The 286580-nt window shown below is 50.6% G+C and overlaps 4 protein-coding genes and 2 pseudogenes across 5 annotated transcripts; 2 read left to right on the top strand and 4 right to left on the bottom strand.

The window, feature by feature from the left end:
* Positions 1-24479: 24479 nt before the first annotated feature.
* Positions 24480-38689, bottom strand: GHRHR (growth hormone releasing hormone receptor). Its single transcript, XM_060108166.1, has 13 exons — positions 38633-38689; positions 34249-34351; positions 34014-34121; positions 33223-33326; positions 32000-32097; positions 31125-31257; positions 29519-29672; positions 29171-29231; positions 28527-28596; positions 27753-27844; positions 27034-27163; positions 26401-26442; positions 24480-24605 (listed from the first exon to the last, which is right to left on the bottom strand). The coding sequence occupies exons 1-13, from the start codon at positions 38687-38689 to the stop codon at positions 24480-24482; spliced, it is 1278 nt and encodes a 425-aa protein (XP_059964149.1).
* A 20281-nt stretch (positions 38690-58970) lies between these two features.
* AQP1 (aquaporin 1 (Colton blood group)) lies at positions 58971-70787 on the bottom strand. Its single transcript, XM_060107470.1, has 4 exons — positions 70274-70787; positions 60470-60634; positions 60109-60189; positions 58971-59195 (listed from the first exon to the last, which is right to left on the bottom strand). The coding sequence occupies exons 1-4, from the start codon at positions 70661-70663 to the stop codon at positions 59016-59018; spliced, it is 816 nt and encodes a 271-aa protein (XP_059963453.1). The 5' UTR covers positions 70664-70787; the 3' UTR covers positions 58971-59015.
* Positions 70788-88280: 17493 nt separating this feature from the next.
* MINDY4 (MINDY lysine 48 deubiquitinase 4) lies at positions 88281-252406 on the bottom strand. 2 transcript variants are annotated; one of them, XM_060107468.1, is made up of 18 exons: positions 252261-252406; positions 246054-246173; positions 198737-198972; positions 194082-194328; positions 188223-188656; positions 149719-149777; positions 144526-144632; positions 141702-141818; positions 140383-140471; positions 130988-131089; positions 129207-129270; positions 127987-128052; positions 122083-122150; positions 110452-110515; positions 107256-107417; positions 100747-100927; positions 100099-100171; positions 88281-90108 (listed from the first exon to the last, which is right to left on the bottom strand). In XM_060107468.1, exons 1-18 carry the CDS (start codon positions 252321-252323, stop codon positions 90060-90062), a joined length of 2301 nt encoding a protein of 766 aa, XP_059963451.1. In that variant the 5' UTR covers positions 252324-252406; the 3' UTR covers positions 88281-90059. The 2 variants fall into 2 exon arrangements, with proteins under 2 accessions (XP_059963451.1, XP_059963452.1); XM_060107469.1 differs by lacking the exon at positions 88281-90108 and adding an exon at positions 92994-93208.
* On the bottom strand, positions 91617-93152 carry LOC132495627 (oxysterol-binding protein-related protein 9-like; annotated as a pseudogene).
* Positions 196997-197557, top strand: LOC132496262 (ATP synthase-coupling factor 6, mitochondrial-like; annotated as a pseudogene).
* Positions 252407-257630: 5224 nt separating the features above from the next.
* INMT (indolethylamine N-methyltransferase) lies at positions 257631-263658 on the top strand. Its single transcript, XM_060107724.1, is given in 6 exon segments — positions 257631-257784; positions 259295-259502; positions 261522-261570; positions 261572-261748; positions 261750-261982; positions 263508-263658. Coding segments are annotated over 6 exon segments (972 nt in total).
* Positions 263659-286580: the final 22922 nt, after the last annotated feature.

The raw sequence follows: 286580 nt of genomic DNA, 5'->3' as shown, positions 1-286580 counted from the left end.
TCCCGAACACAGCTGAGCATATGGCCTGGCCTCACGGGAGAGAGCTGGGCTGGAGAGTAGAATCAGGATCATCAGCATATAGATATCCCAGGAGGTCAATGCAGCCCTGTCTTGATGCCTTCAAAAGTAAGCCCTGAGGGACTTCCCTGGTGGCACAGTGGTTTAAAATCTGTCTGCCAATGCAGGGGACACGGGTTTGAGCCCTGGTCCGGGGAAGACTCCACATGCTGCGGAGCAACTAAGCCCGTGTGCCACAACTACTGAGCCTGCACTCTAGAGCTCTCGAGCCAGAACTACTGAAGCCCGCACACCTAGAGCCTGTTCTCTGCAACAAAAGAAGCCACTGCAATGAGAAGCCTGCGCACCCCAACGAAGAGTGCCCCTGCTCACCACAGCTAGAGAAAACTCGCATGCAGCAACGAAGACCCAATGCGGCCAAAAATTAATTAATTAATTAATTAATTATTTTTAAAAAGTAAACCCTGGGGATTGACCACACCCACTATATTCCCTTTCCCCACCCCTGCAAAGCCCCACTAAAATGACAGAAAAAGACAAAGGCAACCAGAGACGAGACAATAGGACTCAACAAAATGTTGGAAAAGGGAAAGTGAATGGCAGAGCAGTAACTACCTTGACAGAGTTGAGAAAGGGGAAACATAAATGCCAGTGGAGAGAGAAGGCAGCAAGAAGCAAGGCGTATTCTACCTCGATGTCTGGAAAGGCTCAGGATGGAGAGCAGCCAGATTCCTCTGAAAGCAAAAATGAGGCTGAAAGAGAAACAAAGAAAGTCTCTTTAAAAAAGGAGTTAGACCCACCCTCTCCCCCTGCCCATTCTCCCTGCAAATTCTCTCCTCACCTAGCTGAGGATGGAAAGAGGATTTCTTAGTGACACTGGGACTGCGTAGTGGGGGTGGGCCTGAGGCGCCATATTGAAAATGGGGGATTATGTACAGGATGGTAGATCTCTAGTCCCAACTGCTACTCCACTTGAAAAGGCTAAAGACTCCCAGTAGGATAGTAGAGAAACCCTCTCTGGAGAAACCAATCAGCTCAAGAGGAAAGACCTAGAGATAGTAGCATATGAGCTCACCACCTGATCCCCTCCAGGGAAGCCCCTCTGAGGACAAGCCCTGTCCACACAGAGTTTGCGATCAGATTGTGGGTGCCTCTGTCTTAAATGAACTCCTGCCAAGGATCCCCAGACACATTAGAAATGCCTCCAACATGAAAGGCGTCAGACAAGGAGGGGGAAGCAAGAAAGGAATCAGGCAGATAAGGAAAGAAACTTAGAGAAAACAGAGACAAGTAGGAAGTAAAAAACTAAAAGTATAGCTAATAGCCTCTGAAAAGTAATAGAATATATTGCATCCATGGAGGAAAAAAAAGAACAGAAGGGTATTTTTAAAAGGTACATTAAAAGAATAAGCAAAAGCTCATGGAAAGTAAAAAGAAAAATATCATAGCTGAAATCAGTGGAAGAACTAAAAAATTGTTTGAAAACATCTTTTCAAAAAATAGAGCAAACTGACAAGTTAGAAAGTAAAAGATAAGAAATTGGAAGTTCAAATCATTTTAGTGATAGGAGTTCTAGAAAGTACAAACAGAAAGGATAAAGGGGCAGAAATTTTTCAGAGATGATACAAGAAGCTTTTCTAGAACTGAAGGACATAAGTCTCTACATTGAAAACAGTCATGAGTACACAGGAGCAATGAATCGTAAAAGATCTATACCAAGTCACAGAGCATCAGAGACAGAGAAAAAAATCCTGAAAAATTTAGGGAAAAGGAGAAAGACAGGTCACATACAAAGGACAAAGACTTAGAATGACATCTAGCAGTGTCTTAAAAACTTAGAGGAAGGGCTTCCCTGGTGGCGCAGTGGTTGAGAGTCCGCAGGCCGATGCAGGGGACACAGGTTCGTGCCCCGGTCCGGGAGGATCCCAGATGCCGCAGAGCGGCTGGGCCCGTGAGCCATGGCCGCTGAGCCTGCGCGTCCGGAGCCTGTGCTCCACAACGGGAGAGGCCACAGCAGTGAGAGGCCCGCGTACCGGAAAAAAAAAAAAAAAAAGAATGCAGTTATAATGTACAACTGGGCTCAGCAGTGCTTTTGTTCAATAAAAAATTGGAAAATACTCATGTTAGGAGGATGAAGGGAAAGGAAGCAGGAGGGAGATGGGAGATTTAAGTCTTTATTTACCATGGCAGGAATTCAAAAGTGAATGCCCAAAACTGATAAATCAAAAAAAAAAAAAAACCCCAAAAAACTGTGTCTGCCTATATTTAGAAAAATGGAACTAAATACTAGACGAAACACCCAAAAGAATTAAGGGTGATTAGAGCCTAGAGGTGATACTGAACTTGGAGAAAGTTGGACCAGAGATTGCTGCTTTTCATTCTAAAACTTCTAGTATAATTTTTTAGTTATATGCTGGCACTACTTTGAGTTCCCCAAGCACAATTTTCTTAATTCAGTCCTTATATTTCCATAATCCAGCCTGACACATAATAGGTCCTCAAATGTGTGCTTATGGAATGAATAGAGGGAGACATTCCAGAAACAGAATTTTGAGCAGGGCTTCCTGGGAGCGGCATGAGAGATGAACTGGGGTTGGAAATCTGCACAGGATTTAAATAAGCAGAGAGAAGGACCCCAGTTATCTGGAGTGGAAACAGTGGAGCAGAGGGTCCTCAAAGACTGAACAAGTTAATTGACTGTATTGCTCAATTATTCTAGGAGTTTCTGCGTTCTGAAAGAAAACCCACAGAGAAGAGGGTGGAAAAGCAGAAGTTCAGTGCCCTTGGAGGATGGGGCACGGTTTGCCTCTCTGCACAGAACTCCTAAACAGCTGCCATCAAGGGATCACAGAGCATCCCCTCCCTTCCCCTCTGCAAACCTCAGACGTGCCTGCATTTGTTACTTCTTTCAGAGCAGGGTACTCAACTCTCTGCACAGCAGAACTACCTGCAGAGCTTTCCCCAAATGGTACCTCTGTCTGGAACCCCATCCCAGGGAGTCTGACTCTACTGGTCTGAGAAGGGACCTGAGCTTCAGGGCTGGGACTATAGGGTGAGGCCAGGGAGGCACTCACTCTCGGGGTTCTGCAGGGGCAGAGCCTGTCTCTATTTAAAAGTGTGACGGGCTTCCCTGGTGGCGCAGTGGTTGAGAGTCCACCTGCCGATGCAGGGGACACAGGTTCGTGTCCCGGTCTGGGAAGATCCCACATGCCGCGGAGCGGCTGGGCCCGTGAGCCATGGCCGCTGAGCCTGTGCTCCGCAATGGGAGAGGCCACAGCAGTGAGAGGCCCGCGTACCGTGGGAAAAAAAAAAAAGTGTGATGTTTTGTTCATTGTGGATTTTTAAATCAATTTTAATGTTTAAAATATTATTTATCTTGGCTACTGAGTTTGGGGGTGCCTCTTAAATTTTGCATCCCAGGTGAGTGCTTCACTCTCCTCGCCCTAGTTCTGGTCCTGGTGAGTATCAGCATTTTTGCTTAACACCTTGCCAGGGCCTGAACCGTAGGGCGTAATCATTGCTCCGAAGGTCCTGGGATGGGGAGTGGGGCTTCCCACAGCACTAGATACACTGCTCAGCTGAAGGTGGGCTGCAGGTCAGGGCAGTCCTGGGCTTCTGGAGAGCTTCTAGAGAAGAACCAGCAGCATCCTGACTTGGGTGTTTCCCTCTGCTTCCTGGGGGCAGCCTCAGGATGAGCGGAATGACTCTGTTGCCCCTGCTCTGTGCTGGGAAACATCTATGGAGGAAATAACGACATCTGTGCAAACTTCTCTTTCTGGAAAACCATCCAAACTGTCTCCTGACACAGAACCCTTCAGTTTTCTGAGGGAGTAAATGAAATGCCTGCTTGTTTCGTGAATAGCTAGTGTTCGTTATGGTTCCTACTGGTTTTAAGGATGTTTGTGATCCAGTGGAGCTGAACGTTGCATGAAAGCTAATCATCACTCACCACGTGCCAGATGCTGTGCTGGGGCTTTGGGAGGATTATCTCAGTGTATTCTCATGCCACATAAGAGGTAGATACCATTGGCATCCCCACTTGACTGGTGAGGAAACTGATGCCCAGAGAGGTCAGGTAACTTGCTGGAGGTCACACAGCCAGCAGAAGGCGGAACTGGAATTGGCACTCGTCATCCTGACCCCCATGCTCAGAAGCACCCCCATCATGCTGACTCTACTGGCAGAAACGTCTAGAATGTAGACTGGAGTTAGGAAGCCAGGGTCTCTGGATGGAGTCACAGCAGGAGCCTGGGCAAACATGCCCTCCTGTGCGTGTATCTGAGCCTCAATTTCCTCATTTGCACAGAGGGGTTGGGCAGCAGCACTGGCCGTTATGGCCCCGGCACACAGGGATCCTGTGACTAGACCATCTGAGCCCATGTTCCCAGTGGTCACATGTCCTGCCAGTGTTTGCTCTGAAAATACAATGAAGGAGAGGGACCCCAAGTCAGCAGGTCAGCAGGTTTGGCCCCAAATTCTGAAGGAAAGGACAGTGGTGGTGTTCTGAGCCGGGCTTGGAAACCCCCCTGATCACCTTCTCTAGGACCTCCTGGTCAAAGGATTTGAGAAAGGCCTGGGATCTGCAACCCTTTGCTGCAGTGCTTGCACCTGGACACACCTCTCCTCCAGCAACAAAACACAAAGAAACTGTATGTGACTAAAAATAACTGCATGAATGCGCAGTTGGGGCGAATTCTGGACCCAAAAGGTACAAAGAGACCAAAAAGTCCAACTGCCGCTCTTGAAGAGCCAGGAGCAAAGGCAGGGTACTGCGCATGCCGCCTGCACACAACACCACCAAAGGCATGGTCAGACCACCTAAGCCACCCTTCTGGCCCGACCCCTGGCCCCCCCCTACCCTCACCCCATATAAGGAACAAGCTTGCCCCCGCTCAGCGAGCAAGCAAGCAAGCGAACCTGTTGTTTGTTCTCGCTGCCCTCTGCTGCAGCAGGAGCCCCAATAAAGCCTTGCCTGAATTTCTTGTCTGGCCTCTTGTCAATTTCTATTGATTGGGGAAAGCCAAGAACCCTGGTCGGTGACAGATTCAGCAGGTACCCCAAGCCCCAGGATAAGCCCTCCCCTTACCCAAGGATCTCCTAGCTCAGCAGGTGAAGAAGGGGTAAAGGCAGCGCTCAGGCTGGAGGTAGGAAGGGAGAAGCAGATCTTGGGGGGTGGACTGGGGTGGAGTCAGAAAGGCCTGGGGAGGCAGGCCAGGAGGGGAAGGTGGTCTACGAATCCCCAGTGTCCAGAAGAGAGGAGCCCTCAGGAAATACTGGATATGTGCCTTGTTCTGAGGCAGGAAGGGAAAGAAGAGAGGAAAGGACCATCTGAGGTCCCCACCAGGCTGTGACAAGGCGTGGCAGAAGGGAGGGGTTCAGGAAGCTAAGGTGTAGCAAAGCCTCTTGAAGCAGGGCCCATCCAGGAGCTCAGGTCCACCAATGATCAAGCACAAGGAGCTCTGAGGTGCTGGGAGCTGAGCAGGTGGCCAAGAAGAAGCAGCAGCTGCTCCCCAGGAGATGGAGTGGCTACCAAGTCCTCCAGAGCCTGAGGGAGCCCCAGAAACTGTGAGCTCCTGGGAAGCCACAGGTGGGGCTGAGCCTCTAGGAAGTCAGTGTCTGGTGACCGGTGGTTCTTGCTAGGATGCTTCTTGCTTCCTTGTGGCCAGGTGTGAGGTCAGTAACAGGCCAGGGCCCTACCCATGACCCGCAGCCTCGGCTGTGTGGTCTCTATGTCTGTCCTGCCTTTCCCTGCATAAGTGTGTGTGTGTGTGTGTGCGCGCACGTGCGTGCATGCGCGTGCGCACAGGATTGGGGGGTATAAGTAGCAGATGGCAGGAGTGACTTCAGATGACCTCTAGTGGGAGGATGAACCTGCTAACGAATGGCTGCTGGGGTGTCACTGTGATGCTCCATCCCTCCCTCCACAGGGACACAGGGTGGCCACCACGTTCCAGGTTGGACTGGAAATCAAGAGGCCAGCCCTCTGTCACCAACTCTTCATTGCCTTGCTTGTGGTCACCAAACAAGGGGGCTGCAGTCAGCAGACCCTTTGTCTCAAAGGGTCTTGGTCCATTAAAAGTCCTGACTCTGGGCTTCCCTGGTGGCGCAGTGGTTGAGAGTCTGCCTGCCGATGCAGGGGACACAGGTTCGTGCCCCGGTCCAGGAAGATCCCACATGCCGTGGAGCGGCTGGGCCCGTGAGCCATGGCCGCTGAGCCTGCGCGTCCGGAGCCTGTGCTCCGCAATGGGAGAGGCCACAACAGTGAGAGGCCCGCGTACCGCAAAAAAAAAAAAAAAAGAAGAAGAAGTACTGACTCTGAGATTGGAACGGTCCTCTCTGTGATGAGATCAAGGGGGTTTATCTGGACCACGGCTCCCTGCCTCCAACGCTGGGGGCTCCCGTGACCCCCTCCTACTCTTTACAGTGGGACAGCCCCTCCCCTTGGTCACCCTTGATTCTCCCATAATATCTCTTGATCCCAATCATGTGAGAGATTGTGACTGTCCCTATGAAATGGACACGCTGACCAGGCCAGGAACACACTGACCAGGCCCAACTCCCTCCAGTCTGTAACCTCTGGGCCACGGTAACATCCCAGGGACCCACCCGCCTCCCTTTTCCCTCCTTCCTGGCCCCCTCCTTTCAGAGCATCTTGGTGCCCAATTACTCAGAGCCGTGGGAGGCCTGCCAGGGAAGAAATTAGAGCTCCACATCAGCTCTTCTATATTTACCACCTGACAGCTGAGGAGGATCTATCTTCTGCACAATTAAATGAAAAGTGTTTTAATATCGGCAGGCAAAGGACTCGAGCATCAATGGAGAATTAGGTTAGAGCCAGCAACTGGATTAGCGCCCAGCTGCAAGTGAAATGAGGACTCGGACACGGGAGGGTTATCCTTCTCCTGGCGACAGGCCCCCCCTTGATGGGGGGCGGGGAAGCTGGGTTCCTGAGATCAACCCGACCCCCAAACCTGTGGACCCAAGACTAAGAGGGGCAACGGTTCCCAGAATCCTCTGCGAAGAAAAAGCCCTGAGCCGGGTGTGGCAGATGAGGGGACACGGGGGTCCCCCAGCCAGTCAGCCACCACATCCCTTGCTGAGAATTAGCCCTCATCGTGTCCCCTCCTTCATCCCCTCCTCTCTCCTGTATCATCCCCTCCCCGGCTCAGGCCCGTGTCTCCTTTTCCTAGAGCTGCTGCACCACCCCACTGCCTCTTCTCTCCCCTTCCAGTCCCACCTGCAATCTTCCCTAAGCCTTCTCCTTCCCTGACGTGTAGGAAAGAGATGCAGGGGCACATGTGTCCCCTGGTGAGAGCTGTTGAAGGCACAGCAAAGACGCTAGTCAAGTAACTGTCCCTCCCTTTTGTTTTGTTTTTTCAATTTCACACTGAGTTGCTTTCTTTGGATTTATCAAATCTGAAATGCAGGGACACACCCCAGCTTTGCCAAGTGTTTATTTGGGTGCAACTTCCAGCACGGCCTGGGGAGCGACCTCAGAGGCCTGTCCCGTTGTTTCTGGCCGCCATCTACATTCCCTAGGCCGCCACAGCTGCCCCGACAAAGCAACCCCAAATCCTTGGCTGGAAACTAAGGCAAGTCCTTCCCATCAGCTCCCTGAAGGTGAGTGTCACGTTTCTCATTCCAAACAGAGCCCCAGGAGACACGCACTCCAGCCTTGGCTCGTGACAACACCAAGTCCCTGTCCTGCTTGCGCAGATGTCCACAGGAAAGACTCCACAGCCAACGGCGTCTCTGCTGGCTGCGTTCCTCCTTTCTCACTAACAGTAAATTCTTCCTCTTTCCTACTTCTCTGGGAGGAGCTAAGTGTGCTGGCATCACCTCAAAGGAAGACAGAAAGCAGCTGGCAATCACCAAAGAAGGCCAGTCATCTTCCTCCAAACCCCAAATCTAACAGCCCTGAGTGTGAACTGGCTCCTGGTTTCTTGTGCCAATTGCAGAGGGTAAAGCTGAGGCTCCAGGAAGTAAAATGGCCCCTAGGGAATCAGGTATAGAATGAGACTGTCCCCAGACTCCCCACTCCTGAGGTCAGTGAGTGAAAAGGACACATGCTTACTGCCCGTTGGCCCACAGCCTGCCCAGTCCTGGGCAGAACTGGGGGTGGAGGGTGCAGGGCCTGAGACTTTACCCTGTGTACAAGCTCACAAGTTAGCCTGCCACTGTTTCATGGATGCCGGAGAAAGAGCCCAGACACCTGGGTCCAAGACAAAGGACTTTGTTACTTATACAAAAGCAGTTACCAGAGCTTCACAACAGTTTGCTCTGGTTCTCCGGTGCCATCCAAGTATACAAAAGCAGTTACCAGAGCTTCACAACAGTTTGCTCTGGTTCTCCGGTGCCATCCAAGTCCCACAAACTCAAAGCAAGGGGCCCAGGATGGGTGGGTCACTCAGCAGCTGGAGTAGCAGGGAAGGAGTACTGAGCTTTGTAGAGTCTTCACTTTTATAGAAAGTGGATAGGAAGCCTGCTCTTTGCCTGGTGGGAGAGGTTACCTCTTGTCTCAAGGATGCTCGAGGCAAACATGACCCTGAGGAGTGAGTGGCCCAAGAGAAGAGCGGTCAGGGCCTTGCGTTCGTGGAGTACCCAGCAGGAACGCTGAGGGATGCCCATGGTCCATGGCGAGTTGTCTGTCTCAGCAGGAGGGAAAAGTAGGAGAGGGGTGGGCGTGGGTCCTGCCCTCAGGGTGCCCCAGATGACCACACTCAACGTGCTGCCTTTTGCACGCCCAGTGGGCTTCTCCTTGGAGTTCCACACTTTTACCACAGAAACAGCATCATGAATAAGGGCTGGGTCTCCTGGGTATCCCAGAGTAAAAGCAAATAGCTAAAAAGAATTGTGAAAGGAGGTCTAAGGAGACCATACAAAAATACTGGAGAAATACAGAGAAATACATGTAAATGCCAAGACTAAGACTGGACTCGTAGTACTTGATGAGTGTACCAGTTAGGAGGAGGTAGGCTAGGCTGCAGTAACAAGTAACCCCCAAACCTCAGTGGTTAAACCACACGGGTTTTTTTTCTTAGTCATGCTGCAGATTCGTCGTGGTGACCAGGGACTTTGGTTCAGGCCATCGCTTCCACTTACATTCTGCTGGCCCAGGGAAGTCACGTGGCTGTAACCAACTTCAGGTGGGCATAGAAGGGCCATCCCGCCCTGTGCACAGACAGAAAGAGGGCCAGAGAGTGCGAACCAGCCCACACGCTCACTGCTCTACATATTAAAAAACCAGAACAGGAAACCAAAGATGAGACATTATGGGTGTGGCTTATAAAAAAAAAATAGACACATTAGAGTTCCAGTCAGCAGGCTTCTGCTCAAAGAAAAGCGCTTGGCCATATACCGAGTGGTTAATAGATACATACATCTTAAAGGTTGTCCCAGGGCTTCCCTGGTGGCGCAGTGGTTGAGAATCCACCTGCCGATGCAGGGGACACGGGTTCATGCCCCGGTCCGGGAAGATCCCACATGCCGCGGAGCGGTTGGGCCCGTGAGCCATGGCCGCTGAGCCTGCGCGTCCGGAGCCTGTGCTCCGCAACAGGAGAGGCCACAACAGTGAGAGGCCCGTGTACTGCAAAAAAAAAAAAAAAAAAAAGCCTTATCTCCAGATATGGGCACATTCTGAGGTACTGGGGGTTAGGACTTCGATATATGAATTGAGGGGGCTCCCCAATTAGGCCCATAATATCCTCGAGTTTCAACCCCAATAGCAGGGGCGGGGGGCAAGCTTCGATCCCTTTCAGTCTGTGGTGTGAGGCACCCACTCTGTTCTCCCCAGCTCATCAGTCTCTTCCATTGTCCCCAGCTGTCTTCGGTGCTGCCAGTCCGGACCTCCGCCGCAGTGCACATTCACCTGCCCACCTCTAATCTCACACAGCCCGGTCCTGACTCTCCCCAGAGAGTGAGCTCCCATGGGCTCGGCTGGTGCCCCTGCCCCCGAGCCTGGCATTCCTTTGGGGAAGCTGACATCCCTGGGCCCTGCAGAGGGTGTGCCCCCCGTGGACCCAGCCCACTCTGAGAAGCCAGAGGCGGCAGGCAGGGCGAGCAGGGTCTGGTGGTGAGGCTGGGGAGGCGCCAGGCCTGCCCTGGCTCTACAAGTGATATTATAGGGATCTGGGAGGAGGAAGTGGCCTCCGCTGGACCTGCTTGGTCTCCCCGGCCCCCGCCCCAGCCCAATCAAGCCCTGGCCCCGTCTCCCTCCGTGGGAGAGAATGGCTAGCAGATGTTCCAGCTGTTTCCAAGGGCCTCTCAGCCTCCAAGTCCAGAAGAAAGTCAAAGGGCAGCCTTGTAATTTCCTGGCAGAGGAACTGTACTTACCACTGGGCCAGTGGTTTGTAAAGTTTCCCTGTGCCTTGTCCCACTTTCGCTCTGAACACTTGTGTTCCGTGTGTCTGTCTCTCTATGGTAGTCTGCCCTTCTGGCTATCGGTTTCAGAGCTGCACGAGGCTCTGTCATGGGGACGGAGGATCTATGTCAGGGATAGTTCAAGTCTCTGTTTGGTCCGATATTTGTGTTTGTTTTCATTAGTGTACCCTCAGTGCCTGGAACCGTACCTGGTACGAAGCAGAGCAAACATTCAATGAGAATTTTTGAAGAAATGAATGGCAAGCATGGGTAAACTTCACCTTGGGCCCTGAGTACACTGTTTAGAGTAGAGAGGGGGTGGCGGCAGGACAGAAGTCCCCGCTGGAAACATGGACAGACAACAAGCATGTGAGCGGCCTTAGAAGCACCAGTGGGGAAGGCAGGAAGGGTCGGAAGCAGAGAACCTGAACTCTAAGGTCTGGTTCAGAGATGAGGAGAACACAAGTGGAGAGAGCAAGAGAAAACACAGATTGGTAGTGAGTCTCCCATCACTGGAGGTATGCAAATGTTAGCTAGACACCAGGAGTCCAGGATGCTGCCCAGATGAAACACACCAGAAGCCCTGAAAGAGCAAATACTCTCAGACCTGATGGTGGCGCAGAACTCTGACTCCAGACCTGGCCCTGCCTCTGGCCCCCTGGGACCTGGGCCGGCCTCTCGCTTGCTCTGGGCCTCCGTTTCCTCCTCTCTAGTATGGCAGGAAGAGGCAGGACCTTGAATTTCATGACAGCCTCTCTAGGCCTGAAAATCTGTATCCTTGAGCCTTGGGAGAGTCGGCCCCAAAAGGGTAGGACGTGGGCCCCCTCAGAGCGGCTCTCCAGAGGGAGGAGGGGAGGAGAGAAGGCAGTGCAGAGCCCTGGCAGAGGCGTGCAAAGGCTTCGGAGAGAACTGGCTTTGCCCTGACTCCCACGTTTCCAGCCAGCCCCCACAGGCCCTCAGCCCTGAGTTTGGTAGCCCCAGGGGTGTGGGAGGAGTGGATGAAGGCTTAGCAGGGTCAGAGGTCATGGCATCCTCCGGGGGAGCCCAGGCTGGAGGCAGGAGCTCCAAAGATCACATGTTTGGCAGTGGAAGGGCCTCAGGCTGGGAGGCAGGAGGCCTGGGTCCCAGCCCCTGCCCAATCTCTAATTCTCTGTGTGACCATGAGCAAGTCACTCTCCCTCTCTGAGTCCCAGCGTCCTCATTGACCAAGGCTAGGTCTGGGCTGAGATGGGGTCAGGAAGGAGGCAAAATGAAGCAGACAGGGTCTCAGCCTTCAGGAGCTCTGGATGAGACTGAAATTTGGGAAGGAGGAAGAAGTGCCACATGGGAAAGGATGAACATGGCAAAATCTGTGAAATGGGTTTACTAATGTCTGCCCTGCCTTCCTGCCTCTTTGTGAAGAGTGAAACATAAAAATCTCTATCTGCATGTCACTTTTCAGGACTGGACCGTCCTCCAGTTCATCACCTCATTTGATCTAGAAGCTCAGCGTCACTGTAAGGGAACAGGCTCTAAGGAGGTAAGTTACGCACGCAAGCCATCCCCTCCATCTGGGGCACTTTCCCGTTCTGTGGGTGCCCACAGCCACCGATGCTTCCCTGTCACACTGTGTCATCACCTCCTATTTGCTTAGTCAGCCTCCCCTCCAGGCTGTGACTCCAGGAGGGGGAGCTTTCTGGTTTGTATCTGTATTTACAGTGCCCTGCCCGGGGCCTGGCAACCAGGAGGATGATGGTGGGACCAGGCACTGAATCAAAGCTGAATTCCACCCAAAGCAAGGCCTAGAGCAAAGCAGCAATGTCAAAGACACATTTCTTTAGATGATTCTGGTTTCAAAGAGTTTGATATGGAAGCTTCAGGGAATTCATGGAAGAGACCTGAATTCTGGACCCCTTTATACATATTTTAACTCTCTTTCAGTTCATTTCCACCTTTTTTTTAATGCCTACTCGGTGTTAGGCACTGCTGAACAAGCTAAGGAAAAAACCCTCATGGAGCTTACATTCTAATGGAGAGAGACAGATGATAAACAAGGTAGAAAAATCAATCATACAGTATTTTTGAAGGAGGTGCCATAGGAAGGAGATAAAGCAAGAAAGTGGCATAAGACATGCTATGGGCTGCAGCTGGGGTTAAAGGGTATTATTTGGTCAGGGGCCCTCGCTGAGGTGAAGGAGTGATCCATGCAGGTGTCTGAGGGAAGATGGCTCCAAGCCGAGGGAACCACAGGTGCAAAGGCCCTGGGGCAGGGACAGCAAGAGGGCAGCATGGCTGGAACCAAGTGAGTGTAGGAAAGAAGAAAGGAGATGTGTCCAGAAATGCAGACATATAGGTCTTTGAAGCCCTTTGTAGGCCATTTTAAGGCCTTTGGCGTTTTACTTTGAGGAGAATGGAGAGCTACTAGAGAGTTCGGCAAACAACAGGTTTTATTTTAAATTAGTGTTTGTCGGGGTAGGAATAGGCACCATACTCTTCTCTGAATCCAGCCCTGGCGTGAACCCAGGTCCAACTAACTCCAAACTCAGTGCTCACTAGGTCTCCTGCCGCTGAGAAGGGAGAGGCTAGGAGTGGAAGTGACCTGTTAGCTTTGAGAGCCGAGCCCTGGGTCAAGGGCTTGGGCCAGGGTGGAGGGAGGGAAGCCAAGGGCAGCCTTGCTGCCCTCTGAGCAGCTCTGGGAAGGAGTGTGGCTCCCGTGACAATTCGCCCTAAGCAACACAAGGAGTGTGGTGTTGCCCTCAGGCGCCAGCTGTGAATTGCATGGGGAAAGGAAAAGCCTGGGCTGGGCAGATGTGCAGACCCAAGGGTTGTGCAACAGACTTTGGAGTCAGGGCCAGGCTCTCCTCGGGTGGGTCCCCTCCCCATGCTCCCAGCAGCCTTCCCAAGTCACTCCGCCCTGGGGTCACAGGAATCAGAAGCTGCTTCAAAGTAAACCTGCAGAATCCCACAGGCCTTCAGGGAGGGGGCCTCAGGGGAGCTTGGTGGCAGAGGAGCCTGTGTATAGGAGGAAGGAGGAGGTGTCCCAGGAGGGGGGGTGGGAGGGTCCGGGCGCATTCTGAGCACCGCCTGCCTGTAATCAGGACCTATGCGCCCACCATCCAGACCCAGATTTGAACCCAGTTATGATGTGTGTGAGCTGCATGACTGAGCAAGCAGATGACACTTGCTGAGGCTCGGTTTCCTGGTCTGTGGAAGGGAGAGAATAGGGCCACTTACTTCATGAGGCTTAAGAGATGATGCAAGTAAAGCACTCCGCACAGAGCCTGGCACCTGGTGAGCACACATCACACGGTGGTCCCTTTGATCATTGCTCAGTCGGTAAGCTGACTTCTCTCCTGTGGCCCCCGGAGCTGGGCTTGGCTCTGCAATGTGGGGAGCAAGGGGACTCCTGGGCTCGGCCTCACGGAGATCCTGGGCTGGCTGCTGTGGATGCAGGAACCTAAATGGGACACAAGGAGTGAGAAGGCAACCTATGGGACTGTTCCTCAAACTTGGGATTTTTACCTCATTTTCATTGTGATAGCATAAACATGCATAAATAGGTAAAATGGAAATAAAAGTTTCATGAAACAGTACTTACCCTCACCAGGCATGATGCACTCTATTTTTATTCTTCCATTTCATTAAAAATATTGAATGCTGATCGATCACAACCCAAACAGAAAAAAGATTAACGAGCTCAGGTGAAGTGAAGCCTCGGGTCTGGCAGGCAGTTGGGCTCACGGAAGGCTCCCTCCAGCCCTTTGGTGAATAGCTCAGGGTTGTGAGGGCTGGTGCGCGAGAATGTCCATTGGCACGTGACTGTCCTCTTCCAGTTCCCGCAGAGACACAAGAGGCCAAGTGAGCAGACCCAGGAGGCAGACACTCCCAAGAAGCTGCTTCAACTTCTCAAGAAGAGCCCTTCTGCCCAGGCAAGCCACCTGCAGGGAGCCGTGAGGGTCATATTCAGGCAGAGACCAGATGGCCACTCACCAGACAGCCTGCACAGTGTGTATCTGGCCTGGGAAAGACCAAGGGACTGCAGACTCGAGAGAGGCAATATAGCATAGTGGTTAGCCCAGAACCTTTGCTGCCACACTGCCTGGATCCAAATTCGGCCTCCATGATCACCCAGCTCTATGGCCATGGGCAAACCACTTAACCTCTCTGTGCCTCAGTTTTCTCATCTGTAAAATGGGGATGATGCTAATTCCTCAAAGGGTTCTCAGCAAGTGTGTGTGTGTGTGTGTGTGTGTGTGTGTGTGTGTGACCTAGAACAGTCCCTGACACTATTAATATTTTATTGCTCAGTCAGATGAAAGTACTTACTGGCTGGAGGCCAGTTCAGTTGTGTGCCAACATATGCCATATGGGGCCTCTGGGTTGAGTTTTCTCTATCCACGGCCCCCAGGCCAGTGAGCCAGGCTCTCCTTGAGACAGTGGAGGGGTTCGGGGTGCTGCTCACCCGAAGAGCCCAGCACAGAAATGTGGATGACTGTCCGCCCAGTCTAGCCGCTTCCCTCTGCAGAGGGAGTTCTCTGCCCCACCCAATGCCCCTCCACAGATACCACCCATCACCCACTGTTCACTAATCATCTGCTTGCTGGCAGGGGGAAGGGGTGGGGAGGGTAGTTCTCAGAGTCACATTTAGGTCCTTCTGGGGCCAGGGGTCTGTGCAGGGCCACAGAAAAGGAAGAAGAAAAGGAAAAGACCCTCAGCTGGGAATCCAGACCCTGGGCCTTGGTGCAGCTTTATAGTCTCTCCCCTCAGGCCCACTCATCTGAGGTTCGGGGGTGCTGTCCTTGGGGAACAGGCGACCCTGCACCTGGAACAGGGTCCCTTAGACTTGATGTCCGTGTGCACGATTCACCTGTTTCTTCCCTGGAGGGATATGTGGGTTCCCACAGGGCCACCTTCACCCTAAAGTATTAACGGGTGTGCCATGGACCATGTGACAGGCGAGAGGGGGACAGTATTATGGATGGGGGTCTTCTTTCCAGTGCTCCTTACACCAAGTACCAAATACTAAAAGCCAGAGAATCCTGCCTCTTATGAGACCCGTTCCCACTTAGCTCACAGGGCTCCCCTCTCCCTGCCCCACAGGCCTTGCCCTGGAGGCAGACACCCCTGCGTTCAAACTCTAGCTCTGCTAGTTACAAGCTTCATGACCTGAAACTCCTTACTTGACCTCTGAGACCAGGTCTGGCATCTGTACCCCCGGGACCACTCCTACCTCCCAGGGCCGCTGTGAGGATCAAATAAACTGAAACATAGAATTAACTAGCGCAGTGCTTATCAGTTCATGGGTGCGTGGCAAATGCAAGAGGCTTCCTTCCTCTCTCTGTGGCCTCCCTGCCCAGTCCCCACCCTTGTCCTCCCCAGACATTGCAGCTCCCAGCACAGCCTCCCAAGGCCTCTTCCAGGCTCTTGGCTTTGTAAGCAGGTTTTGTGGTAGCAGCAGCCTTAATTTTAGTTCTGGGCTCGGTAATTTCCCGTGATTACAGGCCCTGTCAGTGCAGCAAGCTTTGCAGCTGCTAGGAAGCCAGCAGGCCTCGTCAGGGCAGGCTGGAGCCCGTGCTCACACACGTGCCTCCACACGAGGGGGCACGGCACACACATGCACACACGCACACCAACCTTCCGGGAGCGGGACGCAGGGGTCCTTAGCCAGGCTGTGCACATACTGCGTGTGCCCGCATCAATTCTTGCGGGGGGGGGGGTTTAACAACACACGTGCACACACAGCTTTCCCTGGGATGAATAAGTAGGGAGAGGAGGAACAAAACATGGAAATGCAATATGACCTTGAGCAATGTCACTAGGCGGTCATGACAAGCCTCTCTGAGGAAGTGACACTGGCACTGAATTAGGAGTCGGGGGGACAGCGGCCAGGGGAGGCGCTGGGGGCAGGAATAGGGAAGTTTTAGGACAAGGACTCTCACCTACCCCCTATTTCCAGAAGCTTCCTTCTCTCCCTTGCCTCTGGTGCCCAGAAACAAGATGCCCCATCTTTTCGGCTCCGAGACCTGATAAGGACTCTGTGTTGTAAGTGTGTGTGTGTGGGTGTGTGTGTGGGTGAGAGAGAGAGAGAGGGAGAGAGAGAGAGGGAGGGCAATCAGTCAATAAATATTTATAAGGCATCTACTGTGAATCTTGACCTTGACCCTGTTTGGTGCTGGGGATACAGCAGTGAATAAGCAAAGGGAAGCCCAACAATAAACACGAAACACTTGAAAATAACAAACAGTTGATCCTCACTATTTGCAGATTCCATATTTGTGAATTTGCCTGCTCGCTAAAATGTATTTGCACCCCAACGTTGATACTCACAGTGTTGTTATGGTCATTCTTGGACGTACACAGGGTAGGGAAAACTTCAATGGCCCAATGCGCAAGTCTCCAGCTGGGTTCCGCCATGGTGACCTCTGCCTTCTTGGTTCAGCTCAGACTTTAAACGTGTCCTTTTCGAGGTTTACTTTGGGTCACGTTTTTCACATTTTTGTGCTTTTTGTGGATGAGTTCACTGTTTTAAATGGCCCCAAGCATAGTGCAGAAGTGTTGTCTAGAGTTCTCAGTGCAAGGAAGCTGTGATGTGCCCTACAGAGCAAATACATGTGTAACTTAGCTTTTCTCAGTCAGAATGAGAGCGCTGTTGGCCGCAAGTTCAATGTTAATGAATCAACAATATATATTAAATCAGGTGTCTATAAACAGAACACACAGAAAACAAGGTTATGTATTGATCTGTTGACAAAATCTTGTGACTAGAGGCTCACAGGAGCCTAACACTGTATCTCTCCTAGGAGCGATGGTTCCGTATTTGCTAACTCAGCATTCTGGCATGACTAACGAGGCTCAGCTGTAACTACTGCCAAATGGCACCAAGCAAATAAAACATGGAAATGCCATATGACCTTGAGCAATGTCACTAGGTGGTCATGACAAGCCTCTCTGAGGAGGTGACAGGGGAGGTGCTGGGGGCAGCACGTCCCAAGCAGCAGTCGTTCTGAAATGAGCCCAGGCCTGGGGGTTCTGGGGACCATGAGACGGCTGGTGTGGTCAGGGAAGAGCCCAGGGGAGGAGGATGAAGGAAGATGAGGCTGGGGAGGCAGGCAGTCCAGGCCACGGAAAGGAACTTGGGTTCTGCTTTCCTAGTCAAATGGGAAAGTGGGGAGGGCTGGGAGGGGCTTTATTCTTTCCTCGTGGGCCACGTCCTGTAAGGGCCGAGAGGCCATCAGTGAGGGGTCACCCTGTGGCAGGAGCTCTGGGGTTGTAACAAGGGCATCGGTGAAAGAGGATGGATGTGGGACACAAGAGGGAGGCCGAGGCTTCAGAACCTCCTGATGGAGATTCAGGAATTAGTCCTGGAATCCGTGTGGGAACTGCTGGGCTGATGGGGTTTACACTCAGAACTGGGAGGGCAGCGGGAGGGGCTGGCCTCGACACCCACCGGAGCTGTGGAAGAGCTGGGCGGGGGCTGGGGGGGCCATGCGTGGGAGCCTCAGGTGACCTGCAGAAGATCTTCCCTCCAGTCTGTGTCAGGGCATGGGCAAGGCTCCCTCTAAGGGGATTTCTTCATAACCTTCCCGTAGCCCACCCTCCGGAAGACTTCCTGTGCTGGAGCAACCCAGAGCTAAACCCGGAGAAACCTCTACACACACACACACACACACACACACACACACATACACACACACACACACACACACACACACACACACACGGATATTCTCTTTTTGAAAGACCTAAACTGATCAGGCAGGTCGTGTGCTCTGGGCCTCCCCACCTGCATGCCAGCTGCTCCTCCTCCCAGGATCTTTCCCTTCTCCAAATCTTGCTCATCTTCATGGGCCCAACACACCACTGCCTCCCAGGAGGACTCCTATAACCGCTCTGACCCCTGCTGACCTCTGACATTTGAATCCCCTCCGTCCCCGCTGGCCTGAGTCCTACATGCCTCTGTCCTCAGTATGCATACCCGCCCCCAGAAGCAGGGCTTAGGTCTCCACTGTGAGATCCCCAGGGCACAGGCCTAGCAGGAAGGTGTTCAGGAGATGAGAACTCCAAGACTGAGGCCAAGGTCAAGGTCAAGATTCCTGCAGATTGAGGACTGAGGACTTGGGCTGTGGGCGGGGTCGGGTCTGCCTGTGCAGAGCTGGCTAGTGTAGGAGGTGTTTACTCCCCTGGCCACCCCCATACGCCCACAGAGCTCTGGCTGCTGGGCTGTGAGGCTGGTCCCGGGCTGTTTGCCTCCCGCCTGAGTCCACAGGCTGCTGGATGCCCGGGAGGGGCCCTGCCTGGCAAAGATCTGTCCAGTGAGAACCCAGAGCTGCTCTGTACCAGCACCATGCCAGCTGAGCCCCGGGCCCCGCTGGTGCCATGGCAATGCCACCACTGCCGGCCTGTCCCAGCCCCGTAACCATGGGAATGTGTGCAGAGCTGCGGCTGCTTATGCAACATCTCCGAGACTGGGAAACGGTCCGCCTATCAACCCAATCCTGCCTGCCGGCCTGACCTGCTCCCTGGGATGCCCGCAGACAGGCTCCATGAACTTGGGTTATGTTGCCCCACCTGTCACCCCCCAGACTCAGAGACACACACACACACACACACACACACACACAGCACCCTGTCTGTGGAAGGGACTCCTGGGGCAGAATGGTCTGGAGGGAAGACGGGGGGAAAGAGAAAGACGTGGGCGAGCGGGATGGACAGAGGGAACCACAGAGGATTCTGACAGGTTGGGGAGCTGGCCGTCTGGATACAAACTAAAAGCTTCAGCCACCTGCAGCCAACCTCAACCCCAGATGTCCGGTATCATAGAGATGGGCCAGCTGCCCGATGGGCTATTCTGTCACTTCCCACAGCTGGAAGCTGGGGCCCCATACAGAGGAAGAAAGAGACAGAGACAGAAACAGAGACAGACAGAAACAGAAGGACAGAGACAGAGAAAGGGAGAGACAGGGAGAGAGAGATATATACAGAGAGAATACAGAGAGAAATACATAGAAATACAGAGAGAGACAGAAATACAGAGAGAGAAATACAGAGAGAGAGACAGAAACACAGAGAGAGAAATACAGAGAGAGACAGAAATACAGAGAGAGAGAGACAGAAATACAGAGAGAGACAGAAGTACAGAGCGAGATAGAAATACAGAGACAAAGGGGAAGAGCCCCAGAAGAGAAATATCCATACAAAGAGATTCACATAGATGAGAGAGACAGAACAGACTGCCCCCCTCCAACCAAATAAAAGTCCCAAGCATCTGCAGTTTACGGTTTCTGACTGGTCTCCAAAGCCTGGCTCTACCTCTGAAGGCAGCCCTGTTCCTAATGGTTCCAGGGCCCAGCCACTGGCAGCCCCAAAGTTTGGAGGGTGAGCTCATCACAGGATGTCTGGGCAGGACCGGGACACACCAGGGTTCCAGAGTCTGGGCAAGTGCCTGGATCTTTTCCTGCCTCCTGCCCTGCCCCCTGCCCGGGTCCTCTCCACCTGTGGCCTTGTCCTGTGTCTCCCTCTGGTTTGCCCTGTCCTCCTTACTCAGTGTCACTCCCCCCACCCCCCCGCGCCTGAGCCCCTCTCTGCAATCGCCAGCCTTCCCTCGTCACTGGAATCTCTGGCTCTAAGTCTTCCTTCACCTCAATCGCAGTCTTCATCACAGGTGACTGCGATGCTCAGGCCCACTGGCCAAGCAGCCCCTCCGGGCCCTCCTCCTGGCAGCCCCTCCTCGCCCAGCGCGGAGCCCTTGCCCTGGCTACAAACCGCACCAGAGCAGCTCTCATCCCCTCTGACCCCGCCCGCCTGTGTCCTTCCGGGTCTTTCCTCAACGCCCCCCACCTACACAGCTGCCGCTTCCGTAACCTGCTCCATTCCATCCACCGTCCCCTCTGGCTTAGATCCCGGGGTCATCAGTGCAAACCCTCATTTGCAAATACGGCCTGGAAGTCTCAAGTGCCACTGTCTTCTGGGCAAAACCCCACCCTGAGGAGGCTCCCCTTGGCCTTCTCTGGGCCAGAGACTCCCCCGAGGGAAATTGTCAAATTGTCGTAACTCCGAACTCACCTGCCCAGCTCGCCCCCCACCTTCTGCCACTACTACTTCCCAGCGTCTTCCTTCTCCACGAGGCCCCACCACTCTCCACCCCCACCGCAGCTCCCCTCGCCCCGCAGGCAACCTCGCCTCCGGGGTGAGTGCGGAGCCAGCAACCGGCCTCCTACACTGCCCACCCCGGCCCTCCTGTCGCCTGCATCTACCACCAGGGGCCCCCTTCCCCAGACAGCATGCCCCCACCTGGGGCCTGGGGCCACCTTCTCAATGACCTCGCTCCACCGCTTGCCCTCCCCCCATCCTTTGGTGACTCCTACATCCAGCTCATTAGCATTTACCCAGACAGTCTTCTTACAAAGAAACAAAGCCCCAGAGACCCACATTCCCTTCCCGATACCCTCTCATCTCCCCTCCCCCTCCCAGACCAGCCTGGGTAAAGGGCGTGTCCACACAGCCTGCTTCTGCGTCCTCACGGCCCCCTCACCGTGTAGCCCCCTCCAGGCTGCCTTCCGAGTCGGTCTTCTGCCCCAGACGCTCCTGCCCCTGCCGTGAGCTGTGCCGTCAAGTCCACGGCCCGCTTTGCAAGCCTGGTCTCAGGTCTTAGGGCTGCGCAGCAGCGCTCACGCCATCCCCATCCCAGTCCCTCTGGATTTCCTCCCTCTCTCCGGCTGCTCCCTCCAGCCTCCTCCGGAGGCTCCGGCTCCGGCTCCTGCGCGGGGGCCTGTGGATGTTCAGTCCCTCCAGCCCCCTTTCAGGCTCGCACCTCACTCTCACCGCCCGGGGGGTCAAACGCCACCACAGAGATTCCCACAACTCACGAATCTCACTTGCCAGCCAGGCCCATCTCCTCAGCTCCAGCCTGCCCCCTGGCATCCATCTGTCTCCCGTGCACCCCACACTGATCACGCTCCCACTCCTAAAACGTGCTCCTCTCCACCTCGGCCTCTTTCAGGAATCTTCCTACAAAGCTCCCTTCTCTTCACCTCACACATTAACTCATCACCCAGTTAGACATCTTCACTCTGGCCTAGTCTTTCCTACCACCGTTCCCTGAGCCAAGCCTCCCTTTTCAGCCTCCCTGCTTCCAGCTGAGGTCTCCACCCAAAATTCAGTCTTCCCATCCATACCAGTCAGAGGGATTACTGCAAAAAACGTCTCATTATATCACACACTTCCAACAGCTCTTGGGATGAAACGTCCTTAACGTGGCTTTTCCTGTCCCTGCGTGATCTGGGTGCTGCCCACCCCACCTCAGCTCAGGCCACCCTCCCCTTTTCTCACTTCAATCCAGCCACAGTAACTACTTTCAGGTCCTGCCGAATGACAAGCTCCTTTTCACCTCAGGGTCTTTGCACGTGCTATTTCCGCTACTTGGGATTTTACACACTTCCTTACCCAGCCAACTCATATTCACTGTCTAATCTCAGCTTACATGTCGCTTTCTCTAGAAAGCCTTTTTTTTTTTAAGACCCCCAGACTAGATTTGGTCCTCTAGATGTTTCTTCTCTTGGTACTCTATTTCTCCTCTGTACACCTATAGCCATTATCATGCAGTTGTTTGAGCTGCATGACTGTGTCCCAGTGTTGGACATCTGTCATGTTCGTGGCCAGCCAGCTTATTCTGAATGCCTGTCTTATGTCTGAGGAACTTGTGACTGTGTGGACCCTCTCCAGGTAGAAGTCAGCATGGGCTCTCTAGCACCTCCTGCAGCTAGTGGGCAGGGTCAGGACCAAGGCCGTGCCATCAGAGGTAGCTCTGTGAGAACTGGGTTCGGAAGAGGAAGCCAGCGCCAAGTGCAATTGAGTTTTCGGCAAGCATGGTAGTGGAGGAGTTTGGCTTTTCAGGACAGCCGTGTGGGGCGTCCGGCATTGTGTCCCCAGGGTTACTGGTGTGAGCACCTGAGTCTGCAACCAAAAGTGGTGGAGTGGGGAATTCGCCACAGTGGTCCCCTGGTTGAGGGTAGGCGCTGCCTCTGACTGAACCCCTGGAGACCAGTGAGCTCCCTGGCGTTCTCGACTAAATCATGTTTCTGCTTAACCCAGCCTGAGGGGTCCTGTGGCCTGCAACAGAGACCTCTGACTCATATTCTCCCTAACCAGACCCTAAGCCCCTGAATAAGAATGTTCTGGAATTGTTTGCAGCCGTGTTTCTAGGCACTAGCAAGGTGTCTGCCACCTAAGCAAGTACTTAGCAAATAGGTGGTCCCACAGAACCCAGAGCCCTAAAGGAATGTCCATGAATATCCCTGAGGAGAACAAAGTCTGAGTCTGATACCCACCATCCTGTCCTGCAGACCCTTCCTCCAAACATTGCTCCTCAAGCTGAGATCAGCCACACTCTTGCTTCCTGCCCGGCAGATGGTGGCTCTTGGCCTGGTGGGGTTCTAGGATCTATACGACCAGCCCGAGTCCCTTCCTCCAGGAAGCCTTCCTTGACTGCTCCTGCCCTCACCGACACCCTGTTCTCTGAGTTCCCACAGCCCAGAGAATTTGAGCCCCACACACCCGTTCTTACTCACATCCAGGTTTGGGCTCATCCCTGGGGGTCTCTTCAACATTCCTGGGGTCTCCCCTGGGACAGGGAACAGGCCCCTCTTTTTAACCCTCCCTCCTGCTCTCCACAGTGGAGAGGAGTACAGGTTGGCCACAACAGGGAAGTTTCTTCCTTCCCTTTAGGAAACTCCTTTCAGGACCTGAGGAGAGGCTGGCTGGAAGGATAATGCTGCAGTGGATGATGGAAAATCCTACTCTCCCTGCTAAAACCAGGGGCCCAGGGAAACCCCTCGCATCTGGTGTGATCCCTGTACAGAGAGGTTCTCTTATCCCTTCAGCTCTCACTCTTCTTATCAGCTTCTTCCTCCTCAAGACTGGGGTCAGAAGGGCTCGGGGGTGTCCCATTCCTCCCCCTCCTCCAAAAGCCTCCTGCCCCCCTACGCTGGCCAGACCACGAGGTCCTTCTTCCACCAGCCCTGTAGGCTCACTGTGGCCCAGGCCAGGCCCTGGGAGCCCTGTGTCCATCTCCAGCGTTGGGGCCTAATCAGGGAGCTTGGTCAGCCCGGCCAATGTTCTTGACCGTCATTGTTCTGCCACCTGGTGGCCAAGTTAAGCATTGCTCTTCTCAACTCTGTTGCCTGTAATTCAATGTCCCTTTCGAAAAGCTCTCAGAAGTCACCTACTGACCGACTCCTTCCTGCTGCAGATGAGGTTGCTGAGGCCCTGAGAAGGGAAGGGTTTGCCGATCAAGGGATTTGCCCAGAAACACTCAATGTAGCCCCAGGCAAAGGATCCTTGTGGGCTTCCCTGGTGGCGCAGTGGTTGAGAGTCCGCCTGCCGATGCAGGGGACACGGGTTCATGCCCCGGTCCGGGAAGATCCCACATGCCACGGAGCGGCTGGGCCCGTGAGCCAAGGCCGCTGAGCCTGCGCCTCCGGAGCCTGTGCTCCGCAACGAGAGAGGCCACAACAGTGAGAGGCCTGTGTACCACAAAAAAAAAAAAAAAGAGTACAGACACACACAACACTACACATTTTGCAAGAACACAGAAACACAAGAATTCACATTTAACACATTGGAATGTTTGCCTGTGGGAGAAGGGGAATGGGAGTGCAGGTAGAGACAAAAGAGAATACATTTTTTTAATGAATTAAACAAGAGGATCCTTGCACAGACAAGTGATGGGGACGTGACATGAACTGAGACGCGATAAATGCACGTCTGCACCGGGGGTTCAGATAAAGCCTACAGATCCCTCCCCTGCAGAGGCGCACGGTTTCACTCAAACGTGTATCTATTCATTTACAGGTTTATTGGCTCCTCTGGCGTTGGGCTACGGTCCAGACTCCAGGAAGAGGAACATGAGAAGAATAGACAGGAACCAAGGAAATCAGAGGTGGACACACAGAGACCCGGGCAAAAAGAGTCAGGGGCAGGACAGGGAAGAAAGGCTGGGCAGCAGCTTGGGTGGAGGCGTCAACTGACGGTTCCCAGGGGGCGCTGCTCCCACTCCTCTGAAGGGTGGTGGGCCCGTGTAGCTGCCCAAGTTCAGGTGTGGATTCCAGTCACGTGATGTGGCCAGCCTAGCACACAGATGTCAGCACCTTCGCCCTTGAGTGGGAAGGCATCGTCCACTTGGCGTGAGTCCTCCAGGCTGGCAGAAGTTCAGGATCATGGCCACGCCATCTCCGTGAGATCTCAGTCCTCACCTCCAAGCAAGGACAAGAGGGAGGATGTTAGGAAGGTCCCACTGCCACTTCTTTACTCAACCCCAGTAGGGCTGAGGGTGCAGGGGGAGACCATGCAGGAGAAACAGAGACAGGGGTTCCTGGAGCAGGAGAAACTATGGTTGGCCACAGCCACTGCTAAGTACTACCTCTAGAAGATACTACTTCCTCCTTCCTGTATTTCTGACTATTCCCTTTGACTCCTTTCCCTTTTAGCACTGCCTTTGTCTGGGCCCAATTAAAGACATTTATGGGTGCTTTCTTGAGTTTCTGGCCAAAAAACTACTCTGTCTTCCCCAAAAGCTTAGACCATCCCCTGTTCTGGGGCTCATTCCTGCCCCTGCCCACTGAGCTAAACTGTGGCCACTGGGAACCTATCCAGGGGACATGACCTGAAGGAAGAGAGGCCTCCAAACTCTGTCTGAGGAGGTGCAATTGAGGGGAGTGAGAGTAACTGAAAGAAAAGCCACTTGGGAGATGTGGGGGGGGGGATGTCTGTATTTTCACATCTCCAAGGGGCTGCTGGGGCAAAGAGGCTGCTGAGAGGCTGAGACATGTCTGACAGAGCTGAATTTAGGCTGTGACAAAGACAAAAAGGAGACAGATTTCCATTCAACATAAAGGTGAGCTTCCTGATGATAGAAAGTGTCATTGATAGGTAGTAAGCTCCCTGTCTCCAGAGGCATTTAACTATCTGGTCCCCAAACCTCTTCCTGGGATAGATCCCTTCACAACTCTCTGTGGAATCCCCTTTTCCAGATCCCACCCACCTCGCCCCTCTCAGCAACCCCAGGGCCCATGAGCCACTACAATCAGATACTGCAGCCCTGTGTCTGCATCCAGACGCCAGATAAGGCTGCAGAAGACTCCGAAAGGCTAAGGTGGGAGCAAAGAATGTCAGAGGGGAGGGAGCCAGTAAGAGACAGTGGTGGCAGAATAAGGGGGTGCAATGCTCCACAGCTGGGGTACAGGTCTGAACATCCAGGTCTCCAGCAGAACACAGAGCCCACAGCAAATCCTTGGCCAGCAGAGGGAGCCCATGACTCTGCCTGTGCACACAGCAACAGGACCTGGTTGTCTGGGGCACTGAGTTAAATTCTCCCACCCCTCCCCATAAAGCAAGTCTGTCCTAAAGGAAAAATGCAAAGTGTCTTCTGGGTGGGATGTTATGATTCACTCCTCTTTACCATCTCTCCATAGTTCTACATGTGCACCAGTACCATCTATTCTGTCTATTCATGTGTTTGTCCACCTCTGTTTGGTCTGTTCTTTTTGTGCATCTCTCCTCCAGGTGCTCTCTCTCAGAGTCCCTGGCTTTTCTCTCCATCATCCTCCCTGTCTCTGCACTTGAATTTATTTTCCTAGACTTTGTATGCCTACCTCTGATTTTCTTGGTTCCTCTGTGTCTTGTCCCTGTCTCTCCAGGAGCTGACTTATTCCTTCCCCCACTCTCTCTTGTTCAGTTTTAGAAACACAGAATTAAAGGATCCTTTTAACCCACCCCTGGATCCCTCTTCTGATCCCTGAAAGGCCTTCTCCACCTCCTGCTGAATGGACAGTAATCTTGGCCCAGCCCAGAGGAGGGATGGATAAAAGATGTGTACAGGAAGTATTCAGGTTAAGCTCAATCCAGGAACTCAGGACAGATTTCCACAAAGGATTGCAGGACTCAGTGTTTGGCCTGATCGGGGATTTACAGGGGCTGGGCAGGAGAGAGGCAGCCTTAGGAATGGTGGGAGGGAAGGCTTAACAAATAAGGATAGCCTGAGTCACATACCTCTTGGTTGAGGAAGCAGTACAGGATGGCAACAATGAAGCCCTGCGGGGCCAAAGAGAAAGGACCCCATCACCTTGGCCTGGCCTCAAGGTGTCTGCAGTCTTCCTATTACCTTTTTCCCCTACTCTCCACCAGGCTGTGACTTGGACCAGGTCTTTGGGAAAAGGGAAAGTAGACGTATTCATCACTTACCATGTGCCAGGCATATTGTCACATGTAATTGTCATAGCAAGCCTGCCAAGGCTGTAGTGTTGGCCCCGTTGGCCTGTTTCTCTGATTCTCTTTATTTCTGCATCCCCTAGTATTAAGCACAGAGCCTGACACATAATAGGTGCTCAGTAAATGTTGAATAGATTGGATGAATGGATGGATGGATGGATGGATGGATGAATGGATGGGTAAATGGATGGATATGTAGATAGGTGCATGAGTAGTTGAATGAATAGAGAGATGGATGGATGGGAGAAAAACAGACAGATGGATACTTGAATAGATGGATGAGTGGCTGGAAGGAAGAATAACAAGCCTAGTTGCCCTCACCCTACCATGAAATCAACCAAGCCTGTGGGCGGCAGCACCTTCCTCCTGCCCAAGGACTCAGAGGGAAGGAGTGAGTACTATGGGGGTCCTCACCTGGAAGGAACCCAGTCCCAGCTCCAGGGGGAGGCGAATGCCCAGGCCAGCACTGTCAGGCAGGAAGTTGAAGATGACGTAGTGAATTCCAAACAGCGGGATGAGGAGAAGGGTTGACTTGGAGAGACGCCTGCAGAAAAAGGCAAGCCCAAGGCTGGAATTAAGTCCCGTGGGCCCCTACCTACTTTCACTTCCCACCAGTTTCCCATATCAATTCTACACACCAGCCACCCTGGAGAACTCCTCACATGCACCCTGGGCTTCCTTACTTTGGGCCCTTGGCTTCTGCTGTTCCCTCTGCCAAATTCTCTTGCCTCAATTTATTCTAGTCAAGTCTATGCATCTTTCAAAGTCTAGTTCAAAGACACCTCTTCCAGGAAGTCTTCCCAGACTGTACTCCAACCCCACCATCTGTTTAGAAAGGATCTCCTTCCGCAGGCTCCCGTAGAAATTGATCCCACCACTCATCAGCCTATTTGGCCTGGCAACTGGCTGTTTGGAGCCCCATCCTTCCTATATTGTGACCTACTGGAGGGCAGGGACCATATCTATTCTCTCTGGGGACATAGGGACAAGCACTGGACCAGGATCATGGATGCCTAATCGTGCATAAAAGAGAACCATGCTGACTCCTACTCCAGTTATGTCCCCAGAACCCCCAGAAACACACACACACACACACACACACACACACACACACACACACACACACACATTACCAGTACTGATGCTGGGTGTGGAGGCTGCCCTGAGCTGGCTCCAGTTTCCTCAGCAAGATACGGATAATATTGAGAAAAAGCCCAAAGTTCACCTGGAAATAGAGGTGTAGGAAGGTGGAAGGCAAGGGTCACGGGTGACCCAAATGGCCTGGGGTGGGACATCCTTGGGGATTAGAAACCTCAAATCCTTGAGAGGCAGGGATGTGCAGGTAGATGGATGTGCAGGTCATTGCTCTAGACCTTGTCGCCTGAGACTGGACAGTCCCATGGGGGCTCAGGATCCCCCTCCCTTTCCAGTCCCAGGACCAAGGGTGGGAGGTCAGGCCTTGCCATCCTGCCTCCAGCACCTCTCAGGCTCTTCTCTGGCACAAAGCATGTGGCCTTCTGTTTGCACAACTGCAAAACTGACAAAAATGCGTACATTCACCCAGGCCACAAAAACCAGTCCTAGCTGCCCTGTCTTCCACGTGGGAGCAGGTAGGAGTTTCAGCTGCCGCGTCTTCTACTCTCCCAGCCCAGCCTCACTGCAGTGGTAGGTGATCCGCAACCAGGGCGCCAGACTCATCAAAACTCTGAGCTAGAAGAGACCTGAGCGCTGGTTTTACCAATGGGCTGCTGAGGTCCAGAGAGGGCCTCACAGAGAATCTGCAGCAGAACCAGGCTGGAACCCAAGGTGTCCTGACTCCCAGCCTGGAGTCGTGTTTCCTGCTGTGTATGGCTGGACCCAGGGAGGTTGGCTGAATAAAGCAGAGGACACTGGCCCCAGGCACTGACCCCAACGGAAAGGACGATGGGTCCTTTGATGATCCACCAGTAGGGGGAGCTGTCGTCCAGGTCCCAGCACCTGGGGAGAGGACAGGCCGGGACTGATGGGGGGGCGGGGTGGGGGGAATGGGGTGGGAAGAGTGCAGCTGCTGGAAAGCCTTCTTCTGCGGCACCCATGCTCCTCCCTCCTCCCTACCTACCAGCCTCTGGGTGCCTCACTTTGGAATTTGAGCCTTCTAGCCTCACCCTACTCCCAACCAGCCTTATCTATGCCCTCTCAGACATTTAGGCACTTTCCAAAGGCGTGCCCTGATCCAAGCTGGGTTCACTCCTTCTCTCCACCTAGGTGGTTGAGTTTCTCAAAACTCAGTCTGTTTGCTGCCTTCTTGTGGCTCCAACACTCCCCCTGTTCCAGAAGGCCCCCACTTACAGCCCCCTGCCCCCTGAGCCCCGAACCCTGAGATTCTGCGCCCCCTTCTTGTCCAGGCTCAAGCCCCTTCTGTGCGATCCACGACTGCATCTCCCACCCCTCTCCCAAGCCTAGGAGTTCTCCTCCTCTTCCCAGCTTGGAGGACAGCCTCATTGCCTGAGCATCCAGTCCATGCCCCATGGGGACCCAGTATGGGTGTGATGAAGGGATAGCCCAGACTCACGCAACATCCTCAAAGGCCAACTTGCAACCCACCCACATGCCGGTGAAGAGCAGGGGAAGCCCTGAGGGGGTACAGAAAAGACACGAGTAAGGGGTCTTCATCCTGCGCCCACCTCCTACCACTACAGCCAGTCACACAGGGCACTGTGAAGGCGGGACCAGGAGAGGGCCCGGAGACCGGGGACCTGGCCCTGAACTCCAGCACTTGCTGTAGGACTGTAGGCTGCCTTTCCTCTCCCTGGGCCTTGGGGTCATCGTGAGTGAGGTGAAGGGACCTTGGTGTGAGCTCCCTGGGCATCCCCGACCCCCCAACACCAGCACAGTGCCCAAGCCAGCCCTCGGTGCTCACCCCAGCCAGCAAAGACCAGCCACCAGAAGGTCCTCCTTGCACCGGGTGACGTGGAGGCCAAGAGGCAGGTCAGGTAGACAGCTTCTGCCAGCAGCCAGCTGAAGTTGGTCATGGTGGCGAAATGGGAGGTGGCCACAGAGACCTTGCACAGAACCTGCAGGCCAGGGGCTGGGCGCTTCAGAGCCCGGACACCCAGTGGAGCCCTGCCAAGTCTCCCCTACCCTGCTCAGGCCCCAAACCTCCAGGTCTCCTCCACCTTGGGCTGCCCCAGAGGGGGTGTGGTAGGGTAATGTGGTGGTTAAGAGCACAGATTTGGGATCCAGACAGCCTGGGTTCAAATTTACCATCTGGATAACCTACCCACACCTTAGCTTTTCATCTCTAAAAGGAAAAACCTGCAGTGCTGGCTCGTGGCCTCATCATAAGGATTAAACGGAAACCCTGTATACGAATTGCTACTGTTTTTACTCTCACCCCATCCCTCCTGAGCTCAAGTCAATCCCTAGAGCTGAGGATATGGAACACCATTTATTCATGCATGGCTGCATCCTGCGAACATACACGCATGTACCCGTGCATGCATTCATGCATTCACTGCATGACTCTGCTCATCTGTCAGGTGTGGAGCGCTCGCCTCTGAGCTCAGAATGGCCCAGGCTTGGTCCCTCTCCCACCGTTCAGTTGCTGGGTGACATCGCCAATTATCCCTCATTTACATATGGGACTAAAATGAAAATAGATGTAGGAAGTAAAAGGAGATAATATATGTAAAGCATTTAGCGTAATACCTGGCACATAAGTGCTCAATACATATGCTATTATTATGTCTTTCATTAACGAATGAAGGTCACCTGTTGGTTTGTTCATTCATGTAGATGTTCATTTCCAGCATGGTGTCAGAGTACCTGGTAAGTGCCAGGCCACCACACTCAGCCCAACTTCCCTTATTTTTGGTCTCTTCTCATAGCCCACCTCCCTGCCCCCAGGATGACACCCCTCTTTCTTGGACTTGCCCCAGCTTCTCCTGTCTGTGAGAGCGGGTCCTCTCACACTGGACACATTCACCCTCGTCCTCCCCATTCCCTCCCTATCACTGCTGCCCACCCAGCTCCAAAGCTATCTCCTCCCTGAAGCCCTCTCCTCTACCTAGTGGTCCCATAAAATCTGGTATAATCTGTCCCCGTAGGCACCCGGGGTGCTTCTCAAGGGAGGCACACGGCTCTGCCTAGGCCCTGACATACGCACGCCCAGCACAGACAGACAGTGCTCAGAGGAATTGTGAAATGGAAAGGCTGACTGGAGTGAAATGTGGTCCAGGTTGGGATATGGGATGGGGAATGGGACAGGAATACAGAATATGGAGTGGAGAGTGGAATAAGGGAAGCGCTGTGGATGGGCACCGTCGTCCAGGAAACAGCCGGAGGATTTAGAACTTGACCGCAAGGAGGGGGAGGAAGGGGGAGGGGTGATTTCCCGCTCTGTCACTCTGTCGTTAGCAAAGCGGGAGTCGCAGGGTCAGCCCCCACTACCCCCACAGGCACATCTGCATCTCTAACCCAACCTCCTCACCCGGACCCGCACCAGCACCCCGACCCATGGCTGTTACAGTGGAGAAGCTGCAGTGGTCCGTGTCCTCGCCGTGAAAGAGGGTGGCATCCTTCAGGAACACAGCTCCCGCCTTGAGAATAAAGGTGATGAACAGCTGGGTGTGGATGTAGTTCCTGGGGCAGTGGAGCCTCCTGGGGGGACAGGAGGGGTGAGGAACAGGAGGCAAGGTGGGAGAGGGGCTTCTGGTGTGCTCAAAGAGGGCTTGGGGAGGCTGAGCAGGGCGGGAGGTGAACTGAATTGGCTTGGATTGGATTGGATCAGATTGGATTGGATGGATTGCGTTGAACTTGAGGCTTCAGCTATAACCTTGCAGGACAGCTGGGCTCAGGGTAGGTGAGAAGACAGAGAATAGCAGTCCCTTGCCTTCAGGGAGCTCACGGTGCGGAGGACAGAGGCAGAAAGGACAGCGTCCTGCCCAGGGGAGCCCCCTGATGATCAGAGAGAGGAGACTCACCCCCACGAGACAGAGAGCAGCGCAGGCCAGGCTGGGGGGTGGGGTGAGGTGGGGCTTTGAGAGGGCAGAGATCAAAGCATTAAAATAGTCAAGAAGGGCTTCACAGAAGAGCCAAAGAGGATTCTTGAGGCAGATGAGAGCTGAGCTTTGAATTTTAACGGATATGAGGGCCCTGAGAAAAAAGGAGGCAGGCATTCCAAGCAAATAGAATAAGTTCCACACAAGCAAAGGTGTAGAGGTGGGAGCCAGACCTGGAGTGTGAAGGGATGGGTCTGCTCCTGGGGGAAGGGAAAGGAAAAGTTAGAAATGGCCGATGCCAGATCTGGGAATGTCTTGAATATCCAGGTAAGGGTTCAAGTTTGGTGCTGTGGACGATGCAGAGGGCGTAGTTTCTGGAGCAGGTGATGAGGGTGGCGAACCTGAGGGCAACCAGGATGGTGATGGCCATGAAGAGGGCCACGGCAGAGACGCTGTGGCCCATGGTGTAGATGATCCTCACGGTGGAGAAGTAGGATTTCTGGGGAAGGTGGAGACGGAGGAACGCTCAGCAACTGGGCCTTTGAGGAAAGGGAGGCTTGACAATCAAGCAGGTGACATTTTCAATTCTATCGCGAAACTGCCCATGTCGGGGCAGGGGTGTCTGTGGGGACCACAGCAAACTCCCTCGGAAACTGAAGCGAAGCTTTTGTTTGCAGCCTGTTGGCTGGTGAGGAAGCAGGGGAGGGGTGGGGGAGGGGAAGGGGGAGGTAGATGCTTAACTCTGGCTGTCGCTGGGGGTAGGGGAGGCTGCCACAGAAACCGCACGTCCCTGGGGACTGACAAAGCTCAGGAGGAAATCGGGCTTGTTCATTGACATCCAGCTTGCTCACTGGCTTGGGAACACGACATCCCCAAATAAAGGGTACAGCCAGGGACAGCTTCAAGGAAAAGCTCTTTCCAAGACCAAGAATTTGGATCCATCAAAGTCAAGCCTGGACTCCGGAGCTGGAGACGGAGCATGCAGCCTTGCGGGGAGGGGATCGATCCGGGACCCAGCTCCACTGAGGGATGCAGGGGCGATGGCCCCTCCCAGACTCAGTCTCTTTATCTGAAAAAATGTCAGACTCATGCTTTGCCTTCAGGGCTGGGGGGAAAGAGATATGGGATTATGGGTGTGGAGGCACCTTGCAAAGGCCCTGCTCAATTTGGAAGTGTGCGGTGTGCCAGCTAGGTTAGGGGGCAGTGACATCACTCCAGGCTTTGGTTTCTCTCGCTTGCCCACAGACTGAGGGCCAGAGAGGGCAAGGAGCTTGCCCAGGACCATTGAGGGCCTTTGTTTCCCAGAACTACTCTCAGCTCCCTGCCCTGGAGGCCTGGGCACAGAGAGGCATGCCAAGGAGAAAAGAAGACGGTGGCCAGCACATCTCCTTCCCTGCCCCCTGCCTCCCCTCTCCCTCCTAGCTGCATGGCCCACCTGTCACTCTTGAGCAAGTTAGAATAAGACCCCCTCTCTTCCAGACACTGCCACCTTCCGGAAATGTGCTGTAATGAATATTCCAACCTGCTGACTACAATGGGAATGGCGGCCCCTACAGTTGTGCGGTCCACCACCCAATCAAACATCCACGGCGACCCTTCCTCCAAGATGCCAGGAGCCTCTCACCTCTTCAGTTAGCAGCTCCAGGGGCACAGGGCAGGCCTCAGGATAGGGCGGGAAGGGCTCAGACCAGCCCGTGATGGTGCAATCCCGCTTCAAGGCCCCGGCCCCTGGGAGGCAACAGAGGCGGGGAAGGAGAGATTTTGTCAGGACAGCTCCTTCTCTCTCCCCAGGAGAGGTTGGGGAGCCGGGGAGTGACCCTGGCAGGGTCTGCACAGACAGCCCGTCTCTGCAGCAGAGAGAGAGGAGCCTTCTCTCCAGAGGCCTGGGGTCCAGGCCCAGTCTACTTGGGACACGGTCTAGGAACTTCCTCTCTGGCCTCAGACTCACCTCCTGTTCATTGAAAGAATGGTTCCCTTGAGGAACAGAGTAGCGAGGTGGGCCTCCAGCATCCTAAGGGCAGCGGGGGGAAAGGAGGCCCTCTCTGCCCCTGGAGGGACCGTCCACCCCAGACACCCAGGCCAGGGAGGTGAAGCAGGCAACTTCCCAGAGGACATTTACTCCATTCCAGGCCCTGAGTTCAGCACTGCCAAGCCCCGATCATTAACCCCATCCTCCGCGCAGTTACTGCTCTTGTTTTCCCCAGGTCACGGGAGGTCAGAGAGCTGAGGGTCTGGGAGGGTGACTGACTCGCCCAAGGTCACACTGAAAGAGGGGAAGGGGGAAGGTGGTGCTCAATCCGGGTCTGCCTGGCCCCAAAGCCAGGGGTGTGGCCACCTCATTCTGCCACCACCAGATGAAACCACATCACCTCCGCGTCCTCCCCCTTCCCCCATCACACCCCCATCGCCCCTCACCTGGCTCTGAGCTGAAGTGAGAGAAGAAAGCCGGACAGGGGAGGCTCACCCACTCGCCAGAGCCTGCCGTCGGCCAGCACAGCAGCCCATCCCAGGTCCTAGGGCAGCCTAGGCAGCGAGATGGGGGCAGAGGACACTCAGCCCAGGGGACAGGCTTGTCCACCATCCTGAATGGGAGGCTGGAGGAGATCAGGAAACCCGTGACAAGCCACCTCCGCCCTCCCAAGCCACGTACCCAAGGTGGAGTTGGACATCCCCTCTGCCGCTTGTAGACAAGCTCGCTCATCCTCTCTCAGCTGGGTGATGAAGTCACACTCTGGGTGCACGTGGCCCAGTACCTGCAGGAGAGAGTTAATGGGATGAGCTAAGCCAACTGGATGCTTCTTCTGGGTCTGCTGGTCTAATGACCTGAAGACAGAGATAAAGCCTGATTCATGTCCATGGCTGTGCTCTTAAGCACAGGGCCTGACTCATCCAGGTATGCTTAGTGGATATTTGGACGAAAGGCAGGCAAGCAGGAAGGCAGGGAGGCAGAGAGAATAGAGATTTGGACGGATGCTTCCCCTTTTCATTTCATGGAAGTTCTGAGTCACATTAAACAAAAGTCTTCAGAAGATCTCACAGAGATGGCCAACTCAATAATGCATCCATGTAGCAGCCTTTTTTCCTTCTTTGTTTTACTCCCCTACTCTGTACTCCCACTCCCCGAAGGCAATTCTGCATAAAGTACCTTGGTAGACAGAGTAATGGCCCCCAAAAATGTGCATGTCCTAATCCCTGAAAGCTGTGACTATGCAACCTTACAAAGAGACTTTGCAGATGTGAGTAAGTTAAGGATCTTAAGATGGAGTGATTATCCTGGATTATCTGGGTGGACCCAGTGTCATCACAAGGGTCTTTATAAGAGGGAAGCAGGAGTGTCAGGGTGAGATAAGGAGATGTTCTGACAGAGGCAGAGGAGTGAGTGTGTGAGTGTGTGTGTGTGTGTATGTGTGTGTGTGTGAGAGAGAGAGAGAGAGAGAGGGAGAGAGAGAGGGAGAGATGAAGATGCTACACTGCTGGCTTTGAAGGTGGAGGATCATGAACCAAGGAATGCAGATGGCATCCAGAAGCTGGAAAAGGCAAGGAAGCGAGTTCTCCCCTACAGTCTCCAGAAAGGACCATGCAGCCCTGCCAACACTTTGGTTTTAAACCATTGAAAACCATTTTCGACTTCTGACCTCCAGAATTGTAAGAAAATAGATTAGTGCCATTTTAAGTCACTAAGTTGGTGGTAATTTGTTACAACAGCGATAGGAAACTAATACAACTACCTACACAGATGCCTTTGTCTCAGACTCTGCTTTCAGAGGTACCCTGACAAAGATATGTGAAAAAAATGGGTGGATTAGTGAGAGGATAGATGGATAAGCGAATGAGTAGATGAATGAGGTGTAAGAGCAGATGAATTTGGATTCATGGATGAATGAATGAATGGATAACTGTGTGGCTGGCTGGTAGAATGAGTGAACATACGTACAATAGATAGGTGAATAGATAGACGGATGCATGAATACATGCATGGATGGATGGATGACTGGATGCATGGTGGATGGGTGGACAGGTGGATGGATGAGGGCATGCACATGAAGATGGATGGATAGGTAATGGATAGATACATGGAGAGATAACGGGTTTGTTGTGTGACTCAGTAATCATGAAGGATTACAGTTTTAGGAGTTTCCCAGAGCCTGATGCCACCCAGTGACCACAGGGAATGATCCCTGGAAGCTGGTAAAGAAGTTGTTTTTCTGGAAACTCTCTAGCAGTCTTTCTGAAAGTGTGCCTCATGATCTAACTGCAGATCACCTGGGATGGAGCCAAGAATATGCAGAGATCTATGGCTGGATCTAGGACTTTGCATTTTAACAAGTTCTCTAGGAAGCTGGGAGTCAAAGGCAGGAATTCTTAACACCTCTCCCTCCCACTGCCCCAGACTGGAGAAAAACTGAAATGGACTGTCCAACAGGGCACAGCCCCAGACAGATACATGTGAGGGAACCCAGCTTTATAAGACATGCTCCTTACACTGTGAATATGACCCATAGCCCACATTTGTGTACAACATGCACATCAAATTCAATCAGTGTAGATTTCTGTCCCCAAGGATTTCACAGGGAGGAGTGGAGTGAGGGTGGGAGCTAAAACCTGGTCCTGATAGATCCAATACAAATTGATCAGAGGCAGGACAGGCACTATGGGAGGGTGGCCCTTCTCACAGGGACCGAGAAGGTGGCATTTGAGCTGGACCTGAAAAAAAAGGAGCATTTTTTTTTTAATTGGTGAGGAAAAGAGCACTTGGGACAAAGAACGTGCACAGACAAGGGAAAGGGCAGATGCACCTGAGCTGAGTGAGGGGAGAGCCCTTCCCATGGCCATCCCCGCACCCACACGCACACACACATGCACACACAAGCCCCGATGTCTGGCACAGAGTCTGTATCAGCAGGTGTTTAATTAACTCCCAGTGTCCTTTGACAGAAATCCAGGCACGGCAAAGAGCACAGTGGATGCGAGACAGGGACTGGGGTCAGAGAGAAGGGACTTCAAACACCAGAGTGGGGACAGTGGACAGTAGGTGACCACATGGAAGGGACCCAAGGACTGGCCAGTGGGCTAGGAGAGGACCTGGAGACCCAGCCCAGTAAGTAGGCTCACCCCTACCAGCCCTGCCCTACGGGGAAGGACACCCCTGTCCTGACCTGCTGACCCTGTTCGCCCAAAGCCAGCTTGGGCTCAGCTCTGCCACCTCCTGCTTGGGCCCCTGGGACCTCAGGTTACAGATTCCACCTGCCGCCCAGGCTCTGGGTCTCCAACCTGGTGGTGCCTCTTGGCTTCCTCCCCGGGACTCAGGGACCCAGGAGCCATCTCAGAGCAGAGCATCTCCCCAGTCTTAACTCCCCCACATTCCCCAGTAGCAGTCTGATGGTCAGAAGCGGGTAGATGGGGAGGGCAGACTCGCCTGATATGGGACTGCGAGCTCCGTCTGCCTTTCCTCCCCCTCCACATCTGCAGCCCATCCCTTCCTGGGATACCTTCTCAGGGCCTGACTAGGGAACTACTGAGGCCAGAAGAACTAGGGCCCCTGGTGGGAAGCCTCCCACTGAAAGGAGAGACAGACAGCCCTCACAGTTCCTAAGGGGAGGAAAATTCAGGGAAGCCCAACTCATGACCCAGATGTGTGGTGATAGGTGGAGACGGCACGGGGTGGGGAACGGTGGACCGTTCCAAGACTTACCCAAAGGCTCCTGACGGACGCCCCCCGCCCCACTCACCTAGGGCTCAGGGATCATCTGGCCCCTGTACCGGACCCACTCCTCCTGAGGGGAGACTGTGTCACTCTGCATACCTCAGCCTTGCTGACCGTGACTACAGCTAACCCGGGGTCTGTACGGGATGAAGGCCACACTGGGAAACAGTGACTTGGTGCTGGCCCTGACCCTGCCACCAGCAGCTGAATGACCCCCACGGGATCTCAGTCTCCCCTCCTAAAAATAGAGCATTCATTGTAGGGTGCACACTGATGAGAGGCAGGAGGCGCCCCTCACTGAAGAGGGGAGGGCACAGAAGTCTCCCATACTACACCCCGTGCCCAGCCTTTGACAAGTCAGATCTGACTTCATGCACAGCAACCCTAGGGGGCAGATACTGTGTTCTTCTTTTACAGAGTGAGGCTCAGGAAGGGACTTGCACAGATCACACAGCTAGTTTCACGGCTCCAGGATTCAAGCCTAAAGGCCATGCACGAGGGGCAGGTGCAGCAGTGTCTGGGAGGCGCGGCTCGGGCCCCCGCCCACATACACACACTCACACGCAAGACAGTGGAGGAGAGGGAGCCCTCAGTCCCCGCGGGCTCTCAGGAGTCCCCGGGAGCTGCAGCTGCCTCCCGAGACCTGTGTCTCCCATCCACGTCCCTGTCACTTGCATGCACTCCGGGAAAGCATTCTGGGGAACTGCGGCACCTTCAGAGAGCGCCCCCTCCTGGCAGCCTGTTCTCCAGCACGCTAGGCTTCCGAGCAATATCTGATGATGGACAGCTTCTCAGGGCCCCAGGGCGTATCATGCGAGGAAGTGTCCCCCAAATGCCGGAGGGGAGCAGCTGCTCACTTACTATCCAGGGCCTCTCAGTCCCTGGCCACACCCTCTTCAAAGGAAGCAACCAAATGGAGTGGCTCCAGGGGTCGTGGGGAGAGGGAGGGCTCTGGGGAGCTTGTCGGAGGGGGGGGTGTGGATAAGACTTGGGGTGTGAAGGGGAGGCGGAAGTACTGTCTTGGGACAGAGTCTTGTGGCCCCCAGAGGGTGCAGACAGGCCCTGGGGGGAGCAACGGGCAAGCAAATTCCGTTCAGCCCCAGGAAGGACGGTTTGCTTGTCAGAGCTCCCCAGGGATGAGCAGGCTGCCTGGGAAGGAAGGGGGGAGAGGAGGGGGCCACGGAGGAGATGAGGAGTTCTGCAAGTCAAGCCACCACTGGCTTGGTAGAGAGACTCCTGTGCTGGTGAAGGGTGGACCCCAGTACGGCCCTGTGGCTCCCAGATCTCGAGCCCAGTGGGAGGGGCAGGAGGGTCTGAGCTGGCTACTCACGATGGGTAAGGGGCGCAGCAAGCAGAGGAGGCAGGCACCCCACACCTTGCTGTCCATGGTAGGGGCGTGGCAGCGGCTCCTCGGTCAGCCTCGGCGAGCCCCGCTCTCCTGCCCACTGTCCCCTGCTCCTGTCGCCGCTGCCAGCACACCGTCTGCCTCCCCTTCCCAGGTGGCTGTTTGCATAGGCAGGAGCCAGCGAAGGGGACAGAACGGCTGAATATTCACCAGGATTACAGGACACCGTGCCCATCTCAGCCCCGGCCTTGGGGTGGGACTCCACGTTCCCAGGAGAAACGGGTTGGGCCCTTGCAACCCCCTTCCACTCTGTCGGTAAGTCGGCCTGTGTCTGTCCTAACACCAAGGTCACAGAGAAATGACAGCCACGGGACACCTCGTACCCCAGTAGGTCAGTATTCTTTATCGTTTTCTTCTCTGAGCCCAGCCCTCTGCGGGCCCACCCTGGAGAGATTCAGAGAAGAAGAAGAAGGCCTGGACCCACCCTCAGGGAGCCCCCAGTTTGGTTGTGATCCCAGCCTCATCCGCAGTGCTGGAGGGTGAACTCTGAGCCCTGGGGTGAGGTGGATAGGGTGTCAGTGGGGGCTGGACAGTAGGAATGAGCTTAGAAAAGGGCTGCGCAATCACGAAGCACCCATATGGGCTGGTCGAGAAGGTGACATATCAGCAAAACCTCATTTCTGTTCCCGGCAAGGATGCCAGCCTGGATGGCGAGGTGAAGTCTGCAGGTGTCCAGGCTCTGGACTTTACAGGGGGACCTTGTCAAGTCTCTCCAGAAGTCCTCATGGCAACAGATAAAAACAGGAAACGTGCAAGAAGATTCATGGAGCTAAGCCATCCTGAATGAGGCAAAACCACTGTTATCAGGGGCAGAAACAAGAGGACCTACACAAGAGCTCGGATTATTTTGCATATTCTTTGCCTGGTTATTTTTATTATAGTTTTAGACTTTAAAATGAGGAATCCCAATTGGCCAGGCTACAGACAGTGTTCTAAATTGCCCTGGATCCTCCACGGCACCGGGGGGATTGGAAAACACATTTGATCTTCCAGGGCCCTGAATGCGCCAGTACCTGGCAGGTCCCAACGTCTGCGTGCAGGTCTGCATTCCCAGAGCTTGACGGGCCAGACGCTGTGACACAGACATGTTTACAGCCTAACTCGAATCATGAATGATGAAGCTCCTTGCCCCTGCCACGTCTGGACTGAGGAATCGTTTTACATCAGCAGGGCTTTATTTTTCCATTTGTGTTCATCACCAACAAAGAAAAATATTTTGAAAAGAAAACATGAAGCATCCCCGGCCCAGACATTCCTGCCCTTGCAGTAGCGTTTTCATGTGCTTGGCCGTGACCTGGGGCAGGTCTCACACCACAACTAGCTCGTACGTTTGCAGGACGAAGCAGAGCCCCTCTGTTGACAGGCTGAGTGAGGATGCAGTGCCGGAAGCGGAGCATCAAACAGGTGTATCTTTAAGGGAGAGCCAGAGTGTCTGTCCCCTAGCTGCAGAGAGACAACAGCCCAAGAACAAATACCGTAGTAATCACTGTCGATTATTAGTGTCAGTTAGTATTACTGAGGGTTAATAATTGATATTAATACTACTGGTAATTATTATCTAAATTAGTGATTCTTTTTTTTAAAGAATTATTTTTTTAACATCTTTATTGGTGTGTAATCGCTTAACAGTGCTGTGTTAGTTTCTGCTGTATAACAAAGTGAATCATCTATATGTATACCTATATCTCCATATCCCCTCCCTCTTGCGTCTCCCTCCCTCCCACCCTCCCTATCCCACCCCTCTAGATGGTCACAAAGCACCCAGCTGATCTCCCTGTGCTATGCGGCTGCTTCCCACTAGCTATCTATTTTACATTTGGTAGTGTGTATATGTCCATGTCACTCTCTCACTTCGTCCCAGCTTACCCTTCCTCCTCCCCGTGTCCTCAAGTCCATTCTCTACACCTGTGTCTTTATTCTTGCCCTGCCCCTAGGTTCATCAGAACCATTTTCTTTTTTAGATTCCATATATATGTGTTAGCATATGGTATTTGTTTTTCTCATTCTGACTTACTTCACTCTGTATGACAGTCTCTAGGTCCATCCACCTCACTACAAATAACTCAATTTTGCTTCTTTTTATGGCTGAGTAATTTTCCATTGTATATAAACTAGCGATTCTTAACAAGGAGAAATTCTGTGGCCTGGGGAATCTTTGGCACAGCCTAGAGTCAGTTTTCAGTTTCACAGCCAGGGGTCAGGGGGTAGGGAGGAGGTGTGACACGGTGCTATTTTTATGTAAGGGATAAAAACCATAAAAATTGGGCATGCTCTTAAACATCCTACCACGCACAGGATGGCCCTCACAACCATCTAAAAAATGATCCAGGCTTCCCTGGGGGCGCAGTGCTTAAGAATCCGCCTGCCAATGCAGGGAACACGGGTTCGAGCCCTGGTCCGAGAAGATCCCACATGCCACGGAGCACTACATCTGCTCAGCCTGCACACTAGAGCCCGCATGCCACAACTACTGAGCCTGCCTGATGCAACTACTGAAGCCCGCACGCCTAGAGCCTGTGCTCCGCAACAAGAGAAGCCACCGCAATGAGAAGCCCGCGCACTGCAAAGAAGAGTAGCCCCCGCTCGCCGCAAATAGAGAAAGCCCGAACACAGCAATGAAGACCCGAAACGCAGCCAAGAATAAATAAAATTAAAAAGAAAAAAGAAAGAAAAAATTAAAAAATAATAAATGATCCACTCCAAAGGTCAATAGGATTAAGGTTGAGAGACCCTCATCTAATCGTTTGTGTTCCCCAAGGTTCCCCCAGGCCCACTGTCCCTTCTGAAGGGGCCAAGGTCATTGAACTACCATCTCTATCTCTGTATCTGCTCAGGGTTCAAATTTTGACTCCACCACTTACCAGCTGTGTGGCCTTGGGCAAGTTATTTAACCTTTCTGAACCTCAGTTTTTCCAACTGAAAAATGAGGATGATACCTTGCTTATAGGGTTGATGGGATAAGCAGATAAGGAAAGGCAAATAAAATACCTCATACAGAGCCTAATTCATAGAGGACAGCATGTTACAAGATGGACCATCCGCAAAGAAAGTTGGAACAATCAATTCTTTGTGTGGAAAATATAAGATTAGCTCTCTAGCTCACATTTACAAAATATAAATTCTAGAAGGCTTAAAGTCCCAACTGTAAAACAACAAAATAATATTTTTTTCCAAAAATGGAAATTTGTTTTTATAACCTCAGAAGAAAGGAAACTTTCTTGTATACAAAATTTAAAGCATAAAGAAAAAATTAATAAGTTTGACCACATCAGTATTAAATAAAAAGTATATTCAAGAAAGGACCCCATAAATAAAGCTACAAGCAAACTACAGGCTGAAAGAAATATTTGTGACCAACAATGACAAAGATATAGTATCAAAAATGTATTTTAAAATACCCACAAATTAATGATAAAGATAAAAATAACCCAATAGAAAAGTGAGCAAAGGATATAAACAGTCAATTCAGAAAATAAGTAAAACAGGACCAATGAACAGATGAAGAAATGCTCAACATCACTAATACTCAAGAAAATGAAAATTAAAATAATAATGAGTTACTCTTTTTCACTTATCACATTGCCTAAAATTTTATGTCTGATAATATAATGTTTGGAATTATGTGGGGAAATGGTACTTTTATATTGTGCAGATAGGAGTGGACATTGGTATATCTACTTTGAAAAGCAATATAATATAATCTTTACAATCTATAAATGAACATACCCTATAAACCAGAAGTTCCACTTCTGGATATTTGTTCCAGAGGGCAGTACTATTTATAATGTGTAGTAAAACCCAGAAAACAATACAAATGTCCAATGATAATGGAATAGCAAAATAGAATGTGATATATTCATACAACAGAATACTGTAAAGCATTGAAAGGATAAACTAATTCTATTTGTATCAACATGGAGAGATTTCAAAAATATATACTTGAGGAACTTCTGCTTCCCTACAAGACAGAGTAACAGAGAATGATTTACTCTCCTTCTACTTTAACAGCAAGAAATTTAAACAAAACATACAAAATATTAGATTTTAATGGGTGAAGGAGAAAAGCACTCATGCTCATCTCCACGGGCACAGAAAAATCTTTTGACAAAATCTAATACCCTTTCAAGATAAAAACACTCAATATGCTAAAAACAGAAGGGAGCTTCCCTGACATGATAAAGGCTACATATAAAAACCACAGTGAACATCATACTCAGTAATGAAAGACGGAAAGCTTTTTCCTTAAGATGAGGAACAAGACAGGGTGTCTGCTTTTGTCACTTCTAGTCAACATAGTACTAGAAGTTCTAGCCAGAATACTTAGGCAAGAAAAAGAAATAAAGAGTACCTAAATTGGAAAGGAAAAAATAAAATTATCTCTGTTCACAGATGATACAATTATATGTAGGAAAATCTTACATATTTGTATATATAAAAGTTTTTTTTTTTTATGTCTGGAAGCTCCCACATCAAAATCCTAAAAATGGAGAAAAGAGGAAAGGGACAGGTTGTGGAATGTGAGGAATGGTCAAATGGAACCGTCGCTTTAACTCCGATATTCCACTGTTTAAGAAAAATATATTTGTGCACTACTTGGAAAATTAAATGTAAAAGATCACAGTAGCTAGTGTTTAATTTTTCCTTGTCACCGGTGGGTATTGTGGATGTCAGGGTGGGGTATGTCTGCACCACAAGCAGTTGGGCGTCTTTAAACAGACCATCAAGGTCTTCCCTGAGAGCCCCTCCAACCCACAGCAAAACTCCCAGGGAACCCAGCCCCAGTGGCTTTTCAGTCCTGCCTCTGTCTGATGCCCCCTGGTGGTGATGCTGAGCAACTGCGGCCTCTTCCTGATTCCCGCAGGAGGGGCCGAGCTGGAAAGCGGCCCCTGTCTCAGGTGGCTCCAGGCGTGTCCATAACTGGGGCTGCGGTCTTGTAGCTGGTGGACAGGCCTCAGGGTGCAGCTATTTCTGGATATTTGGCCGGGATCTCCCTTGCCGGGGTGGGCTTCAGACAGAAGGTATTCAGAGAAAGGCCAGAGCGAGCCCTATACCTGGCTGAGTTTTAGCCCCTCTTCCTGTTCCCTGAGTCTGTCCTTTCCTCAGGGGCAGGAACAGGCTAGCACAGGAGCTGGGGTCCTGGGGCCTCAGAATGGATCCCTACGGACAGAAGCCCCATCCTTGGCCGTCTGAGGGGGCACCCCACTTAGCTGAGGCTCTGCAGGGGCTCTGGCTGCCTGAAGCCATAATCATTCTCACATGTACTCATGACCCAGCTCTGCCTGAGGCCTGGGTCAGGGCTCAATCTCTGTCCAGAGTCACAGGTCAGCCTGCCATCTATCTGGGGTCTGAGTTGGATTGGACCAGGTTTGGGGCTCAGACTGGGGTCAAGGTCAGGGCTCAGTCTCCAGCCAGGGTCAGGATCAAGATGAGGACCAGAGCTGGGGATGCTTATATTCTCTGGGCTCGGAGGGCGAATCAGTTTCTAAGTTTTTTAGGTCAATCTCAGAGTCCCAAAGGGATTTTTCCCCTGAGCAGAAATTATGGCCCCGCCGGAACACCTGCTAACTGGGGGCGGGGCAGGGCGGGGCAAGGTGCAGACAGGGCGGTGGGGTGCGGGAAGAGCACTGGCCTTCAGCGAGGCGACATGAGGACAATGTGACACTTTGTTTTCCTCTAACTGGAGAAGGCGCTTTGATGTGTGCATGGATAACTCCTTTCTTATAAACTTTAAACTCCCCCGAGACTTTCCCCTCCTCCTGGAGCAGGCTATCTCCAGCCAGGCCTGACGAGAGGTGCTATGTGTGAGGGATAACTGTCCCTGGCACATGCCCAGCATGGATAACTGTCCCTATGTTGCAGAAGGAGAAACTGAGGTGCCCGAGGTCACACGGGAAGTAAGTTCTCTGAGTTGGGACTGGGACCCAGGTCTCCAGGTTCCCAGCCTCGGGTGCTGTCTGTGGCCCAAGTTCCATGCTATCATTCACTGCAAGGTTCTGATTCAAATTTTCAATGGCTTTTTTTGGTGTTAAAGAGGTTATTACACAGTAACTGAAGGTGCTGGGAGCAGAGTCCCCAGAGCTCTGTGGGATTGTCACCGAGGAAAGGTGCCCCGGCCCCAGTGAGAGGAGAGAATGAGGTTGCACCCCCCACACACACTGTCCTTACTTTCTGGATGGGGCGAGGTGCTGCCTGCAGGCAGAGGAAGGACTCTGTAGCCGAGGAAAGATGGACTCCTTCACCCACTCTCCTCACAGGTGGTGAAACAGAGGCCTAAAGAGAGCAGGAGACCTACCCAGGGTCACACAGATGGTCAGAAGCAAAGCTAGGGTGCTACCTGGCCAGCCACTCCTCCCAGAGCAATGGGAGACGGGGAAGTGGCCCTGCATCCAGGGGCTGGGCTGGGATGCCAGGGCTGGGGGCTGAGGAGGGTCAGCAGAGGGCTGCAGGGGTGGAGGTCGAAAGGCTCCAAGGCTGTAGCAGCACCGGTGGTGGGATTTGTTCTGCACAAGACTCTCCCTGGCTACAGTGTGGCCAGTGGTCAGGAGAGGGCAAGAGCAGCTGGGAGAAACCAAGGGTGGCAAATTCTCCACAATAAATGAATTCCTGCCACAGGTGACAGATGGATGAATCTCAGAAACTGAAGATGGAGGGAACACCCCAGAAAAGTATCCACAATATGCTACCATTTCCATAAAGCTCAAAAAGAGGAGCATTAAACCATAGATTGATTAGGCACATATGTGTGCATGATAAAAAAAAAAACCTTTTTTTAAGCAAAGGAATGATAAACACAAAATTCAAGATAGTAGATACCTCTAAGGGGTCTTCAGGGAGTAGGGGACGCATAGCTAGATGCAAATTACTGGAAATGTTCTAGTTTGGGGGATGAGTGATGGACTCATGGGTGTTTACTATATTATTAAACTTAATATTTTAGCTCTACAATAATTACTACTTATATCAAGGTTACTATGTGCCAGGCCCTTTAATGAGCACATTATATACATGAGCTCATTTAATCCTCTGTGAGGTGGGTCCCCACTTTACAGATGAGGAAACTGAGGCACCAGTGATTTTTTTGGAGATCACATAGCTGATATGAGACCCTGGATTCTAATCCAGGCAGTCTGATTCCGGAGCCCATGGTCTAAACCACTCTACTGGGCTACATATATTATTGTATAAGTATGTTATTTTTCAATGTCATTTAAAAAAGTTAAAATGTACAGGGAGAGGTAAGAAAGGAGGCCAGCACTGTGTTCCACGCCCTGCCCCAGGTAAAATCCCTCCCTCCCTCTCCCTCCTCTTCCCCTCTTCTCCCTTCCACCTCCTCTCTCCCTACCCAACTGCCCACACCCATCTTCTCTGGGCACCGAGCTCTCATTTGCACAGCAGGGTGGCTGGTGCAGTCAAGGCAGCTGGGCTGAGCCTGGAAGATTCGTGGAGAAAGTAGCCCTGGTCCCTGCTTTGAGGCCCTGGGGGTGGGGCAAGAGCTCCCTGCCCCCTGGGGTGGGAGAGGCGGTCCGTGAAGGAGGGGCCGGCTGTCCCCCGACGCCTTCTCCTGGCTTCTCCCTGCAGCTTGATCCTCAGCCTCCCCGCCCCAGCCAGCCCCCTTATTTATAAACCATATGTCCCTGGGTCCCTGCCTGTCCCTCCTGTTTGTCCAAAGCTTCAGCTGTTTCCCCTGATAACTCGAGGACCAGAGGTCTTGGGGAACTAGGAGAGGCCCCGGGGCAAGCAGAGTTCAGGGATGCTCTGCTGGGCCCCTCCTCCTGCTCAGAAAACCTTCAGGGGTTCCTTATGGATGTTGCAGGATCTGATGCATAGAACTTGCTCAAAAACTGGTAGTTGTCCCCATTGAAATTTTTAATTTCTGTTGTTGCCGCCCAGGAGCAGTTCCAGACTGCTTGGTCACGTTCCTCAAAGTCGGGAGGGGAAGTGACTTGCCTTCAATCACACAGCAAGGCAGTTTGAGGTTCTCTCCTCTTCACCACACTGCCTTTCTACTCCACCAGTATGAAGAAATGGAGAGAACTTGGGCCCAGACCATGGCTCTGAATCCTGGCTCTGCCCTTTCTAGCTGTGCAACTTTGAATTGGTTGCCTAACCTCTCTGATTTATACTTTCTTCATCTTTAAAATGTAAACATTGTCTGTTTTGTTGAACACTTATACCCAGAACAATGCTTGACACATAATAGGAGCTCCAGAAATATTTCTCCATTGAATGAACAAGTGAATCCCTAACTCGTAGCTCATTTATGAGTATCAAGCAAAGCAATATATATGAGAATCCTGCACAGTGCAAAGACATAGCAGGACATTGCAAATGGGCTTCCCCTTGCCCCTTCACTGACCACTCTGAGGGCTCCAGGCTCCCTTCTGATCCCAGTCCAGGGTCTCCCATCTCCAAAGCCCAGATCCACCCTGAAATTCCCAGGCACCAAGAGCGTGGAGCCTAAGGAGTCGGCTCAGAGCACCCAGGCCAGCCTCCTCCCCAGAGGCTCCTCTGGCCTGTGCTTCCCTCTTCTCTGCCTACCCTGTGGTCCCTTCTCATGATGCCTGGAGAAACAGCACCTCTGGCTTCCCATTGAGGTCCAGCCTGCAAGGCCTGCATCCCCTGGACACCCCTTTCCTTTCTTCTCTTTTGTTCAGCAAACATTTCCCTCACCCCACGACCAGTGGAGGTGCACAGGTGGGCAAGCTGAGAGGGCCGAAATCAAAACGCGGAGCCAGGTGAGTCTGTCAACCATGCCTGGGCACCCACTGTGCTCAGAGCAGTTCTGGGGGCTGAAAAGGCCTTTGCAGAGATGGATTAGGGCTGCCCCGCAGGGATAGGGAAAGGCAAAGACGAGAAATGATCTCAGTGAAAGACAGCCAGGGATGAGGGCCAGAGCAAGCTCGGGCAGCAGGAAGAGCTCTAGTCCTAGCAAGGACAGAGCCCCCAGGTGAATGAGTGAAGGGCCCCTCTCTCTGGCCTCAGATTTCCCAGCTCTTTAATGGGGTCAGGGATGTAGGTGTGGGGGATTTGGGCAACTCTTGATCACCCCCAGACCTTCTCAGCTTCCTGGCATCATCATAGCCGATCCCCGTGGTCCCCACATGCAGACACGGCTGTCCCAGGATACCCAAGCGAACAGGCAGCTTCTACTCTCAGCCTGATCTGCTAAGGAGCCCCACCCACCCCCTTCCCGACTTCCGCCTCCATCCATTAAGGCCCAGAACTTGCCTTGTAGGGCCCACAAGGGATTAGCAGCCAAAAAGAGGAGCGTAGGGGCCATGTGAGCATGCAAGAAAGGCCTTGGAAATTGTCCCCCTGGGCACGCTCAGCCCTGGGAAGGGTCCTCTCTGGCTTCCCCAAGAGTTTCGCTGAGGTACAGGGTGGTGTTTCCACCCTGGGAAGCCCCAGAGTATGTGGAATGAGGGCCAGCCTGTAGGTTCTGCCTAGGCGCCCTCCTCCCTTGGCAGGGGGCCGGGCCTGGGTCTCCAGCACCAGCAGCCGGGGCAGAGAGGGCTGGGAATGATGGTGTGTGGGCCCAGACTCCATGAGAGCCCAGAGTGACCCACCTTCCTCCCAGCACCGTGCTATGGGGAAACTAAGTTGGGGGAGGGGTGCTCCAGGTCCCCCAGCCCAGCAGAGGCACAGATGACTGGGGAGGACAGGTGCAGCACAGTCCTGAGCCTTTCAGAGCTGGACGGACCCAATCCTGGCCATGGGGGATGTCGGGTCTCCCAAAGCATCCTGGAGCTTCCAAGGACGGACCCAAGGCCTCCATCCCTCTACATTCCCCACAGCAAGCACAGAGCCCAGTGGGCCTTAGGAAGAACTGCAGAGGTATGAGTTGGGGTGTGAATGCCAAGACCCCCGGGCCCACACATGGGGAGAGGCCTCCAGGCATGAGGTTTTGAAAGGACTTTGAGCAAAATCCTAGACCTGAGAGGGGCTTTTTGGATTCTCACATTCAATCCTCATCATACAGCTGGGGAAACCAAGGCCCAGAGAGGAGAAGGAACGCATCCAAGGTTCCATGGTAAGAGGGTAGCAGAAGTAGGCCTAGTACTCTGGGCCCCGGACTCCTAGCCCACTTCCAACAGCTGCAGCCGACTGTGGCGGCGGGGGAGCCCTGGTGTGCCGAGCACATCCTGACAGCCCTGGATCAGCCTGTTTCCAAGGCTCTGGATGAGATCTGGCTCAGCTTGGGTTCCCTCCAGCCTGCGCCACCTTTACCCACAGCTCCGGGAGCTTGGCACGCACACCAGCCCCAGCTGGTTCCAGCACAATGAAAGGCCAGTCAATGATTCATGGAGGCTCCTTTCCTGGAGGCCTTCACTGAGTACACCAGGCACCTGCCATTGGCCCCTGTACAAGCTCCCCTGGACCGAGCAGGATGGGGATTAATCAGTGATGGGCCCAGAGGAAGAAGAGTCACTGCAGGGAGGAAGGTCCTCCCCACCCACCAGCCGGACTGTACGCAGCCCAGCCCTGACACCCAGGCCTCTCTCTCTCTCTCTCTCTCTTTGTGCCTCTCAACCCTTGTACTCCTTCTGTCTCTCCTGATAACTGGCTATCTCTATCTCTCTCCGACTCTCTGCCCGACCCTCCCCCTTCTCTATTTCTCTCTTGCACCCACACGCACACACACACCCTTACCCACCTCTCTTTTCCCCTGTACCTCCAGCCCCCTCACTCTGAACTCAGAACCTCTCTCTCTCACCCTCTTCCCTTGCACCTGCCCTCAGGCGAGTTCTGATAAACTAAGGTTTTCAATAGGGGAATCTGAAAGCTGAGACAATGCCCAGGCCAACAATGACAGTATGTGCTCTGTAGAAACCAGTTCTCCAAAACAGTCATCGAATTGCTTCCATAAGAGAGGTCTGTGGACAAATAAGTCTGGTGAACGCTGGCTTAAACAAGTGAGTTTCTTATTGCGAGACTTGTCAGAGCCTCTACTATGATGAGTCTCCCAGAGGGTGATGCAGTTTTCAAAATTACCTCAGCACCTGGGAAAACCAGTCAAGAGCTGGGGCTCTCACTCCGCGGGGACCACGTAGGGCAGGTGATCCACCTACGCCCACTCACTCAGGCTTTGTCCAGACACGGGACAGTAAAATCCCCATGGCTGCTAAGCTTTGTTTCAAATTTAACTCTCCAGGATTTTCCCTGCAGCCTGAGGCGGCTTCACGGGGAGAAAGAGGGAAATGGGCAGGGAGCTGGGAGCTCTCAGAATTTTCTGGAACTGAAGCTTTGGGCCCCATGCAGGCATTCCTGGGCTTGGTGTCTCTATAGGCCCCACATTCCTGGAGGCAGATGCAGTGTCTCCTCCCAGGCCAGGAGGTCAGTGCCAGCAGCGGAAATTCTTGGAGTTCGTCTCGGATGGAAGGTGCCACCGGCTCATCAGTCACAATCCGGGCGCATCAGTGAATCCCGGAACTTTATAAACAGTTTAACAGAGTCATTCTCTCCCTAGAGCCCAGGAATCCTCTCACAGGGTGTGGAGCAGAGACAGAGCAGAGAGGCAGACAGAGGGGGTAAAGGGAAGCAGGGGACAAAGGGATACAGGGATACGGAGGACCAGGAAATTCCCGTGTCCCTGTCTTTGCTGATGAGACCCAGAAATATGGATGAACGCACAGAACGCTAGAACAGGAGGTCACGAATGCTCGTTGCAGAGTTGTTGGTGTATGCTTGCCAGCTGGTACATGCCAGACAGCCTGTGGACATTGACGGCTGTGTGCCCTGTGCCTTCGGGAGAGGTTGCCTCCAAAACCAGCCTCGGTCAACGATTTGACCAGGACATGAAACTAGCTCCATTCTTGAATATGGAACTCACCTCCCAGTGCCTGAGTCACAAGGAATCAGGAGGAAGTATGTACGTGAAAACAGAGGTTGCCAGCATTTTTATCAAATGGATAATTTATTATGTATTTCTCACTGAGAAAAAAAATCTCACTGGCCAAAAAAGCAAAAACACCACCAAGTTATGTGTAATCTACCCAAGCAAGAAGACCTGATTTGGTGAGGGAAAGGAGGAGCCTGGTCTCTACCAGACTCCCAGGAACTTGCTCTTCCCAGTGGGCAGATCGGCATGGACTGCCTGGAACCCGGCAGATGCCTGTCTGCTCTGTGGTCTGGGTAACGTGCCTTCACTGCGTTCAAAAACCCAAGTTTGATTTAAAGAAGGTTTCCTTGGAGTTAAACAAATAACCAAAAATTTATGAGTTGTTCACGTCATCCAGTGGCAAGCAGGAGACTTCACGATCCAGAAGATGCTGTAGGAGTTTCCACGGTCACCTCTGACATCACTGATTCCTACTTTATGGGCTTGATAGCACTCTCCCCACACCCACAACAATATATTGACACCTAGCATGACATGGGCACCGTCCACAGATGCCAGTGTCTGCGTGATTATAATTAATTTTATTGGTTTTATGGGTTTAGGTTGTTTGGGTTTTCTATTTGAGCTCCTTAAAGGCATAGGTTTTTGTATCTATTTATGTTGCATTATGAAAAATATAAGCTAAGTTTAAAAAAATAAAGCTCATGTTAAGTAAGGTGTCAAGGGTATATTAGTCACTTTTCAGAATGTTCAAGAGTGCTATCAATGGTGGCCTCCCATCCTTGAGAACTTTTACATCTTTTATTAATTCTTTGGGTTTGCTTCTTTTGGATTGGACTCATTGGTTGAATTCACTGAGTCTCTCTCTCTCTCTCTCTCTCTCTCTCTCTCTCTCTCTCTCTATCTCTTTTCCTCCCTCCCTCTCTTTCATTTTTCTCCCCAAAGACAATATTTTTCTCCCTCCAAATTGTAGTTCCATTGGCTTCCGTAGTACCTTGTTGAAAGTGGATGCTAGGTCCCCCTTTATGAGCACAGCCAGACCAGCCTTCCCAGGCTCATATTCTCCATGGAGGATAGGCTGGCTTCAGACAAACTGAGCATAGCACCTAGTGGGGACATCTCTTAAGAAACATACCCTGGGCAGAGGACATTTCTTCAGCCTTTGACTATGTGGTAGGGATTGGTCCTGGGTGAGGCTGCAAGAGCTGGCAGACACTGGGTCTGTGTGCCTACACAAAGCTGTGCCGTGGCTCTCCCATGAGTGAGAATCACTGGCAGGTTCTTAGGACAGATCAGAGGATGACTCCAAATATAGTATTGCAGGAATAAGTTCTCCCCCTGCACACACATACACATACAAGCAGAGTTTCTAATTTGGACCTTACTAGATAGACACCTCATATGTGTATATATGTATATATATAGTTTGGACCTTACTGGATAGACACCTTACTGGATAGACACCTCATATGTGTGTATATATATATATATATACACACACACACACACACACAGAGAGAGAGAGAGAGAGAGAGAAAGAGAGAGGGAGAATGCACTCTTTCCTACCTAGAGGTGATATGCAAAATATATGTCTTGCGTGGCAACGGCACCAATCCACCAGAACTATCCCACAGCTGTTGAGGTGGACAGGGTCCTGGAGGTCCCCTGCTGATGACATGTTAAGCCTTTAAGTGCTGGATTGTGGAGAGGTCCAGGGGAGGCTAGAGACTAGAGAAGGACCGAGACGAGACAGCTATGGGCGAGGGGTGGGGGGAGGTACTTGAAGAGCTCAGAATAAATGGAGGCATTTTAATATTAACGTATACACAATACTATATATGAAATAGGTACCCAACAAGGGCCTACTGTAGAGCACAGAGAACTATACTCAGTATTTTGTAATAACCTGTAAGGGAAAAGAATCTGAAAAAGAATATATATATATATATATATATATATATATGTATATATACAGAATCTATAAACTGAATCACTTTGCTGTGCACCTGAAACTAACACAACATTGTAAATCAACTCTACTTCAATAAAAACATAAAAATTAGAAAAAGTTAATGGGGAAGAAATTCAAAGGAAATAAATATTTCTATATTCATTCAACTTAACTTCATTTTTAATGTATCTAGTAACATGCTTGACTTATACTCAACTTGGTGCCGTTTACTATTTAACTTAAATATAATTTGTTACTTAAAATATTTTAAAAACAAAACAAACAAACAAAAAAAAAATTGGTGAGGCCGTACGACCCCACGTGGCCGAAGATCTGTACAGCCCTCGCGCCATTCCCCATCAATACACTGGAAAGAACAGAAAAATAAGCACAACCCTATATACTGAGAATACAATTTATTAGACTGAAGTAGAGTCATCTAAGCAGGACAAGCTCGTTAAAATTTCTGGGCTCCCTTCACCAGTGGCCTCTCTGCCCAGCAGGGCCCGAGGTATTGGTAGGAACTGGCTCTTGAGGGCCGGGGATGATGGCCCTGCTGGCGAGGACCTCACCTGCCTGCCCTACCTCCAGAATTTCCCCTTTAGGGGCACCAAGGACAGTAAACATCATCACCTGTGTGTCCCCAACCCCCCAAAACGGCCCCTCCCTGGCCCCCAGCTCACAGCAAATTCCACTCATCATCCTCATTGTATTCTAAACCTAAAGAAAACAAGGCTTCTGCCCAGCAGCTCATCCATAAAACATTAATCACTATCTCCTTCCTTGAGAGGCTCCTGGCCAGTGAAGGTGTGACCTCCAGGAGTGATGGAAAAATCCTAATCAGTCAGCACGTGGCCAGGGGCCCCTGGCACCAGTCCCTCCAGTGCTTTTCCAGACCAGCTCCTGGCTTTGGTTCCAAGGGCACTGAGGACCAGCCTGGGAACCCCAAAAGGAAGTGAGCCCGCCTTGCTTCTACCAAATCCCCAAAAGGCACCATGTCCTTGAGGCCAAGTGGCAAATGGCTACCCTAAGCCACCCACACCCTTTCATTTGGGTCCTCTTGGAGCCTACATGAGATTTTGAGATGGACAAGGATGCTGGAGTCAGGGCCAGATTTATGGGTCACTAGCCCCATTGAGGCTTGTGGCATCTATGTCTGACCAGCTGACTCACCCCAGTCCCGGATAGCTTCAAAGATCAATTCTCTCATAGAACTCTCGAGGGCCTGGAAAGAGGAGTCCCCTTGATCCTGGAGGAAAAGGATATATCAAAAGGGAAATATGGGTCTATAAGGATCTTACATTCCTGGATGTTTAGAAACCCAGGACTGATTGACTGGAGGCAGGGGGTCATATACAATCATATACTCATATCAACTGTTAATAATAGTTTTTCTTATATCCCAATACTTATACTGATTATTTTCTTGTATTGTGACATTTGCTTGAACCTTCAGAATGTTTAAAAAATAATGACAGGGCTTCCCTGGTGGCGCAGCGGTTAAGAATCTGCCTGCCAATGCAGGGGACACGGGTTCGATCCCTGGTCCAGGAAGATCCCACACGCTGTGGAGCAACTAAGCCCATGCGCCACAACTACTGAGCCTGCATGCCTAGAGCCCGTGCTCTGCAACGAGAGAAGCCACCGCAATGAGAAGCCTGTGCACCACAATGAAGAGTAGCCCCCAACTCACCACAACTAGAGAAAGCCCGTGCACAGCAACGAAGACCCAATGAATCCAAAAATAAATAAATTTTGTAAATTATTTATTATTTATTTATTAAAGGCCCATAAATCTGGCCTTGTCCAGCTCTTAATTTTAATTAATTAATTAATTAATTTAAAAAAGCGTTTAATGGAGAGATAAGTATTCTAGGATTCAGTAACTGCTGAATTACATCCTGCTTCCTTCTGGGCCAAGCACAGAGAGCACAGCCTTCCAGGCCAGCTGAGCTACCTCCATGTGCAGGTATCCATTGGACCATGGGGGAATCCAGTGGAGGAGGTGGCCTGGTAGCTGGTCAGCATGGACCCAGATGGAGGAGGGTGATAGATGACCCCCTCATCAAAGCACCTCATGTGTGTAGTTGCTTGAATGCTTGGCAGCTGGGGAACCAAGGTTGAGTCATGGAATCTTCCAGGAAATATACTCTCTCCATTAAATTTTGATGAACAAAACAGACAAGCGTTCTGGTTGCTCCAGAAGCTCTACTTCAGTTGCAGTTATTCTAAAACCTCTCCTCTGTGCCGGGCTGGACAGAACATGAGCAGAGCAGAGTGGGGATGACCCTTGGGAGATAGGATACCTGAAGCCCTGAACCCATGGTCTGGAAGATGAGAGGGAGTCTGGGACAGCCCGGCCCTACAGATTTTGCTCTCAGGCCTGAATGGTGCATTATTATCCCTCAGGGTATAGCATTGTCCTACCCCTTCTCATATACTCTGGTGGGAGAGGACAACCTCTGGATGAGCAAGTTTATCAGAAATATTCCTCCCAAATAGAGAGAGGGACAGTCAGGCCTGGAGGGCACTGGGTGAGGCCAGTGCCAGGGAGCAGTCTTGGGCCAGGCGGTGCCAATATGTCTCAAGCAGAAACAATGGCCAGTTGGCCCCAGAATTAATGGCACTTCTCCTGGTACTAGAGTTCCCTTCAGCCAGATATTCTTTTCCCTTCCTTTTTCCTCTCAACACCCTCCAGTCAGAGGAAGCCTAGCTGGACCAGAGCTAAACTTAGTGGGAGTCTTGACAAAATGGGCCTGCACCACATAGTGGAAAGAGCCCAATCTTTGAAGCCAGACAGAGCAAGTTCAAAATCCTAGTTTTGCCACCAGCACACTGTGTGGCTTTGGGCAAATCATTTCATCTTCAGGGGCCTCGGTGTCCTCTACAATAGAGGTTGCCATCTCTGCCTTCCAAGGATGTTATAAAGATTAGAAATCTTGTATGTGAAGTCCCAGGGAAGTTCCTCGACCTCTTCTTCAGGCTGTGTATCTTGGCACTAGGATTCTAGAAGTTAAGACAAAACAATCACTAAGAAACGCTCTGCCCTGGAATGGCCAGGGGATACCAAAGGAAGAGCAAGGGTTGAGGTGGAGGTGGCCAGGGGCCCTTATGGGTTCTGAGAGGGCTTCACGCCAGGGAGGATGGGACAAGGTAAGGAGACAAGCCAAGAAGGGCTGTGAGAGAGAGCCTTGGCACACCTGCTCAGGTGGGCTGCCGCAGGCTAGACTGGACCCTGTTTCCATAGCTTGGCCAGCACCCTCCTATTCATAGCAGCCTGTCCTCAGCCTGGGAGGTGCAGAGGCATTTTGCACGGACTAAGGGCCCAGGTTCCACTCGCAGTGGCCCAGTTCACACTGGAATAAGAAAGCCTGCTCCAATAGCACTGAGCCTTGGCCTCCACAGGCCAAGCCGCCCTTGTATCACCATCAGCAAAGCCCCCCACCAGAGGGAGGCAGGAACTGTGCATCTCTTAGGAGCAGAGTTGTGATGCCAGGACCTTCCCAGTCACCCCTGACCTGCTCAGCCCATGCTCATGGCAACGCCTGTCCATGTGGCCCAGTGAGATATCCAGGTTGATGGTTCTCGGAACCTCCCAGACTCTGGGCCTCCTGTCATTGGGCACTAGGTTTCCCAGTATAGTTGTCCCTGTTTTGAGAAACTAGCCCAAAGTGTGTGTGCATGTCAGGGGGAGTGTCAGGGGCCTCGGTCCAAATGTCAGCTTGGCAAAGATTTGTCCTATTACTGGGACATGTGCCTGAGTATCCACTCCCCTCCATCAAGTGAGGATGCCCATGCCTGCTGAGCCCCCAACACTGGGGGTGGTCATGGGTGGGAAGGGGTTTTGTAAGCTGAACAGGCCTAGATGGAACCTTTCAGCCCACACTGGCCGTGGGCTACATGGGGGACAGATGGAAAGGCAGGAACAGACAGAGGGGTCCTTTCCAGGCTTCCTGTCACCCTGGGGGCAGAGGTCAGCCCACTCTGACCTCTCTTCCCTTCTTCCCTGGGGAGACCCCTTAGGAGTCTGACAAAAGCCACAGATTCTCCATGGGAAAATGCACAACCTCACTGAATGTGGCTCATGATTTCAGAGAGGAGGAGCCCTTAGCCCCCCAAGGTCTCAAGGGACTAAGTGGCTTTTCCCCTCTTAGCTACTGCAGTTCATCCTTCCCCAGCCAGCTAAGTTCCCCCTGCGCCTGGCACTAACCTCACTCTGGCGGGCAAGTCTCTCTCCATACCCACCCCTGGGGCTGAGCTCCCCGGGAAAGCCTGTGGGCCCCAGTGCCCAGCCCAGGTGTAGGTGGGTCACAAATGTGAGGAGGGTCAGAGGGAGGGTCACCTGTGAAGTCCCTGGTGCTCCCTGGGCTCTGTTCTTAGGGGTCAGAGGGGAGCCACGGGCTGTCACACTTCATTCCTTCTTTCCCTCATCCCCTTCACAGGTTAGAATCAAAAATTAGGGGCAAGACCCTGTGTCTCTCAGATGGAATTCTGGGTGGGGCTGTGTCCACTCCCTGAGACCAGGGATCCTGGAGGCAGGAGGGCAGGCAGTGGTTCCCCCTCAGACTGGGTCCCTAGGAGTGGGCCCAAGCTCTCAGACCCAGAGATCCCTTGTGAGAACATGGTGGCAAAAGAAGGAGAACTTCATTCCAGAGAGCTTGGATGACTTATATTACTGTTTATTTTCTTAACATAATGAAATTCCAAATCCAAAGAGATATATATGCAGATCAGACAGATGCAGGGTTCTGTTGTGCAGCAGCCAGAACAGGACAGGAAGAGTCTGTGCCCCTCTCCCCTCCAGCACAACCCTCACCCGTCCTGGCCCCTGGCCATTGCCCAGGCAGAAATGCAGAAGCTGGGACTGAGAGGGACCAGTCTCACAGTCCAGGGAGTAGCCAGAGACATGGTCCTGGCTGTTAGGCCTGGCCAAATCATTATCTATCTGTGGGTCCTTGGGCCTCAGTTTATCTGTTAAATGGGCTAGAAGTTTTTGCTAGGAAATGGAGAAGGGAGTGTGTGGATATCATGATGGATCGTCCTGCTGCTCCTAGATACCTGTGTATTGTGTCTCTCAGTTTTTATCACCATCATGGCTACAGGCACATAGGGAGACCTGCTCTGACCCTGGTGGAATTGAATGGACTGTGTAGATAGCTGCCCCCAAACAGACTGTGCTCTGAATTGTCCTTGGGCTGCAGCCATAGCTACTTCCTCAGGTCAAGACCAACTCTCCCCTCCAGATAATAGAGGAGGGAAGACTATGACTGGGCAGCCTAGACAGGTCACCCAGCTGCCCCAAATGCCTCCAAACAGGAGCTCAGGAATAAGGGGGGAATCTGCTCTTCCTTCCCCCTTGGGATCAGCTGGGGGCTTAGAAGCACCCCCAAGTGTCCAACGAGGGCATCTGCCTCCAAGGGCTGATCCGAATCATGGTCATGTGTCCTCAGGCTTGGTAACCTTCAGATGACCAAGTGCCCTTTAATAAACACACCTGCATAATGGTGACCTGTGTCTGCACTGGCAGGAGAAAGTGAAGAACCAAATAATGATGGGGGTGATGCAGTGATAGGTGGAAAAGATCAACTACAACTCAGTGAAGGAATATGGGCGTTCCTCCCTCGCCCTCTAAATGACCTTCATTCTACAAGAGCAGCCTCTGTCCAGTGGAGCCACTATCGGACCTGCTCCCCCCAGGAACAGGAAATTCCAGTGGCTGGATGGTCTGCTGCTCTTTGCTTTGAAACATGTATGCCTACGTACACGTGTTCACATAGATGTGTAGGTACAACTACATACTTGGCAAGTGGAAGAAGCAGCACACTGGTCCAGACTACATCTTCCAGAACCTGCAGTGTGTCTACACTTACAGAATCCTAGAGAGGGGCCTCAGGCCCATATAGCTTTCCCTGTCCCTGCAACTTTACAGATGGGGTCACTGGGGCCCCAAGATTGAGACCTTCCCAAGGTCATGCAGCACATCTAGGGGGGCCCTGGAAGTGAGCCAGGTCACAAGGCCGAGGCTTGTCTGCCACCTGCCCCAACCACTGCACCTGCTGGGATCTTTTCCCCATCAGAGCATCCTTGGGGGAAAGTGCACTTTACAGGAAAGAGGGCCATGCCTAAAGGCACAGAGCAATCACAGTGGAGCCCCAGGCACCTGCAGCAGGTGAGTTGGTGAGCAACTTTGGGATGAGGGGGGACTTTCTGGCACACCTGCCATCACACTCTGAGGGGACAACTTAGCAAGGTGGGTCCCTCTCTTTCACCTCCTCTGTGACTTCAAGGGAGTGGGTGATTGGAAAATCTTGGTCCCCAGGAAGCCCTGAGGCCAGGAAACAGAGAAAGAGAAAGAAGGTGATAGAAACAGCCCCAAATCAGGCTTGACTATGCAGGTCCTGCGGATCTTTGGGGAGTGACTGAGCCAGCTTGTCAGAGTGTCTACAAAACGGATTTCATCCCTCCCCTCCCTACACCCGCCCCTGCCCCCCCAACATGGATGCCTGGGCCAGGCCCCCTTATTTGGGCTTCATCTCCACCCTGGAATTGATGTCGTCGGCATCCAAGTCGTACTCCTCCACCTGACCGCTGGTCCACACCTTCACGCGGTCTGTGAGGTCGCTGCTCCGCGGAGCCAGGATGAAGTCATAGATGAGCACGGCCAGGGCTCCTCCGATGAACGGCCCCACCCAGAAAATCTAGGAACAGAGCAGACGTGCTCAGAGGGCGTCTGATGGGACCTGCTTACCCTGAGACCCCTGCTCCACCACGCCACCGCCTGGCTTCCCTCCCACCCATGCCTGAACCCCAGCATCCCCATTCCTGTGCCACCCAACGACTGGCCCAAGGCAGGACTCTGGTAGTGGGTGTCTCCCTGCCTCGGTGCGACCCAGCTCCGCACGCCTGGCGTGGTCAGACCAGCCCCTTCTTGAGGGCGGCCAGTGCCCCACCCTCCCCAGCTTTGAAAAGGTCCCAGAGACAGTCTGGTTTGATCAAAAGTGGCCTGGAGGGCTTCCCTGGTGGCGCAGTGGTTGAGAGTCCGCCTGCTGATGCAGGGGACACGGGTTCGTGCCCCGGTCTGGGAGGATCCCACGTGCCGCGGAGCAGCTGGGCCCGTGAGCCATGGCCGCTGAGCCTGCGCGTCCGGAGCCTGTGCTCCGCAAGGGAGAGGCCACAACAGTGAGAGGCCCGCGTACCGCAAAAAAAAAAAAAAAAAAGTGGCCTGGAAAAGAAACAACAACAGTGGGAACAGCTAAATCCCTCGGGCACTGACTCCGGTGTCGTGCTCAGCTTACAGGTGCCGAGACCTTTGTGCTGGGCGCGAAGCAGGCACTCCTACACCCGCACCTCCCAGCTCAGGAAACACAGGCACCAAGAGACACTGGGATGACATGGGGCAGGTCTCAGCTGGGACGGGAGGCTGGCCTACGCCGCCCGAGGCGTGAGCCCACCGGCGCTTTCGTCTCAGGTCTCAGCTGCCCTATTTCCTCCACCCTGGCCATCTCCCAGAGCCTCTGTGATGGGAGATAATGTCACAGGACGGGGGCGGGTCTTCCATAAGGCACCAAAACCTCCCACCCACCTCCACGGGGCAGCCCTGCGACCCCTTACCCAGTGGTCCTGGAAGTTGTGCGTGATCACCGCGGAGCCGAAGGACCGGGCTGGGTTAATACTGCAGCCTGTGTAGTCGATCTGTGAGGGGGAAGGCGCAGGGGCAACAGGGGAGGAGATACAGACACAGAGGGAGAGAGAGGGTGACACAGAGAGAGAACCGGAGAGGAAACAGACAAGTGACCGTCAGACCCGGAAGGATGGGCAGGAGGTGCCTGCGCTTTCCTCTCCCAGGTAGGTGGTCCCCCCACCCCACGGCATGAGCCCTGTCGGGGTCCCACCCACTGTCCTGACAGGACACCACAACAGCCTGGCTCCGCCCTCCCCACCTCCACCGCCACCTGGGAAGGTCCCCACTCACGGCCAGCAGGTGCCCCAGGGCCACAGAGAGGCCGATGGCGAGTGGCGCCGAGCCCCCGAGGTCCCGGCGCCTCCGGTCCGTGGTGGCGAGCACGCACAGCACCAGCTGCAGGGTGGCGATGATCTCGATGCCCAGCCCCTGGCCCGTGTTCACGCCAGGGGCCAGCTGTAGGGGAGAGGGGCAGTAAGAACTGCGTCCCAGGGCCAGACCCTCAGTGCCTTCAGAGCCCATCGCATCAGCGCCTGGCAAGGCCACACTCCAGCACATACAGCCATTAGTGGACCTAGTCCCCTCACACACCTGTTGAAGTGCCAGCTTGGCCTAAACACTGTGGCACTCTGTCTGGAGGCCGGAGAGGCCTGGGGTTGCTGGGGGGCAGGGCTTCTGCATCCAGCTACATCCAGGCCGGGGTACCCTTGGGGGTACCAAGGCCATAGGCGACAGGTGAGCCATAGACATGGGAGGAGATGGTTAGGGACATTCAGGGACAATTAAAGAAGAGAAGGAAATGGGTGGCAGGGCCCAGCTGGAGACATTGCTTCTTACTCCAAAAGTCTTGAACACTCCCCCCCATCCTCTGCTGCATCTAAAATTCCCAAAGATGGTGAGGGGCTTCCTCAGTTAGCTGGCCACAGCTCCCTATGTCCTTCTTGCCCTTGAGCCTACGTCCCTTGCATCCCCACCCTCTGTCTCCTTCCCCACCTCTGTCTGTCTCTCCCCTGGTCCAGTGTCTGTCTCCCATTTCCTCTGGGCCCTGCCCTCCCTATCTACCCCCTCCCTGTCCCTCCTGGCCCAGCGCCCCTCCCTCTCTTTGGCTATGTTGGCTGCACCACCACTGTCTGGCTCCCACTTGCTCCTGGGCCACTTTTAGAAACATGACTCATGGAACAAGAAGGGAATAGGAGCTGCCATGAGGTCACTGGAGCCCTCCCTCTGCAGCTGCCAGGGAGACCCTTCCCCATGGAGCCCCTGCACCTTCCCGCACATGAGGGTCCCAGCGGCCAGATATGCCCACACAGGGGAGCTGGGCCACGTCAGCACAGGCCCCCTCACAAAGATGCCTGGACGTGGCCACGGAGGCTGCCTTCTCCCAGGCTGGTGTGTCCAAATAAGACTGAACTTGAAGTCTCATCCGGAGGGTAGGGGAATGGGGCTGTCTCCAAGGCCACAGGGCATTTTGCAGAGTCCTAGGTGGAGGGCACTCCACCACCATCCAGGGGTTTTCTCAGCCCCACCCTGAGGCCATCCTACAAGAACAATTCTCTTCCCTCCTTTGTCTGCAGCCCTGGGTCACAGGGAAAGTGACTCACATCCCCTCCCCTGTGTTGCAGCCCCAGCTCTCGGCCTTTCCTGGCCAACCCCAGGGCTGCAGCCCCTCAGCTCAGCCAGCCCTCTGGGCAATACCCAGTTTTTTCATACTCCGTGGGGCTGTGGAGGCAGAAACCCTGAGTTCAGGTCCTTGCTCTCCCACTTGCTGGCACCATGACTATGGTCTCCACCCTCTCTGGTCCTCAGTTTCCCCATCTGTAAAATAGATCTAATTTTCCCTTCCCATTCTCCAGAGAGGCCAGAGGTTCTAAGGCTGTGGGGACAGTCTTGGGGCATTTGGGAAGGGCTGCAGAGGCAGGAGGGATCAGGATGGTTGTTGTGGCTTTGTTCGGGCTCTTTCTCATCTCATCCCCAGGACTGGGGGCTGTGGCAGGCAGAAGAGGAGAGGCTCTGCTGCCCAGGAGTGTGGAGATGGGAGTGAGGCCCGCCTGGAGCCGGGACAGGCTCCACGGAGGCGAGGCTGGTGAGGCCAGGCAGCTTGTACCAATGCCCATCACACCCACACCTGCTGTTACCCTCCATGTCTGAGCACTCAGGAAGCTCAGGGCTCCTCCTCATGCTCTCTCCTTTGTTCTCCAGGGTCCGCATAATTGCTAGCTGCCAGGAGTCCTGAAACCAGCCCTTCCACACTGATTAATGGAGCCATTGCTCTAAGCGGCTCCTGCTTCAAACTCCCCATCCCCACTGCACTCTCCTCACACATGTGGTCTGGGAAAGCTTACCTCCTGCCCCGATTCTTAACCAGGTCTGAGCATCCCAGCCCCTGCTCTGCCCAAGGGCACCACTTTTCATGCAAAGTGTGCAGAGCAGGGGGCCTGGTGCCATGACCAGTCCACAGGAAGTGACACCTGCCCTGGGAAGCCTAGGATGTACCCTTTCCTAGCTGCCCAGAGCCCTTAGAACCTGACAGCCCAGAACCACATCGTTGCCATGTCTATGACCCCCTCTCTTTCAACTGCCAAAGCCCTTGTGTTACTTACATCTGAAAAAAAAAAATTGATAACTCAAAATCGGAAGGGATAGTTAAAGGTCTGTTGAAACTTGATGTCCAGAAAAGAGCGAGTAAACATTCAGACCCTATGTTCCTGTTTACAACCTATTAAATTTGACACAATTGCTTAAATAGGGCTAATCCCAGTTGCGGTTCTTGTTATAGAAAAAAAAATGTTTGCACATCCCCAGGTAGTTTTGCCCAGTCCAGGTCTTATATTTCACTGATGAAGGCCCCCACCCCAAAAAAGTAACAATCAGGGGCTTCCGTGGTGGTGCAGTTGTTGAGAGTCCGCCTGCCGATGCAGGGGACACGGGTTCGTGCCCCGATCCCGGAAGATCCCACATGCCGTGGAGCGGCTGGGCCTGTGAGCCATGGCCGCTGAGCCTGTGTGTCCGGAGCCTGTGCTCCGCAACGGGAGAGGCCACATCAGTGAGAGGCCCGCGTACCGCAAAAAAAAAAAAAAAAAAAAAAAAAAGTAACAATCAATTTTCTGAACACAAGTAGAAAAAACAGAAAAATCCACACATTTGGTTAAAGCACCAGAAAGATGCAGGCTCTCCATCTTTGTCTCAAACCCGTTGCAGCCCACTCTCAAGGCCCAGTGCAGACTCCACTAGCACCCAGAAGTTTTCTGGGGTCCCCGGCTAGAACTGACTTCTGCTGCCACTCTGCCGAGCCCTCACTGAACGGCCTGCATATCTTGCAGAGAAGTAACCTTTCTGCCTCCTGTGTGGGTGCCTCAGACACCCGGGCCTGGGAGCTCGGTGGGGACAGAATGGAGACACCTTCTCATCTCCCCACCCAGACCTCAAAGGGGACACTCGCTGTGTGGTGACAGAAGTAGCAGACGATGCTAATTTTCTAGCACTTCCACCCTCTCTGGAGGCAGCCAGGGAAGCCCTCTGGAGCTTGGCAGGGCTGGTTCATTTGCTTTCTAACTGGGAGACCACAGGCCAGTCATTGGTCTCTGTGGACCTTGCAGGGCAGCCTGCTCAAGGCTCTGTGAGATGACAGACAAGGAGGCCAAGGCCCAGGAAGGAGAGAGCAAAGTCAGAATCCTTGCTCCGGGGATCTGTGCCACCCAAACTCACAGGCCAAGGTGCTGGCTACCCACAGGTTGGGCTAAGGGTTCTGACGATCCCCAGCTTGGCCTGAGGAGCTGGCAGAATATGCTCTGTAGCTGCCGGGGTGTCCCAGGCACCAGGGTGGCACAAGGCTGACCTCTCCAGGAATGGGCCTCAAACCCTCCCCACTGCCCATGGGCAGGATGACCAAAGTAGCTTCTAAGGGCCAGGGCCCCAGCTTGGCCTGGGCACCGTGGCGTCCCACCCTTGGGGAACAGCAGGTCCTAGAGCCAGGCCCGGCTGTGGCTCTGGGCATCCACTCTCAAAGAACAGGGGAGGGAAGACATTGAGGCCTGCCCCACACACCCACTGCCTCTAGCACTCAGCACTCCCAGTGAGGGGGGCCTCGGTGAGGCCCCCAACGTCACCCCTCCGTGACTGTTCTGGCATGCATGTGCCTCTGAGGATCCACGGCTTTGTGTGCCCCTGTGTGTCTTTGTAGATTGGTATCTGTGGGTGACCACATGTGTCCAGGTGTGACTCTTTTCTTTTTCATTAGACATTAAGAGGTTTATCAGACAATGAGTCAACAAAAAGTCTATCCAAGAGTTACAAAAGTTCTCAACCTGTACGCACTAAACAATACAAGCCAAAAATATCTGACACAAAAATTGACAGAATTACAAGAAGAAAATGATCAGTCCACTACCAGAGTGAAAGGGTTTAACAATCCTCTCTTAGAAACGGATGGAATGAAGCGTCAAAAAATATGAAGAGCATGAACAAGGAAGATTTGAACCCCACAATTAACAAGTTTGATTTAAGGAAAATGCATAAGCCCTGCACCTCCATATTTGAGAATATACCCTCTTTTTTTTCAGCCCATGTGGGACATTCAGACAAACTAATCATGTATTGGCCAGAGGCATCTTAACTGTCTCTGAAAATCCTTATCACGCAGGGTGCCATCTCTTACGGAGGGGGGCTTTGCGGAGGCTGGGGCAGGGCTCTCTGTGTGGCCCTAGATGCTCATCTTGTGTGTCTGACGCATTTCTGAGTGTGTCACCCTGTCCCTGTGTGTTGCACTCCCACACACAAGTGCCACTACTGGCTGGGGATGGAGGAGAAGAGAAGGAAGCCCCCTTGAGTAAAAGAGAGAGAGGCAGGTCTCAAAGTGCCCTTTATTTGCTCCCAGAAGCCATTTCATCTTCCTGACAAGAAACAATACACAAAGCAATGGCTTCCTCCTTCCCTTCCTCACTTCAGGGCAGCCCTGTCCTCCTGCCCGGGAAAGGAAGAGGTTCCACTGAGGACCACCCTCCCCGTAGCCTCCTAGGGTCCCAGGGCCTGAGTGGGACCACCCAGGCTTGAGAGTGTGCTTCATGCCCATGTGTGTGCACCCATGTGCCATGTACCACTGCATGTGTGAGTGCACGTGTGTGTACTGGTGCAGCGTAAATGTGTGCAATTTGGAGCAGCAGAGATAATCAAGGGCTGGAGGCAGGAGGCTGGGGGGTCCTGCCTGCCATCATCTGCTATGCAACCTAGGCACGTCTCCATGTCTCTGTGGGCCACGGTTTCCTTACCAGTAAAAGAGAGGCCTCAGCCCAGATTCTAGCCCCAGATCTTGTCCAGAATTCCTCCCCGCCTGATGTGGGACCCCGGCCCCCAAGACCTGCGGTCACCCTCCGGGCCAGGATCCTGAGTGCAGGATTCCCACAAGGCCATCTGAACCACTGGTCTCCATATGGCATGGAGCCTGTTATAGGACCTCCCACCCACCTGTAACCGCCCGATGCCCTCCACAGACACACGCCCCAGAGCAGCCGGCTGCCTGACAGACCCTACTTGCACAGCCCTGAGCTTACTGACTTGGAGGCTGATCTTCCCCAATTTTTTTTAAAAAAGCGTCTTTCTTTACACTGAGCAGACACCTGCCTCTGGTTGTCCTGATGTTGGGATTTCAGGCACTGAAAGAAAGTGCTCATTGGAATGGGCATTTCCCAGCCTTTTCTACCCTCTTTTGAGTTGAGGTTTTCCAGCCTCAGGGTGTGCTTGCCCGCTGGACTGTAGCTCCTTGGTTGTGTAAAGACAGCCCCTCACTTACCCCCTGGGCACCACCGTGGGTAAGGAGCCCCTCTGGACCCCAGAGAGAGGCTCTGGCTGAGGGGACCCTGGCCAGGACAACGTTTCCTTGCCCCTACCTGCAGGTATGTGGGCTCAGCCCACGCCCACTCAGGAGACCCCAGACCTGTCGGTGCTTCCAGAGGGCAAGGACCATGGGGGGCTCGGCCAGCAAGAACCAAGGGCTCCCTGTGCCCCCAGGAAAGCTTGCCCAAACCAGTCTTCAAGGCGAGGCAGGGGGCATGTTTGACCTGCCTGGGGAAAGCCCTGATGGGTAAGGCTAAAGGCACCCCTGCTGGGCGGGGCCCTAGAGAAAGCGGGGACCACTACTTGGGTCTGAGATCAGGTTGCGGGGAGACAGTGTGGGATTGGCCTGCAGTGAGCTAAAGGCTCCAGGTGTGAGGGGAGGCTGTGACCGGGGGACGGGGGAGTCAAGGCAAGTCCCCTTAGACCGAGGGACCCCGGCGGGCCATGTCCCCTCTCAGAACGTAGCTCCTTCACATGAGGATTCCCACAGCGAGCCCTGGCTAGGGCCAGGTGTCAGCGTGGGCAACATGGGGCGGGCAGGGCTGCTCCGAGGGCTCTCAGGGGGGAAAGAGCCTAAGAATTTTCCATGGTAAGGAAAGTCTCCACCGCAAAGCTCCTGCCTTGCTCTGTGCCCTCCCCCTCATCTGGTTCTGGCTGGAAACAGTAATTATATGTCCCATCAATGGCATCACCACCCAGCCCCCAGCCCCCTCCCTGGGCAGGGCCATCGGAAAACTGGCTTCCCATTCCCCCAGCCCACCCCCAGCTCTGGGGGAGGCCGAGGGCCCTCAACTCTGGAAGAACCGGTGGCATGGGGAAGGGGGGTTAGGGAGAGGGGGGTGCTCTCATTCTGTGGCTGGGGAAACTGAGGCCCAGGAAACTGGGGAAGTGGGGAGTTTGGGGCTAAAGGCAGGCCCTGGATGCAGCACGTAGAAACAGTCCCCAGGCAGTCAGGCCCAGAATCAATGGGGCTGAGAAAAGACACCCAAATGAGGGACGTGTACACTCTGCCTGAGCCCCCGAAGGGGCTGAAATCAGAGGCTCTGAATGGCCTGGCATCCAGTCCCCTCTTGGACACAGGTAGACACTGGCCTGAACCCTGAGCCCTCACCTCTCTCCAGAGCCCCAGCCTCCCACCATGACTCCCCGTCAGCCGCACCCCACGACTCTCAGGACATGACCTCCTCTACCTACATTCAGGCTCTCATGGCACCTCCTCCCTGAAGCCCTCCTGGCCCTCACCACAGCTCAAAGTCAGAAGTTCCCAGGTGCCCTGGTACCTCTTATCGCACCGGCCTCCTGCCCCCTATCACGGACAGATGTGCCCCGGGCTTATCTTGCACAGGACCATGGGCTTCCCAGGGCAGGGATTGGGCTGACTCAGCCCTGCATTCAGGCTGCAGCAGTGACAGTCACGTTTATAGGGTGAGCAAGCCAGAGAGGGGAAGAGCGAAAAGGGCAGGCGAATGGTCCAGATTCCAAGGTTCAGGAGCATCTTCGACTTCCCAGTGCCCAGCCATACCTTGCGAGCTCCCCTTTCCACAGATGGGAGCTGGGGCCACACAGACAAGGTTGCTTGCACGAAATCACACAGGGTATTAGTAGTTGAGCTAGGGCAGGGCAGGCCTGACATCGACCCCTGCCTCCGAGCCTCTCACTCGAGGAACAAAATCAGGGTTTGGCTCTGAGAACTAGCCAGGATGCGCCAGGCTGGATAGAGGTCCATGGTCCCTCTGGGGTATCTCCTGAGCCCTGACTCAGTGAGGAGAAAGTTGTCCTCAACATGTCCCCGGGGGATACACCCTGACTCATTCCAACCGCTTCCTGCCACTTCTTTCTTCTTTCTTTGGAAATCTCCATGCCAACGATGGGTTTGGGCTGGGGTGGGGCTTGGGACTCAAGGGGCTGTGGGAGCCTCGCCCAGAGCCTGGAGTAAAGAGTGTGTCACCTGTGTAGGCTGGTCTCTGCCCCTCTTGAGGTATTGAGGCCACCTCCCAGGTCTCTTCAGATCCCAGGTTCAGTGTTCTGGACCCTTTTCCTGTTCTTCAGCCCAGGACTTGTGCTTCTGGACCCCAAACTTCCACGGTGTGGCCAGGGCAGTCCGTGGGCCCCTACCACAGCCCTCAGTGCCCTTACGTTCAGCCTGACCCCTCTTGGGCTCCTGTTAGCCAGACCTTGCTGGGAAGAGTGATAAACTCAAGTCCACAAAGTAAGCTTGTTCGTAGTATGGGTGTGGCCAAGAGATATCAAGAGACCTAGGTCCCCTCTTGGAGCCTCAGGGTTCTCAACTCCAAGAAAACTCAACAAGTTAGCAGTAGCCAGGCCTTGAACCCAACTTGCCTGCTTCCCCGCCCAGGGCTGGGCCCCTTTTTCTCCCCCTTCTGCAACCCATCCAGCTCAGGTATTGGGGTGACTTTGGAAAATGGAGCCTTGAGAGGGAAAGGGACACTAAAGCAGGGTGTGGCCAGATCAAGATGGCACAGAGGTAGGCGCTTGCCCTCCTCAAGTCTGCCTGGGATGCCCATGTGAGAGAGCCAAGTCGGCCAGCAGATGCCTGTCCTGCCTGTCCCTTGAGAGGGAAGGTCAAGAGGGGGCCGGAAGGCCTGGGGAGACTCAACTCCTCCCGTAGGAGGACCCATTCCCAATCCCCATCGTGCCCAGCTGAGCCCCAAGGTGGTCCTGACCCTACCCAGTGCGCGCTACCCGACGTCACCTGGCTCTGCCCCCACTGGAGAGACAGGCCTGGAGGGCCTTCCATCCACCGTGACCACATCTTCCCCGACTAAAGTCTAAACTCCAGGCCGCAGGGCTAACCTTCAGTCCTAGGCTGGGTGAGGTGTCACTGTGACACAAGAAGTGCTAATCCCTCCTTGGCAGGGTCATGCCAGCTGCCCTCTGCACAGACCTCACCAAGCCTCCCGCCCGCTGCAGCACCAGGATCTGAACTTTGGCTGGGAAGCAAGAGGGCAGTTGCTTCTCAAACCACCCACGGCTCTCTCTGCAGAGCCCCTGGCCGGCTCCCTTACTCTCCCACACCGGCCTGCCCGGCCCAGGCCCCGCCAGTCTCGACCTGATTTGATTCCTCCTCTCTGCTCCTTTGCCTCTCTCCCTCCCTGTGGAAACACCCCCTCGGGTGCTCTGAGACCTCCTCCAAGCCTTACTCAGCCTCTCAGGCCAAATTTCCCCCTGCTGCGGCCCAAGCCAGGTCTGAGTTTGCACTTGGCTGAGGGTCTGGAAAAGCCCAGGTCCACGACAGCAGGCAGCTGCCGCCAACGACCAATTAGCTGTGCTAAGCGGCCCGGGAGGAATTCTTTTCCGCAGCTCCTACCCAGTGGCCCACATGTGCTTCTCATGAGTGCCCCCAGGCCAGGCCCCATTCAAGCCACGAGCAGTGGGCGCACACAGGGACACACGCACCCCCTGGGATGCTCACAGAGCAGCACTAATGTGCTCACAGACACACTTCCAGAAGCAGTGGAGCCAGCTTCCACAGACCTGGAGGCCCATGCCGGCACCCACGTGCACACACCGTTCACAAACACAAATACACGCGCCACACCTGTGTCTGGTGACAGAGAGTGGACCAAGACAGGAGGCAAGATGTCCCCGCTCCGGCCACCCGCCTCCCGCCCGCCTTGCTGTAATCCAGGAAAGCCGCCTGCAGGCTGTCCAGCAAGTGTTTTCACCCCCCATCTTTGTCTCATTCCCGGGCCCAGAGGAGCAAGAGGAGCTTTTTCGTTGAAGGCAGTTTGTTTGGGGGACCTGGGTGGCTGCCTGGAAGCTTGAGTGACCCCCCTCCAGGAGAGCCCTGCTCACACAGGACTGTGTGGCCAGCTGCAGGACATGCCGGGCAGGTGGTGCAGGGAGGCTGGGGACAGCAGGCAGAGTGTCCCCAGGGTCCAGGCTGCACAGGGAGAGAGCTGCTGCACAGGCAGGGCTGGGGAGTGGTGGTACAAGAAACCACAGCCCAGGGGCAAGGAACTGCTGGCCCAACTGTGAGCTGCCACCCGTGCTTATTCCCCACAATAGAGGCCCGCAGGGGACATTGGCCACACCATTATGCTGGGTCTCAGCTCCCCCACAGTGCCTGGCAGGAAACAGGCTCTGGATGGCAGGCGTAGCTGAGTTCCAGTCCCAACTCTGCATGACCTCCAGCAACCTCTTGTCCTCTCTGTTCCTCAGTGTCCCCATCTGCACAATGGGCGGAGGATGAGACCAGCGCCGCCTCAGCACTGAGCCCCCAGAGCCTGGGGCCACCCCACTCACCGCGTTTAGGCCAAGCGAGTTGTTGGGCAGGGAGGAGGTAATGCCCGAAAGGATGGCAGTGGCGACGATCGCCCCCACGCACTGGGCTATGATGTACATGACAGCCCGGAGGACACTTATCTGGCAGCTGAGCAGGAGCCCCAGCGTGACAGCCGGGTTGAGGTGGGCTCCGCTGATGTGGCCCACGCTCTGGGCCAGCGTGGCAATGCTCAGCCCAAAGGCCAGGGACACCTTCACATTATCCTGGACGGCACCTGTCGTCTGGTTGCTCCTTATCGGGTACTGGAAGCCCAGGGCAGAACCGATGCTGATGAAGATGAAGAGGGTCATGGCCAGGAACTCAGCCACCACTGCCCTCCAAAAGAGCTTCTTCTTGAACTCGCTGGCCATGCTGGCAGGGGGCTTGGCTGGAGACCGCTGCCTGGTGCTTGCCTCCCTCCGAGAGCTGAGCCACAGCCCGGGCTGGGCCTATTTATAGGACCCTGGGGGGAGGAGAAGGGGGGAGCACAAAGGGAGGAAGGCCTCTCCTTGCTCGTGGCCCGCCCCACACCGCATGGGCCTCCTCTCAGCGATGGATGCAGACACAGCTCTGCTGTCAGCCTGCCAACTTCTTTTCCCTTCCTCCTCTCTCCCCTCCCTCCCTCTTGTCCTCCGCCCTCAGCCCTGCCCAGCCCGAGGAGGCAGGCAGGAGGCAGCCACTGCTCTAATAGGCTTTGAGAAATTCCTCCAAGTTGGCCCCACTCAGGGCCAGAGAAATCCCCGTGTCCCCGCCCTGTGTGCAAAGCTCAGGGGGTGCCCGAGGACACATCCAGGCGCTCGGGATGGATGGGGCGGGGTGAGCAGCTGGGTTCAGCAGGTAGACATTGCCCTCCTGGAGGCAGGCACCGTGACCCTGCTGGCCTGGCATCCCCATCCCGCCTCAGAGTGACATTAGTCTGGAGTCCACAGGTCCGGGGTCCCCAGGGGCAGTCTGGGCCTCTCACACCTGGCCCAGACCTGGCCACTGGATGTCACTGTAGGAATGGCCCAGAGCCCCCAGCCCCACCGGCCAGGCCAAAGTTGATGGGGACACGGAGGCATCAGAGGGTGCAGAGAGCTTGTCCGTGGACCACCCTCCACTCTGTGGTCAAGGGCAGGCCTGAGATCAGTAAGAATTTGAGAGGCCCCCATGCTGGGAGCCCTCCAGCTTCTGAAGCAATTTGAGCAAATGATTTCGGGGCAGGTGTGGGAAGATGAGGGCAGGTGAGGACTTTCCTCTCAAAGACTGTCAAGCTGGCAGAACACGGGGAGACAGAAGGAATGGCAGCCTAGCCTGGATACTGGAAAGCCTGGGAGGGAGGGAGTGGGGAGACAAGGAGGGAGCATGAAAGGGAGAGGCAGAGAGACACGGACAGAAAAGGAAGAAGAAAAGGAAACAGAGAGAGAGAGGAAGAGAGACAGAGAGAGAAGGAAGGACAGAGAGAAGTAGAATCAGCAAAAGTGGAAGTGAAAGGGATAGATCCCCAGACAGAGACAGGGAGACGGGTCAGGGCCGAGGAAGAGAGACAGAGAGAGAGCGCAGAGGGTTAAGAGACAAACTGGAAGGAGGGGACACAGGACTGGACCCAGAGGCAAGAACCCAAAAGAGAAAGATGAGTGAGCAGAGGGGAGGTGGGGGGCAGGGGGCAGACAACACCCCGAGCAGGGGGAGGGGAAGGGGCTGCTCTGCAGTCCCCCACCCCGCCCTGCAGTCCCACCTGTGCCCCGTGCATCCCCATGCCAGAGGCCCCTGCAGTCCCCCACCCCGCCCTGCAGTCCCACCTGTGCCCCGTGCATCCCCATGCCAGAGCCAATGAACTCAGCAAGAAACTGGACTCCTGGGCCAGGAGCCCGGTCAGGAGCCCCAGGCCACCAGCCTGCTGCACATTATTCTGTGAGAAGAGGATCCAGGTGGGGTCCTGGGCGAGGCTGGGCCTAGGAGGGAGGGGCCTCCCCGGCCCTCTCCTCCCTCCCCTTACCATAGCCCTACACCAGAATGCTGGCTTCTCCCCATTTTACAGGTGGGAAGATGAGGCCCAGTGAAGGGAAGGACTTCTCTGCGCTCTGTGTGTGTCCAGGGACCACCTGCTGAAGATGACGCTAGAACTCACTGACCTCCGTCCTGCCTGGCTGCAGCACACTAGGGCTGCCCTCACCCTGGCAGTGAGCCCCCAGAGATCAGCCTGGTGTTTGCCGGCGGGGGCAGGAAGCCCACCGGGTTAGGGGTGGGGGAGATGTGTCCACCTAAGGGTCTGTGAGTACAGGACAGGGTGGATGTGAGGCAGGGAGCTAGCGGGCCCTGCCTGCCCAGAGAGCCCAGCGCCCAGAGGTAATCGGTGCCTTATTTAACCGTCCAAGGGAGGAAGCCGGCCCCACTAGGACACTTCCTGGAGCTTCTTCCGCATCTTTTGCTCTGGGCAGCTGGCTCAGCTCTCCGTGCCCCAGGAGGCTCCTCACGCCCTGACCCTGGCCCCATGGCCTGGTGGCCACCACGCCCCGTGATGAAAGGTTCTCTGGTCAGTTCCGAGCCTCTGACCAGAGCTGCCACCACGTGGCTGGGATTCCCTCACTCTGAGGCTTTGCTGGATGCCCTTGTTTCCCCTCAGACCCGTCCCGGAGGGCAAGCCTGAGGTGCACCTCAGAGCAGGGTCTTCCGGAGCAGGACCATTCCCTTCAGGCCACAGGCTCCCTGTCCACCAAGGAACATACACCCTCTGCTTGGGGCAGGGACTAGTTCTGACCGTGGTAGGTGCTGGGACCCAGCCAGGAGGGCCTGAGGAAGGCAGCAGGGGGAGAGCTGGCCCCACAGGAGCCACTAGACTCGGGCCGGTGTTGGGATACAGCAACCCAGAGACAAGAATCGGAGCCTGCGTGGGCCTCTGTGTGCTCCGGGCTCTGTGAGAGTGTCCACGGGCCAGGTCAGGACCCAGGCAGCAGAGGACACATCACGTGCTACTGTGCATGAGGGTGAAAGTCACCTGGGAAGTACTCATTCATCCAACAAATAATTACTTAGCCCATGTCACGGCCAAACACTGTGCTGGGCACTGGGAGACAGCTAGGAACGAGGCGGCCCAGTTCCTTTGGCTACTGAGGTGCTCCTTCTAGCACATGAGCCTGCAGGCTCTGTGTGAGTGGCTGAGTGTATTACTGTGGGGGGCACGCGTGTGGGAGCATGTACTTGCTGGATGGCCATGTCTGTCTGGAGTGGGGCAGGAGACGGGGGACACAGGGGTTTTGACAAAGCACTTTTGCCCAGGCCAATTAGGCACCCACTAATCTCAGGATGATACGAGGGTCCTCAGGGCAACAGCCCCCGAAACCCCTGCATTTCCTGCCCCCTCTCCCAGGTCAGCATGGCATCTGCCTTAAATGCCACCATTATAGCTACATTCCTTTGGATGAAGGCACGGCCGTCACCAGGAGGCGCCATCAGAACGCAGGCATCTCCAGAATAATGCCCACCTCAATCACCCACCATCTCCCATAATGGAAAAGGGCCTCTGTGGCCACTTCAATGGGGAAAGGGGAGCCCCAGATCCAAAAAGGTCCCAAACCTCTCCACCTCCTCCCTGGTCTGCCACAAACCCAGGCCAACCAGGGGAAGAAGGAAGGAAACAGCCTTTGTCTGAGGGTCCATCCTCACCACAACCCTGGGAGGCTCGGAGGGTAAGCGGTTTGCCAAGGAACGGCAGAGCTGGGGAACTCAGGAACCCCAGTCTGGTTCTCTGCCCACCTATCAGGAAGGGTCCTGAGGGACCCGGGTACCAGATGGAAACCCCAGCTCTGCTGGGCCAGGAACAAAGCCAAGGGCAGGGGAAGCTGGCCCCGGAGGCACTGGGATGAGGGAGGGGTGGGAGTGAGAGGACCATCTTCGCCGTGCCCGCGTAATCGGGGTGGGGCAGGGGGCATCGGAGCAGCTGGGAGAGGCCAGAGCCGCCCCTCTGGTCCCGCCAGCAGGGAGCTTGGGCCCTGTGGAGGGCACCACACCCACCCAGCTCCCCCTCCAGTGTGACCTGATTCAGCAGGCTCCGCGGCCCTCCCACGGGCAGCCGCGTGGGCCCAGCCTCCAGAACCCACAGGCTTGAGCCAGGCTAAAGGAGGGGGGCTGCCCCCCTCCCCAGCTCCTGAGGTGGGGTTGGAGGCCACTGGGCCTGGGCACTGTCTGGCCCTGCCAGAGCAAAGGTCTCAGCGAACGCTTTGCCAGACGTGCCATATTACGGCCATGTCTACAAGACCCGCATTCCAGTCAGAGCCGCCTGTTCCAGGGCCTTTTGGTTCCGGTCCCCACCCGGATCCAGCGGGAGAGGCTCAGCTTTGTCCAGAGGTGGACGCACAGAGCCTCACATGCTGGCCAAGGAGCCGGCCCTCGGGCATGTGGGGAGAGGACGCCCATGGGTGTGGGCACAGCTGTCACTCTCCTGGCCAGAAGCTTCTGTGCAGCACAGGGCAGAGGGACAGAGGGGACGGACCCTCCCTTCTGGGCCGCCAGGGATTCCCCACCCACAGTCTGAGTTGTGGGGAACAATGACTTCATTCCCCCCAGGAGGCCCACCGGGAAGATGGCGTTTGAGGTAGGAGGAGACACCGAGAGCTGACTGGCCATGACCACCAGCATCTTGGATGAATTTCCCCAAATCCCTCGGTCAGACTTCTCTGAATCATGGCCGAGAGCACTGGTGGAGGGTGGGAATACAGGCCAAAGTCCCTGCGGGTCTTGGAGAGGGTGGCCAAGAACCAGTGAACACCCCCTCCTGGACAAACCCTCTGGTCCTCCCAGCTCTGGCCCTCCCAGCTCTGGCCCTCAACAGGGCACTGGCTCCCATCCCACCCTGACCTTGATCTAGGCTGCCCGGATGGGGCCTGTCTGCCCCCGCTGCCCAGGAGGCCTGCGCCAGAAGCGAGGATTTAGCACCAGGGTGAAGTCACTGTCCCTGGGAGGTGTGGCCATGCCCCACCGAGGGGGAGCAGAGGCGGGACCCAGGCCCAGAGCACAGAGACCAAAACGGAGACTCCAACTCCTCGGCCGTGTCCTCAAGGCTCTCCACTCACCACCCTGGGGCACACTTGTCACCTCCCCTTCCCAGCCCCAGACAAGGGCCCGGGCTCCCGTGCCACCAGGCTCACTGTCCCCAGATGTTTGCACGCACACTCTTCCTTCTCCTTCCCCGCTGCGCCAGCCTCCTCTGACCCCTCCTCCACGGCAGCACCCACAGCTACAGCAGTGAGCTCACCCCAGCCTGGGCTGTCCCCTCCTGACCCCAGGGGCTGAGGGTGGGCCCGAGGGCCTGGGTCTTCTCCTTCCCCATCCACCGTGCCCCCGGCAGAGCTGAGTGCGGGGCTGGGCGCAGGCGGGGTGATCTTGGAACCATCTGCTGTCTGACTGTCCGACTCCCCCTGGAGACAAGGTACCCACCTCTTAAAGCATGTGAATTCCTCCCTGTCTGACAGCTAACTCCTGGCCGTTTAGGCTTCACACGATCCCCCTTAAATCAAAACAGGATTTAGCGGGCCACCAGTGATTCACCAGCGGCGGAACAATTTAGTAATTTTCTAAACTACTGCCTTCCATTCATCTCTCCTCACACTGCCCTCCCGCCCCCCGCCCCCCGCCTGCCCTGAGCAATAATACCAAGGCTTGGTGGGGAGGCCGGCAGGGTGGGACAGTGTCAACCCTATTTCTGGCAAGCGGGATTTTCTATCTTGATGTTTTAGCATCTCCCCAGCAATAGCCTCCACTTGATGCCACAGAGGAGGAGCCTGAGAGGCAGGTGGGAAAGCTGCCCCCGGCCTGGCTGGGAGAGTCAGGCCGGGCTCCTAGGCCTGAATGCGGGCACCTTGAGGACACAGGGCTGCCCCTGCCCCACCCCCAACCCTGCTGGGACTGCAGGCTGCCGTCTAAGAAGGAGTGAGGTCACGTTTTCCCCAGCCCTGCCCTGCGGGAGAGGAGGGAGGCCTCTCTCATTTCCAGAAAATGCTAGTGGTGGCCTTTTGCCCAAGCCGCTAACCACACCCTTGAGGGGAGACAGGCAGGACAGGGGGTTCAACCTGGAGCCGGCCTCGGCGCACTGGGTACCAGGGTTTGGAGCCTTTCCTCACCCTGGCCACACACAGGGCACTCCCCTCTCCCCTGGCCTGGCTGTCACTGCAGCTTCCACTCGACTCTCCGAGACCCCTACCCCCTCCTGCCCTGGGCCCTCAAAAATCTCCTGTCTTTGCCTTGTTAGATCATAAAGCAGCAAGACTTGGGAGAAGGTGTCAGAGAGCATGGGATCTGATGCCCTCATTTTGCACATGGGGAAACGGAGGCTCATAGAGGTGAGGTGACGTGCCCGAGGTTCTTTGGTGGGTCAGGGTGCAGCCAGGACTACAGTCCAGGTGTTCTCGTTCCTGCCCAGGCCTGGTCTGTCAGCCTCACCCAGCCTCTTCCTCCTCTTTCTCTGCTGGACAAGAGACCACCTACTCCTCGGGCTCCAGTGAGGACTCAGAAAAGTGCCCGGGCAGCTGGAAGGTATTTTGCGGTGGGCAGGGGGGACCTTCTATGCTCCCCTGCCCCTGTCCCATCCCAGCCCTCACCTATGGCCACCGTCCCCAGAGAGAGTGTCCAGGTGGGCACTGCGAGTCCCGCAGGCAGGGACTCTAGGCTCGCTGCCCTCCTGCTCCAGCCCTCTCCTGGACGCCCCCGTGTCTTCTGGCCACAGGGCCTCCCTGCCGCCCTGCGGGTCCCACTGCCTCTGCCAGTCTTCACTACATCCTGAGAGCAGTCCCGGCTGCCAGACCCTGCTCCGGCTGGCCACCCCGGGCTCTCGGCCCCAGTGCCGGGTGCCGTCGCCTCCTTCGGGCCCCACTGCTGGCCCAGCTGGGCGCATCTCAGGGCCAGAGCCTCACAGGCTCTTCGGCGTTTCCAGTGAGCACACCCCAGCTGGGTTCCAGCAGTGGGAGCAGGTGCGGCCGGGTGCTACCTTGTGCTCCCTCTGGGCCCTACGGTGGGACTGCGCGGGTGCTGCAGTTCCAGGGCTTTAGGGAAATTCCTCTTTCAAACAGTGTTTGCACTGTTCTCACTCACCTCATCACCAGGATTAATATACTTTTCTTTATATCCCCCTAGTCGTAGAGTTTCCTTTTTAATATTATTTTATGGAGGAAGGGCCCCACAAAAATCATAATGCGGCCTGGAGCACCACCACGGCCAAGGGCGGTAGTCCGGGCGGGCTGAGATGCGCATGCTCCAGCTGTGCTCAGACTGACCCCTCCGACAAGTAAGGCGTATTCCTGGGCTGAGCTGTGTCTCCAGCTCTTGTCCTCCTTTATCATGGGTCCTTCATCCCTCTTGCCTGCCCTGCCAAGTCACACCTGGCCTGGGTGCCACCACACAGGCCAGATTGTCCCTTCCTTCTCTCCTGACAGTGAATGGACTTGCATGTGTGCACACACACACACACACACACACACACTCCACATGTGCTCACACACATATACATGGACACCACATGGGCACACATGCATATATATGCAATGCACACACACTGGTTTGCAGACACAGAACCTGTGTTGCACTCATGCAAACACGTGTGCATGCCTAAATATATACACCTGCAAGTGCACACACATCCTCACACGTACACATGCGTGCAAGTACACAGGGTAAAGATATGCCTCGTGGCCCCAACCCCTGCACGTCCGAAACCCTCCGCCATGTACACCGTAGCCTCTGCTGCCTGTGCCCTGAGCCCTGGGACCTCTCTGCACGGTCCCTCTGGCACCTCTGAGCACTCAGAGCTGCAGCCACCCATGCTGTCCATAATCCAGGGGCCTCCCTCAGCTCCTTAACATGAAGCTGAATTTAAATGGTGGAGCGGGGGAGCCGTGGGCAAGAGGAACGCGGCGGTGGCCATTTCTGCGACGCCATGGCTTTGTGAGTCCTCTCTTGGGAATACTATATCTAGCCTCTCTTCATCTCCAGATGAGACCACCCACCCTGGGTGGGGATGGGGACTGGGTCTGACTCAGCTCTCTTGCAGCCAGGTAGGGAGTAAGTTTAATGTGCAGGGCAGCTTGGGAAAGTTTTCAAAGGTGAATGGAACCAGCTGTCTGCCAGCCTACCAGCTGGTGTCAGGAGGGGGATGCTGGGCCCCCACAGGGAAGGAGTGGGCAAGGCAAACTGTGGGACCCCCCACCCGCACCCCGCTTTCGCTCTTTGGCTTCCTAGGATGTTGTGATGCTGTGGGCTGGGCTGGTGGGGGTGAGTCTAGGAGGGTGGGAGGAAGTAGGCATTCTCCCCATCCACCGGAGACCCCTCCCTCTGTGGTCCAGTCTGGGGATTCTATTCATGTGAAGCCAACATTCCTGGAGCCCACAGGGCCAGCAAGATCATCTCACACAGGCAGATCGCTGTCTTGCCTAATGAGAAAATGATGACATGGCCCCCTGCCCTTAGCCCCTGTGCCCAGCCAGGCCCTAACTCCCCAGCCCCCCAGCACCAGCAGCCTCATCCCAGCACACAGGCCTCCTGCTTTGTGCTATTGTTTTACAGGTATGCCTGTCAGTCCTAGGAAGTCATCTCACGGGGTGCCCGCGCGGTCCACTCCAGGGCCCTCCCATCACGAGGACTGGGCACCTCTGAACTCCTGAGGATTAGACCATTAGCATAGGAGGGCCTTCAGGTCATGAACACCTTATTGCACAAAGGCAAGCTGAGGCCACGGGCTGAAGGGGCTTTCCCAGTGTCACACACGGTGAACTAGTCTCAGCCTAGCCCTTGGCCCTGCTGTCAGAGCGGCAGCCAGGCGGGCACACAGTGGACTGGCAGGCACTCACGGCTTGAGCAAGGCGGGACTCATTCCCCCGCCACCCCGTCTCCGGGCTGACATCACTGGGACCTCTGAAGAGCCAGGGCCAGAGGGGTTTGGGGCTGCAGTGCCTTAAACTCAGGAACCCAGTCACCTCATGTCGATCCTGCCTCTGTCCAAGCCAGGCCCAGGCCTGAAAGAGGCTAAATATAGTTCAGGCTGCCTGAAATTGCATATCATCAGACCCAGAAAGCGCCTTAATATCATCCCTGCCAGAGTGCTATGGTCCCCTCTGTGGCTACTGTTCCCCCTGGGAACCGCTTATTGGCTCATTGTGGAGCCGCTCTTATGGTTAGAGAGTGGCTCCTTACATGTCACCTCCCAGCAATGCTTCCACCTTTCCCCGTGCTGCCCTTTGGGGCCACAGACCAAGTGTGCCCCCCAACACCGACCAGTGACAGCTTTTTGGAGAAGTGGGGACATAAGGCCTATTTTTCAGGGGCTGTCACTTCTCAGAGGGGCCATCCCCAGGTCTCTGTTGCCCTCTGTGCTCCTGCTTCATCCTGGTCGTAGTGGGGGCCCAAACCCAGCAAGATCACATCAGGACAATTCCATTACCCCTTGGTCCATGAGGGAGCAGACAGTTATGGAAGGTCCCCTGTCCCCTGGGGCACAGGCCCTCCACCTGCCTCATCCTCTAGATGACAACCCAAGAGGGCCCCCATCCCATACCCCTCAGTGACCTGACCCTGCCAGAGAGCACCACTGAAAACCAAAGTCACAGCCAGGGATGGTATGTCAGGCTTGGGCAGGGCTGCAACGAAGATAAATTTCTTTGGTAGAGAAATCAGGGTAGGAAAGGGGAGAATCATTACTGGTCTTATTTCACATACCTTTCATATCTGTTCCCAGAGCATCCGAGGATTCCATCAGTGCTTCTCAGACTTTAATGTGAACACGAATCCCCTGGGGATCTTGTTAAAAGGCAGATTCTGATTCAGTAGGTCTGGGTGGGGCCCAAGATTCTGCATTTCTAACAAGCTCCCACATGATGCCAATGCTGCTAGTCCCAAGACCACTGGTCTCAGGTCTCTGAACAGCAAGGGGCTGAATTACCAAAATAAACAAGCAAACAAAATAAACTCCTGATAACAATCTAGTTAAAATAAAAATACGAAAAGGAAGGAAACTTCTCATGATATGGGCGAGAGATTGCAATTGAATATCACTTTCTGTCTGAGCTTCCTGGAAGCCATGGCAAGAAAAGAAAGAAGTGTTTACCAACTCTTACTCTATGACAGCAGAGACAGCCATCTGTCATCAGGAGAAAGTCCTTCCCCTGATTCTGGCTGCCCAGGGAACTGATCGAGCAGATCTTACCATCAGGAGATTTGAGAAACAGGCTGTGTTTTAGGGGCACAGTGGGCCTTTCTGTGAGAAGGACTGAGCCTGAGCACCTCCATGGGGTCCATCCCTGATGGACATTCACAGTTTAGATAACACAGTGCCCCTTAGGCCAAGCCTGGGTCAGCGCCATGGTCAATGCCCATAGGAGGCCATTCTTCCACCACCTAGTGGCTCAGACACTAGCTGGCTCAAGGGCCCCTGACACAGAGGGAAACCTGGGGTTCTGATGCTTCACCATGCAGCCCTGAGTGTTCAGGGGAGGGCAGCTAAGGCCCAGGCCTGAGCCTCAGGAAGGGGTGAGGTGGATATGTGGGCAGCGGAAGAGCCCCACCTCTTCCCAATAATCAGGAGAGGCTTCCTGGAGGAGGGGACATGGCAGACAAATTTGTTTATGTAAAGGAAGAGAAATGGTCTGGGGAGAGGAAAGTCCAAGCAGAAGGGGAGATGGGATGGGGTGGGCTTCCAGCCACGGCAGAGGTGGAGAGGTTCCCCACTGCCCCTCTCTCCACTGCTGGCTCAGACCCTCAGAGAGGGGCTGGTGGAGGTAGGATGGTGTAGCCCCACCACCTCATGCCCGGGACATCCTGCATGAGTCTATCTTCTCCTCACAGCCTGAATCTCTGCTTCCTGTCCGGGTTGGTGCAGAGGGAGAGGCGTGGGCCCTGCCTGCTCAGGGAGCACCCATGCTGCAGACGGAGAGGCTCTGCCCTCAGAGAGTTCCAGACTAGTGCGGGGGGGGGGGGGGAGCTGGGGCTGAGCGAGGAGCTCGGACAGTTAGGCCTCTGAACATGACTGCGGGTACACCCACAGACAGGACCCAGGGGGAGAGAGGCTAGGTCAGCCTTGTTCCAGGAGGACTCGGGAAGTCACTGCCCCCTCCCGAGGCCCTTCACCTGTAAACGGGGATGTTCCTATGAAAGGCCAACCCAAGTTGTCATCTCGGCCTGAAGGGGGGTCAGGTAGAGCACAGTGGGGCCACCTGGGGACGGGGTCCCCAGTGTTCCTCACTTGCTCTTCCCAGGGTGACACAGGACACACCCTCTCTTCCCAGCCTCCTTTGTGATGAAAGGGACGTGTAGGACCCTGATGACTTCCCAGAAAAGGAAATGGAAAACCTTTAGATAAATAAAGCCAGAGTGTGTCTGCATTAGCAGGGAAGAAAGACAAAAGTGCTTGGCATTTTCTGTGATTGCCAAAGCCGTCAGGGGTTGGGGCGCGAGAGGAAGTGGGGTTTGCCGGAGACGCTGGAGCTGGACGGCTGCTCCCGCCTTGGCCAGCCAGGCTTCCTTCTGGTCTGGGCCAAAACGGGGGCTCTGACCCATCCTTCTCTCCAGTTTGCTCCAGGGGAGAAGTCTGAAGCCTGAATTGAAGGAAAGGCTGGGCTCCCATACAATCGCTTGCCGGTGTAGAAACCAGGACACTTGCAGATGTTTCCAGAGCCCCCACAGTCTCAGGTCTGGGCTGGCGACTGGGGAGGAAGTAAGGGAAGATAGGAGAGGAGGGGTTCCAGGAAGCCCTACCCTCTCTTCCTCCCTGCTTAACCTTCCAGGAGGCAGGAGAGCAAATAGGAAGGCTTGGCACCTGCCATCAGTCTGCCTGGGGCCCTGGCCGAGTGCCTTGGTGCCCTGAGACTCAGTTTTCTCACCTGGCAGCGGGAGGTTTGAGGGAGATGCCCGTCAGGTGCTGCCCACGGTGCCCGCCGCTGGAGCCCTCGACTCAGGAGCGGTCACTGCTGAGAGTGTGGGCCCAGCTGCCTAGGGCCACATCATCCAGCTGCCTCATTTCACAAACAGGGGACCAAAGCCTAGAGTGGGGAGGGAGGGCTTTACGGGGGCAACCAGAGAGGAAGACATTTCTCCATCTAACTCAGGAGCAGCTATGGGGCCTGGTAAGAGCTGGGGGAAGGAGAGGAGGGACAGCCACTTGCGGGTGGGTTTGGAAAGGTAGTGGGAGAGGGACTGACCTCCAGCGGTCAGTGGACAGGCTAAGGTCCAGTTGGCCTCGCTACATCTCAGCTTCCGCACGATCACCCTTCTTGATTCTCAGTGAGTCAGACCCACCCCAATTCCTGTGGCCTCCCATCCAGCTCCCAGTAAAAGAGCCAGCATCTCCTGGGCCCAGACTGGGTGCTAGGCCCTGTTCCAAGCATTGTACACTTACTCCTCACACCAACCTTCAGAGGCATGGGGTATGATTATTCCCATTTTACAGGTAGGGAATCTGAGGTTCAGACAAGTTTTGATTTTGTCTGCTTGTTTTGTAACTTAGGTGACGCAACTGAGACGTTGGAGCTAAGATCTAAACCCAAATAGTCAAGCTGTCCAGGCCCCTTTCTCACAGCTCACATCTCATGGTGGGTGCAGCAAGGATCCCCAAAACCTGGAGAGAGAACAGTAGGTGCATAGACTGGGCCTTCTGACCTACAGGTTCAGGAGAGCCAGGGCCCCGACAGCAGCAGATGTGGAGGAAGCATGAACCTGGGACCAGGGACTGGGAGCTCTCTTTGCCTTCCTGTCTGAGAAATTCCTGGTCCTCAAGAGATGAGCAGTTTCCAGAATGCCCACCAACATCCCAGATGGCCAGAGCCGGGGCTTTCAGACTCTGAGAACACAAATGGGGCCCCGAGGCACCCCCATGGCAGAGGTCCTCCCCAAGGCCACCGAGGGGCTGAGAACCATCCTGCCAGACTGGCTGTCTTCCATGTGCACTTGGAGGTGGCCAGGCCCAAGGGAGCCAGCTGGTCCCAAGGTCACCAACAGCTTTAAAAACAATGGGCAGTGGGTCTAGCCGTGGCTGGGGCCAGAACAAAGGCTCGGGCACTTCCTCGCATTGAGGCCCCCTCCTTCACGGTTTGCCAAGGCAGGAGACTGAGGAAGCCTTCATCAGGAGGTAGGGATGTTTTGCAGACTGTTCCCGGGAGAGCTGCAGCCGCCAGTGCCGACGGGGGAGCACACAGAGGGAATGGTTACTCAAGGCCGAGATCTGCCTTCCAGAAAGCAGGGGAGAGAGGGGCCTTGACTCCAGGCCCATGGGGTCCCACCTTGCTCCCCAGGCTGAATCACTAAAATGCAGGGTATCGCCCACCTACTCCTCCTCTCCGTGGCCCTAGCTCGGAAGTTGGCATCTTTTCTCTGAGCCGCCCTCCACACTGTTGCAGTCCGAGTCTTCTAAAACAGCCCTGCTCTGAAACCCCCCATGGTTCCCCAGGGCTCACAGAGGCAGCTCAAGCTCCTTTGCTTGACATGCAAAGCCCTTCAGGATCCAGCCCTAATATGCTCCATCTTCCTGGCACCCCAGACTCCCCAGGCCCCTCCCCTGGCAGCTCTGTCCCCGCCCATCCCGCCTGGAGTGCCTCTGCCCCTCCTGCTTCCCTACACTCCTTCAGGGTCAGGCTTCAATCCTCCCTCTCCAAGAAGCCTGCCTAACTGCTCCCATCCATACAAGTTCCCTCCTCTGAGCCCTATGCCCCCAGTAAAATCCAGGAAGGATCTGAGCCCAGGAGTTTGGAGAATAGGGTGCCAGGAGATCAATCAATAATGGAACAATCCTTCCTTAGACTAAGGTTCCCACACACAGCGCAGTCCGTTGACACAATTGTCCTCGTGTAATTATTAATAGCACCCGCTCAGTTTCGGCCCCTGTGCTAGGGCAGGGGAGGGCTGAGGCAGAGGGGGCAGGGCCCAGTGTCCCCAGTGCCCTGAGAGTGCCTACCCTGGGTGCCCCAGCAGGGCACAAGGAGATGGGGAAGGGGAGGTGGGCACTTATCCCCCAGGGCTCCACTCCACAGGGAGGTGAGACTTTGCTGAGCCTCGCAGATGTCAGCAGGCCTTAAAACAGGACTTGCCAGATAAGCACCCAGGATCACCCTTATCAGAGGCCACAGGAAAGGCGCCAGGTTTAATCTCAAAACGACAGCCAACTCAACGGTCTAGAGACCTCAGGCAGCACTTCCCCAGTCAGACACCCAGTGACTGTGGCTTTACGCCCGGAGGTGGGGCAGGGGGTGAAGGGAGGGGCCAGATGTAGGCCTGAAGGGGCTTCTTCAAAGAGGGGAATGGACCTTGAGTTTCATCTCCCCATGATGGGACTGGTACCGGTTGGTGGCGGGGACGAGGGAGAGAGGGAAGACCAGGTGGCCCCTGCCACACACACACACACACACACAGTAAAGGGGGAAACCGGTAGCTGTGTGACCGGCACCCACTCACTGGGAGCTGGGCTTGTGAGAGAGGACCTGATCAAGGGCACTCAGCCAGGTAATCTAGGAGGGCTTCCTAGAGGAGGGCCCTTAGAGACAGACCTTGAGGGATAGGTAGTATTTGACAGACGGACACGGGGAGCTGGAGGGCAGGGACCCAGGTGCAGCAAAGAGCAGCTGTGAATGCCTCGGGCAGTGAGGGGCTCACCAGGGAAGCAGCTGCTATGGTCTGGGGTGGGGAGTGCACGGAGCTGGAGAAGGCAGAGGCGGAGACGGGATTAGAGGAGGTTAGAATCATCCCCTCACCCCACGGCCTCCCCCTCAGATGTATTCCCTTCCATCCAAAGACCACGCTGGTGGTCTGGTCTCCAAGAGACCCCCGTGAAGGAGAAACGTCCTAGGAGGGCTCTTAACTACAGACTGCTATCTGGTCAGTTTCCCCATCTGTAAAGAGAGGGCTTTCAGTGACTTCCTGAGGAACAGGATGTGGGAATGTGGGCCGGACAGTGGGATGAAGCACCACGACACTGAAATGGCATGGAAGGAGGGGCGGGAAGGCAGACTGAGCGCCCAGCCGGGGGGTGGGGGGGTGGGGGGGGTACTGCTCCCTGTGTCATGCAGAGCAGGTCTGCCGGAGCAGCATCCCCAGCAACGTGTGGGTGCTGGCGGGGTATGCTCCAAGCCCAGGACAGCCTGCCTGCCACCCGCCCCCCCCCACCGCCAGCCCACCCCTCGTCCTGCATTAAGCAATCCCCATTATCGCAAATGCCTGGCATTTTTGCCTGGTAATTCCAGCTCCCACAGCCCCGTGAGGATTAGGGCGTGATTAGGGAGTGAGGACGACGCTGGTGGGTGGAGAGAAATACCTGCAAAAGGACTTGGCAGCCTCCTCGCCTCCTGTAAGTGTCAGGATCCCGAAAGGAATCAGTGGCCGGTGAGGATGGTCCATGGGGCCTCTGGTAGTAAAGGTCATCAGCATGCGTCGCCTCCATCCCCTCCTTGCCTCTCCACTAGTACTGTCCTCCCTGGGAGCGTCACAGTAGCCCCTCGATGTGCCCCCTGCCTCTGCTGCACACCCGCTCCCCTGCCAAGGAGAAAGGTCTGAAGGAAAGCTCTGAGCAGGCCTTGTCTCCGGAGAAAACGTCCCACCCTCAGGGCCCACCGTCTAAGTCCTTCACCAACTCTGCCTCCTGTCCTCATCCTCCCACTCTCGGGTCGCCCCCCCGATGAGACAAAAAGACATCCTGGACTTTGATGGTCTCTCAGCCCTCACCGTTCCTTTCAGCTGGAATGAACTTCCATCCAATTCTCCACTTGTCGAAACCCTTCAAGGTCCAGGTTAGATGCTGCACCGAGGAGCCTCTTCTAGCCCACGCTGGAAATATTAAGAGCAAACACTTACCAAGTCCTTGTGATGTGCAGGCCCTATTCCCCGTGCTCACACTCTATGGACTCACCTCATCCTCATTACGGACTTATTGTGGGGGGCGGGGGGGGGATTTCATTTTGCCGATGAGGAAACTGAGGTCCAGAGAGCTTATGTCAAGTGCTCGTGGCTACACAGGCAGGAAGTGGTGAGTCAGGACTAAACTCAGGCCGTCCGGTCCCGATGCAGCTTCTTCCCTCGTGTCTACACGGCAGTACCTCTTCATTATGGGGAAGACTTCTGAGTTTCCAAACTGTCACCCCACAAAATCGCAAGCCCCAGGGCAGAGCTTCCAAGACCTGCCCCTCACCGCTCCCGGCCCTCCCAGAAGCCTGGGCCCACTGATGCCCCCTCTTCCACCAGCAGTACCTCCCATGGGGTAGGCCCCAGCCCCCGCCCCTGCCTTCCCTTCCGGCTCAGACACGGAGACCCTGGGGAGCAGTCAGGTGGAGTCTGGACGCAACCCTACCTTAGGATTTCCCCAAACGCCCCTCCGAGCCCTGTCCCAGCCCTGGCCCCCAGGGAATTCTCGCAGCTCTACTGGAAACTCTTCTTCTTACCTGTGCTGCAACCGTGTAGAACTTACAGAGAAGGGTGGAAATGGTCCCGCCAAGGTTGGCGCACCCATCACGCCCTCTAGCCTCGCGAGAAGGTGAGGAAGCACTGGGCTGGCAGTGGAAGAGGCCAGCAGCTGGTGAGAGCTTCCTTGGAGAGAGGCATCCGTGTGCTGCGATCCCCTTCCCCACCGCCTCCTAGTGGAGCATCTCCTCTCCTTAAGCCAAGCGAGGGAGGCTTCAAGAAAACTCCTCGAAAGCCTGCCATGTGTGCCCTGCAGTGTGGGATGGTCCCTGACTCCCACCTGGGGACGAGGACATGTCACTGCTCCCGATGGGTGGCTGGGCAGACAGGCGGCCTGAGGTGGGAAGGTCTGACTTCCAGAATTGGAGAGGCAAAGACGTGCCGGTGCTTTGCTTGTTCAAATGTGGAGCCTGCGGAAGGAAGACTCCCGTCTTTTTAAAAGGGGAAGGAGGGAGGTTGACTCCACCGGAAGCTGGATGGGGGCAGGTGCTGGGAGCCTCCATCAGCACCAGCTTGGGGACGAGTCACCTGACTCAGGAGAGACCCCTATGGGTGGCAGGTCCCCCACAAGAACAGGGGGAGGAGGATCTTTCCAGTGATGAGAGCGGACTTAGGTGTTGCCGTCAGCAACTTCCGGTCACACTGCCGGAAGAGCAGTGGAATTGGCCTACCCTTTCATCCAGAGACAAAGAAACGAACAATCGAGAGAAAGAGAATCCGAGGGGAAATACAGACGTCCCTCGGTCTTCAAGGGGGATTGGTTCCAGGATGCACCAAGGATACCAAATTCCGAGGATGCTCAAATCCCATAGTTGGGCCCTCAGTATCCGCCGATGCAGGACCCACGGATACAGGGAACCACCTGCAATAAGAAAGAATAAAGCTGCTTCCTGCTCACCTCCCACTGAGGTCTGCGTGTTCAATAAACCGGCTCCCCCGTGCATGAGGCGGCCAGAGAGAGAGCGCAGTCAAGCCCAGGTTCAGTCTTTGAGAGGCCACTCGACCCTAGGATATGGTTCTTAACCTTCTGGGGGAAAAGACAGGGGAGTTGTTCCAAGATCAAGGCCATGAGGTGGATTATAGACTCCCTCCCCAGAAAATGACACAAATGTACATGTACACAAAGATTTTAATTTAATTTGGGGGCGGGGCGGGCTATGGGCCCTCTGAAGACTACCCTCAGTTTCCTTAGAAAACCACGCAGCCCAGAAGGGGGGCACCACGTGTGAGGAAGCAGCGCCTGCATTTCATTCTGGTAGGTTTGGCAGCGGTACCATGGACTCATTCTGACTTGTGGACCTGGGAGAGGGCGGTGCTGGGCTTCGCTCATCTTCCTTTCCAGAAAGTCCCAGGCAAGGGACGTCATGATGCACATGTACCTATGTCTCGGCTTCTAGAAAAGTGCTTTTGTCATTTGTTGGAACTGGTCCTCCCAAGCAACGCTGGGAATATTTTGATTTCTCCAGCTCCGCCCATGGCACCCTGGTCAGGAGGTTAAGTGTTTTATTGAAAAGACACACTTTTCCTTCCCAGGCTGATAAACAAGGCCACTGCAGGGAAACCGACTTCCTCTACCCGGTCGCTCAGCTGGAGAGGCCTGATCCTGGCCAAGGAAAACAGACGCATAAACATTTCAGGGACATATAGGAAGCATTTCTGCTGGACGCCTGCTGTGAATGGCCACTGGAGTTTACATAGCAAACTTCACGGGGGCCGTGCACAGCCTGGACAAAGCACTCCCTGCCAGCTCTTCCCTGCCGCTCCCCAAAGACCCAGAGTCCGGCCACTGCTCTTCTTACCCAGCTCACGAGAGCACAAAACAGGCTCTTTAGTTGTCACCACCAAATGCCAGCTTTGCCCCCTGCATGCCTGGCCCTTAAAGAGGAGGGGGTCTCCCTTGAGCCAGCGCTGCCGGGGAGCACAGCCCCTGAGCTGCTTGTGTCCTGAGCCCAAGGGGGCGCACGGAGGCTGGGGACTGGCTGCCGTCCAGTGTCTATGATTCTCCCTGGGTCAGGGCACATGGCGGAGGAGTGCGTGCCCCGGTCGCCATGTATGAACACCCACCTCTGTGGGCCCCACTAAGATTCCCAGCCAAGCACCCACGGGGCACAGCAGGGTGGGCCCTGGACGTGGCTCCGCCATGAGGTGGCTCCTGACTCCCGTGTGGACAGACAGGTGATAGAGGTTCCTGGAGGCCATGCCCTACCACTGGGCGCCCTCGCTCAGTTCATCGTTGGGAGCCACTGCAGAGGGGCCCCCAGCTTCTGTTTTTGACAAAACTCTCTGGTCTTTCTTCTTCACCAGCCTCCCATTGTGTTTCTATACTTGCTCATATTCCTTTTTGGAATCCATTGGATATAAATTGTTGGAACAAAGGAGGCTCTGAGTACAATTTTCCCTTCACGAGTGATTATGGAGATTTCCCTCTTCCCACCTATCTTACCCTCAGTCTGGAATGCGAGGGTCTCCACAGGCTCTGCCCACCAGAGCAGCTCAGCCAGTTCTCTCCACACACGCCCCGCTGCAGCCACATGGGGGACCACACTCAGTCCCTCTTCTCATCCTGACCTCGTTGTCCTCCCTGGCCAAGAGGTCCCTCCCTGAAAGGTTCTTTTCCCCATATCTGCTTGGCCAGGTGTAGCCTACCCTCCAGGTCCACATGACTGTCCTCATGGGGCCTCGCAGAGATCCAGGTTGACCCCGAGATGGGCTCCCAGGGAGCCTGAGTTTCTCCTGGTCTGCACAGCTTTCGGAGCCTGGTGCCTTAGACCTGGGGCTGATCCACAGAAGCCAGGCCAAACCAGAGGCCCCGCCAGGGACACCAGTGGGCCAGAGGGCATGGTTCGCCTGCAGAGACCCTCATTAGGTGATGACTTCGCCCACAGGTCTCCGGGGCTCTGAGGCCCCTCCACCCATCACCATCCCCGCCCCAGCCATGAGCCGGTCAGACCTCATGCTTCCTTTGCGGCAACAGAACAAATAAGGTTCGGCCCTCAGCATGGGTTTGACTCCTGTTTTATAGAAAGCCAACCATCAGAAATAACGAGTGCCCAGGGTCCCGGGCCGACCATATCAGAGGCTTGGCAAGGGGCCGGCCCCGCAGGGAGCGAGGGAGGGATGCATAGAAAAGGCAGCAGAGGCCCCACCAGCCTCCTTCCAGGCCTTGGCAGTCACCGCTCAGCTGGGAGGGGCTGCACAGCAGCACTCTGGGTCCACAGCACAGTCCTTCGCAGGCCCTTCATGGAAGAGGCAGGGAGGTTCTGGACGCTTCTGCAGCAGTGCTGGCCCAGACTTGTCCCTGAGGCCCAGGGCTCAGCCGTCACCCCCAGTGATGTGTGCTGAAGCCATGGGGCTCACCCACATGGAGGGTCACAGGATGGGGTCTGAGCCATTCCAGTTCACTGACGCCCCCTTCCACCTAAGAGCAGAGGAACAGAGAAAGAGTTAGAGCTGCAGGGGCCCACACAGGAGCCAGCTCTTGCCCTCACTCACCGGAATTGCTCTCTCCGGGCCTTCGAGGATTTCAGGTTCCAACATGCCCACCTCACCCCTCCACACTCACAGACAAGCCTACACACCAGGCCCCTACAAAACAAATGCACCTAAACCCCTCAAATGAGGTGCACGATCTACACGCATCTGAATCCAGCCACTTTCCAGGGGTGCCTGATGGTGGCACTTTAAAGGCACATGGGAAGACCTAGATATGGAGACATCCTGGAGGGTTCAAGGCACGGAAGGAGGTCCAGTTGCCAGAGCCCAGAAAGGTAGGCATAGGGCATAGGGAGCCAGCGGGAGTGGCACCACACGGGACCCGGGAGGCCTTGCAAGGATTCTGGGCTTTGCTTTAAGAACTGCTAGTGAAGGGCTGTGAGCGGTTCAGTAAAGCACTGATTTGCCTTTTTAAAAACTTACTTTATGAAGCCTTAAGAAGCACTGAGTATAATTAAACAGGAGTCCAGGTTTAGACACAATTTAATAATAGTTCAATTCCAAAATTAAAGTTATTACAGGTGAGACCAGCACTTGATTTTAATACATGGAACTAGTTTTCTAAAACAACTCAGAGGAATCATTTATAGCCGATGGAACATTTCTGAAAAATCTGTCATTAGGCGTATTATACATAGACGTACATCCTAAGATTATACAAACTAGGAAACAGCTGTTGCACGCCTCAACAGCAGTACTGGAGCACAGACTCTGAGACTGGGGTTTAGAAACGCTTCCCAGGGTGTGGGGTTTGGGGAGGGAGCAGACATTTTCAAAACCTGAAGTTTTTCTTCAGGACTGAAGTCATAATTGTAACTGCCACAGGGGAGGAAAACAGGGGATGCTTTTACTTTACTTGTACATCTGCGTTGCAAAGTCCAGTACAGGCAGACCTCATTTTATTGGGCTTCACTTTATCGCTCTTCACAGATACTGTGTTGTTTTTTTTTTTTTTTACAAACTGAAGGTTTATGGCAACCCTGTGTCAAGCAAGTCTATCGGTGCCATTTTTTCCAACAGCATTTGTTCTGTGTCTCCGTGTCACATCTGAGTAATTCTCGAAGCAGTTCAAACTTTTCCATTATTATTAAATTTGTTATGGTGATCAGTGATCTTTGATGTTATTATCACAGACAGATTACAACTCACTGAAGGGTCAGATGACAGCATTTTTAGCAATAAAGTATTTTCTAATTAAGATGTGTACATTGCTTTTTAGACATAATGCTATTGCATGCTTGACAGACTACAGGATAGTGTAAACATAACTCTCATATGCATTGGGAAACCAAAAATTTGTATGACTCGCTTTACTGCACTGGTCTGCAACGAACCCACAATATCTCTGAGGTCTGCCTGTATCCCTGAGATTGGACCTGCTGCAAGAAGGGAGTGAACAGGTTCTCCCAAAGTAAGGCTGTTGCATTTCCCAATCTAATGCTTAGAAGCATCACAAAGTTTCAGTAGTGGTTCGCCATAAAGCCAACGTTCTCCATCATCATGAATAACCTAGACCTCCACTGAATTTCTCTCTATTCCTTCCTCAGGCTTCTGCTCTTTGTCTTTCTTCTCGCTTGTGCCTTGCTTCAATGGCCACCTCAACGTCTCTGATTTTTAGGTCGAGAGAGACAGCCTTGCAGAGGCAGTGGGATTCATACTCTGTTTTTCCAACCTGCTTTCCTCCTGATTACCAGCAACTTCTTGGTCTCCTGTAAAGACTGTAAGAACCCCTGTTGAGAATTTTGCATATTTTACACCATTCCATTTCCCTTCAAGTGAGCAAACAGATCTGTCATTTGGAGAAGAAAAAATCTTAGTGGTAATTCTGTGCAGGAGTAGCATGGGAGACAATATTTGCATATAGCTCGTTTTGGAACAACTGATATGTGCGTTCTCTTCCTAGCTCCACCCACGGCGCTGTAAGGACAAGCCTTCCGTAACCACTGGGGAATGTGAGAATGTAACAGTTGTCATAGTCTAGACACAAGGCACAGCCCTGCCCTATGTTGTGCACGCCAATCAACATCCCAAGAAATTTTCATCTGGTCCATATATGAATGCTGGATTGCATCTTCTCGTTAAAACACTCAGCAAAAAAAGGCTGAGATGGGTGGATGGTGGAAAAGTTGCTCAGCCACGAATGTTATACTGTTTCAAGAAATGAGTCCCTCTAAAACTAGCTCTCTGTTCTCTTCAGTGTCACTTGGCAGTGCCTCCTGAGGCTGCAAGGTCTCACCCAAAATGCAGTTGTGTGGCTTTTTGGCAACTGATCCTTTGCTTCCTGCACGAAAGTCTGAGAGCTACCATATGACCACCTGAACCATTTGGTCCCTGGGATCCTTCTGCTCACAGATACTCAGAGGCGGGTCTGGATGTGCAAAAAGTTTGCATATATTTCTAGAAGGGGGCTTCTCTCAAGAGTAATTTTTGGAAGAACTACCTTAGTAAGATCCATTCCAAGCCTAACCTGTGATAAGAAATGTGTGATAACCTCTCGTGCTCATCCATGGACCCTGCCTCTGCTTTATCATCAGTCATATCATGTGCATCGACATGGTCAGCATCACTTGTTCCATTAGATGTGGAAGAATTAAGTGATTCTTTGGAACCTGGGTGCTTTAGACTGCTTCCTGTGTGTCAGCACTGAGGCGGATCTAGAGGAATCGATTAGACGTTTTGGGGTTGAGCCACTTTGATGGAATCCATCAGCATCATAGCATTCATCACTGCTCAAAGGAGAGATACTGGGATGGTAGGTATCTGGAGACAACTTGGCAACCCCGGGAGAATTCAGGCTGCTCCTTGGTGGTGAGTGCCCACCGCCTGCACTTTTGGTGCTGGACCCTGATGATGTCTCAGGGTAGCCAATATAGGTTCAGCTGGTAGGGAAGACACATGCAGCTCTGACTTGCACAACTGAGCAGGTTCGGGAGGTCAGGCAAGCTGGGAAGGCATTGAGATAACCACAGGTTCCAAGGGAGTAGGTGGACCTACAGCATCTACTGGGTTAACAGCACTTTAGCAACCTGTAGCAACATAAGACAAAGCCTTAGTGATTCTACCCTGCAACCTGAGGTTTTCAGTTTTCTTGCTCTGTTCATCATTGTTGCAGTTTTGAAACACATCATTAAAAAGCTTTTACAGTAAGTCCCCTACATATGAACCTTCAAGTTGCGAACTTTCAAAGATGCAAACGTGCGCTCCGTCCACGTCAGGTGTGAGTGAAACTGCAGCTTGCCCTCCATCTCCTGTTGCTTACGATCCTTCAGCTCTACCATCTCCCACCTCCTCTCCCTCCTCCAGTCAGTAACTCGTCTTGCCTGTTCACTCGATGCCAGCCCATGTGCCAGCTATTGTACTGCACTACTGTACTTTTCAAGGTACTGTACTATAAGCTTAAAAATGTTTTCTTTATTTTTGTAGGTTTTTTTTGTTTTTTATGTATTATTTTATGAAAAGTATTATAAACCTATTACAGTACAGTACTATATAGTCGACTGTGTTAGTTGGGCACCTAGGCTAACTTCGCTGGACTTAACGAATGCTCTCTTGGAATGGAACTCGTTCGTACGTAGGGGACTTACTGTCCTGTTAAGACTTGTAGAGGAGTATCAGCCTCTGTAAGTTTCCTATCAAAATCTTAGACACTAGGGGCACATCATGAATCCAGACATCCAGGGGTGGCAGGTGGAAGGAAGAGAGGGGAGTAACATTCCCACCCAGAGCCTGGCTCCAGACAGGCACCAGGGACGCAGGTTTGCAAAGGCCAAACTACTGCCCAGACCAGTTTGGATTCCTGCCTCCAGTCATGGAGAGAAGAAGGGGGAAGAGTCAGAAATAGACCAGACTTCCTGTATCCCTATAAGATCCACCCTCAGCCTGGCCCCCAAGGCCCTTCCCTTATCGCCCTCCTCTGCCCATACTGACAGGCAGACAGAAGTTCCTCCTGTGAGCTCCCAATGTGACAAAATAGGGTTTTGCCTCAGTGCAGGGGTGAGTCATATTCATCTGCTGCTAGAGCCCAGGTCACACCAACAGTCACCGAGTCCTAACGTCAGGCTGGGAGGTTTATGCTACCTGTGAGGCTTTTCACAGAGGTAACTAACCTACCCAATCCTGGACTACAGGTGCTGAGGCAGGGAGAGTATTAGAAACACAGAAAGAAGCAGTTCACAACCACAAGAGGAAATCAAAGCAGAGACGTTTTGAAAGGGCTGCAATGCTGGGATACTGTGCTTATTTAGGGGATGAATGGTTCCCCCGTAGGAACAGTTCTGAAAGTCTATGGATCAGTTACAAGGATGAAAAAGAAGAACTCTGCATATGCAATTAGGGGCTGATAGAGAAAGGGGAGGGATGGAATGGACTGCTTTCTGAGTGCAGAGGCGCCGGTCAAGGCTCACTCATCTATGCTGATGTAGAGGAGGCTGAGGGTGTGAGAGTTTAGAGCAGCGTGCCTCAACCTGGGCACAGCAGACATTTTGGTCTGGATAATTCTGTTGTCTGGGGGGGGAGGAGGGCTGTCTTGTGCATTGTAGGACATCTGGCACCCTCCCGCAAACGAGTAACAACCAAAAATGTCCCCAGACTTTGCCAAATATCCCCCGGGGTGCAAAACTGCCCCCAGTTGAGAACCACCGGCTTCGGGGTTGAGCTCAGTGAAGATGCCGTGGTCCCCAGAGCTGAGATCAGCTCAGCGTCATGGGCAGGCCCATCTCTTGCCCACGACTGAATTCCTTTCTTCCCCAGCAGCCATCACTGCATCAGAGCAGCAGTTACCTGACTTCACAGATTTTGAACATGATGTTTTGCTGTATCAGCAAGGAGAAGAGGGCAGGCCTGGTTTTAAAGCCACCAGAGCTGACCAGTAGAAATACACCCAAGCTCTTCTCTTACTCACTTTGGATTTCCAGACAAGTACCGTGTGTGCAAGTGTCCTGTCCTACGCGTCAGCTGCTGGCAGTCAGGGCAACTACAGAATGAGCCCCAAGGCTGTCTCTCACCTGCGAACCTGGCCGGTGCTGCGCCCTCCACCTGGAAGGACCATCCTCCCTCTCCACCCCTCCTCCTTCAGGGTCAGATCCAGGATCCCTCCCTCTGGAAGTATCCTCCCTCAGCACTGCTGGCAGGCTCTCCCCGGCCATGCTGTCATGGGGTCTCCCTCTCCTGCTAGACTGTGAGCCCCTAAAGGGCAGAGCTGGTCTCACTTGCCTCCATCCCCTCAATGACCTCTAGCTCTGTGCTGGGCTCCCAGGGATGCTGCTGAGTGAACACACCCCCTGTACACGCCCTGCCCCTCCTCAAGCCCAGGCACCAGAGGGAAAACCTGAGTCTTCATCACACTTCACTCTCCCTCCCCTTTGACCCCGGTGGTCACCGAGCCCTGTCCATCACCCACCTCCGCTCTCTCGTCCCTTCCCCTCTGCCTCCTCCCATTCTTCCTCCTCCCCCCACTTGCCTGTGAGACCCCTGAGGTCTCCAAAGGAGAGGGAATGCTTCTATATCTCCTCTCGACCTCATAACAGCTCAGGGAAGGCATCGTTTTACCCAACCGACAGATGGGGAAACTGAGGTCCAGACAGAGCCAGCCCTTCCAGAGGTTGTGCCACGTGACGGCAGCAGAGCCAGGACGCAGCTGGGGTCTCCAGACTCTTGCTGGCTGCTCCGCTCCGCATAGTGGCGTTGCACGTGCCATGAACAAGGAGACCAGGGGTGGCTGTGTGCGTGGGCTGCAGGCACAAGAGGGGGCTGGGCAGTGGGAGCACCCAGGAGCCCTCCCTCAATGGGGGAGAGGCACTGTGAAGAGGGCATCTAAGCAAGAAGGGTGTCAGCAGAGGCGTGAAGGCTGGAGCAGACGCCTCGGGCGAGTGGGTGCGCAGGTGAGGGAGGCAGGCGCTCGGCTCCAGCCCCTCAAAGGCACCGTTCCCAGCTGAAATGACATTTTCCATTTTTTGTCTGCGCCTCCAAACAGGAACATCTGTCGCCCAGGCCCAGGCCCCGGTTATGAGTTCTTTCCTCTTTTCTCTGGCCTGGTGACAACCCTTTCATTTACTCCCATTCTAGCGAGGCTGGAAGCTTGAGAGAGGTCACTGTGTGTGTCTTCTTTGGAAACGACCATAAATGAGTCTTTTTTTTTTTTTTTTTTGCTGAGATGGTTAGAGAACAGAGGAGGGAGAAGGCTGGGGGACAGACACAAGCGAAGGTAACAGGAGCTTCTCTGAGGTCTAGGTGTGCGTCACACCAGAGAGTGGAGACAGCACGGGGCCCGGGGGTGGTTCAAGTTAGGATGCTCTTCTCCAAAGGCCAAACTGGCAGTCTGGTCTTGTGCAATGTCACCGTGGCAACAAAGCCAGGTGGCAGGAAGTCACACTGCCTGCTCAGTGACCTTCCACTGGACTGGGATAGCACCGGCCTAAGCTCCAGGCCCTGAACTGCTCGACTCGAGGTGTGGCCTGGCGTCAGACCTCCACTCCGGCGACCCCATCTGTAGAAGGAAGGGCCATATCGGGCGGTGTCCAAGGGCCTTTCTGTGGATCCCAAGCAGGTGGCCAGGTGGCCAGGGATGTGGGTGGCATGCTCCGTGTGGGTTAGCGTGAATGTCAGAGGTTCTTATGGGGCAACAGAGGTGGTTTTGAGGGCAGGTGGTGCATCTCTCCCTGGATTAGAACAGAGTTGATTCTGAACTTGACCTCTATTTGACTGTGAACTCTGAGAGCAAGAAGTGCGTCTTATCCAGCTGTTTCTTCCATGGAGTCCAGTCCAGGGGTTCCATGAGGTTGAAGTGATGAGAGGGAAACCCCGCCAGCCCGCAGGTTGGCCTACCCTGCCATGAGTGCTCGGCTGCCTTTCAGCGGGTGCTTGGACTCTGACTGGCCTTGGAAATGACCTGAGCTCGGGCCATATGCCCTTCCTGTCAAGGCAGCAGGACTTATCCCCTAAGAGACAGGGCCCCAGCTTTAGCGGGTCTCACTGACCTTGAAGGCTACTTTCCCAAGTTTCTCCCTTTGAGCTGTTTGAGAATCTGGGATGAAAACAATACGCAAAGCCTTTGTAATCCAACCCCTCGGAACAGGATTCCAGGAGGCTGGGCCTGTTGTTTCCCATTACAGTGGGGTATGTTATCTGATGGGTACAGAGGGGGAAAAACCCTGCGTTCCCGCTATTCACTCACCCATTCAGCTTTCCGGGAATGATGCTGGGAAAAAGTCTCACCGTGTTAACTGCCCAGATGGACCGAGCCAACAGACCTGGTGGGGTGGGGGGGGGGGCAGGGGGCAGCCAGTGGAGCCAGGAAGAAAGTACCCCTGGTCTGGTATGTTACAGCAGACCAGATGCTGGAGGGTCAGCACCTCACCTGACATCTGACTCTCACAAGGCAGCCAGGGAGGGTGAGGGAGAGGTAGGCACCGCCTTCAGCAGCCACCAGAACTTCAGTTCTCACAGTGCCGTCCCAGGACAGCAGCACCAGGAGCACCGGGGAACTCTTGACAAATGCAGATTCTCAGGCCTCATCCCAGACCTACTGAGCCAGAAGCCCCAGGGGTGGGACCCAGCAATCTGTGTTTTACCACACCCTCCAGCGGGGATGCCCGCTGAACCCTGATGATCATATGCTCTAGCAAATCTTCCCAGTGGGCGGCCATAGACAAATACAGACGTGCTGGACCATTGATCCCCTCAGCCATCACGGCACTGGGCAGAGACTGGGTCAACCAGAGTCCCCAAGCCACTTGTCCCTAACCCTTTGTGTTGCCGCAGTACGATGATGTGCTATCTGTGACGAGGACTAGGAAGCACTGCTGGAGCAGAGGCCAAGGCTCAACCCTGCCCAAGCTCCTCCCGCGACAGTGAGCAGGGACAGACAAGGGCAGGGCAGGGACTCAGACTGGACCGCCTGCCCCAGGCCGAGGGCTCGCTTCCTGTTGTGTGCAGCCTCTGCAGATCATTTCACATGCCGTCATTTCGCTGGTGCATTTCATGGCACATGGCCCCGGGGACAGGGGTAGGTTCTGGGAGAAGGGACAGCTCACAGAAGAAGAAGAGGTGCTCCGGGCCCACGTTCACACTCAGATGTCTCTGGACTGAGCTCCCTGACAGACCAGAGCCCCAAGTCATTCTCAAGCACTTGCCAATTAGGGCTGAGCCCAATCCCCAGGCCCCTGGGAGGTGCCTGGTGAGTCGAGTCCTGCAGCAGAAGCATTCTTGGGGAAAGAGGAGTTACTCCAGACGGGGGCAGATGCAGAGGTCTGGGGCGGTGGGACACCCCTGGGAGGGGCACAGAGACAGACGTAGGGCTTCAGCGAGGGGTCCCAGGGGTCTGGAGGCGGGGTGGAGCCTGTGCCCAGGGTGCGGTCCAGAGCCCTGCTGGGCAGGTCCTCCTGCAGGAAGGATGCCCTGTGGCCTCCCACCCCGTCCTGCAGAAGGTGCCAAGGCTGGTGTCACCTCCTTCCCCCATGCAGCCCTTCTCTCATCACTCTGAATGAGTGGCCCTTTGTACATGAAAGGAAAGCGACCTGCATGTGCCTTTAATCCTCCCGGTGAAAGAAACGCTGGCACGTGACCCCACAGGAATGCTCCGTCCCTGGCCCAGTGGGCGGGCAGGTGGACGGGTGAGCAGGTGGACGCGTGGGTGGGGCGGTAATGAAGATGTCACGACGTCTCCTCCACGTCCCCTCCCTGGGAAACAGTCCCTGGGGGCTGTGTATGTGGAGTCCTCTTTCTCTCTTTGGCTCCATTCAAGGGCTCACTTGCCCGTGGGTGGGCAGCAGCCCTAGACTCCAGGGGAGCCCACTGGATCGCAGGCGGTCAGAGCCGCAGGGCCCCAGCCATGGCCTACATCCTCCACCCCAAACCCCACCATTTCACAAACAGGAAAACAGAGGTTCCGCCCGAGGTCACAGAGAGTCAGGAGCGGCTGAGACAACGTTAACGAGGGCGCTCTTCACAACAGCCGTGTGAGCCAGGCACGGACACTGCCCCCATTTTACAGATGACAAAGTGAGGTATAGACAGGAGAGGTCCAATGGCTCTTAGCCAGAAAGCAGCAAGGCCAGGATTCAAACGCCAGAACGCATGCTCACCACACTGGCAAGTTCTAACGCTTCCCCACTGGAATCCAGGTCTCCTCCCTCCCCCAGGCCTGCCCCTCCCACTGCACCCTGAGGCCTCCAAGTCACCACCCAAAGACTTTATGATTCCCAACGGCTACAACCGCCAGTCCGCGGGGTGGGGGTTGGGGGGACGGTTGCTGCCCCAGCCCTGGGGCCTGGTCAGAGAACTCCTATTCACCCGCCTCCCCTGGCCTGAGCCTCAGTTTCCCTTAAAGACTGAGGGCTGGGTGAGACGAGCCAAGGACCCCCGCCGGCAACCCCACTGCCTCTGGGGCACCTCCACTCAGTGTTCAGACGGCCGCACCCGCACCCGCAGAAGGACGGGGGCTGTTCCTCCCGCGTGAGGGTCGCTGCTCCAGGAAGCCACCTCCGAGCACACCCTGGCCGCGCTTCCGATCCTGCCCGAGCTCCACCGCCACCACCAGATAACCTCACTCGCTCTTCCTCCTGCGGGCCTAACAGCACTCAGCACACCTGGCAGCTGCTGCCTGGAATGAGGGGAGCTCTCAGGAGGCACCAGCTCACCTCCACCCCCTGCCACGGGGCATCTTGGGGAGCTATCTGAAGACACGGCATCTCGCCAGTCGCACACGTCTCCCTGGGCCATGGTGACCACAAAATGCCACATACAGACAAACCCAAGCACTGTGTCTTTGCAGTCTGCAGGGGTCCTACCGGCCCCTCACCACACCCCTCCTAGTTGGGACAATCCAGGAACCCACCCCGCTTCCTGCAGGCCACTCCCAACCACTGCTCCTCCCAGCCACTCAGGCAAGGCCCCAAAGCCACAGATGGGCCTGACTCACTTGGTTCTGATGCACAGCTCCAGGGGAGGAACGAGGTCGTTGTCTCTGTCCTCAGGGACGGTCTGGGTGGTGTCTGGGGAGCGGCGGGGAGAGAGGCACACGCTCATCAGCCCGGAGCCCACGTTCACCCCGAGGTCAGCACCAGCAACCCTACTCCTGGGACCTGACTCTTCCGGTACCTGCCCCTCTTCTCTTCTTATTTGGACCCTCCCTGGTTCCTGCCCATCAGTTCTGACCCGGACACCACAGATGTCCCTGCTCACTGGCCTCCCACCTCCAGTCTCCACCCCACCCTCCTGCCCCCTTTCAGCTACCAGAATAATTCTTTCTAAAAACATGTCTTAGCCCACCACTCCCCTGCTCCAAAACCTTCCATGGCTCCCCACTGCCTGGAGAATAAAACCCCAACTTGTTGCCGTGATACTGTCTGCTATGTAGTCTCGACCTCACCTTGTACCCTTAAGGCCATCAGTTTCTCAAGGCCCAGCTCCGGCCCCCTCCTGCAGGAGGATCTGCGCACACTCGCCCTCTGACCCCCCCAGTCTGCGTTGTTCTCTGACTGCCCTGACTGGGTGTGCTAAGGCCGGCGTCCCCGACCGGTCTGGAGGCTCCCCGGGGACGGACAGGGCAGGCGGGGAGGCGGCGTACCGATGGTCAGCCGGATCTGCTCCTGCTGGCTGGCCAGGCCGTCATAGTAGTACAGGTCAAAGAGCCTCTCGGTCCTCCAATCTTGCAGCAGCTCCAGCTGCAGGCTGAAGAGGACGCTGAAGTGGCTCTCACTGCACACCACCCAGATGGGGAACCTCGGGGTCTTCAGGAAGCAGCCGACCTGGACGAGGGAGAGGGAGCAGACAGAGGTACCTAATACCATGCGCCATCCCAGGGAAGCGGGCCAGAGCATCTTCTGTCCAGCCCCAGGCCCGGGCTGTCCTCAGCGAGGCCCCGTTGGGGATCCCAGACCCTGTGTGAGGCTGGGGCCCCGTCTGCGGCTCACTGACACAGAGCTGTCCCTGCCCGCTCAGCCCGCTGCTCGCAGGGCCTTTGCCCCACAGGCAGTCACATGGAGATACCCTGGCCTGAAAGCCGGGCGTCGCCCCCCCCCTTCATCTCCCACATCCTGCTGGTATGCGGTGCTTGCCCACCCTGCCTCTGACAGCTCTCCAGGCCCAGCCTCTCCTCCCCAAGCAATGACCTCCTAGCCGGCTCTTCCGTACCCTCCCCTCCCCAGCCACAGCCACACAGAACCTCTCACCGGTCCTCAAACTAATCCAGCACGGCAAGCCTCATGCCTGTGCGTTCACTGTTCACCCGTATACCTCTCCTCCCCCAGGGGTTCTGCATCGCCCAATCAGAGAGCACGCATCATGTCCCGCTTCTAGTCCTAGGCACTAGGTGCTAGGTACCCACCCTCCTCTGCTGCAGTGCATCACTCTGCCTCACGATAAGCGTGTATGCCTGCCTCTGGCACGGACTACACCCTTGGACCAGAGCAGGGGGTATAAGTCAACATAAGCAAATGTTTGACGACTGAAGGTCCTCGCGAATGAAGCGGAACTGGAGCTAGGACTTTAGCTTGAAGACAGGTGGGGCTGGAGCCACAGGTGGAAGGGAGGGAGGGCCTCTGGGTGAGCAGTCTGTGGGTGATGCCAGAACAAATGTCCAGAGACATTCAGGAGAAAATCAGGGCATCAGGAAAGAGCAGGGGAAGGGGAGGATAAAGAGCTGGAACTTCCTTCTGAGGACGGAGTCCTTTGGAAAGTTCCCAGCAGAGGACTTTCATGGTAGAGGGGTGTTGGGAGAAGGCAGATGCACGGAATCAGCATCAGGGCCTTCCTGTGGTTCCGCCTGCAGAAGAGAGAGGCGTGGCGGGGCCCTCCGAAGGCCTGCTCAGATGCCTGGCTGGTCTGCCCCTCGATGGCCAGACCTCGACGCACTCTCTCGCTGTCACCTGTGACTCTCCACCCCGGGCCCTAGTTTATTCATTTCTGTACGTGCAGTGGGCCAGCTGATTCGGCCTAATCCCCACCAGCCCCAAGGAGATGTTTGCATGCTCAGGTATTTACAGCCACAGCCTGTGGATTAAGGAAAGAATGGGAATTATTTTTCCAGTGGGGAGATGGGCATACTTTCTCCGGGGCCCGTCACAGGCGACTGCCCGGCCAGTCTTCCTCGGGCCTCTCAGAGCCCACCTGGAGCTGGGGTGTCCCGGACAAAGGGGCTGTGCTCCGGGGAAATGCTTGCTCGTGAACCTCCTACAGAGGGTAGCAGGGTGAACTTCACGAAGTGTTCACTGTCTCATTGCCCAAGCCCCCCACCCACCCCCTCCACCTGGCCCCTTGGGCCCTCACCCCAGCCCCCTGTGAACATTAAAGTGTGACTCGCTCCTTGGTGGAAACGGTGTGGGGGGGGAGGTGGAATTAGTTGTCTTAAACGATGTGGCTGGACGTGCCTAAACCCCACTGCAAACTTGGCCTCCATTCCAGGTTAAAATTCCAGGCTTTTCTGGTGAGGGCATCACCTCGAACAGGGAGCCTTAAAGACTGGGAAGCCAGCGCTCATTCACTACAGGGAAAAAGAGCCATGCAGCCCACCAGGAACAGGCGTCTGCAGAAACAGCCACCCTGAATTTTCCAGCAGAGGGACAAAAGGGCAGCTTGCCATTTAAGCAACAGTCAAAAGATTAAGGGCAAAAAAAGCTGCCCGGGGAGTTTATAAATGAGTTTTCTCATTCAGGAGCCCCTCCCAATTGGGTGACATTTTCCAAAGATGAAATTCACTTCCTTTGGATTCTGGGGTAGCTGACCAAAAGCCTAGGGCGAGGAAGGAGGGTGGGTGGGCACATTTCCTCCAGCACAGCCTCTCTCCTGGTGGGTGAACGTGCAGCACAATCAGGGATTAAGGTGACCCTTGAACAACGTGGGTTTGAACCGTGTGGGTTCACTTATACATGGATATTTTTCAACAGTAACTACTACAGCACTACGCGGTCCGTGGTTGGTTGAATCATTGGATGCAGAAGAACGGCGGATACGAAGGATTGACTATGAATTATACACAGATTAACGCCCGTGCTGCTCAAGGGTCAACTTGTACTTTTACCTGGATTCTTAACGTCTTTTGCAGGAGTGAGGTGTGTGAATGCCCCCAACCCAACCATGGACTGCCAGCTTCGAAACCCTAATTTAAAAGGATCAACATTTGATTGCTGGCAGAGTGACAGTCTGTCATCGCCAAGGATGACATCCATTCAACATGAGTTATACTTTGGTCCCAGGGACCATGTGAGACAATGGGTCAGTGGTGAAGTACCCTGGAACAGCCTGTCCTTATGGGGTTAGCTGCCGAATGAGGAGGAGATAGTAAACAAAGAATCACACAGACACATTTGCACCACATTTCACTGAATCTAAGATGCCATCAGAGTCACCATTATTATTATTATTATTATTATTTTTTTTTTTTTTTTTTGCGGTATGCGGGCCTCTCACTGCAGTGGCCTCTCCCGTTGCGGAGCACAGGCTCCAGACGCGCAGGCTCAGCGGCCATGGCTCACGGGCCCAGCCGCTCCGCGGCATGTGGGATCCTCCTGGACCGGGGCACGAACCTGCGTCCCCCGCATCGGCAGGCGGACTCTCAACCACTGTGCCACCAGGGAAGTCCCTAACCTCTTCTTATAAGGATACCAGTCCTCTGGATTTGGGCCCAACCATACGACCTTCTTTTTACCTTAATTACCTCTTTAATGGCCTTATCTCCAAACACAGTCACACTCCAAGGTACTGGGGGCTAGGACTTCAGTAAATGAATGTAGGGTCGGGGGAGTGGGGGGAACGGCACAATTCAGCCCATAACAATCTCAGAGGACTGGGAATGCACAGAAGGTTGTTAAGCAAAGGAATGATGTGACTGATCTACTCTTTTAAAGATCACACTGGCTTCAGTGAAGAAACAGGATTGGAAGGAGGTGGGGACAGGAGCCAGTGGCCAGCTGGGCCATCACAAGTGTCCAGAACAGCGATGCTGGTGGCTTGGATAAGGGTGAAAGTGGACAGACTTGAGAAACAACTTCGGGAAGGAGCCCCACGACCTCTTGATGGATTAAATGCGCTCCTGGTTTGAGTAACTGGGTAGATGGTACTGTTTGCAGAGCTGGACAAATGGGAGGAGGAGGATGGTGCTTATAGAGCTCTCCCTGCCAAGCTCAGCCTTTGCCCAGGTCCCTTCCTGAAGGCAGCAATGAACGTGACCTACAGGTCATGGGGAAGCCCTGAAGTTAAACTCCCTGTGCCTTGCTGTCCTTCCCTGGCCTCTCAGTCCCCCATCACCACTGCCACCACAAGCCGGGAGGGGCTGGTCTTCCCAGTGCAGCCTGCAGTGCAGTCCATCCTCACTTTGCGCTCTGGGATGGAGGGAGTGAGGGGGAAGTCAGATGGGCAAGGCAAGGCCAGCCCAGTGGGTCAGCGATGGCAGATTGGGTCCTGTAGGACACAGCCATGCTGGGGTGGGGGGCTGGTTACTTACGGCAGGGGTGCATTTCTTGGCCCAGAGTTGCCTCTGCTTCCCCCGGGCACAGCCGGAATGTGGGTCACCTGACAAGCTCGCTGATAGGCAGGACCTATCATCCTCCCACACACATACTCATGAGGGCCCCAGAACCCTGGCTCCCAGCCAGAGGCCGCGCTGAGAAGCCTGGAGATGGGCTGTGAGTGAAGGCGGGCCTGGTTCTGCCGTCTACATGAAAGAAAGGCTTCAGCCTTATCAGAACAGCCCCGCTGTGGACGCCATGCCCAGGCGGCCCCAAACACCAGATCTTCCCCAGTGATCATGTCTGTACTGCCAGGTGGAAGAAGACCAGGTCAGGCTGAGAGGGGGCCCTGGCTCTGGGTCCAGGTCTGGGCCTGGAGGCTAAACCTCCTTGGATTCCCTTTCTGTCTGACGTGGCTAATCATGAAAGCCCCAAGGAACTCAGTGACCAAAGGGATAGCGGGTGGAGTTATGGGAAAGGAAAAGTGCTTTGTCTAACTGCCAGGCCTCTGCCTTCTCCTTCAGAGGCCCAGCCTTCAGTGAGCTCTGGAGAGTAGGAGAGGAGGCCCTGGGGTCCTTCTTTAGCGGGGCTGCAGTCCCAAGGCAGAGGAGCAAACCATCCCTTGCTGCGGGGAGATAATACACCCAGTCTTCGAGGAAGCAAACAACAGCAGAGCGGTGGGTGGGGGGTGTCTATGTGCATTCAAGGATCATTGTAGGACCTGAATTTGTGCAATCAGCATTTTGTTCCAAGGACAGGATGATGCCCAACTGCTGTTCCCGTCAATTACCCTCAACAGACCGAAGGAAAATAGTTTACATTTTGACCAATGCCCTCCACACGAGAGTGAAACCAGGGCTCATGGTAAGCCTGGGGATTCTGCGAGCCTGGGCGAGGTTACCTTTCAGCCCGCGGAATTTTGGGCTGAATGCCTTCAGAGCCCACCCAGGATCTGATGCTCAGGGTTCCTGGTGCTTCTCACGGGCCACGTGGCTATATTCCTGGGGTCCCTCCTGACACCAGCACATCTGGGAAGGAGTCACTGTCACTCTTTTCTCCCCAAGTCTTTGGAACCCACAAGGCTGCTTCCTGTCCATGGGGGTGGGGTGTCACCCAGAGGCGGAATCTGGGCACAGGGCCACCTGAGCAACGGCGTTCCATGGGACAGCACACCCAAACATGTGATCACACAGGAAGGCCATGATGAAACTGAACCACCCTGCATATCCATCCACCTAGCATACTCTGAGTATCCCTTTGGGTCAGTCTCTGCATCCCTGGTTCTGGGGATGTAAGATGAATGGGGCCTCATCATGACCCTCCAAGCATCTTTGCTGGGCCGGTCACCAGAGAAAGACCTCCTGCTACCCCTCAGGACAACCCTTTCAGGTAATCGACCACAGAACAATGTCTTCCCTGGAGACATGAAAACCGAGGCTCAGAGAAGGTTCGACAGCAGGCTGGGACAAGAACACAGGGCCCAGTGGTCCCCTGCCCATGTTGCCCAGAGATAATGTCACCCTACCCCGTGCCCAGCTTCACCTGGGGGTCCGGCCCTTTCTAAGACCCTGGCTGCAGTGAGAGAAAAGGTAGAGGGACCAATACACTTGCAAACAGACTGAGTAAGGCCTGTTATGGGTTGAATTGTGTCCCCCCAAAAGATCTGTTGAAGTTCTAGCTCCCAGTACCTCAGAATGTGGTCTTATTTGGAAATAGGGTTGCTGCGGATGTAACTAGTTAAGACGAGGTTAGCGGGGTAGGGTGGGCCCGCAATCCACATGACTGACATCCTTATGAGAAAAGGAAACACAGAGGGAGAAGATGGCCATGTGATACTAGAGGCAGAGATTGGAGTGATGCAGCCACAAGCCAAGGATCACCAAGGATTGCTGGAAAACATCAAAAGCTAGAAGGGACAAGGAAGGCTTATTCTCCCTGTGGGCTTCAGGAGGAGTGTTGCCCTGCCGACACCTTGATTTTGGACTTCTGTTAGGAGAACTTCTGCTCCAGAACTATGAAACAACACGTTTCTGTGGTTTTTTTGTTTTTTGGTTTTTTTGCGGTATGCAGGCCTCTCACTGTTGTGGCCTCTCCCGTTGCGGAGCACAAGCTCCGGACGCGCAGGCTCAGCGGCCATGGCTCACGGGCCCAGCCACTCCGTGGCATGTGGGATCTTCCCGGACCGGGGCACGAACCCGTGTCCCCTGCATCGGCAGGCGGACTCTCAACCACTGCGCCACCAGGGAAGCCCCGTTTCTGTGGTTTTAAGTCACCCAGTTTGTGGTGCTTTGTTGAGACAGCCCTAGGAAACTAACACAAGGCCCAAGACCTCAGGCCCTTGTCCCTGGAGAAGACCCCCTGGCCAACACACACACACACACGACAACTGCGGCCACCCTAATGCACGAGCACACTGTAAATCCCTAGAAGTCCCTTTCATGGATCAGCTGGCTCTGGGAGGGAACTACATGCCTGTACTGGATGGCGGTGAAGCTGCAGTTTTCCCATACGCTCCGTGATTGAGACTGGACCCAGCTCCGGGAACTGGAGCCACCTCTCCTTCTCCTCCCTCCCTCCTGTTGGTCCCAGGGAGCCAGGCTCTTGGGTCTCTGGAGGCCCGAGGGCTCGGTACCTGGCACACGCTGTAGTGTTCAAAGAGGGACAGGAAGCCGATGTCGCTGCGCGCGGCGATGCCTTTGAGGAGCGTGATGTTCCCGTTGCCAGAATCGAGCTCAACCACGTCGTTGAAAACATTGGACACGGCTTTCCCGGTCAGGAGCAGATTGACAAGTTCCTGTTGATGAGGGAAAGGGGAAAGGCTTGTCAAGGGGAGTTGGGGAACAAGAGAAAAAGGGTGGAAAAGGAAGGAAGAAAGCAAGGAGGGCGAGAGACCGAAATCAGAGGGGGCCGTGACTTCAGCGTTCCCACAGACCTCAGGGAAGCTGCCAACTCTGCTCATCAAAGTGACTCTGGGAACTCATCAATCCTTATTCCACAAGCATTCACTGGGCGCCAACTGTGCCCAGGACCCTGTGTGTGGGTTGGCTGGGGGTGGGGTGCGGGTCCCACTGGAGGGAAAGAGTGGCTCCTGACCTCGGGCGTCCGGGTCTAGAGGGGGGACCAGTGCAGGCCTGCACGCCTGAAGCACAATGTAGGATGTGACTGGGGCTATAACAATGTGTGCACAGAGCACTTGTGGTCCACACAGACACAGGACCACATGACTGAGTCGGAGCCGCTTTGTGGAGAAGCAGCATTTGGGTGGGTCTTGAAGTCTTGGATATTTTTTAATAAGCTTTTTGATTTTGAAATAATTTTAGAATCAAAAGAAGTTTCAAAAATAGTACAGAGTTCCTGTGCACCCTTCACCCAGCTTCCCCCAACGATAACATCTTACATAACCAGAGTGCATTATCAACACCAGGAAGCTGACAATGGGGTGACATCGATAACTCAGCTCCAGGCCGTATTGGGATTTCACCAGTGAGGGCGGGGTCTTCAAGGGGGGGAAGGGAAGGAGAGGGTAGCAGGGGCAGGGAGGAGAAGGCAGGCGGGCCCCAGCCTGGGTTCCCGCTCGGTATCTGCCTCTGTTGGCTGCATGGCTGCATGACTCATGCCTCGCACCCGACAGGCCAGCAAGCCTGCCAACCCCAGAACCAGGAGATGGTGACTTGTGGAGCTCTGACTCTCTGGCCATCTCCTTTAGCCAGTGCCTCCGGCACTGGGTTGGCTGCAAGGGCCCTTCCTCAAGCAGAGCATCCAGGGCTCCAACCTCCTGTCAGGAATGTGGAAACAGGCTTGCAGATGGGAGAGGATTTGCCCAGGCCACACAGCTGCTTAGTGACAGAGCCGGACTCCCACCCTCACTTTCCGGCTCCCTCTCTGGTGTCCCTTCCCTCTCCCCTCACTTGTTACCCTCAGGGTACCACCTGGTCAGCCAAAGATTCAAAATGGAGGGCAACCGCTCAGTACACGCTGCCCTGCTAAGGAAGGATACACGCGAGCCCAGCCTTAGCACTGGGGCAGGAGCTTCTGTCTAATTCCTTCTGCCAGGGCTGGCGTGTGCGTGAGGCCAGCCCGCAGGAATCTCCTCCACGGTACGTGGGAATGGCCATAACAGCCCTTGCCCATCATAAACTCTGGAGGGCAGAGTTCACAGAAGTGTTTTCCCCGGAATTGTGAGCGATGCGCAGGTTAATAAATCCCTCCGTCCACCCCAGGATCCCTGCCCCAGAGGTAGTAAAAGAGGCCCCTCTGATGGCCGCAGAGGGGCCCTCATTGGAGGGAGATACCGAGGGGGCCTCATTGTGTTCTTGCAGAGGAAACGAGAAAGAATCTGGAGGAAATGTCTGCTCTGAGATACTGCACCTCAGGGCCAGCAGCTGCCTAAGAAAGGCATGGCCTTCTTCAGACACATTCAAGTGCTCCCAGCGGGTTTTCAACGGGGAGAAAAGGTCCTGCTCCCCATCTGGGGTGTGTCTCAAAACCTTCCTCAGAGCAGGAGGCCTCCTCAAAATGGGGGAGAAAGAGTGACAGGACGCTCCCTGCCCCTAGACTCAAAATCACACAGTGGCAAAGCTTAGCGGTCATCTGGTTCCTTACTACTCAAAGTGTAGTCCATGGACCAGCGGCATCACCCTTCCTGGAAGCCTGTTAGAAATTCAAAACCTCAGGCCCTGGCCCGGGCCCACGGAACCTGAGCCTCCTCTTCAGCGAGACTCTGCGGGACGCGTGTGCACAATCAAAGTTTAAGAAGCACCGATCTAGTCCAAATGCTTCATTCTACAAATGAGGAGACCGAGGTTCAGGGAGGGGCAGAAAATCGCTCCAGCTCACGCCGCAAGTGAAACTGCCGACACAGCTTGGAATCCAGCCCCAGACTCTGTTCTGCATCCTCTGTACGCTGCTTAACTGCCCACCCCTGGGTCACATCGCTCTCCGACAGCGCATCGGGAAGCTCCCACGGGGAGGACAGGCACCCAGAGCAGGAGCTGGACCACCACTGGCAGTCACTCAGCCTGAAACCTTTCTCTGGGGGGCAAGCTGCAGCCAACCTCACGTCTCCTGGGGTGCCTTGGACAAACCACGGGCCCCAAGCTGGCCCTTGCATGGTACCCAGGTATGTTTTCAGGACTGGCACAAGGGAGCCAGGACCCCTAGGACAACTGGGTCCTCAGCTGGGCCCAGCAGCCAGAGCAGCTCTGCTCAGCCTGCCTGTGCTACACACGCTGCCCCCAGATGTGCTGAGGGTCAGATTTCACTGTGGCCCGGTGGCCACTCAGGAGGCCCTGCCATGCAGAGAAGGGCTCAGACAGTAGTCACGTGTAGCATTTGGCTCCAGTCCTGACACTCGCGGATAGGATCTGAAACAGATCCCTTTCCTTGTGTCACCGGGTGACTGGGAGGATCGATGACAAGCAGTTGTGCTAAGGGACCCCCTGCCCTCCACAAAGCCACTCGAGGGCCCCTTTGTGCAGATGCAGAGGGGTGGGTCGTCATAAAGACAATGTGCTATATAATCGTAGGGTGCCATGGCCGTTGTCCCCCAAGCTGGGCCTGGAGCTCCCAGCCTATGCCGGGGCTCCGGGCTGGGCAGCACCTGGCTCTGCCACTCTTGCACCTCCTGTAGCTCCGGGCACACAGATCGGGTACAGCAAACTCCAGAAACAGAAGTTAGCCTGAGTTCCCTTTCTAGGTCTCCGTGAGGAAGAAGCCCAGCAGAGGCGGGACACGAAAGCTGCTTGGGGAGTGCTGGCAGGGGCAAAGACAGAAGGCAAGAGGAAGTGAAAGGAGCACCTGACCACCCCACGCCCCCCTGCGGCCCTGACCTGCGTGCAGTATCCGTGTGCTCCAATCAGGTGGCTGGTGGGGACGTCGAAGTCCTGGCGGACACTGGAGAGCAAGAAGAAAGGGCTGTTAGCACACCCCTGCCTGATTCAGAATGCCGGGCAAACCTCGAGGGTGGCCAGGGCCTCCCCTCGGGTTCCAGGCTGAGGCCCCGAATTCCAGATTTGGCGGGAACCTGAGCCTCTGTGCCCTGTGCCCTCCCTGGGGCCGGAGTCCAGGGCTCACTCTGCTCTGGGCAATGGCCTCCACTCTGGCCTGCAGAGGGCCACCAGACCCTCCGCAGACACCAGAGGTTCGTGATGGAAGCATGCCACAGCAGAAAGGGCCCTGGGTTTGGAATCCACGTCCTGCATTCACACTCCCACTGTCGCTTACTAAGGGTGGGGACTGGGACATCCTCTGCCACCTCCAGTCCTCGGTCTGCAAGTCGGTTAAATGGGAGGAATGGCCTCTAATGCCTTCTTGAGTCCTAAAACAACAGCTGCCACCACCTGGGCATAGACCCTGTACCAGGCCGAGTATGACTATTATTCCCTAAACCCTGAGAGACAAACCAAGGCTCAGAGAAGAATTGATGTGCCCAGGGCACTCAGCTCGTGGGCGATGGAGCTGGCAGGAGATCTAGCTGCCAGTCTCCAAGGTCTGTGTTCCCCCCGACCCTAGATCACCTCTGTGGCTCCACCTTCAGAATGGGGTCCCCCTAAGGGCACAAGGTGAAAAGCCCTTTTGCCAAAAGAAACCCACCAAACTGAAAGAAAGAGATTTCTAGGGCTGTATGCTACTGGGGGCCAGAACGGTGCAGAGTGTCAGGTCAGCAATGGCCCTGTCACATGTGAGGTCAGCACCAGCAGGCAAGCCCCCTGCCCCCAAATCTCAAAACCATCCTACCGTCTAGAAAGCCCACCATTAGGACATTATTATTCCTTTTACCCCAAAGTAAATCCCTCGGGAGACCAAGCATTCTTGTTGAACAGAGCCGTGGGACAGATGGGTAACAGGAAAGGAGCTCCCACCTATAGACCGCACTAGAGGACAGCATTTCAAACCTCCAGCCACCCAGTGAAGTAGGAATTACTTTATTTTACAGACATGGAAAGAAGCTCAGAGAGGTAACGCCAGGGGGGCGATGTGAGGCCAGGGAGCTGGCCTCACCAGGGAGCCCCACCCAGCACGGTCTACATCTGCACCCCAAAGAGAGCACCGAGGGGTGGCCCAGAGGTAGGAAGAGGCAAGCAATCATGACGTTTGTTTTTCCTTTTAGTGGAAGAGAAGAAAAAACCTGGTCTCACTTTTATGCTTTAAATCTCAATCTGCCATAAGTCCACAAACCTAAAACATACACTCTGGTCCCAAACGAGCTTAGAAACTCAAGCTCCATGACTCCATAGCAGAAATGCTTTCTTGTGGATTTTACTAACTGTGGCCGAACAGGGACGGTTTGTGGTCCACACGAGAAGACGGGCTGGGTTGACACTGCAGGGCCCAGCCGAGAACCACGGAGGCTGGGGGTCCTCAGGAAGGGCCTTGGAGGCTGGCCTGCCAGAAACGACCCAGCGGGCCTGGGAAGGGGCCAGCTGGCGGGACGGGGGACAAATGGACGAGGTCGGCGTGTGGCTGGCACTGGCTTGGGCAGAAGAATTGATGGAAACGCTCCCTGCGGCACATATACAGGCATCTTCTGAAGGGAAGAAAATAGCCTCCGAGGAGCCCTGGGTGGACTGATAAGGATCGCTGGCCCCAAGCCACCCCGAAACTTTCAGAAGCAGTCTGATCTTCTCACAGCCTCGTGTTCACCCAGCGGGTTTGAGCGCCTGCGTCAGCTGAGAGCAGAGGGACAGGCAGAAAGGACAATAGGAGGAAATGGTAATTGCATCCTTAGGTGCAAACACGATGGGAAATTCAGAAGTAGGCTCAGATCTTAAAAAGGAGGAACATCTGTATTTCATACTAGGGCATTTGGGAGATGCCAAGGAGCAGCTTATGGCTTAAGAGATTTACAACTTTGGCAAATCTAGATGCCCAGACCTCGCTCTAGGGGAAATCCCTGGAGAGCTGAGTGTGAGGAATCCTGGAGCAAAGAAACAGCGGCTTCTGCTCTTCCCCAGAGAGGAGGCGATTCACACGGCGGGGCCATCACCAGACCAGAGTTCTAGCCCTGTCTTGCCGTGTGGCCACAGACCTCTCCTCTCTGGGGCTCAGTCTCCCCTTCTGCAACATGAGGGACTTGCACAAGGGCAGGCAGTGTCCTGGGAGCAGGGGCTGAATCCATGGAGGGGCTGCCTGAGCTCTAAGGTTCCTACTTTCTGGGCTTCAGAGCTATAAGCTGTGCTGGGCCCTCCCCTGGGACTGACCATGCCAGTCTAAAGAGCAGCTTATTCCTTCCACAGTCCTCCTGGGAGCTGGACAACACTGGGCCCCAGAAGAGTTCTGCATAGCCCGCCCCAGGAGAGTTCTGCATAGCCCGAGGACCCAGGCACCAGGCTGGGTGAGGGGGAGCCAGGGCCTGATGAAGTCTGCCCCCTGAGACTGTCCTGCACTGGGGAACACTTTAGGGAACAGGAGCGTGCCTGGATTTTAGACTGCAGGAAGCACAGAGTGGGGGAAGCCTGAGTGGACTTGCCCAGGGCATGGAAACTTATGAGGAAGGGTTTGGCCCTGGCTGCCCTGCCGCCAGCCTCCTCAGCATTCTGGAAGTCAAGGGCCAGAACCTGGACCCATGGTCTGGGGTGATGGCCTGACCCTGGGGGTGTCCAGTCCACCCACTGACAGAGGAAGGGGCTCTGCCCAGGATGCCAGCAAGAACGGCTTCTCCCAGCTCTGCCCCCATCGGGAGGTCCCAGAGACACTGCACTGCACCAAGAAACAGAACAAAGAGGACATCAGGGCTGGCAGAGTCTCCGGGGCCCAGCATTTTGCAGATGGGAGAATGGATGGCTAGAGAAAGGACACAGCTGGTCCAGGGCTAGTGACAGGTGCCAGCCCACATTCAGGCTGAAGCCGGTCCTAGAACTCCACTGCCTCTGTCCAGCCCGCCCTCTGGCACAGGGCTCAGAGGGGCAGAGGTTCTGCCACTGAGCAGCTTACAGCACCCGAGCCTTGGATCTGCAGAGTCTGCGGTCTCAGACGCTTTCAGGGACACTGTCCTCCCTAAAGTCTTGTGAGGTCAGCGGGCAAGAGCAGCCATCTCTGTTCTACTGATGGGGAAACTGAGGCCCAGAAAGGAGAAGGGACTTGTGGTCACACAGAGTCAGGGACTGTGTCCCTGGCACCAACATCACACTGTCTAGGGTGGCCTGAAACACGTGATAGTCAACCTGGCCGGCCAGCTCTAGGCAGATCCCTGAGCCCTGAAGCCCCACTCCTGGTCCCCACCCTCCCCGGCTGGGACTCAGCTTGTCCCTTCCCTCTAAAGCTTCCCCAACACACGACTGAACATATGAATCTGGGCATTTTGTGCAGAAGTTTCTGAATAAGAAGGAAAATATGTCCAAGTGGCCTACAAATATGGTTCTGGTCTACAGCCAAAATTCACCTAAAATCAGTGTCCACAAGAGGAGGGGTCAATGGCCTGGACTTAGCTGAGTGACCTCGGGCAAGTCAATGCCTCGTTCTCAGCCTGTGTCTTCATTTATAAAACCAGAGGCCTGGAGCAAGGGGTCTCTGGGGACCTTCCAGGATGTGAACAAGTGTGCCTGGTCCACGACTCTGATATTTAAAACATCATGCCTAAAATAGCTGGTCATTAACCGGGGAGGACCCAACCAGCCACCTCCCCTCCACCTGACCTCTAGGGCACCAGGCCCGGGGCACCACCACATTCCACTGGGTCAACTCCTGCCTGTCCCTCCCAGGACACGCTCCCCCAGAGACTGCACCTTCCACTGCACTCCCTGCCACCTGCAGCGGCCTCCAGAAACAATCACCCATTGTTTGGCAGGACTTCTACTGACTCTCGAGGACAATATCAGCAGCGAAAGGACAGCTGTGGAACAACTAAGAGAACGTGGGCTCTGAAGTCAGGGAGCCTGGGATTCAAATCCAGCTGCTGCTGCTTACCGGTTGCTCCTCTCTCTGAGCCTCAGTTTCCCCACCAGTAAAATGGGTATGAAGACGCCTCCTTCTATTACAGATTGCTGTGAGAACTGAACGAGATGAACTATATAAAGCATTTGACATTTAGTAAATGTAACTTCCTTTTTCCTGCGATACCAGCAATAACAACAACAACAACAAAACAATGACTGAGAGGTCATGATTCCTACAACCTCCACTATTCGTATCACGGCCAAAATCCCAGAATAAATGGAGTCTCCGCTCCCAGCGATTGAACTGTGGCCATGAATATCTGAAAAGGATTTGGAGGTGGCGGATATTGACTGTTTTCTCAGAAACGTTAACAGGGAATGGACAATGAGTCAGAATACCTGGGTGTCAGAACCCCTCTGCCACCTGCGCTGTGTGACCTTTGGCAAATTTCTTTCTACCTCTGAGCCTTGGGTGTGTCATCCCCTGATGGCGATAACAATAACCACCTCAAAGAGTCGTTGCAATAAGGGCTGAGGCCATAAAAAGGCCCTGTAAACTGCAGACAGCTCCACAGGTTAGAGGGCACGGGTATTATTTCCATTCTGCAGGCACGGGCCCTAAAGAGGAAGGGGACCCAGGAAGCAGGGCAAGGAGCATGGATGGAGAGAGAGGGACCTGCCTGGAGGAAGGAAGAGAAAGCAGAGATGCCCAAGCCCTTCCCCCACTGCCTTCCACCTCACCTCCCCCAGTCCTCTTCCACGGGCCGGCACCTTCCTTCCAAACGCGCCTCGAGGAGCCCTTCCCTGCAAAAACCCCTCTGCTAGCCTTCGCCTGCTTTGTTCTTGCTGCCTGCCACAACCCTTCCCACATAATGCTCAGAGCCCTGCTAACTGTCACCTCCTCCACAAAGGGACACCTCCCTTGCCCCAGAGAGATGTGCCCCATCTCCCTGCAGACATCCCCTTCCTAAGAGTGCCCACCCCCTGCTTTTCGGGTGCCAGCCTTGCCCTTCCAGGTAGCAAGGACTTGGAGGGCCTGGGTTATGTTGTGTCTGTCTGGCCCCATGGTGCCCAGAACTGGGCCCTAACCCTGCAGGTGCACAGCAAACGGGCCCTAAATGATGTGAGCCTGCCCTGCGGAACGGCTTCCGCAAGCTGGGTCCCACCCAGGCCTTGTCTGGAGGCAGGCAGAAGCAAGCTTCCCACCCAAATGGCTGAAGCTGGACTGGAACAAAAGATTCTTTCAAAAGGTTAGTGGCTTGGGTGGGATGGGCAGGGTGGGAGGGAGGCACGGGAGGGAGGAGGTATGGGGATATATGTATACGTATAGCTGATTCACTTTGTTATAGAGCAGAAACTAACACACCATTGTAAAGCCATTATACTTCAATAAAGATGTTAAAAAAAAAGGTGGGGGGGCTTCCCTGGTGGCACAGTGGTTGAGAGTCCGCCTGCCAATGCAGGGGACACTGGTTCGTGCCCTGGTCCGGGAAGATCCCATATGCCACGGAGCGGCTGGGCCCGTGAGCCATAGCCGCTGAGCCTGCGCATCCAGAGCCTGTGCTCCGCAACGGCAAAGGCCACAACAGTGAGAGGCCCGCGTACCGCAAAAAAAAAAAAAAAAAAAAAAAAAAAAAAGGTTAATGGCCTCTCCTACCTCCTGAGGCCCATCCTCTCTACCTGGGCACCTAAGCAAGCCCTTCGTGGAACAAGGAGGTATGTATAGCTCTGGGGTGAGTGGGTAGGGGTGCTAGATGCACCGAGCATCAGGAGACCCTCCCAGTTCTGCCACTAACCCCGGCGTGGCCTGGGCTTGGTCGCCCTTCTCTGCATCCAGCCTTCAGGCTCTGTCTATGCGCAGACCTGCTGCCCTCAGCCACACCCCACTGGCACTCACGGGCCATGACTTGCCATTTCAGCAGCCTGGGACCAGACTATGCCGGCTGAAATGAGGTGGAGAGTGAAGCCGGTGGACAAGCATCAGTTTGGTCTGGGACTCCCTGGGGTCCTGTTTCCCATTCTCCTTCTAAGTGGGCAGACACAGCTGACCAGCGCCTGTCATTCCTCCCTTAGCCCAGGATGGGAGATGCAGGCACAGGAGACTCGGGTGATGGTGTCAGCTGTGTGCCAACCTGCCCTTAATTCTCAGAACCTTGGTCCCCACAGCTGCAGAATGGGATGATGGTTCCAGGCCTATGGGCCTGTCCCTTGGGTTGCTGGCAGCCCCCAAAGCCTGGGGTGGGCTGTTCCAGGCCAGCCTCAGCTGCTTGGGCAGGACACTTGCTTCTGCCTGCCTTCAAACACAGCCTGGGACCCAGCTTCTGGAGGCCGTTCCACAGGCCTGGGTATGGGCAGGCTCACACCATTTGGGGCCCGTTTGCTGTGCACCTGCAGGGGCCCAGGACCCCTCCCTCTCTCCTCCGCCTCCAGATGAGGCTGGGCCTCCAGCAACTGCCTTCCTCAGGTTGGGGGAGCCAGCTGGAGAGCTACAGGATGGAGCTCCACTCACTGCACGGGAGCTGGGGGCTCCCAGAAAAGGAACCTGGGCGAGGAAGGAAGGTCAGTCGAAGGAAGTGGGGTCTGGGTGAAGCATCTGCTGCTTCCGATGACAAAGGTACCAGCAAGCCCTTTGGGTCTGCCTCCCACCCACCACCACGGCCTCCTCAGACACGTCTGCTGAAAGCACTCACTAGCACGGCCTCCACCAGAATCCGAGTCCAGGTGACAGGTGTCTTGGAAGTCATTGAGAAAGTTCCTCTCCTCCTGTTTTCCAGCTATAGTCCAAAGAGCCTGGCATGCCGTGAGGGAGGGCCATTTACCATCCTGCCCGGTCTCCCGTGTCCCACCTGGAAGACCCAGGGGAGAAAGGCCAGGCTCCGTTCAGGGCTGCAAAGCAGTTGTTGTCCATATCGAGCCAGGGTACCCGGTCTGGGCAGGTCTGTGTGCACCTCCCATCCTGGGCTGGGAGAGTTTAGGGGGTGCGACAGGAGGGTGGAGGAGAACGCTGACAAGTCTCCTATCTTTTCCTTCCCCCAGCACAGCACACCTAGGGCCACCAAAATCCTGGGCTTCTCAACCTGAACAGCCCCCTGCTCGAACCCTTACGCTGCCATCCACTGGCCCGCCCAGCCTCCCTGAGGTGGACTGGGAGCTTCGTCACTGCTTCTCTCCACTTCTGAGAGTGGCCTGCAGGGCCTCCATCAGGCCCAGACCTGACTCAGCCCCGAGTTCAGGCCTGCTCTCGGCTCCTTGATCTGTCTCATACCTCCAGTTGCTGACCACGCAGCCCGTCCCTTCCCCAGCCAGTGTGGTAGATCCCTGAGGGTGGTCCTGAGGTACCACCTTCCGGGGGAGCCCCTGAGTCTCACCTGCCCCACAATGGCTGCGGCCTGGGCCTGGCCACCATGAGGCCATCAGGAACTGCGGCAGCCCGAGAAAAGGGTCCCTGGAGCCCACCGTGCAGGAGGCTCCCCCGAGAACACGACATTGAGACAGAGGAAAGGAGAGAGAAGAGACAGAATGGGGGACACCAAGTCCCAAAGACACTGTCTGCGTTCCTGGACCCAGCCACTCCCAAAGCCCTGGGCTTTTGATATGAATCAGTTAATTGCATTGTTTTCTGCTTACGCTGGCTAAGAACTGTGCTTCTGTCACTTGCCTTCGCCCGACCAACACTCACGCTGGCTTTCAGTTCAAGGCTGTTTCACTGTGTTGTTGTTTTCCCTCTGCTGGAGATGGTTACAAAGAACACAGAACCACATGGTGTGGAGGCTTCTCCACGCCCCCAGTGCCTGGCTTGTGCTGCTAGAAAATCACTTCGGCAAATGACAAAGTACCGCCTATTTTGGACTTTCAAGATTGCCCTTGGGCATCCAAAGTTGCCACTGTAATGAATGCCAATGGTCTACTGAATGAAGAGGTTTTCTTCACAAGCTGTCTCCTCTCGCCGCCCAGGCCTAAGTCACCCGGGGTGGTGGTGGGGGGCAGCACCCTAGCCGTCCCCTGTGCCGAGGGGCTGGCCCACCCCTGCACTGCGCTGTGCAGGGCTGGCTCGGAGCTGGCCTTGACCCCGGAAACTTGGGCATCCCTGGGGCTTGTGAGAATGCGCTGGGGAAAGTTCTGGGCCATGCGGTTTGGAAAGCAGGGGAACTAGGAGAACATGAAAGCCTGTATGAGATTTACCGTAAGCAATTCGAGATCTTAGGAAAGAACACGGATGGCTTCAAATCAAGCAGAAAATAATGAAACCTTCTCAAGCCTCTGCACTCAGCCTGGGGTAAGCAAAACTCAAAGGCCAGCTTTGCCACTTGTTCTTTGAGCCTCTGAGGGTGAAGTGTCCAGGCTGCACTCTGCTGCATTTGTGTCTGCCCATGGCGCCCTCACCCTGGCTCCACTCAGGGCTGGGGACAGCCCGTGGACAGGAGGCAATGACTCTGTTGTGACAGCTGCCCCTGGGCCTCAGGCATGAGTCTCAGAGCCTTGCTAGGAGGGAGGGACGGCCATGCGCTCAGTCACACTCACACTCCCGCACACACACAATCAAGTCACCCTTCGCACAATCTCAGACACAACCACCAAAACCCACATCATCTCACACCCAGCCCCTCAGACCCACCCATCTCCCATCCACACACGCCCTGCCACAAACGCACACATACTCACTGTGTCTGGCTGCGTTTCCCAGCCCCTCCTCCCCCAGCTCCACTTCTCCTGGCCAAACAGCATATGATTTGAGAGACTTGCTCTCTTTTTTGGGCTACCAGGTCATGTTCTCAACTGCCCAAAGTAGCACAGGATCACCCTGAAATGGTATCAAAGGGTTCAGCAAAGCTAAAACTGGACCCCAGAGCAGGAAGGCCCTTGGGATCGCCTGGTCCTGTGGTTTTTAAGCTGTGTTTGCAGAACCGGGGCTTCCCCCTAAGAGCAGTCTCCTGGCACCAGGGAGGACCCATCACCCATTGCAGGATGTCCCTGTGGCCATGTCTCCACCACGAGGCACCAAGCCAAGACTGAGAGCAAGACAGGACAGCACGGGGCACAAGAGGCTCCTGAGCACAGCTGGGAGAGGATGGGACCAGCAGCGGCCACTATCCGAGGCCTGCCACCCACCCAGAGCCCTGCCAAGCACACGACATGTATTTCTTCATTTAATCTTGTGAGGCAGGAACTGTCATCCTCATTTTACAGAGTAAGAAACTCAAGCTCAAAGGAGTTTGGAGTCAGGCCTGAAACCAAGTCTGTTTTATTCCCAAGTTCAGGTCCTTAAACAGCAAAACCCAGAGAACCCCGTCTGGGACGAGGATGCCTGGGTTGAGCTGTGTGACTTTGGGGCAAGTCATTCGCCTCTCAGAGCCTCGTTTCCTCACCTGAAAGACAGAGATGGTGACGGTGATCGCAATAGTGACCCCTAACAGGGTTGCCGTGGGGATTATATGCGTCTCGTGTAAAATGCTACAGCAAAGGATCTGGCACACCGGAAGCTTACTAGATGCTGGTTGCTTTCCTTCTTACTGCCGATGAGAATGTTCTCTATGCTGTCTTCTTAGAAGAAGGGAAAGGGAGGCCACAGGAGTAAGACAACTCCCACCAAAGCACTACCGGGGCCAACGCTAAAGCAGGTCTCTGTGCAGGTCCTCCTGGAAGGCAGGGGCCAGGCTGCCCATAGCTGCCCTGGGAGGCTTCGGAACCACTGGCCTCCAGGAGCCAGGGAAGGTCCTCGGGGGCCCTAAGCAGGAGAGACTGTCTTTATACACTCTCTCTAGGGACAAGGGGAAGGAGGGGACCCCCACAGCGTTGTGTGTGTCTGTGTGTGTATCCATGTGTCTCTGTGTATATCTGTGGCTGTGTATGTCTCTTTCTGTGTCTATGTATGTCTCTTTGTGCCCGTGTCTGTGTGTGTGTGTGTGTCTCTGTGTGTGTGTGTGTCTGTGACTGGTGGAGGGGGAGGGGCATGGCAGCACTGTGACTTCAGGCCCATGGGCACGAGGCTGTGCAGGTCCAGCGAGGTACCCTCCCCAACACAGATGCCCCACAGGTGCCACGACCTAGGCAGGGACTGACCCCTGCGTGGCTTGGTTGGATGGAGTGAGGAGGCGGCAGAAACTGCCCTAGTGCTCCAGCTCTGGACAACGTGAAGCACAGCCTGGACATGGGGCCCCGAAGACCCCTCAGACGGGCAGGGCTGCCAGAGCAGTCCCTAAGGAGTGTGCATGTGAACAGGGTGCCCGGCCCCCAGGCTGACAAGCCCCACGGCACCTAGAGCAGAGACACTGAGCACAGAGACCTTGACCCTCAGAGCCAAGGGGCCCCCATACAGACGGGGGAACTGAGGCCAAGAGGATTGCAAAAGGGCCTGGCCCTCCTGAGAGCTCAGCCTCCCCTCAGGGAGCTCAAGGGTCTCACTCACACACCCGTCAGCCCAGGGATTAGCAAACCCAGGCCTGGGGAGAAGGCAGGGCGGCTTACAGTCGCCCGTGCACGTGAGCCCGGCCAGGAATGAATCATATCATTATGGCAGGATTAGAAGGAAAATGCCATTAGAAAGTGCACACACATGCATTTAATAAGGTCAGGAGCAGCGAGCAGCAGGCAGGCTAGTAGCACGAGGCTGCAGAGCCCCTGCCCTCCTCCTCCCACCCACACCAGAGGCCACGGGGAACTCGGACAGGGCCCGCCCAGGACCAGGAGTGGGGGGCATGCGTCTCCTTCTGCCGGGCCTCCCCAGCCTGGGCTCCCCATGGCTACTCTTTCTGCCTCCCCAGTTCCCAGGGCCCACCTGCTCAGAGCTGTTCCCAAATCTTCCCCAACACCACGTACCCCTGCAAAGTACAAATTCAGTCCCCCAGGTCTCCACGCCCTCTGGGGTCTGCACTCTGCTTGGAAGTGGACAGGGCAATCGATTGTACTTTACAAACCTATCAATGTGCTGTTAATCTGCTACCCTCCCTAGTGACATAATGCCCAGGTGACAAATACAGAAAAGAGGCCTAGAAAGCTCCTAGGGAATGAGGGTGATGGCGGAACTCCAGTTCTTGGGCAGCCTGGGAGGCCATGTTTGATAAGGATGCGTGGTGTCCAAGCCGGGGACCCAGCCTCCCTGCTCCCCCGGCCTCCAAGGCCCCGGGGCACGCTCAGCCCCTCAGGGTTGGCCCTAGACACCAACCTTGAAGCCTTCGGGACTGCCTTGGCCTACAGCAAGTTCACAGGGCCCTCGGTCATCTCCCAGTTCTTATGTCCCCGCACATGTCTCGGAGGAGTCCACGTGTGTGCCCAAGTACCCGCCCATTGCAGTGCCGCTGGGATACCAGGGAGGCTGTAAGCCCTTTGGGGGGTCTTTTGCATCTGAATCTCATGCATTCCCCAGCACACGTGGGGAGACGGAGGAGAAGGTAGCACTGAACACACATGTACAAAGAATGTAACTGTTCTCTCTCCCCTGTCCAGCCAACCGCCCCTAGTCCACTGCTTCATTCATCCATGCTCACAACGCACCCACTGTGTGCCCAGCTCTGCCCTGGGCTCTGGGGAGGCGGCAGTGAACCAGACAGACAAGCCCGGCTCCCGGAAATGAATGAGGAAGATACTCACAGCTCTGTGGACCTGGACAGGATGGCCGACAGGGTGAGCAGGACACATCCGTAGGGGCCTGCTTCAAACTGGGAAGAGGAGAGAGGAATGAGAACCCATCAAGTGTGTGCACCTCCCTCCTGTCACTTCCTTGGGGACCACGACCCAGGGAGCAGCCTGACCCTGAGCCAGCTGCTTCCAGCCAGGTCCCAGAGGTCGCCAGGCAGCCCCATGGCAGATCCCATGCAGGTCTCACTAACCAGACTCCCTAAGGGATGAGGAGCGCACCAGCCTGAATGACAATGGAGAAGACGCAGTGCCCGCCGAGGAACACCCCACGACCTCCAAGTCCCAGAAGTTCACGGACAGCCATGGCCTGGGGCAGCCTCCACTACCATGCAAGTGTCTTCTGCTCATTATCACATTTAAAACTATCCCGGGGGCTTCCCCGGTGGCGCAGTGGTTGAGAGTCCGCCTGACGATGCAGGGGATGTGGGTTTGTGCCCTGGTCCGGGAGGATCCCACATGCCGCGCAGCGGCTGGGCCCGTGAGCCATGGCCGCTGAGCCTGCGCATCCGGAGCCTGTGCTCCGCAGCGGGAGAGGCCACAGCAGTGAGAGGCCTGCGTACCGCAAAAAAATAAAAAATAAAAAAAACTATCTCGGGCCTGTGCTATAAATATTGTTATTACTGCCCTCTGCCACGTGAGGAAACTGGGGCTCAGAAATTGAGTGACTGGCCCGAGGTCACACAACTTGCAAGCAGCCCAATGGGTATCCAGGGGACTCCGTCTGATTCCAAATCCCTAACTCCTAAGGGATCCTAAGAACTGCACTGGGCAGAGAGTAGCAGAGATCAGGTTGGAGGAGAATCGGGTGGGGAGGTGCCAGTGAGGTGAGCATGGCAAGTGCAAGAGCAGATCCCATCGTTTCAGATTTTTTTGTTCATCGTGGATTTTTTGAGATTTTTAATAGTTTTAAACTATTGCACTAAAATATTATTTATGCTGATTACTGAGGTTTGGGGGACCCCTTTGAATTTGGGGAGCACCTCACTCATCTTCCCACCTTCCCCTAGTCTCGACCCTGGTTTGGAGCCCAGAACCTGGGGCCTGGCTGCCTGGGTTTACATCCCGGCTCTGCCACTCCTAGCTATGTGACCACAGGGACATTTCTTAACTTCTCTGTCCCATCTCCTCATCTGTAAAACAAAGACAATAAAACTAGGACCCATCCTCATGAGGCTTTTGTGAAGATTAAGGGAGATCATCCTTGTAAAGCACTTCAAACAGGGCCTGACACCTGTGTTAGCTGTTTGTATGATGCTGGGTCCTCACTGCCCACGTGTCCAGTGAGCCCAGCAGGCCATGGATTACTGGGATGGACTATGTCATTTCTGCTTCCTGAAGGAACACTGTCTCCCGACGGCAAATGAGTGTGAAGGCCTTACTCATCCCACTGTGGGGACAATACCACTTTTGGAATTGTTGATGAAGATGCTGCCTGTTACAATAGTCAGTGTTCCTTATGGGGTGATCAGTTTCTTTTTGAACTTAAAACTAAAAAAGAAAGCTTACTTTCCTGGAACAATGAGAATCATATAACTTATCATATTTCCATTTTGCCTTGGCTGCCAGGAAACTCAGAGCCAAATACGATGTTCAAACTACTCCAACTATTTTAGCTCAAACTTCTGATAGAATTATCTTTTCTTTTCCTCAAAATATAGACTTTATCAAGGGAAGACAAATACTGTATGTTATCACTTATATGTAGAATCTAAAAAATAAAACAAATGAATTAATACAACAAAAGAGAAACAGACTCACAGATATAGAGAACAAATTAGTGATTACCAGTGGGGAGAGGGAAAGGGGGAGGGGCAGGATAGGGGTAGGGATTAAGAGGCACAAACTATTATGTATAAAATAAATAAGCAACACAGACACATTGTACAGCACAGGGAAATATAGTCTTTTTTTTTTTTTTTTTTTTTTTTGCGGTACGCGGGCCTCTCACTGTTGTGGCCTCTCCCGTTGCGGAGCACAGGCTCCGGACGCGCAGGTTCAGCGGCCATGGCTCACGGGCCCAGCCACTCCGCGGCATGTGGGATCTTCTCGGACCGGGGCACGAACCTGTGTCCCCTGCATCGGCAGGCAGACTCTCAACCACTGCGCCACCAGGGAAGCCCTATAGCCATTATTTTATAATAACTTTAAATGGAGTATAATCTATAAAAATATTGAATCACTATGTTGTACATGTGCAACTAATATAATATTGTAAATGAACTATACTTCAATTAAAAATATAGATTTATATTTTCTAAATATTATATATGTATATAGTCTTTATTTTCACCCAATAATTCAATTAGTCAGTCATTCAAGAAAAAAAAATTACTGCCTGAACTTTTTGTGCCAAGGGGATGCTCCCTGCTAAAGCTATACCTGTGAACAAGGTGGACACAGTTCTGCCCTCACGAGAAGTAACTCAGGAAAGAGAGAATAATAAGCAACTTGAAAAAAGCGGGGAAGGGGCTCTGCACTGATGGGAAAAACAAGGTTCCCTGGAAACACACAGGAAGGGCCTTCAATGCAGACTTAGGGCTTAGGGAAGGAGGGAGCGTCAAGGAAGGCTTTCTGGAGGAAGTGATGTCTAGACAGAAGCCCAAGGGACAGGGAGGAATCAGAAAAGGGAACGTTGTTCCAGATGAGAGGAGAAGTACATGCAAAGGCCCAGAGGCAAGAGAGGGAAGGTTTACCATGGCTGGAGCACGGAAAAAACCCCGAGGACATCATTTTTTTTTAATAATTACCTTTAAATCTTTTTTTGGAAGGAGAAATGGAATGAATGAATCAACAATAATCTTAAATCAACGTCACCTTAATTCTGTGATCTCAGGCCAGTCACTTCACTTCTGTTGTCCTCAGTTTCCCATTTGCAAAATGAGGACAACAAATACCTCCCTTGCATGTTTCCTTAGGTCATGCTGCACGTCCTATGAGGCCAGGTCGGTGGAAGTGCTCTGACAATTGCAAAGAGGAATGCTGATGTCCCTGCGCAGGGGGACAGAGGCCTGGGAGGACTCGGGCCACCAATGCCCTTGTCACAGCTCTACTACAGTCTTGTCTGTTGCCTCAAGGAGTGACAAAGCTCTCTCAGTCTCAGTTTCCCCTTCTGAAATGCCTACCTACTTCTGCCATGGACTTGCACATTGTCCTGGGGAGTCCACGGCACTTCCTGGGTCCGTTTCCCCCTCTGCCGTGCCTTCCTACTCACAGGACTGCAATGAAGTAAGGAACACAGACTCCCGCTGTAAGCCAACTCTCTGTGTAAACGTGGAGAACTATTATTATACTCAGGCCAGCATTTTCCACAGTCCTTGGGACACGTCCAAGGGGACCTCATCCTGAGCCGTGGATATGCCCCTGCGTGTGGACAGGTTAGGTGAGACTGCAGAGGGCGGGGACATGACCCCCACCTGGGGCCTCTGGCCCTTGCCGGACGGAACACGACTGAATGGCACCAATATCCCATTTTGTTTTTAAAACATTTATTATTATAAAATTATCTCATCAAATTCCAGCTGCCAAGCCATGGAAGGCCACAGGGCGAAGTGCCTGCACTGAAAGGAGAGTCCAGGCAGGCAACTGGGCCAGAACCCACCAGTAGGGTCTGGAAAAATGTCTGGTACCGCTTGGGAAGAAGGGGTCGTTCCACTGAGCTGCTCTGGCCCAGGAGAGACCTGAGTCCACCAAGAACCCCAATGGGAGGCAGGGGCAGGAGCATCCCCCAGTTCGCAGGGGGCGGCAGCCAGACATCTCACCAGGAGGGTGAGCGGTAATGAAAACACAGCAAGGAGGCTGTTTATTTTGAGCAGACGTGGTTCAGTGTTCATTTCCAGGCCTGGCACGAGGAACCCCTCCTAGGCCCAGACCATGAAAAATGAATTTGGTGAGGGTAGTGCTGAGGCAGCTCAACGGCTTCCAGCAAAAACATAATTTCAACTGCAGGGGGAAAACAACGCCTTCCAGAGCGAGGGCCAAATGGTGACCACTCGTACCCAGGGATCAAGGCCAGGAGAGAAGGGGGAATTGCTCTGAGCCCAGAGGTGTGGCAGGAAGTAGGCGGCTCCCGCCCCTGGCGAGGGTCCCACTCTCAGAACCTCTTTCACACTCACCGTCTCACTTGGGCTTCATCGAAACCCTGGGGGTACAGGCCAAGGGAGGAGGGAGACCCCATCTATAGACAAGGATGTAGACGATCTTGGTGCTGAAGGGCCACCCCAGGGCCTCAGGGGCAATGATGGGGCCTCAGATCCTGAGGTCATGTGAGCAATCACCCCAGGGCCCCTCCTTTGCCCCACAGGGCTTCCCTCCTCCAGCTCTGCGTCACCTGACAGTGTGAACACAGGTGCCCTTGGTCCTGGCCTCCCTGAATGCACACTGATGCTGTCAGGATTTGCTCGTCTCTCAGATGCATTGCTGTATTCTCACACTGCTCTGGTATGTTTAATAAAAGGTGTCCTTTCTGCTTATTTAAATTGCCTGGTCCTTAATTTGGAAGACATTCTTTCCCATGCGTGTAAGGTTCTTCTTTAAGAATCACAGTTGGAAAGTAAAGAGCTGGAAGTTACCCGCTAACTAACTGCTCCATCTTCCACTTTCCAGATGAGGCCACTGAAGCCCAGTGACTTTCCTGAGGCCACTTGTGACCGAGGAATAAGCCAGAGGAGGTCCCAGGGCCGCTGCTCCAGGCGCCCCATGGCCCTGAGCCGGTGGTGAGCACGCTGCATCTACAGACTGCCCACTGGGTTATGCTCATGAAGAACCAGAGAAAGCCAGGGACAGGAACAAGTGACAGCCAGCCCAGGACTCCCAGTGCCAAGGCCAGGACCCCTCCTACATCAGAGCCCCTCCCAAGCACCTGCGGGACAGGCTGGCGCAGAAACGCAGCGTCCCTTGGCTCTGGCTGCTTCTCTCTGCCCTGCTTCCCTCCCGTCTCTACCTGTGTACAACTAACCCATCTCAAGGTGATGAAACACCCACAATGAAAGCTAACGACCACCGGGAACACGGAGCAGGACACAGTGGCTCCAGGCAAACGCTTTGCACAGCGCTCTGAGGCAGGCACCGTTGTCATCAGCCACATGGTACACAGGAGGAAACTGAGGCACAGGGGGTCCAGTAAGTTGCCCAAGGTCACAGAACTACTAAGATGCAAACACCCACTAACGCTGACAGGCTCCAGAGACAATGCTCTTCACACACCTCAGAGCATTCAACGACCTCCTCCACAAAGCCCCAAGGCTACAGCCCAACTCTGAATTCCCTCAGCCCTCTGAAGGGCTGCTCCCAGGCCCTGGCTGGGTTCCACCCCATCTCACAGCCTGGAGCAGGTGCACGGCTCTCCTCCGGTAGACAGGATGCTCCGGAGGCCCCTCCGGGCCCAGCCCTGCCTCCCGGGACACCAAGCAAGCTCCTCTACTACCAGGATCTCCATCAACAGTGCTCAGACCTCCAATCCAGCCCAGGAACCCATGTCCTAGTCACCTCCCCGATGGTACTGGGCCCCACTCGCTGACGTTCTTTACCTGCAGAGGTAGCTGCCTGCCCTCGGACAGAGAGAAAGCTCTCATAACCACAGTCTGATAGCTGCTCCCCTTCAGCCTGACCCCGCTCCATCCCTGCTTCTGCAGCCCCCACTGCAGTGGCTCCCTTTACCTGTAGCCATGGCCAGCCCTCCAGGACATAGTGGCAGAGGTCGGACCCTCTGCCCCCAAGCCCACTCTTCTCCAGCCGACATCGCCCCACTACCCCAGGGTGGGGATGAACGGGGAACAACCCCAGTTCGCCAGCATGTCTCCCACAGAGAAAGCAGAAGCTTAGCAATGCACATCCCACAAACTAAACCACTGTTCATACCTGATGGACGCTCTGTTGAAGAAAAGTCACCAGTTCCTCGTAGGAGGTCAAACTGTGGAGTATGAGCTGGGAAACACAAACACACAGGGTGAACTGCCCAAGTCCGGTGGACGGTCTCCCGTGCTGGATTAGTTTCTGTGGCCCTAACTTCAGCAGCTGCAACACCCCACTGGGCAATGTCCCTGCAGTCAGAGAGCGGCGACCTCGGGAGCGGGGGTGGAGAGGCACTCCTACACCTGTGTGTGATGTAAAGGCTGCAGGGCCCAGCTGGGGGCTCTGGGGCTCCCGCCCTGCAGCAACACTGGGCCTGCCTTTAGAGGCCCCAGGATTGGAGACATCATGGAACTAAAGCCACAGAGCCAGCACCATGCATGGATGGCCCTGACGGGCGGGGCTGCACCCTGCAGGTTGGTCACAGATATCTGAGGAGCCCCTTGGGGGCGGGGAGGGTGGGGGGACAGGGGAGTACAGGGTGGGTGACCCACTCAGGTCGCCATCACCAGGCCTGTTCTAAGCCCAGCAGGCAGTGCCCTGAGTTCGGTGCAAAGCAGTGGTTATGCGTCTCCTGTGCTTTCTCATGCAGGTCAGAAAAAAACACTTTCACAGATAACATCCAACAAAGCGAGATGCTTAATTAAGATCCCAGAGCCACACATGCCGAAAAGGTCAAAGGAAACAAGCTAAGTAGAACAAAAATCCTCAGTGAAGAGGAGGTTAATTTGTGGGAAAGTCTCAGAGTTTCCACATTTTCACACGTCTCTCATTTCTCTCCTGTCCTTTATCTTACTTGGGTCTGGCTTCCAGCTGGTGCTCCGTCCATCAAAGCTCTTCTCTGCTCTCTAACTTCCTCTCTCTTGCACCCCCACTACCCTCTCATAGCAATCCCAGAGAGGATGCTATGACGTAAAGGGGGACACGGGGAAGGCTGGGGTTTAGCCAAAAGGCATGGGGCACCGAATGCTGGAGGGACGTCAGGTTCTGTACAAGCTCAACATGACAGGGCGCCCATTGGCCTTTTGGCCATAAAGCCCGTTCTGGCCAGAGCTCATCCCAAAGGCCCCCACCTCTGCCTGCACCCCAATCCCAGGTGGAGGATGCTGCTGGCCTGGGCCACAGGGAAGGCTGGTCCATCCCCAACTGAGGAAGGATTTACTTATATGAAAGGAGACTGTCCCCAAACAAAGCCAAAGGTTGCGTGATAATTTTCCAGAAAGCCGTACTGTTTCTAAGACTCCATCTGCTTTGTATTTCCCGGTTGGACTGAACTGCTGCGTCCTCGAAGCCCTAAAAAGGAAAGGGAGATGCATGAGTCTCTGCGCGCAGAGAAGACATGCCCCAGAGCCAGGGCAAAACCCACACGGGCTGCTCAATGAGGACAACCCAAAAGGTGGCCCAGAGGAAAGAAGGGAGCCAAGCACACCTCGTTTCCCCGCTTTGAACTCACCCGCTAGGCCGGGTCCGGAGAACTCCACTAAAGGGGAGGGGGTGGAGGTGCGGGTGCTAACATGGGATGGAAAAAAGACAGCCGAAGGAGAGCTCGGGATAACCAAACCCAAATCCTGGTAGCAGGAAGCCTGCCTCTCACCCACCGACGAGCGTGCTTCCAGACTAAGGAATGCTCACTTGCCCTTCGTCTTTAGGGACTTGAGGAAGTCCAGCCTCTGTTCTCTTGGAGGACATCTGTTTACACAGCATGTGCATGTGCGGCCCGGGAAGGCATGGACTAGAAGCTGCATTTGGGTTTGGGGCCACTATGACATTAGCCTGCTGTGCAGCCTTGGACCAGCCACCGCCCCTCTCTGGGCTTCTGTTTCCTAATCTGTAAAGTAAGGAGAGATTGAATTTTTGCCCCATATGCTCTCAAGGCTGCCATGCAGATCCTAAGGGCCAGGGTTTGTAAGTCACCTGGAACATGGGTACCAAGGACAAGCACTCGATAAGAACAATAGTGATAATGATGATAATATCTAACACTGACACGATACTTAGTATGAGCCAGACTTTATCCTAAGTGCTTCATACTATTCTTTATCACTTATTTATACGGATAAATTATTTAAACTGATCGATGATATTGTCATTCATTATATACCATTTTATTTATGTTGACTCGTTCAATTCTCACATTCACCCCATTAAGTAATCATTACTATCACCCGATTTTCCAGGTGAGTAAACAGGCTAGGCACAGAGAAGTCGAGTCAGTTAGTCAAGCTCATAGAGTCAATAAGCAACAGCACTGGGAGTCAGCCTCTGGAGTCTCTTAAGTACTGTGCTCTACTGACCACTGTGCCCCCTTCCAGGGTGTGGCCCTTGTATCCAAAGGGCACCCCCTTTACTAAAGCTTAGCCACACAGCTGGGATGAAGTGATGCTTCCACTCTGAAGGGTCAGGCTGAAAAGCCGGCAGACCATCCACATAGATTACGAGCATGGCATCCTCCACCAGTAGGACGGAGGTAGCGGGGAGGAAGAACGCGCTGCCTCCACCGCTGACCTCTCGTCTCTCTGAGGCTCCTCACCGGAACGGGGATCCAAGTGACAGAGGAAATAGGAGCGTGCTCTGGGGACTGGGGGGAGCAGTACAAATGACTGGGTCCACCTAGAGGCTGTTTTCCGAGGCCTCCAGATCAGAGAAATGTAGAGGGGAGCAAGCTGCCGGTGTCGGGGGGCGGGGGCATGGGTTTTCTCAGGCAGGTTACATCCGCCAGCACCCCCTGCAGAGAAGGATCCCCAGATCCGACCCCTCTCGACCGGAGCCATGTGGAGGGCTGGCCCTCCCCTGGTGTGGGGCTGCCCAGCACATCAGGCCAACTCTCTGGGCTCCTCCTGGCCTGGAGCACAGGGCAGGGGTCTGGGAGGACACAGACACGGTCCTCAGGCCCAGACAGCCTGTGTGAGACGATGATTTCCCCAAGGACAGGAAAGCGCACAGCCAGCTGGCCTGTAGCTGTGCCCGCCCGAGGTGGAGTGGTAGCAACACAGCCCAGGGAAGCACTTACAGCGTGACCACGGCTCTCTTGTGGCCTCCAGCCCGCCACACAATGTCCGCAATGGCCAGGGCCAGGCAGCGGGTCCTACGAGCGTTTGAAGGCTGCAGCTGCCTGAGGACAAAAAGGGAAGTATGTTTATGCCTATGGGGACAGACATCAGCAACAGCGCAGCCCTGTGGAAGATGGCCTGTCCTTTCCTCTGCTGCCCAGCGGAGCCCTGCGGCCCAGGGACTCGGGCAGAGCCTGGGACGAGGGCCTCTGCAGATGAAGACCAAGGGAAGAGCTGTGAGGGAGGGGCCCTGGCAGGGCTGGAGGAGGAACAGGCTGGGGAAATCACCCACGGGAGCAAAGCAGCCTCTGGAGACTCGGCAGGACCCGGAGCAGTGGAAGAAAAGGCTGCGGGTTCTGACAAAGCCCAGGGGACTGAGCCCGGAACTGCTGCCATCCCAGGCAGGGGCACCGCCCTGCCCCGCCCAGCCTTGGCCAGTCCCGACACCCAGGCCCCTGGAGACCGCGGCTCACGCAAGCAGGTGCCCCGCGCTCCCCCAGCTGATAGGAGACCAGACCACGAGTGCTGAGGGGAAAGTAGCCTGACTTGCTGGTTACTTGGACATAGCGCATGGGGACGGGGGAAACGGAGGATTTGGGAGGACGGCAGGGCTTCTGGTGAGTGCATGGCGGTGCCACCAACTGAAGTGGGGAATACGGGGTGGGGACGGCGGTGGGGGGCGTGGGCAGCTGGAGGTGCATGTGGGACGGCGCAGCTGGAGGTGCACGTGGGATGCCCAGGTGAAGCCGTCGCTCTAAAGCCCAGGAGAGCGGCTTGGGCTGAGTAGAGGCTTACGAACCAGCAGCGTGTGAGGGGTCCTCGGCACCCCGCGTGGCTAAGATTTCCCAGAGAGAGGATGAGGAAGGCAGAGGCGGCGGCCAAGGCTGGAGCCCAGTGGAACTCCAGCGCGTGGGAGAGGCAGGGGAGGCAGGCAGGAAGGGCAGAGCTCGGAGACGGGCCGTTACAGTCTTGGGAGCAAAAGGGCTGGAGAAGGACAGGCAGTCAGTGGTGTCAGAAATGGCAGAGAGGGGCTTCCCTGGTGGCACAGTGGTTGAGAGTCCGCCTGCCGATGCAGGGGACACGGGCTCATGCCCCGGTCCGGGAAGATCCCATATGCCGCGGAGCGGCTGGGCCCGTGAGCCATGGCCGCTGAGCCTGCGCGTCCGGAGCCTGTGCTCCGCAACGGGAGAGGCCACAACAGTGAGAGGCCCTCGTACCGCAAAAAAAAAAAAAAAAAAAATGGCAGAGAGACTTCTTACCATAAAAACGGTAACGAAGAGGCCCTTAGTGCATGAAGTCCATGAGAAAGACAGAAGAAGCGACAGCCACGTACAGACGCTCTTTCTGTCTCCAGGGCTCCACAGAGCTGTGCTCCTTGCCCACCCCTGGATTCTGGGAAGTTTTCTTAAATTCCTACGAAGGCAGGCTGAGCGTCTTGAGGGTCTCACTACCTAACAAGCAAAAGGGGCTTGACGCCAGGGCTCCCAGCAACGTAGAGGGAGCTTCCATGTTTTCAGCCACCAAGTACCCTAAGCTCTAGGCGGAGCTGTTGGGTGGGGAGCAGGTGAAAACTGGTGTTTGTCCTTCCTCTCCAGGATAGGAGAGGAGAACCCGGAGACCAGGACACAGGTCACCATGGTGGGCAGCATGTGGTCACGGCCCAGTCCCCGGGCCACAGAGCCAGCCGTCTGCACCCAGGCTGTTGTGGTCCAGTGACTTTAACGTGGGAGGCAACGTGACACAGGGTCCCTCAGTTTCCCCATCCCTAGACTGGCTGGGGCAGTGGTACCTCCTTCATCGTGTTGGGAGCTTTAAATGAGATGATCTGTGTAAGGTCCATGGCCCAGTGCCCGGCATGGGGAGAACGCTCAATAAAGGGTACCCATTGCTGTTGTCTTTATGGAAACGTCAAGTGCCCACTTTGGCTGTGGCCAGAGAGTTCACAGGATGGTGAACTCCCTATATCTGATGTGAAAGTGATGACAAGCCGCTGACACCAGGCAGTCCTTCTAACTCAATGAGACAAACAAGCACTCAACCACTTGAGAAATGAAATGCAGACTCCCTGGTATGTCTGCAGCCTCAGGAAGCCTGCCTGCTCCTCTGGAAACAGCTACCACACCACCAGCAAACCGGGCACCTGAGATTGGGAAGCACTGGCCCTGGGCCACTGTCAACTATGAAAACAAAAACGAGGAAACATTGCTGTGGGATTCAGGAGAAGCTGCCAAGGACGAAGGAAGGCCTGGAAAGCAGGGCTCATTGGACAAAGGAGAAAGGATCCGGGTGTGGAGGCGAAGGCCAGCAAGGGCAAGGGGCTTCCCCAAGGCCTTAGGCCAGGAATGGAACCCAGGCCTGACCACCGCACTTCTCCCAGTGCTACTGTTTTCTGGAAAGCTGTGTCTGGAGCTGATGCAGGGAAGAGCATGCTGGAGAAGACACAGGGAAGGATGGAGAGACTAAATGGAAGCCATTGAAAAGAATGAGAACTTTTGTGTAGAAACACGGAAGTTCAGAGGGTCTGTAATTAGAGCCTGTGAGACCTGGAAGATAGGCCGGGCCCAGGAGCGAGGTCTCTTGATAGCATTGCAGGTGCAGGAAAGATGGGCTCAGAGGCAAAGGGATGCTGGTCCCCAACACCAGGAGCTCCAGATGGCTGGTTCCACCTCGCCACGCTCTCCTTCTTCCCTCACTGCTGTTTCACTTTGTCCAGTTTTTACTAACTGTGTGACCTTGGGTGAATCATTTAGTCTCTGTGCCTCAGTTTCCCCCTTTTAAAAGGGGACAATAATAGTACCTCCTTCATAGGGTGGTTTTAATGATTAATGAAGTAATACGTGTGAAGTGCTTCTAACAGTGCCTGGCATGCGATAAGTACTTAATATATGTTGGTTTTTAAAATCTTATTTGTGGCTGCACTGAGAAGCTTTCAGGCAAGCGTTACCTGCTTCAGTAAGTTAGTGTGGACCATAGTGAATGTTTGCAAGGTGACCTGGTAGCTCCGTCTGGAGGTGTTCCAGCATAGACATTCTAGACGGAGGATACAATCCAGACATAACTTTGCCCCGCTCCTGCCCATGTCGAGGGATCAAGCTGGGGAGTGCCCTGGTCACACCTGTGCTGTAAAAGGAGCCTGTGGTGAGTACGTACAGTGAGGACTGGAGGGACGGCAAGATGGAGCAGCAGTGCTGGTCGGGCACTGGCCGTACAGCTCAGCTGAGGAGCAGGGCACCCCAGTCCTGGGCAGGGGCGGGAAGGATGGGCGTAGGTGCTCAGGAGGTGGGACAGACACGACTGACGGTCACCTGGATGGGGGTGGGGCAGGAAACAAGCTCTGGGGATGACAGAGTCCACTACTGTGGGTTGTGATTCCAAGGAGATGAATGTCCAGAATGCAGACCCTGGGCCAGATGCCCCCAAGCATCATTCCAGCCCGGCCCTTCTGCCAGGTAAACCAGCCACAGGGTATTCAGGGCTGGGGTGCGTGCGGATGACAGGAGGGAGGAGGGAGGCGCTGCAGTGAATCGCCGGCCTCCACCTTCACCGGGGAACTCAGGGTCTGCCTTCACCTCGGTGACCAGGGTGGTCCTGCACTGTCTTCATCAGTCACGCACGCGCTTATCCAACCCCTACCGCGAATCTAGCACCTGGCCGGGCTCTCACACCAAGAGAAGTTTCTTTAAAAGAGTCTAGGGCCTCCCTGGTGGCGCAGTGGTTAAGAGTCCGCCTGCCGATGCAGGGGATACGGGTTCGTGCCCCGGTCTGGGAGGATCCCATATGCCGCGGAGCGGCTGGGCCCGTGAGCCATGGCCGCTGGGCCTGCGCATCCGGAGCCTGTGCTCCGCAACGGGAGAGGCCACAACAGTGAGAGGCCCGCATACCGCAAAAAGAAAAAAAAAAAAAAAAAAAAGAGTCTAATACCTCACAGAAGAAGTGCAGGATTTGTCTAAGGATGGGCGATGGGCGTCAGGAAGTAATACATTCTGTGTTGGGCTTAATTACCCAAGTCTTTCAGATTAAAAAGATGTTTCTACCATCATTAACTCAAAACAGGGCTCACCAGTCCACCCTGACGTGCCCGCTAGTCTGAGCCTGTAGAAGAATCAGAAGAAAGCTGGCGAATGACTGCAGACCTTTCTGCCCCCTTTCAGGGTCAAACGCTGCCAGAGCTGGCCTGGGGACCACCAGACCTGGGTTCCAAGCCTGGCTCCACTAATGAATGGGTCCAGAGGGGCCTTGGGCAAGTGCCCCTCCTTCTCTGGGCCTCGACTTCCCCAGTTGAAAAGGGAAGTAGAGGCCAGAGGACAGCTCCCTTGCCTGTGGCACTCCCCAAGCCCGCAGGGGAACCAGGCTCACCATCGCTTCCCACGAGCCGAGGCGGCTGGCACAGCCCTCCTCAAGTGGAAAAACACCGAGCCCTGCTGCCCGGCTCTGTCGTCCCCAGTTGAGGAGAGGCCGGCTGCCAGCCTGATGGGATGAGTCTTAATGAAGCCAGACAGTCCTTCAGAAAAAACACCACCTCTGCCAAGAAGCCTTTATTTCAGCATGATTTCCCTGGAGGCCGCAGTCACATCCTCGTGCGGCTTCGTAAACTACAGAGCCTAAAGAGCTGCACCTTGGTCACTGAGAGTCCATCTGGGTGTCCAGCCCTCGGGTGTTTCAAGCTCATATGACACTCAGCCTCGTGCGGGGAGATGGCGAGCAGGGGGCCACGCCCGCCCAGGCCTGCAGACCCAGTGCAGGAAGGCCCACCGGCCCTGGTCCCGGAGCTCCCAAAGCGCCCAGCATTCAGCAGCTGCAGGTGCCGCCTCTGTGTGGTATGAGGGCCGACGCAGTGCTCCTAGAGAGAACAGAGCAGCTTGCCTGCTTCTCTCGTCCTCTTTTTTTTTTTTAAACCGGATCATTTCTGAAATCTTGGAATTTCAGAGTCAAAAGGGAGTACTGAAGGCTCAAACCCAGCTCAGCACACCAGCCTGTGCAGCGACATCAATGACCCAAACAATCAATATTAAGATCGTACAAATGAATCAAGGAAACCAGAGGAGCCGGGACTGCGAGAGGTTCCCGCAGGGATGTCGAATGTCATCCTTTACTCACATGAGGCAGCATGTCCCCAGGGGGTTGCCGTATTACTCTTCTGTACTCTTCTGAATTTTTTTCCCCAAATTAGGAAAAATGGGGAGGTTCTGCCTAGAAGCCCTTTGTAAACTACAGAGCCTAAAGAGCTGCACCTTGGTCACTGAGAGTCCATCTGGGTGTCCAGCCCTCGGGTGTTTCAAGCCCATGACACTCAGCCTCCCGGCACCAGCCCCTCCTGGCCTCTCTGGCTCGCCTGGGGCTCAGAGTCTCTTCTAGGGCACAGTGTGGTGTGACAGACGTGCATGGCTCTGCCCCGGAGGTCAGGTGTGAACCTGGACAAGCATCTTTCCCTCTCTGCGACTCAGTTTCCCCATATGTACCACAGCAGGCGACCTCAAGATCCCACCCACTTGCACAGCCCTTGATTTACAAAGGATTTGGTTTGCATTTCCTTACTGAGTCAGACTTGGGCAGGACAGAGATTCACAAATGGAGGAAGTGAGGCCTTGCTGGCCCACAACTGTAATCCAGGTCTCTGGCTGGTCCAGTGCTCTCTTCAGCAACCGCCATCCTGGGACAGGCTAAAGACCACAGAGCTGGGCACTCCCCGCAGCCTCAGCACGGGCACCTATAGGCTGCACCGACACCCACTTGGCAAGGACGACTTTCCGTGGCCTCCCATCTGCAGGGCCTCACCTCAGCAAACGGCGACCAGACTCCGCTCTCACCTCCCCCCTCGGCTGCCAGCCCCAGGCCCCGGCCGCTCTCTCCCCTGGCCTTTGCTTGACCCAAGTCCTAGCCTGAACCCAGGAGGACTCTCTCCTCTCGCCCCCAGTCGGCCTCCAGCCCCGAGGCAGGCTCATGCCTCAGCAAAGCTAGGTCCACAGCAGCGGAAGCCAGAGGAGGAGACATAGAATGGGGGGTGTGGAGGCAGCTGGTGCTCCTTGCCCACAGCCCATCACCACTGGGACCTCCCCCAGCTGGTCCCCCTCGGAGCCCTGTCTCCCTGAGTCCCCTGAGGCACTTTCAGCGGTCTGGGCTAGATGAGAGCAGCCGGGTCACTAAGCCAAGCTCTCCGCCCCTCCCTCTCGGATGGGTAGGAAGACTGCCCACTATTGGGCCTGCTCGGCCACCAGCACCAGCAGGAAGCCAGATCACTATGCTCAGCCTGCGTGGAGAGCAGCTCTGGGTGCAGGGCCTGGGGCCGCGGGCGTGGAGGGGCAACAGGGGAGGGACTTACGAGGAGCACCCAAGGCTGTGGGACTCCAAAGAAAGGTGAGGTCACTCTTCTGCAGCATGAACCCTTCCGCGCTTCCCTTGGGCGGGACCCTGCCTGGCCAGCAGGCCGAGCTCTCCTGGCTGCTCGGCACAGGCCTCCTCTGGCCCACCCAGGCAGCCTTCCCCCAGAGCGGGGCTCCTTCCCACCAAGCACACCCCACACGTAGCTCCCAGCAGCCAGCAGCCCCTTCCAGCCTCCTCCCCTCCTGCCCCACCAGCCCGGCCTCCGAGGGCCTTCAATCTAGGCTGGCTCCAACTCTTCTTCCCACAGCTGGTACAGTTTTCTTTCTACCCAGAGCCCGTCTTGGGCCCCAGTCCGAATGGCTTTCTGCCTTCCAAGCCCTAGCTCCCCTCTCAGGTGTGGCGAGCAGAACTCTCTCCCGAGGACGTGCCTGGGGATCCAGAGGCTGTCACATCCCCTTAGTGGGGCTGTAGGGCAGGTGACAAGGAGCCAAGCCTGCCTTGTGCCCTGGGCAGAAACGGCCCTTCCGGGAACCAACTTATACACCCCTTCCTGACTGTTGGGAAATGATCTACAACTTCCCCCAAGAAGTCCAAAGTCCAAGTTCAAAAGCAGCTGTGAAGGGACGTGGGGCTGAAATGAATTATCAAACACTTCCCACGAGGGCCAAGGCCGAGGCTTGACCTGAGCTAGCCGCTGGGCCCTGCGGGCCCTCTGGCAGCCTGGCCTGGGTCTCGCCCTGCCCCCTACACTCTGCCGTGGCCACTCCCTGACCTCGGGCCTCCGCACATGTTGTTCTCCTTACTGGAATACTATCCCCTCCCCTCCCAGTCAGTCTGGATAACTCATATGTTTCTCCATGCGTTCATTCAACAAAAGTTCCGAGGGGCCTCTTCTGTGCACTAGGCCTGGGGCTGGATGCCAGGGACGGGCTACGGCCCAGGCAGCTTAGGAAGGCCCCTGTTCTCAGGGGGCTTGTGTTCTGGGGCACAGATAATGGACAGGTAATGACTTGGATAAAAAGAGCATCCAGTGGTGGGGGCCGCAGCGTCTGGGGAGGTCGGGGAAGGCGGCCCTGAGGCCATGGCCTCTGCACGTGAGGAGCCAGGGAAGGAGGCTGAGGGATTTGCTGGGAAAGGAGAAATTGAGGGAGGAACAAGCCTGTGCAAGGGTGTGTGCGAAGCCAGTTAGGAGCCCTGCCCATCCTCCGGATCTCAGTAAGATTAAAATGTCACTCCTCCAGCAAGCCTGCCTGACCCTCTTCACGGCCGGGTGGGCCCTGAGCTCCCTGCCCGTCCCCCTGGGACCTCCTGTTCATCTGGCTCTCGTGTTCAGTCGTAGGTGCCATGAGGGCAAGGCCACAGCTGCCTTGTTGAGGCCCACACGCCCTCCAAGCGCCTATTAAGTCCTCCCCGTGCGCCTCTCTCCAGTGCAAGGAGGGAAGGTAGGGGTGGAGGTGCATATGTGCTCCGAGAGGGTCCCTGCGCCCTTAGAGGGCAGGCAGCCAGAGGTCCCTCGCTTAGCCAGTCCCAGCCAGCCAGCCAGCCAGGAGCGTCCCTGATCATCAGACACTCACTGTGCGGGCCGCACTTTGCTGGACTGGACTCCAGAGCAGGCACTGGGGAGAAGAACAGCACAAGGTCAGACTTTGCTGTGCAAATGTTGTGTCACTGGGCTTCCAGCTATAGTTACGCTATGCTTATGGTTAGCATCTTTCAGCTTGAAACCAAGCACCTTGATTGTTACCTTGTAAAGTAATTAGACAAATCATATTATCGGACAAATTCTGAAATGCCAAGCATGAAAAGCCACCTTCACTTGGATCCTGTCTAAGGCCACATCCTCTAAGCTGGTAAAATGTGTTTCGTTTTGTACAAGCTTGGCTGGATGTCTGGGAAACTAGTGTCTTTCCCAGGAATTTGAACGTGAATAAATGGGGGATGGGCCTTGTTGTCTTTAAAAAAAAAAAAAAAAAAAAGGCAAGTCCCTTTAATTAAAGTTCAGGAATTGTCAAAACTAAGCTGTGATTTTCAAATCCGCTTAATCACAGCTTTGGAGAAGAGAATGGAGGTATCTACTGGGCAGGAGGATGCTTCCAGGGAGCTGGAAATATTTTCTTTCTTGATCTGGGTGCTGTGTACATGGGTGTGTGATTTTGCAATAATTCATTAAGCAGAACATACATGAGTTGTGCCCTTTTTTGAGTTGTGTACTCTTCTGTATGTATATTAGATCTGAACTAAAAAAGAAAAAAGAGAAGTGCCAGAAGTTCTGTAAATCTGAGGGTGACTCAGTACCATTGGGCACACAGTTACTGGTTAAGGTAAGAGGGCTGCCTCCTCAAACTGGCCGAGCTGGCCCCAGCCTTGGGTAGCCCCTCGATAATCCTTCTACCTGAGCACCAACCGCAAGGTAGGATTATGGATTCCTCTCCATCCCTCAACTTCACAGAGCACTCTGGAGAACAGAGAATGCGTCTACTCCTCTCTGAATCACTGGTACCCGCACAGAGAGAATGTTCCAGAAATGTCTGTGGAGGGAGTGAGGATGAGAATGAGGGGCTGTGTGCAAACACTCAGTGTGTGAGGTGGAGAAAGAATGGCCGAGGGGAGGAAGCCATATCCTGCAGGTCTGGCTGGACCCTGTGGAGATGGCTGTTAGCAGAGGTGGGGGAACGAGGGGAGGGAGGGGAGACCTGGGCTCAGCAGAGGGGTCAGCAGGCTGACCTGGGTGTGGACGGGATTTGGGCGGTTGCTGTGCTCCACTCCTGAGGAGGGGGTGGCCTGAGTTTCAGGGCTGTTCCCACTGCCACTTCCCATGTGGCACAGGACTTAACAAGCCTCCCTGCCCTTAGAAACAAATGGCATGCAGGTCATTTAAACTGGTCAGCACTGGCCCTGTTAGCCAGCCACCGTTTCCCTTTCCAGAAGACGGGAAATATCAGGGAACAAACACACATTTCCTTGCTTATTTTTTCTGGACAGTGAGGAGAAGCCTTGGGAAGAGAAGCTATTGCCGGAATCGGCGCTGACTTACCGAGCACAGTCAGCTCCGCTATCTCCTTCAAACAGGAGTTTCTGTAGGACACAGCCTTGGACAGCTGCCAGAACCCCACAGGGACCACCCTGCAAAGAAGGACGCGCGTCAGTGCCTGTGAGAACTGACCCAGGGCAGGGCCACCTGCTCCTCCAGAACCAGCCTCCTCCAACAGGTTACAGAGCCTCAAACAGGGGTCTCCTGTGTGGCGACTACTTCTGTGAAGTGCTGACCCTGAGTCACAGAGAGGGGGTGACAGAGGCCCAGGTGCCCATCGCTAGAGGAAGGAGCAAAGTCTGTAGTGTGTGATGGGGGGAAAGTGATTCTTCACAACCTGTCAGGGGCTGACACCATGGGTGTCCAGGCATCCAGAGACATGTTTCCGTGTCCACAGGCTGACGGTGTCAATTGTCTACCCAGCCTTCAAGGCCCATCCTAAAGGCCTCCTCCTCCAGGAAGGCTTCCCTGACCATCTCAGCTAGAAGCAAGCCCCTTGGGCAGCCTCCGCTTGTGTAAGCAATCTGGTTCCCCAGCCGGTGGCCTGCCTCAGCACCTAGTAGGTGTGACTTGGAGGGAGAGGGCTCCTTGAGGAACTCACCCCTGTAGGCATCAACAAGTACAAGGACTGTCAGAGCAGGGGCCGTGGGTGCCCTTGAACTCGGGGTGCAAGAAGATGTGCTGACTTGGCCAAATTAGGGGCAGAAGCGAGTGGTCTTGGGGTTCTTCCTCAGGCAGTGTGGGGCAGGGGGAGGCTCCTGGGGCTTGAGAAACGGAACCTGGATAAGCTGCCGGATTTTACAGTTATCTTCTGGCCCTGAAAATGTGTATCTTGGCAACTGTGTATAAGCCATGTTCAAATCCTGCCACAATCTACCTCCATTTCCCCGTCTTATATCATATCCTCCCCGCATACTTCTGGTCCTCACGCTTGATACTTTTGCCCCTTCCTGCAGTCCCTGTATTTTCACACAGCCTCCCTTTGTTCATGCTGCCCCCTGCCTCCAGTGTCCTTTCTCCAGCTCTACCTGCAAAATCGTCTCTCAGTACTTAGCTTCAGGACCCTCTCTGGTACCCCGGAGCAGACACGGGCCCCCTCCTGCTCCCTGTCCCCTCCAGCATCACGCACCCCTCACGGCAGCGGTCATGTTGCCCCGCTCTGCTCTGCCAGCCACACATGAAGTTCCTGCCCTGGGTGACAACTCAGCAAACGAGGGGCTGGCACAGGCAACACCCACAGGATTTACGAAACTGGGGGACGTGTGCCCCTGTCCATGATGGGCCCACAGCAGAGTCCTCGGGGGCACTTAAAAACAACCTGCCTTGTTCTGCACGATGCCATATTTTAATGATGCTGAGTCGTTAAAGGAAAAATTCTGAAGTTTCCACTCTTCATTGAAACAGCAAAAGCTGGAACCAAACAGAATGGTCTTTATGTCCTGTCAAAAGAAGAGAGAATTGTATTGGTTGTTTTAAAAGCAAACAACAGGGCTTCCCTGGTGGCGCAGTGGTTGAGAGTCCGCCTGTCGATGCAGGGGACGCGGGTTCGTGCCCTGGTCCTGGACGGTCCCACATGCCGCGGAGTGGCTGGGCCCGTGAGCCATGGCCGCTGGGCCTGCGTGTCCGGAGCCTGTGCTCCACAATGGGAGAGGCCACAGCAGTGAGAGGCCTGCGTACCGCAAAAAAAAAAAAAAAAAAAAAAGCAAACAGCAGTACACTGCTGGGCGTTTGCATTCCCACAGGAACTGGTCTTGAATTCTAGCAGGGTAGTCTATTTTCCAGCAGGGTAATCTATTTTCTTTTTCTTTTGCAAACCCATTCTTCTCATATTTGAGGAAAGAGAAAATGGACCCTCAGGGTCTTACCTCTGGAATATCTGTAAACCTTACCAGCCTGTGCTGACCCAGGCCAAAATCTTTTGAGCATCCTTAGAAGTTCCTTGATACACAAAATTTTAGTTTTACAAAAGACCTTGGAGGTTCTTGACTGCACATTATAGTTACCTACAGAGCCCTGAACAATCCTGATGCTCAGGCCCCGTGCCAGGCCAACTAAAGCAGGACCCCTGGGCGTCGGACGCTAGTATCTGCACTATCAAAAGCTCCCCAGGTGATTCCAACGTACAGCCAAGTTTGAGAACTGGTGCTCTAGCAAACTGTGACCCATACGCCAAATCCGACCCTCCACTGGCTTTGTAAATAAAGTTTTATTGAAACACGGCAATGCCCATTTGTTTGCATGTCGTCTGTGTTTTCTTTTACGTTCCAATGGCAGAGCTGTGTGGTTGCAACCGAGAGTCAAAAATACACTATGTAGCCCTTTACAGAAAAAGTTTGCCAACCCCACACTGGTACAACCCCTTCCTACATGTAAGAATCTCCTCTGCAATATCACCGGAGAGTGGTCCCCCCATAAACTTGGCTTGAACACTCCAACCACCAAGTGGAGAGGGTTCCCACCACTTCCCAAGGCAGCCCCTCCATTTTTTCACAGCTCTGTGTTCTCAAAACTTCTGGCTGATATGGATCTCCCATCAACCCAAGCCTCACCCTCCAGAGCCCCAGAAAGTGCCAACCCCTCCCCACTGGCCAGACCATGGATGGGAAAGCAGAGCCTCTCTCCACTTGCCCCTTCCCCATGCCGGCTGCCTCTTCTCTCTCCACCATGATTTTACATCCAAGAGTATCTGAAGGGCCAGCATGTGGATTCTGTCACTACCCCCTCAGACTGTCTCTTTCCAGGTCATACCTTTCCTACAGACTCACGTTTCCCTCTAGAATCGGTTCTTTGTTTTCTTTTCACTAAGTACAAGGAAAATCTCTATGACAGAGCGTTTGTCTACACGTCATCACATGTGGGCTGGTGGCACACAGGAGAGAGGGGTGGGTAAATCCGTCTGTCAGGGCTTGGTTCCCCTTCTTGCACCAACTACAATCATCCATGTATTTGGACTGAGTTTCCCAAGAGCCTAGAAACTACAGGACCTTGAGTTTTCTGGCTGAAGCCCATGTCTATTCTCTCAGTCACAGAATGACAGCTCCCAGCTAGGCACAGTTTGGTTGCCAGGTCACAGGGTTACAAGCCTGGAAACCTGGGTCCTGCTTGCTCTGGACACCACGTGTCCTGGGTCCTCCTTTCTCTGTGTGGGCCTCGGTTTTTTCAGCTGCTTTTGGAGATGCTACTACTGGGTGGTCTTTAGAGGCCTCTGAGGACCCTTCCCAAAATAGCGGTACCCACTGCAAAGAATCATAGCCCTGTGGCTACAGACAACCAGAGCACTTACTCCCAGGCTTGGGGCCGCTTAACTGTGTCTGACCCTCTCCCTCTGGTTTCAAAAGAAGGAAGGGAAAAGGAGGAGAAGGATGGGGAGGGACAAAACCTCTAGAAAAACCTTTGACTTTTCATCTGTGTGCTGAGTAAATACTTGGTAAGTAGGAAGAGAACAGGGTCAGCTGTGTCCCCAGGAGTTTTATTTTTCCCTTCTGGATTCTGGCTGAAAAGCCAGCGGAGGACAGCAGGGGCAGCATTCCATCCTGCAGGAACTGCTGGCCACGGAGAAGGGCGAGGCCCTATGGCAGCAGAGATGGTGAGGAATCCAGGACATCCCCACAGAGGAGGCTGCTAAGGCCAGGAACCGGCTCCCGAAGTCCTGTGACTCCAGGAGGTCACTGGTGTGAACCCAGGAGGTCACTGGTGTGAACCCAGGTGGCGCTGAGGAATTGGTAACACTTCCCTGTCCTTCCCTCACTGCAGCCCAGCCTGAGCCCAGCTCAGGGGACCAGTGCAGGAGCACAGTCAAGCTAATGAGGACAGTTATCGCGTTCCCATCACAACCCTGGAGTTACCGGTTGCGGACATGGGAAGCAGAGCTCTGGACCAGAAGAAAAGTTGGATTCCAGAATGTTTGAATGGGAGGAGGTTGTATCCTCACCTCTTGTCTCAGAGAAGGAGAGGGAGAGGCCAGGACTAGGCCCTCGTTTTCCTGACTCTCCGCTCAGGTTTTCTTCCACGTCACATGCAAATTTCCATTTTAACAGTGACTGAGAGATTATAACGGGATGAATGGAGCCAGAGAGATGAAAATCACCTCATCCACACCAACTCAAATCCAGACACATCACCTCGCACTTTTCAGCTGACACCTACCTTTGCCACTGAGAGGTCGATGGGCTTTGACTCTACCTGCAGCTTGAGCATTGATGGCACTGGAGACAGGATGACTTCTTCCCTCACCAATTCATCCTCCACGTCCTCTGAAAGAAAACCGTGGCCACGTGAGCTCCTTGTTATGACTCACAGAGAACAGACTGGGAAGCCGTTTAACACCCAGGACACTGATGAGTCTTGAGGTGGTTGGAATGAGAGGAGGGCTCCTCCACCACCCACACCCTGTCCCCGCGGAGGCTCCCAAGGCTTCATCAGAAGGAAAAAGGCAGAGTGAGAGCCCTTGATCCTTGTCACCCCACGCTGGTCCAAGGATGCTGGCAGATGGGACTTGGCTACCAGTCCACTAGAAAGCTCTGCTTGTGGACATGCAGAAACAAGGGCCTAGGCCTAAGCTGTCGAGTCAGGCCCAGGAAAGCCTGGCTCAGACACAATTCTTACATAAGGTGGGCGTGACCCATAAATCTGTCCCCCTGAGGACAAACATGAAGAGGGCGGAATTAGGAAAGAAGATGCCGCCCTTCCTGAGAGAATAATAATAGTTATAATAGATTATCACCAGTGTGGCTTTCATTTACTTACCATCTGTGTTTTATCATCTAAGCCCCAGAACAGCTCCAATTATCATCATCCCCATTTAAAGATGAGGAAACTGAGGCTTAGAGAAGTTAAGTAACTGACCAGAAGTCACACAGATGGAAAGTTGCAGAGATAGAATATAAACCCAGGCCATCTCCTAATTCCTCGGCCATCCTGCCAGTCAGACCTCCCTGGACCTCCAGCCAGAAGGGACACTAAGTCACATGCTCATAGCTGGGGTGACTGAGGCCCAGAGAGGGTCCCAGCGTGGGTGTTGACAGCACCAGCCTGTGCCTTCCCAGCCAGTGAGGCTCCCTCTCGCCATGATACGCACTGCCGCAGCATCTACCAGAACCCTCAGATGCAGGATCCAAGTGAAAACAACCCAAGGCAATTATGCTGGCAAAGCTGGGCAGGCCGGTCTCCAGAGAGCCTCTGGAGACTTTTTCCATCCCCCTTTCCCCAAGATTAAATGATTATTTAAAAAGCATGCCACACTGTATAGAAACCAACATTGCCTGCCATAATTCTGTGCATCTGGGACTACAGAAATGTCACAGTCCCTGCCCCGCATCTTCTGAGACGGTGTGCAAAGGCCAACATCCCCAGAACACATGCCATAAATCTTATTCTACAGCCTCCTTTTCTCCCCTGGAAGAGGACCAGGCACAGCACGAAGCCAACTCCTAGAGGCTCGGTCCACTGAAATGGAGACAGATTTTACCTTTAGGGTGAAACAAAGATTTTAAACAAGTCTGGAATTTAAATGAGAACCTTTCTTAGTTAGGGTCTCTAAAAAAGCCACCCAGTGACCATGGCCTTACAAAAAACCTGAAATAAAGACCAGATGTTCACCCAGCAACACACACGGGTCTTGAAAACATGGCTCTGGGTAGAGAAAGTAAGAAAGCAAATGGGATGTATAACACAACACGATTTCACATCCATTATAAACACATGCACACAAAACAACACTAAACATTTTTGCAAGAACATACACAAGCAGGAAGAAATCACTAAATACATGAGAGTGGTTGCTTATGGAGACAAGGGTCATGGGAGTGTAGCATGAGGCTAAAGGGAAATCAGGAAGGAAAGGCAAGAGGGAGGCCAATGAGCAGGCTTTGCAAAGATCAATACTGAGAAGGTTAATTAAGTAACAGAGATGTGTGATTAATCCAATCCTAGGCATCTGAGGGCCAAGACAGAGGGGGAGAGTAACTGAGTGATTCCGCCAGGCCCTGAAGGGTCCTTGTGATGCTTCAGCTAGACTGTTTCCTGGAGGCCCAGAGCGGGCAGGATTTAAGCCTATTTGGAGGCTTCTGTTTAGTCTAAGGCTGTCCTGAAGGGAACCAGGGCTGAAACGTGCTCTGCTTGAGCCCCATGAACTAAGTCTGAGGCTGGAGGCTGGGGGCCCTAGGGGAGCTGACTGATGGAGCCCCCGGGAAGAGGCAGCCTCCCTCGGCTTCTGCCAGGAGGCAGCTGGCGCCTGCGCAGGGAGCTGGTTCAGGACCATGGGGCAGGTCCAGGTGTGGCGGGATGGCCGTGCAAAGGAAAACAAAGCACTCCAGCATGACATGTTGGCCAAGCAGACAAAACCAGATGCAAAGGCCAGTGGCTTGAAAATGCTATTTTTAAGGCCCTGGTGTAAATGCCTGGTTGAAAAGAAGCAAGGGATTTTGTTTCCCATACATTTTATTTACCCTTTGGAGGAAAACATATACATATACTTGGTAGTACTTAATAGAGGCCTGTATATCTCTTTTTCCAGGTTCCCACCCAGTACTTCACACTGACTGCAAGATATCTTCTCCTGGAAGCACCCCAATGCCCCGGACTCAGGGTTCTCAGCACAGAACCCTTCCAGGCTTCCATTTTGATAAGACTCCATCTCCCCAACCCTCCACCAAGGACCCAGGCCAAAACCTCAACCCTCTCGTCATGCTGCTCCAGCCTCCAGATTATCCTGCCTCCAGAATCCTCATACGCTGCCCCCCGCCCTTTCTCTCCCCACTGTTACAGGAATGTGTTGTCATTTTTCTATTTGTTCATCAAGCACTTTACTGAACATGCATGATGTGCCACTGGTTATGTGGGACGGAGGAGGTCCAGAGATGGTGAAAACACCACCCCTGCCTTCAAGGAGCTCACTGCCTAGAGGCGGGGACAGAGCCCCAAACAAAGAACATGACGTTAGTGCTAAAATGGAGACAGATGCAAAGGTTATAAGAGCAGAGGGGAAGAGGCAAATAATTCTGCCTTAAAGGGTCAGGGAAGCTTCCCACAAGAGGTAAGTATTTGATCAGGGTCTTGAAATACCCATAGGATTTCCCCAGATAGAACAGGGCCCCAGGCACCTCTTCTCTGGACTATTCCAAGAGACCCTCACCCGTCTCCCAAACGTGCAGACTCCTGCCCCTAAAATCCATCCTCCACACACATCCAGAGATGGCCTCAAACATCGTTTGCTTCACATGTCTGCTTGACAAGACCTTGCTCATCTGTCAAAGCCCAGTCTAAATGCCACCTCACTATGGAAACTTCTGGAACCCACCACAGACTTGGCCTACTCACCCCCTGAAGCAGTGAGGAGCTGCTGGTCATCCACTTTGTGTGTTGCTATCAGGGGTCACCTCTATTCCTTCGTCTCACCCAGCCCCACCCTCCAAGAAGGTGAGGCCGCTTTTCATCACAGCGATGAAAAGTGCTTTTGACAGCCCTGTATGTGCCCAGGCATGTAATGCTAACCAAAGTTTGCTGACTTGAACCAAAGAAAGATGAGTTGGGATGGGGAAGGGAGTGCTATTCCTTGTTTCTGACCCCCCACCCCAAACTTCTTTTGCCCTTTCTCTGGGTGACTGGGTTGCATGCCCTCTTATCTTTTATCTCCGTCGTCTTCTCTAAATCATCAGCTGAGCCACCAGCAAGGAGGGGTCGGCCTCCCTCCGGAAAAGGCACACACACTTCAAACAGCTGCGTTCTGAGAGAATTGCTAAAAGCCTTCCTCCCAATAGAAGCCCTCTGGGTTCCCAAGGCCAGGAACTGCTTCACTTTATGTCCAAACAGGAGTGGCTTTTATTAGAAAATCTTAAAGCGCTTCACAGAAAGGCTTCAGATGCCAGCCCTTCCCGGCTCCGGCCTTCATTCTGCACAGCCGTGTGCCCAGTGAAATCTGCCCCTTCCTGGGTGGGCCAAATGATCCCACCAGCCATTTCTGGTGATTAAAACTCTGAGGGGGCTTCCCTGGTGGTGCAGTGGTTAAGAATCCGCCTGCCAATGCAGGGGACACGGGTTCAAGCCCTGGTCCGGGAAGATCCCACATGCCGCAGAGCAACTAAGCCCATGCGCCACAGCTACTGAGCCTGCACTCTAGAACCTGTGAGCCATAACTACTGAGTCCATGCGCCACAACTACTGAGCCCACATGCCACAACTACTGAAGCCCGCACACCTAGAGCCTGTGCTCCGCAACAAGAGAAGCCACCACAATGAGAAGCCCGCACAGTGCAACGAAGAGTAGCCCCCGCTCGCCGCAACTAGAGAAAGCCTGTGCGCAGCAACAAAGACCCAATGCAGACAAAAATAAAAAAACAAAAAACAAAAAACCCCCCAAACTCTGAGGAACTCTTACCTCTGAGGAGAACTAAGCAGAATACAAACCCCTGCCTCTATCATTCAGAGGCCTGCCCCTGCCTTTCAACTTCATCAAAGCAAACTGTCAGACAGCATGTCTCACACAAGTCACTTCTAAAGGGCGAGCTGCTTTCCTCCTTCATGTTAAAGGGAGTGCTTAAAAGGAGATGTTTAAGGGTGTGAGCAGCTCTCAGCTCCTGTATGCCAAAATGGTCCAACAGGTAAATTGCTGGCTTCCAGGAGGAGAGCAAAGGTCAGTGGCACTCAAGCCTCGTCCTTTCATGTCTGGTCCTTGGTTGTCCTCCTTTATTCTATCCTTGGCTTTTGCCAAGGGCTGCAAACACATCAGTCTTTGGGGAGTAGAGAATTCCAGAAAGAGAAAAAAAACAGATGGCTTCAAAACAAAAGAGTGGATGGACATGTTCTTATCTAGATCTTGCAGAGGAGGTACACAGATGTATACACATGTGAAAGGGCACTGAGCTGAACACTAAAGTTTTGTGCACTGATGCGTCTCACGATTTGTATTTTATACCTCAATGATATGTGGGGGAAAATGTTTAAAGGATGGGCTTCTCCAGGCAGAGATATACTAATATTTTGACTGAGCACTGCCTTCTAGAGACTTCTATAGGTTCTGAGTAACCCTAAAAGAACCTCCAAATGCAGAAAAGGCTTTTCTGCCCCCTCTCTCCCAGTGTGAATCTAGAAATGTCCAGACTTCTTATAAGGATTTCTCTGGGAGAGATAGGCAGTGGAAGACGGATTTGGACATCAACCAAAAAAGAGAGAAGCCTGCTCTACACACCAGGTCAGCCCCCTCCTTCCTGAGGTCAGGTGGGAAGAAAGGAGCCCCACCCCGAGGCCAGCAGAGAGCGCTACCACCCACTACCTCCCAGGCAGACCAAATGAAGACCCCCTGGGCCCTGATGGGCACAGCACAGAGGCCCCAGTGGTACCCACCAAGCTGCAGCACACCCAGCTCACCATCGACCTTGTTGGATGCTGGCAACTGATTACTCCTAGAAATAAAAAAAGGAAATGTCAATGTACCATAGGAGAATGACAGAGAAATACAAAGAGCAGAGAAGAGTGGGAGAAGCACTAGATGGGGCTTCAGGAGGTAGGTTCTCTCCAGCTCTGGCCCGGCTGTGCCGTGTGTGCCTTGCACCAGCACTCTACCTCACTGCAGGTTCCATATCGGAAGGGACCAAATCACCTCTGGGGTGCTTTTCAATTCTGTACACACACACACACACCAGCCAATACAGGACGATGGACCCTGTAGTTTGGCACTTCCCGAGAACCGAATGCAAGCTAATTTGCTGATGCCACTGTAATACTGCTGGGGAACACATTCACACGTGCACGTGCACACACACACACACACATCAAGTTCCTGCAATCACTGCACAGATTTTCTTGTCTCATTTTTTTGTTTGTTCCCTTTCTCCCAGCTTTCTTCTAAAGCTATCAGCAGCCATTTATCAGAAACCTCAAGAATGCACCAAAGAATACATACTGTGATCCTGACTTGTAAATTCAGATGTGCACACAGAGCTTTCTTTAAATGGCCCACCTGTATTTCAGCTCCCTTTGGATATTTTTCCCCCCAGCATGCATCGATCTGAACTGAAGTAAAATCATTTTTTAAAAAGAATGTATTCAAAATAACAACATTACATCACTCCCTTGAAAAATCCATTTACAATGTTAAAAATGACAGCTCTTTTGAACGTGGCATTGAAATATATTTTCCTCCAACATCCTTGCAGGCTAAGATATGATTGAAGTAACAATCATAATCTTGCTACGTAGGTTCTATTGAATTGGCTTCCTCCTGAAGATGTATGAAGGCGCGTGAGTGGAAGACCACGGAGGACGCGCAGTACCGAATCCCTGAGCACGTCCTGCTCTGGACTCCGGGTTTCTTCCTCTGGCGTTGGAACACAGAGCTCCTCCCCCACCTCCCAGGCAGCCCCTCCTTCCTCCCCCACGCAGCTAAGCCCATTTTCCTCAACTCAGAACCACAAAAGTCCTACGCCCCTAGGCTACCAGGATTCTGCAAGTGTTCTTGTGGGGAATGGTGAGAGAACAAGCTGGAAAGGGGGGCTAAGGCACGGAGGGGCAGCAGGAGGATGTAGGGGGGGGCCACACAGACGCTGTGCCCCCCTCCCCAGGGCCCAGCAATAAGGAGCTGCACTTTCATCAGAAGCCTCCACCAGCCAGCCACACCTCTCCCCACCCCCATCCTCACTGCCACTAAAGCCGAGGACCTGAGTCCCATCCCTTCTATCCCCTGTGTCACTATTTCACCCAGAGACTAAGGCAAGGTGTCTGAAAAGCAAGGACTGAGGCGCAGGTGCTAGATGGTCTCTGAAAGCCACCTTGAACCATTCTGAGCCGGGAACATCGGGAGTAAAGACATCTCTGGAACACCCTGATGGCAACAACATCTCTCTTGGACCCATCTCTGCTCTCTGCCTCTTCGTCTCTCACCCAGATCATTCTCACAGCCCCCTAACTGGTTTCCTGACCCCCCGTGTGATGCCCCACCCCATGCTGGTCCCCACATCTTCACATGAGTGTCAAAGGCATCTTTCTAGAAAGCAAATCTGACCATGCCACGGCCTGGCTGAAATTCTTCAAAGGTTCCCCAACATCATCATCAACAAGAGACATCATATTTATAAAAATGATGGCAATTATAGCGGCAAATACTTTCTGATTCCTTTGACTGTTGCAGGCACTGTGCTAAGTGCTTTGCAAGCATCAAAAGTCATCTGTGGGCTTCCCTGGTGGCGCAGTGGTTGACAGTCCGCCTGTCGATGCAGGGGACACAGGTTCGTGCCCCGGTCCGGGAAGATCCCACATGCCGCGGAGCGGCTGGGCCCGTGAGCCATGGCTGCTGAGCCTGCGAGTCCGGAGCCTGTGCTCCGCAACAGGAGAGGCCACAGCAGTGAGAGGCCCACGTACCGCAAAAAAAAAAAAAAAAAAAGTCATCTGCTCCTCAAAAGAGCCTTAGGAAGTAGTCAGGGCACTGAGTCTCAGAGAGGTCCAGCAATTTCCCCAGAGTTACACAACAAATAAGTGGCAGCACAGGGATTTGAACCTAAGCAATGACTCCAAAGATAACGGCAACAACCATAACATACACTGCTTCCTCATAAGACAAAACCCAAGCCCATTAGTGTGCCCTCTGGGCTGCCTGTGACCTGGCTACCTACCACCCCAGCATCACCTCCCTCTGCACTCTCCCACTCCACCTGCATGTCCTCCACGCTAACCTCTCAGCCCACGCCTCCACACCTTTTCACAAGCTGTTCACTCCAGCTAGAATATCCTTTGGCAAACTCACACTCATCCTCTACAGCCCCGTTGGAATGTTACCTTCCTCTCAAATGCGAAGCATGCATTCATTCATGTCTTCACTCACTTAGCAAACATGTGGCAGCTGTCCAGCAGGGCTGTCTTCCTGCCCCAGGGAGACCCAGTTGTGTACAATAAGCAGACATAAATTGCACTATGACATGCTGTGGTAGGCTGGATAATGGTCCCCAAAGATATCTGCGTCCTAATCCCTGGAAATGGAAATGGGTACCTTATATGGCAAAAAGAACTTTGCAAATGAGATTAAGTTAAAGATCTTGAAATGGAAGAAAGTAGCCTGGATTATCCGGGTGGGGGCAACCTAATCACAAGTGTCCTTATAGGAGGGAGGCAGAAGGAGATCTGACACAGAAGAAGACAGGTAGGAGGACGATGGAAACAGAGGTTGAAGTGATGCACTTTGAGGACAGAAGAAGGGGCCACAAGCCAAGAAACGCGGGTGGTCACTAGAAGCTGAAAAAGGCAAGGAAACAGATGCTAGTTGTTAAAGAACTAGCCCTGCCAACACCTTGACTTTAGCCCAGTGGAACTGATTTCAGACTTCAGTCTTCCAGAACAGTGAGATAATAAATTCATGTTGTTTTAAGTCACTAAATTGTGGTAATTTGTTGTAGCAGCCATGGGAAACTAATACACACAGTAAGAGAAACAATCAAGGAGGAACAAAGGACTGTGAGGTTCTCTTGATTGCCTCTGTAACCTGCATGCCCAGCACCTAGTCACTGCTCCATACATGGGTGCCAATACCAGAGTGACCCTCTCACAAGCTAGGTGACTCACACGGGTCACGCAGCGTAGAAGTGCCAGAGCCAGGGCTCAAACCCAGGCCCTTGGCTCCAAATGCTCTGTTTTGCTCTTTTTTCTATTTTATGCTTCCTCTCCCTGCCCAGAACCCTCCACGGCTTCCTGTGGACCAGGAGACAAAGTCCAAACCTCCCAAGTTGTCCCCTTGGCTCCCAAGGGCAAAGCCGCAGGGGCACGCAGATGGCCACGAGCCGTGGGGAGAGGGTGGGGATGATGTTCCTGCTGTGTAGGGTACAGCTGGGCCTCTTCCCAGTCATGAGACGTCCACCCTGAGGCCATCCATCAGCTGCGAGAGCCCAGCTCAGATGCTTTGTGACGTTTCCCATAGATCTCTTCACCAGAGGAGACTTCAGTAATGCTCACACTTAGGGAATGCCCTATTGTTCCTTTTATGTGTCCCTTTGTGGCATAAGCATTACAAAGTTTAAAAGGTCAGTTTAAAAGCATGTTCTTGCCTTTGAGTGAAAACTATTATGAAAAACAATGACAAAAAGATAAATCAAGGATTCAAAACACTTTTTAAAAATGCGATTGTGCATATAACCTGGAGACGTGTTAAAGTGCGCGTCTAATAAATCCTCGGGAGCCAGGCTGTAAACACGCGCTTGCCTGCTGGATCTGAGGTCTCCACCTCCCAGCCAAGCTCCTCTTCGTGCCCCCAAGGGAGGAGCAAGGGCCAGGGCCTCGCAGGTGTCGGGGGCTACATAGGGCCAGGACTCAATCCCTGGATAACTGGGTCCTGGGTGGGTAGAAAGAGCCACTCAGAGACCAGAGTTCTTGCCTCTGATCCCCTGACTCTGAGTGACCTTGGGCAAGTCACCTACCTCTGTGGGTATCAGGGGCCTCATCTCTACCTTGGGGAAAGCCTGAGCAAGACCACTCGCTGTGGAACATGACCAGGTGCAGGGGCTCTGAGAGGACTGACATGCCTGGGTCATGTTATTCTTGAAGATGCTCAACTGCTTACACACCCAACATTCAGAATAGTTCACCAGCTCTTAGCATTAAAATCAGACAGGGAGATGCTCCTTCCTCTGTGTTTGGTACTGGATACTTGGCTAAATTAGTTATGATTACAAAAGAAAGATATTCCATGAGAAGAAAGATATTGATCACTTACTATATATTCTATTTGATGGAAACACTGATGCCAGTGTGAACTGACCCCACTCACACAGCACAAGAATCCAGAACATAAGAAATTTACATAAAATTTTCCCGAGCCAGTGATATGCCAGCACACCTTAACTCAAGCCATGCAGAATTATCTGGAGGGGCACTTCTACAGAGCAGGTCACACAAGGTTCCCCAGGGGAGAGAGAGTTGTTGTTGTTTTTTAAGTCCCACTGAAAATATGCTCAAAACAAAAAACTGTTAAATATGTGAGAAAACAATCCACCATAAGTGAAAGCCAACTGACATAGCAAGTAGGATTCCTAAGAACTTGAGATAACAGAACAGCAATCTAAGAGGCTGTAATTAGAGAGAGTAGGGGAACTTCTTTAAAAAGGAATGGAAATCATGCGAAAAGAAATAGACACTCTAAGAAAAGAATGGGCAACTCTGAAAAGCAAATACAGTCACGGAAATAAGAAAACTCTGGGGCATATAATGATGGTGATGGATAATAGCATATTAAATACATATTTTTTAAATCCATGAGTCTGCTACTAGAGGAGGAAGGAGGGCAGGGATAGATAACAGAAAGCTCTTCTCTGTAAAACACTGTCAACTAATAAATGAAAAAGGAACGATAAAATGACAAAAGTTAGAAAATCACAATTTTATAAATTCCTAATATGGGAAAAGATCACCAATGGATGTTCAAACCATGGGTTAAAAGGTTTCTGAGGCACAGAATATTCATATGGTCTGAAAGTTACAGATTCCTTGTTAATTCCAAGAAGAGAGAGATTGGCAAAACCCTAACGGACTGACCCAACTTAGCATCACCAAAAATAAAACAAACTGACATTACCGTGCTCCTGACGTGATGTATTGGGAAGTACACCACATCACATATGTATTGTCCTTGCCAAAAATTGTTTAACATAAATCCAATAATGAAACAGATATATCTAGAATGTGGTCATTCTATGAGACACCAAGCCTACATTCATCATGAAAAACTGAAAAAGGAGGGAAATTGTTTGAGAGTAAAAGAGATTAGAGAGACATGGCAACCAAATATGAGTGAACCTTAAATGGATCCTGGGTTGAAAAACTAAAGTCTCAAAGAACGCTTTGGAGCCATTTGGGAGAGATTTGATTATGGGCTTTATGTTAGCGGATGTTATTGAGTCAATGTGAAATTTCCTGGATGTGATAATGGTGCTGTGGTTATGTTCTTGTCCTTAGGAGATGCAAGCGGAAATATTTAGGGGTGAAATGCCATGATATCTGAATTTTACTTTCAATCAATCATCAAAAATGTGGGGGAGAGAGAAAGAAAGAGAGAGAAAACAAGTGCAAAAAAATCTTAGAATTGCAGAAGGTAGGTTTCACATACGATTCTTTCAACTTTTCTATGGGTTAGAACTTTTTTAAAGTTGGGGGAAACTTCTGGTAAACTTAAAAAAGGAGATTAGATACAGTGAAGAGATAGTAAATTACTAGGAACAGTCAGATGACATTTATTCAGAATGCAACTCAATCAGAAGAGAGATGAAATATATGAAAGAACAAATAAGAGACATGGAGGGAAAAAATTTTAAGTCCAATATACATCTAAAAGGAGTTCCAGAAGGAAAGAATAAAGAGAATGTGAGAAAGGAGATTACTGAAAATATAATTGCTAAGAACCTATCAGACATGAATCCTCAGAGAAACATAATAAGTCTCAAATGGTACACATGAAAGTAAATGCACACCTAGATATGTCATCTTAAAACTACCAGAATACCAAAGGTAATGAGAAAAATCTTAGAGAAAAGGTAGATAGATTATCCATAAACAACAATTACTTTAACAAAAGACATCTTTAGTATTCAAAATATTAAAGGTAAGGACAAAATGAAAACATTTTCAGACAAAGACTAAAAAAGTTTACCATCACAGACCTTCACTGAATGCACGACTAAGGGACTTACTTCAGGAGAAGAAAACTGAACCCAGAAAGAAAGAGCAGGATGCAGCAAGCAATGGCAGAAAAGAAATCTGTGAACATTTAGATAAACCTAAATAAGAGCTGACAATAAAAATAATAACAATAGCAACTAATCTGGGGGGAGTTAAAAACAAAGGGATAATACGAGACAATAATAAACAGGGAAACTGGGAAGGGGAAATGATCAGAATTAAAGCTTTCTAAAACCTTTGCATTTTTTGAGGGGATAGAGATAGTGATTAAACCTAAAACTTTAAGTCAGTTATGATCAAAATTTAAGAGTAACCATTAAAAGAGTAAAAAGATAGTATATAACTTCCAAATCAGAAAGCAGAAGAAAAAAGAACACGTATCAGTTAATTCACAAGAAAGTGCCACTGTAAAAAACAGTTTGGCAGTTCCTCAAAAAGTTAAACATAGAATTAACATATGACCCTGCAATTCCACTCCTAGGTATATAGCCAAAAGAACTGAAAACAGGGACACACCTTCATAACAGCACTATTCTCAATAGCCAAAAGGTGGAAACAACACAAATGTCCACCAATGGATGAGTGGATAAACAAAATGTTATACATCACACAATGAAATACTAATCCACCATAAAAAAGACTGAAGTACTGATACATGCTACAACATGGATAAATCTCAAAAACATTATGTTAGGGCTTCCCTGGTAGCACAGTGGTTAAGAATCCGCCTGCCAACGCAGGAGACACGGGTTCGAGCCCTGGTCCGGGAAGATCCCACATGCCGCAGAGCAACTAAGCCCATGCACCACAACTACTGAGCCCGTGTGCCACAACTACTGAAGCCTGTGTGCCTACAGCCCGTGCTTGGCAACAAGAGAAGCCACCGCAATGAGAAGCCCGCGCACCGCAACGAAGAGTAGCCCCCGCTCACTGCAACTAGAGAAAAGCCCACGCGCAGCAACGAAGACCCAAGGCAGCCAAAAATAAAAATAAATAAAATAAATTTATAAAAAACAAAGGCAAGGGCCTCCCTGGTGGCGCAAGTGGTTGAGAGTCCGCCTGCCGATGCAGGGGATACGGGTTCGTGCCCCGGTCTGGGAGGATCCCACATGCCGCGGAGCGGCTGGGCCCGTGAGCCATGGCCGCTGAGCCTGCGCGTCCGGAGCCTGCGCGTCCGGAGCCTGTGCTCCGCAACGGGGGAGGCCACAACAGTGAGAGGCCCGCATACCGCAAAAAAAAAAAAAAAGAAAGAAAAAACAAAGGCAAAAAAAACATTATGTTAAGTGAAAGAAGCCAGAGACAAAAGGTCACATATGATTCCATTTATGTGAAATATTGTGGACTGGTGGTTTCCAGGGGCTGGGAGTGGGAGGAATGGGGAGAAACTGCTTAATAGGAAGAGATTTTACTTTGAAGACAAGAAAATGTCTTAGAACTAGGTAGAAGTGGTGGTTACACAAATTTGTAATGCACTAAATGCCACTGGATTGTTCACTTTAAAGTGGTTACGTTGAAAAAGAAAGGAAGGGACTTCCCTGGCGGTCCAGTGGTTAAAACTTTGCCTTCCAATGCAGGGGGTACAAGCTCGATCCCTGGTCGGGGAGCTAAGATCCCACATGGCTCACAGCCAAAAAACCAAAAAACATAAAACAGAAGCAATATTGTAACAAATTCAATAAAGACTTTAAAAATGGTCTACATCAAAAAAATCTTTAAAAAAAAAGGAAAAAAAGAAAGTAAAAGTATGGCAAAACCAACGTGTAAAGTATAACAGGACGAATGAATTCAAGTATATCAATAACTATAATAAAGGTGAATAAATTAAACTTGCCAGTTAAAAGACAGACACAGATTGATTTTTTTAATTAGCAATATGCTGTTTCACATGATACACGACACAAAGGAAAAGGGTAAAGCATGGGGAAAAAATATGTCACTTGTATGCCAACCATTTAAATGCAAATGTAGCTAAATGCTATCGGATAAAAATAAACTCTCCGATAAAAAGCATTATTAGTGATAAACCTACTTGTTGCACAATAACAAAAGGAGCGATTCAACATGAAAATTTAGCCATCATGAACCTCTGTAAAATGGTTAGTAATAGTCCTACCTCAAACGTTTGTGGTGAGAATTCAACAAGTTAATATATCAAATGCTGAGAATAGTATCTGACAGAGTAATTAAATTACTATGTGTTAGCTGAGATGATGATCATTAATGACGCAAGTATAACCTTGATTCCAAAAACCTAACACTTGTAAACGTAAGTGCAAAACTATGAACTAAAATAAAAGACCACTTCATCAGCCATGAGTTTGAAAAAAATGTTAACCAAGTAGGTATGCAAGAATATTTTGACATTAGAAAATCTAATAATTCCCTAGAAAACCTAGAAGTTCCCCCAAAGAGGGAAGACATGTAAAACAATCTCAATAGATGCAGAAAAAGCATTTGATAAAAATAAATACTCATATAAATCAAAAAAATAAAAACTTAGCAAGCTCAAGGGAAGGGAAGGGTTTTGCTTTACTTGATATGTACATATTTGAAGCTTACAGAGCATCCTAACACTGAAGCTTTAGAAGCTTCCCCACTGGAGGCAGTAGCCTGATGAGGATGTCCATTATCCCACGAGATTCCGAACTATACCAGAGATATGCTAGAGGCAGTATAATGAGACAAGTGAAACTGACAACCCCAGGGCCAGGGTCCAGGTTTCTTGACCTAGGTTCACCACTCTTTCTACTACCCTGCTTCAAACAGAACATCCTTTTGGAATAAACAAGAAGGTTCGATGGTAATGAAGCAGAGGGCCGTGCAGTTGTCAATGGACATACCGAAACTGGACAGATGAGCCGCAGGTCCAGCTCGTGTCAGAGAAGACTGGCATCATCTGGCAATAGACTGATTGCCTCACGTCTCAACTTCCCTTTGACCAGGGTCATCCTTGTGAAGCTGCAAGGGCCATCACCTCCAGTGATTCTGGGTTTCAGCTCTTCGGGCCCACCGAATGCCTACCCACAGGCGCTATTTGGCCATCTGTGCGCTTGGCAGGCACCTAGGAGGTGCCCTGGGAGGAACGGCTGTGCTGTGTCGTGTTCCTTCCCTGCCTTCCCAACAGTGACTCTGCACAACCCTTGTGATTACAGGGTCTTATCAAAGACTGAACTTCGGGAGGGGTAAGCCTTAGTGAGGTGGATCCCTGACGGCAAACTAATGTAAAAAGAACTTTTAAGAAAATTCTCCAGGGCTTCCCTGGTGGCGCAGTGGTTGAGAGTCCGCCTGCCGATGCAGGGGACGCGGGTTCATGCCCCGGTCCGGGAAGATCCCACATGCCACGGAGCGGCTGGGCCCGTGAGCCATGGCCGCTGAGCCTGCGCAGCCGGAGCCTGTGCTGCGCAACGGGAGAGGCCACAGCAGTGAGGGACCCGCATATCGCAAAAAAAAAAAAAAAAAAAAAAAAAAAAAAAATTCTCCAGAGAAGAAAAGATTTTGACTTTCCTGTCCTTTGGCTTCCTGCAGAGGCTCAGCCAAACTCCCCCAGATGAAGACAGGGTACAGAATCATGGTGAGTTAGACCTGGAAGGCGCTCAGGAGTCATCTGCCATAACCTTTGGTTTTACAGATGAGGACACTGCGCTCTGGAGAGGAAGCGGGCTCCTCCAGTGTCTCCACCGCCCAGTGCTCAGCCCGAGGCGATCCGAGTCCCAGCCGCAGGAAGCACTCCACCTCCCTGGGCTGTCACATCCACAGGCATTTTAAAAATTACGCTGTCAAAGAACATGAGGTCTCACTAAGGGCTGGGTTATCGAGAAGTCATCATGTGCACAGATCTCAGTCTTATCCCCGGCAGTTGCCAGTTCTCCAGCTGTTGACCGTCAACATATAAAAGGAATTTTTTTGTTTTCCTCTCTCCTTTCTCTTAAGGATGTGGAAAACCTGACTGGAACTGCCTGGTCTGAGATTTCCTGTGAGAAAGTGCTCTGCTTGGAATACTGTGAAAGCAATCTGCCTTAGCAATTCAGCCCAAATAAATTATCTTACTGAAACTAGTGAAAAACTTTAATTGGGAATTGGGCTGCATAGCCAAGACTCTCTCATCCGGGCTGGACAAAGGTTGGACAAAGATAGGGATCACCGTGTGAGAACGGACTGGGAGGGGAGGGGTCCCTGATGGCCCTGCATCCTCCTGGAAAAGCAATCGGCTCAGCCTGTGGAGCTGGAGAGAACACACGTTGTACTCTCGCCTCCTGAACCATTGTTCTTTGAGGGTGATGATTTATCAGCTTAACTCTCTTTCCGTATGCACCCCTCCCCACAGGCTTTGGCAAACACCCTTGGCCAGAAGTGTGCACAGCCAGAGCAAGGTCCACAACCCAGTCCAACATTTCTCCTTCCCTGAGTTGGGCTGGATTCTGGCACATTTCAGGAACAGAGAAGAAATGTACCCCGGTCACCAAGATATCAGACTGGGAGGGTTCCTGCATGGGCACACAACTGGCAAAACAAAACTGTACCAGATGTGCCCTTCTTCCATGTTATTCTCTCAGTTTGGCACGAGGCCTTGGCATACATCTGGTGTTTAATGGATGCTCCCTCTGGAAGCTGAGGAGTACTCAGAGTTCACCTAGATAAGGCTCATCCATCTGGAAGGGCTGGAAGGGCTAACCCACACCGTCTAGTCTGTCAGGGGTGGGAATGGAAGGCAGAGCTTCTACCAAGAACCCCTGGGTCGTGGGCAAAGCAGAAAATACAATGTCAGGCTCCAGACTCTCACCTTAGCTCATTTTCATCTATCCCATGCTGGATGTTGGAGCCACCGACTGTGTTTCCTTAAGACCCAGAATGCACTGGGACCGGCTGCTCGCTCCTCCGGTGAGGGATGCACACTAGCAGGACTGGAGGCTCCTCCAGCTCCTGTCGCTCTGCCCTTCTCTCAGCCTGCAGTTTCCCGGGTGTGGCTGAGCTCAGCTCCACATGGCAACTGGTGCTGAGAGGCAGGCATTGCTCAACAGGAGGTGAAAAGGTGGCTCCAGGAAAAGAAAAATACCCTCTTGAAGGACAAGTGGTCTCTATGGAGTACACCTCTGGGACACGGCCAGATCCACTGAGTAAGCACTCATTCACCCGAACTGTGCAGCTCACCAAGCACTGTGTTGCTAGCCCACAACCTTCCTTCCTCTCGGTCTTGCCTCCTCCGCTCTGCCCACCAGCACTTGGCTGCGTAGCTCAGCCAAGCCCAGCCATTGTGAGATGCAGGATGAGCCCAGTGACCAGGGATGGAGCGAGAGACATGATGTGGTAACAGGCCCATGCCGTGAGCCCCGCCCCCTCCCGGTGTGAGCCCCAGACTGCACACCCAGCAGGTGGGATCCCTAAGGCTGCCTCTGATTAGGGCTCCCGGCAGCAGCGGAGTGAGGGCCTAATAGGATGGTTCCCTCAGAGACAGAGATTCCCCTGGGCCCCGCCCTCCCTGAGGCTCGTGTGACAGCGCAGGATGGAAAGGATTGCCTCTACAACCTTGGCCCGGCCCCAGGAAGTCTAAAGTCACACTCGGAGTTATAAAAGGGAAGGTTCTAACGTGCGCGCCTGAAAGACATTCCATAAGAGTTGCCGCTGGTTTCCATCGTGGATTGGAAAGCTGTGCGAAGATGTTTACTTAGCTGCTAGGAGAAACTGCTTTTGGGCACCATGACTGCTCTTTACTGTGCTAGTAAAGGACAACGCATCCAGGGAAGGAGCTGTCCCAACGAGAGAGGCCGACTTTTTCCAAGTCCCATTAAACATTAAACCCACTTAGGTTCTGTTTGGTAAAATATGCCAAAGGGTGGCGTAAAACAACTTCTGGGAAGAAATATTTTCATTTTAAACTCACAAAACGTTCCCCTGCATAAGCATTAATAAAAGACCCAGGAGCAGCAAGTCTGAAACAATACTGTCTGGGTCCGAGGTTAACTTCATATCAATTTGAAAACAAAGCAACAAAGCAGACATGGATGAATCTTCACCTTCCCTGGGCTTCCACTGTCTTCTCTGTGACATTCTAAGGGTTCTAAGTTTTGTCCCTACAATAGGAATTGTTTATCTGGGTGTTTATTTCTACTTTACCAAGCACTCTGAAAGCACAGTTTTTAATTTACTTCTCACAAAAAGCCTGTGTGGGGGGTAGCAAAGGGACTTTTTCGCCTTATTTTCAAAAATGAAGACACTGAGGCTCAGAAAACCGAAAATCGTCCAACACAAACCAGTCCGTGGCACACAGAACCATGGCCAAATGGGGACCATACAATACTGTGACTCTTTCCTGAGGCTTAAGTTATTTATTTCAAAGGTTGGACTTTTCTTTCAAGATTATATCTATATTTACATTTTACAAAATTGTTTTAATGTTCTTACTTAGCCAGAAAAAATAATAACAACCTGAATAGTGTCTGATTTACCATGAAGTTAATGGGGCTTAAGCTTCAGGGACCCTCCCTTGCACAGGCCCTTCCAAGAGGCCCTAGCACATGTTGGCATGGTCTTCTATTGTTGTCAAATTTGCAAAAATGAGGTAATTTTATATTCTTTGTCTTCAAGAGGCACCCAAACTGTGTAAGTTTCAGGCTCACAACGTTTGAATCTGAACCTGAACCCAAGGAGTTTGTTCTTTTGTTTTCTTTTTTATTTGGCTGATCCATGAGTTCCCAGTGACCCACCATACCAAGAGATGTCCCAAAGTCTCCTCCGCCCCAGACACCCTGTAATTGTCTTGTCCAAGTTCCTACAGAGAAAGGTCCAGCCAAGACTGGCTCATGGAGCTTCCCTTTCTTCCACCCCATACTGCCCCATCACACACACACAAAAGGAATCTCTAGGAAATTTTGACTTACACCAAAACCACAGAGGACTGATTGTTTTCTGGGCATTTCTTAGAAAAAGGAGAAAGAAATGTTGCTTTAAACCCAATTGAGCTTTACAAACTTTGAGCATTACACCACTCACACACATAAAACCGGAGAGCTGTGGAATTTCCATGGGTGAGCCAGCCCCCGTCAGGACATGCACACCCTGGGCTAAAATTAGACGTGTCCCTGGGCCAGCTAGGTGGCCTCTCTGTGCCTCTCCAGGTAGTGTCTGCACTTGAAATAAGGTGCGAGGGTCCCCGGGTACCAACCAGAGTGTGGGAGCCTTTCCTCCCCACCCCTCTGGGGTTACCACCCCTGCCTCTAATGAGGGTTTCTCAGGTGGAGAGCCTGGCAGGGGGTTATTCAGTGGGAGCTGGGATGTGGATAAGCACAGCTGCTCAAAGGTGGGGAATCTGTGCTGGAACTTTCCATGAGCCCCAAAGCAGGGGAGCGCAGGACCCACCTCACAAAGAAGTCAGGACCTGAGGACTGAGAATTTTAGCACAGGGCAAGTATTCCTTCCCAGATCCTTAAGAGGTAACAATATTCCATGTGAGTTTGCAAGGAGGAAAAAAAAAAAAAATCAAAGCAGCACATTCTCTTTTCTCCTTAATAGTGGAACTTCTGCAGAAGCGGAATGAAGCCCTTTGGCAAGGCTCTGACTCCCTTGGTTTCTAGGGATCTAAATGCAAATAACACAGGCAGGAGACTGAAAGCACACGCCCTCCAAAACCCCCCCTGGAGTCCTTGCTTCTCCAGGCCACTCCCTTCTGCCAAGGTTACCTATCCCTGGCAGGGTGGACGTGCAGGGACTTGCAGACTGCAGCCCCTGCTGGACCATGTGGGCGAGCAATGGTCCCAAGGAGCACGGCCAACGGGAAGAGCTTTGACCAAAGGTATCTGGAGCTTTTTCCAGGACAAATAGAAAAACCACGTGAAGCAGCTGGACCCACGTCAGGCAGTCTCCTGTTGGAAATGTCACACTGAGCTTCACGATGTGGGTGTAATCAAGGAACTGTGAGTTTCAAGAAAACATCCGGAAGGTATGGAGCGGGAAGACGCGGCCAGGCTGTGGGCGTGTGCATTCCAGGCCCAACAGCGTGGGTGGGGGAGGATGGATCTGGTGAGGGAGGGTAGGAATGGGCTTTGCAGTGCCCACCAGGATAACACCAAAAGAAGCTGCTTTCTGTGCCTCTGGAAGACATATATGAGCTCTTGTTTCTGTCACAGCCACTGGTTCCTTGGAGGTCAAAGGCCTCGAGGATGCCCATATACAACAAGGAAGGGGCTGTGTTGGGGTGATTCCTCGGTGTCTCCTGGGCTAGCCCTGTGTCTGTACCGTCACCTCACCCGGATGCCACCATTCCATAGTGACTCACTATGACCCTATTACATTCTTCATGATCTTTTCTGAGAGATAAAAAATAGATCCTATTGACTCTTCATTTTTCCTATTTGTTCCATAAATACTTTCCCTTTTTATTTTGAAAAGTGTTAAATCTACAGGAAAATGGAAAGGATTAATACCATAACACTGGCATACCCCTCACTTACAGTGACAAATTGTTAATATTTTGCCTTATTTGCTTTCCCTCTCTACTTCTCCTCCTCTCTCTCTCTCCAAATACACACATACACACACATTTTTTTTTTTTTTTGCTGGACCATCTGAAAGCAAGTTGCAGATATTACGTCAGCCTAACTCCTAAGAACAATAACAGCCTCCTACAAAATCCATGGGGGGTTTATTCGTCGGACAACACTTTTTAAAACCAGGATCCTGGGCTTCCCTGGTGGCGCAGTGGTTGAGAGTCCGCCTGCCGATGCAGGGGACGCGGGTTCATGCCCCGGTCCGGGAAGATCCCACATGCCGCGGAGCGGCTGGGCCCGTGAGCCATGGCCGCTGAGCCTGCACGTCCGGAGCCTGTGCTCCGCAACGGGAGAGGCCACAGCAGTGAGAGGCCCGTGTACCACAAAAAAAAACCCCCCAAAAAACAGGATCCTTGTTTAAGCTCTCCCAGACTCCTGTGTCTGATTAAGTGTACTATTTTGGAGTTATTTTCTTGAAAAAGAAGACTGATAAATCAGTCATAATGCCTTTAATGGGCCAGGTCTGTTTTTGGTTTTTAGCTAACATGGATACTTGCAACTTCTCTCTTCTTTTTTTAATACACTGTGTAGGGTGTGGGGAGAAGAGGCTGTGAGTTATAGAGGCGTGTGGCTGGATTTCCTCGGCAGCTTCTGGCACTGGCTCCTAGACACTTGTTGAAATGCCCTTATAAGTTCATCTGCCCTCTGGATAGTAGTTTCTGGAACATGAACACTCAATGTGTCATTGCTCCATGAGGAGGTGAATAAGAAAAACGAGGCAGCTCTAAGCCTTGCAAAAGAGCCTCCAGTCCCCAGATGGGTACTTGGTTTGGTTTCCATCACTGACTTTTTTAGTTTGTTCAATTTTTTTTTTTTCTCATTCAAAAGAAGAAGGGAGAAGGCCAAACAAAGCGACAGTGGGAGCAAAGGAAGCGTCATCATCAATTATAGGAACGCCATCCTCCATCATGGACTTCCCCTTTCGCTACACTCCATCAAGGAATCTAATGAAGCCCCAGGCCTGGAGCAGAAGCCGTGAGAGTGTGGGCCACAGCCGTGCCGGCCTGGGCAAGGGCAGCTCACTGTGCCAGCCCACCATCCAGGCCTGGCCTCCGGAGAGCTTCTGGAAAAAAAGAAAGGCGGGAGCGCACATCCAAGTGGCCCCCGCCTCACCTGGGCCCTCAGTGCACAGGGTGGACATGCCCTGCAGAGGCGGGCCTGCTCCGTGCCTGAGTCAGGGAACCCAGCCCACACTCCTCACTGCCCTTTGCTGTAGCCCACACAATGGGGCTCAACTTTTCTCTTTAACCATCACCATCTTGCATAATCTGCCTCTAATCTCACTTCCCATCCCTTTCTTACAAAATGTTCATTTATTCAGGAACACGTCCATCCATTCAAGAAACAGGGTGTTTGGGCTAACTAAACAGTAGCAAAGAAAGGAAGTATTTATTACAGTAGCTACTGTGGGCCAAATGTTTTACATACATTATTTCATTTACTCTTCATAACATAAAGATAACATAAACATAAAAGTAGGCATGTCATCCCATTTTTTAGATGAAGAAAGTAAGTTGTAAAGATTTTTTTGAAAACACACACACACTGTGCCCAAGGTCACCCTGTTAGTAAGGGACAGATCTGTCCAATTCTAAATCTCGGGCCCTTTCAACCTCACCATGCTGGGTTACTAAAATATATTAAAGATGGAGAGCCACCTTGCAAAATCTCAGAGTACAATAAAATGCAGTGTTTCCCAAACAGCAGTCCTCAGTAACTTAACAAAGATTTGCTTAATTGGAATAAATTTCAAATAACTCAGAAACTCTGCTGAGCAGAATTGGCTCTTTCACTGAGGATTTAAAAGGTACTTTGGGAACTTGTAGTGCCCCGGGCCCGTCATTACGGACATCAATTATCATTGTGGAGCTTGGCAGAAGATGAATCTGGCTACTGTGGCCGCTGCCCACTCGCGGGCCCGCCCAGGCCCACACTTCCTGTCCCCTCAGAGTCTCTATTAATGATCAGTTTCTCCCCTCTGCTCCTGCCGCCCAGCCCTTGGCTTACAAATGTGCTCCTATCTCTCCCATCCTGGAAAGAAAGACCCTGTGCCCTAACCCTCTACCCTCTTGAGCTGCCCACTGTCCCTATGCTTCTCATCCCCTCTAACTTCTTTTATTTTTTTTTTATAGATTTATTTATTTTTGGCTGCGTTGGGTCTTTGTTGCTGTGCACGGGCTTTCTCTGGTTGCGGCGAGCGGGGGCTACTCTTCGTCGCGGTGAGCGTGATTCTCACTGCGGTGGCTTCTCTTGTTCCGGAGCACGGGCTCCAGGCGCGCAGGCTTCAGTAGTTGTGGCACAAGGGCTTAGCTGCTCCACGGCATGTGGGATCTTCCCGGACCAGGGCTCGAACCCATGTCCCCTGCATTGGCAGGTGGATTCTTAACCACTGCGCCACCAGGGAAGCCCTCTAACTTCTTTTAAAAAGCTGCATGCTCTCGTGCGTGTCCTCACCCTGCTGCAGGTGACGTTCTGCCCCCAGTCCCTCCTGAAAGTGCTCTCTCCAAAGCCACTCTGTCACCAGACCTGGTGACCTTCGCAATCTCCCCCCTAAGGTTCCGAAGCTGCCCACACCTCCTGCTTCCTGGAGACCCTCTCCTCCCTCACCTCCCAAGTCCCCCTCTGCTCTGACCACCCCTCTTCCTTACCACATCAAACATGTGGCTCTCCCGTTGCAGGATTCTGACCTTGGCCCCTTCATCCTGTACCTTTGGCCATGTCCACCCCTCCAAGGACTTCAGCTCTCAGCCCCATGCCAGCCCCTCCCAGATGCCCCCTCCCAACCTCTCATGCAACATTGCCCAGGATCTGCGTTTCTGCCCCACTCCTGACTGCGGAGACAACAGCTCCACTGGACATCTCCAGGCACAGCCTCTTCATCTGCTTCCTGACCCAGTGCCTCCCCGAGTCAGGTCCCCTCTCCCTGCCATCTGCACGCCCAGCCTCCCGGCCCTCCAGGCCCACAACCTCCCTGCACACCAAGTCCCAAGGATTCTCCTCCCAGATCCCCTGCTGCTCGCCCCTCTGGTACAGTCGGGTCAGGGCCCACCCCACCTTCTAGGTCAGGTTCCTGCTACTGGTCACCCTTGTCAGGCCTGCAGCGCCCCTGGACTAATCTCCCTAAAGCACAGCTCTAACCAGTTAAAAAAAACAACCACCACCTAACCAAAAATTCGAGAAACCTTTCTGTTCCTCTCTATGCTCTTTAGCTTGGCTCTCAAGCACTGTCCAGTCCTCCAGTCTCCTCTCCTCCTGGTCCCCACACATGCCCTGGGGTCCAGCCACACCACCTCACCTGCCTCTTCACACTTGCTCACACTGGCCCCTCAGCTTGGCATGCGTCCACTCCCTGAATCACCAGACCAACCCTCTAAGTCCTGGCCCATGTCGGCTCTCCATCAGTCCTTCTTCCTCAGACAGGGGCTTGAGGATAGGGGTTAAGACTGAGGTCCCTAGAGCCAGACTGCCTGCATGAACTCAGGCTGGTTGGTAATTCTGTGCCTCAGTTTTCCCATCTGTAAAACTGAGCTGATAACCCTCTTAGTGTCGCTGTCAGAATTAAACGAGGTAATACATCGAATGCTCTTGCAACAGAATGAGTATTCAGTAAATATCAGCAGCTCAATTACCCTTCAAACAATCTAGACTCCAGCTCCATGGCACCTGCCCTGTCCACTTGTCACTTTCTTTTCTTTTTTTTTTTTTTTTTAATCATGATTTTATGTGTATGGAGGTCTCGGCCTCTTTGGGGCAAGAGCCACATCTTCAGCATCTCTCCCCAGCACTATTCGAACAAGCAAGAGGAACTCCATAAATGCACTGTTGAACTGAATAAAATTAAATAACAGGTATTTACATAGAAATCAAAAACTGTTTACTCTATCGCAAAGACGTTCTAATTCTGAGGGACCCATGGCCGCGAAACTGGCCCCTACAGGAAATGGAAGGAATCCCATGGTTTTAGTAACTTCTTGTGCAATGAGCAGAGAAAACAAAGTAGAATTTTCTGGAACGAGGCACACACACAGAATCCAGCTACACAGGAAACTGCCCCGGCGGGTCATCTTTGTGATTTGAAGAATTCTGCCCCAAATGCCCCTGACAGAACTCAGCATCAAAGGCCATCTTTCCAAGGTGGAGGCACCAGCCCAAGTGAGTCATGGCCACTGTTTAGGAAAACCAGCTGAGGAGTCACGAGGGAAGGTCCACTCTAGCAGGATGCAACAGGATTTGGCAGGGGAAAGACTTCAGCTCGCTCCACCCAGGCCCCAAGGTAGCCAGCCTATCAGGGTTATACTTGGGGTGAGAACAAGGATGCCCATCTTTTCCCTAAATCAGTGCCCTTTCCCAATCCTTAGGAAAGCTACGCGATTAGGCTCTTTCTCCATGAGCCACCATAAGTGCACATTATCCAAAAATGTCTGCAAATGCAGCAGAACACAATGCAGGCCCCAGGGGGAAAAAAAAAAAGGGCTGAGGAAGAGCAAGGGAGCTGCTTTAGTCTTTAGGAATGAGATCCCCGGGGACACGAGCAAACATCCCCCCCGCCAAAATCTCAGGCTTGGAGGAAGGTGCGGAAGAGTGATGAGTATGTCAGGCACAGCAGGGAGGCCCCTGGCTGGCCCCCAACTGGTCTATTCCAACTCCGCTCAGACTTCAAGGCCCAGCCCAGGAACAGCACCACCCCCTCTAAGATCCTATGGCACCTCAATGGGCACCATCCATCTGGCTCTGGGACAGATCTGCCTGCTATTTTTAGGTGACTTTCCTGTTCACTAAATCACTAGCCCCACTCTCCTGTGTGTCCCCTGAATGAAGGGGAAGACTTGACATTTCACCTCCCCCTCCCACAAGGCCACGCCAATAATTCAGCTCCATCCAATAAGTCTGGAACAATTCTGAGCAAAACTGAGGGAGGCAGGGTCACAGACGACTTATCCCCACCCATACTCAGGTGGCTGACAATCCAGAAGGAGAAACATGGTAGCCTGTCAGGTCTCCAGTGTGACATGTGCTATGAGAGGTATGAGAAGGGGATCACGTCCAGGTATAGGAGCGGGGAAGAGATCAGAAAGGCTTCCTAAAGAAGGCAACATTCAAGATGACTTCAGGACTTCCCTGGTGGTGCAGTGGTTGAGAGTCTGCCTGCTGATGCAGGGGACGCGGGTTCGTGCCCCGGTCCGGGAAGATCCCACATGCTGCGGAGCGGCTGGGCCCGTGAGCCATGGCCGCTGAGCCTGCGCGTCCGGAGCCTGTGCTCCGCAACGGGAGAAGCCACAACGGTGAGAGGCCCGCGTACCGCAAAAAAAAAAAAAAAAAAAGATGACTTCAATACCGGACATCACAGTTGTGAGGGGTTGTGTTGCTTGGTTGGTTGGTTGGATGGATGGTTGGTTGGCTGGATGATTAGTTGGTTAAATCAATATATGAATAAAAAATAAATGAGTGAATGAATGAATGCTGACAAGTGAACTTGAAGAGAAAGTTTGGATCGTTCCAATTCTATTAAAGATTATCAACTTAAGTTTCACGACACTGTCCCAAACAGATCAGCATGGTTTTCCCTTTCATTCTCTTTACTATGTACATTCTCTCATTTGCTCCATATAGATTGCCAGGTCCAGGGATATAGCTAGGAAAAACAACAACAACAAAGAAATAAGGCCCATTCCAATCCTCAAAGAGTTCATGGAGGTAAAGATGAATTATCAAATCATTATGCTCTATTTTTTTTTTTTTTTTGCAAATTGTCCTTGAACTAATGGTTTTGTCACAAGGGTTCGATACAGGCTCATTTATTTTTTATTTTATTTTATTTATTTTATTTTTTTAATTAACAAATTTAATCAGTTATACATAAACATATGTTCCCATATCCCCTCCCTTTTGCGTCTCCCTCCCGCCCTCCCTATCCCACCCCTCCAGGCGGTCACAAAGCACTGAGCTGATCTCCCTGTGCCATGCGGCTGCTTCCCACTAGCTATCTACCTTACGTTTGGTAGTGTATATATGTCCATGCCGCTCTTTCGCTTTGTCACAGCTTACCCTTCCCCCTCCCCATATCCTCAAGTCCATTCTCCAGTAGATCTGTGTCTTTATTCCTGTCTTACCCCTATGTTCTTCATAACATTTTTTCCCCTTAAATTCCATACATATGTGTCAGCATACAGTATTTGCCTTTCTCTTTCTGACTTACTTCACTCTGTATGACAGACTCTAGGTCCATCCACCTCATTACAAATAGCTCAATTTTGTTTCTTTTTATGGCTGAGTAATATTCCATTGTATATATGTGCCACATCTTCTTTATCCATTCATCCGATGATGGACACTTAGGTTGTTTCCATCTCCGGGCTATTGTAAATAGGGCTGCTATGAACATTTTGGTACATGACTCTTTTTGAATTATGGTTTTCTCAGGGTATATGCCCAGTAGTGGGATTGCTGGGTCATATGGTCGTTCTATTTGTAGTTTTTTAAGGAACCTCCATACTGTTCTCCATAGTGGCTGTACCAATTCACATTCCCACCAGCAGTGCAAGAGTGTTCCCTTTTTTCCACACCCTCTCCAGCATTTATTGTTTCTAGATTTTTTGATGATGGCCATTCTGACTGGTGTGAGATGATATCTCATTGTAGTTTTGATTTGCATTTCTCTAATGAGTAAAGATGTTGAGCATCCTTTCATGTGTTTGTTGGCAGTCTGTACATCTTCTGTGGAGAAATGTCTATTTAGGTCTTCTGCCCATTTTTGGATTGGGTTGTTTGTTTTTTTGTTATTGAGCTGCATGAGCTGCTTATAAATTTTGGAGATTAATCCTTTGTCAGTTGCTTCATTTGAAAATATTTTCTCCCATTCTGAGGGTTGTCTTTTGGTCTTGTTTATGGTTTCCTTTGCTGTGCAAAAGCTTTGAAGTTTCATTAGGTCCCATGTGTTTATTTTTGTCTTTATTTCCATTACTCTAGGAGGTGGGTCAAAAAGGATCTTGCTGTGATTTATGTCATAGAGTGTTCTGCCTATGTTTTCCTCTAAGAGTTTGATAGTGTCTGGCCTTACATTTAGGTCTTTAATCCATTTTGAGCTTATTTTTGTGTATGGTGTTAGGGAGTGATCTAATCTCATACTTTTACATGCCCCTGTCCAGTTTTCCCAGCACCACTTATTGAAGAGACTGTCCTTTCTCCACTGTACATTCCTGCCTCCTTTATCAAAGATAAGGTGATCATATGTGCGTGGGTTTATCTCTGGGCTTTCTATCCTGTTCCATTGATCTATCTTTCTGTTTTTGTGCCAGTACCACACTGTCTTGATTACTGTAGCTTTGTAGTATAGTCTGAAGTCAGGGAGCCTGATTCCTCCAGCTCCGTTTTTCGTTCTCAAGATTGCTTTGGCTATTCGGGGTTTTTTGTGTTTCCATACAAATTGTGAAATTTTTTGTTCTAGTTCTGTGGAAAATGCCAGTGGTAGTTTGATAGGGATTGCATTGAATCTGTAGATTGCTTTGGGTAGTAGAGTCATTTTCACAATGTTGATTCTTCCAATCCAGGAGCATGGTACATCTCTCCATCTATTTGTATCATCTTTAATTTCTTTCATCAGTGTCTTATAATTTTCTGCATACAAGTCTTTTGTCTCCTTAGGTAGGTTTATTCCTAGATATTTTATTCTTTTTGTTGCAATGGTAAATGGGAGTGTTTCCTTGATTTCACTTTCAGATTTTTCATCATTAGTATATAGGAATGCCAGAGATTTCTGTGCATTAATTTTGTATCCTGCTACTTTACCAAATTCATTGATTAGCTCTAGTAGTTTTCTGGTAGCATCTTTAGGATTCTCTATGTATAGTATCATGTCACCTGCAAACAGTGACAGCTTTACTTCTTCTTTTCCCATTTGGATTCCTTTTATTTCCTTTTCTTCTCTGATTGCTGTGGCTAAAACTTCCAAAACTATGTTGAATAAGAGTGGTGAGAGTGGGCAGCCTTGTCTTGTTCCTGATCTTAGTGGAAATGGTTTCAGTTTTTCACCATTGAGGACGATGCTGGCTGTGGGTTTGTCATATATGGCCTTTATTATGTTGAGGAAAGTTCCCTCTATGCCTACTTTCTGCAGGGTTTTTATCATAAATGGGTGTTGAATTTTGTCAAAAGCTTTCTCTGCATCTATTGAGATTATCATATGGTTTTTCTCCTTCTATTTGTTAATATGGTGTATCACGTTGATTGATTTGCGTAGTTCCCGTTGTTTTTGGTGTCTGTCCCCAGTGGCTAAGGTTGGTTTAGTGGGTTGTGTAGGCTTCCTGGTGGAGGGTACTAGTGCCTGTGTTCTGGTGGATGAGGCTGGATCTTGTCTTTCTGGTGGGCAGGTCCACGTCTGGTGGTGTGTTTTGGGGTGTCTGCGGACTTTTTATGATTTTAGGCCACCTCTCTGCTAATGGGTGGCGTTGTGTTCCTGTCTTGCTAGTTGTTTGGCATAGGGTGTCCAGCACTGTAGCTTGCTGGTCGTTGAGTGAAGCTGGGTGCTGGTGTTGATATGGAGATCTCTGGAAGATTTTCGCCGTTTGATATTATGTGGAGCTGGGAGGTCTCTTGTGGACCAGTGTCCTGAAGTTGGCTCTCCCACCTCAGAGGCACAGCACTGACTCCTGGCTCCTCAATTTGGGATGATTTGTTGTCTATTCATGTATTCCACAGATGCAGGGTACATCAAGTTGATTGTGGAGATTTAATCCGCTGTTTCTCCATTATGATCTATTGAGGATTACCCATGATACTGAGAAGCAGAAGAGAAGCAGCCAGACTGTGGACCAGGCTAGAATTAGGGTGAAACATAACAAGGTACCTAGCATGAAAAATTTAAGGAGGCACTCAGTCTCAAGGTTCATGGAGGTGCCTACACTGCAGTTGAAACACCGTAAGAGTGAGTGCCTCCTTAAATTTTGCCCCTGAGATACCTCACTTGCTTCACTCTCATCCTGACCCTGTTGCTAATCTCCATATGGGCCTCTCTTTGGGGTTTTGGTAGCTAGGGTCTGCTGGAAGCTAGCTCACAGACCAGCCAGTAAGCATCTTGGAATGAGGGGAAAAAAGCACCCAGGAAATAAGAGTCTCCATACCCCTCCCCTGCTCTCTGACACTCACCTCCCAAAAATTATCCCTGAGCCTTAACAGCTTCTTTCCATCTAGCAGCAGCGGCTTCCCCTGCACGGAACGTCTTCCCAGCCTGCGTGCCATGGACTTGGGCCTAGGGCAGAGCTGGCAGGGCCCAGGTGTGTGCAGAGGAGGATCTCAGAGCTGCCATCCTAATGTCCAAAAATGGACAAAATGAGATCATTCACCCTTCCAAGGAGAGGTGTGGACGCTCTCTTGCCTCTTTAGCTCCACTTTCTTGATCTCAAAGGAAATCTGACTCATGAGAAGTCTCTTTCCCCTGGGGGATGCACTGGATCAAAGACTCAGAAACCCTTGAACTGAAGGTAGGTAGCAGCTATCCTTAAAGCACAGGGGTGAGAGCATCAACCCTGCTCCCGGAGGGCTCTGAGTGGCCTGTCATGTGCGCTGGAGCCGTTTCTCATGTTTAAAGTCCTGCACGTGCTAGGGAGAGGCCGGCATTCGGAGGAGAGAGAAGGCATTCCACTGTGGACCGGGGACACACGTGTAGGGTGGATGTGGCTAAGAGGTGGGAAGGAGAACCAGCGAGGCACAGGGCACTGATGGCAGGTATGAGGGGCAGCTGTACTGACCCAGAAGACAGGTCCCTGAAGTCAGTTACGAAGGGGAAGCTGGACCAGCACAGGAGCCCCAGGCAGGCCACCTGTTCACACGGGGTTTCTGGCACACAGGAAAGCAACTGTGTGTTGTGTATGTTTCAAGACTCAGCTAAGTTCGAACCTCCCTAGTCTGACATAAAGTCCAAATAACGTGCAGAGACACATGAAAATGGAAACTCTCCCCATTACTCGTCCCACGCAGCGCAGATGTTGTCAGACTCTGGATGCTCGGATACGGGGAACAGTCAATAAACCACAAATGCCTCAGCCTCTGCCAGGCCCCAGGTGGCCTCCTTCACTCCCTCTCACGATGCAAACAGGTCTCGGCTAGTGATCTGGAGCCCGGCAGTGGGGAGGACCCAGGAGGGATTGGATCTCATTCATCTCTCTCCCACCTGCGTGTGCCGTCACGTCATCATCGTCGGTAGGGGCCTGGTGAGTGTCTGCTGGCTGAAATCACACAACAGGGCCAACCAAAGTCTCTGGGGTCCTGAAGATCGATGAAGATCTGCTGCCACCTACTGTCCATTCTCCTGCAAAACCCGAAAACCTGATGGGGGCACACCCTACATCAGTCGCCGTATCCCTGGAATTGACTACAGGCCTTGACACAGAGCTGTCACACACTGATGCTTTGGTGGGGCTGTGTCTGTGTCCAGGCTGCAGAGATCCACGCAGAACAAGGCAGGCTAATCACAGCTATTCCTCGCCCAGTGTTACTAGTTCACCATCAAGTCTTGGCATCCAACACGGCCTCTCCAAGCCCAAGGCCCTCCTGCCCTGTCAAAAGCACCTCCACATGCTTCCGGATCTTCCACTCCTCTGAGGGCCACAGTTAAGCACCCAATTACATACAGCCTCAGCGGGCCTTTGGCTTCAGAGCAGGGAGCCATCTCATCTTTCCACAACCCCAGTGCCAGATCTCGGTGCCAAGAAAGCTCAGGGACACCTCCTGTCTGATTGAGAGAGCAGGGCATCACCCAGCTTGAAGCCAGTGATGGGTTAGCATGGTGCTCTTGCAATGTGAGCTGTGGGTGTCGTGACGGGAGGGGCTGTCTGTGGGCTTCTATCGAGCTTCTTCCCAGTCTCCCCCTCTGGGGTCTGCCTCCTCACCTGTAAATGATCCCTGCTTGGCCTGCCTCACCAGGACATCCCGTGCACCAGAAGTGATGGCCATGAGCAGGCTTCGAGACTGTCTATTTCTATTATCCCACTGGGAGCTGGGTGAGTATAGAAGGAACCATGAGAACTGACGTGGAAGATGCAGGTGTCCCCCACAGATGACCTTGACTGGGCGCACCCATCCCAGCTGCTATCCACGTTGGCTGCTAAAGGCTCACAGCTGCACCCTTCTCCAGAGAACTCTTCTTCGCAAAACTCAGCCAGGAGATGGCACGCTGCCTGTCCCACCCCAGGATGGGCCACCCATAGCCAATGACTGACACAAGAAAGATAAGCCCTCTCCTAGCTTAAAGGTGGGAGCAGCTCTGGGTCAGTTCACACGCTCATCTCCCTGTGGGAGCCACCTGACCCTCCACATCCTTGCTGAGACCTTCCCCTGCCCTGTCCTGCTTCCCTTGCTGCCTTTCTCCTGAGAGCACACACCCAACAGATCACATGCATCTGACCCTCCAACTCAGGCTTAGCTTCCAGGGCACTGGTTCCCAAAACTTAGCCTGCAGCCCATCACCTAGAGGACTTGTTAAAACACACTGCCGGGCTTCACCCCCAAAGTTCCAATTCAGCAAGTCGGACAAGTTGTGTTTCTAACAAGTTCCCAGGCAATGCAGGTGCTGCTGGTCCAGGGATCACAGTTTGAGAATAGCTGTTCTTGGCACTTTGACCTAAGACAGAAATCATTCAACAAGTAATAGGCAAAGGGGTTGGAGGTGGCAGGATGCAGCACTCAGCCAGCCTCCCAGACAAAACCCTGCAGCCGGAAAAGGAGATCATCAGGCCTCCAGCAACAGACCTTCATGCTCGGGGCTGGGGGTGAATCTACGTTGCTGAGTCCTGTATCATTTTACTATAGGAGCTCAGAGGAGCCCACCATCTAGGAGGGACTCCCAAGGCACAGGGCCCCGTTTACATGCTCATTCTTTACACAAGATGAACATCAGTGACCAGCTGAATAGACTATGATTCCTGGATCACAGAGAAGGCGGAAGTTTGGCCTGGACATGCCCAAGGCCATGTGTACAGTGTAGGATGAGGGGGATGTCAGAGACGGAGGAGCCCCTAAAGAGCAGTCCATCCAACCCCTTCCCTTACAGACAGGAGCACAGAGGCCCAGAGAGGGCTGGACATCTGACCTAGGCAGACATTCAACCTGCAAACACAGGAAAAATAAGTGCTCGATTTAAAGGCAAGACAATTGCTTTCACTGTCCTCAGAGAAAAGCCGTGAGCAATCCTGTTACGTGGGCTCTAGTAATAGTCCTGGTGTGAGAAACCACCTCTTCACAGCTTCAATAAGACCCTGAGGCCAGAAGAGAACTGTCCTGTCATAATAGCATCAATAGGGCCTGAAATGAGAACCACAAGACAGCTGACTGCTCACATCCGTGGATTCCAGACACATGGTCTCTGACTCAGGCCACAGGGAGGCCAGTCAACAAAGAAACACGACTGGCCTGATAAAAAGTATCAGGGCAGGGAGGACAATGGACTGTGGCCTGGTGCCCATGACTTAAACCTGCTTCTCCCACCATCTTCCTCATTTCAGGGAACGGCAACTCCATCTTCCAGTTGTTCAGCCAAAAACTTTGGAGTCATCCTTGCCTCTTGTCGTTCTCTAATGAGGCAAATCTAATCCATGGTCAAATCCTGCTGACTCTACCATATGCAGGTTTCCCCTTCTACCCAAAAGTAGAGCATTCCTATGAAAACTTTCCTAAGCTGAGATGGTGTAAAGCAAAGAAGCAATTACCTTAGGACACATCTTGCTAATGGAGGCACAAAATAAATTGAGATCAAGCACAGAGGCTCACAGACCAGTTCAGGGCTATGGTGGCCTGAGTATGGCTCCCAGGGAAGGAGCTTGGCGGTGCCTCCCTGGCTGCTGTTCAGAGTGCGAGCTGCCTTTGTAACGACTTCCTACAAAACGCTTATCACCACTTGCACTTTTTGCCTTTTTCCTTAAAAGTGAAAATCCTCTTTGGATTTATTTTGGTTAGCTAACGTAGGTCTTTAGTGAAAGTGAAGTGGAACAAAGCTAACTCGAAAAGCAGAGGATCCCTGTGTGTGTGTGTGTGTGTGTGTGTGTGTGTGTGTGTGTGTGTGTGTGTGTGTGTGTGTGTTATAATCCAGCCCACATCTCGCCACCTTCACTGCCCTGTCTGATTCAAGCCATCAGCTCTCCTCCAGATGACTGCAGTCGCCCCCTTCCTGGTCCCCCTGCTTCCAGCCTTGCCTCCTGGAATCTATTCTCAACCCCAACCCAGCAGCCAGAGGGATCCTGCTGAGCACAAGTCACAGAAGGCCATGCCTCTGCCCAACCTCCAAAGGCTCCTGCATCACCTAGAGGCAAAGCCAGCGCTTTCAGCGGCCTCCAGGCCCCTGCTCGCTCTCCCCCTCCCTCTCTGCCTCTCCCCCTCATCGACTCAGCCTGAACAAGCACCCTGTTCCCACCACAGGGCCTGTGCACAGCTGCTCTCTTTGCATTTGCTCCCAGGGATCAAAAGCTGGTTCCCTGTCTTCCTTCTGGTCACCTTCTCAGAAAGGTTTTCCCCAGCTACCCCTTTGTAAAATAGTAACCCCAAACCCAGGGCTCCCCATCACACTTCCCTGAATTACTTTTCCTCGTGGCACCCAGGTTCGTTATATATTTAGTCACTGGGTTGTTGTCATGGGCTGCCTCTCCCCATCAGAAGTATACACTCCAAGAGGGCAGAGACTTGGTCTGTTTCATCCATGTGGAATCCCCAGTGGCTAGAACTGCATCTGGCACATAGTAGGCCATCACAGGTGGCGTGCTGGTAGAAGTTAACAACCGGCTCTCCAGGGAAGGAGGATGCTAATTTGCAGCATTTGTCAATTTCCACGGTGTAAATATTCCTACCATGACCAATTTCAAGCTACCACATTGACGTCAGGAAGACATGGCAACAATCAGGTCCGTGAGCCAGTACAAGCTGGCTCTGACACACTACAGCACTCATTAAAAACTTGTTAATAAGTTACCTGAATAAATGGATATTTCTGTGAATTGATGGGGATTTTTTGAGGACAAACGCCATGAACTCGGGGTCTGAAATCAAGCCTCTCCAAAACCAAGGGATTGGGGCTTCCCTGGTGGCGCAGTGGTTGAGAGTCTGCCTGCCAATGCAGGGAACACGGGTTCGTGCCCCGGTCTGGGAGGATCCCACATGCCGCGGAGTGGCTGGGCCCGTGAGCCATGGCCGCTGAGCCTGCACGTCCAGAGCCTGTGCTCCGCAACGGGAGAGGCCACAACAGTGAGAGGCCCGCGTACCGCAAGCAAAACAAACAAACAAACAAAAAATAACCAAGGGATTACTGTGTGAGGAATAAGATGTCATATGCTGATGGATGACAATTTTGCTGGAGGCTTATATTGAGTACAGGAAAGACCATACATATTTTGAGCAAAGGCTCTAAACATAGCCAGACAGTGAAAACAGAGCTTATGAAAGAACCATACGACACCTGCAAGAGCTCAGGTGAGCCATTTCCCCTCTGTTCCCTGGGCCCTGTTCCCCAACTGCCAAATGAAGGGCTTGGATCCTAAGGATCTTTCTAGCCCTGACAAACTATACAGTTAAGAATCGAGACAGATTCTAAAGTAACATCTATTCCACTCTGCTTTTAAAACACCCAATTTAAAATATCTTTTAAAAAAATCCAACAAAATTAAACTTCAATTCCATGGATTCTATCATACTTTAAGCTTGTATTCTGGGAAAACATCCACCTTCCCCAGGGTGAAATCCACCAATGCTCATGAAATTCACAACTGCCCTGAGCCCACTGGATACACCATGACAGCCACATAGCCAGACATCTTCTACATGCCTAATCCCGCAGCTCCCGGGGACCATGCAGCCGTGGGTCTTCCTGGTTCCCTTCCCACACATGACCCACATAAAAAAAGAGAGAGACATAAAGACAGTCAGACAAGCAGGGGAGAATGGCTGGATAAGGTGAAAACAACCAAATTTCTCCTGGGAGTGGTAGAAAGGGAGAGGGTAAAAGTAAACAGTTTAAAAATCATGAGACCAGGGCTTCCCTGGTGGCGCAGTGGTTGAGAGTCTGCCTGCCGATGCAGGCGACACGGGTTCGTGCCCCGGTCCGGGAAGATCCCACATGCTGCGGAGTGGCTGGGCCCGTGAGCCATGGCCGCTGAGCCTGTGCGTCCGGAGCCTGTGCTCCGCAATGGGAGAGGCCACAACAGTAAGATGCCCCGCGTAGCACAAAAAAATAAATAAATAAATAAATAAATAAATAATCATGAGACCAAAAAAGATTTTAAACACTGCAAGAAAAAAACAGTTGCCCTCTGTGGCAGGCAGAATGATGCCCACCCCTAAAGATGCCCTTGTCTTAAGCCCTGGAACCTGCAAACATGTTGGGTTACATGGAAAGGGAATTCTTAGAGATAAGGTTGCTGCTGGTCAGCTGATCTTGAGATAGGGAGGCTATTCTGGATTATCCAGGTGAACACAATGGAACCACAGGGGTCCTTCAAAGGGGAAGAAGGAGGCGAGGCGGAAAGGGGCGAAAGGGACAATCAGAGAGATGGGAGCCTGAGAAGGACCCAGCTGACATTGCTGGCTTTGAAGAAGGAAAACAGGGGCCACAAGCCAAGGCAAGTGGGCAGTCTCTAAAGGCTAGAAAAGACAAGGAAACAGATTCTCCCCTAGAGCCTCCAGAAGGACCACAGCCCTGTCAACATGTTGATTTCAGCCCAACATGACCCAATTCTGACCTCTATCTTCCAGAAGCTAGACACTGCTGCTGGGCCACTGCCATGGGTTGAACTCCCAAGGGAGGCCAACAACTCTTCTCAACTTCATGACACTGATTACACCCATGTTTCCAAAGGAGACTGGGCAAAATGTATGTGGCTGCAGCTTCTGCAGCCCACACACGTCTGGAAAACACAAGTTGAAGCTAGTCCTTATTGTCAAATGCCCGGCATGATGTGTTTTGAACTAACATGCAGAAAATCAACCACAGCAGGGTCCATGTGGCCATGAGAAGCCCCAGGGATTCACTCTGTGGGACTCAGACAAATGACAGGCCATCAGGCCCCAAGAGAGCATAAGCACCACAAGTGAGACTGCCCCCAACCAGACTATCAACCTTCACTAAGTGCCACCTGGGGAGCCACAGGCTTGGCAGACTGGCTTCCGGGGCTTGTAAATAAAGAATCACTGCTCTGATGCTCTTAGTCCTGCGCCTGAGGTTTCTAGAGGGCCTAGTCTGGGCCAGGTGTGTAGGTGATAGCAAGATACGCAAAGGTATAGAGGAAGCAGAGTGAGGCAAGGGTTACGGGACCACCCAGGTCAGGGCCAGAGGCCCAGCAGATCTGACTGATTGTGAGAGGAGTCCAACAAGGGCAGCCCTGACTAGCCAGTGACAAGTGACAAATGGCCCCAAACTGCCACAACAATGAGAAGGTGACATTTTCTAAGCGTCTTCTAAGATCAAAGGACACAAGAAAGAAACAAAAATCAAAGCAGAAAATAGTTCCTTCAGCAACGGAGTCAGATCAAAGGAGTTAGTGTCAGAAGGGCCTGACTGCACGTATACTCATGTTCCCTGACATCTCAGCAGGTCACGTCCTCCACCTGCCCCCTCTCCCAGGACACATGCTCACTCCCCCGCCCCCAGGTGTGACTTCCATGGCCATCCCTAAACCTGATGTTGCAAGGCCCAGCAAAGGCTCCCAGGAGCCACCTTTCCTCCAGCTTCATTAGGGCTGAGTGATGGAGCATGTGCCATGCATGCGAGCCAGCTCTGCTGTCATCTCACTGTCCCTCGTCATGTTTTAAAAGAATTACATATGCACACGACTCTCTCACCTGAAGAGTTCACAGGATCTTATACACACTAGGTCTCAGACCTATGTTTACTGTATTGAATGAAAAAAACAAGTGATGGGCAGACAAGACTGTTGGAGGGGTATTGGGAAGGGCAGGAGGTAGGTAGTTTTAGCAAGTGGGATTACTTTGGCCCTGGTTTCAAACCAAGGGTGCCACATACAGTTGAGTAGTATGTGCACTGCACAAAGCTGCCTAACTGAGGGGATGAGAGACTGCTGAAATCCCACCCATATTCCATTTGCCAAGCCATGAGCCCTGCATCTACCCAGAACCTTGACAGTTTCCTTTAGTTCTCTGTGCCTCAGTTTCCTCATCTAAAATGGAATAATAATTGCTGGGGTGGGAGGATGCTTGTTCTCAACTCCCAGTGTCTCCTGGGAGTTTGGAAGGAGTTCTACTGGTCTACCCTGTAGACCTTTCCTCTCTTCCTTTTTATTCACTCCATCCTGAGGGAGGATGTGTGACCTGATTGGTTAATTTGGGAAAGAAAGGAAAGAGGGGCATTAGGCTCAGCTGCACCCTTTCTCCTCTGGGAGTGAGCTGCTCTTCTAGGGGCTGGCCCCTCCCACCACATGGTCCTGGGCCTGAGATGAGGTGGAGAAGTCTGTCCAGCTCTGGGCCCACCAGGCCTCATGATTTGCTGTGTCCCCTACCTTCCCTTTATCAATCACAGAGATGATATGTATTTTACCCCAATCTAGTTGATATCCTTTGTTTTACTTGGCAATTTGTTCCGAACTCAGGAGGAGAAGCATACTATTTAATGAGAACCTCCCCCACCCTGAGAAGAAAACCAAAAATATCCACCTGAATGGATTATCGTAAAAAGCAAATGAGATAATACACACATGTGCTTAGCATGGTGCTCAGCATACAGGGAATAAGTAGTGGGTAAACAACAAAGCTCCCAAAACATTTACTGATATAAAGATCAACACTATTATCACGTGTTAAGCACTCCTGGTCATACTTTGCCTGGTCCTGAGGGAGGGGTCTGTGGCAGCACATTTACCTGCTACCTTCCTCCTCCTCTAAGACAAAGTCCATACCATCTTTCAAGGGCCAAAGAACTGGTCTAAGGCCACAGTGGTTATAAAGGGCAGAGGTGGTTTGCCAGTTCAGGTCATCAGACTCCAGAGCCCATTTCAGGTTATGATAGGTGCTGTGATAACAATAAAACAGGCTAGAGGTGAGTGGGTGGAGGTGAAGTTAGTCAAAGAAAACCACTATGAGCATAAAACACCTGATTGACAAGAAAGAGACACTCATGAGATGGTTTGAGAACAAGGCCTTTACAGCAAAGGGACAAACCAGTTATCCCTCTTGTAGAAATAAGTTAGACATGTTGGGTGAATAGGAAAAAGGGTCTACATAAAGAAAAAAGATCTGTATATAGCTATGTCAATCCTGAAAGAAAGGAGAAGTAGGGAACTGACCCTACCAAGATACCAGGTTATAACTACAAAGCCATAGTAATAAAAGCTCTGGTCATGACCAATGAAACACAAGAGTGAGCTAGTATATTTTGTGCATGGCTGCAACCTTAAAATATTGTTAGATGGTCATGATTCTTTTAAAATATATATATTAAATATTTGTTAAATGTAAAGCCAGTCCTACCATTTCTAGTTTAAAAACTAATAAGTAGATAAGGCTGTTCTCTAGGGTGTCTCTGTGGATACCCTAAAAGGCACCAGGATGGATTACGATTTCTGATGATTTCTTATATAAGGTCTCTGCAATTTTGCAGCAATTGTAGTTAGAAAAAGGAATGGGGAAGAAGTTCTGAATATACAGCACTGTTATTGCACTGGCTGGACAATCTATACAGGAGCTTAGAAAAGAATCAAGGCAGCTCCATAAATCAATGGGGTAAAGAACAAATTGTAGAGTAGGTGGTGCTAGGAAAACTGTCTTACTATATGGAGAAAAATAGAAGTGAGTCTTTCAACCTAACAAATACAAAAGATTAAATATCTAAATGTGAAAGCTAAAATTACAAAATTAATAGAAAAAATACAGGAGAATACTATGGAAACCTAAAGGAAAGAAAGGACTTAATAAAGAAAAAATGCAAAAATGCAAATCGTATGCCAAACAAGAGATTGGTTAATTATGCCAAAATTAAGAATTTCTGTCCAACAAAGGAAAAGATATTTTACAAAGTCTAAAACTAACAAAAGATTAATATCTACCAAAAGAAAATTAAATCCTCTTTGGAGGAAGGTAATGTTAACCAGAGCCTCTACAATTATTCACATGCAATGTCTGGAATTGAATCAAAATTATAAGAAATGCAAAGAAACAGGACGAAATTATCAAAACCCAAAAGAAAAAAGACAATATCAATAGACCTATAGGTGATCCAGATATGGAAGTTACCAGACAGCAACTTTAAAATGACTATGAATAATGTGCTCAAGAAAATAAAAGATGGAGAATCTCACAAGAGACTGATATCTACTTTTTACAAAGAAACAGAAATTATAAAACTGAAAAATAACTGAAAGTAGTAATTTATTATATATATTTAATAGCATGGCAAAAGAGAAAAAACATGAACCGGAAGATAGAGCAAAAGAAAATATCTAGATTAAAGTACAGAGAGAGAAAAAGATAGAAAACACAGGAAAGGATATTTTTTAAACCCTATAGAACACAGTGAAAATATGTAGTAATATATGTATAACTGGAGTACCAGGAGAGAAAAGAAAGGATGGGATAATAGCAATATTTGAAAAGACAATAGACAATAATTTTCAAAACTGATGAAAGGTATCAACCCCAAACTGAGGAAGCTCTACATATACTAACGGAAACATCAAAGAAAACCACATCTAGGTACATCATAGTAACACTGTTGAAAATTAAAGAATGAGAAGAAGCAAAAAAAAAAAATTAAAAAGAAGCAGTCAGAGGTTAAAAAAAAGACACATTACCTTCAAAAAAGTAGTAATAAAAAATGTCAACTTATTTATCAATAGAGATAATGAAAGACTAAAGTAAGATAATGGAATTAAATACTTAAAGTGCTGAAAAGAAAATAAACCACCAATCTAGAATTCTATACCCATTGAAAATATCCTTCAAAAATAAAGGCAAAACAAAGACATTACCAAACAAAAACTGAAAAAAAAAATTATTGTAATATACCTGCTAAAGAAATACTAAAGAAAGTTCTTCAAGCAAAAGGAAAATATAAATGCAATAATTATTCCGACTAAAACAAAAAATTATCAGACTGGATTTTTTAAAATCCACATATATGCTGGTTATAAGAGATAAGCTTTAAATATATGCTAGATCATAAAGAAATATCAACAAATATCAAAGGATTGAAATCATATATTTCAAACAGAATATATTATGACTAAAGTGGAAATAAGCTAGAAATCAAAAACAAACAGATAACCAGAAAAGTAGCCCAAATGCTGTGAATTAGTCGATACATGTCTAAATAGCCCACAGGTCAAAAGAATAAATCACAATGGGAATTAGAAAATATTTAAACTAAATTATATGATTATATAATTTATTAACTTCTGGGATACAAAGCATTACTTAGAGGGAAATTTGTAGCCTTAAAAGATATTAATTAAAAAAGAAGAAGGCTGAGGTGGGTAGAAGGTGGGAGAAATGGGTAAACTGGTTTTGTTTTGTTTTGCTTTATTTTAATTTAAATAAATTATAATAATTATTTTTTAAAGGGTGAAGGATCTTGATAAACCACACAGACTTTTGGTTGGCACCTTTAAATGTAAAGCTACAGAATGGATGAAAGTAAAAAGATGGAGAAAAAGATATACCATGAAAACACTAATCAAAGGAAAGCTGAAGTAGCTATACCTAAATAGACATTAAGGCAATAAGCATTATTAGAGATGAAGAGAGATTTCATAATGATAGAAAAGACTATCCGACAGGAAGCTATAAGAATTCTATATGTGTATGCATCAAATAACATAGTCACAAAATGTGTAAGCAAAGTAGGCCCAGCTTATCTATGGTCACAAAGGGAGTTAATACACTATATCTGTTTAGCTTGCCTTGCACTACCAGTGCCTAAGTGCCTGGCACATATTAGGCACACAGTAAATGACTTAAAAAGCCAGTATTGGGCTTCCCTGGTGGCGCAGTGGTTGAGAGTCCGCCTGCCGATGCAGGGGACGTGGGTTCGTGCCCCGGTCTGGGAGGATCCCACATGCCACAGAGCGGCTGGGCCGTGAGCCGTGGCCACTGGGCCTGCGTGTCCGGAGCCTGTGCTCCGCAACGGGAGGGGCCGCAGCAGTGAGAGGCCCGCATACCGCAAAAAAAAAAAAAAAAAGCCAGTATTACAAACCAGGATGCCGAATACTTCTTATACCCACCCCTGAAGAAATTCTCCAAGCAAATTACTAGTGTTTAAAACATACACAACAGGGCTTCCCTGGTGGCGCAGTGGTTGAGAGTCTGCCTGCCAATGCAGGGAACACGGGTTCGTGCCCCAGTCTGGGAGGATCCCACATGCCGCGGAGCGGCTGGGCCCGTGAGCCATGGCCGCTGGGCCTGCGCGTCCGGAGCCTGTGCTCCGCAACGGGAGAGGCCACAACAGTGAGAGGCCCGCGTAACGCCAAAAAAAAATAAAAAATTAAAAAAATTTTTAAAAATAAAAATAAAATAAATAAATAAAACATACACAACACACACAAACAAAAATGCAATTACCTAACTAGAACAGGATGGTGCTTACAAGCATGATGGGCTTTGGACTCAGAAACACCTAGGTTCGTATCCCCGCTCACTTCCTGGCTAGGCAACCTTGGGAGTGATAACCTCTATAAGTCTGTATTCCCTCATCTGTAAATTGAGGAATAATAATACCTCCTTGCAGGTTTTTTCAAGTATGAAATAGAATAATATATGAAAAGTGCCTCATATAGTATCAGGCACTAAGTAAACTCTCAATTAATGGTAGTACTCAATATTAATAATTATATGTAAGAAATACTGAAAATAATCCTGAAATAGCAGTCACAAAGCCCCCTAAAAATTAGAATCAGAAATGCCCAAAGAAGAAAAGGAGGAAGAATAAGAGGAAGAGGAAGGAGAAGAAGAACAAGAAGGAGGACAAGGTGGCTGAGAATCAATAATTTAAGATAAAATAGAAATAAATAATAAAATAAAATAGAAAATAATAGCAAATTAAACTCAAAGAAAGCAGAATGAAAGAAAGAATAAAAGTAAGAGTGGGAAGCGATTAATTAGAAAACAAACTTACAAAGCCAAAAGTTAGCTCTTTGAAAAAAGCAAATAATTCATAGAACACAAATTACCAGTATCGGGAATGGAAACAGAGACATCCCTGCAGATCTTACAGACTTTAAAGGGACAATAAGAGGATATTCATAATTCACAAGGACACATGTACCCCAATGTTCATTGCAGCACTATTTACAATAGCCAGGACATGGAAACAACCTAAATGTCCAAAGACAGATGAATGGATAAAGAAGATGTGGTACATATAAACAATGGAATATTACTCAGCCATAAAAAGGAATGAAATTCGGTCATTTGTAGAGATGTGGATGGACCTAGAGTCTGTCATACAGACTGAAGTAAGCCAGAAAGAGAAAAACAAATATCGTATATTAACACATATATGTGGCATCTAGAAAAATGGTACAGATGAACCTATTTGCAGGGCAGGACTAGAGACCTAGACATAGAGAATGGACATTTGGACACAGGGTGGGAAGGAGAGGGTGGGACGAGTTGGGAGATTAGGGTTGACATATATACACTACCATGCGTAAAATAGATAGCTAGTGGGAACCTGCTATATAGCACAGGGAGCTGAGCTCGGTGCTTTGTGACAACATGGATAGGTGGGATGGCGGGGGAGTGTAAGGGAGGTCCAAGAGCGAGGGGAGATAGGTATACATACAGCTGATTCACTTCATTGTATAGCAGAAACTAACACAACATTGTAAAGCAATTTTATTCCAATAAAAAAAATTGTGTATAATTACACAATTTTATATCAGTAAAGTTAAAATATAAATTAAGTGGTTAAATTCCTTGGAAAAATACAACTTGCCAAAACTGACACAAGAAGAAATAGAAAATTTTAATAAAAAAAATTTTTTTAATTGAATCCACAATTTAAAACCTTTTAACTCAATGCTCAGAAGCCTTCTCCAGAAAATTCTCCCAAATATTTAAGGAAGAAATAAGACCAATCTCACACTAACTCTTCAAGACCATAAAAAAAAAGAGGGACCACTTCTAGCATATCCTGGACACCAATATCTGACAAGGCTGTTGTTACAAGAAAGGAAATTTGCCAGCCAATCTCCCTCATGAATTTATATACAAAACCCTACACAAAATATTAGTAAGTCAAATCAAACAATATATACAAAGATAATGCGTCATAGCCAAGGGTGGTTCATTCCAGAAATGTAAGGTTGGTTTAACATTCAAAAAACAATCAGTGTAGGGATCACCAAGGTCCATTGTGAAAGAATAAAAGGGAAGGACTTAGGATAGGGTTAAAAAAAAATTGCCCCAGAGGAGCCTTGTGGGAACTGATTCACCACCATACCTCTGGCTTTGACGCATCTCTTGTACCATATCAGGCTGACCCTTGAGAAGAAGTGATAAGGGCTAAAGAACCACACCCCCGCAACGCCTCCTCGTGTGTGCACTCTGGGCTGCTTTCTCCCTGGTGGAGTGACTATCATCACCTCTCCTACTTCACAGCCTCGCTCAGAGAGCCCAAGGAGCCACTCGGGACTGGACAGTTCTCCGAAAACCATCATCTGGGCACAGCACACTCACCTGAGGGCTGGGGGCTGGCTCCCCTGCCGTTTGAACACTCTTTCCAGCCTCTCCTGGGTCGTCGGGGCATTCCCACTGGACAAGGAGAAATTCAAGGCGGTCCTGTCGGCCTCTAGGCCGTTGTCCATGGCTGGGCTGTCCTCTGAAAGGTCTCTCCACCGGCCGCTCCCGCTCTGGGAAAGCCCTTTGCCTGGCAGGTGAAGAGGGCTGCTGGGCGAGGCTCTCCACTTTTCCAAGGTCAGCTGGCTGAGCAGGTCCAGGGTGCTCCTGGGGGTGGAGGTGGTGCTGGAAGCCGGGCCCTCCTGTGGGACAGGCGGGGGACAGGCTGGGGTGTGAGCAGACAGCTCGGGCGCTTGTAGGCTCCCCTCCTCGTGGGGTTGGGTCGTGCTGCTCAAGGCTAGGAACTGCCTCAGCGAGCGTTTGTGGAGGGAATCCTGAAAAGAGCAAGGACAAAAGCAGCGGTGAGGATCCCCTTGGAGGGAGATGAGAAAATATCCCACGTCAAGCATTTACCCATGATCTTCCCTCCCCCAGGAATGTCTTTCCCATCCTCAACTCCTCTTAAAATCCTACCCACCCTTTGAGGAGACACGCAGGGGCTACCATTTCTATAACGCTTTCACAGAACCCCACCCACATAAATCCCAGGAGCATGCCTCGGCCCCCCCCATACCCCTTACAGAGAGCTCCAGGGTCACACCTGTGTTCTAATTCCCGTGTCACCCCCTGCCAGCCGTGTGCTCTGTGGCAAGTCATTGAACTTCTTTGTCCCTCACTTCCCCACCTGCAATAGAACCTGTCCACAACCCGCTATCAATAATTCCTAAATCCCAAAGCCCCTAAAAAATGAACATTTCTTTTGGAATCCCATGGCAAATTCTTTTTCATTCTTATGAGGTAGGTTGCTTGCATTCTTGGGTTTTTTTTGTTGTTTCTTTTGGTTTTTTTGGCCACGTGGCTTGCGGGATCTTAGTTCCCAGACCAGGGACTGAACCCGGGCCCTCGGCAGTGAAAGCACAGAGTCCTAACCATTGGACCGCCAGGGAATTCCATTGTGGTCCTTTTTTAAGTGTGAATACTCAGATGTTTTGCTGCAGAAATGTTTTGTTTATGGGATGCTACTCCAAACCCTACTGCAGGCATTCTTTGGTATGTGGTTTATGCATTGTATTTCCTTTCTGAAGTTTAAAAACAAAATCTAAATTCCAAAACACATTTGCTCAAAGGTTTTGGATGAGGGACTGGGGACCTGCAGTGCCAATCTCCCACAAGACCATGGTGAGGACTAAAGGAGAGACCCAGACCCATGTAAGGCACCAACACAGAGCCAAACCCTGCACAGCAGCCAGCAAATATTACTTACTGCTATGCATCTTTGCCCCCGTCCCCACTTACATATGGCCTTAACCCTTCCTGCCAGTAGACCAGGTGATGGAGGCCATTCTTCCTTCAACTCTGGTGTCCCCAGAGCTCCCAGCCCAGTGACCTATACATAGTAAGCAATGCTTACTTTTTGAAATGAAGGAATTTCAGAGGAGTCAACAGAAATGTCCTCTCTCACTATCAATCATTAACCAATGAAATGAGAACTCACGTTGTTACCAATCTGAGGTAGAGGAGTAGGGGTAGGGGACAAAAATACACCTGCTGGGCTCTTCCTGGGTTTAAAATTCTGGACCTCCCAGCATTTCCAGAAATAATCCTGAGCCAAATTGTAAAGCCTGTGCCGGAAAAAGAACAGCTAATTCTGCCATATTCCCACCCGGTGGAAATTACTAGGCACTAAACCTCCTCCGAAAGCCACCCAGGGCATCCCTTGCCACAGAACAAGGAAAACATTAGTCAACATTCCCAAAGAGACCCAAACTTCCGGCCAAGGGCAGGGAACCCAGCCTCTTACTCATTCTTCAAAAGTGCAGAGCTGATCCATATGCCATACCTAATGATGTCATACCTAGCAACCTTGCTCTTTTCTCTTGAGCAACCAATAAGTATGGCCAAGGTACTCAAAGGCCCACAGAACACCTTCCAGAATACCTGGGGAAATTCTACCTCTATGTTCTTCACGGGATTCAGATACCCCAGGGGAAAAGAACACCTCCGAGAACAATCACTTCTCCTTTGGGGAGAAGTTTGCAGCAATCTGTCAGCAGTAAAGCAGGTACAAGCCATCTTCCTTACACCTCAGTTATGAAGGGGTCTGAACTGCACAGACTTGATGATTAGAAAGTCATGATAGGACAGGACCCTAGTGTTCATCTGGTCTACCAGTTCCCAAAGCGCAGTTCACCGACCTTACAGGTCTAACCCCAAACCCTTTCAGGGAGCTCAAAATTATTTTCATAATAATAATACAACATGATTTGCCTTTTTCACTGTGTCCACATTTGTACTGATGGCATAAAGCACTGGTGGGAAAAACCGTTGGCTGGCCCTTAGCATGAATCAAGGCAGCAGCACCAAACTTTACCAGTACTCAAGGTATTAACACCACTTGCAATAAAAGTAAATAAGTGAAATGCCAATTTCACTTAAGAATGTCCATGCTGAAGCATAAAAAATATTAATTGTGTTCAGTCTTGACCCTATGTTATACATCTCTTTAATAGTCTGTGTGACAAAATGCGAGGTATATATAAACATTCTGCGGGATGCAGAGGATGAGATTGTCACCAGGAGAAGCACTTATGCAGCCATCTGAGTTGTGAGCTAAACTTGCTATTTTTTTCATGGAACAACTGACAGATGAACTATGGTTATTCAGTACTTGAATATTGAGTATTGAGTATTTGGCAGGCATTTTCTTGAAAATAAACTGAGCCTGCCACGTCAAGGAAAATAAATGATACACTGTTGCCGTGATAAAATACAAGTCATCAGGTAAAAATTAGAATCTGAGGACACTTGTGTTTGCCATTGTGAACTGGAGGGCTTCTCAAAAACTTTCTGATAAGTTGAGTAGTGACATCAACAAATGCAATTTTTATGTGGTTTTTTTTGTATATTGAAATGTGTCAATGTTCAGAAGATCCATATAACTTAGTAAACCAATAATTTCCACATGATCCAATGCATCATGTTACTAAACCATGCAGTGGTAAAAGAGTCATTCAAAGTTCAAGACAAACCAGTGGAAACTGATATGTAGAAAAAGTTCATTGGGATGGTTTCAGATTCCACATTAAGAAACAACTTGTCTAAACCCTCAGAATGGGAGAAAATATTTGCAAACGAATCAACGGACAAAGGATTAATCTCCAAAATATATAAACAGCTCAAGCAGCTCAATATTAAAAAAACAAACAACCCAATCAAAAAATGGGCAGAAGACCTAAATAGACATTTCTCCAAAGAAGACATACAGATGGCCAAGAAGCACATGAAAAGCTGCTCAACATCACTAATTATTAGAGAAATGCAAATCAAAACTACAATGAGGTATCACTTCACGCCGGTCAGAATGGGCATCATCAGAAAATCTACAAACAACAAATGCTGGAGAGGGTGTGGAGAAAAGGGAACCAACCCTCTTGCACTGTTGGTGGGAATGTAAATTGATACAGCCACTATGGAGAACAGTATGTTTTAAGCAACAGTATGGCTCCTTAAAAAACTAAAAATAGAATTACCATATGACCCAGCAATGCCACTGCTGGGCATATACCCAGAGAAAAGCATAATTCAAAAAGACACATGCACCCCAATGTTCACTGCAGCACTATTTACAATAGCCAGGTCACGGAAGCAACCTAAATGCCCATCGACAGACGAATGGATAAAGAAGATATGGTACATATATACAGTGGAATATTACTCAGCCATAAAAAGGAATGAAATTGGGTCATTTGTAGAGAGGGAGATGGACCTAGAGACTGTCATACAGAGTGAAGTAAGTCAGAAAGAGAAAAACAAATATCGTATATTAACGCGTATATGTGGAACCTAGAAAAATGGTACAGATGAACCGGTTTGCAGGGCAGAAATAGAGACACAGATGTAGAGAACAAACATATGGACACCAAGGGGGGAAAGTAGCGGGGGGGTGGGGGTGGGGGTGGGATGTATTGGGAGATTGGGATTGACATATATACACTAATATGTATAAAATAGATAACTAATAAGCACCTGCTGTATAAAAAATAAATTTAAAAAAAAAGAAAAAGAAAACCAGATATCTCAAGTTAAGGAATTTAGTACTTTTCTATATATGGGAAGATGCAAAAGTCAGGGCTCACTGAAATCATTCCTTTGATGCGCACCTCAGCTCTCTGGGGTCAGCATTCTGTGCTTTCACATCCTGAGTCTCCTCAGGGTGCACTATGCGGGGGTTGGTGGTGGCTGCAGTGTCTGATGGTCGGCATCCTATTTCTACCCTGAGTTCCCTCAGGGCTCACCAACAGGCCACTGTAGTGTGATGGCTTGATGGCTGCCGCATCCTTTGCTTACTGAAATGGCAGGCAACATTTTTTTCCATTGATAAGGTGCGTATTCAAGGAATGGTTTAAATGAACTCAGACTCTGCATCTTCCTGTACAAAGAAAAGTGCTAACTTCATTAACTTGAGATGTCTGTTTTTCTCTTTTTTTTCCTTTCTTTCTTTTTTTTTTTTGGCCACGCCACACAGCATGTGGGATCTTAGTTCCCCAACCACGGATCGAACCCACACCCCCTGCAGTGGAAGCCTGGACTCGTGACCACTGGACCACGAGGGAAGTCCCTGTTTTTCTTTAATTAACAGTAACCTTTTGATTGTTCCTACTAGCTGGTTTCTTGCAAAAACTCCTGTATATCCTGGCTCCTCCCTTACCTCTTCAGAGCAGTCCCTCAGCATTATCTGAGAGGCTGTCTTCCAGGCTTAAGTCCTCAGAAAGTCTGTCAAATAAAACGTAATTCTCAACTTGTCTAGGTTTGGTGTAATATTTAAAAATACCCCTAGTTTTCTGAAAAGACTATTAAAATACTTTTCCCTTTCCCAACTGCATGACCATCACTGAGCCATGAAATTCCAGATCTCGAAGGGATCTTAGACACCTGGTCTAACAAACGAGACCATGGCCAAGAGGAACAAAGATCTTGTCCGAAAATCTCACAGGACGTAGGCTGAGGCAGGGAGAAGGTCCACTGCTTGCTGCCTTGATTCCAGATGAATTGGGAGAGCAGTGCTGGCATCTGCAGCCACACCCACACGTAAACATGCCACACGTGAGGGTGGAGGTGACCAGTGTGGACACAGATGACCTATTTTTGGTTGGCTGAGGCTCCCTGATTTGACTGATACTCTACTTTGAGTTTGGCATTTGACCTTCCTTTGTTTTTCTGTTTCTCTTCTGTTTTACAAACCCCTTTGACATTCATTCTCTCCTTTGGTTTAGTCTCCCACCTGATGGGACCCTACCACGGCCCCTCCTTAAGGGAGACTATAAAACATCGGTGTTAAGTTTTTAGAATTTTTTTTAAAACAAAACAAAGCTATAAGGATTGGGATTTCTTTTTCCCTTTTCACTACCATGTGTTAAAAAAAAAAAAAATGTCCTTTAGACTTGGATGGGTCCCCCCATGCCTGAATGTCAAAGATAAAGCTGGGTTCTCACCCTGCAAAGGAATCCACCTGGTAACCACCTGGTTGACCAGATAGTTAAACCGAAGGCAGGGGAGGTGATGAGGCCTACCCATGGCCCCAGAGAGCTCACAGTAGAGCTAGGGAGGAAACAGAGGCCTGTGTTCTTCCCATCTACCACGCAGATCCTCCCTTCTTGAGCTGTCTCGTGGGGTACCCCCAAATAAAGCCAGGCAGCCCCTTAAGCCCTGTCTGGTCCTCACTTTCCATGCTCATAATAATAGTAAGAGCACCAAGCCCACCTGTGGGGAGCTGGCGATGGGTCCAGCCATCATGCCTCGGACAATCAGGCCAGACTTTGGTCTGATCTTCTCTCCCATCCTCTTCGTGTCCAAGGAAGGCTCTGATGACTGAAGCTTGTCCATCTTCTCCCAAGCAGGAGCCACGGGAGGGCTGTCACCTGGGACAGTCTGCAAGGCCTTACTTTTGTGGGAGGCCCTTTTGGATGATGCAAAATTACCAAGTACATCCCCATTAAGATGGTCGTGTCTGCGAAAAAGGGATATTTCCATTAAAACAGATTCCCCAAAAGGAATCACTAGCAATGATGATAAATTCCACATTCCACAGGCACCCATAGCAAGCCCATTCACAAATCTGTGATGACTTCTAACCAGACTGTGCTTTATCAATAAAGGCAAGGAAAAGAAAATACTTTTGTATCAGGGCGAGTCTGGCCTACAAAATGAGACCTGAAACAAGAAACAAAATCAGAGTCGATGACTGATGATAGGATCCCTTGAATCTTCAATACGAAGAGCAGCCTTGTTTCTCCCAGACCCCAGTGATTAAGGAAAACTGTAGCCCTTCAATACAACAGTCCCCCCCTCCCGTTATGGTATATATAGGGTTCGGTGCTATCCATGGTTCCAGGCATCCACTGGGGATCTTGGAATGTATCCCCCATGGATAAGGGGGGACGATGGTATAGTCATGAGAGGGGTGGAGCCCAGTTACTGCACACCATTGAGGGTGGTGGATAGAGACCTTTGGAAATCCTGGCGTTCCCAGTTAAGGTTTAGTAAAGTTAGGCATGCCAACGGCTTCTTTTCTTGGGTTGCTTGGCATTGAAAGAGAGGAAGAGTAAGAAAGAAAGAGGGTGTGTGTGTGTGTGTGTAAGAGAGGGAGAGAGAACAAAAGGGGTAAGAGACTGAGAGCAAAAGCAAGGAGTGAGGAAGAACAAGAATGAGAAAGAGACGGAGCAAGAGACCCAGGGAAAGAGGAATCCCACCTGTGGACACTGAGAGCCCAGCACCCTTCCGACACAGGCTGGGCAATGCTCTATCGAACTCTGGCATAAAGAGGCATCGACATCAACTCTGTGCCAAGCTGCTTACCACGCACTGGGTCATGCGTGACAGAAGTGTTCATGTGTGCTATGATTGGGACATGCCAAGCAGAGGAAGGATCCGGAACCAAACCCAGAGAAATCTAGAAGGGCTTCCAGAGAAGGCAGAACCTGAGTCTGAAAGAATGAGTAGGCAGCAGGTAACCAGGAGAAGGCCCCAGGCACTAGCACAGAGTCCTGTAAAAGCAGGACATGCTCAGGTGAGCTGGTTGGGGTGGGGGGTGGGGGGGCGGGACACCTGCTGATGTGGAAAAGGCTTTGCAAGTTCTCCTAAGGAATGTGGACTTTATCCTAAAAGTTACAGGGAGCGTCTGAAGGCCTTTCAGCAGGGAAGAGCATGGCCAGACTTGTTTTGTGGAAATCTCACTCTATCTTAGGTCAAGGGTGAATTTGAGAAGATGACCAGGGGCCTGGAGATGAGAGAAAAAGACCCTGGGAGATAGCCAGGGAAAGAGGTGAGAGTGTGAATGGAGGCCGCTGTTGCAAGACAGAGAAAGTGGGGAAAGAGTCTAGCAGCATTAAGGACACAAAAGGATGCAAAAATGATAGACAGGGCTTCCCTCGTGGCGCAGTGGTTGAGCGTCCGCCTGCCGATGCAGGGGACGCAGGTTCGTGCCCCAGTCCGGGAGGATTCCACATGCTGTGGAGCGGCTGGGCCCATGAGCCATGGCCGCTGAGCCTGCACGTCTGGAGCCTGTGCTCTGCAACGGGAGAGGCCACAACAGTGAGAGGCCCGCGTACTGCAAAAAAAAAAAAAAAAAAAAAAAAAAGATAGACAAGGAGGAGTCAAGGATAACACCCAAGTTTGTAGCTTGGGTAACTGGGTGGAACTCAGAAGCTTCAACCTCTGCATTGCTGGCTTTTTATCGGTTCAGAAGAATTTCATTTCCCAGCCAGGCAGTGTCTTTGAAGGAGGAATCATCTTTTTCATACCACCCTCATTTCCTTTCACATCTTAAGCCTTGAGTTAATTTTTTGGTGGTCCCCATCTTTTAGCAGCTTGACACCCAGACCTTAAGCTTTGGCTACCCTCAGGAAAGGAAATGTTTTTCAACAGAGCTGGAAGAAAACACCCTTTCCCAGGAAGTTAGACTCACTATTGGTGATGACATGCAGTGTGTTAAGGTTGTAACTTAACAAAACTGCTCTCCAGCGCTGACCGTTTTGTAATGTATAAAATATCGAATCACTATGCTGTGTAACAGGAATTAACATAGTGCCGTAGGCCACTTATACTTCAAAAACAAACAAACAAACAAAATACAAAAAGAGCTCAGACTTGTGGTTATAAGAAGCAGGGGGTAGGTGGAGGGGGAATTGGATGAAGGTGGTCAAAGGTGTAAACTCCCACTTATAAGATAAATAAGCACTAGGGATGTGATGTACCACATGATCAATATAATGAACATTGCTGTATGTTATACATGAGAGCTGTTAAGAGAGGAAATCCTAAGAGTTCTCATCACAAGGGAAAATATTTTTCTCTTTTTCTTTTCTTTTGTATCTATATGAGATGATAGATGTTCACCAAACCTACTGTAGTTATCATTTCATGGCATATATAAATCAAATCATTATGTTGTACAACTTAAACTTATACAGTGCTGTATGTCAATTCTATACCAATAAAACTGGAAGAAAAAAAATAACTGTTTTCCAAATAATAGAGGTACAATCAAGAATGCCAGTTCATTTTCTTCCCGAGTTCCAAAAGGCCTTATTTTTCAGATTTCTCCATCGCTCCAGTGTTTAGTGGCCTTTTAGAATTCTCTACTCCTGTTTTTAAGAAAATGCAAAGGGGAAGTAAAACGGTGGTGGTGGTGGCTCTGGCAGCTCGGGACCGAGTGCAAGGTGACTGGGAGGTAACAGAATCACCATGATTCTTCAGAGGCTCTTCAGGTTGACCTCTGTCATTCAGTCTGCAGTCTCGGTCTCTTTGAGGAGGAACATCGGTTTTACAGCAGTGGCATTTTAATAAGGAACTTGATCCTGTACAGAAACTCTTCTTGGACAAGATTAGAGAATATAGAACTAAGCGACAGTAAGTGGGTAGATAATCAACCATGGTGACATCTGGAGGACCTGTTGATGCTGGCCCAGAGTATCAGCAAGACCTAGACAGGGAGCTTTTTAAGCTTAAGCAAATGTATGGTAAAGCAGACATGAATACGTTCCCTAACTTCACATGTGAAGATCCCAAGTTTGAAGTCGTCGAGAAACCACAGTCCTGAAGAAATAATGTAAAATTTATCTGGTAATTTGTCCTAGATTAATTGTACAACTGATGAGAAGTAACAGAATCAACATACATTTCACAACTGTCATATGTTCTTTTAATTCTGATTTCAAATAAATTATTTGATGGTGTTGGGTGTAAAAAAGAAAAAAAAAAGAAAAAGAAAGGAAAATGCAAAGGAAGCCCCCGAACCTTATGAATCATGGAATTTAAATTAAACATTTTGAATCATAAGTATCCTCCATCACAAAGTGGTCCATTCCCATGGCTTCCAGAGGAAAAGAACAGTGCTCCATGACAGGGATTCTGAAAATGCAGAGGATGGGAGGCTGAGTGATGGCCTCCTGAAGATGTTCACAACCTAGTCCCTGGAACCTGTGAATATGTTACCTTACATGACAAAAGAAAGGGACGTTGCAGACATGATTATGTTAAGAATCTTGAGATGGTACATTATCCTAGATTGACTGTGTGGGCCCAATGCAATCACGGGGGTCCTTATTAGAGGGAGACAGGAGGATGAGAGTCAGTAGTAGGAGATGTGACACAGAAGCAGGGGTTGTAGTGATGTGATTTGAAGATGGAGGAAGCAGCCAGCCACAAGCCCAGGAATACAGGCGGCCTCTAGAACTTGAAGAATGAAAGGAAACAGATTCTCCCCTTGAAGCCTCTGGAAAGAACCAGCCCTACTGACACCTTGCCATTAGCCCAGTAAGACCAATTTTGGACTTCTGACCTCAGAACTGTAAAATAAATAAATTGGTGTTGCTTTAGGACACCATGATGGTTAAATTTTGTATGTCAGCTTGCCTAGGCTATGGTGCCCAGTTGTTTGGTCAAACACTAGTCTAGATGTTGCTGTGAAGATATTTTTTATATTGTGATTAATTAACATATTGTGATTAATATCTACAATCAGTTGACTTTAAATAAAGGACATCACCCTAGATAATACAGGTGGGCCTCATTCAATCAGTTGAAGATCTTAAGAGCAAAAACAAAGGTTTCCCAAAGAAGTAATTCTGCCTCCAGACTGTAACACAGAAATCCTGCCTGAGCTTCCAACATGCCAGTCTGCTCTACAGATCTCAGACTCGCCAGCCCTACAACCACATGGACCAATTCCTTAAAATAAATCTCTTTATTTAAATATATATTTATGCACATATATATTTAGACGTATACACATTTATATCCTATTGGTTCCTTTTGGTTTTGTTTCTCTGGAGAACCCTATTACAGCCACTGAGTTTACAGTAATTTGTTATAGCAGAAATAAGAAACTAATCCACAGTATAAATGAGAAGAGGTACCTGGCTTTGCTTGTTTCTGACAATGATGTTCTCCAACTCGCATCTTCATTTGCAAGGTCATATATATTTACCAGCGTGGTCTCTGAGCATCTCAATGGTAATTTGTTACTTTTCTTTGGTATTGAGAGTGCAGGGATTGGTGTCTCTTGAGTAAAATTGTTAACAGTATTTCCAAAGTGATCCAGAAAATATCTGGTGATGAGTTCAAGGTTTGTTTTTAAAGGATTTCCCTTTGCCTATCATCAGAAGAAAAAAAATCATTAATTTTATGTACAGCTTTGGGGAAGGGTGGGAAAGACAGCCATCACAATTCTTTGACATAGTTTATCAGCTTCTTACTCATCCATACATTCTCTCAGCAAACATTCACTGACTGCTTATTATATATCAGGTACTGTGTTAGGTAGCAACACAGAGGAAGACAAAAATCAGTACCTTAAAAGAACTAGCATCCAATGCATGAGTCAGGAGATTCAATGAACAATTGTAACAAAATGTGATATGAACAGAGGAATACCCGAGCAAATTTCCTCTTGTTTTTTTCTCCTGGGAATAACTTTATAAAATATATATCTTTTTATTAAAAAAAATAAGTCTTTATGATTGCTAACCCTACAACTTTATAAACATTTGGGACCTGAATGATTTTAGTTTATGTACTCTACATTTAACACTGCGCATAAGGAATTACAGAGACAACGCTGCAGAAAGTTAGCGCAAGAGCAGAGAGAGGCAGTCAGGATTGACTCAGTTTACACCCCAATCTTTAAAAAAGACAAAATGAAACTTTTTTAAAAAATAAATTTATGTATTTATTTATTTTTGGCTGCATTGGGTCTTCATTGCTGCGCGCGGGCTTTCTCTAGTCGCGGTGAGCAGGGGCTACTCTTTGTTGTGGTGCGTGGCCTTCTCATTGCAGTGGCTTTTCTTGTTGTGGAGCACGGGCTCTAGGCACACGGGCTCAGTAGTTGTGGATCGCAGGCTCTAGAGCACAGGCTCAATAGTTGTGGTGCACAGGCTTACTTGCTCCGCAGCACGTGGAACCTTCCCAGACGAGGGCTTGAACTCATGTCCCCTGCATTGGCAGGCGGATTCTTAACCACTGCACCACCAGGGAAGTCCAAAATGAAACTCTTTAGTAGTAGGCTTTGGAAATAAGTAGTATCAGTATTTCTCTACCCTGATAGCACTAAATATTACCTTTGGAGGTTTTTTTAAAAGACAGATTCTCAGGCCCCGCTGAGTCTTACTAAGCCAGAATCACCAAGATTAGAACCTTGATTTCTTTTAGAAAGTCTCCTAAGTAACTTGTACAGACACAGTTATCTAAGCAGCAATCCACAGGCTGGCCTCAGGGGCTAGACCATGTGTCAGTCCGCATCCCACCTGCCCAGTAACACCCAGGCCCTTTGGAACTGCGGCCAGGCGTGGGGCATGTGGTGAGTTTGCAGTCAGAGTGGTAAAGCGCCTGATAAAGAGCCTGGCACAGAGGGAACCCTCAGGTGTATCCAGTCTTTCCCCCTTTCTATTCCCCTGACCTACATAGCAGAACTCTACTAGAAAACTCTACTAGAAAATGAGCTTTAGACAACCAAAATAAATAGAGAGACATCAACTGGACTGACGTGTAAGCAAAATAGTTAATAAATAAAAATAATAAATGTTAAACTTTATTTTAAAAAATTAATCTATAGAAAAAGCTGGAAAACTTAAGCATGGCTGCAAAATAAAGCATACACTTTATCAACCTTGGCAATAGGAAAAATAAAGGAACAAGCAGATAAAAGCTGGAGGAAGGTAGTGAGGAGATGAAAAGGGAAGGATGTGACTCCAGCTTCTCAGGCTACAAAAGTAGGAAGCTAAGATATTTGTTTGTTGTTAACGGGTCAATAAACGGAATAGTTTGATCATGCTATTTGAATTTGCAGAGGTGATCAGGAAGCTTGCCTTCCCATAATGGAAGTCAAAAGGGTTCCTGGAGGCTCCTTCTGCCCTACCCTTGTTCCAAATCCAAGAGGCCAGCAGGTGACCTAAATAGAGACAACTAGATTCTAAATCCCAGCACTTTCAATCTTAAGCAGAGCGATGTAAGCACAAAATACACGATTGAAAGTCATCCATGCAAGCAGCAGTTTAAGCTCAAATTGTTTCTGTCCTGGTTCCTTTCTGTTTCCTAGCCTTGTCTCCAGCCTCCCATTGCATCTGCAAGCTTCCCAATATCCTGCCAATAAAGCCCTTTGTTGCTGTTCTCTCAGTCACTGCAATATTGTGACTTATAAGAAATTTATACTTGGTCATTCAGTGGACCAAAATGTATTTCTCATATAAATTTGTTCTTTGTCCACAGTTCCTGGCTCATAGTTCCCCAAACCCTTGGAATTTCATGAACAATAAGAGCAATGTGAGCATCTTTTGTCATAAATTTGGTCTCTTGTCCTCAGCTCCTGAAATCACTTCAGAGCCATGAAGGTGAAATGAGTCTTCTTATTTATAACAAGCCCCTTTGCACCATAACTAGGTTTATGTTAATGAGGTGACTTTTGGAAAGCAGCTGGGGATGGGGGACTTGTTGTCAGGGGAACCAACCATGAATAGAGAGTTGGAACTCCCCCTGATTTCTGGGGATAAGAGAGGGGCTGGAGGTTGAATCAATCATCTATGGCCAAGGAATTAATCAATCATACCCATGTAATGAATCCTCCATAAAAATCCAAAAGGACTGGGTTTAGAGAGCTTCCAGGTTGGTGAACACTTGGAGGTGCTGGGAGGGTGGCCCCCCTTCCCACATACCTTGCCCTATGCTTCTCCTTCCATCTGGCTGTTCTTGAGTTATATTCGTTTATAATAAACTGGTGATCTAGTGAATAAAATGTTTCTCTGAGTTCTGTGAGCCACTCTAGCACATTAATCAAACCCAAGGAGGAAGCCATTGGAACCTCGAATACATAGCTGGTCGGTCAGAAGCACAAGTGACAACCTGGGCTTGTGACTGCCGTCTGAAGGGGGTGGGGCAGCCTTGTAGGACGGAACCCTTAACCCGTGCAATCTGATGCTGTCTCCGGGTAGGTAGTTTCAGAATTGAGATGAATTGTAGAATGCCCAGCTGGTGTCTGAGAAATGCTCATTGGTGTGGGGAACCTGCCCTCATCACACTGGAATTCAGTGTAGAACCCCTTTTAGTTACCTGGGGAGTTTTTTAGTGTTGGTGGTAGTGGTGGGGGTGAAGACAGTCAAAGAATACAAATCCAGTAGATCCAGAGTTCCTCCTGGCCCTCCCCTACTCAATTAACAGAAAAGGTTGAGACAAAGAGAAGGAAGGAGACTTTCCCAAGTCAAACATTGAAGTCGCAATAGACCCAAGAAGGTTGAATGGGAAAGTGACAATGACAGGAGAGTGTTTGGGGGCTTTCTGCACAGAGGGTGCTGAGTGTTAGGCCACTCCTATGGTGTGAAATGAAAAGTGCTGAGCATTCTCCCTCTTTCGTAAGTTATTTCCTTTCAGACTATTGAGAGGCCTGAACTCCCAACAGACTGAGGCTTTGGAGAGCTGCCAATCCCTTGGCCCAGGCCATTCAGCCAACCTGCCGGAACACACTGATGACAAGAGGATGCTAATTACCGGAAATTTGTTTTCATACAGAACATGAAACTTTCTCATTATTGGAGGATTTGCATCAGCTACACGATACAGATTCTCAGTGATGACAGAACGTTCTCATTTGATTGGGTTGTACAAATTCTGCGTGGATGACTTACCTCCTAATTAGCAGCAAAAGGGAGACTAGAATGAAGCAGTAAAAACCTGAAGGAAGGTCAGGAGAAATTCTGGTATTTCCTGGTTACTTGAAGGGAATAAAGAAGTAGAGAGCTCAATTTCGTTTCTTTTTATGGCTGAGTAATATTCCATTGTATATATGTGCCACATCTTCTTTATCCATTCTTCGGATGATGGACACTTAGGTTGTTTCCATCTTTGGGCTATTGTAAGTAGAGCTGCAATAAACATTTTGGTACATGACTCTTTTTGAATTATGGTTTTCTCAGGGGATAGACCTAGAGTCTGTCATACAGAGTGAAGTAAGTCAGAAAGAGAAAGACAAATACCGTATGCTAGCACATATATATGGAATTTAAGGGAAAAAAAGTCATGAAGAACCTAGGGGTAAAACAGGAATAAAGACACAGACCTACTTGAGAATGGACTTGAGGATATGGGGAGGGGGAAGGGTAAGCTGTGACAAAGCGAGAGAGAGGCATGGACATACATACACTACCAAACGTAAGGTAGATAGCTAGTGGGAAGCAGCCGCATAGCACAGGGAGATCAGCTGGGTGCTTTGTGACCTCCTGGAGGGGTGGGATAGGAAGAGTGGGAGGGAGGGAGACGCAAGAGGGAAGGGATATGGGAACAGATGTATATGTATAACTGATTCACTTTGTTGTAAAGCAGGAACTAATAAAAAATAAATAAATTAATTAATTAAAAAGAAAGAAAGAAAGAAAGAAGTTAATTATGGAAATTAAGGTGCCTAGAGGACAGAGCTGGGACCAAGATGTAATTCTCCATAAAGGAATAATCACTAACTGTTTTAGATGGGCAAGAGCGAACTGTGTTCTTGAAATTAATGGGTAAAATTCGCACACAAAGGCCTCTGTTCCACCATCATCCTATGAAGGGAGCCTGAGAGCAGTCATCCCAGGAGGGAAAGATAAACAGAGTGGAATCCCTGGTACGGAGTGCCCTTACCCGGCGGGGTGGGGCCTAGTGGGTGTGGCTTAGCGGGGCTTCCTCTCGAGAGACCATTAGAGCAAACGTCATAGTACCCGGCAGCACTCGGGGATGAGCTCGTGCCCGTGGCAACGGCGCCTGGAGAGGAAGCTTGTCCACTGCACCACTGAGGTATAGGCCATGGGAGCACAAAGCAGTCGGATGCCACGGCACTGGTGGGGGCGTGCCCCAGAGGAGCCAGGTGCCAGTGGGGGGAAGGAGGCGGCTGAGGAGGCAGTAGCGGCAGAGAGAGAGGAAGGGAAGGAGAGTGAAGAGGCCAGACCCGCCGCCCGTCAGAGGAGCCGCAAGCGGAAGACAGGCCCAGGGGGGCCGCTCACAAAAGAGCCCCGCCGGAAACGTGCTAAAGATCGTTCAGGGTCCATTTATGAGGCACTCTTCCGGAGAGGAGAAGGCAGCGACGTGCGGATCTGCGCACTGGGGGAGGAGTGGAACTTGCATAGGGTCTACTTGTGCCACTCAGGGTACTTTGCTAGCATGTTCAGTGGCACTTGGCGGGAGACAAACATGGATACTATAGAGTTGCAGATGCCTGACGAGAACATGGATCGCGAGGCACTGCACGAGGCTTTCGGTTCCCTGTACCGAGGCTCCATTCTCATCCCACCGGGTCGAGTCGTCGCCATCCTGGCCACAGCCAGCATGCTGCAGCTGGATGAGCTGATTCAGCGGTGCGGGCAGGTCATGAAGGAGACTGTCAGTGCCCAGACCGTGTGCAGCTACTACTACTCTGCTGAAAGCTACGGACTCAAGAACATCAGGACCATGTGTCTTCAGTGGCTGCTGGACAACGTGATGACCCAGTGTAGTGAGGAGCTATTGCCAGAAGTCAGCCTGGATCTTATGCGAGAGGTCGTTGCCTCTTCACGGCTCTTGGTGATGGGGGTGGAGATGGACGTGTACACCATGCTGAAAATGTGGATGTTCTTGCAGCTGCAGCCGACATGGAGGGGCCCGCGCTGTGCCCTATTGCCTCACACCAACGCATGGTTTGCCAGTTACAGGTGGGATTCGGCGGGCACCCCTTTCCTGGAGACCGAGCAGGGCAGAGCCTTCGTGCCAGTGTTCCAGCAGCTGCGGCTTGCCTACATAATGTGCGACCCGACGTCAGCACACGTCATCCAGCAGGATGCGCTGATCCCTCCCTCTTGGTTGTGTCCCTTGTACAACGAGCATTGGCTTGGCCCCCTCCGGGCTGAGCAGACCAGAAATCTCTGGCCCGTGGGCGTCTACGTGTCCAACCCCCAGGAGAGAAGCATGCGGTGCGGGGGCCAGCTCCACAGGGACAAGCAGTGCAGCTGGCGGTTGGAAGGCTTAAAATTCAGCTGGGACCTGGTGCTGTGCTACGCCAACCAGCGCATCATTTTCCGGTGCAGCGCACGGAAAAAGTCCCTTAGCCGGCGCAGCGCACGGAAAAAGTCCCTTAGCCTCGGGGTCAGCCTACACGGGAGGAGAAAGGTCGTGTTCCGCCTGCGCCTGTTCTCCTTGGACAGGAATGGGAGAGCCATTTTCAGGAAGCGCACAGAATACCGGATGCTTTCTCTGAGACAGAATCAAGAGCTAGAGGTAATAAACCTGGAAAACCAAGACGTGGTTTTCCCCATATATGTGGCCTGTACCTTCCTGTACCGCCACCAAGGGGGGCGTTTCCCAGGGCATTTGCCCCTGCAAAGCAGCTCAGAGAACTGAGCAGCTCTTTCCTGGGGTCAGGGACGGCCAGCATGGTCCAGATGCCAGCTCCTTCTGTGGGACCAACCAGGCTTGCCCATCTCTGGTAACCAATTCTGTCAGAGGCTTTGTTGAACTGTAGCTCATAATACTTGAGATTGTTTACATGAGCATATGAAGAGGACACATTTTGAAGCCCCCCAAATTCCTCGAGAACTCATTTGGGCTGTTAACGTGGCAACCTGTCCTCCTGGTTTAGGATCCATCGACACCACCCCCCGCCCTGCCCATCATTTCTGTGAAGCCAAAGAGCTATTGACTTTAGAGAGAAACTGTGAGCCTACCTACTCTACTACTCTTAGTGAAACTCTCTTAACATATGTGTTTCCTTTAGTTTGATTAAATGAATGTTAAAGTAAAAAAAAATTAAGTGTACAATTTAGTGGTTTTTATTATATTCACAAAGTTGTACAAACACCACCACTAATTCCAGAATATTTCATCACCTGAGAAGGAAACCTCATACCCATTAAAGGTCACTCCTCAATCTTCCTTTCCCCCAGCTCATGGTAACTACTAATCTACTTTCTGTCTCTATCAATTTGCCTACTCTGGACATTTCATATAAATGGACTCATACAAATGTGTGTCCTTTTTTGTCTGCCTTCTTTCTCTTAGCATAACGTTTCGAGGTTCATTCATGTTGTAGATATGTCTGTACTTTGTTCCTTGTATGGCTAATAATATTCCATTGTATAGATACACCACATTTTGTTTATCCAGTCATCAGTTGGTGGACATTTGTGTTGTTTCCACTTTTTAGTTATTGTGAATAATGCTGCTGTGAATATTCATGTACAAGTTTTTCTAAGCTACTATATGTAAAATAGATAACCAACAAGGACCTACTGTATAGCACAGGGAACTATATTCAATATAGTTGAATATAGTTGTAATAACCTATAATGGAAAAGAATCTGAAAAGGTTTTATATATATATATAACTGAAAAAGTTATATATATATATATATATATATATATATATATAAAACTAAATCACTCTACTGTACATCTGAAACATTATAAATCAACTATACTTCAAAAAAAAGTTTTTGTGTATATACCTAGGAATGGAATTGCTGTGTCATATGGTAAATTTATGTTTAGGTTTCTGAGGAATTGCCAGACTTTTTTTCCAAAGTGGCTGCACCATTTTACATTCCCACCATTGGTGTATGAAGATTCCAATTTCATCACATCCTCACTAATACGTGTTACTGTCTTTTAAAAAAAATGTAGCCATTTTACTGGGTGTGTTTACTGCAATTTCATTGTGGTTGTGATTTGAATTATCTAAATGACTAGCAATGTTGAGCATCATTTCATGTACTTATTGGCCATTTTTATGTAGTCTTCAGAGAAATAACTATTCAAATCACTTAACCATTTTTAAGTGGGTTATTGTCTTTTTATCGTCAAGTTGTAAGAGTTATTTATGTGTTCTGGTTAATTTCCAGAGTTCTCGAAAAGTTGATTTAGAATTTTTGTCAGTGTTCTCATGGCTTTTATGAAGGAAAATATTTTCATAGGCCCTAACTCCACCATTCCCAAAGGCCTTCCCTAATTAGATACTTTTTAAAAAATAAATTTATTTATTTATTTATTTATTTATTATTTCTGGCTGTGTTGGGTCTTTGTTGCTGCATGTGGTTTTTCTCTAGTTGAGGCGAGCAGGGGCTACTCTTGGTTGTGGTGCACGGGCTTCTCATTGCAGTGGCTTCTCTTGTGGCAGAGCATGGGCTCTAGGCGTGCAGGCTACAGTAGTTGTGGCTCGCAGGCTCTAGAGTGCAGGCTCAGTAGCTGTGGCTCCTGGGCTTAGTTGCTCCGTGGCATGTGGGATCTTCCCAAACCAGGGCTCGAACCCGTGTCCCCTGCATTGGCAGGCAGATTCTTAACCACTGTGTCACTAGGGAAGTCCCACTAATTATATACTTTTAATAACCAATCACTGGAAGATAATTTGCAAGCTCTATAACTGCCAAAGGATTCATAACTAGAATACTAACAAACTGATAAAACTGTATGGTAAATTTTTAAAAATCCAATAGAAAATAGATAAAAGTCATGAACAGACATTTCACAAAATAAGATATAATAATGGAAAATTAAAACATGAAAAAAATGTTCAATATCATTAGCCACTAAGGAAAATGCAATTAAAACCATAATGATATATGATATGCACCTATCAGAATGCCTAAAATAAAATAGAATATTGACAATGGCAAATGCTGGTGAAGATGCAGAGAGTTTGGATCACTATATGTTTATGGTGGAACCTTTAATAATACAGCCATGTGGAAAGTAGTGTGTCAGTTTCTTTTAAAACTAATTATCATATGACCCAGCAATTACACTCGTGCATTTATCCCAGAGAAACAAAAACCAATGTCCACACAAAATCCTGTATGTGAATGTTCATAGCAACTTTATTTGTAATAGCTGAAAACTGGAAGCAACACAAATGTAGTTCAGCAGGTTGATAATTAAGCCAACTGTGGCACATCCATACCCAGAAATACTATGCAACAATAAAAAGGAATGCATGTAACAACGTGGATGAATCTCAAGGGAATTTGGCTCAGTGGGAAAAACCAATCTCAGAGTGTTACATTATGTGTGATGGCATTTATGTAACATTCTTGAAATAATAAAATTATAGAAGTGGGGAACAGATTAGTGGTTGCCAGCTTTTATGGATGGGGAGGATGACAGGGAAATGGATGTGACTATAAAAGAACAATATATGGGACCTTAGTGGTGATGAGACAGCTCCATATTGTGATCATGGTCGTAGTTACACGAATCCATACATGTGATAAAATTACATGGACCTTCACACACACGAGTGCATTGTAAAACTGATGAAATCTGAATAAGCTCTGTAGATTGTACCAATGTCAATTTCCTTGTTTTGATATTGTAGGATTGTTTGTTCTTGGGTTGGGCTAGGGAAGACTGATGGCTGTCACTGCTCCACCTGGCTGCCTTGCTTCCTGGCTGAGGAGGTTGCATGTCTGAATATAGTGTCTGTCTGTCTTATTTTTTCCCCAAAGCACTAGCTTAGTATGATTGAAAATACAATAATCTCTCCCCAGTCACAGGGTAATGTTCCTGAGGTAGGGAGTGAATTCAGAATCTACAAAGAGAGACATAGCACATTGTTTCAGAAGAGACCAACCAAAGGAGATCTGGGAGGAGCTCCAGGGTCCTCTCCCCACTCTGGGGATTGTGAAGCCAGGTGTAATGGCCCAGTAGACTGTGAGCCTACTTATGGTTAGGAGTCTATAATACATGATGTTTTGTATGCATCTATACCTTTTTATTTTTTTTTAATTTTTATTGGAGCATAGTTGATTTACAATGTTGTGTTACTTTCTGCTGTACATAATACATGATTTACTCACCACTCTATGCCCAGCACTTAGCACACTGGCTTGGCACAGAGTTGGTAGTTGTTCTGTTTGTTCTACAGATGAATGAATTCCCTGTCGCCTTGTGAAATATGCTAGGTGATGGACTCGAAGGCAGAGCCAGTGTGTTACTTGTGTTTGGATTTCCCATGCCTGGCACAGCACAGGTTCTTAATAAATGTTGGATGAAAAAACCTTTCACCAGAAAACCCGAGGCCAGCCCACTCCTCAACTAAATCTATCCCTGTCTACCACCTGATCCTCTCCCCAGTTCTTCCTGACACCGCTTTGCTGTCCAGTGTCCTGTGATGCCCTTTTACTTTAGTAGTTTCATAAGGGGCTGGACTTAACCCAGGACATCCAGCACCTTGACAAGAAATGAGAAAGAGTTTTCCAAACTTGGAGTTTTTCAGCATTGGAGAAAAATTAAATTTGCTGGAGCTCTGTCTTTGCTGTGCGGAGCAGGCTCTCAGATTGGAGAAATGCATATTGGATGAGGAAGTAGCTTTTGTGAATACTGAAGTACACTCCCACCTTGATAGCTCTATTTGCATAGAGCAAATAGATTTGTGTGTCTGTGTGTGCTGTGCCATGTCCTTCAATGGGTATTACAGTTTGGGCTGGATGCACTATAGTCTGGAACCACTAGTGACACTGGTATCACTGGTAACATTTCTAAGCCACTGGTAACATTTTGCTCTGTGCAAATGGGAAGTATAAACAGGGGTCTGGAATCAGCCTGGGGAAGGGGAAAAGCATGGGTTAACTCTGTAGTCTTAGGCACGTACTTAGTCTCTCTGTGCCTCACTGTTTTGTCTGTTAACTGTGCATAATAATGTTTAAATCTCACAGAACTTTTTAAAGAATAAAATAAAATATGCGACTATATTAGTCAGGATTCTCCAGAGAAAGAGAACCAATAGTATGTGTATATTTAGCTAAAGAGATTTATTATAAGGCACTGGCCTGTGTAATCATGGAGACTGGTGAGTCCAAATCTGCATTGTGGGCTGGCCGGCTGGAGACCAGGGAATGCTGATAATGCAAAGTCCAAAGCTGTCAGCTAGAGAATTCCCTTCCACTCAGGGGAGGGTCAATCTTTTTGCTCTCTTCAGGCCTTCAGCTAAGGATGAAGCCCACCCATACTGTGGAGGGCAATCTGCCTTATTTAGAGTCCACACATTTAAATGTTAATTTCATCTGAAAACACCATCAGAAAAACACCCAGAATAATGTTCATTCAATTATGTGGGTACCCTGTGGCCCCGTCAGATTGACACATAAAATTAACCATTACAGTGATAGAGCCAGGCATATAACGGATGTTCAACAAATGACAGTTTTACTTTTCTTTGCCTTTAAACAGTAGTGATATAGTCCACATCGGTTAAAGCAACTAGAAGGCTTATCTATTTAATGAGAAAATAATTTAGGCAAATTATGTATAACTCAAGCTCCCAATATCATTTTGATCAACTTGAATACATACACATATGATTCCTGTGTTTCTTGTTTGATCTGTAGGCAACTGAGATCTTCATGCAAAAAAAGATGATTTCAAATATCTAGAACAGAAAGAATCCTAAATTTGTCTTGGGTCTAAAAAACACATTAGCCCTAGAATGAGGTATGGGTAAGGGGAATCAGAAGCAGGCACAAGTGCTTCCTTTCCTTGTCAGAGAAGAAAAGGGTCTAGAAAGCAAGTTTTCCCTGAGCACTCTACACAGGAATGCCCTACCAAGGGGTGGCGGTGTGGGATGGTAGCTCCCAGGTAGCATGCACTCTCCTGGCAGTGCAGTGGTCACGAGTGTGGGCTTTGCAGTAAGAGTGACCCTGTCCAAAATTTCAGCTCTGCCATTTTCCAGCAATGTAAACTTGAGCAAGTATATTAGTCAGGGTTCTCCAGAGAAGCAGAATCAATAGGGGGAATGAGTATGTTTTATTATAAGGAATTGGTTCATGTGATTATGGAAGCTGACAAGCCCCAAGACCTGCAGTCAGCAAGGTGGAGACCCTGGACAGCCCGGGGTGTAGCTCCAGTCTGAGTAGGAAAGCCTGAGAGCCAGGAAAGCTGATGGTGTTACTCCAGTTTAAAAGCCAATAAGCAAAAGCCAATGTTTCAGTTTGAATCTGAAGGCAGGAAAAAAAAAAAAAACCCTATATCTCCACTAGAAGGCAGTCTGGTAGGAGGCGGCCCCTTAGTCATCTTGTTCTCTTCAGGCCTTCAATGGACTGGATGAGGTCCAGCCACATTAGGGAGGGCAATCTGCTCTACTCTGCTGATTCAAACGTTAATCTCACCCATAAACACCTTCACAGACACATTCAGACAAAAGTTTGACCAAATATCTGGCCACTTTGTGGCCCAGTCAAGCTGACACATAAAGTTAACCATCATGACAAGTTAGTCAGACGCTCTGAGACTCCTATTCTTCATCTGTAAATGCTCAAAGTCACACACAACTACAAGGCAGTAGAACCTGGGTTAAGAACTCATGCCTGTCTGACCCCATAGTCTCTCTCTAGTAAGGTTTGCCTGGATTCTCCTCCTGCCAGGTTGGACTCGGTTCCCCTGCTCTGTGCTCTCACAGGCCCCCATGCCTCTTTCAATCACAGCACTATTGCATGGTGCTGGAAATTTTCTTCCATATCTCTATCTTACTCTCCTGTGAACCTCTTGAGGGCAGGGACACTGTTCTAGTCACTAATGACTCTCCAGAATTCTTTATAAATGCTTGTTGAAGAAATAAATGAATCCAGGCAAATTATAAGCTACGGTTGGATACTTCTAACCTGGAAGATTCTGAGGTTATGTTAGGGCTTCTGCACTATAGCTTTGTATGATTCTGATTCATAGTTCAGACTTTCAGCCCCAAAGTGCATACTAGCTGTAAAGTACTGTATGAATGCCTGCACATTTCTTGCCTGCATTTTACTGCTTTCTGCCATAACAAGTCCCTTTCACATTCCAAAGATCCTTTTTATTGGAGAAAAGTTTCCTTGAACCAAGCTGAGCCCATTTTCCTTTTATCAGCCTTGTCTTCTGTCTTTCCCTCTTGTGATTTTTGTTTGTCCCCTGGAACTCATTTAAACAATTAGTCTCCATGCTGGTTGTTAGTCATTTATGTTTGGTATGCTGGCTTGAGCCAGGTTTGCTCTGAAAAACATTCCATATTGATTTTAAAATGTAGGGCCAGTGTTCGCCACATTTATCAACGCTGTCAGGTACAAAAATGCTTTCTTCCTATCAGGGCAGATTAAAAACTAGCAAGCTTTCCAACAGGTGTAAAGTGGGCCCTACCTCACTGACAGTGCATCGTATTTTGGCCTTTGTTTTGGCTTATTTTTTTACTCTCAATAAATTAATTACTTGTAATGAAATCTTTACATCCAACCATTGAATGATGGACATATGCATTCTTTGGCCTTTTCTCTGAGCAGAAACTGGTGCTCAGGAACTGTAAACACTACTTTAATGGTGGTTTTTTCCCCCTCTGGGGGTGGGGGGGCAGTAGAGGGGGAAACACAGATTATTTCTAAGAAATACATAAGAAAAGTATGCTGGAATGTTGCTATTTTAACTTTCACTCACAACCTCCCATCTATATATTTTATGACTTTAGGCAAAATAAACTGAGAGAGACTGCTATCTATAGGAGAGAGGGTACATCCTAAATTAGGACACTAGCTTATGTTTGGCTATTAACTTCTTCCCTTCCTCCATTCTCTTGAGAGGCCTTGAAATCCCTGAGACTCCCTGAGAAAACTGTGGCCAACATGTTTTGCATTACTTAGTAGGGTGATTACCGATGGCCTGTCAGCCTGAAGGTCATCAAGAATGCCAGGCAATAAATCTTCAAAGCTTCCGTGGGACACAACTCTCGCATCTTTTGCATGCTGAATAAAAGCAGTCTGTTTGACACGTTATTTCCAAGCTCAAAGAACCAACCTTTTTTCCACCAAACTAGCCAAAGGTGAACTCTATGTCTTAGCCTTTTGGCTTTGAGCACTGATGAAGGCCTTCAAGTTTGGACTGGTGGATGGAAGAGCAAAGCATTCTATGAGCCAACAGGAAGAAGCCATCAATTCACTCTGGGTGTGTTGTACACAACATGCTCACTGCAGGCTCCACCCCCTGTGCTGGGATGAAGGAGACAGGCTGCAGAGGCCCTACTTAGACCAAATAAAGAAGTTCTGTAGTTAGCAGCCATCGAAGCATGGAGCCTGAGCTTGCAGCCTCATCAGGGTAGCTGCTTGAGAAGCCAAGTGGCAGGTGTGCAGCTGTAACAGGTGCAGGCTGTCTCCTCTCAGTTAGAGAAGTAAGCCCTACAGCCTTCAAAAGTCAGACTGCACCCTCTGAGACCTTTTGCCTCCACCAGCCCCAGTCCCTGAGCTGACTCCCCCACCACTGCTCACAGACCTCAGCGGTCTGGCAGGGAGCCCACAGTAAGTTTGAGAACCAGGCTTCTAATGTTTTAAACGGCAGAGCTATACTTGATCAGCTAGCGCTTACAGAGTATAAAGAGATCATTCCCACCTCCCATTCGGGGCCACAGTAGCATGGTTCTCAAACTTACTGTACTTCAGAATCACTGTGGGGGGAGGTGAATACAGATCCCAGTGCCCCACCTTCATCAGTTCTGATTTAGCATGTCTATGGAGGGGTCCAGAAATCTGGGTTCTTAAAAAGCTGCAGCCCAAGCACTGCCTGGACCCTATTCTGAAAGAAGAAGGCCCAGAATGCTGAATCGGAAGAGTTCTTGAGGGCCATCTTGGCAAAACCACTATTTTACAAATGAGGTAACTGAGGTCCAGAGAGGAAGGCTTGTGTGAATGATGTAATGCCAGATTACCATGATCACAATGATGTAATGCCAGAGCTAGAGCTAGAGCTAGAACCGAGGTCTCCAGTCTCACCCTCCTCATGCTTTCTGCTGAGGAGAAGGAGGAGACAAGGTGAAGACATGACTGTATTCTTCTGTATTTTTCTAAGTGGATACAGCCTGGTGTAGGCCTGCAATGGTTCTCAACGGCACATGCTGGCATTTTGTAACGTGGGATTGTCTAATGCACTGCAGACCCCTGAGTATTAATGCCAGGAGCACCCTTACCCTGAATCATCCTGACAACCCAAAATGTCTGCACACAATTTTCAAATGTCCCTTGGTGGTGGTCGGGAGTCACTGCTGCCTCCAGTTGACAATCATTGGTAAGGAAACGAGCTATAGTTCACTATTCATCAAAGGAAGTTTGATTTTGAGTTTTCATTTTCCATTAATTTACTGTGACCTGAGGCATGTCTCTGGCCTGGCTGCTGAGGCTCTGCACCCCTGGTTCTTCAGCTACAGATTTGGGGGAGGAAGTCAGAAAGATCTCTTGGGACCCTCTCAGCTGGCTTTGTAAGTGTGAGAAAAGGAACTGTGGGTGGTGAGGCGCTGGTGCGGTTCACACGGTGAGAACACTCATGTTCTTTCTCTTGCACCACTATAGTCAGCAGAGGCTGTGAATAATACTGTCATGAAATGCGTCCATTCCCAAACTAGAGCAACGAGGGGAAACTTCAGGGGCTTAAGTCCAACATCTGGCACCGATCGTCAAGCACGTTAGTTATTTTTTAATTTATTTTTATTTTTAAAAACTTTTAAATTTGTTTTATTGAAGTACAGTTGATTTACAGTGCTGTGTTAATTTCTGCTGTACAGCAAAGTGATTCAGACTCGTCAAGCACTTTACATCTCCCACCCCACACAGTTGGCTTCACACCTTCCACCCTCTGCCTTTAAAGAGAACATGACTTGGTTATGTTTATCCCGTGGGCTCTGGGTTGACAGGGACAGAGAGACTCAGTGTCCAGAGGCGAGGAGGACTCCCTGCCCCCCAAAATTCTAGTGGAGGTCATTAGTTCCTACAGTCCCTAGCCAAACTGCAGAGGTGTCAGCTAGCTCAGCTTCTTCCTTTATGAAATTGGAAAGGCTGTGTTTGCTGTTTGAGAAGCAGTCCTAGTTCCCCAGTGCATTATGGGGGCACTCCACCTTTCCACTTGGGGGGACTCAACCTCATTATTCAGATCTTGATTCAAATATCAGCTCCTTAGAGAAGGTTCCCCACACCAACAACAAGAACGACCCCTTTGCCCATGAAAACGGAAGTTACTTGATGACAGGAACTATTGATTTCATGTTCTTCACTCTAATTCCAGAACCAAGAGTAATATCTGACACCTACTAGGCACTCAGGACATATTTGTTTCCTGAAATACTGGTATCTTTTTTAAAGTGTCATACTCATATGCCTATGAGTGTATCTACATATATATATTTATGGATATGTGAGCTTATTGTCACCTCACAGAAGTGGAATGTACATCCCCCACCCAAAATTTGGTTTGAATGTCAAGACTAATGATGCCACACATATACCAAGAAGGTATGAAAAGGATTATTACTCACATAATGAGTTATGCATCAAAAATGCAGTTAGACCAAAAAAAAAAAAAAAAGAAAAAACTGGTAACTGTGAAGTGATGGGTAATTAGATGGTTGTGATTCTTTCATTCTATAGATATAGGTATAGATATAGAAATAACTGAAACATCAAGTTCTACACCTTAAGTATACACAATTTTTATTTATCCATTATACCTCAATAAAACTGAAAAAAATGGGATCAGTCTCAATGACAACTTACCCGTGGTGTTTGTCTGATAACTAAAACATTGTGTGGTTTATTTAATTTAATTTGGACTTGTTTATGTAGGCCATTATGGCACCTGCAGCATGAGACCAATAAGAAAGGTGAATGTTCCATTGAATATCTAGTACTATCAAGAGCTAGTACTATATATTCTGAGAAGTGAAATGAGTGCCTTAGTCTCTCTATCAATGTGTAGAACTTCAAAGAAGATAAAGAGTGCTATGGTGAGACATTGTATTGTGGCTTTAATATGTGCAGAAGATGTGTGACCTTGATTTATATTTTGGGTATCCGTGAGGCAAGAGATTCTTTGAGTTCTTTACCCCAGATGAGGCAACCTTGGAGAAGGAACTGTTTTCATTGGCCAGAACAGATGGTCAGGCCACTGGCAGTGGCCCAAAGATCTATAAAAATGTGCAGATGAGGCCAATTGTTGGCCAAGACATGGTCAAGTGCTAAGATAACTGCCTAAAGTTTGGCCAACTGAGCTGACCCTGTGTCCTGTCCTTTATCAGGAACATTCTGATTAAGAGATGAAAAGAAGCAAGAGTCAAGCAAGCTCCATTAAGTGTGATAGTGACAATGCCATTGGTTAAGTGAATGAACACCCTTTGGTATTCACTGTGTTGAGCCTAAGGGGCTCCCCAGGTATCCAAGTGTTCTAAGAGATGACCTCCTCTAGCACTGTGGCATCCGGCAAGGGACCCAGCCCAGGGGACGTTACCCTCTCCTGAAAGTAGGGTATGCAGAGGGCCCAGGTTCAGCTCCATCCTGTAGCAAGGAGGCCTCACTAGCTGTGCTAGGCTTGCAGGGTGCTGTTTCCATGATCAAAGGCCTAACGGGCAGCTGTATACTGAGGGTCACAGGTTCAGGACCTGAGATAGTCTATATTTCCAGGAAAGTCCAGTATGTACCCACCAATTGCTACACTAATGGCATACAGCATTGGGCCAAGGAAGGTAGTTCCTTGTATCAGAAGCCCATGCAACTAACGGCCATCACTGATGGTAGAGGGACTCCAAGATATATGAGAGAAGGTTGCTAAAGCTCCCACAGTGAAGGAATCTCGGGGGGCCGTAACAGGAATGCCTGTTCTATGGCAATTCAGGCAGATTCTAGTATCTTTTTACAGGGGGTCTCATTCAAGTTGGGCCTATTTGCAAGTTACAGAACAAAAAAGCTTTGTAAATGAGGAATGTTGCCTCCAGAATCTAAAAATGTCGAAAACATCTTGGGCTTGTTTTAACAATGTGGGTACTAAGAAGACTAAAAGCTGTTTCTTGACACTGTCAGGACTGGAGCAGCCCTCAACTTACTAAATAATTTTCAGGAACTTAACTGAAGTGGTGGGGCCCTGTACTATGTGTCTCATGTGAATCTCCTCAAAGGAGGATGTCATTAGTGTGATATCATAATTGTGTACCCGAAAAAAGCTAGAGCTGGTTAAAATATTGCCTGTGAAGACTATGTGAGATGGCAGGCGTGGAGACTGAGCCCATTGAGTACCCAGGTGAAGGAGTATTGTGTCCCTTTAAAGGTGAAGGTTAACTGCAGCTGAGAGGTTGTTGAAATAGGCACTGAATAGAACATGCTAGCCAAATACTTTGCTATAACGACAAAGTATTTACCAGTTACTTATTATTACTGGGTGGAATCAGTCATTTCAATAATGTATATGGAGCCCTAGTGGGTGGGGCCATGACGCCATGGGTACGAATTCACACTGAGGCACCGGTCCTGTTTTCCCGGGTTCAAGAACAAGTAAAACTTGGCTGTTAAATGCAGCAGAAGTGGGGATAACCACACCTTCTCTAAATAGGTCTTACATAATGGGTTTCAATCTGTGAAAACCGTGCTTTCATTTAGATTGAACCTTTTCTTAAACACTGAGGTGAAAGGTATTATTTTAACTAGGGAGAAAGGTCCATAGGGTCCCATAGTTTTCAAGCTGATTATAAGGGCCAGAGACTTAACTTTATTACTTATTGGGTCAGGTTCTCCACGTGCACTAGAGGATATTTTAGGGTAATGGATGTCTTGGCTATGGAAAAGTTAGGCACGGAAGTAATTCGGATGGTTCAGGTTAGGCATATCTGTTTCTAGTTCATGTTCACCTACTCCCTGGCTGGGAGTAGGTGGACATAAAGTGTGGGCCAGATGTGGGCCAGAAGGGGAAGGGGAATTAATGAGGCTTCAAAACTGTCAATTGTCAAACATCAAAAGTGGAATCAGATTATGACACACACTGCCACCACCCATACAGCACCCCTCTCCCCATCTGGGACCTCCCAAACACACACGGAAACACCAAGTCCTTTTTCTCCTCACCAGCAGGATAAAGTGTTCAGGAAGAAATCTGTCTTCAGAGCTCAGTCCTCACCCAGTCCTTATTCCCGGTGTCTGGCTAACTATGGACTGGCTGGTCTGGGCCCCAAACTGGCAGGATACTACCTCCCTCCCTTCTCACACGCCTGCCCCTTCCTGCCTTCCTTCACTCCCCATCACCGAAGAACAGACAGAGATACACACACATCTTTCTACAACAGCTTGTAAATCAATAGCTGAGTGCTTTTTTATTTGGTCTCTACACAGGTGACCATTTGTGTTTGATCTCGACACAAATGACCATTTCTCCAGTGCTTTTTCTGGAGAGACAACAGAGACAGCAAGGTCTCAGTCACCTGATAGACCCAGGGCAGCAATTTATGAACTGCTGGAAGAGCCCTCTGGGACGTTTTCATCCTCCTCTGGCTCTTTAGTCATTGTTGTACTCCGCCGGGAGTAGAACACTAGTATCTCTGACTTCTTCTGTGTAGGACCTCTTCCCGAATTCTGAGGACGGACTGATTTTGTTAACTCGACCACCTTCCGAATCTGGTCGGAAAACAAAGTGATACAGAAAGATACTGATTTGGGGAAAGAGGATGGGAAGGAGAACTTTGAGAGAATGGGTGTGGATTGAGAAGGGGTTTGTGCCAGGGAAGGGCTGGGTAAGTCTTGGGTGGGGGATGAAGAGGAGGCACGTGAGTCAGGTAATCTGACCTTCTCCATCTTATAGCCCTGGAGTGGAGAATTCGTCCTCTCCCTGTTGCCTTGGACGCCTGGTGTTTGTTGCTCTGAACTTTCAGTGTTTGTCTCTGCATCGCAGTTAGGCTCCTGTGGGTTTTCAGTTTCCTCTGCCATGTCAGTAGCAACAGTGTGGTCTACTCCAAGGCTCCTGGCCTCTCTATATATACCCTGCCAGGACAATGAAGAGCCACACCCATCAGCTTTGATTGGTCAGCCAATGGTAGCGCTGGGGTGGCTGTGATATCACAAAGCACCACCCTTGAAGATACATGGGGGGAGGGGAGGGGTGCAGAGAAGTCTAGGTGCTCTGGTTAGAGAAAGGGACTGCTTCCTCAACACCCATTAAAGAGCCTTCCCAAATTGACCTTCCACTCTTCCTCATCTTCTCTGGTTCAATTCTTGTGGTGCACATGTTAGGGAGAAGGTGTTCCCTCCAAACCATTCCACATGGCCACCCCCATTCAGTGTTTAATTCTGTTGTCTCCCAGATCTTATCACCTAGTATTGTGTGGTTTTTTAAAAACTTTTTATTTTAGAACAGTTTTAGATTTACAGAATAATTGTGAAGATCACATTCATATACTCCACAACAAATTTCCCTTATTAACATTGTACATTAGTATGGTACAATTGTTCAACTTAGTGAACCAACACTGAAACAGTATTATTAACTAAAGTCTGTACTTCATCAGATTTCCTTTTTTTTTTTTTTTAAATGTTGAGCCTTCTTTTAATTAATTTATTTTTATTTTTTGCTGTGTTGGGTCCTCGTTTCTGTGCGAGGGCTTTCTCTAGTTGTGGCAAGTGGGGGCCACTCTTCATCGCGGTGTGCGGGCCTCTCACTGTCACAGCCTCTCTTGTTGCAGAGCACAGGCTCCAGACGCGCAGGCTCAGTGGCTGTGGCTCACGGGCCCAGTTGCTCTGCGGCATGTGGGATCTTCCCAGATCAGGGCTCAAACCTGTGTCCCCTGCATTAGCAGGCAGATTCTCAACCACTGTGCCACCGTGGAAGCCCCAGATTTCCTTATTTTTTACCTAATGTTCTTTTTCTGTCCCAGGATCCCAACCAAGATTCTACATTAAATTTAGTCATTCCATGTTATAACTTCTTAGGCTCCTCTTGGCTGTGACAGTTTTTTAGACTTCTTGTTTTTGAAGACTTTGACAGTTTGGGGTTTTGTGTTTTGTCTTTTACATTAGATCTGCAGATGTTATTGCTCTTATAGGTAAAAGTTTTTATAAGTTTCTTCTTCCAGAGAACCTCAAATCAAGTCAGTACCATCAGTGTTATGGACTTCCCCATGGCAATGGTTGAACTAATCTCTTGGCTTTGTCACAGAGGTGACACAGATGTTTTTCTCTAGAGGTCTGAGGATCAGGATCATTTTTATTTATGACAGAGGCACAGGGGCAGCAGCAGAAGCATTTTGTAAGGTACTAGTGAGTCATTTACTTTTAGAAGTATGACCTCAGCATCCCACATAGTTAACGGCTCTTCCTCCACACGAGTGACCATCCAATGGACCTGTATATTGAACAGACTGTCAGTCTTTCTCCTGAGCTCTATATAGAAAGGGGGCCAACATGTGGTTGAGACACAACCAGTGTTCACAAGGTAAGAGTCATTGCTTTGAGGTTAGTGTCAGTCACACCTTATTTTGGAATTGAAACACGTGATTCAACCTGAGAATCACAAATAGGTCCAGGTTGAGATACAGGATTCAGGACTGCTTTAAGGAAGGTCCCAATCCAATAATCCTTTCACTATATGCCAAGTGGCTAAACTGACTTATGTTGGTCAAAGCTTTAGCAGACACTCAGTAGGACTAACAAATGCAGCACAAAGAAGCAAGTTCAAAGCACAAGCTAGCCAGCAGGCAGTAGCCCAAGTGCCTGTTCACCAGCATACAGCAGAGCCAGTCAGAAAGCCAAAGCAAGAGAAGAAAGACCCCTGGTGGTAAGGGATAGCACCTTGATGTCCTGCTCACAGGACCAGTTGTTGTAATCACACCACGGAGACAGGATGGATCCTTCAACCCAAATTCGGTTTGGATGTCGAGACTGATAACACATACACCTAGAGAGTATGAAAAACTTTACTACATAAGGAGGCTTTCTGGGGAGAGAAGGGCAGGCTCTCAAGCAGGTTCAAGAATGGCTTAAGAGAGCAGAAGGAGATTGGCTTGGCTTTTATGGTGGTGAGGGGATGACGCTGGAGTGTTCCCACACACAGGTCAGGTTTTGCACAGTCTGAACTTCCTCCTGGCCCACAGAAGAGAGAGTACCTGAGCTTTCTTATCAGATATAGGTAAGCAGGGGAAGAGGCAGTGGTAGGGCTCTTTTATAGAATAATGTTGTGTAAATGCAAGGTGTTCAGCACAGTTTAGAATTCTCATAACCATTATAACCACACTTATATTGTTTTCAGTTAAACTGCGTTTCACTAGATTAGTATTTCCCAAATTATGGTCCTTTAAATATTATTTAAGGTGGCTTAGAATTATCTTGGTTCATCACAGAGAAACTGTGTAGAAAGAGAAAAGACTGCTAGCATCAGGAGGTCTGACACACTGGTCACAAAAGAGCAGACTTCATTGTACTATCTGCTGAATTATGAGGGGTTTCTAACATGTTTCCCATCCTGGGTGACTACTGTAGCATCCAAAGACTGTAGTAATAATTACAGAAACTAACATTTATTGACTACTAACTCTATGTAGGAATTATGCTAAATATCCATATACATAGTTAATCCTCGTCACAACCCTATTGAGATAAGTGGCAAAAGAGCGGTTTCTGTCATTTCTGCCAGGACATCTCCATTCCAATTGCAGAAGCAGAAAAGAGCATATAGGAGGGCACATGGGAATATTTATGGGCCAGGCTCAAAAGGGGTATGCATTACTCCTGCTCATATTTCATTGGGAAAAACTCACATAGCCACATCTAACTACAAGAGAAAATGAGAAATGTAGTCTACCTAGTAGAAGAGGAGAACTTAAATGTTGGAGATAAGCTAGCAATCTCTGTCTCCACCATCTTGTTCATCACTATCCCCAGTATTTACAGTAGAGCCTGGCACATAGTAGGTGGCCATGAATATTTCTGTTGAATGAATGGGTTTCAACTTTTTTGGTCAGTTATGGGGATCAAAAACATATAGAACTTGGTTAAGCAATGGTTTTCTAGATATGACACAAAAAGCACAAGCAACAAAGAAAGAGTAAATTGGACTATATCAAAATTTTAAAATGTTTTCTTCTGCAAAAAAATACCATGAAGAAAGCGAAAAGGCACACCAAAGAAAGATCCTGGCAAATCATATATTTAATAAAAGTGTAGTATCCAGAATACAGAAAGAACTCTTACAACTCAGCAACAAAAATACAAACAACCCAACTGAAAATCAGGTAAAGGACTTAAATAGACATTGTGTTAATGAAGATATACAAATAGCCAACAAACATATGAAAATATGCTCAATACCATTAGTCGTTAGGGAAATGCAAGTCAAAACCACGATGAGATACCACTTCATACCCACTAGGAAGGCTATAACTTTTTTAAAAGGAAAATAACAAGTATTGACAAGGATGTAGAGAAACTGAAACACTCATACACTTCTGGTGGGAACATAAAATGATACAGCCTCTGTGGAAAACATTTTGGCAGTTACTCAACAAGTTAAACATAGACTTGCCATATTACCCAGTAACTCTACTCCTAGGTATATAATGAAAAGAGTTGAAAAGGAGGGAACAACAACAAAAAAAACACAGGTGAATTGAGCAACACAAAAGCAAAGGGCAGATAATGTTTCAAGAAGTAAAAAATGGTCAACTTTATTAAATACCTTTTACAGGTAATATAGGGACAGACAAATGATGATTGAACTTGTTAGTAGAGAGGTCATTGGTAAATTTGATAAAAAGGAAATTGAAAGAGTGGAAAATATTTTAATATAAACCTGGATGTGTATTAAGGAGAAAATGTGAGATCAGAAAGTGAGGGGCGGATAGACAATTTCTTTTGAGAGTTTTGGTGCTAAGGGGAGGAGAAATATGGGACTATAGCTGGAGGGGGATTTGGTATTAAGAGAGTGTATTTTTAAGAGGGTAGATTCTAGAACACATCTAGCCAATATAAATGGCTGAATGAAACTGATGATATAAAACACCAAAGGGATAATTGCAGAAGAAAAAATATTGAGAAAGCAAGAAGGGTATTCAGAGCACTAGTAGATGGGATCCGTAGCAAATGTAGAAATGTTGGCTTTCCATGAGAATGAGTAATATTTATAGATTTTGCAGTGGAGAAGGAAACGATTATGGTATGATTACAAATGCAGGTAAGATGGTAGATTTGGTGGGGAAGATATAAAAGAATTTTCTCTTGACTCTTCAGTTTTCTCAGTGAAGGATGAGATAAGGGCATAAAATAACAAGAGTGAGGGTAGGGTTTTGAGAAATTGAGGGGAAGATAAAGTATTGGATATTCATTTTGTATAATGGAAATGGGTGTATAATATGGAAAGATTGATAATTTAAGATATGTGGTCAAGAATTTAAGGTGAGATCAGTTAGCTTTGTCTTGTAAATTTCTACAGCAACATCCATCACTTGTATATAGGAACAAAGTAGGTAGATAGCTAAATTTAACAAGGGTTGTGGTTTTGCCAGGGAAGTACTAGGGTGGGAAAGTGAGTAGGGAGATGAAGGTTTATGAAAGTAAGTGATACTAATGATAAATTGGTAAGCAATGAGGAAATGCGAAAAGAGAAATGTGGCTGATGCTGAAAAGTAGTAGAATTCACAAACTGGAGTTCAAAATTGAAGAATTTTTAGAGTTGGGTGTGTGTAGGTGTGTATACCTGCATGAGAGAGAGGTATTTTGCTAGGAAGAATAATCAGTTGTAGCCCAAGAGATGTATGTTTTAAAATCAGGATTTCAGAGTTGCTGTAATTTTTGAGAATGTCAACGTCTAGTGCATGAGCATTAGAGTGAGTGGCTTAAGTATGATGGAAGAAAAAGATCATTGGAATTGAGGGCATGAAAGATTTGCAAAGCCAAAAATGCTGGATGAATATCCACATAGATGACAGATGTTGAAGTTGCCAAGATGGTGGCAGTACTAAAAGTGGAGAAGACGATCAGGAAAGTGTCTAATGAATGAAGGTAAAGAAATAAGATGGGGCAGCACATGATATTATTTAATAGCAAGAACTACAAATGAGCTCTGAATTTTGAAAGAGAAAGGAGCAGAAATGGTTTGAAAGTGACAATGAGTCGACTCCTTGGGGTATGTGAGGAAAACTAACGTTTGCTCAAGAGGACTGCAGGGGAAGTGATTTCCTCAAGGCACAGCCATATTCCAGTTATAAAACAGAGATTAAGGGAACATTGAGAGAAGAACTTGAAGCTACTGGGGAGTCTCTTAATGATAGACTATGAGTTACAGATGGCAGGAAAGAAGCGCTCATGAAGTTGGGGAGAGAGTTGGGTCTAATTCTGTCAAGTGCAGAGCAATATGTGAATAAGGGTCTAGTTAATGATGGATAATCTGCAGGGTGGTGACTTAAGTAAAAGTGATAAGACAAGATGGACCTTGTGACTGCATGGCAGATTGGGAGGTGAGTAAAGCCCTCCAGACTAGAGATTGCTTAATCTAGGCTGACCTAGAACTAAGAAGAATCCAGAAACACCATTGAAACCTGTTTCCTCTAAATATCATGTATCCTGTATGATGATCCAGCATTTCAAAGATAGACTAGTAAGGACATCTAAGAGGGTAGGTCTGAAAGGAAAGGAGTGTGTTTGCTTAAGAGTGTGAGTGTGTATGAAAAATATCAACAGCAAATTCTAATGTCAGAGGGCTGTTACTATAGGCTTATGGAGCCATGCACTATTCTTGGACAACCCAAGATGCCTGCACAGATGTGGCCCAGATGCAAGCACCAACACTTACTGGGCACCTGCAAAGCCAAAGCTGGGGAAGATGGAAGGCCAAGGGGAAGTGGTACTATCCCAATACAGGAATGTATTTACTTAGGCTTCCTAAATGGCAGGTGGACAAAACATGGAAGCAAGGAAATTAAGCTTCTTTTTGCCTAACATCTCTCCTCAGGAAGAAGTACTTGGAGCTGTATTTCCTACATAAATTCACCTGCTAAAACTCCAGGGAGCTCATCAGTGGGCAGATGTTCCCGCCTAAGTATGGTTACCAGCAAACATTTAATCAAAATCATGGCTGCATCTGGCTCACATTAAAAAGGGTTCTCTTTGTCATTGTCTTCTAAAGGAACAATTCCCCATGCTTATAAATCCAGACTCAGAACATCAATTCAAACGACCTCAGGAGCCTTGTGGCTACACCTTCTTGCTGGGAATCAGCATGGTCCCCAGAGAATCAATTTGAGGAGTATTGCCAAAGTGTTTTCATTTTCAGTGTTTATCCCCTGGAATGTCTAGGAGTGAAGAATAGACAGGGCAATACAATCCTAAGATTCAATTTCTTTCATCAAATACAAAACGTATATATGAGCATCAAGGCAAGAGGATGGAGGACTTTAACTGAAATTCCAATAGAGATCTAAGCGCAAATCTTGGAACCATCCCATGCTAGCATTGTGAGTTAGGATAGGTACTTAACCACTCTGAGCCTGTTTTCTGATCTCTAAAAAAAAATAGAAGGATAATATCTCATACAGCTGTTGCAAAGATCAACTCAAATCATGTAAAGAATATAGCACAACAACCTACAGAATGGGAGAAAATATTTGTCAATCATGTATCTGATAAGGGATTTTTATTCAGAATATATAAAGAACTCTTACATGCCTGTGATAAGAAGGTAAATAACCCAACTTTTTAAATGGGCAGAAGATCTAAATAGACATTTCTCCAAGGAAGATATACCAACCAATGGCCAGCAAGCACATTAGAGATGCTTGACATCATTATTCATCAGGAAAACACAAATCAAAACCACAGAAAGATACCACTTCATACCCATTCGGATGGCTAGAATCAAAAAGATAATCATAACTGTTGGTGGGGATTTAGAGAAATCAGAACCATCATACACTGTTAGTGAGAATGTAAAATGGTATAGCTGCTTTGGAAAAGTTTGGTAGTTTCTCAGAGGGTGAAACAGTGTTACTGTATGACCCACTTGTAGGTATATTCCCAAGATAAATGAAAATATATGTCCATACAAAAACTTGTACATAAATATTCATAGCAGCAATATTCATAATACCCAAAGATGGAAACAACCCAAATGCTCATCAACTGATGAATGGATAAACAAAATGTGGCAAATCCATACAACAGAATATTATTCAGACATCAAAAGGAATGAAGAACTAATATATGCTACAACATGGCTGAACCTTAAAAACATTATGCTAAGTGAAAGAAGTCAGTCACAAAAGACCACATATTATGTGATTCTATTCATATGAAATGCTCAGAACAGGCAAATCTATAGATACAAAATAGATCAATAATTGCTTAAGGCTGAGGCAGAAGTTGTTGGGAGCACAGGGGATTAATAGCTAAAAGATACAAGGGCTTCTTTTTGAGGTGTTGAGAACGTTCTAAAATAGACTGGAGGGAACTTCAAGACGTCGGAAGAGTAAGACGTGGAGATCACCTTCCTCCCACAGATACATCAGAAATACATCTACACGTGGAACTGCTCCTATAGAACACCCACTGAACGCTGGCAGAAGACCTCAGACCTCCCAAAGGGAAGAAACTCCCCACGTAGCTGGGTAGCGCAAAAGAAAAAAGAAAAAGCAGAGACAAAGAGAATAGGAACGGGACCTGCACCAGTGGGAGGGAGCCGTGAAGGAGGAAAGGTTTCCACACACTAGAAGCCCCTTCACTGGTGGAGACTGCAGGTGGCGGAGGGGGGCAGCTTCAGAGCCACGGAGGAGAGCGCATCAACAGGGGTGTGGAGGGCAAAGCGGAGAGATTCCGGCACAGAGGATCGGTGCCGACCGTCAATCACCAGCCCGAGAGGCTTGTCTGCTCACCCGCCGGGGCGGGCGGGGGCAGGGGGCTGAGGCTCGGGCTTCGGTCGGAGCGCAGGGAGAGGACTGGGGTTGGCAGTGTGAACACAGCCTGAAGGGGTTAGTACGCCACGTCTAGCCAGGAGGAAGTTCAGGAAGTCTGGAGCTGCCGAAAAGGCAAGAGAGTTTTTCTTACCTCTTTGTTTCCTGGTGCGAGAGGAGGGGATTAACAGTGCTGCTTAAAGGAGCTCCAGAGACAGGCACGAGCCGTGGCTATCAGCACGGATCCCAGAGACGGGCCTGAGACGCTAAGGCTGCTGCTGCCACCACCAAGAAGCCTGTGTGCGAGCACAGGTCACTATCCACACCTCCCTTCCGGGGAGCCTGTGCAGCCCGCCACTGCCAGGGTCCCTTGATCCAGGGACAACTTCCCCGGGAGAACGCACGGCGCGCCTCGGGCTGGTGCAACATCACGCCAGCCTCTGCCGCCGCACGCTCGCCCCGCCTCCGTGCCCCTCCCTCCCCCCGTCCTGATTGAGCCAGAGCCCCCGAAGCAGCTGCTCCTTTAACCCTGTCCTGTCTCAGTGAAGAACAGACGCCCTCTGGCGACCTATACGCAGAGGCTGGGCCAAATCCAAAGCTGAACCCCAGGAGCTGTGAGAACAAAGAACAGAAAGGGAAATCTCTCCCAGCAGCCTCAGGAGCAGCGGATTAAATCTCCAATATCAACTGGATGTACACTGCATCTGTGGAATACCTGAATAGAGAACGAATCATCCCAAATTGAGGAGGTGGACTTTGAGAGCAAGATTTATTATTTTTTTCCCCTTTTCCTCTTTTTGTGAGTGTGTATGTGTATGCTTCTGTGTGAAATTTTGTCTGTATAGCTTTGCTTTCACCATTTGTCCTAGGTTTCTATTCGTCCGTTTTTGTTTCTTTTTTAACTTTTACAAAATTTTTCTTAATAATTATTTTTTATTTTAATAACTTTATTTTATTTTACCTTACTTTATTTTATTTTCTTTTATCCTCTTTCTATCTTCTTTCCTTCCTCTCTCTCTCTTTCTTCCTTTCTTCCTTCCTCCCTCCCTCCCTCTCTCTATCTCTCTCTCTGTTCCTCTCTTCCTCTCTTCCTCTCCTCCTCTCTCTTTCTCTTTCATCCTTTCTTCCTTCCTTCCTTCCTCCCTCCCTCCCTCTCTCTCTGTTCCTCTCTTCCTCTCTTCCTCTCCTTCTTTCTCTCTTTCTCTCTTTCATTCTACTTTTTCTCCCTTCTATTCTGAGCTGTGTCGATGAAAGGCTCTTGGTGCTGCAGCCAGAAGTCCGTGCTGTGCCTCTGAAGTGGGAGAGCCAACTTCAGGACACTGGTCCACAAGAGACCTCCCAGCTCCATGTAATATCAAACGGCGAAAATCTCCCAGAGATTTCCATCTCAACACCAACACCCAGCTTCACTCAACGACCAGCAAGCTACAGTGCTGGATACCTTATGCCAAACAACTACCAAGAAAGGAACACAACCCCACCCATTAGCAGAGAGGCTGCCGAAAATCATAATAAGGCCACAGACACCCCAAAACACACCACCAGAGGTGGACCTGCCCACCAGAAAGACAAGATCCAGCCTCATCCACCAAAACACAGGCAGTAGTCCCCTCCTCCAGGAAGCCTACACAACCCACTGAACCAACTTTAGCCACTGGGGACAGACACCAAAAACAACGGGAAATACGAACCTGCAGCCTGCAAAAAGGAGACCCCAAACACAGTAAGATAAGCAAAATGAGAAGACAGAAAAACACACAGCAGATGAAGGAGCAAGATAAAAACCCACCAGACCTAACAAATGAAGAGGAAATAGGCAGTCTACCTGAAAAAGAATTCAGAATAAAGATGCAAAGATGATCCAAAATCTTGGAAATAGAGTAGAGAAAATGCAAGAAACATTTAACAAGGACCTAGAAGAACTAAATATGAAAAAAGCAATGATGAACAACACAATAAATGAAATTAAACATTCTCTAGAAGGGATCAATAGCAGAATAAATGAGGCAGAAGAACGGATAAGTGACCTGGAAGATAAAATAGTGGAAATAACTACTGGAGAGCAGAATAAAGAAAAAAGAATGAAAAGAATTGAGGACAGTCTCAGAGACCTCTGGGACAATATTAAATGTACCAACATTCAAATTATAGGGGTTCCCAAAGAAAAAGAGAAAAAGAAAGGGACTGAGAAAATATTTGAAGAGATTATAGTTGAAAACTTCCCTAATATGGGAAAGGAAATAGTTAATCGAGTCCAGGAAGCACAGAGAGTCCCATACAGGATAAATCCAAGGAGAAACATGCCAAGACACATATTAGTCAAACTATCAAAAATTAAATACAAAGAAAAAATATTAAAAGCAGCAAGGGAAAAACAACAAATAACATAGAAGGGAATCCCCATAAGGTTAACAGCTGATCTTTGAGCACAAATTCTGCAAACCAGAAGGGAGTGGCAGGACATATTTAAAGTGATGAAAGGGAAAATCCTACAACCAGGATTACTCTACCCAGCAAGGATCTCATTCAGATTTGACAGAGAAATTAGAACCTTTACAGACAAGCAAAAGCTAAGAGAATTCAGCAGAACCAAACCAGCTTTACAGCAAATGCTAAAGGAACTTCTCTCAGCAGGAAACACAAGAGAAGGAAAAGTCTTACAATAACAAATGCAAAACAATTAAGAAAATGGTAATAGGAGTGTACATATCGATAATTACCTTAAATGTAAATGGATTAAATGCTCCCACCAAAAAGACACAGACTGGCTGAATGGATACAAAAACAAGACCCATATATATGCTGTCTACAAAAGACTCACTTCAGACCTAGGGACACATACAGACTGAAAGTCAGGGGATGGAAAAAGATATTCCATGCAAATGAAAATCAAAAGAAAGCTGGAGTAGCAATTCTCATATCAGACAAAATAGACTTTAAAATAAAGACTTAAAAGAGACAAAGAAGGACACTACATAATGATCAAGGGATCGATCCAAGAAGAAGATATAACAATTGTAAATATTTATGCACCCAACATAGGAGCACCTCAATACATAAGGCAAATACCAACAGCCATAAAAGGGGAAATCGACAGTAACACAATCATAGTAGGCGACTTTAACACCCCACTTTCAACAATGGACAGATCATCCAAAATGAAAAAAAATAAGGAAACACAAGCTTTAAATGATACATTAAACAAGATGGACTTAATTGATATTTATAGGACATTCCATCCAAAAACATCCAGAGATAAACCCATGTACATATGGTCACCTTATCTTGATAAAGGAGGCTAGAGTATACAGTGGAGAAAAGACAGCCTCTTCAATAAGTGGTGCTGGGAAAACTGGACAGCTACATGGAAAAGAATGAAATTAGAACACTCCCTAATGCCATACACAAAAATAAACTCAAAATGGATTAAAGACCTTAATGTAAGGCCAGACACACCAAAACTCTTAGAGGAAATATAAGAAGAACACACTTTGAGATAAATCACAGTAAGATCTTTTTTGACCCACCTCCTAAAGAAATGGAAACAAAAACAAAAATAAACAAATGGGACTGAATGAAACTTAAAAGCTTTTGCACAGCAAAGGAAACCATAAACAAGACGAAAAGACAACCCTCAGAATGGGAGAAAATATTTGCAAACGAAGCAACTGACAAAGGATTTATCTCCAAAATTTACAAGCAGCTCATGCAGCTCAATATTAAAAAAACAAACAACCCAATCCAAAAATGGGCAGAAGACCTAAATAGACATTCCTCCAAAGAAGATATACAGATTGCCAACAAACACATGAAAGGATGCTCAACACCACTAATCATTCGAGAAATGCAAATCAAAACTACAATGAGGTATCACCTCACACCGGTCAGAATGGCCATCATCAAAAAATCTACAAAAAATAAATGCTGGAGAGCGTGTAGTGAAAAGGGAACCCTCTTCCACTATTGGTGGGAATGTAAATTGATACAGCCACTATGGAGAACACTATGGAGGTTCCTCAAAAAACTAAAAATAGAGCTATCATGTGATTGAGCAACCCCACTCTTGGGCATATATCCGGAAAAGATGAAAACACATCTGGAAAACATGAAATTTGAAAAGATACATGCACCCCAATGTTCATAGCAGCACTATTTACAATAGTCAAGACATGGAAACAACCCAAGTGCCCATCAACAGATGACTGGTTTGAGAAGATGTGGTAATATATACATCTTGATACAAAGGAATATCACAGCCATAAAAAAAATGAAATATTGCCATTTGCAGCAACATGGATGGGCCTAGGGAATATCATACTAAGTGAAGTAAGTCAGGCAGAGAAAGACAAATATCATATATCACTTATATGCGGAATCTAAAAAATAATGCAAATTAATCTATATACAAAACAGAAACAGATTCACAGACATAGGAAGCAAACGTATGTTTACCAAAGGGGAATGGAAAGGGGGGAAGGATAAATTAAGAGTATGGAATTAACAAATACAAACTACTATATATAAAATAGATAAGTAACAAGGATTTATTGTATAACACAGGGAACTATATTCAGTATCTTGTAATAACCTATAATGGAAAATAATCTGAAAAATATATATATAACTGAATCACTTTGCTGTACACCTGAAACTAACACAATATTGTAAATCAAATATGCTTCAAATAAATAAATAAATAAATAAATTCTGTTACTAAAACTTCTAGGTCAAATATGCGAATACAGGTCCCCTGCCCCACAGACACATAAATACATACCAAGTATTGTATTATGGCCAGTTTCAACTAATAAAATCTCAAACTTATGTCCCCAAGGAAACCATCAAGAAGAAGTTCCAGACAGAAGCACTTTTCTCTGGTAATGTGCTCATTTTTCATCTTGCTGCCCAATATAATATTTGGGGATGTGGTTCCATTCTGCCTGAACTTAATTGCCATAATAGTGCTAAAAAGAAGCCTTTATGAGAATGATAACCTCAAATTTTCAAGGAATCACAGATGAGGTCGTAGTCCTTTGTAGATGAAAGGCAAACCCTATACTCACGTCTATCAGCTGAGATACATCACCGACATTAGATGAAATATCCCCAAGTAGATTTTCTCTTTTATCCCTTCAGAAACCTCAGGATGTTACTCAAGCATTGGAATTCCTGAAGACAGAGGGACTAGACACTATTTACTGAACACACATCTGTTTAACTCTCATCATGTCAGACTGCAGACCATGCTCACTTTCTACTAACTCTTCAAAAAGATCCAAATTCTTTTTTTCTCAGTATATGACACACAAACAGACATCCTGGGGCAGAAACGAAGTTAGAAACAGAAAGGTCAGTACCACAGTCAGCTCCTTTGGCTGCCTCTCGAGCTTCACAGTAAGTCATGACTTACCAGTATCTCAATCCTTATTCAGCAGTCTCTGTACTTGCCTCAAACTTCTGGGTTCACCTCTCAGGGAATGGCATCACCGTCCACTTAATTGTCCTAATCAGAGGGCTGAAGGTCATCCTTGAATCTTCCCTCTGCCCTTAACTCCAATTCATCATCAAATGTGGTCTAGTCTCTCTCCTTAATATCTGTTTGATTCTTCCACTTCCCTCTTTCTCTGAGCCATCATCTGGTCTACAACAAAGTCTTGTCCCAGGTTATATACTAAGCTGAGGAAACAGCAGTGAATGAAGCAGACTAGAACACTGTCCTCACCTAGTTCAGGTCTGTATTCTAATTGGCCATTTGTTCATTTGCCTCCTTCAATGGACCATGAGCTCTCTGAGAGCACGGATGAAGTCTAATTTACCTCTGCATCTCCAGAATCTAGCAAAGTACCTATTAGGCACTCAGCAGATAAATGTCAGTGGGTGAATATTTAACTTTCACAGCTATGTAGTAGCCCCAGCATGGCTCTGCTTGTCTATTATGAGCCCAGAAAACTGTGCCCAACTTTTCCTTCTTCCTGTCCCTTACCTATCCCTCCTAGTCATTCCAGCCCTTTTAAACACTTCTGTGCTATCCTACCCATTTCTTTCACATCCTATGCTTTCTGGAGCTCTGGGTTTGTCTTTTTCTCTGGAGAGCCTGTTCAAGCTGTTTTTTCCTCTATCCAGTCCTGCCCCCCCTGGCCCAGTCCACAGGTAGAGCTAGTTGGGCTCAAGGCCTCGGGTGAGGTTACAGGGCTAACCAGAGCCCCTGAACAGACAAGGTCTAAAAGCTTGGCAACTCTTGCGCCAAACTGGAAACCAGCCTCCAATAAGCCTTAAGTCAAAAAATATCTTCCACGTGCATAGTCAAACTATGTGTTCACTACCATATCAGAATCTGTTTCTAGGTCAGGTCAAGATTGTGCTAAGACTTGGGTAAAATCTGTGCTATTCAAAAGAATGGGCTAAAATAATTGATATATGTATACATATAGCTGATTCACCTTGTTGTACAGCAGAAATTAACATAACATTATAAAGCAACTATACTCCAATAAAAATTAAAAAATAAAATAATGTGAAGGATAATAAAATAGTAATTGAACAATGATCGTATCAAAGCCCTTCTGCTTCTCTGATTCAAAGGAGGGAAGAGAGAGATCGTCTCTACTCCATGGGATACAGAAGAGTGTGTCTTTGTCTATCATTATACCCTCAGTGCCTAGCTCACGGTAGCATCTCAATAAATGTTTCCTGAACAAATGAATGATGAGATCCATAGTAGGCACTATTGGTTTATGCATCATGGTGACTGAATCCTTAATTCCTAGAGAGTGGGTAGGAAAAGGAGTCTTAAAATTAAAATCTCTTCACTTTACAAATGAGAAGACACTGGTCAAGAGTGACAGAGTAACTTAGCTAAAATCACACAGCAAGTTAGTGGCAGAACCCAGACTTAAATCAGGGCTCCTGATCCCACCGCTCTTTCCTCTACACCTAATCTCCCACCCTAGGCTTAAACCCAAACAAAGTTCCCTAGAAGGATTTATGAAAGTCTGGCCTCTTGGTCCACAATTGGATTCTATATGTTTTGATGTGCTTGAAAAAAGCACTGACATTTAGACTTGTCAGCCAGAGAGTTGCTCTCCTTTACTCCCATCCAGGTTCCCCTATACAGCTGTTTTCCTTTTTGCAATAAAATCAAACTTTTAAAGGGCTCTGTGTTTTTAGCACATAGAGATAAAGCCTATCAAAGCCAGATGCAATAGATAGCTATAGATAAATAAATCACTTGCTTTAGTGTCAGAGAATTCTAAGTGTTTGGTACTGATTTAATAGATTTGGGGGAAAATAAACAAGGGAATTCAATAATGAGCACCTGCTCTTTCCAACAGACTTGCTGGGAAACAACCAAAAGTGAAAGGAATCAATTTAGATATAAATGACACAACAGCCAGCCAGTCTAATGGGCAGGCTTGAAACTGCCACAGCTTCATGTGCAGCCCTTTGCCCTCTCCTGTCCTGGTCCCTCTACATCACAAGGGTTCAGTTCTATGTTAGTTGTAACATTTCCACCTGCGCAGAAAAGCACCCCTCTCATCCTCCTGCTTCCTTGGAGCAATAGATCTGTGACAACTTAAGTTTTTGTAAAATGTTTTCATGTCTGTTATTGTGGTCTTTTTAGTTTATTCTCGTGACAATCCCATAAAGTAGGAAGGGAAGGAGTTGTCACACCAGAAAGATGAAATGACTTGTGAGGGGTCACTGGGCTTGTCAGGGGCAGAGACAGGGACAAAAAGTCAGGGCTCTAGACAAAGTCTAGTACTCTTCTATCAATGCCATTTCATCACTGAAGGAGACATTCTGCAAGGCAATTTCTTCTTTGTTCTTTATCACAAAATTTATGAGCTGATAAAGTCTAGGGGAAGAAATTAAAGGGTTACAGGTTGGCATCACTTTAGTTCAGTGTTGGTTGGCAATATGGAGCCCTAAAAGGAATAATGAGATAGATTCATTCATTTCTCTCTTCTGTTTCATGACAGCGATGCAAAAGAATGTGAGCCCTGAGATGACACTTCCCAAGAAAGAGCTGGACACCAAAACTTTGGAAAAAGGAGCACTGTTTCCATTGGCAGCAAAGTTCTAGTCTTTTTGTGCTATACACCAGGGGTTGGCAAACTATGGCCTATAGGCCAAATCTGGCCCCTGCCTGTTTTTTTAAATAAAGTTTTATTGGCACATAACCAGAGCCATTCATTTGTGTGTGATCTATGGCCACTTTCACACAACAATAGCACGACTGAGCAGTTGCAACAGTCGTGGCCCTCAAAGCCTAAATTATTTACTGTCTGACCCTTTACAGAAAAAGTTTGCTGACCACTGTGTTATAGAAATCAAACACTTACCCCACGCATGAGGAAAGGTTCCTTTTGTCATGACAGGGAAGTTCTGTCCAATACAGAAATTTCTGGGGCTTGGAAGGAGACTACACGTTGCTGAAAGTCCCTGAGTAGGTTTGTGGGGATGGGTATTGGGCCTGGGATGGAGAGAAACATTTTTTCTTGCCATTCTTTTTGAAATCAGTCTTGAGCCCTCATTATTTTTACTGTGAAAAGATTTGTTATAGTGACTTGCAACCATTTAACAATTCCTGGCCAGATTCTCTCTTCATTACCAGTAATATACTATCAACCCAGTGCCAGCGGGTTAAAGGACAATGGAATCAATATCCCGCAGTAGACGCTGCAGATATTAGGGATGTATCTTCCTCCTGAATGTCCCGTTTCCAACTTTTTCCATCAAGCAGGGCCACCAACATATGAATGATGAGGGAGCTATCTTCATGGGATTTTCTAAAGCTTATGTTCATACAAAGATCTGGGATAGTTCAGGGCAACATTGGCCTTGGAGAGGCCACAGAGCCTGTGAAGTCTCTGTAGGTTTCTTTGCACGGGGCAGTGAAATTTCTAAGTGGCTATCTGTGCACTATGATCCACTTTGTGGGCCTGGTTAACAGAGTTAACAAGGACAATCAGGAAGCTCGCTTTCATCTCCTAGGAAATCACTAGGTCCTTCAGAAGGCTTGCCAGGGTCTTGCCAGAAGAAAGCTATGTCTTCAGAATACCAGATTGGCTTGTGGGTGAAGGTAGAAGAGGCAAGGATGGAATACGGGCAAGAACGCCCACCAGGAGCTGTGAGAGGTTTTTTCCTCTCTCTCTCTTGGTCTTCTCCTTGCCTACTCCTACTGTATTAATTTGTTAGGACTGCCGTAACAAAATGTCACAAGCTGGGTGGCTTAAACAACAGAAATTTATTGCTTCATAGCTCTGGAAGCTAGGTGTCTGAGATCAAGGTATGGGCAGGGTTGGTACTTTCTGAGAACTGCGGGGAAGACATCTATTCCACACCTCTCTCCTCGTTTGTGGTGGTTTGCTGGCAATCGCTCCAGTCTCTGCTTTCATCTTCACAGGGCATTCTCCTTGTGTGTGCGTGTCCAGATTTCCCCTTTTCATCAGAACAGCACTCATGTTGGATTTAGGCTCCACCTCACCTCGGTATAACCTCATCAGAAACAATTACTTTTTCAACAGCCTTATTTACACGTAGGTCACATTCTAAAGTACTGAGGTTAGGACGTCACCATGTGAATTTGGGAGGGGGGCAGGGTATAATTCAACCCATCACACCTACCCACTGACTCTCACATCCACCCTTCCACCACTCCTGCCTCTTTAGGGTTCTACTTCTCTGCTTCAAATTCTGGGCATGTTCAGGAATTCTCTGGTGGTCCAGTGGTTAGGACTCCACTCTCTCACTGCCAAGGGCACGGGTTCAGTCCCTGGTTGGGGAACTAAAATCCCACAAGCCGTATGGGGCAGCCAAAAAAAAAAAAAAAAAAAGGAGTCAAATTTTGGCCATGTCCCAATACTGCTAGATTAAAGCCAGAGAGCATAAGGTCAACCCTTATTGGAAGTCAGTCACTTCTTAAGTATGTGAACCTGGACAAGGTACACAATGTCTTTAGGCCTTAGTTGCTGCATTGGTAAGCTGGAAAGAATAACATTCTTGATTTCATTGGGGTGGCTGTGTGGAACACATTACATAGCCTGGCCCATAGGAAGTCTTAATAAACAGTAACTATTATAATTACCTGCAACAGCACTGGGGACAGCCTGGCTTTAGAACAAAGGAGAAAGCTGGAGACAGCAGGTCTGGTAAGGGTTTATTCCTTTGTCCCAAAGAATATTTTGTGAGCCAGGCACTCTTGTGGGGCCTGGGGATTGAGCAGAGAATCCAGTGGGACAGACTGACTAGGACAAAATGAGTAAATATATATGGTCCAGTCAGATAGTAATAAATGCTATTAAGAAAAAGAACACAGGGTAAGGAGATAAATAGTGAAGGCAGCTGGGTAGGAAACAGTTCGGAGAGTAAATAGGGAATTGCTGGGCGACTAGGTGACATTTGCCCCAATGCCCACTAGGCTAGACTGACTCTGGCTTTAGTGAACATGCAAACAGACAGCTCTGCGGCATGCTTTAGGAGTGAATATTCTCATCAATTGGCTTAGATGTGAATATTGATTCCAATTCACCTCTTTGAATTGAACTCTTATGTCTCTTCAAATAAGGACCATATCGTTGAGCACTTAATTCGTACTGCCCAGCATCCTCATTGTTATCTATCCTGTGCTAGTCTCTTCCACTGGACTGTTGGTTCTTTGAAGACAGGGCTCCTATCTCATATTACTTTTGTAATGGTCTCACTCTTAGTACAGTGCTAAAACAGCTAGTAGTTTCTCCATAATATTTGTGGATTAAAAGATTTACAGGGAAAAACAAACTTTCTCTATTTATACAGGAGACAGACAGTGACTAGAGCAGAACTCCTAAATATATTATGCTGATGTTAGAGCAAAAAATAATCTCTGCCTACTGGGATTACCATAGTTTGTTAGGCTAGCATCATCTGGATATTGTTTCAGAGGACACAGTATTCCCCATGGCACATTCTGATTTAAATAATAATACTAACCATTCTGTACTTACCATGTGCCAGGTGTTTTTCTAAATGTGCTTTACCTACATTAACTCATTTAATCCTTGCTACCACCTATGAGGTAGGTAATGTTATCCCCATTTTTCAGGTGAGGACATTGAGGCACAAAGACTTAAAGTATCTTGCCCAAGGTCTCACTCGCAGGTGACAGTATGGCTCTAAAATCTGAGTTAGACTGAGGTGTTGAGATCTGTACATAATTTAGTTGGTATGACCAAGTGGCCTGAGAGACAATATAGCAAAGTGACCAAGAGATTGGCTTTGGGGTCTAACCAATCTGGGATCAAATCCCAGCTCTACAACTTAAGAGGCAGGTATGAGACATTGAGCAAGTCACTTTCCTTCTCCAAATCTCAGTATCCTCATCTATAAAATTAAGAATAAAAGTAGCACCCGCCTAATAAGATTTTATGACAATCAAATGGACTAATACACATAAGGCACATAGCATGGTGCCTGGCATACGGTAAGCACAAAAAAAATGTTAAATTTTTTTAACATTATGCATAAATTATTCAAAGTGCTTAACAGGCAACTGGGCTGAGGGATTGACTCATTGGCCCTTAGAACTACACAGGCTGGACATGAGGAGGTGTTTCAGCCAACTGGGCAAGGGAGCACACGTCTTGGGCTTTTGAGAAAGATGCCGCCAGTGTCTGGATGTCAGGTTGTAGTTGTGGTAGTAGTGTTGGTGGAAGAGACTATGGTAGTGATTGAGGTATAAAGTGGGGATTGACAATGTTCTAAACTTTATTTCCTTTGTGACAGGTTTTGAAGACACGTACAATCCCTAACCATGCTCAAAGAGGAATTTAGCTTGCTGAAACCTCACTTTAAGTAGGTGGCCCCTGCACATTTCAACTATTGATCCAGAGCTTGTTTCTTATTATGCTGGGGTAAAGAAGAGAGGCATGATAAATTATTTTCTAGGTTCCCAAAGGGCTTATCAAAATGTATAAGGCAGGGCATAAATACACCTGCTAATGTTTCTTACAAGAAAAAGGAGGGGAAGATGGCGGAAGAGTAAGACGCGGAGGTCACCTTCCTCCCCACAGATACACCAGAAATACAGCTACACGTGGAACAATTCCTACAGAACACCTACTGAACGCTGGCAGAAGACCTCAGACCTCCCAAAAGGCAAGAAATTCCCCACGTACCTGGGTAGGGCAAAGTGGAGAGATTCCCGCACAGAAGATCAGTGCCGACCGGCACTCACCAGCCCGAGAGGCTTGTCTGCTCGCCCGCCGGGGCGGGCGGCGCTGGAAGCTGAGGCTCAGGCTTCGGTCAGAGCACAGGGAGAGGACTGGGGCTGGCGGCGAGAACTCAGCCTGAAGGGGGCTAATGCGCCACTCCGGGAGGGAGTCCAGGAAAACTCTGGAGCTGCCGAAGAGGCAAGAGACTTTTTCTTCCCTCTGTGTTTCCTGGTGCGCGAGGAGAGGGGATTAAGAGCGCTGCTTAAAGGAGCTCCACAGACGGGCGTGGGCCGCGGCTGAAAACGCGGAGCCCAGAGACGGGCGTGGGAGGCTGGGGCTGCTGCTGCTGCCGCCAAGAGGCCTGTGTGCAAGCGCAGGTCACTGTCCACGCCGCCCTTCCGGGAGCCTGTGCAGCCCATCACTGCCAGGGTCCCGGGAGCCAGGGAAGGCTTCCCTGGGAGAACGCACGGCGCGCCTCGGGCTGGTGCAACGTCACGCCGGCCTCTGCCGCTGCAGGCTCGCCCCACACTCCGTGCCCCTCCCTCCCCTGCAACCAAGATTACTCTACCCAGCAAGGATCTCATTCAGATTTGATGGAGAAATTAAAACGTTTACAGACAAGAAAAAGCTGAGAGAGTTCAGCACCACCAAACCAGCTTTACAACAAATGCGAAAGGAACTTCTCTAGGCAAGAAACACAACAGAAGGAAAAGACCTACAATAACGAACCCAAAACAATTAAGAAAATGGGAATAGGAACATACATATTGATAATTACCTTAAATGTAAATGGATTAAATGCTCCCACCAAAACACACAGATTGGCTGAATGGATACAAAAACAAGACCCATATATATGCTGTCTACAAGAGACCCACTTCAGACCTAGAGACACATACAGACTGAAAGTAAGGGGATGGAAAAAGATATTCCATGCAAATGGAAACCAAAAGAAAGCTGGAGTAGCAATTCTCATATCAGACAAAATAGACTTTAAAATAAAGACTACTAGAAGAGACAAACAAGGACACTACATAATGATCAAGGGATCGATCCAAGAAGAAGATATAACAATTGTAAATATTTATGCACCCAACGTAGGAGCACCTCAATACATAAGGCAAATACTAACAGCCATAAAAGGAGAAATCGACAGTAACACAATCATAGTAGGGGACTTTAACACCCCACTTTCACCAATGGACAGATCATCCAAAATGAAAATAAATAAGGAAACACAAGCTTTAAATGATACATTAAACAAGATGGACTTAATTGATATTTATAGGACATTCCATCCAAAAACAACAGAATACACATTTTTCTCAAGTGCTCATGGAACATTCTCCAGGATAGATCATATCTTGGGTCACAAATCAAGCCTTGGTAAATTTAAGAAAATTGAAATTGTATCAAGTATCTTTTCTGACCACAATGCTATGAGACTAGATATCAATTACAGGAAAAGAGCTGTAAAAAATACAAACACATGGAGGCTAAACAATACACTACTCAATAACGAAGTGATCACTGAAGAAATCAAAGAGGAAATAAAAAAATACCTAGAAACAAATGACAATGGAGACACGACGACCCAAAACCTATGGGACGCAGCAAAAGCAGTTCTAAGGGGGAAGTTTATAGCAATACAACCCACCTTAAGAAACAGGAAACATCTCGAGTAAACAACCTGACCCTGCACCTAAAGCAATTAGAGAAAGAAGAACAAAAAACTCCCAAAGTTAGTAGAAGGAAAGAAATCATAAAGATCAGATCAGAAATAAATGAAAAAGAAATGAAGGAAACATTAGCAAAGATCAATAAAACTAAAAGCTGGTTCTTTGAGAAGATAAACAAAATTGATAAACCATTAGCCAGGCTCATCAAGAAAAAAACGGAGAAGACTCAAATCAATAGAATTAGAAATGAAAAAGGAGAAGTAACAACTGACACTGCAGAAATACAAAAGATCATGAGAGATTACTACAAGCAACTCTATGCCAATAGAATGGACAACCTGGAAGAAATGGACAAATTCTTAGAAATGCACAACCTGCCAAGACTGAATCAGGAAGAAATAGAAAATATGAATACACCAATCACAAGCACTGAAATTGAAACTGTGATTAAAAATCTTCCAACAAACAAAAGCCCAGGACCAGATGGCTTCACAGGCGAATTCTATCAAGCATTTAGAGAAGAGCTAACACCTATCCTTCTCAAACTCTTCCAAAATATAGCAGAGGGAGGAACACTCGCAAACTCATTCTACGAGGCCACCATCACCTTGATACCAAAACCAGACAAGGATGTCACAAAGAAAGAAAACTACAGGCCAATATCACTGATGAACATAGATGCGAAAATCCTCAACAAAATACTAGCAAACAGAATCCAACAGCACATTAAAAGGATCATACACCATGATCAAGTGGGGTTTATTTCAGGAATGCAAGGATTCTTCAATATACGCAAATCAATCAATGTGATACACCATATTAACAAATTGAAGGAGAAAAACCATATGATCATCTCAATAGATGCAGAGAAAGCTTTCGACAAAATTCAACACCCATTTATGATAAAAACCCTGCAGAAAGTAGGCATAGAGGGAACTTTCCTCAACATAATAAAGGCCATATATGACAAAACCACAGCCAGCATCGTCCTCAATGGTGAAAAACTGAAACCATTTCCACTAAGATCAGGAACAGGACAAGGCTGCCCACTCTCACCACTCTTATTCAACTTAGTTTTGGAAGTTTTAGCCACAGCAATCAGAGAAGAAAAGGAAATAAAAGGAATCCAAATCGGAAAAGAAGAAGTAAAGCTGTCACTGTTTGCAGATGACATGATACTATACATAGAGAATCCTAAAGATGCTACCAGAAAACTACTAGAGCTAATCAATGAATTTGGTAAAGTAGCAGGATACAAAATTAATGCACAGAAATCTCTGGCATTCCTGTACACTAATGATGAAAAATCTGAAAGTGAAATCAAGAAAACACTCCCATTTACCACTGCAACAAAAAGAATAAAATATCTAGGAATAAACCTACCTAAGGAGACAAAAGACCTGTATGCAGAAAATTATAAGACGCTGATGAAAGAAATTAAAGATGATACAAATAGATGGAGAGATATACCATGCTCCTGGATTGGAAGAATCAATATTGTGAAAATGACTCAACTACCCAAAGCAATCTACAGATTCAATGCAATCCCTATTAAACTACCACTGGCATTTTTCACAGAACTAGAACAAAAAATTTCAAAATTTGTTTGGAAAAACAAAAGACCCCGAATAGCCAAAGCAATCTTGAGAACGAAAAACGGAGCTGGAGGAATCAGGCTCCCTGACTTCAGACTATACTACAAAGCTACAGTAAGCAAGACAGTATGGTACTGGCACAAAAACAGAAAGATAGATCAATGGAACAGGATAGAAAGCCCAGAGATAAACCCACGCACATATGGTCAACTTATCTTTGATAAAGGAGGCAGGAATGTACAGTGGAGAAAGGACAGCCTCTTCAATAAGTGGTGCTGGGAAAACTGGACAGGGACATGTAAAAGTATGAGATTAGATCACTGCCTAACACCATACACAAAAATAAGCTCAAAATGGATTAAAGACCTAAATGTAAGGCCGGAAACTATCAAACTCTTAGAGGAAAACATAGGCAGAACACTCTATGACATAAATCACAGCAAGATCCTTTTTGACCCACCTCCTAGAGAAATGGAAATAAAAACAAAGATAAACAAATGGGACCTAATGAAACTTCAAAGCTTTTGCACAGCAAAGGAAACCATAAACAAGACCAAAAGACAACCCTCAGAATGGAAGAAAATATTTTCAAATGAAGCAACTGACAAAGGATTAATCTCCAAAATTTATAAGCAGCTCATGCAGCTCAATAGCAAAAAAATAAACAACCCAATCCAAAAATGGGCAGAAGACTTAAATAGGCATTTATCCAAAGAAGATATACAGACTGCCAACAAACACATGAAAGGATGCTCAACATCATTAATCATTAGAGAAATGCAAATCAAAACTACAATGAGATATCATCTCACACCAGTCAGAATGGCCATCATCAAGAAATCTAGAAACAATAAATGCTGGAGAGGGTGTGGAGAAAAGGGAACACTCTTGCACTGCTGGTGGGAATGTGAATTGGTACAGCCACTATGGAGAACAGTATGGAGGTTCCTTAAAAAACTAAAAATAGAACTACCATATGACCCAGCAATCCCACTACTAGGCATATACCCTGAGAAAACCATAATTCAAAAAGAGACATGTACCAAAATGTTCATTGCAGCTCTATTCACAATAGCCCGGAGATGGAAACAACCTAAGTGTCCATCATCGGATGAATGGATAAAGAAGATGTGGCACATATATACAATGCAATATTACTCAGCCATAAAAAGAAACGAAACTGAGCTATTTGTAATGAGGTGGATAGACCTAGAGTCTGTCATACAGAGTGAAGTAACTCAGAAAGAGAAAGACAAATACCGTATGCTAACACATATATATGGAATTTAAGAAAAAAAAATGTCATGAAGAACCTAGGGGTAAAACAGGAATAAAGACACAGACCTACTTGAGAATGGACTTGAGGATATGGGGAGGGGGAAGGGTAAGCTGTGACAAAGCGAAAGAGAGGCATGGACATATATACAGTACCATACATAAGGTAGATAGATAGTGGGAAGCAGCCACATAGCACAGGGAGATCAGCTCGGTGCCTTGTGACCGCCTGGAGGGGTGGGATGGCGAGGGTGGGAGGGAGGGAGACGCAAGAGGGAAGGGATAGGGGAACAGATGTATATGTATGACTGATTCACTTTGTTATAAAGCAGAAACTAATAAAAAATATATAAATTAAAAAAACTAAAGAAATAAAAAAAATAAATAAAAATAAAAAAGTGGAAAAAATCTATATAAAAAATAAAAGACAGATTCTCAGGCCTCGCTGAGTCTTACTAAGCCAGAATCACCAAGATTAGAACCTTGATTTCTTTTAGAAAGTCTCCTAAGTAACTTGTACAGACACAGTTATCCAAGCAGCAATCCACAGGCTGGCCTCAGGGGCTAGACCATGTGTCAGTCCGCATCCCACCTGCCCAGTAACACCCAGGCCCTTTGGAACTGCGGCCAGGCGTGGGGCATGTGGTGAGTTTGCAGTCAGAGTGGTAAAGCGCCTGATAAAGAGCCTGGCACAGAGGGAACCCTCGGGTGTATCCAGTCTTTCCCCTTTTCTATTCCCTTGACCTACATAGCAGAACTCTGGGACCAAGACCCACAGGGTTATGATCAAACTCAACAGAATTATCAGGCAGTCAAAATCAGGGGACAGTTTTATTTTTTTTAGAATGGGACCCAAAAAACTATTTTGTCTAAGTCTAGATGAAACTTACAAGGAAGACAGTTTGGGGGGGGGGATGTTAAATAATTATTTCAACCTTCTTGTTCTTCTTTCAGTAGGAGAGAGTTAGGGCCCTGAATACCTGAACTGTACTTTGTGGCCTTTCACATCACTTTGCTCGTAATAGATACAGCCTTTATATGAATCTAGATACCATTTTTCAAAACCTCAATTTTACACAGGCATTTTATCTACTGCACACTTAATAGGGAAAAACAAGTTACTGGAATTAACATTAAATTGGCAGGGCTTTCCCAGAATCACTCTAGCTTTGTGCTGAGTGAACGTCAAAATTATAATGCCATAGATAGATTAATGAGTATATTTTCCTGTAAAATATAAGCTCCAATTCATTGTATAACAGCTACTAACTACTGTATAAATCAAATTATCAGGGCACTTATCAAGATCTAATGAAAATATCTTAAGTATCTTAAGATAATAGTTACCTTAGGGAGACTATACCACAGTGAAGAAATAAAAATAACTTGAGGGGCTTCCCTGGTGGCGCAGTGGTTGGGAGTCTGCCTGCCGATGCAGGGGACACGGGTTCGTGCCCCGGTCCGGGAAGATCCCACATGCCGGGGAGGGGCTGGGCCTGTGAGCCATAGCCGCTGAGCCTGCGCGTCCGGAGCCTGTGCTCCGCAACGGGAGAGGCCACAGCGGTGAGAGGCCCGCGTACCGCAAAAAAATAATAATAATAATAACTTGAATGGCAAAGATGCTTCTGGGAAATTAGGTAAAGATGTATTTATATAAAAATTCCACTGTGCAGCAATGGTTAATTGAATTTTCTGCTTAACCGTCTCACTCTCTGTGGAAAATCTTTCTAAAATGTAGTCTACTCTCCTGCCTTAAAAGACAGCCAGAGGAGGATTGCTGAGTATCTGCTGCCTGGGGCAACAGTCTTCTGTCTACAGGAGATGGAGGGGCCCGAGTGTCACTGCAGGACCCAGAGGATGAAGGTCTTTACCGGGCCTCCGGTAGGACTTCACCTGGCTGCCCCTTGTGATAAATGCTGAACGACAGGATCACGAAGTTCTTTCCACCTCTGACACTATGCCCTCCCACAGGGTATCTGCTGGAGAGCCCATTCTTGAATCAAATTATAACATTCTCTCTTCTTACAGAAAGAGCAATTAATTCAGAACGGTGGCTTCATTCCTTCGTGCCTGTATATTCATTCACTCGCTCATTCATTCATAAATACACACTGACTATTTACTATGTCATCAGTCCCATGTCAAGTATGGGGATACAACGCATCCTGCAGCGTCCAAGGTAGTGCGGAAGGCAGATCCTAATTAAACCACCACACAAATATTCTATTATAAACATAATAAGCACAACAAAGGAAAAATAAGGGGTACCCTGAAGGCTTGTAACAGAAAGTGGGGGCATCGAGGCTGGGGGTTCAGGGAAGCACCCCGAGGTGCCTGTTCCATTTGCTACCTCAACTCCAACACACCCGCGTTAGCTGAACCCAAGCCTTGCGTCTGCCTGAATTAAACGTCACAGTGACCTTAAGAAAAAGGTGTTACTCAGAACTGCAGAAGGAAAACCATATGCAGGCAGAGAATGGAAATTTTTAGCATAACTGAATGCTATATTTTTAAGTACAGTCTTACTAAAAATAGCCTCATGGCGGGGAGGAGGGAGCATCGGGAATAATTGTTGCAGGCTCGGGTTCAAAATGCGCCCCAGAGCTGCGCATGCGCGGCGCGGTAGGCCAGTTGGGCGCTGCCGACTCAGGCTGGAAACCCCACACACACAGCTGGGATCTGTCCGCCCTCAGCCTGGTCTGTTTCTCCCTGACCGCATGTATGGCAAGCCTCCGCCCACCGGTCTCGGATGACCTGGCAGGGCTCACGAGTGCTTTTGACGTTGCCACATTCCGTTCCAGAACTCCGTACCACACGTTAAAAGCACGTACCTTGTTCTCCTTGTAGAGAACTTCAAGATGCAAAACCTTTCGGAGATGGTTTCTGCTGTTTATGCTGAGATCAGAGCGTGGGCGTTCCTGGTCCATGGTCACACACGTCTTCTTTAAGCCCTGAGGGAAGAACTCTGAATCACTCTTTACCATTTTAAATCAAAACCTTCCAGCTCTGACGCAGAGGATAAACAAAAGACTGTTGATGTTCTTTATGATCATCTGCTCCTGCCCTCCTCTCAGGATATTGGGAGGACCAAAAACTGACTTAAGCATTTATTTTTATATAACCTTTACACTTGTTATCATCTTCACAATTATTATTCCGAATCTAACAGCCACCCTGTGGGCTGGGCTCAGGCTGAAGTTGTCAGCACGTTTTACAGAAAAGGAAAGTGAAATCCAGGTAACAACTGTCTGGCCCGAAGCTGGCTCAGGAGCCCTGGGTTTGGCCTAGATTTGGGGCCACAGGACATGAAGCTTTAAAAATAAACAAAAGGAAAAGCATAAACAAAAGGCCAATATTCATTTCCTTCTTTCAGATGGGGCACCAGGGCCGATTTGTCCAACATAACACAGTGGACTCACATAGCGGGAGTTCTGACCATCCCAGGCTGCGAGGCAGTGATGCGAGGACCCAGACTCACACGAAGCACGTGGTAAGCGTCTGCAGTGCCCAAGCGCAGCCGCTTTCCATCATCCGGCCCTGAACTCCCAGAAGGCCAGCCATGGGAAGCACTATTCCCCCTAAGAGCCTGGCTTCTTCATTTGAAAACGACAGCAGCTGTGGCTTGCCCACCTCCCCAGAACGCAGTGATAACCAAATGGCGGAAGATGAGGAGATGCCTCACACACAGCTCAGCCTGGCATTAAGGGAGTCCCTTGCTTCTGATGGATCCAGACCCCAGTGCGAGCCAGGCCTCAGTGGCTCCCCTAGGCTTTGTATTCAGAATTTTACAGAGGCTCTCAGTGCTGGGAAAACAAGACAAAACCTGCTGCCTGCCATGAATTGGGACAAGAAGAATTTGTGAAACAAGACATATGAACACAACCTTGAACCAAAAGGAATGAAAAGAAGTCTTGGGGAGGGGGGAAACAGAAAGAAATGTTGGGGAAAAGGTAGGGACATGCCTGGGTCCATTAAGGAGAGTCAGCCGGAAGGAGAGGTGAGACTCAAGAGGCATCTGCATTTCATGGGGGCTTAACCATGGCTTTCCCACCAAAGTGATGTGGAAACCTGTATAATGAGGGTCCCTCTCTTCTGGGTAACTCTTGATGTTTGTCAGCAGTTCAGATCAGCAAGTCTTGGCACACTTAACAAATTCCCTGGGATTGTGGTGCAAACTGGCATTTGAAAACCACTGGAGCAGTGGACAAGGATGCCCTCAGAAATCAGCCAGTCATCGGTCCCATCATTCATTCAACAAACACTTGTCATGCACCTACTCTGTGCACAACAAGGCTCTGTTCTAGATGCAGGAGATATAGATGGATTATGACCAAGTCCTGCCCTCATGGAACTGACATTCTGTTAGGGAAGCAAACCATAAACAAAGGGGTAAATGTACAGTACACCAGCTGCTAATATGCTCTATTATGAAGACAGAGAAAACAGAGAGAGGGGAGACACTATTTTAGGTAGTCAACTATTTATTGAGCATCATCCATGTGCTCACTCCTGTCTTCAAGTTTCCCCGTCTGTGAAATGAAAGGAACAAACCATTAGTCCACTCGTTCATCTGCTAGAGGCAGAGGAGTGAACAGACCAAAGTCCTGGCCCTCATAGAGCTCACCTACCATCAGGAAAAAGACAACAAATAGAATACCCTATGGGAAAAAAAACACAGCAGAGTCAGGAAACAGACAGGGCCAGGAGGGGGTGCAGGGAAGGGTTGCTACTTTATAAAAGGTGATCTGGAAAGGCTTCATGATTAAGCGACATTAGAGTCGAGACATGAGGGAACTAAGGGAGCAGATTGTGCAGACACCTGTGGGTAGTGTTCTACAAGGGTAAAGGCCCTGTGGCAGCTACAAGGAGGCCAGTACAGCTAGAGCCATGTAACTAGGGAAAAGTGTCAAGAAATGAGGTCAGAGAGGTTGCCCAGAGCTTGCTAAGGAAAGGCCTTGTCGGCTTTTGTAAAATGGAAAGGCTCCTGGAGGATTTGAAAAAAGGAGCATCCTGGACTAACTTATATTTGCAAAGGATCACTTGGCTGCTAGGTTGAGAACAGACTGTATGAGATAGGGGATCACATATTAAGATTAGAAGGCTATTGAACAACTCACATGAAAGATGGAGGTGACTTGGACCAGGGTGGTTGTAGCATAAGTGGGAATAAGTAGCTACATTCTTTAAGTGCTCTGATGGGAAAGCCCACAGATTTACTGATGGACTGCATGCAGGGTGCACAAAAAGGAAAAAAAGCCAGGAATGGTTCCAAAGGTTTTGGTCCAAGCAACCAGACAGTTAGTGATGCTACTTACTGAAGCTGGAAAAATTGCAGGAGGTGAAGGAATCAGGAATTGAGTTCTGAACGTGTTAAGTTGAGATGTTTATTGGATATCCAAGTGGAGTTGAGATGTTTATTGGATATCCAAGTGGAAATGTAACATAGGCAGTTGGAAAGAATGTAAGAGTTCAAGGAGAGGTCTTGGATAGAGACAGACATTTGGAAACTGTCAGCATATCGATGGTATTGGAACCCACAACAGTGGTGGAAGTGGCTGGGAAATGAATGGAGAAGAGAAGAGGGCCAGAGACTCAGTCTTTAAGCCCACCAGCATGCACAGCTCAGGAAGCCAGGGGGGACTTGCCAGGAACCTGAGAAGGTATAGAAGGAAAACCAGAAGGGGGTGATCTCCAGAAGCCAAGGGGAATGAGTTTCCAAGAAAGGCATAATCAACTGGGTCAAACACAATTGTTAGATCAATAAGTGTAAGGAACGAAAATAAGAAGTCATCGGTGAACTTGACAAGAGTTGTTTCCATGGAGTGATGGGGACAAAAGCCGGATTAAAGTGGGTTTGAGAAAACAGGGAGAAGAATTAGAATCAGAACATACAGAGCCCTTTCATGGGTTTTGCTATAAAAGAGAAAGAGACTAGTAGCTGGAGGGTCTTGGGGGTCAAGATGGAATTGGTAGGAGCACGTATACATGTTGATAAGACTAACCCAGTAGAGAAAGCAAAATGTATGCTACAATACAGAGAGATGATGATAACTGCACCAGTGTCCTGGAACACACAAGAGGGGACAGGCACACAGGGAGGGGTTGGCCTTACCCAGGAAGATGGAGAATTCATCCCTAAGAACAGGAGGCAGGGTGGGGCAAATAGTTCAGGCCCAGGAAGGTTAGTTACTGTGGTGGTAGGGCGTGCTGGAGTTTTCTCAAGGCTGCTTCTATTTTCTCAGTGAAATTAGAGGGGGAGGGGGCTTTGGAGCTTGAGGAGAGAGATGTGTGAAATGGTCGGTCAAGATTTGAGAGAGTGAACGGGCTGGAGAGGTATAAGCAGATGGGCAGGCATCCCTGAGGCATCACAGCAGTGAGTGGCCATGAATTTGGCATGAAACCATCAACATGGTGGTGTGTTTTCCCCCAGCCCCATTCAGCTCTGCAGTGCAGGCACAGAGTAGACCAAGCTGAATTTTTAACATCAGAGGAGTATAAAGAAGGGAGAGACAGGCAAGGGAGTTGAGCGTGGTGTTGAGGACGTGATTACAATGGTGGGCGGGTAAGACGTGAGGAGAGGTCACAGAGGGCTGAGGAATGATGAAAAGTTGGCAGAAACAGTGGAATGGAGATGGGAATGAGGCTGAAGAATAGTTTATAGCGGGCTACTGATGGGGGTGAGCTGGAAGTGAGGGACGATGGGATGCTTGGAACTGAGATTATGGAAACAAGCCTAGGGCATGACCACCTGGAAGGAGTGTCAAAGGTCAGATGGGACAGGTCCCTGCAGGAGAGGGAGGCTGGGGCACGAGAGGAGGGAGGCCTGGAAGGCTAGGGCACCAGAAGAGTCACCTTGGTGGACGCTGCCATTGCCAGGAGACTGTCATGGTTGTCCCTGCAGGGGGATCACGCTTGGTGGAGGCCAGTGTAGCTGGGTACAAAGTAGGTTGGAGGGTAGAGGAGGAGTAGTGGAAGGTGAGGTTCGAGGGGGAACCGGCAGCCACGTCATGGGGAGCCTGGTAGCCCCTGGTGAGGCCTTCCCTGGGATTTTATTCTAATTGCAAAAGGAAGCGCATGGAGGGTTTTGGACAGAGGAGTGACATGATCTGACCTGCTCACCTTGGGCAAGTTTCTTCGCCTGCCAGTCTGATCATAGTCTTTCGTGAAAGGGAATAAATAATTATACCTCTTTCAGGACTGTTATGAGGATTTGAGAAAATAAACAGGCATCTAGAAGGTACCTTGCACCACGATGGGCACGTTCTTGGTCAGAACCGCTCGGTACCTGCCTTGTGCCAAGCCCTGAGGGGAGTACACAGTCTCTGCCCCGGAGCAGAAGGTGATAAGCAAAGCAGCCAACCTGAGCTGCAGTTCCAGCTCTCCATGACTTTCTGAATGACTGCAGGCAACTCCTTTCTCCTCTCGGGGCTTTAGTGTGCCCCGATGAAAAGTAGGAAGGAGAGGAGACCAAGTGAACCAGACGACTGCCAAGGTTCCGCCCAGTTCAGGTGTCAGCTCTGTGGACCTGTCTGGTGGGTGAGACAGGCAGATGTGTAAACTATGACATGAGCACCGATGAGCAAACCACAGACAAATGAATCTGTTATTTCAGCCGCAGTTACCTGAGACATCTTGAAGGAAATGGAACTTGGGATGGGCCATGGGTGGAACAGGGAAAAGAAAGCATGTGAGAGAAGCTGAAAATGAGATTGGGCTGGTAAGGTGAGGTCAAGCTACAGGGGAGCCTTGGATATCAGGTGAGGTCTCTGGATTTCGTTTGTACTCGAGAAAGGATACGTATGAGGAAAACTCTCAGAGAGTTTTGCTTGGTAGCCCAGACTTAAAAGAAACGATGGCTGTGGTCAGCCTCACAGGGTGTATCACTGATATCCCCTGTGTAGCCAGGACTAGGTGATGGCAGGTCAATTAGCCATAAAAACGGAGCAGGTACAGTGAGGCCACATTGCATTTTAAATAAAAATACATTTTCAAAAAGCAAAGAAAGACACTTTCAAAACAAGTGCACATCAGAGATGGGGGAGGAGACAATGTTGAATGCCAACTATGTGCCAGATACAGTGGCTGGGACCTGCCCGTACATTATTATTAATCCTCTTTATAAATCTGCCAAGAGTAGGTCTTATTATTCCTCTTTTACAGATAAGGAAATCAAGGCAGTGAGTAAGGTACTCCAGCTTGAGCTGCTAATTAATAGCGGATATTTGAACTGTTCCCTCTGACTCCAAAGCCCTTCCCTTTCCCCCATTCAAAACACTGTTTATTTTGTTTGTGTCTTTTAATGCCAGACAAGAGCCCATGGTCCCCGCCCAACATGAGGCCAGGAGGACACCAAACACATAGCAGGTGGTCAGTCTGGGTCAGCAGTGGGTGCTTTCCCTACACACCCGTACACAGTGACCCCCAGTGACCTTTTCCCCAGCCTGCCTTCATCTCCACTGTCAGGGCAGGTGGGAGCCAAGGACCTCCCCAACTTCTGAGTTCTCTGAAAACTCTCCTGGGACAAGACAATAGGAGAACTTAAAAACAAAACGACCTCAACGATTGAATTTCCCACTGATGAACAAGACTAAAAGGTCTGACTGACAACAACTTTTTTTAGCCCTTTGGAGTTCCTTTGGGGGTAAGTTCTTTCCTAGTGGGATGTAAGCCTTGGGACTGGTTATGGAGCCCGGCGGCAAGGCCGGCCTGCTGGGCTCCCAGAGCCTCGTGAACTTTAGGAAAATGGGGAGGGCCCAGGCCCCTGGTTCGCGCGCCCTGGAGGGAGACGCCCGGGAGCACGGCCGCGGTCCTGCCCCGCTTTGCGGGAAGTGCACCGTGAGAGAAATGGCTCCTGGGAAAGGTAGTTCCCCAGGCCCGGGAAAGCGGCGCTTGCCTCGGGCATCTCTAGGGCAGGCAGCGGGTAGGGGAAGGGCTCCCTCCCCCAAGGTGCAGAGGTTGCAGGAGTGCCTCCAGACTGTTCGCCCCGCCACCCCCAAAATTGAGCAACTTCCCAGGGCTGTGAGGGCGGCGCCACGTACCTTCCTGCTGAGGAACTCCCTGACCAGGGAGGCCGCCACCTCCTCCACGAAGAGGCTGTCCATGCTCCGGTCTGCCCACGAGGCCGCAGCGCCGCAGCCCCAGATCCCGGGTCCGTCGCGGCCAGTATGGCCGCGTTGCCGTGGCGATGGTGTCATCAGACCCGGAGAACTCCGCCCCTTCCTTGGGAGCGCGCGGGCTGGGAAGGCGGGAGGGAAGGGGCGGAGCAACCTTCAAACTTGCCCTGAGAGCTGGAGGCGGAACCCAGAAGGTACAAGCTCCGTGCATCCCAGGGATCAGGCCGCGGGCTCCGGGATTAGGTCCTGGCACTGGCCCTATCCATCTGGGTGGCCTAGAACAAGTCGCTGTTCCAATCTGAGTAGCATCTCACAAGGTTTGAATTGGGGAGAGTGCCTGGCTCCTGGTTCCTAGAGGAGTAAACCCCCAGTGAAGTGGCCCCTAGAGGTCCACCCCCAGCACCTCAGCCGTCTCCTGGGTTCCCCCAGGCTGACCCACCTTGGTTGGCCTCCGCTGCAAGGATAAGGAGGCCCAGGACTCTCTGCTGACTTGGTGCTCAAATTAAAGGATGAATCCCTGGCCCCCTTGGTGCCTGCTTTCCCATAAGAAGACTGCCAGTTATTGAACACCAGGCATTTTCACACGTTATCACATCTTTAATCCTACAACCTCCAGGCAAGGTGCTTGCTATCGGCCCATTCTTTAAACCAAGACACTGAGATTCAGAGACGTTAAGATTGTGCTAAAGATCACACAACTAGGAACTGACAAGGCTAGGATTCCAGCCAAACCCATGCCTTTGCCCAGTACCAGCTTCCCCAAACTCAGTCACTTGGGGACCACCTTCACAATCTCCGCCCCATCCGCGCATCACCCAGTGTATTGGTCTGCTAGCACTGGTGTACAAAGTACCACCCTGGGTGGCTTAAACAACAGAAATGTATTCCCTCACAGTTCTGAAGGTTAGATGTCCAAGATCAAGGTGTCAGCAGAGTTGGTTCCTTCTGAGGTCTCTCTCCTTGGCATATAAATGGCCGCCTTCTCCCTGTGTCTTCGCATGGTCTTCCCTCTGCATGTCTGTGTCCTAATCTTCTCTCCTTAAAAGGATACCAGTCAACTGGATTAGGTCTACACTAAATACCTCATTTTAACTTAATTACCTCTTTAATGGCCCAGTCTCCAACTACACGTACATTCTGAGGTACTGGGGGTTAGAACTTCAACATACGAATTTTGAGGGACACAATTCAGTCCATAAAACCTATACTGTTACTTACATATTATTGACTTTAAGCCATCATACATGTTTCTAGATTTATTTCAAAAGGAAAGTATGGAAATCCAAGATCAAGGCACCGACAGATTCAGTGTCTGGTGAGGACCTGCTTCCTGGTTCGTAGATGGCTATCCTCCTACGGCATCTTCACATGGCAGAAAGAGTGAGGGAGCTTGGTGGGGCCTCTTTTATAATGGAACGAATCCCCTCCAAGAGGGCTCCACCGTCATGACCTAAGCACCTCCAAAGGCCCTATCTCCAGATACCATCATGCTAGCGGTTAGGATTTCAATATATGAATCTAGGGGAAACACAAACATTAGACCATAACGATTACTTAGATAGTAGTATTTCAGCAAAAACTTGAAGAAAGACAGGATAAAAGCCATGCAGATACTCAGAAAAAGAGCACTCCAGGTAGAAGGAACAAGTGCAAAGGTCCTGAGATAGCATTGAGCCTGAGTGCTTGTGAAACAGGGAGGCCGGGAGGGAATGAGGCAGCAAGACCCACTACGAAGGCCTGTGGCTCTCGGAAGGACTTGAGCTTTTTACTCTGAATTGGTTTTTGAGCAGAGGAGAGGCAGGCTCTAAGCTAGGTTTTAACAGGATCGCTCTGGCTTTGGGGTTGAGAATAGACTGTAGAGGGGTGAGTGTAGAAACCACTGTCCTAAGGTTTGCCTTCATCAGTGTGACATTGTGTTGATGCCAGGGCCGTCTCAGTCCCTTTTAAGAATGTCGGCATTGGGCCTCCCTGGTGGCGCAGTGGTTGAGAGTCCGCCTGCCGGTGCAGGGGATACGGGTTCGTGCCCCGGTCTGGGAGGATCCCATATGCCGCGGAGCGGCTGGGCCCGTGATCTGTGGCCGCTGGGCCTGCGCGTCCGGAGGCTGTGCTCCGCAACGGGAGAGGCCCCAACGGTGAGAGGCCCGCATACCGCAAAAAAAAAAAAAAAAAAGATGATGCCGACATTCTTTTTTTTTTTTTTTTTTGCGGTATGCGGGCCTCTCACCGCTGTGGCCTCCCCCGTTGCGGAGCACAGGCTCCGGACGCGCAGGCTTAGCGGCCATGGCCCACGGGCCCAGCCGCTCCGCGGCATATGGGATCCTCCCAGACCGGGGCACGAGCCCGTATCCCCTGCATCGGCAGGCGGACTCTCAACCACTTGCGCCACCAGGGAGGCCCTGTCGGCATCATCTTAAACATCCTTCTAGACTGTGACTTTTGAATAACTCAGGAAATTTTCCATTTAAGAAGACTTCTGCCCTAATTTCAAACACAGGAGCACATTGTCAAGCTCTCAAGAAAATAAACTGTTTAAGAGTCGACCAGCTGAGAAAAGAATCAATCTCATTCTCCAGATTAGGAAAACTATCATCTCAGCATCTCCCGCTCTGATACCCCTGTTATCTTTCTTCCCACATGAGCCTGTGGGGTGAAGAAATGAGTCCAGAACGTGCAGGGGTAAGCAAGACTTTTCTCTAGTGAGTTGTAAGCAGGCACACAGAGCCTCATCTCATACCAAACACCAAAATAAAGGCTAAATATCTTTTTTAAATCATCATAGAAGCTATCACAAAATTGGATAGCTATCAGATCTCTGGACATGGAAGGATTTTCAAAGCTTAGATAGAAACAAGCCCAAAGGAAAAATAATTTAACACATTTTATTAAAGAAAAATTAAATATTTGTCCTGAAACAATAAACAGCAAAAGCATTGTTTTCCTTAGAAAAATAATTTGGCAAGTATTTACCTAAATTATTTGTACGAAAAGTTTTAAAAAATTGATCCATTAATCTTATGTCTAGGAATCCAGCCCAAAGCCAGAATCCAAAAATACAGAAAAAGCTTATTGCACGAGGATATTAATTATGAGATTATTTATAACAGTGAACACCTGTAAGTCTCTTACCTGTCAACCACTTGGGGAGCAGTTAAGTCAAGTTACTTGGACCTCTGTGTACTGTTTATTAGGCAACACTAAAAACTGACATTACCAGCTCATTTACAGTGATACAGAGAAGGGATGCTGACCCCGTGCCGGACAACCAAGCAGGCATGGGGGGCACACACGGTGACTCTACGGCCCTGCAAAACCACTGCAGGTTCACATGTCTGGGGGCACACTTCTAACAAGAAGCCCTGTGACAAGTATGTCACACTCAGTGTCACCAATCATTTTAATCCTCCTAGAGTTTACGTTAATTGAGTCTGAATATAACGTACTTTTTTAACAAATTGGAGAGACATCTAACTTTATTTTCTTCCAACTGGACAGGCAGTTGTGCCCTCACCATTTATTATATAATCGACCCTTTTCTCACTGAGTGGAAATAGCACAAGTACAGGTTCTAGTAATAGAAGAGGGGGAAATTTGCACTGAAAACAATAAAATAGAGTTCCTAGTCTGTTAAAACTCAAAAACCTGAAAAATAAACGTTGATTCTGGGTGGTAGGACTTGGGGCTGTGCGGCTCACATCACAGTGGCCTCAGTATCACCTGGGAACCAGAATCTGCATTTAGCCGGGTCCCCAGGCTATTCCCAGGCACACTAGTTTGAGCAGCACAGCTAAGGGACCTGGATAGACTGCGCAGTATGATGGGGAGAGAATAAGGTTTGGAGCTGGTCTTTATTTTGGCTTTGGACATGGGCCTTGAATCTGTACCTAGACCTAGACTTGCTGCCAGGACCCCCTTGGGAAAAGGCCCGTCACCTTCATCCTCCTCATCTCCAACGGGAGCGGGGAGGGTCTCAACATCCTCTCTACTGACTGTTGTGAAGACGGCAGCGAACGAGGGTGGGGGACACACCTGGCAGGGCCCCAGACTTGCCTATTTGCAAAACACACTAGAGTTTGCTACCTGAAATCTCTGATCTTAGGTGAATTTTTGAAAGAGATTTGGCAACACTTTTTTATATAAAACTTTTACTTGAGATCACGTAGATTCACATGCAGCTATAGAAATAATACACAGAGATCCACGTATGCTTTACCCAGTTTCCACAATGGCAGCACCTTTCAAAACATAGTAAATATCACAACCAGGATATTGTCACTGATACAACCCACTGCTCTTATTCATCTTTTCCTAGTTTTACTGGTAGTCATATGTGTGTGTTTGCGTGTGTGTGTGTGTGTGTGTGTGCACAAATTCTATGCAATTTAATCACATGTTGTGCTTATGTATGCCAATAGTTTTTAAATGGTTTGTGCAAACAGAGGCTTCCCAACCTTTTCAGGGGCCCCGGTTAAGTTTACTTTTACCCTCAGCAAAATAAAGGATTGATTGGGCTTCCCTGGTGGCGCGGTGGTTGAGAGTCCGCCTGCCAGTGCAGGGGATACGGGTTCGTGCCCTGGTCCGCGAAGATCCCACATGCCGCGGAGAGGCTGGGCCCGTGAGCCATGGACGCTGAGCCTGCGCGTCCGGAGCGCAACGGGAGAGGCCACAACAGTGAGAGGCCCGCATACCGGCAAAAAAGTAAATAAATAAAGGATTGATTAAGCAAATAGAGTAAACAGGATTGAAGACAGGAGGAAATATTTAACCAAGGTCAGGACAAACTATTTTCAAGAGCAAGCTCACTGACCTCAGTCAGTGAAATCTTAGCCACCTCTGCATCCTGTTTTCCACCCTACGGGTTTTTCCTTTCTTCGTCTCATCTTTCCACCAATCCCAAAGAGGGAAGCATCCTTGACCTAGTCCAGATGCTGGTCTCTCTGTGTCTTTGTCCATCTGTGTCTCTCTCTTAGTTCTGGGGCACTGCCCCTCTGCTTAACCCTCACCCGCAGTACGTGCATTCAAAACATCACCTCTCACGAGCCAAGTACTGAGAACCCCCAGGAGCACATGTTGGCCACCCTGTTGCATTTCTGTGTTGAGATAATTATCAAACAGATAAACTCCAGCCAGAAAAGCTAACATCGTGGCCTGACTCCAACTATGTGGAATCTGAGCTCCTCCCTGGGCGGGAGGGTCTGTCTAAGGAGATTATGAAACTCCTGATGGGAAGAGGCAGGGAGAGGAAAGTGGATATAACGGGACTGCAGCAATGGGAAACACAGCCAGGTCCCAGCTAGAATGGAGGGCAAGCTGTACACAGGAGAGGACTACAGGAAAGAGATCGACTCCCAGGACTACTTAAAGACGTACTGCACCTTCGATTCAGGCACCGTAGCTGAAAATGAAATCTTGACATTTAACCTGAAAAACCTCTTTGAAACCTTCTCTTCAGGTGAGTGTCTGGTCTCCATCTCAGGGAGAGACAGGGCTGCACCTGACAGGAAGAGCTGCCGGCGGCAGGGGACCTGTGCTCTGGGACACTGCTCACCAAGGATGTTGCAAAGGCAGTTCAGCCTGTGAACCCATGAGGCCCTCTGCCGGGTGGCCACTGAGCGGGACCTAAGCACTGGCCTTAGAAGCCAAAGAGCCAGGCTTGAGTCTGTGACAGTCAGTCTCAGTTTCTTCCCCCTGTGAAATGGGAAGGTAACTCCTGAGCTGTGGGGCTCACAGGCTCATGCTGGAGGGGATCTGAGACAACAGACATGAGCACACTGCCCGCATCTGACTATCTCTGCCTGTCTTCCCATAAAGCTGGGGTTTGTAGCCTTGGCTCCTGAATCCCCTTGAAAATCTGAGAAAAGCTCTGGTGCACAGGCGTGCGCGCGCGCACACACACACACACAGTCACACTCCTAATCTTTTACTCAGAATTAAGAGAGCTCATGGATACACAAAGCCAAACCACAGCTCAGTTTACAAAACCCTGCTCTTGGGCGTCAGGCTGGGTGATCAGCAGGGATTATCGCCCAGGTTCCTCAGTGCACACAAGGAGAGGCTGAGGTGGGAAAGAGGGGGGTGGCCAGACCAGGTCAGACTGCCAGTCAGTGGCAGCAGCGAACTTCAAGGTCAGTTAACGCAGGGCTGCCATGCACAGTTGGGCAGGGAGTATACTGAACAATTAGGGGTTACTCAGTCACTCAGCAAACATTGCCTTACTATGTGATCAGTGCCAAGAACGGTATATTAAGCAATGTCCACAAAAATACAGATGAAAGAAAGCTTAAGGCTCACAGAGACATCTGAGGAGACTTTCTAGAGGAAGGACCGGCACTGAGCCTTGAAAAATAGACAGGTGTGTTTCAATGGAGAGCGGAGGAGGGGGGAAGCAGGGAGAAGAGGGAAGTGCACTTAGTGCTTCTCTGAGGCAAAGATCCTTCCCCTCAACTCATCACCGGATCCCCTTGCCTCCCCTGATTGGCTGAGCCAGTTTTGAACCCACTGGCTCGGGTCTTATTCCTTATCAGAAGCTCTGTCTTCTGCAACAGAGGAGGTGGGAGAGTGGGCCATGGGGGGTCACTCTCACCATTGTTTTAAACCCAGAGTCAGAAGACTGCTGGAAACAAACCAGTTCCAACCAAGAAGTCAATCTGAAACCTGCCCAGAAGTGCAGAACTTGTCCTATCAGGCCTCTGGTAGCAACCCTTGGGGCAGCAGGGGGACGTGGTGTGCGCCAGGCTGTGCCCCACCTGCCAGCCGTCACCCCCTGAGCCCCAGGCATGGGGGTCTGGACTCCCCACAAAGCCTGGCTGCTACCCAAGGCAGGGTCAGGTCCCCTGTGAGCCACCCTCCCCTGCTGGCAAGTCCTGGGGCAGGGCAGAGCCTGGCATCTCCATCCATCACAGCTGGGCCTGGAGTACGGTGTCCCCCGCTCCCATGCACCTGGAAAACACTGTCTCCTGCAGCAGGAGCGAGAGGTGACGTCCTGATCAACACTGGCCCAGGCCCCACCATCTACCAGCTGCTCTCGGCCTGTGAAGCCTTCCAGGAGATCATCGCCTCAGACCACTCGGAGCAGAACCCCCAGGAGTTGAAGAAGTGGCTTAAGAAGGAGCCAGGGGCCTACGACTTGTCCCCAGCCATGCAGTACGTGTGTGAGCTGGAGGGAGACAGGTACCCACGGCCACCATCCCTCTCAGATGAGGTCTCCCCATCACCTGCAGGCCAGAGCCTGAACCTGCCACCCTGCTTCACCTGCCACTTCCCTACAGGTTCTTCCTGACCTGGGTCTCTGACCCAGAGCACCTCCCTCTCTTTGAGTGAGTCCTGCCTCCAGCCTCAGAGCTGCCTGTGCTCTTAGCTTTGGTTGCCCTACTGGGCTCTCCATACTTTGTATCCCACCCATCCTGCAGAACCAGCTTCAGTCCCGCCTCCTCCTGGAAGCCTCCCCTGATTGCTCTAGCTCACACAGATCTCACTTCCCTCTGGTGCAGCTTCTCCTTAACCCTAATGTTGGAGGGGGACTTGTTATGGGAAGACATGGGCTTCAAGGAATCCCCCTGAAGCACTCTTACAAAATCCCACAGACCAACAGCACTGACCCCTCCAGGCACCTTCCCCATCCAATTCACAGAGAGGGAACCCATCTACCAGAGCCCCAGGGGTCACAGGCAGGATGCTGGCCCTGATTTTGCAGCTGAGGAAACTGAGGCCCAGACATGGAGAGTGGCCTCTAGGACACCTTAGAGCCAGGACAAAGATCAGAGTTTAAATTCCTGACCCATCCTTGGGCCATGGGGCTCTGACCTAGTTATAGGTAGGGGCAGCCTGCAGTGGGACAGAGCTGGAGGGTCTCTAAGCACAGAGTCTCCACATCAACCCAGCCTGGGCTTCATTCATTCCTGTCATCATTCACGGCGAGCATTCTGATGGTCACGCCTGCTTCTAGGTACTGGGACTATTACAGTGAACAGACAAAGTCTCAGCCCCAAGGAGCTCACATTCTAGTAGGGAAGACAACACAACCAAGCTAGATAGAGGTAGATATTCAGGGAAAAACAAGTGTTCTAGAGAAGAATCTTCAGCTGAGCAGAGGCCTACAAGAGGTAGGGGTGCTGTGTTAGGTGGAATGGTGTCTTAATCACCTCAGGCTGCCATAGAAATGCCATAGACCCAGTGGCTTAAACAAAGACATTCATTTCTCACGGTTCTGGAGACTGGAAGTTCAAGATCAGGTCTGGTGAGGACCCTTTTCCTGGCTGGTAAACAGCCGTCTTCTTGTTGTGTCCTCACAAGAAGGAAAAGGAAAGTCAGCAAGCTCTCTAGTGTGTCTTCTTTTAAAAGGCACAAATCCCACCATGAGAGGCCCCACCCTCATGATCTCATCTACCTCTAATTACCTGCCAAAGGCTGCATCTCCAAATACCCTCACATTCATGTTAGGGTTTCAGCATATGATTATGAGGGGGGCACAATTCCATCCACAGCAGATGGTAAGAGGAGGCCTCTCCAAGGAGGAGCCCTCGGAGCAGCTTCCTGGGTGAGGTGAAGGAGAAAGAATGTGAAGATCTGGGGAAAGAGAGTGTCAGGCAGAGGGGACAGCAAGGGCCAAGGCCCAGCAATGGGAAAGAGCATGTTTAACAGAGCATATTTAAAGGGTCAAGGGCTGCAGGGAAGAAGCATGCGGATATGTTGCTGAATGGGGACAAAGTTTCAGTATGGGGTGATAAAAAATTTTGGAAGCAGACAGTAGTGATAGTTGCACACATTGTGAATGCAATTAAGGCCCCTGAATTGTACATTTAAAGTGATTTAAATGGCAAGTTTCTGTTATATATATTTTACAACTTGAAAAATTAATAAGGCAATGTATCAAAAATTGAATTATTTTGAATTATCAAGAAGAAAGATAAATAGAAGGAGAGGAAGGAGGAAGTGGACAAAGAGGAAGAAGGAAGAATCAAATGTCAAATCCCCTGTCACCTACCAGCTGTGTAGCCTTGAGCAAATCACTCAACCTCTCTGTGCCTCAGTTTCCTCATCTGTATAATGGGGGAAATACGATCTCCCTCAAAGAGTAGCTCAACAGGTTAAATCATGGGCCTTGCCCATAGGGAGCCCCTGCATAGGGGGCGAGGGGTGGAGGGATGTTGTCATAATTTTCATCATCACCTCCATGACCCTCCCCCACAGGAGCAAGTGGCAGGAGAAGGAGGCCCGTCTCCGAAGGACAGTCACGCGGGTTACTGAAGCGTGACGCGAGCCAGCCGCACCCACTGGGGCCTGCCCAGGTGCCACCAGTTGACTGCGTGCTGACCCTGCTGGCCCTGGAGTGCGCCTGCCATGACGTGGACGCCTACCGGGCGGCCGGGCAAGGCCTGGTCAGCCTGCCGAAGCCGGGCGGGCACCTGGTCACCGTGCGCAGTAGCCCTGCGCACCCAGCACTACATGGTGGGCGCCAAGAAGTTCTTTGGGCTCCACCTGGAGAAGGAGCCGGTGGAGAAGGCCTTGCAGGAGGCCGGCTGCCAGGTGCTGAGGTGCCAGTACTCCCCCGCCAGCTACTCAGAGGCCCACTGCATCAACGAGGGCATCTGCTTTGTGGTCGCCCGCAAGGGTCCCGGGGCCTGGCAGAGAGGGCCTGCCCCAGAAGGGAAGTCAGGGCCAGCGTTTCTTAGAGTCTCACTCCACAGCCCCCTAATGCAGGGCCAGCCTGAACCCTATCCCTTCATTCTTATTACTATGTCCCAAGATCACAGGTGAAAAGCAGGGTCTCCCTGCCCCCAGCCCAGGGATCCGTCCCCCACACCCTTTTCTGGCTCATACTGCACCAAAAAATCAGGAAAATAAAGTGGCTCAGCTAGATATTGCCTTAATTTGGTTCCTCCCCCCACCCCCACCCCCGAAGCAGACCCTCAGACAAGGATTTGAGAGCAAATAGTTTACCTGAGAGAGGATCCCAGGAAACACCAATAGGAGCGTGGGAAGGAAAGCAGGGAAGGCAGGCAGACAGGCAGGTAATAAAGGGTGTGTCATCAAGCCCGTCACCACTGCGGGCAACTGGAGATCACCTGTCGGGGGGCTTCAGAGTCGCCCCACTCCAGGAAGTTGAGGCATTTGTCCACCAACTCCCAGGGTCGTGGTTGAGGGCTGCCCAGGGTGCATGAATTGGCCAGGATTTTTGAGCCTGCCTATCATGTGCAACAGGGAGAGACACTCAGACAAAGACCTGCAGGGCTGGTCCCTGGAAGTTGGAGGGTGGGGCTGGTCTGGGCAGCCTGGCCCTTCCGCTGGAGGAACAGGACCTCAGGTTCTCAAAGCCGAAAGGCATCTGCAAGAACTAGATGATTTCCGGGCCAAACTCCTATTCCCCCTTGGGTGGGAAAACCAAGATCTGGGAGGAGAGGTGACTGGTTCCTGATGGCTCAGTGAGTCCACTGCAGAGCCAGAGCTGGAGCCGCGGGCCAGGTTAGGATGGACCTGGATGGGGGATGGAGCTGCCAGGAGAGGGTACAAAGGGAGACCTGGCGAACCTGGGGGAGGCAGGGGCCTGTACCCAGCCCATGGACTCTGTGCCCCTCATTCTTTCTTCCTCAGGTCACCCCATGGGCCCAGGACCCTGGGCTTAGAAGGGCAACCAGAGGTCCAAGGCAGCTCCCCCGGAATATGTGTGGAGTGAGGCTACTATGGACCTGGCAGGTGATGGAGCCCCAGGGAGTGGTCAGCTGAACTAGGCCAGGCAGGGCAGGGAGTCAGGCCTCTCCATCCATATGACCAAGAAAACAAGCTCTTGGAGCTTTGGGAAGACCTGGGTTACATCCCTAGAAGAAACTTCACGAAGTCGTGTGTCTCTCGAGACACTCCTTGCCCACACAGCCAGCCAGCTCACATCCCAGCCAGCTCCTGACTCTGGGCTGACATATTCTCTCTGGGATGTGGGAGAGTGTTGGCCTTTCTCCACCAAAGCCTGGCTCATACAAAGCCCTTCATGCTCTCTGACCTATGGCGTGGGCCCCTCACAGCTCCCAGTGTCTACATTAGTCCATGCTCCATCAAGCAGTCTCCCAGAGCAAATGCAGTCAAGCCTCTGCCCTGTTGGAACCGTGGGCCCCGGGAAAAGGTCCCAACAGGTAATGGCCCACGAGGCTCTCCGCAACCTGGCTGCTGCTTTGTGTCCTGCAGCTACCACGCAGGGCTCCCTGAACGTCCAGCCTCCTCCCACCTGCACGTCCTTACTCCAGAAACTCGTTCTCTCTCCTCCAGCCCAGGCCCCAGCTCTGAACAGCTTCCAACAAGGTGTCCAGCACACAGCAGTGACAGGGAGAAGGGCTGAGCCAGGACTCTTCACCCAGACAAAAGGGCAGCCTCCATTTGCTAACCTGCTGCTAAAGCCCAGTGTTTTCCAAACTGCTTCTATTGTGTTCTTGGGGGTCCCTGAGCCTTAAGGCAGGGGGCAGCGGCAGGACAGTCCTCCTCCTTCCAATGTCAGCTGAAACATGGGCGGCTGACAGGAGAGAGGGGGCAATGTGAGGCGGCAATGGCTCCCCATGACCACCAGAGGGCAGTGCAGGGCAGAAAGCTGCCGGCAGACGTGCAAGGAGAGCAGATTTCAGAGGTTTGCTTGGAAAGATAATTCCATGCTTGGGCCCCTTTTTGGCTCAGTTGGGTCCTGCCAGGCCTCACCGAGCCCAGAGCCATAACCAGACCTGTCAGAGGAGCCTGGAAACCATTGGACAGGAAGAGCCTCCCTGATACCGGGACTTGCTGTCTCTGTGGGTCCTGGACACTGCATGTCAGCTGGGGCCCAGGAGATTAGGGCTTTGCAAACTAACGTGCATGTGAGTCACCTGGGGAGCTTGTTAAACTATGGATTCTGATCCAATAGGTCCAGTCCAGTAGGGCCTGAGATTCTGCATTCTCAACAAGCCTCAAACTATCCTGATGCTTCTGGTCCAAAGGCCATACTTTGAAGATCAAGGCATTAAGGAATGCATCTTGATTTCTGCTTTCCCCCTGAGTAACAGGGCTCCTGGGCACACCTTGGAGTTGGCACACCTAACTTTCTGGCCCTTAGCTCCAGGTGAGAGAGGGAGGAGGCCCAGCACTCTACCCAGAAAACATCTCCGGTTCCCCTTCTCTTAACCCAGGCCTGGTGGGCTCTCCTCCCTCTGCTCTTTGAAAGCTTCTCCTCCAGATGGAAGTCCTCAGGGAATGGACTGAGGGAGCCCCCAGACTCCTCACTCAGCAGGATTTGCTGCTGCTGAGGTCGGCATGTGTTTCAAACAACTAGATGCCTGCCTGCCAGCCCTTCATGACTAAGACACCCCTCAACCTGCCACATCACCTGCCCTCCTCTGAGCTCCTAAGAGGCAGAGGGGACAGGGTGGATTAACATGAGGACCAAAGATGCAAAGTGGCTTCCACAAAGGCACTGCCCTTCCACATTCCCGGCACGAGTCCCTCAAAGAAGGCTGGGGGCTCGGACTGGGGTTCTCACCCTGGATAGACATGGAGTCACCCAGGGAGCTGGAACCTTCCTGCAGCCTGGGAACTCCTCCAGACCAAACACATCAAAAGCTCTGGGTTGAGGGACCCAGGCAGTAGTATTTCATAACACTCTCCTGGGGATTCGAGTGTGGAACCCAGATGGAGAACTACTCACCTGGGCCACTGCTCATGGACCACCTGGGGCTCTAATAAAATGCATATTCTGAGTTGATAGGTCTGAGATGGGCTGAGAATTTGCATTTGTAACGTGTCCCCACGTGATGCCTCTGCAGCTGATCCCAGAACCAGTCTGGGAAACAAGACTACAGACGGGGGGGGGGGGGGACCTCCTCTTGTCCCCCCAGCCTGGGCCCATGCTAGCTGGGGGAGGGGGACTGAGGAACACAATAAAGTGGTCCAAGTGCAAAGCAAAGCAATGACCCCCGATGGACCACATCCTTCAGACCTAGGGTATTGACTGATTCACAAAAGCCTTCTGAATCAGCAAAGCCAGATCTCTCTGTGCTGCCTCTACTAATATGTCATTGGGAGCATCCAAGAGTCACTCATTCCTTCTAGAAGTTCATCCACAGAGCAACTGTCTGTATTTTAGCCACACTTGCTCTCCTACCCTCCCGACTACAGTGTCCAGCCAACTCCACTTGCCAGACCTCAGCCCCTCTAACTCAGCAGGTGCAAAGGCAAAGTCCCCATCCCCCATCCCTCTCCTCCTCCCCCGTCCCCACCCCAGTGAGGACACTTGTGTCCATGCCCTCACCCATCCCAACCTCCTTCCTCTCTCACCATCGGTTGTCACCCTGGCTCACCCAGGCCTCTTCATGTTACCTCCTAAACAACTCTTCAAATCCACCCAACCGCTCTCAACCCCATCGTTGCCTGAACCCAGCCATATTATCCTCACTTCAATTCTGCCATGCATTCCTGACCGGTCCCAGCCTCCATATCTGCCGTTTTGTGCCTGTATTTTATCTTCTCCACCAGCCAATAAACTCCTTGGAGCGCACAGGGCCTGCCACACAGGAGGGGTTTGATAAATGCCGCCTGCATGAAGGAAGGAGTCAGGGGCCCTGGTGTCCAGTCCTGGCTCTGTTCACTCACTTGCTGACCTTTGGCAAGAACTTTCTTTCCCCTGGCATCACTCTCCTCATCTGAAATGGTACCCAAAGATGCTTAAACATCAGTTCTGAGATCCCTGTGAGGGGATGTGATCTTCTGTAGCTTACTCCTCCCCAGAAGCCAGGAGGGTCCGCTGAGTGTCCCAGGAGAGAACAGCCATGGGGCCCCCTGATCCCAGGGGTGACCCCTTTTTCTCTCCCTCTCTCCTCACCACCAGCCAAGCCCTTACCTAAACCTGGACACCCCAGCCTGAGAAGGGTCAGGGCTCCCCCACCCACAGACTCTGGGCTGCAGGATGGGCATCAGAGAGAGCTTGTTAGAAACGCAGACTCTCAGATCCCAGCCCCGACCTGCTGAAGCCGACCTGCACTTTAACAAGATCCCCAGGGGCTTCTCCTGCACTACAACCTGAAAAGCCCTGATTTAGAAATGCAGAGATGAAGACAGGATGCCGAGGGGGAGGAAGGGCAGAGGAGAGGGAGCAGGTCTCCTTCCCAGCAGCCTCCTCTCTGGCCTTCCTCACCCTCCTGTCTCAGCTCAGTGGTCGGGGGTCCCCACCTCCCCACACAGAGCACATTCTCCCTCCTCACCCCCTCCATTCCCACCACATCACCCATTTCTTCCTTCAGGGCACATGTTATTCTCTTTGCTGTCTCTATCCCCTTCCCTCCCCGGAAAGGGTGTTCTCTCCTTCCCTGATGTACCCCCCGTGCCCATCGCGTGGTACCAGCTGCACAAGTATTGCTAAATAAAGAAGTTGACTGTGTGAAACTTACAATTATGGACTTCACCCTCTGAACTTCAAAGCTGCCAAAACTGTCTAATCCAACAGCTTTGTCCCATTCTTTACATTTCAAATGGGCCAGAATCCAACAACTTTATACTTCAGGCAGAACATCCAGATTTCAAAAGCATGTACCAGGGTGGGGTAGATTGCAAAACTGACCAAAATTCTTCCCTTTCCAGCAGGCAACTTGTCTTTGCAAATGATTTGGCTGCTCCTCCCACTGGGAGGTCACATCTATTCCTCCGCATCTCTTCCCCACTCCCAGTCTCGGCTTGGCCATGTGTCTTGCTTTGGTCAATACGCATCAGCAAAAGTGATGCTGGCAGGGGGTTGAAAAGCACTTGCACATGGGGCTTGTTCCATCTCTCGCTCCTTGGTATTTACCCAAGAGAGTTGAAAATGTATGTCCACACAAACACCTGTACACAGATGTCGATACCAGCTTTGTTCATAATTGCCCAAACTTGGAAGCAACCAAGATGTCATTCAATAGGTGAATGGATGAATATACTGTGGTCCATCCAGATAATGGAATATTATTTGGTGCTAAAAAATAATGATCTCTCAAGCCCTGAAAGTCATGGAGGAACCTTAAATCATATTACTAAGTGAAAGAAGCCCATCGGAAAAGGCTACATAGTCCATGATTTCAATTATATGATGACATCCTGGAAGGGGCAAAACTATGGAAACAGTAAAAGGATCAACTTTTGCAGGGATGGGGGAAAGGAAGGATTAATAGGCTGAGCACAGAGGATTTTTAGGGCAGTGAAACTATTCTGTATGGTACTGTAATGGTGGATACATGTCTTTACCTACAGTTGTCAAAACCCATAGAATGTACCCCAAGAGTGAACCAAATGGAAACTGTGGACTTTGAGTAATAAGATATCAGTATAGATTCACTGATTGCAACAAACGTACCCATCTAGGGGTGGATGTTGATAGTGGGGGAAGTTGAGGGACAGGGGGAAAGTGGGAACCCTCTGTACTTTCTGTTCAATTTCACTGTGAACCTAAGACTGCTCTAACAAATAAAGTCTCTTTTTTTTAAAAGTGCTCATACACTGGAGCTTGTTTCCTCTCTTGCTGCTCTGGGGAACCCTGTGACCTGGAGCATGTCAAAAAGCCCAGGTGGCCTCTGGATCCTGGTGGCCGTGCCTACCGCCCCAGCTGATATGGAGCCAACTGCCAGGCAAACGAGTGAGGGCCTCCCAGACAGACCATCAGCCCAGCCAAGGTGCCAGCTGAGTGCAGAGAGTAGCCAAACCAGCCCTGACCAGCAGCCCTGCACAGCCAACTCACAGAATAATGAAATAAAAATAAATGCTTCTTGGTTTCAGTCTCTAATTTGGGGGGTAAGTGGCTACCACACAAAAAACAACTGAAACAGATTTTTCAGTTAAAGTGGCAGAGCGAACACACATTTGAGCTCTATCTGTTCTGAAACCCACTAAAATGACGGCAAACATTATTTAACACCATAAACCCACAAGGACAAACTGGAAAGGAGATGACCTCACCACGATTCTGAAAGCTGGGCGTCAGCCTGATTAGTGGTCCCTAACTTCGCTGCATCATAAGCCTGCAGTGGTGGATGCTGATAAGCAACATGATTTGCTCTAGGAGACTGGACTGGCTGCTTCTGGAAAAGGCAGATCAAGTGGGCTGACTGTGGGCACACAACGGGAGGGTTATTGAACACTGTGTGGGATAAGGCCAGGTGCTCACACCCTGCTCATCAACCCAGGGCAGCTGGCACTCCTCACCCACACACACAGGACCAAGGTGGGTTCTCAGAGAGGGCCAAACAGAGGGGGGCTGGACCATGACTACGAGTGGATGGGAGAAGCACCATCCTGAAAATAAAAGGATTATGAAGACTTACAGGCTGAATATCAAGGCCATCCCCTACCCCAGGCTTTTTCCCTCTTACTCAGCTTCCAGAATGCCTGCTGCTAAGTGTTTTTTTCTCTAGCAGGAGGCCGGGTGGAGGGGGTGTTCTCTGAAGAATCTGACCAAGGCAAGAGAAGTTGACTTAAGGTGTCCTATTGACCTAAGGAATCGACATCAGTTGTCCCCCAACAAATAGCTCAGCCAGATCACGCCCCCCCCATGAATACAGAGCTTCTAACCTCTGCAGTGCCCCTCTCCAAGTATGAACAGACAGCTAAGGACTGCCACACACGTGAGGAGAACCTAATCACTAGAGAACAAAACAACAGGAAAAAAAAGCAACACGGAAGAAACAGATTGTGTAGGAAGAAGAAATTTACACCATAATTACTGGCACCTACAAGGAACAGGTTCTGTCCTGCTGGGGCCAAATCAGGGCTTAAAATAGCAGGAAATCCAGAAATCCAGAAAAGGCAGATGTAAGCTTCAGCAGAGGAGCCTGGAATTCTGGAAGGGAAGGGTCCTCCACCCCAGCCCCTCACACCCCACATGGGAAGATAACAAAAATTCCTCCAAACTTCCTTAGGGGTCACCTGACGTGACCTAACACTCCAGCCACATTGACCTTACTGTTCCCAAACCTCAGCCCTCCCTGCCTCAGGATCTTTGCATGTGCTGTTTACTCTGCTTTGCATGCCTTTGGCCTTGGCTGTGGCCATACTTGGTAGATCCTCCCCTTAGCTCTAAACCCAGGTAGTTTATCTGCTCCACCTAGAGCATCTTTCCTTCCCCCTTCACCACCAGCACAGTGCCACATGGTATTTTGCAAGGCTCTGTGGACCCGTCATCTTGTTTGCCACAAGTCTGTGAGCTCCATCAGGTTGGGGACAGGTCTTAACTACTTCTGTACACCCAGGGCTGGAACATGGCATGTTAACATGGGAATCAGCACAGATGAGCACATTTCTCAGTTAGCCATGGTCCGCTGAGCTAATCATCACTGGACATAGCCCTCCATTGTCCTCCCCATCGCTGTATCACAGAGGGCAGTAGAGAGTGGAGGTCAAAGGCATCACTACCTGGGTTTCAATCCTGATCCTGACATTCAGGTATATGAACCTGGGCAAGTTAGTTAAGCTCTCTCCAACGCTGTTTCATCATATGCAAAATGCGGTGATAGTGGAGATGAAATGAGTTCATATATAATAGTAAGCACTCAGCATCTCGTCTGGTGCAAGGTAAGCGCTATGAAGCGTTGGCTGTTGTCAGGACTCCTTCCCTTTTAATTCCACTCATGTCCAGTGAGCACAGAGGAGGAACCTCCCACCCTGCTGGGCATCCAGGGATCAATCAGTGGCTCAGTCAGAGGTGGCTGGAGGGTGGGCTCCAGCACGCAAAGCCGGGGGGCTCCCAAGGAGGTCTGTAGGGATTTAGGGAACCCCAAGGAAGTCAGTGGGCCCTGAGGGAGCTACCCTGAAGGCAAGGGGAGGGCACAGAGCTTGACCCTGAAGAAGGAAGATGAGGAGGACATCACCTTTCCAGGATGACACAATCACAGGAAGGAGGGGAAAATACCTGGCGTGTGCAGGTGAGGTAGCGTTATGAGGAGACTGTGATAGGAGAGGAAGCTGAGGCGTGAGTGGGGACAGAGCCCAGCTGGGTTGGATGGATGGGATGGGCGACTGGCTGGATTGGGATGTCGCTGTGGGGGTCGGCACCGTGCAGGCAGCCCTGGGCTCCTGCTTCAGCGGCTGCCCTGGTCACGGACAGCCTTGCAATGGCCATCGAGCTCTCTGAGGACCAGAACAGGAAGTGGAGCCCAGCACCCTGACAAACACCAAAGAATAAGCGTGCACACCTTGGGAATTCTTGAACTTGGAATCCAGACTGGGAGTGGCAAACATTCATGGAATACTTGAGTCTTAGAATCCAGCTTACAGGTACACAGAAGCTGAGCATTCTGGAAACCTCTAGAAGACAGGCATGTTCAAGGCTGGCCCAATTCTCTCCCAGATTTGGCCTGTGTGGTAGGACCCTGGTCTGGTTTTCAGATTCTTCTGAGGAAAGTGGGAACCTGGGTGAGGCTGGGCTCTGAGGCCCTGCCCTCCCCACACACCTGGATGACAGTGGGTGGTCTCCTCCTGACATGCTGAGTGAATTTTCATCTGCTGGTGGGTCCTGAGCTCCATGTCGGGGGCACAGCACAAGGGCGCTTCGGGACAGCCTGGATCATAGTGCACTATCGGCGGTCCGAGCAAAAGCCGGGGGGGTGAAGGTTTGTTCAGACCCACCCCCCTGCCCCTGGCATGGCCTTGAAGGCAACAACGTCTTGCCCATCTAGCTCCCCATGGGTGTTGGGATGTCTGGGGAAGCAGGAGGGGCTCAGGGGGCAGGAGTCATCCCTGGGGGGAGGGTGATGGGGCCTTAACACAAGGAAGGGCACACATTCATCCACTGAGGAAGCTGGTGGGCGAGTGTGTGTATGGGTGTAGGAGGAAGGGAGTGAGCTCCCTGTCACTGTGGGCTATGTAAGCAGAGGCTGAGAGCTCCTGCAGGATGGAGGAGAGGGGCTCCTGCAGCCCAGCACCCGGTGGGAAGTTGGTCTAGAGGAGGTACTTTGTGGCCTTCCTTTTAGTCCTCAGGCTGAGGGTGGGTGTGTGACATGGGTGTGGCTGGCTGCCCCTGAGAGGGGGCACAGCCAGGGTGAGCACCAGGAGAGAGGGAAAGGAGCATGGGAGAGTCATCAAGGCTCCTGCAGGGGCTGGCATGGGCTTGGAGGGGTTTCCCCAGGCAGAGGGGCCAGTCTAGGGCTGATCATCCTGGCAAAAAGACTGGTGTGATCAAAGGCAGTGGGAAGGTGGGCAGACGTGGGGCACCCAGATCAGGAAGGCTGGGTGGCTGGTGGGTGCCGGACCAGAGGATAAGAGGCTGGAGAAGCAAGAAGGGTCTGAATAAATAGGGTCTGGCGTGTCAGGACTCCTGATGCCTCTTCCTTGGGAAGGAGAGGGCCAGGAGCGAAGGAGGGTGACGTGCTTCTCTGTGGCCATGGTAGAGGGAGGGTCAGAGGCTTTCCCAGAGGGAACATGGCCGGGAAATCCTTATTTTGCAGATGCAGCCGCTCCTGCTGGAGAGGCTGGCCCAGCTGAGACCCAACGGGGGCCGAACTACTACAGACAGTGGGAGTGCACATCTGTAATTCAGGGAGAAATCCACTTCATGCTGTTGGTAGCCTACCCCCTAGGCTGAAAAGAAAACAATGAATTTCTCTTCGTGATGATAACTTCTGGATCTGAGAAAGATGGCCACTGTCCATTCTGCCGGCCAGTAATTTACCCGCCCCGCATCTCACCCGGGGTTATAGTGCTCATTTTAGACCTCAAAAGGCATAACTGCTTATAGTTCCTTCAACACCACAAAGAAGAAAGTCTTTTCTACTGTGACAGCAAAGGCAGAAAGCTTCTGAAATCCATTAAGAGAGCCCAACATTTGGCTTTCAGACAGTCAAATGACCCCCTCACTCCTGCATTGAGGTGCTGGGGGCCGGTGGGCTGAGGAGTAGAAAGGTGGGACGGAATCCCAAAGTGGTTGGGAGAAGGACACCATGGATGGAACCTGCCTAGTGTCTATCTTTCCCAAGAGCTGGCAGGAAAGGGGAGTCCCAGTGAAGGCAGGCCCCTCAAAGGCCATGGAGACAACCACCCAATTCACGGATGGCAAAACTGAGACTCCAGGAGAGGGGAGCCGCCTGAGGGTACGAAGCCGGGTGGTAACCCTGTGCCCCGGAGTTTTAGCCAGGAGTTGGAAAGCCTGGATTCCAGGTGCAGCTGGACCTCTCATCAGCTGTGTGGCCTTGAGTGTCATGTGTCACCCCTCTCTGAGATGAGGTAGTGGAAGGAAGGTGTTGCCCGGGGTCTCCTCCAAGGATCTGAGGCCTCTCCTCTCCAACTCATCTCTACGGTGCACCAGCCTAAAGGCAGGTGATCTGGTGGGGCACAGTGGTGTCCACTGCAGGGCAGCCAGGGAGGGCCTCAGTGACATTTGAAGCAGGAGGTGAGGGAGGGAGCCACACAGGTATCAGGGCAGATGCCTCCCAGGCAGAGGGAACAACAGGTGTAAGGACCCTGAGAAGGGAGAGCGGCTGGCAAGTTTCAGGTGCAGGCTATGCAGGTGTGTGCGTGTGTATGTGTGTGTATGCAGGCCTCTGTGTGTGCATGTGTGCGTGTGTGTGTGTATGCAGGCCTCTGTGTGCGTGTTCGTGCAAGGGTCTGTGTTTGTGCACACCGGGGACATGTGCCTGCAGATGTCCCACCCCCCCGACCCCAGTTGCCGGCATCCAAAATAAAGCAAATTTTCCTTTCCACCAACCTGGCCTCTTCATTGGCTTTTGAGCGGCGAGCAGCCGGATCCCACTTTCGGGTACCCCTCTGCCCTGCGCTCACGCTCTCTGGGCCCAGAGCACTGTCCACACCGTGGGGTGAGGGCGGTATGGGGCTAACTAGGCCTCACCCACACTGCGTTGTTTTTCTATTGGGGTGGGGCTGTCTGTATAGACGACTCAGTGCGGCCCAGGCTCCTCTGACCTGCTGAGGGGCCGCCGCTGACCATCTGGAGAGCGGGAAGAAGGCTTTGGCTGATATACTGTGCGAAGAGGTGCCGGCATTGAATGGGTCGACGGGACAGAGCTTCAAAAAGAAAAGAAAAAGGGCTATGCAAATTCAAGGTAGAATTACATTACGTAACCGAAAAAAGATCAACAGACTCCAGGCTGAGCCCTGCTTCTGCGTGGTTGAGAAACCATCTGGAGTCCTAAATTTATCCCCCCTCGGCAGCAATTTTCCTCAGGGAGAAGGGGCTCTTCTGGTGAGCATTAACTCGAGTCCTGGCACCAGGTGGGCCTGAGAGAGGCCATGGGGTCCGGGTCCCCACCTCAGAGCCAAAGGTCTGTGCCCCAGGCCTGCCAAAGGCAGTGGCTCTGGCCCAATTGCTGGCTACCCCATGGTCAAGAGACCTTGTAGGTGGAAGAAGCCAGGGGGACTCTTGGAGCCTAGAAGGCCAAGTTCTGCCTACCAGGAGGATGTGTCCCACCTCACCTGCAGGCTCTCCACGTGATGGCCCACCTTGCTGAAACACCCCATTTTGTCCTGGCAGAGGCCTAGGGAGAAGTGGGAACTCTCTCTCACTCTCTCTCTCTCTCTCTCTCACACACACACACACCAGGAAAGAGAACCCACGCCTCCCTCCCAGCTGAGGGCTCCAGCCACCTTGCTACGTGCATCCCGCTTGCAGAGCGCTCCACCCCCCAGAATCTGTGACCTCCGCCTTCCAGCAGCCAAAACCAATTACTGACACCCAATTAATCAACTCTTCCTAGAAACTGAACTCCCAGGCAGAGTGGCAGGGGCACGCTGAGGACTGCCTGAAATCATGAAAGGGAGTCAGCTTAAGTGTTCTGAGCTGAGGGGCTGCAGAGGCAGATTTACCCCCCTTTTCATCCTCTTAAAGCGACAGAACCCTCTAGAACTCTGTGCCCCTTTCAGGGAGCTGGAATCTGATCAGATGGAGTTGTTCCCCACCAGCCGCCCAGGGAGGATTATTCGGGCAAACTTTGCTTTCAAGTCCTTATTGGCAGGCGATGATGGTGGTCGTAGTCACAGCTCGGTTAGGAAGCACCTACTATGCACCAGGCACTGACTTTCCAGTATCTGTGACTTTCTACCTGAGCTAGGTGCCATTGTTCTGGTTTTATAGTCAAGGCAACTAAAAGTTGGTGGATTGAAATCAAGAAATTGGCTGAAACTCACACAGCTGGTGAGTGACGTGGCCACCTTAGAAGGCGACCCCCACCCCATCCTGTCCCATCCCTGGCACTCTATGCTCCCTCCCCTGCTTCATCTCACCCCATAGCACCTACTCCATGTGACTCACCGTGCACGTGACTCAATCATCTTGTTTATTGCCGGCCTCCCACAAAAGAATCTCAGGTCCGCAGAGGCAGTGACTTTCATCTCATCTGTTCCCCAGTGCTACAACGGTGCCTGGCACAGAATGGGCACTCGATAAATAGTTGAATGAATAAATGATATGTTATGAAGATGTTCCAGGCCTTGCTGTCTGTGTCCAGAATCCCAGTGATCCAAGCTGAAAGGAGAGAGATGTCCAAAGGGAGGTAGAAACATTTCTCGTGAGAACCTGACCAAGGCATTGTGGAGGAGGTGACCTTTGCTGCAAGCCGTGGAGGGTGGAGAGGGTACACTTAGGTAGAAAAGGGGGAAGGGGATATTCCAGGCTGTGGGTTGACATCAGCTAAGGACCTGCACAGAAGAAGAAGGGTCTGGAAACCTAGAGCAGACCAGCCCCTGGGTAGGGCCGAGAAAGTGGTACAGGTGACGTGGGACCACAGACCAGGTTTTTGATAGACTGTAGGGGAAGGTGTGAGGTCAGAAGCAGCCCTGGGGTGTCTCATCCCAGCCAGGCAGCTGCACCCCAGGGAGATATAACAAACCTTCTCATCAGAGCTGCCAGAAAGATGGATTGCCTTCACCGAGGGGCCTCCGAAGTGAGCATTACTGCCTGCCTCCTTCTGCACCTCACCTCGGAAACTCTGCACTCCCAGCCCACGCTGCAGCTAGAGTGAGAAGGCAGAAAGCCCGCTGGGGTGACTGAAGCCCTTCACTCTGATGAATCACACCTCTAAGTGGCCCCCTACCCACCCTGCATGGCAGGATGTCGCCCCTTCCGAGTGGGGACCAGAGGAGGCTATCAGCTCCCGAGGTCTGAGCTTGACAGGGGCTTGGGGGGAGGTGGGGAGGGGGGCCGCGCTCAGGGACAGCCTGGAGTGAGCCTTGGCTCTGGATCAGATGGAGGCTCAAGGCTAGGAACCCGACCCCGCCGCTCTCCGGCGCCAGGCAACACCTTTGGCGTCTCTGAGCCTCATTTTCCACATTTGGGAGAAAAGCTGCCCTGAGCTGGACCAATTGGACCCTCTGGGGCTTGGAACTGGGATTCACAAAAACCTAGGGAAGATGAGGACTTGGGGTCTGAGGGCACTGCCCTGAGGCAGCGTCATAGAGCCCATGAACACAGAAAGCAGAGAAAACTGGTGTGCACAGGAGGCCTTAGTGCCCCCAGGGAAGTGAGGGGGATGCAGTCTGAGTTATTGATGGGTTTTCCCAAGCCGAACCTTCCCTCTGCTGCATTTCCTGGCCTGGGCTTCACTGAGACACTCCATATCCTTACAAATTCCCCTCTTTTTTCTCAGTCTGTTTGAGAGGATTTTAATTGTATAGTAGATGGTGTTTCCAAAAGCTACAACAATCTCTCTCAACCCACATGCTCATTTGCAATAGGCCCGTGCCACTCTTCCACATTAGTGAGATCTATTTCCCCTGCCCTGGCCCTGAGGCTGTGATTTAGCCCATGAATGAGGCATCCGTGACATTCCGGGGCTTCCAGATCCGAGCATTAAGAAGACCTGGCAGCTTTCACTCGTGCATCCTGAGGGGAGCCAATGACCAGGTAAAAAGGTCACTTCCCTGAAATCACCATGCTGTCAGGAAGGCTCAGCGAAGCCACTTGAAAAGGCCATGCAGCACGATGCCCACCCACGCCCCAACTGGTCCAGCCATCTTGGCCCAGCTATGTGAATGAAGAAGCCTTCTTGAATGATCTAGGCCCAGCACACAACTCATGGATCCGGCCATTGACAACTGAGCTGTCCCCATTGAGCCCTCCCCAAATTGCAGAAGCAGGAGCAAACCAAGATTGCTGTTGTCTTAACCATTACGTTTGGGGTAGTTTGCAACAATGGATAACAAACGAATTGTAGCCAAAAGACTACAGTCCTCCCTACCACATCTGTTAGGTTCCTGAGCCAGACAGTGACAGATCCTTTAATGAGGGACACCAATTAGGGTGAGATCCCGTGAGCTGAGGAGGCCTCGGGTTCAGGTCCCAGTCTGGTCTTTGACTGTGTGACTCTATTGTTCTAAGTGTCAGAAATGCCGTCCTCACCCTACACCCCAGCCAGGTCCTGTGAGCATCCCTCCTGGACCAGCCTGGACTTCATAGAGCAATCTGCCCCAAGCTGAGTTACTCTTCTCCTCCATTCGCAGTATGTTTATTCAGCCCCTAATTCATTCAGTGAGCGTTTCCTCTACAAATGGCTAATAACCATAAGAAAATATGCTTAGCCTCATGAGTAATCACAGAAATGCAAATTAAAGCAAGAATGAGATTCACCTTCCTGTTTATCAGATTGGCAAAATGAAGATTGATAATAACTGCTCTAGACACGAGTAGGATATATTGGGGGTCTCAGGTGCTGGGAAGCCAGCAATTTGGAGGACAATTTAACAGCATCTATTAAAATACAAAATGTCTGTATCTTCCAATTCAGCAATCCCACGTCGGAGTTTGTATCCCAGGGAAATACTCGCACGTGTTACACAAAGAGGCACGTGCAAAAGTGTTCTCTGCAGTGTAGTCAATAACAGTGGAACTCTGGAAACGTAGCACACTTCCGTTAACAAGGGCACTGTACCCCCCTCTGGTACACAAGGCCACCATTACCATGGATGGTATTTTATGCCATATTCATTCTGTAGCATAGATGATATACATAGACGACATACATAAATGACACATAGCACATAAGTACTGATACCGAAAGATCTCTAAGACATATTGTTCAGTGAAAGTGCATCTGCACAGTATGACATTTGTGTAAACACCCTCAGAAGAAATAGAAGTACAAAATTTCAAGCATAAATGCAAAATTTAAGGTGTGAAAACGAACTCAGGAAACTGATAAAACGTGTTCTCTGGGGAGGTTGATGGAACTGAGAGGGCCAAGGGGGCTGTCTGTCTCTCTCATTTTTATTTTTTATTTATTTTTATGTTTTTATTTTTAATTTTTTTGCGGTACGTGGGCCTCTCACTGTTGTGGCCTCTCCCGTTGCGGAGCACAGGCTCCGGATGCGCAGGCTCAGTGGCCATGGCTCACGGGCCCAGCCGCTCCGCGGCATGTGGGACCTTCCCGGACCGGGGCCCGAACCCGTGTCCCCTGCATCGGCAGGCGGACTCTCAACCACTGTGCCACCAAGGAAGCCCTATTTTTAATAATGATAATATATTTGGGTGTTTCTTATGTTATGAAACATAATTTTTAAAATTAGTGTTTATGAATACCCATGGGTGCAAGTGAGAAGAAACCAAGCTGAGGAGAGAGCCAGGGCAGGAGTATGAGGCTCAGACTCAGGGGGAACACAGGAGTGGGGAGATCACTGGGCCCAGGATGGTCAAGGAAAGCAGCCTGGAGGAGGGCGCCCCCAAAGGCTGTACAATAAAAATAGACTTCTAGAAAAAATGAAATAAACCATAAAGATACACAAAATATATGTTCACATTTTTATGATTAGATTCAACAAGCATAAAACTACTCTGCTAACTGCCATAAAAGTTTCCACACACTTACTCTCAATTTCTATATTCACTGCAGGCCAATAGCCAAAACCCACCTGACCCACCTGACGCAAAAACAGCTCTCTCAGTATCCCCACTCACCACTCCCTAGGAGCTTCTATGTGGGGGGGCAACAAGGTACCCCAGACTCCAGGCGCTGAATTAACCCAGGGCCCTCACTCTCCCTGCAGCCTTCGGCCCCCAAGTCTTCGACTAGATCCGCAAACCATGAGCCTGTTCAGTGCAATGGGGGTAGTCTCAGGCCTAGGGGTCAGGATCCCTGTGGTCTCCTCCACAGCAGACTTCCTTAAATGCCCAGACTCACTCACCCTACCTGCGGGGCTGAGGGAAACCCCTTCTCAACCCCCAGAACAAGCCATAACTAATTCCTACATTTTAAAATGCATCTTTTCTTAATAGTAAAAAGGAATACATACCCTTGTAAAATTTTGGAAAATACCGAAAAGCACAAAGGAAAAAGTAAGAAATCATTGACCCATGATTCGCTGTGAGTTGTCTGTGACCCAGAGTTACCTGTGTCTAACAAATGGTTCTGTCCTCTCATACAGACATAGTAGATGCCCAAGCTTCTGTGATACCCGCTAGAAGGAGTTGGGCACCCCGCCTTTTAGCCCAACTAGTAGCATTGGGTGTTTACATGTGAGCTAGGAGACTCCCAGAAAAACTCAACATCAAGCCCACACTTGGGGTTCAGGCATCCAGGCCCACAAAACAGACAGGTATAGGGCTTTGCCATGGTTCATGTTCTGTGTCAACTTGGCTAAGCTATGGTACCCGGTTGCTTGCTCAAACACCCATTGAGATGTTGCTATGAGGGCGTTTTTTAGATTTTAAATCATTTAAACCAGTAGGCTTTGAGTAAAGCAGATTACCTTCCTAGTGTGCGTGGCCCTCGTCCAATCAGGTGAAGTTGACGTTTCCCCAAAGATGAAGGAAGTCGGCCTCAAGACTCCCACATGGAGACCCTGCCTGATTTTCCAGCCTGCCTGCCCTGCCCTGCAGATTTCAGACTCAAGACTGCAATACAAACTCTCACCTGAATTTCCAACTGCCAGCTCACCTATGGACTTCAGCCTTGCCGCCCTCCCACATCTGCATGAGCCAATTCCTTAAAATGAATCTTTTTTATGTATACATATCCTACTGGCTCCGTTTGTCTAGAACCCCGTGACGAACACAGGCAAAGCCAAATGGCAGAGCAGCTCTGAGACCCGTGAGGGTGGGTCACAGCAGGCCAGAGGCTGGAGGGAAAGAGTGGTCTGAATGCGCCACTCTGGCGATCATTTGAACGGTCTCGAACCCACCTCTCTGGTGGCCTGTGGGCACACTCATCCACAACAGACGCTGTCCCACTACACACACCCAGAAGCACCCTGCTGTGGGGCCTCTAATGAGGACCGTTCTCCCTCCCTATTACCCAGCAGACAATTCGCTGGGCCCTGCATAGCCTCTGTCCCCAGGCAGGGGCTAGTGGGGCTGGCGCCCCCGGCAGGGGTGAAGTTCAAGGCGGCAGATCCATGCACAGCCAGCAGGAGCAGAAGGGTCTTGGCTCAGCAGGAGGAAGAAGGATCTCACTGCTGAGCTTCCACGTAGCAGGGGTAGCCGCACCCTGCTCTGTGGTCAGGGGCTCAGGGGAAATGCATGTGTGGGTCTGTGCAAGCCAGACAGAAGAGACAAGGGCAGGACAAGAGGCCAGCAAAAGCTGGGACTCTGACCAGAGATGACCATGAGAACATGAGCTCCCTGGAATACGTGACCTCCCGGAGAGGTCACTGAACCTCCCCTGGGATGCGGGATAATGTGCTTACAACAACTTGAGCTAAATCTCAAAGGACAGCTGTTGTCACATGGAAAGCGCTATGGGTGGGAGAGGCCAAGGGGAGAGCAGCCCTCCCACAGTTGGGACACAGGCATATTGGCAGCAAAGCAGGGCCCAGAGCGGCCGGCGTCCTGTTTCAGGACTTTCTTAGAGCTTGGATTAAATGTCTCCTTGTTTCTGGCTTATGTCTAGCCTTTGGCACTGCTGATGATTTTCTGTATATCTTGGGAAGGTGAAAGGGGGTGAATTAGCAGGTGCAAGTCTTTAGCGGTGATAACCTCCACGTCCCCTAATTTGTCATTTTCAGGGCCTTGTCTTGTTCCAGGCACAGCTGAGGACGGTGGTGAAAAGGAGATCAGGGTGGAAGGAAGTGGATTTTACCCCACATCACTGATCGGCTGGCTCTGGCCCAGGGAGCAAAGCAGAACTGCCAGCCCCCACTGGGCCAGGAAGTTATCAGAGTGTCTGCCCGGAAGGCCATCAACCCCCAGTGTGGAGAGTGGCCAAACAGAGACCAGGGACCCCGATAGGGAGACCAGCTCCCTGGGAATCTGAACTTCTCCAGACTCTTCCATGACCTGGGGGTAATGCAAGGCACCCCAACCACAGAGAAGCCTTATCCTCACTTGACAGATGAGAAGCCTGAGGCTCAGAGGGTGAAGCTTTTGGCCAAGGGCAGACAGCTGGTAAGTCATGCAGAAGGACTGGACCCTTACTCCCAATGCAGGCTTGGGGCAAGTTCAGTCAGATACTCCCAAGCTGCCCAGCCACTGGGCCTGACTCTTGGCAGCAAAGGGCTGAATCCAGGACCCATCAACCTCACAGACCACCCACCTTTTATCAAGCTATGTCTCGGGCTCCTGCCCTCTGGGGGACCGACCCACAAGTTACCCCGCAGCAGAAGCAGCCTGGCCCAGGAGAAGAGGAAGGGACCTGTGACGTGGGCTCATCTCACTCTGCAGGCAGAGGTGGGGAGGGGATGGGCCGGTGGTACAGTCAAGGGGCAGCCTTCCTGCAGGGCCCTCACTGGGCCTCTGTCACCTGTAAAGTGGGGATGGGAACTGAGTGACTGTTAAGGTTCCTTCCAGCTCCGATGTTCTCTGCGGAGCAGCATCAGGACCAGAACTCAGGCCACCACCCCTTCCTATCCTTAGAGCCACCCGACTTGTCTCCTGCCTTTGGGGCATGTCCCAGCCAAGCCATTGTCCACTCTGTTCTTTCTACAGTGCCGATGTGACCATGTCACCGGTTCAGCCAGTGCCTGCCTTACCCAGCCCACATGCCCCCTGGCCAGGGCTCTGGCCACTGCTCAGCCTCACCTCAGTGGTCCCCACTGCCCATCCATGACTGACTCCACGCCGAAAGCCTCCCGGTGGTCCCCGAGCCTGTCTCTTTCTCACTCACTCTGGGAGACCCTCCCTCCACCTTGACCGCCCCTCCACTGGCCTCCACACCTCCACCATCACGCAGGTGAGCTCTGCTCATCCTCCGCCATCCCGGGGGCTGGGTGGTATTGGTGACTCCACACTCACTGGCCCTCACAGCCCTTGTCTGATTACTGGTCAGTCCCTGCCATCATGCTGGGACAGCCACTGTGTCTCCTCTCCCTGCACCCTGCACTTGATAGGTGCTCAATAGCAATTGAATTTGTCCCGACTGTCCTCTGCCTTCCTGCCTAGTGCTCTTACAGGAGTCCAGGAAAGGCAGACTTGGGTGGAAACACTCAGAGTCTGCCCGTTGTGTGAGGGCCATCTCAAATCCCTCCGTCCGAGCCTCGTACTCCAAGCCTCCCGTGGTCATCCCCATTCCTTCGTCCATTCAACAAACATTTGTTAGGAAGCTACTCTGTGCTAGGCACCCACAGTCACGCCATGCACAGTATCTTGTACATAATGAGTCCTCGATGTTTGTTGACTTTGAATGGGAAGAAACAGAGTGACAATGATTAATATTCCCTTGCATTTCCAGGAAGTGGTGTTCTCCTCCAGTCCTCACAAAGACCCTCCATGGTAGGTGTTATTATTTCACTTGACAGGTACAGCAACTGAGGAGAAAAGGTAGAGAGAGATGTGTCATCCAGGAGGCACTGGAGCAGGACGGACACCATAGACCAGACCCTTTCCCAGGGGACAGCGGCGGCCCAGCCGGCCCCACCCTCGGGATCCTCTCCGTGGGTTTCTGCCCAGCTCAGCCTGTGGCACCTGCCCCTGGGAGGAGCCTACACAGGAGACAGGGGGCAGCTGTGAAACCACAGACACGACATCCAGGAGTCAGGCCCCGAGTGCCACTCAGCACCAGAGCCCGAGCTGTTTGGGAAAATACAAGCCCCACAGCTGTTCTCCAGGCACAGAGTTCAAGGCTCCTTGATGAGCAGGTAAAAACTCTGTCAGAGCTGACTTAATCCCTATTAATCAAACATGATGACTTGTTTTTCTTTGGAGCCAAGTGACGACAGAGCTGATCATAACTCATACTTGGATCTGACCACCCTGAACCAGAATTTGGGAGGAAAAAAAAAAGAGAGAGAGAGAGAAAGAGAGATCAGAGTAATATCCCACAGAACCAACAGAAAAAAAAAAATTAAAAATGAGCGAAATCTGGGCTTCCCTGGTGGCGCAGTGGTTGAGTCCACCTGCTGATGCAGGGGGACGTGGGTTCGTGCCCCGGTCCGGGAAGATCCCACATGCTGCAGAGCAGCTGGGCCCGTGAGCCATGGCCGCTGAGCCTGTGCATCCGCAGCGGGAGAGGCGACAACGGTGAGAGACCCATGTACCGCAAAAAAAAAAAAAAAAAAAAAAAGAGCAAAATCAATGCCTACTCTTTCAGCAATGCTATAAAATTGTGTTCTGAAATTGCATCACAAAAGCATACTTTGCAGTCTGGGGCTAAATGAGTGTGACCACAGCTAAAATAATATAGCATGATAGCATCATAAACCTGGGGGACAAGATGTCATCTGGCCATAAAGGGGGCATTCCCCCTCATCTGCTGTGGCAATGGGTCTGAGCAGTCTCAGTCCCAAATGAGAGATGGGGTCTATGTGATGGTCCTGCCAGGCGGGACAGGGAGTATGGCCAATGCGCCCTGTGTGGTGCAGCCCCTGCCTTTCCCTCAGACTCTGGACTGAGATGCCATCTTATCTCTTGCCCGGGCTGCTGCACCAGCCACTCTGCCTTCTCCTTAACTTCAGACTTGTGGCTCTAACGCAAGAACACCCTGCCGCCCAAGCAAGCATTCTAGATTGCAGATCCAACCCTGTCCCTCTTCCACTCAGAGACACATGCAACCTGTGTCCCTAAGAACCCCAGTCCTCCAAAGTCACCCTTTCCTTTCATAACCACACACAATGACCTGATTGTTCCAGCCCATTAGACTTACAGAAAGTCGGACTCTCCCCAACAGTTTTGGTTCCCAGACATGGGGTGTCTTCCACTTTCCTAGTCACTTTTTACTCTAAATTCTACTCCTGTTCAATTCTTGATCCTTCTGTGTTGATCAGAATTCCTTGCATGGTAAGCAACAGAAATACACTTCAAACTAGCTCAGGCACCAGTGAAGATTTATTGAGAGTCCCTTTCTGGGGGCAGAGGCAAAGTGGGTTTCTGGCTGGACTGGAATCAGAGCCTCAAAGGCCACCAGGACCCTCTCCCCTCCTCTTTTCTCTGCTCCCCTTTCCTTCAGCTTGGCTTTCCCCAGACAACAGTCAACAGCCAAGTCAACGGCTGTGCTTTGCATCTGTCAGTTTCTCCAAAAGAGGAATAGTCTTTCTCTTTGATGCAAAGTTTAAAAATCCCAGGGAAGGACTCTGACTGAGTCAGTTCAGATCAGCCATCCACTCCTGTACCAACCAACTGTGCTCGGTAGGGTGAGGCCCTCTCCTTTGTCCAGCCTGGTTGATTGCATAGGCCAATCCAATCACATGGCTGAATTAGAACGTGCACTGGGGAGGGTGGGGGCAGGAAGGGAGGAGAATCTTGCCCCCAAGGAGGCAAAAAGTGGTACTTGGAAGGCAAAACAATCTTAGATATTATAAGGGTTTATGGCCCTCCAAAGAACCACAGTACATAAATAGATATACAATACGTCTGTGGTATTAAAATTTCATAGGGGGGAGGGCAATTAGGAAAATATATAAAAAGGGCTCCTTTTGGGTGGAGGGATGATAACGTAAAAAGAAAAAATGGGGGGCTTCCCTGGTGGCGCATTGGTTGAGAGTCCGCCTGCCGATGCAGGGGACACGGGTTCGTGCCCCAGTCCGGGAGGATCCCACATGCCGCGGAGCGGCTGGGCCCGTGAGCCATGGCCGCTGAGCCTGCGCGTCCGGAGCCTGTGCTCCGCAACGGGAGAGGCCACAACAGTGAGAGGCCCGTGTACCGCCAAAAAAAAAAAAAAACAAGAAAGAAAAATTGTTGAGAAACACTAGAGCAGAGGATGGAGCATTGCTCAGAAGGACAGGACCGTTCTGGACAAAACAATGTGGAGCACCCTTCCCTCCTGCAGCTGCTGACCCCTCTCCAGCTCTATCCATGCACAGGCACCCGTCCTCATTCCCCAAGTGCCACTGACACAGGCTGCCATGTAGGATGGACTATTTCTGAAGATGGGGGTAGCAGAGAATAATTCCAGCCCCATCGCTAACGTTCACTGACTATTCACACCTCTGGGAAGCCCCTCCAGCCCACCCCTCCTCAGACCCAGCAGTCTTTGTCCCCCCCTTTTTCTCTCCAAGTCCCGGGGACAACCCTCGGCCCAGATCCCAGCCCTTCTACACGTTCACTGACTTAGATGCCAAACTAGGCTAAATGCAGAATTTCCACTGCTTTATTTTACAAAGCAAGCCACCCACCTCCCTTCTAGACCATCCTCAGTTTGCCTTTCATAACCAAAAAGGGCCATAAAGGCATTTTCATAAATAAAAAGGCCCCTCTGCGCCAGTCTGCCCTTAGGAAGAGAAAGCTTATAAATGACGATTTGTATTAGCCTCGTCCAGATCATAGCTGCTGGCAGGGTTTCTTCTGCCACCAGCAGTCTCTGAAAGCAGAGAAAAGTTGTCCAGAGGACAGTTTAGGGGCTCAAAAGTTTTTGTATCTGTCTTATTGTTGTTGCTGTTTGTTTTTAACCCATGACATTTAGGAGGGCCAAGTCCAGATTCTCCTAACCTTCTAGGCTCCCTTAGATTCCCAGAGGTGAGATGAGAATTCCCACACGGCACTCATAAGGGAGGTGCTCCCAGGAGAGACTGGTAAGAGAGGGGGCAATGCAAGACAGAAAAGGGAAAGAAGACCCCCAGCAGTGAGATGCCTGGGAGCCCCAAGTTAATTACATCTGGAGTTGGTTCACCTCCAGGAAAAGGAGCACTAGCCAGTCAATGGCAAAGCATAACTTTGGGGGTTGGGAGATGTAAACCCCTGGGTTCCTGGGGATCAATCCCTACCTTGGTGCAAAATGCAGCTCTAGTTGTCCAAGGGATGCCCTCCTATGAACTTTCCAGGTTGGAGGAGGGCACCATTTGGAAACACAAGGAAGGCCAGGGAAGCGCACACAGAATGTCCTACCAGGGAGGAATCAGGACTGAGCACCCATGTGCCTGCTCTGTAGACCCTCCTAGAACTAGAGCAGATCTAGCTTCCTTACAGCCTGTCCTTCACTGCCTGACCCTACACTGTCCTCACCCCAGCTAGACACCCAGCCCAGCCAGCTGTGCTTGCCCAGCTCCTTGCTCCTGTTCTCCCCAACTCCTCCATCTGGAGGAAAGACCTCTCCCTTCTCCATCTGTTTAAATCATTCAAGGAGCTCCTGTAGTGCCTTTCCCCCAGAGTCCCCACCCCACCCCACTCCCTGAGCTGTCCCACACCTCATATCACAGTTATTCAGGCCCAGATCTCACAGGGTCCACACCCCTTCCCTCTGCTGGCACTCTCTTCACAGGCAATGAGGCTGGCCTCAAGGTCGGAGCCTCCGCTCTCTGCTTTACAGCACCCATTGTGATGGAGATGTTCCAGTAACACGTGCTGAAAACAACTGTTGAAACTCATGATGACTCATCAGCTCTGAGGCTACCCACCCTTCAATCAAAGTCCGACTGAGTGGTTATCTCCTACCAGGAGCCCTCTCTGATCAAGCCCATCTGACTGGGTCCAGTAAAGCCATATCCTGTCTCAGGGGTTTCTACCCTGTCACCTTCAGATGAATGGGGAGATCTGGTCAACTCTTCCTTTGATCTCCCCATAAAAATGCCCCTGCACCATTGGAGCTAGGCTCTGTGCAACAGAGGAGAAAAGGAGGAACAAATAGAAAGAAGTGCCTCCCCTGCCTCCCAACCAAGCTGCGTGGAGGCCAGCCTCATCCAAGGGGCCATAAGAGAACAGTCCACATAGAGGAGAATCCAGGGGCTCAGATTTAGGCCCTGAGATTTCAGGGCAGGCCAATGTGGGAGCTGGTACAGTCAGGAAGGGCTGCCTGGAGGAAGCAGGTGGAGGAGAAGAACTGAGGGACAGAAAAGTATCCCAGGCAGAGACCAGAGTAAACAGAGTGTCTAAGGCTCTTGAACTTGGGCTGTACCCACCTCGTCTGCACCCTCCAGGAAAAGCTCAGTGCCTCACTAATCACATTCCTCAAATGCTTTCCCCTCAGATCCTAATAACATTGG

Source organism: Mesoplodon densirostris, chromosome 9 (genome assembly GCF_025265405.1).
Source record: "Mesoplodon densirostris isolate mMesDen1 chromosome 9, mMesDen1 primary haplotype, whole genome shotgun sequence".
NCBI lineage: Eukaryota > Metazoa > Chordata > Mammalia > Artiodactyla > Ziphiidae > Mesoplodon > Mesoplodon densirostris.
Note: the sequence above shows the minus strand (reverse complement) of the source record. Positions and strands in the feature narration are given on the sequence as shown.

Coding starts and splice junctions, on each gene's coding strand:
- MINDY4 (XM_060107468.1), bottom strand. CDS start 252,323: ATGGACAGCCTCTTCGTGGAGGAGGTGGCGGCCTCCCTGGTCAGGGAG. Junction 122,151..127,986: donor TTCAACAGAGCGTCCATCAG/GTATGAACAGTG, acceptor TCCTCTTCCCAG/TTTGAAGCAGGCCCCTACGG. Junction 110,516..122,082: donor CTGTCCAGGTCCACAGAGCT/GTGAGTATCTTC, acceptor CTTGCTCTCCAG/TGTCCGCCAGGACTTCGACG.
- AQP1 (XM_060107470.1), bottom strand. CDS start 70,663: ATGGCCAGCGAGTTCAAGAAGAAGCTCTTTTGGAGGGCAGTGGTGGCT. Junction 60,635..70,273: donor ACTCGCTTGGCCTAAACGCG/GTGAGTGGGGTG, acceptor TCTCCCCTACAG/CTGGCCCCTGGCGTGAACAC. Junction 59,196..60,108: donor ACAACTTCCAGGACCACTGG/GTAAGGGGTCGC, acceptor CTCTGTTCCTAG/ATTTTCTGGGTGGGGCCGTT.
- GHRHR (XM_060108166.1), bottom strand. CDS start 38,689: ATGGACAGCAAGGTGTGGGGTGCCTGCCTCCTCTGCTTGCTGCGCCCC. Junction 34,352..38,632: donor TGCTGCGCCCCTTACCCATC/GTGAGTAGCCAG, acceptor TCTCTCCTGCAG/GTACTGGGCCACGTGCACCC. Junction 31,258..31,999: donor ACCATCCTGGTTGCCCTCAG/GTTCGCCACCCT, acceptor CTGTCCCCCCAG/GAGGCTCCACTGCCCCAGGA.